This window comes from Trematomus bernacchii, unplaced genomic scaffold (genome assembly GCF_902827165.1).
Source record: "Trematomus bernacchii unplaced genomic scaffold, fTreBer1.1, whole genome shotgun sequence".
In the NCBI taxonomy this organism is placed as follows: Eukaryota; Metazoa; Chordata; class Actinopteri; order Perciformes; family Nototheniidae; genus Trematomus; species Trematomus bernacchii.
In genome coordinates this window covers 2962907-3190940 of record NW_022987714.1, presented here as the reverse complement: position 1 = coordinate 3190940, position 228034 = coordinate 2962907, and the positions used below count along the sequence as shown (strand labels likewise).

The 228034-nt window shown below is 40.8% G+C and overlaps 9 protein-coding genes across 21 annotated transcripts; 4 read left to right on the top strand and 5 right to left on the bottom strand.

Moving 5' to 3' along the window:
* The first annotated feature begins 216 nt into the window (after positions 1–216).
* scaper (S-phase cyclin A-associated protein in the ER) lies at positions 217–65452 on the top strand. Its single transcript, XM_034141459.1, is given in 33 exon segments — positions 217–638; positions 4640–4757; positions 5572–5648; positions 15362–15544; positions 17885–17985; positions 18437–18553; positions 19158–19279; positions 19388–19662; positions 20169–20519; positions 22553–22720; positions 22827–22893; positions 22997–23114; positions 23655–23766; positions 24208–24348; positions 24643–24798; positions 24882–25024; positions 25535–25616; positions 25705–25857; positions 27200–27307; positions 31209–31345; positions 35447–35512; positions 36222–36348; positions 42706–42733; positions 42736–42779; positions 42782–42819; positions 49949–50072; positions 51605–51834; positions 53429–53584; positions 55886–56120; positions 57514–57663; positions 63541–63732; positions 64375–64423; positions 64683–65452. Coding segments are annotated over 33 exon segments (4434 nt in total). The 5' UTR covers positions 217–470; the 3' UTR covers positions 64781–65452.
* Positions 65453–67100: 1648 nt separating this feature from the next.
* Positions 67101–71502, bottom strand: isl2a (ISL LIM homeobox 2a). The gene is made up of 6 exons (XM_034141949.1): positions 71388–71502; positions 70736–70925; positions 70007–70266; positions 69213–69499; positions 68203–68370; positions 67101–67649 (listed from the first exon to the last, which is right to left on the bottom strand). Exons 1-6 carry the CDS (start codon positions 71443–71445, stop codon positions 67533–67535), a joined length of 1080 nt encoding a protein of 359 aa, XP_033997840.1. The 5' UTR covers positions 71446–71502; the 3' UTR covers positions 67101–67532.
* Positions 71503–73062: 1560 nt separating this feature from the next.
* etfa (electron transfer flavoprotein subunit alpha) lies at positions 73063–79549 on the top strand. The gene is made up of 12 exons (XM_034141793.1): positions 73063–73174; positions 74107–74256; positions 74482–74563; positions 74864–74946; positions 75225–75324; positions 75484–75594; positions 75809–75910; positions 76005–76073; positions 76153–76235; positions 77203–77268; positions 77729–77809; positions 79108–79549. The coding sequence occupies exons 1-12, from the start codon at positions 73136–73138 to the stop codon at positions 79141–79143; spliced, it is 1002 nt and encodes a 333-aa protein (XP_033997684.1). The 5' UTR covers positions 73063–73135; the 3' UTR covers positions 79144–79549.
* A 96-nt stretch (positions 79550–79645) lies between these two features.
* tmem266 (transmembrane protein 266) lies at positions 79646–108251 on the bottom strand. Its single transcript, XM_034141792.1, has 11 exons — positions 107387–108251; positions 105927–106034; positions 99734–99916; positions 87442–87596; positions 85597–85670; positions 84607–84663; positions 84191–84329; positions 83522–83637; positions 82733–82925; positions 81353–81415; positions 79646–81262 (listed from the first exon to the last, which is right to left on the bottom strand). The coding sequence occupies exons 2-11, from the start codon at positions 105938–105940 to the stop codon at positions 80625–80627; spliced, it is 1632 nt and encodes a 543-aa protein (XP_033997683.1). The 5' UTR covers positions 105941–106034; positions 107387–108251; the 3' UTR covers positions 79646–80624.
* A 1819-nt stretch (positions 108252–110070) lies between these two features.
* On the top strand, positions 110071–111660 carry LOC117491689 (pro-neuregulin-4, membrane-bound isoform-like). The gene is made up of 5 exons (XM_034141777.1): positions 110071–110168; positions 110344–110378; positions 110491–110587; positions 110734–110886; positions 111050–111660. The coding sequence occupies exons 2-5, from the start codon at positions 110369–110371 to the stop codon at positions 111123–111125; spliced, it is 336 nt and encodes a 111-aa protein (XP_033997668.1). The 5' UTR covers positions 110071–110168; positions 110344–110368; the 3' UTR covers positions 111126–111660.
* Positions 111661–113201: 1541 nt separating this feature from the next.
* lactb (lactamase, beta) lies at positions 113202–118418 on the bottom strand. 2 transcript variants are annotated; one of them, XM_034142133.1, is made up of 6 exons: positions 118003–118418; positions 116048–116114; positions 114716–114906; positions 114316–114628; positions 114043–114208; positions 113202–113866 (listed from the first exon to the last, which is right to left on the bottom strand). In XM_034142133.1, the coding sequence occupies exons 1-6, from the start codon at positions 118363–118365 to the stop codon at positions 113341–113343; spliced, it is 1626 nt and encodes a 541-aa protein (XP_033998024.1). In that variant the 5' UTR covers positions 118366–118418; the 3' UTR covers positions 113202–113340. The 2 variants fall into 2 exon arrangements, with proteins under 2 accessions (XP_033998024.1, XP_033998023.1); XM_034142132.1 differs by having other exon boundaries at positions 117991–118365.
* Positions 118419–121138: 2720 nt separating this feature from the next.
* Positions 121139–132469, bottom strand: tpm1 (tropomyosin 1 (alpha)). Of its 12 annotated transcripts, none has more exons than XM_034141982.1 (10): positions 132189–132438; positions 131699–131824; positions 131406–131531; positions 128263–128396; positions 127790–127907; positions 126813–126883; positions 125938–126013; positions 125676–125738; positions 125516–125585; positions 121139–121980 (listed from the first exon to the last, which is right to left on the bottom strand). In XM_034141982.1, the coding sequence occupies exons 1-10, from the start codon at positions 132300–132302 to the stop codon at positions 121898–121900; spliced, it is 981 nt and encodes a 326-aa protein (XP_033997873.1). In that variant the 5' UTR covers positions 132303–132438; the 3' UTR covers positions 121139–121897. The 12 variants fall into 12 exon arrangements, with proteins under 12 accessions (XP_033997873.1, XP_033997868.1, XP_033997864.1 ...); XM_034141976.1 differs by lacking the exons at positions 121139–121980; positions 125938–126013; positions 131699–131824 and adding exons at positions 123692–123928; positions 124855–124933; positions 126520–126595 and having other exon boundaries at positions 132189–132469; XM_034141971.1 differs by lacking the exons at positions 121139–121980; positions 131699–131824 and adding exons at positions 123692–123928; positions 124855–124933 and having other exon boundaries at positions 132189–132469.
* A 12414-nt stretch (positions 132470–144883) lies between these two features.
* Positions 144884–222364, bottom strand: tln2b (talin 2b). Its single transcript, XM_034141970.1, has 57 exons — positions 222253–222364; positions 190176–190349; positions 189990–190087; positions 189666–189795; positions 188850–189005; positions 188252–188394; positions 183003–183130; positions 182636–182699; positions 182342–182446; positions 179887–180042; positions 179247–179348; positions 179073–179149; positions 177886–178069; positions 177292–177405; positions 176795–176903; positions 176059–176267; positions 175722–175820; positions 174997–175164; positions 174374–174668; positions 172911–173077; positions 172048–172176; positions 170763–170876; positions 170500–170613; positions 170241–170375; positions 169924–170052; positions 169690–169792; positions 168671–168879; positions 168130–168249; positions 167252–167449; positions 166624–166763; positions 166044–166137; positions 165494–165583; positions 165253–165375; positions 164518–164661; positions 164139–164324; positions 163878–164018; positions 162996–163177; positions 162112–162244; positions 161897–161998; positions 161610–161780; positions 160749–160895; positions 159557–159658; positions 159299–159418; positions 158487–158633; positions 156678–156844; positions 156117–156300; positions 155288–155413; positions 153553–153669; positions 152851–153036; positions 152386–152493; positions 150861–150966; positions 149487–149611; positions 147298–147423; positions 147133–147195; positions 146318–146500; positions 146098–146223; positions 144884–145183 (listed from the first exon to the last, which is right to left on the bottom strand). Exons 2-57 carry the CDS (start codon positions 190309–190311, stop codon positions 145055–145057), a joined length of 7659 nt encoding a protein of 2552 aa, XP_033997861.1. The 5' UTR covers positions 190312–190349; positions 222253–222364; the 3' UTR covers positions 144884–145054.
* A 2067-nt stretch (positions 222365–224431) lies between these two features.
* Positions 224432–226130, top strand: c2cd4a (C2 calcium dependent domain containing 4A). Its single transcript, XM_034141863.1, has 2 exons — positions 224432–224558; positions 224669–226130. The coding sequence occupies exon 2, from the start codon at positions 224696–224698 to the stop codon at positions 226043–226045; it is 1350 nt and encodes a 449-aa protein (XP_033997754.1). The 5' UTR covers positions 224432–224558; positions 224669–224695; the 3' UTR covers positions 226046–226130.
* Positions 226131–228034: the final 1904 nt, after the last annotated feature.

Genomic DNA, 228034 nt, shown 5'->3' with positions numbered 1-228034 from the left:
CTAAACTAAGAAAAACAGTCTATTTATATAGGTGAATAAATAGACACACAAAGAGAAATATAAAAAAAACACCATAAATTGCTTAAAATAGGTCAATGTGTTAGGCTTTTATTTTGAAGGCAGCTTTACTTCTCTTCTGGTTTGCTTGACTCACACTGAGGACTCAACCAAACGTCCCGCCCGATCGTATGGTTGCTATGGTAGACAGGAAGAAGTCCCGCCCTTGACCTGAACTATACAGTACGTGATTGGCTGGAGTATATGTTGTGACGACGTTCTTGAGATTTCATTGGATGATCCCATCGTCAGTCAAAAATGTCAATTTAACATACTTCCTGCTTTTATTGTTAGGTTGTCCTCCCCACTGTCATGTTTTTAGCTGACATGTTTTTTCCATCAATCTGACAACAAGAAAACCGTGTCCATAGACTTGTTTTTCCCACGACTGAACGTTGAACATACCCGGGTCGATGTCCAAAGACAACCGCCATGACGGACGACGGCGTGGCGCTGGGCAGCACCGTCTCGGCCCGAGAAACAGCCAAGGTGGGGACGGGAGGGAGAGGTCTGGAAGCAACAGCTCCGGGTCCTCGCATGGAGGAGGAAAAAGCAAGAATACGTCCATATCCGCCCTTAAGGTACGTTATGACATATGAGCTTGTTGCTAACTGATGAAAAACAGCCAATCATTCCGAGGCAATTCTAGCTAGCTAGAGCTAAAGTGTCTGTATACTTGGGTTCAGCAAGCTGGATGATACAGCAGGAGTAGAGCATTTTATGGTGACCTTACCTGCCGCAGGTGCTGTGTTCGCCCAGGTGGTCCTGACATGTTTTAACTAGTAGCACCCACTCGGGCATTTGAATTGAATGATCATAGGGGCGACTGCTGAGAAAAGGCTTACGCATAAGGGGATTGTTGTGCTTATATGATACTGTCACATCATCAGTAGCTTCTTTCTTAAGACTGTGTAAAGTTTGTACTATTTACAGGCAGTCAAACCATGTGGGCTTCTGTGTGTTGTCCCTAAGCAGCCCATGAATCATAGGACGCTGAGTCCAATCAGATCCAGAGCATCACCCTGTGTGGCTAATGCACACACTGCCTCTGAGCCTGCAGCTATAGCTCTCATCACTGACAACACAGGGTGGGGGGTAGAGCGGCAGGCCTGCTGTGTGCACATGACTGCACAGTGTTGTGGCAGAGTGAGAGAAGAGAAAAGGAGAGAGAGAGAGAGGGCAGGGAAAGCTGAGGAGAGAATCTGTAAATATAGGAAGCTACATGCAGAAGAGAGTGGCAGCAGCAGGCAGAGAGTGAGGCCTAAGAAGTGGCAGACTGCTGAGCACAAGGACTGGCAGACTGCTGAGCACTTGTCTGTCTCAATCGCTACTGGGAGAGGAGTTGACACAGCTGGGCAAGTTGCTATAGCAGTGTGGACTACACAGTGGGAATCTATTTTGGTCCTGCCGTCAGATGACGATGTCACCTTGTGGCAGTGCTTGTGAGGGGGAACAGGTTGCCTGACGTGGACTTCAAAAGTATGTCAGGGGTGGATAAGGACGAGGAACCTGCTTACAGGCTGTACTTCTATTCTGTATGTATCCTCTAATCTTTTGATTGTATCTGTGTCTCTCCTAATAAGCAAGATCTCACCCACTGTCATGCTACTTGCATCTGTTTGTATTCCCTTCCCAAAGCGAAACCTTATACTTGCCCCTTACTTGCAGTCTAGAAAAAAACACTGTCTCTTATGCATGGGGAAGGATTGCCTTGTCAGAGACTATAACACGTTACGCTCTTCAATGTATCCTATTTGTCTGCAGTAGAGGAGGGAGAGTGCTTGTTTGCAGCTGGTTAAGTGGATCAAGAGAATGTTACTGTAAGCCTTTCTTTGCCTCAGCTGCAGCACAAAGTTAGCCATCAGTTGTAAATAGGTAAGGTATTCCTACAGCATTCATCAGTCATCAAATGGCTGCCTAGTTCGTAAATGCAGAGTAAATATTTACAGATTGCAGAATGGTGGATCGATGCTGACAAACGTCTCTAGTTGTTCCTGATTTTAGCTTTGCCTGTATTGTTTAAGGTTCTTTTATATCCCTTTTAGATCTTTTATACTGGGCAGAATAAAGCCCATGCCATTTGACATGTAAAGAATTTTGCTCACCAAAAGTAGGTCAGCTGGGTATCTCCCTTAGGGACATCAGACCAATACACGCATACTGTTTCTGCATGTGTAACCCCTAATGAGCCACATTTACATTATTATACTGCCATTGAAGGATAGCCTGCAAATATTGCTTTATGTTATGTCTCATAAAACTAGGTCTCATAATTCTCACTTGTTTTGTAAAGCCTTGAATAAGACATAAACTGTATCCCTCTTTTTTCTATTGCAAGTGTATTGCAAACGGGATATTTCAGCTGTAGCTTTCTTATCTGAATAGTGTTGCTCGTGAGAGACAGCCAAGAAAAGAGAACGGTTTGTTCCATGACTCATCTGCTATTAAGAGGAGAACTGGCTCTCGATTTTCATGATAGTAACAATGTATTTCAAGTCTGAAATGACATCTTATCTGTCTGACCAAAAAAGTCAAGTTTTTCTCTGGAATTCTGTCAACATAACATGACATAATTTAATAACAGTGCAGAAGAGGCTTGGAGAGGGAACACATGGAGTGGAAGACCCAGAACGATAAGCCTCGAGGTATTAGCTTCTGTGTTGTTTTGTAACCAGATTGCTAGAAGTCAGGACATTAAGTGATGTAAGATTACAAAGGCAAATTAGACTGTTGGGAACACCGTGTTTGTTTGTCTCTGTCATTGCATTGCGCAATTGAGATGAGATGTTATTGCTTGTAGGGTCTTAAGCAGATTTGGTCTCTGCATTAATGCAGGAGCTGTTTGTCCAAACTGCTGTGAGACAGAATGTTTCTCAGTGAGATGAGGTTGCATAGTGTTGTTGATGCCATGTTTCATCACCGGACATCTTAATGTTCTATGAGTAAAGGACCTGATGAATGACTCCTCGTAGCATTTGTTTTGGTTCACAGTGTCTGCTTCACCCGAGGTTACAGTCAAGTTCACTGATGCATAGTCAATGTGTAGGTCAACCATGATGCATGCTGGGCACAAAGCGAGTTTAGAGCTCCCGCCTCCCGCTGTTACTTGTCAAAGTCTGCTGGGAAACTCTTCCATAAGTAAAGTTAATGTGTGCAGTATTGTGGCGTCCACCCTGGCTCAGAGCCACACACCAGGGATAGGAGGACATATAATTCAAACAGCATATTGCAGAAAACTGTCTTGTGGTACTGAGTGTAGCTACTTCTCAATGACTAGAAGAATCAGGGATTTATATAGTTGTATATTCAATTTGTTAAGAGCAATTGGTGCTTTTGTTGATCACACTTCTATATTAAACATATCCTACAGATGTTTGTGTTACTATGAGCAATAGAAAAGACTTGCCTTTGGTTGCATTCATGTCTGTTTTAGATTTGAATTATGTGTCTAAATACAAAGTCTGTATCACACAGTTTGATGTGTCTGAACATTCCTTTTAAAATGTATAATGGGTTGAATATATTCAGTATATTATTGATTTGCTTGTCTCAAAATATTTTATACAATATATTAATTGACTATTTGTAGGGCTCTTATAACACACCATACTGCTCGACACAATGTTTTAGCCAATGTACAAAATCAGTGTCCATGGAGTGTTAAAAATGGAGGTAACCATAGCAACACTTTGGCTTCAGGCTGTGTGTGTGTGGTTATCTCTTCAGTAAAACTGTTTAGAACATCACCACCAACATTATTCTTTATAGTATTGTTATTCTCAACAAATCCTGTGAGGGGACCGAATTAAGCATTTAGTTTAAATTTTATAATTTATAACCTTCCACCCTGTCTGTGGCACTCCTCTCCAAACCCATTAATTAGTTTATCTATAAAAAAATCATATATTTAAAAATAATGAGTCATTTAATACCTCAAAACATTTGAAACAATGGGAATTAATTGTCCCCATTAAGCTGGACAATAGCATATGTAGCTATAATATGGAATGTGAGTGTATTTAATGGAGCCTATTTTCAGGTGAAAAATGTATGTGCTGGTTAATATTTACTGCTAAAAGGCGGTTTATAGGGGATTGCGTCAAAATCCTTCTGTGTCCAGATTAGTCAAAATGAAGGGTCATGTCATTCAGTGTAACTGTGTGTGTAACCTTTAATTTGATGTAATAATATTTTTGACAACGATGGAGCTTTACGGTAAACGGGAATACGTTGCAGCATTTCAGGCTTCAGCTACATAGACAATACATGTTGATATTTTCATAGGAATTGCTAAGAAAAATATAGAATATGACCATACTTCATTTATCCTTCAAACTCACTTCAAACCAAGAATGCGTTAAAATGAATGTTTTTCGTGCAATAGGTTTTAATCATGTTTCTCAGCTTTGCCTCATGGGATACTACCCTTAGTTGGCAGCTTTTTGTTATAATATTAAATGTCATGGATTGCACATCTATTCTTTATTCCATCTTTGTCCCATGTGTCATGTTGCACTGTTCTTTACCATTATTCCATGGCTCTTGGATAGAAATAAAAAAATAATGTGTTTCTCTTTTGCAGGCATCTTTTCAGCGCTCTAACAGCCATGACAAGGTGAGGAAGATAGTTGCTGAAGAGGGCCGTGCTGCTCGAAACCTCATCGCCTGGAGTGTACCTCTAGAGAACAAAGAGGAGGAAGGTGGGTAGCTGCATGCCAAACAAAACGTTTTGTGCCGGCTAATGTGCTATAATTCTGCTCCGTGGCAGGTTCCACATTATTGCCTTATTAACATCACACAGCTAAATTGAGTACGTGTATGGTTTAGGTCCTTATTGTGCGTAGGTAGGTGTGGCTGCTGATGTTTACTTTTGGTGATTTCATGTCTTTGGCCCAGTGACCCCAGTCTGTGGTTCACTGTGTTTGTTCAATGTAATTAATTATTTATTGGGATTTAAAAAAAATGACATCAAAAGCACTGTGTCAATTCAGTCCTGAAATGTAAAAGAAAAACAACTCTGCATTTATGGTGACTTTTAACCTGACAATAACAATATAGCTTCCTATATATCATGGCAGTGTTCCATAACATTATCAAAGAAAGTTCCTTTTAGACCAACCCACTCAGAAACCTTTACTGTACCACAGCCTCTTATATGTCTTACTATTGCTCTTGCTCACTCTCTTCTTTGTGGGCCAGCTCGGTTATTTTATTCAAGGCACATTTCTGCTCTTGAGCTTGTGCCAGAAATATTCCAGTTTAAGGTCTCATATATGTACCTCTGTTAACATGCATCTTAACTAGCAGTTTTTTTTAGCTTAAATACTCCAAGGGTTATTTTTGTTGTGCACCACAGTTGTTAATGTGTGACATTTGTATTTATCAACAACTAATCAAACCTACATTACTCTGATGAGTTTGAAATGGTTCATCATCATCTCATGTGATTATGACCTTCATCAGCATTATTAAGATTTCATCAATAAATAAGCCTTCATTTTCTCTTCCATATAGCAAAGTCCAAAAGCAACTCCAGTGGCAGTTCCAGAGGCCAGAGGATCAACTCAGGGCAACAAAAGAATAAGAAACAGGTTAGTGTACCATCTTCTTCCACTAGAGGACACCATTCACCAAGCTAAGTCCTCTATTTATTGAGCCTAACACTACAATAGATCTGTGATGGTCTTGAAACTCCATGTTTTTGCATAATGTTAAAAAGTGAGTCTGGGAAAAGCTGATTTCAGAAAAGTAATTGCATTAGGGTTTTGCAGTTTAAAACAAACATATTAATTAGATGGTGAACATCAGTGGCGAGCCATGACTTTTATACCTAGGCCCTCTGACCCCCACCCCTTCCCTCGAAAAAGTTCTGAGTTCTTACGTCACAGCGTATACTTCAGGCATAGGGCTCTGCTTCAGCGGAATATCAAAACAACGGCCCGGGGTGCAAAACGCATCAATGAAAGCGACCCTCTACCACACAAAACAACACCTGTAAATAACCCAATTTGTGTTCTTTGAAATTGAAAAGGATATTGCATTGTGTTTGTTACTTTCGTTGCAGTTGTATGTCTTAAGTGTAATTTGGCATGCTTTTATTTTGAAGGCGAGTTTACGCTGTTGACAGGAAGTTGTTGTTGCTATGGAAACAAGAAAAGCTTCACAGCGGGCGGAACTTGTCATAAAGTCCACGATAATAAAACCCACCCATTTAGAGGGAAGATATGATTGGTCAATTGTACTGTCATTTAGTGGGAATGCTGACACAGCATTCCAACTATCTGTTATGCTACGCACGAAATTCTTTATTATTCCGCCGGGTTATTTTGCGCCTCTTCTTCTCCCACATTGAACATCGCAGAAACTCCGTTGAAACATCAAAACGTTCAGCTCGGTCGGGAATCGATGGCAATTCTTTTATCATTCATAACTTTCATAATTCCAGAGATACATCCCATAATTCATCACATCTTTAACATGGAAGTCAATGGAGAAACTCTTCAGACTTCAACAATCTTCATGCAACTTCAACTGCTAACTGCTCCTTCTTCAACTGCTAACTGCTCCTTCATACTTTCACTCAGAAACCTCATTCCAACTTTAAATTGTTACACATCTTTCTGACATTATTCGTGTTACACAACATTTAAATCTGATTCTTACTTTTAGAGATATTAAACATTGTTCAGACCTTGGTAAAGAGGCCTTCTTCAGATTTTAGAGTGTGTGATGTCACAGCTAGAGTGGAGGACAGATTTAATTTTGCCTTCATATTTTCTTTTAAACCTGCCATAATTCCCAAACCCTACATTCCTGAGACATAATTTTTCATGACAAACGTAGGAAAACATCTCGTAGCTTGAAAGATAAAAAAAAATTAAGCAAAATAATTAAACAAAATGCCTCTTGAGGGCATGAAGTGACAAAAACTTTCAACATGTCTCCATTAAACCCCATTGTAAGTTCAGCCTCACCTTTCCCCACCACAGCAGCCGCACACATTTAGTTAATCTGCCAAAAAGGCCACATTATTAACCCGAAAGTACACAAAAAGTACACTTCAGATGCTCAAGTTCCTTGACATGCTTCACGCTTTGAAATTTCACCGATATCTGTTACGGTTCTTCAACAAAACGTTCACATGTAAGAGGTTTATCTCTCATTCAGAACAATGAAAATGCTCTCTCCTCACTGATCACCATGGAAACCTTTGATCTCTGGACACGTCGTTAGCTCAAATATAAACACCTGTGTCATGGAACACGATGATGTCATAACTTCAATTGACATAATTAGAGCAGCAGACTAATGACGTGGTCACTGGAGTTTAACAGACTGTCTCAGCCTATTATTATTTTCCGTCTGATGGAGACTTCATACTGACTTCAACATGTTCCACATATTTTAGACATTATTGGTGACGTATGCTTTTAGTTCTAAAGTTTTCAGTTCAAATATTCTGCTGCTTTTTCATGCATTTAGACTTTTATTTTCTTGTTCTTATTTCACATTCAAGTCCCCTCTATTCATGAACCCTTTAAAGTACTCAGCCACACCACTTGTATACCAGGTGCGACTGTTGCTATGTGAGTTAATCTTTCAAATACAAGGTTGCTTGTTTGATTCAAGCTCTTGTAGTCAAAATGTCAAGGTATTTATCCTTAACATTTTATCAGCTAACTAATGACACACACTCAGAGGACCTTTATAAACGTTTTAAGTATTGCACATCTTTAAACATGACTCTTATAAATCACTTTTAAAACCAGCGATGCACTACAGTGTCAGCTTTTCTAAAATAGAAACTTCAATGTTCACATCTTTCTAAATGATTCTACTTTTCAATGACCTACAAATAATCCTAATAATAATCCCATTTTCAATCTTCAAACTGTTCATATTTTTTGGTCAATTAACAAACCTGTTACAAATGTGTTGTTCAACCAATTTGAGCCTTTGCCACATTTATTTGAATTATTTATATAATTCCTACATAATGGGGAAGCTTCCCACTCTATGTTATGTAAATACAAGTCTTTGACAAGAAAATATGTGAATTTCTAAATATTTAATGTCAATCCCTGGTTTTGGTTCTAGTATGTTCACTGTACTGTAGGTTATTTAGTGGGAATGCTGATACAGCATTCCAACTATCTGTTATGCTACGCACAAAATTCTTTATTATTCCGCCAGGTTATTTTGCACCTCTTCTTCTCCCACATTGAACATCGCAGAAACTCCGTTCAAACATCAAAACGTTCAGCTCGGTCGGGAATCGATGGCTATTACTTTTCTTATTCATAACTTTCATAATTCCATTCATCACATTTTTAACATGGAAGTCAATGGAGAAACTCTTCAAACTTGAACAATCTTCATGCAACTTCAACTGCTAACTGCTCCTTCATACTTTCACTCAGAAACCTCATTCGAACTTTAAAATGTTACACATCTTTCTGACATTATTCGTGTAACACAACTTTTAAATCTGATTTGTACTTTTAGAGATATTAGACCTTGGTAAAGAGGCCTTCTTCAGATTTTAGATTGCGAGATGTCACAGCTAGAGTGGAGGACTGATTTAATTTTGAGAAAAAAAACATGGAAACCTTTGATCTCTGGACACGTCGTTAGCTCAAATATAAACACCTGTGTCATGGAACACGATGATGTCATAACTCCAACTGACATGCTCAGAGCAGCAGACTTCAGATAATGGTTAACGGTCCAGCCCTCAACAGCTCTACGTCAATTATGGGGTGTCATCATATGCCTTTTCAATCAATCAATCAATCAATCAATGTTTATTTATATAGCCCAATATCACAAATGTTACATTTGTCTCAGTGGACTTCACAGTTTGTACAGAATATCAGTATGACAATACGACAGCCTCTGTCCTTAGACCCTCACATCGTACAAGGAAAAACTTCCGGAGAAAACCCACAGTTTAAAGGGGAAAATGGGAGAAACCTCAGGGAGAGCAACAGAGGAGGGATCCCTCTCCCAGGACGGATAGACGTGCAATAGATGCCGTGTGTAAATTGAAAAGATAATACATTTGCAACATAGGTAGTCCAAATGTTTGGAAATGCATGTGTCTATAATAAGAAGATGAATCCACGAGGATATCCATCCAGGACCACAGCAGCAGGCACAGCCACGACTCAAGATCCAGGGCTCGCGATCCAGGACTCAGGACCACAGCAACACGATCAGCCATGACTCCGGATCCCGGCGTATATAGACACCAAAAAGAAATTTGGGGAAGCTGGGTTATTCGGAACATGAGAGTACACAGGTACAGACAGAGAGAAGGAAGAAGTAAGGTGTCCCCCGACAAACTAAGCCTATAGCAGCAAAACTAGGGGCTGAATCTAATCAGCCCAACTATAAGCTTTATCAAAAAGGAAGGTCTTAAGCGCACTCTTAAAAACGGATAGGGTGTCTGCCGCCCGAACACAAACTGGAAGCTGATTCCAAACTGGAAGCTGATTTCACAAATGTGGAGCTTGATAAGAAAAGGCTCTGGCTCCCATTGTACTTTTAGAGACTCTAGGAACAACCAACAACCCTGCATTCTTGGAACGCAATGCCCTAGTACAGCGGTTTTCAAAGTGTGAGGCGCGCCTCCCTGGGGGGGCGCCAGAGAGCTTCAGGGGAGGCGCAGCATGAGAAAAAAAAGTAACGAGAACAAGATGAGTAAAGTGTCACTTGCACACTTTTGGCTGTCTGTGGAGACCGAGTTCCCCCACCTCGCCAAAAGGTTGTAAAAGTGCTCATACCCTTCACCTCCACCTACCGGTGTGAGTGCGGGTTTTCCGCATTGACTTTGATCAAAAGCAAGTACCGGTCAAGGCTGCAGCCAGAGGCTGATCTGCGTTTATTCCTGTCTACATTGCATCCCCGCCAGAGTCCTGCACGGGTCTGATTTTCAAGACCCGCTCACGCCCCGCACCTGCAACGTGCAATACCGAACCCGCCCCGCCACCCGCACATATTGCCAATTAGTTCCGCAAACCGACCCGACCCGTCGGCACAAGATCCGCAAACCGACCCGAACCCGCATATCCTAGGAGCACTGAAAACATGCAATTATTAACACACGCAGTTGCGTATTTGGCTCAAAAAGCGTGGGATGTTGGTTATTTTCTCCATGACACCAAAAGCCTCCCAGACGTTGGATTTCGCTCTTGAGGAAGAGTTATTTACAATGCTGTATTCTCCGCTAGAGCTTCACCTCAGCCATTTCGAATGTGGCGCGCTCAGCAGCAGATTGATGCGGTGCAGAGGTTATGATTATGCGCGGTCCCGCGGGGAGAGGTCTGAGGAAACTTACCACCCGCGAATCACTTTTTTTGCGGGTCACCCGTCGGGTACCGACCCAATGCAGGACTCTGATCCCCGCAGGACTCTGATCCCCGCAGGACTCTGATCCCCGCATCACCCGCATGTGCGCATCAAAGACGCAGACTCATTGTTCCCAGCACTAAAGTAGGGGTGAGTGTAATAAGGAGGCAAAGTTGATGTTCAGTGTGTTGCCGGGAGCATATAAGGATTCATCCACGATGTTGAAAATGTAAAAAATGTTTAAAACACATATTTAAAACATAAAGATAAAAAGGTTTTAAAAAGTTATTTTTTAATGTTTTTAGGAGGTGATGCTACTCAGCCATTCAAATCGGTGCAGTCAGTGAGTCAGCACGATAGATTCAAACACACAGAGACGAGACAAGAAGAGAGAAACAGTTGGAGTAACTTCAAATGGCGTGCTCAAAAAAGAGAAAGGTAGACAGCGAAAACAGAGCATTTAATGACATTTGCTCTTATTGGACCTCTTTGAAATGCAATTGAATACCCCTGCATTATAGCAACAACAACAATAATAATAATAATAATGATAGCAATAATAATTGGGAGGGGGGACGCGGCTGTTCTCATGTTCTCTGAGGGGAGGCTCACCTTCCCAGACTTTGAAAACCCCTGCCCTAGTAGGACAGTAGGGTATAATGAGTTCTTTAAGGTAAGATGGCGCCTGCCCATTAAGGGCTTTGTAGGCGAGAAGAAGAATTTCTATCCTGTGTTCTATAGGGAGCCAGTGCAAGGCAGCCAGAACAGGAGTAATGTGGTCCCTTTTCCTAACTCTGGTTAGTACAAGTGCTGCAGCATTTTGAATCAGCTGAAGCGACTTAACTGACTTCTTGGTACACCCTGATAATAAAGAGTTACAATAATCCAGCCTTGAAGTAACAAATGCATGGACTAGTTTCTCTGCATCGTTTTGAGGCAAGATATGCCTGATTTTTGCAATGTTACGTAGATGGAAGTAGGCGGTCCTTGAAATTGATTTTATGTGGGCGTTAAAGGATAAATCCTGATCAAATATAACACCAAGATTCCTTACAGTCTCACTGGAGGCCAAATTAATGCCATCCATAGTTAGTATATCTTTAGATAATTTGTTTCGTAGATTCTTTGGGCCGAGTACAATAACTTCAGTTTTGGCCGTGTTTAACATCAAAAAGTTTAAGGTCATCCACGTTTTTAAGTCCTTGAGGCAGTCTTGAATTTTATTTAGATGATTAATTTCATCAGGCTTGATTGATAAATATAGTTGAGTATCATCCGCATAACAATGAAAATGTACAGAATGATTCCTTATAATATTGCCTAACGAAAGCATATATAATGTGAACAAAATAGGTCCAAGCACTGAGCCCTGTGGCACTCCATGGCTAACTTTGGTCTGCATGGAAGATTCATCGTTGACACATACAAACTGAGAGCGTTCAGATAGATAGGACCTAAACCAGCCTAAAGCAGTTCCCTGTATGCCAACTAAGTGCTCTAGTCTTTGCAATAAGATGTCATGGTCGATAGTATGAAATGCAGCACTGAGATCGAGCAAAACAAGAATAGAGACAAGTCCTTTGTCTGAGGCTATTAGAAGGTAATTTGTGACTTTAACCAGAGCTGTCTCTGTGCTATGATGTGTTCCAAAGCCAGACTGAAAATCTTCAAATAAATCATTGTTTTTTAAGTAATCACACAACTGTTTTGCGACTGCTTTCTCAAGAACTTTTGAGAGGAACAGAAGATTAGAAATAGGTCTAGAGTTGGCTAAAACCTCTGGATCGAGGTTGTGCTTTTTAAGAAGCGGTTTTATCACTGCTACTTTGAATGATTGTGGAACATAGCTAATAAAGACATATTCATAATATTTAATAAAGAAGTGCTAACTAATGGAAAAACGTCCTTTAACAGCTTAGTTGGAATCGGGTCTAAGATATACGTTGATGGTTTAGAAGAGAGAATCATTGAATTTAATTGTTCAAGGTTTATGGCTGAAAAGCGTTCTAATTTACTATCTAGTGTAATATTAGAACTTACGTTTCCGGGAGCTGTTGATAACACTATACTGGTCAACGGCAAGACGTCATTAATTTTGTTTCTAAGAGTAACAATTTTATCGTTAAAAAAGCACATAAAATCATTACTACTGAGTGCTATGGGAATAGAAGGCTCAATAGAGCTGTGGCTCCATGGAAACGCATCCCTCGCCATAAAACACGATGTCGCTGTAACTCCAATGGACACGGTCCGATCGTCCCCCAAACTTCGCTTGTATATCACCGGTCCATGCCTCAACAGCTCTACGCCAAATCTGAGATCTCACCATATGCCGTTTCCATGGCAACGCATCCCTCGCCATAAAACAAGATGTTGTCGTAACGCCTATGAAAAGGGTCAAAACAGCACCACATTTCAGATAATGTTTAACGGTCCAGCCCTCAACAGCTCTACGTCAATTATGGGGTTTCATCATATGTCGTTTCCATGGAAACGCATCCCTCGCCATAAAAGACGCTATAACTCCTATGAAAATGTTCAAAAAGTGCTCAAACTTCACATGTGTGCCAACAGTCCAGCCGTGAAGACATCTACGGGACAGTTTTGAGATTTCTTCAAATGCCGTTGCCATGGCAACACAATGCTCGCCATGGAACACGTTTTTCTCATAACTTCAGTGAAAATACTCCAAACGGCCCAAAACTTCACAGGTTTGGTAACGATGCAGCCATCAACACATCTAAGTGTATTATGGGATGTCATCAAATGCCGTTGGCATGGCGACAGATCATTCGCCATCAAGTTAGTTCAAAAGTTTGCAGTTCACATATTCTGCTGCTTTTCTAAGCCTTTTTACTTTCTTTTCTTCTCTCATCACACATTCAAGCCCCCAGTGTCCATGTATCATTTCAATCTAAATTCTTCACTTTCTTCTTACACATTACATTTCAGCATAGCAGTTTAGCGTCAGCTTTTCAGCATAAAGCATTCCCACTAGCAATTTCTTCAGGAATTGCATTCTCTAGTTTGACATTACTCTCTCGTTCTGTGACTATAGCTGGTTCCCTCTGTGAATTCATAGCAGGACCACCAATCAGCTCCTGTCTTCACAGTAACTCGCAGAGACGAGCTTCAATCATTTAACCCTTCACATTCAAACAGAAACTGAATACATGAGAGTAACAAATGCGTCACTTCCGGGCAAAAAGTACGGCTCCGCCCACTTTTGGGGGAAAACAATGCTGTCCTTTGAATGGCGGTCAATACAAATTCTGAAGTTTTTGCCAATCCGATCTTCAAAGAACCTGATTACAATGGCCAGGCAGGCAAAACATTACATTAAGCCATTAGAAATGGACGATCGGGCTCGATGTATGGTTAAATATAGCAGTAGGCTATCGATTTTCATAGATGAGAGTAACATCTACGTCACTTTAAGGCCCCGCCCACTTTTGGGGGAAACAACGCTGTCATTTGAATGGCGATCAAGCCTGAAGCCACAGAGCTCTTCTGTTACTGTCCTTTCTACTTAGAGGAAGTACAGAAACACTGAACTCTGGATTTGTTTTAATGTTTGAGGTGCAATAAACGACACCGCAGCTTTTTGGCATGATAAAACTATTATTTTCCGCCTCGCTCATGAGAGTAACAGTTGAAGAAATTACAGCGTCGTCTACTGATTTTAATTTAACCATATATCGAGACCGATTGTCGATTTCAAATGATTTAATGTAATTGTTTGCCTGACTGGCCATCGTAATCGGGCTTTTTGAAGATCCAAAAATCCACGGTTTTCAATTTTTTTTATCGGATTGGCAAAAACTTCAACATTTGTATTGACCGCCATTCAAATGACAGCGTTGTTTTCCCCCAAAAGTGGGCGGGGCCGTAATTTTTGTCCGGAAGTGACGTAGGTGTTACTCTCATCTATAGGCAGATTCGAAGGATTTATTTCTTTGGAAATGTTATTTTAAATACAATTAAATCAAGTTATTTTGGTAAAACTAATGAAAAATATAACAAAAATAATATTTAAAAAAAATATATAATTTTTTTTAATTTTTTTAAATGTTTTTAAATATTATTTTGTAGAATATCTTAGGCCTAGAGGGCCCTGACGGCTCGCCACTGTTGAACATACTTGAGGAGAGTGTTGCGAAACAGGACTTTATATAACGGTGCAACAAACAGATTGTAACTAACAACAATGTATTACTGACTGTGCTGGTTGAGTTCTATTGTATTGTATTTAATTTAATTTAATTTCAAACCTTTATTTATCCAGGTGTATCCCATTGAGATCATTGATCTCTTTTTCAAGGGAGACCTGCTCAAGTAGGTTCCACATGAAACATAAAAACATAAACAGAACAACAAAAAGGACATCATACAGCATCATTACAGGGATTACAATTTACATAACTATCCACATGAACAGGTACCAACAGCTTCCGATTGAGTAGCATCCAACCGAGCTTTAAAAACATTTAGTGGCACCAGATTGCTCAGTTTCCATTTCAATTGCAGACTATTCCAAGACAGTGGAGCTGCGCATCTAAAAGCTATCTTCCCTAAGACAGTCCTAGCAGTTGACACATTTAATAAAACCACAGCATGCGATCTCAGGCAGTAGCCACTTACAATTCGCCGTGAGATCAGGGAGCAGATGTAGGATGGTATTATTTTATTGTAGTTTTTTAAACTTAATTATGCTTTTTTTTTTTATATCCATTACTTCTTGAGTGTAATGTGTGGTGCCAACATTGCCACAAGAAGTTAAAATCTCCCTGTTTTCCTTTATGTTATGTATGCATGGATGGTATTGCGTATATATGGCATATAGGTGGAAACTCTTTTCACAGCCAATAGAAGAAAGAAAACTAAAAACTTGATTGACTCTCCAATGAGTTTGTGATTGTTACCATAATGTTTGCTCCACACTTTGTCTCCACAGAATGCTGTTACAGCTGGAGCATTGTTGGAAAAAGGGGGAGAGAAGAGCCCCATCAAAACCAGACAGCCCCGCAAGGTGGACCTGCGCGCACGCTACTGGGCTTTCCTCTTCGACAACCTGCGTCGAGCTGTGGACGAGATCTACGTCACCTGTGAATCTGACCAGAGCGTGGTAGAATGCAAGGTGAGACTGCTTACATCAGGGGAAACAAGCAATGGTAGAAATGCCAATTCAAATGGGTTCATGGTCTTAACTGACCCAACAGGAATGAAAGATGTTAGGATTTATGAACACTAGAGGGGGACATTGAGATCAAAACAACATTTCTCCCTCACAGCTCACATTCCTCTTGATTTCTGCTTTGTGTCAGAGGGGCTCTCTGACGGCTCGCTGCTGAAAGAATTATCACAGGACTTTTCTTTGGGCCTGGCTAACTGGACTTAATATGGATGACAGGCTGTAAACAATATTGTACTTGCATTGTGTTTGTTTTCATGCATTGGCTGAAATGAGGCATATCGGCTCCGTTATGGCCTACATGTTTTACTAACAGCACTGTTTACAGTATCCTCTGTTTTGTGGGTCTGTGTGTTTGTTTTGGTGCAGCCATGTAGTACACTGTGATGTTGCTCCATGGCGTATTATACATCCTGTCCTGTGTTTTATCGATCCTTCTGCCATGCCACATTATGCTGAGCATGGTTCTGGTGACGTTCTGCGGTCAGTACCGTAACCCAGTTCCCTGTGGTGGGGTTGTCCCGCTGTCACTGTCCCAGTGCAGCTCCCTGTGGTGTGATCAACATGGCCTGTGTCAGACATCTGGCTGTTAGGTGTTTCCCCCCCCATACCACTGTATCTCTCTACACCCTAATGCTGTCTAATGGCCATGAAGCTGGGTGCTGTTCATAATCCCCTGTCCCACCCAGCTTGGGTTTAATGGACACTGATAGATGATGGAGTCATTTGGAGGGGAAGCAGAGTGCTCTGATTGCCCACAGCCACAAACCCCCAGTGTAGCTGTGGGCAATCTGCATTGTGTGCTCTCACACTAACAATTTCCCACCCATGAACTTATGGACGTAAACATTACCATTTTCAGGAAGTGATGCCTGATTCTCAGATAAGGCGATGTTACTGTTATGCTTTGCGTAATTTTTTATAAAAACCTCAGCACTGACATAATATATTTCCCAGCTCAAATGGAAATTGTTCACCCAGCAGAATGATTCATATTTGCTTATTAATAATGTCCACACCTCTTTAACCCAGAGCCCCTTAGGCCTAATTAGTTCCTATCAACGGTTCCTTTAGCCCATCCTTGATTTATTAAACGAATCACTCGGACCAGGCAAAAAAAGTACATGGTGTTATTGTTTGCTTGAAAGCAGTTAAATGTCCTAATATATTTTAATTTATGTCATTGTTAAAGTTAACTGAAATTGGCTATTCTGGTTTTAAATTATTTTACTTTTCAAAACAATCAAAACAGTGGATCATTTTCGAGAGGTCAGTCACTTTACCGTAGGCTGTACCTGTTCTTTCTTCTTTCTATGTATGGACCACAGGCTTTAACTGCCCATCCTTTTTTATGACAATGCCTCTGGAAGGTTAAACATTTTGTCATTCCTCATGAAATGTTATGTGGGGGTTGTATTTAGGTAAGTATGCCTGTTAACATGCTGAAAGCCACTTTATGGTGCCTTCACTCATTGTTGGTTTATCTGTCAGAGGAGCAGCAAACCTCTCTCCATCTCAGCCTTCATTACCAAATGAACACCACGCCATCGAGGTGGTCTTTGCCTGTTAACCAGCTCTAATCAGCAGACCTGCTGCTGGACACATCTTTCACTGGCCTGACTTGTCTATTAACTAAAAGCACTGTGAAGCTTTACTCTCAATTACCACTCCCTTCACGCTCCCCATCAATCAGTTGTGTTCGTTTCATTAGAGCTCTGGGAAAAAGCTCCACACGGTCCACCACCTAGCAACCCTGAGAGTCAGTCCAAGTGCATGATAGGCCTTTGTTATAACATTACATTACATGTAATTTGTTAGACGCTTTTATCCAAAGCGACTTACATACATTCGGTACTGTGGACAATCCCCACAGGAGCAATTTGGGGTGAAGTGTCTTGCCCAGGGACACAACGACATGCTGACTGCAGTGGGACTCAAACTTGCTATCCCCTGATTCGAAGTCCAGCACACCACCCACTGAGCCACAGCCTCCCTCTATATTATAAGGCCTTATCTGTTCTCAAACTTTGCCTTTCCACAGGAATATGTGTGGGCCAGCTCCTGCTTGTCAGAAACATTTGTTGGACAATTCATGTAAAAAGCTGTACATTTTATAACAAATGTACAGCTTTTTACATTAATTGTCCAACAAATGTTCCTCAGTATAATCTGATGCTTGTGTGTCACTTTCTCATTTGTTTATTTTGAAACCTACCATTTTATTGTATTGTTTATTGTACCATTCTACATATTTGTGTTGATAATCCCTCCTGTGGCTATCTTTAGGAGGTGTTGATGATGTTGGACAACTACGTTCGTGATTTCAAAGCTCTCATAGACTGGATCCAGCTTCAGGAGAAGTTGGAGAAAACAGATGCCCAGAACAGGTGATCTTCCCTTGCTTTTTTTCACCCCCTTTCTTCATCTCTCAATCTCAATCACTCTCCATTTTCAATTGCTCCCTGAGGTGAAACAGGAAGTGCCGGTGTCTGGTCCCTGGCTTTGAGTCACAAACAGAACGGATCAATAGCCTTGGCTTTAATTCAAAGAGATCCATGAGTTTATTGGCTTCTCTTTAACACGGTGACCACTGTAACCGTAAATTGACTAAGAAATGAAATTCCCAGTGCTGCTTCCCAATTTGTTCATTTAAAGCGTACTGTTAATCAATAAGACAACCTGAATCTTTTACATGCTCCATTTATTGCATGAATTGCTGCAAGTGAATTAGCCATTTAACTGATTTGCCAAAGTGTGAGCCAAGTCTGTGCATGTATGGCAACAAGGAATTGTAATTAGGGTAAGTTAAGTAATGTTTGCTACTTTCACTTTGTTCAGGCCCACGTCTTTAGCCTGGGAGGTGCGTAAGATGTCTCCGGGACGTCATGTGATGCCAAGCCCCTCGGCGGACAGAATGGTTCCTTCTCCGGGTGCACTCCGCGCCCTCAACTATGGGTAAGCTCTCCTACCGTCTTCTTCACTCTAAGGCCTGTATGCCGCGCCAAACCATATTAGGCATTTTAGTTTCTTTTACAGATCAACTTTTTATTTGATTAAAATGGTATCATGAGGCGTCTCGTTATTAACCAATCAATATTTCAAATGATGCACTTTGCCTGCTTTTTGAACGAGTTAGGAAATGCAGACTACGTTATCTAACAATACAGCCATTGATTTCTGATGGTGAGGCATTTGTTTAATGCGATTTGTTGAGTCTCTCACTCTTTGGCCACAGAATCAGTGGAAGGTGTAGATGAAAGTGTCAGTTAAAGACTGCTGAAGCATTGGTTCAATATGGGCACTGCTCTGTAATCGGATGCTGCAGGAAATGGATATTGATCATGTCGGAGGCCTGTTGTCCAATACAGTCCCGAGCTATCTCAGAGAGGAGAGTGCCGGGGTGTTAGATAGGCATTGTATTCAGACCTCTAAAGTTTCTAAAAACAGGCCGCAAAGTAGGAGCTGCTGAGAGAATAGATCTAATGGTAGAATAAAATCCTACCTGTTGACTTTGTGCAGCATTGTTTGTTTTGATACATGATGTGTGTTTCTCAATCAGTGGTCCCGCACCTACACTGGTTGCTGGCCGGCACATCGGCCCCAGCTGGGCGGACCGAGTGAAGTGCTCTCAGTCTCTCCCTAGCAACAGCCAATCCAACACCGCCATGGTAGAAAAACTGGGTAAGAATCCTGTCTTCACTTTAGGAGAATATGGTTTCTTCTAACATGAAGAGCACCATAACACACCTTCTTTTACTTTACTAACACAGCACCTCTCATGTCCTCCAGGTAAAAAGGATGCTGAGGGCTGGGAGACGGTCCAGAGGGGACGTACTGCCAAACCTCGCTTTGCTGCCATAGTTACCAAGGTCAGTCCTGTTTTGGTCACCCCAAAGCCGGACAGCGGCAAGTGTAACCAGTCACTCCTGACAACAAAGGAGGAGGAAACACTCCATCCTCAGTTATCCCCAGACAACGACACCACCCAAAAGGACACTGAGCAGCAAGTCCCTGTGGAGTCTGACCCCCTGGAGAAGGATTCAGAGAACGCAAACATGATGGAGGTACTGAGGCTCACTACCTTGTGACGTCTTTCTCCCAGAGAAATCCCTGAATATCAATTATTCACAAGGAGCAGAGTAACTCTAGACCATTTTATCAGCCACATTTGTTTTTGTTTTGGGCTCCATGGTATTCATAGACAGGCTGTTCAGACGGGCATATCAACTTTAAGGCGATTGATTGTACACTGACATTTCAGAGGCAGAAAACCCATTTCCACCCTCATGAAATAAATACTCTGTCGATGCCTCAAGACACACCTGGTAAGAGTGTGTTCTAGCCATCGGTAGATTTTGAAATACAGATCAGTATATCCAATTTATCAGCTTATTTAGATCATAATTGGATGTTTAGGGCATGTCAGTATCAGCTTTTCTGCATGATTTGTGTTTTCAGCCATGTGTTGAGTATTGACTTGACTTGATTTGTTTTTGGTTTGTTATTGCTGTCATGTATTGCTTGAAATATGCATGACTTTAATTGAGTTTGTGTGTGACTGTCGGTGCAGCCCCCAGCAGAGAATATACAAGACTCGGGGCAGTGTGTCGACGCTCCCTGTGAAGACGCGCCTCCCCCCATACCAGCTTCTTCCCCTCCCCAAGCCCCAGAGCCCCCCGCATCCTCAGCCCCAGACCCACCAACAGACATGATCTTAGCAGTCCCAGTCCCTACTGTGACCCTCTCTACATCCCCCGACCCCCCCCAGACGGATGCGCATGGTGCACTGTTGGCCTTGGGGGACAGTGGGGCTGAGGGTGGCGCGTCGCAGGGCATGGCCACATCTGCTCCAGGACAGGCTGAGACTCCCATGGCAGCGGTGAAACTGGAGAGTGTGCTGGACCCCACAGAGCTTTCTACTGTGAGTGCTGAGAGATGGAGGAGCAGAGGGAGGGCGAGGGGGGCCAGGGATCCCCAAGGGTACTTCACCGCCTAAACAAAGTCAATCTAAAGAAACCTCCAGACCTAATGTGCACGCAATGCTGCATAGCTCTGTGTAGTGTTGTTATAGCACCGTTCACTGTGAAGAATAGCTGTGAGTAGAGGACTTTTATACTCGAGCAAGTGCTCCCAGGGTGTTTCCCTAAAAATATTCCTTCAACTCGTTTTTAGTTATGTTGGCCTCTTCTTTGACTAAATTCTGTGCAAAAAAATGCTCCAGAACCTGGACTGAGTTTCAGTTTGTGTTCAAACCCAGCGTAAGATCTTAGGAAAACATTATCCCCCTACCTCAGAGGGCTGTACTACGAAGCAGGTTCCACAGCGAAAGTGATGATTTGCTTTAAAAAGCCTGACAAAACCTAAAATCAGGTACCAGCGTGGTTCAACTGCCTTTATTTACTCAGGCATTATCATAAAAGACCATTTTTGGTGCATGATTTTAAAAGTTGATCGATCAACGCCACTTTAATATAATATTACAAATCTTTACGGCATAATTCAACAATGTCGCTGAAAAACAATTATTTTCAATTCAAGTCATATTTACTTTACCGTGACATGCACTCCAAGTGCCTTCAGTTATTTATTTGGCGTGACATCATGTCAATCTGTTGTGCTCATAAATTGACTGACTGACGCTAATTCCAAAGGACTGAGTTAGTGAAAGTTCTTTGAGCAAAAACTCTGAACATGACCTGGTCCGGGACCATGTTAGGTCAGCAGCATAAGTTGCCATGACAATCTAGCCAAGTAAAAAGAAAGCCACCCTTGTAACACGGAAAACTGGCTTTTGGCTCAACACACCCCGCTAACATACTAACTAATCCTGATTACTTAGTACAGCCTTTCTGGTGTTGTCACAATTATTTAGCATCAAGTAGTGTGTAAACACAGAGCTCCATTTGCTTAATCAAGGATGACTACACCTCTCAGTGGCGTCCGATTCTGACAGGTGGTGAAGGAAAAATGTGGAAAATACTACAGTGTAGGCAATTTGGCCTCAAATGTAACACCAGTCTAGTGTTTGAATTGTTCAGGCAACACTTTTGTGCTCAAGATTTTAATCCAAAACGTTTTTATCGTCCCATGTATTCCTCATGTAAAAGATACACGTCGTCAAGAAGGCTTCCTAATTGACTAATAATAGTTTATGCTATGGAGTAATCTGTGCTATTCACTTATTATTGCCATGTCATGAAAACTTCCAAATACTTTAAAGAAACAACTTCCTGGCGCTAAACCATCAGCTGCCTCCTTCCACCGTCTCCTCATCCTCACCGTACATGTGTACTGCATGGTTATTGAATGCTTCCTCACTTGTGATTCTTGTGATGATTGTGTGGTACAGACTGATTGGGTTGATATCGTGTTCCCCTCAAGTCTTTGGATTGTTCCCCCAAGTATTAATTAAACCAACCGCACAGCAGCTGAAACAAAGTGTTACAGCTGCTGCACATTGAAAGCTTTATTTCAAATTGGAAATATCAACATTATACAACTTTGAGATTTCTGAATTCCTCTCATTGTTACAACAAATAGAAACATTGTCTCTATATTAGTATTTGTAATACACTGCATTTTCAGTTTCTCTAATATTTAATAAACATCATTTACATATAAGGGAATCATAAAGGAATAGAAAAAGTTCTTCAACATAATGTAAGCAAAAAAACAAAAGTTGTAAAATGAGGTCACCATTCTGCCCCCGGTAAGCCATAAGAGCGTGTTAGCGAGACAGCACGCATAATACCTGGAAACTGAACCATTTATTTGAGTATTATATCTTTGTTTTTACTACTGTAATATTTCAAAAATAGTGCATACATGAGGCTTAGTATATTACAATAAGAGTGTTTTCTGCTTCCTTAGTGTTTGTTTATCTGTGTGTTGACCTCACCATTTATGAAGTATAAAATGTCGGTGTGTGAGGTGCTATCTGTGTCATGTGTTCAGCCCCAGTCCATGGCAGAGGTCCTGGCAAAGAAAGAGGAGCTTGCCGAGCGTCTGGAGAAGGCCAACGAGGAGGCGATCGCCAGCGCCATCGCTGAGGAGGAGCAGCTGAACAGAGAGATTGAGGCCGAGAACAGCGAGCTGGAGACTGACAACGAAAGTGAATTCTCTGTAAGCATAATGATGTTTATTTACACTGGGAATGTTTGTTCTCTGTGTGACAGAAAGCCATTTTTTGTATTTTGTTACATCGTTGTGTGTTGACAATTGACCACAGGCTAGCATCGTGAATGGAGGTTGTGGAGTCAATGTAGATTGGACTGACATGCTGGCAGATTATGACGGTATGTAGTTCAACATCTGGATAAAAAAAAACTAAACTCATTATTTTGAATGGCAAACATTTCCCTGACGTCATTTCATTTTGCTCGCTTGTCTTTCCTGTAGCTCGTGAGCCATGGCGTCAGAATACCTCATGGGGGGAAATCGTAGAAGAAGAACCTGCTCGGCCTCCTGGACATGGGATCCACATGCACGAGAAATTGTCCTCACCATCACGCAAGAGGTGCAACATATTAATGTTATGCAGAGATTGGTTGAGCACATCTCATTTCATTTCATTTAATCGTTTATTTGAACAGGGACAATGCGCATTAATGAACACTTAAGACAAATAATGCTTCAAGTGTAAATAGGCTGGATTTGAGCTTTGAGCTAATTTCCACCCGCAGTCCCTCACATACAACATATAAGAACATGACATTTATAAAGATGGCAAAAATAAATACATGATATGCAAAAAATCTGCCTGCTCATTTAAATCACCCAACTGTACATTTAGCCTATCTACTTGTTTAGTGCCCTCCTGAACAGCACCTAAATCTACTCATTTGCAACCGTACTCTACTGTATGTTGACAAGGATGTAACCCAGCAGCCTGACAGTCTAAAAGGCCCACTTACTGCATGATGGCCTCCCTTTTCTTTTTAGGTTACCACCCAGAACTTCTAAACAGGCCCTAGTGCTTATCAGAGTCTATGTCTGCCTTTGTTGATGAAGAGGAAAACGAAAGAGATGAATGATTTGTTTCCATGTTTTTTGGCAGAACCATTGCTGAGTCAAAGAAGAAACATGAGGAGAAACAGCTGAAGGCGCAGCAGCTGAGGGACAAACTCCGGGAGGAAAAGACGCTCAAACTGCAGAAGCTCATGGAGAGGGTAAGAATGCCAAGTTGACGGAAAGCACCCTGAAGAAACTCCATGCAAGAGAAGCCCAGCCTGGCTCATAACGAGAGGATTTGTCAGCACACTGCCTGATAGAATCACTAAATATTACAACCCCCTCCCGTCGCGTCCAGGCCAGCTGGCCGCAGACAGTCGTGAGAGAGACCCCTGGCCAAAATCAACAGCCTTTCATGAAGTTTGTTTTTGTTCTCCAGCCCATGGCAAGATGAGTGAGTCCTAGAATAAATCAGCATCAACCACATAGAAGCCTAAAGTGGTGTGTATTTGCATTAATCCCCATGTGCTCGCACCAGAGAGGGTAGCAATTGATGGATTAAGGATCCGTTGTCTGTGTTGTCCCGGAGAATGTACATTATTATTTTTATTTGTTTTTATTTGCACTCACTCCTGCTTCTCACTCTTCACTCTCTGCAGGAGAAAGAGGTGAGGAAATGGAAGGAGGAGCTGTTGGATCAGCGTCGGAGGATGATGGATGAAAAGCTGTTACACGCAGAGTTGAAGAGAGAGGTGCAGCTCCAGGCCATCGTGAAGAAAGCCCAAGAAGAAGAGGCCAAGGTAAAGGAGGAAATGCAGTCAACACAATTGTTACATTTATGAATTAAGTGATACAAAAAAAGTGGAACATGTACAATGGCACTTAAAAATGTGTTGCATGGCATCAACAAATACACATTGTCTATGTGTCCGAAATAAAGCGTGCTGCGGATTTGGAGAATGTCAGATTGGTTGATTCTAGCCAAAATATTATTCCTTTTTTTCCCTTTTCATTACAATTGTCATAGGTTGCAATATTTAGGCTTCAGGCATCTCCCTCAAACTCCTCTCTGTTTACCTAAATGATATGTACAGGTGAATGAAATCGCCTTCATCAACACTCTGGAAGCTCAAAACAAGAGGCACGATGCCCTGGCAAAGTTAAATGAGTATGAGCAACGCCTGAACGAGCTGCAGGAGGACAGACAGAGGAGGCAGGAGGAGAAGCAGGCCAGAGACGAGGCTGTGCAGGTGCTCATTTTACTTTACATTCTTCTAGTTGGCATTTTAGGATTTAGATGCATCTCTATAAACCTCTTGTGCTTCCTCTGTAGGAGCGTAAACGGGTCCTTGAAGCAGAGCGGCAGGCGCGGGTGGAGGAGCTGCTGATGAGGAGGAAGGAGCAGGAGGCTCGTATTGAACAGCAGAAACAGGACAAAGAGAAAGCTAGAGAGGATGCAGCACGGGAGAAGGCCAGGTATGTAGTCTTAAATCCTTTCAGTGTATATACGGGGGTAGATTCAAGGATTCAAGGATTCAAGATTCAAGGCTTTTATTAGGCGCTTTCACACCGCAGTACTTTTCCCACAAAGGTTCATGAGAACTCTTTAGTTGCTATAAGTTAGTCTCACTATGCACAATGTCATTTGTGCATAGTTACAGTGTAGTTATGACAATGGAAATCTTAGGTCACAGGCTCCTCCAACAGTGCAACACAATAAAACTGATAAAATAGTGCAAGTAAATAAAATAAAATATAATATAATAGAAATAGTGTAGAATAGTCTATATACAAGTCATTGGAATATTGATAGTTGCAAACGGAGGAATGTTATGGATGTCCTTTCAAAAGTTCAGGTGTTTAGCAGTCTTATGGCCTGTGGGATGAAACTGTCCCTTAGTCTGGTTGTTTAATACCAACAGTCTCTTTGTTACATTTGAAACTTGTAGTGTAACTGTACTGTTGTTTCCAATATCCTTTCTGAAGGGATCGAGAGGAGCGTCTGGCTGCTCTCAGTGCTGCCCAACAGGAGGCCATGGAGGAGCTCCAGAAGAAAATACAGATGAAGGTAAATTGATACCACCTTGCATCTCAATCTGTGATCATACCGTAATCCCAGTTCTCTTCTGATCCTTGGTTTCTGCTTTCTTTCATAGCATGATGAGAGCAGCCGTAGACATATGGAGCAGATCGAGCAGAGGAAGGAGAAGGCTGCCGAGCTCAGCAGTGGTCGACATGCTAACACAGACTACGCTCCCAAACTGACACCATATGAGCGCAAAAAACAGTGCTCCCTGTGCTGCGTCGTGGTATGTACAGTTTCATCCCCTCAGTCTCTGGGCTTAAGTTATACTTACTGTACTATGTTGAATCTCACAATACAACTTCCATGGCCTCTTTAATGGTAGAGAGATGTGATCCTGATTACTTCAAATGAGCTTTAATTGTATCTTAAATATCTTAGACACCTGCACTTATATGTGTGTGTCTTTTGGAGGGCAGATGCTGCAGAAGAACAGCTCTAGGCAAACTCTACCATGTTATTAAGCAGACTGTGTATAAACCAAAAAATGCTCAGGAAGGTGATTCAGAGGATCTTTGGAAGAAGGCGTTTATAAAATAAGGATTTAAATGCATTGATTAAACATAGACTCTTAACAGTGATTTATGAGCGGACATGATTATGCTTTTTCAAGTGTCAGGCAACAAATCCACAAGCAGACATATTTATCTCTGACAGATGGGCTACCACGGCAACAAGGGTGGGACACCTTGAGTCTTCAAACCAGAATCAGATAAAGTGGAGGGTTGGGGGTGAAAGAGGGAATCTTGTTAAAATGTTGGATGACCTTGGCCAGCATCTGACACCAGAGATCATGGATGGGTCAGCAGCAAGCACTTCATTTAATGACATCAAACACAGAGCGTTTTAAATGGGCTTGTTTCCAGAGACGGGAGAACAACATCGCTTACTGTTCACCTGCCTCTTTTTGTTGCCTTTTCTCAGACATTTTATTCAGACATCCAGTCTGCAACGTATTATTACATTTATACTTGACTGACTGACGCTGTAAGAAAACAAATCAAGCTTATTTAAAAATGTTCTATATATTTTAAGGTCTTTTAAATATGGAACTTTTTTAGTAAAGTATTCTGGTTTTGTTATTGTGTTTGTAATGGAAAAAAGCATCTTATCTGTACCCAGCACAACCTCAATAATGTTCAGCTTGCTTTTTTCTATTTCTTACATTTCTTATTGAGTATTTTGTCTTATCTAAAGTCTTTATGATTTCTGTCTACTGTTGTGTGTGTCTGCAACCTCTTTGAGTCTTCTCATTTCTATATTTATGTGTCTCTTCTTGTATTTCTTCTCCATTTACCGTTCGTTTATTGCCTTACAGTGTTTCAATGTTCAGCCTCTCCATGTGCCCTGACCAGTCATCTATGGAGTGCTGTTACACATACCTTTCATGTCCTTCCCTTAGTCTTTGCTTTAAACTGAGGTTCAGCAGAGACAGGTCACGTCCTATTGAAAAGTCTATGTGGTATATCGTTTCACCAGAGTCCCATGGGGCTCTGTTGACCCTTTCCTGCCTCTGTCTCCATTGTGTCCGCAGCGGTGACCTCTGACCGCTGTGTTTGTGTTTGTAGATCACCTCAGAGGTGCACCTGTTCAGCCACACCAAGGGCAAGAGGCACCAACAGGCCGTGCGGGACAGTAGCAGCATCCAGGGACGGGAGCTTTCCGATGAGGAAGTGGTGCGTATCACTCTGCCAGGAACAAACATGCACTCATCCTGTCAAATAACACTGCCCTGCTGCTGCATGTGTCATGTAAAAAGACAAAGAGACACTGCAGTTGTCTTTTATGACATGATCATTATTATTGTTTATGCATCCCCTTGTATACTGCCACGGCTCGGTTCTTGTCTTTGTGCGATTACAAATGGGCCTTGAAATGTACACAGTTAGGGTTCAGTGCTTCAGTGGAGGGGTGACATCACCCCCTTGTCTCCAGGCTGTTTTTGTCATGGAGCGCTTTTCCATGGGAAGGCAGCTCGTTAATGCAAGGTAACCTCTCAGGCTGCAATATGAGATTGGCTTTTCAGCAGTGCTCATTGTGAGGCTGACAACTGTTGGTGCTATACGCAGCACCTTTGGCCCCAGCAGCTCCTTCATTCAAGGCTTATTTCACCGGGGAATAATTGATACCCCCTCCTTCCTTTCCTCTAAATCATTTCCTTTGCAAATGCAGGTCATTTGTTTCTCGGTTTGACAGTATGATAAACAAGGCAATGGAGAGAAGCACTTCCTCAATATAGCACTGTAAACAGGTTGTACATGAGCACTACTTCATATACGTGTGAAATATGTCTCCTTCTATATGTTAGATAGTTTTACCAATAATCATAATTCTGAGGTGTTGCTCTTTTCTCAGCTTATATATTGTTTTGTTTTGTCAATATATATCAGTAAAAGTGTCATTCCTTTTCTCAACCCTGTCATTCTTGACACATTTAGTGTTTTATTATTAGACTTGGCCTATAGTCATTGTATTTTTCAATAGATAATATGTCTACAACTACTTGTTCTTATTTTACATCAAGCTTTGCAATATATCTACGCCTGGGGACTTTGTTTAGATTACTTATGTGACCCCTTATTATTTATATCAAACCTCATTTTGGTGTCCACTATTCCACTTATTGCACTGCCAACTATTTTCCAGACCGTGCTCTATAACTCTTCCTGCAATGAAAGATTTTTAATTAAAAGGAAGATGGTTGGATCATCTGTACAGAGGTCACTCCATAGTTTTTCGGCCGAGGCGGGCAGCAAATGTCCTGTGGCTTCATATTTGGTAATTCCCTCTCATTCTGACTTGTGAATTAAATTGAAAAAACAATGATTATCAACAGGGTGGGATTGATGTATGAGGGGAGATCTTGAGAAATGCAATCGCTCTTTATCTCACCATCTGTCCTGGTTTAAAGTGATGCAGGTAATATCCACATCCCATGGCTTCTGACATAAGGACTTTATCTATTGATCACCTTTGGACAGAAAACTAGTGGCTTCTCTAGTAAAGAGTGTCTGTACTGCTCTGCAAACAGCCAGTAGAGGGATCACCAGTCTGCAGAGGGTATCCGACCTCCCAAAGGCACTGAATAGTCCTAAATATCTTGTAGTCAAAGCTGCGCTGATAGCCACAAATTGAGAACCTTGATGAAATATCCAGACGGCCAGCTGAAGCGAGCCTCTCCCTCCCACACACTGTTCTGAGATCTGACATTCATCAAGTTGTAGCAGGGAAAGCTGCTGTTGAAAGAGGGAAACCAATGAATAGTTTTTTTTTTTGTCTCCATGTTACTATTCCACTCTTTAATTGACACTGGTAGTATTAATTTCAATACAGTTATGTCATGTAAACCACTGTAGTGACTGTAACTGTATCCAGCGTAGTGTCATATCTCATCTAGTTGCCAACATGAAATACAGCAGGTTTTTTTCACGCCTAATTGAAAGCCTACCTCTCAGGCCTTTGTATGGGACAAAAGAGGCAGTGGATGAACATGTCCTGTGTAATCTGTATTTGCGTTGGCCCCCTGTGAGATCTGTATAGGGTTTTTTGTGTGGGGTAAAGGGAGAGATGTGTAGAGTGGTATCATGTTACCCTCGCCAGGGGCAATCTGTGGTATTGTGCGTCAGCAATGCCCCGAGGCCAGCGTCTATGCTGCTTTGTTACAACATTTCAGTGGTAGACACCTGTCTGTCATCGAGTCTGATCGTCTCAAACACTCAAATGTATATTAGTTATTCAGACTTCTAGCAACAGGAAATGGGATATAATCATTATATATTAATTGGCTTTCATAGTCGGCATCATAGTCTGTACATCAGCCTTATACCACTTTTGACAGCTTAATATTTCAGGTAGCCTTTTATGTTACCAGTGTGATTTTGCAAAGATGTTTTGGTTGTGTTGAAACAATTCCACTAAGTGTGTGGCTCTTTCACTGGATAGCCTCTCAGAGAGATTACTGAGCAGCTGCCTCCCAAGAGAGGGACAGCTACGGTCATGAGTCATGAGTGACCTGTGGTGTCGGGGGCAGAGGTGCACGCATACACACACACACACACACACACACACACACACACACACACACACACACACACACACACACACACACACACTAAATTAACAGCTTGATCAGCATAACACTTTCTGAGAAATGTGTCTTTTTAAATCTAATATATTTCTCTAAAATATTGAATAGCAATTACTAAGAACACAACCAAAAAACGTCAATTTCAAAGAAAATATAGTTGAAATGGTTTATTAAGAGTTCATCACGAAGATTTCGCTCATTCTCATCATTAGAACTTGTTTTTGTGGGATAATCAGATTTAATAGCAAATTTCAAACAACGCCTGATCTGTCATCACATTATGATTTAAATAACATTTGGTGCACAGAAATATGTGACATCAACTTTTTCCAAAGGAGTCTCGCCCACTTCAAATCATTGAAAAACAAAAAACCCAGATTATCCATTCTGTAAAATTACCAAAACTGTGCATTTATAAAACAGTTTTTTAGGGTAGTAAAGTAATAATGTTAAAGAAACATTTTAGTCAGTAGTTTTGGGGCACTAATAATTCACTTTCGCCCACCTAACACACCTGCATTTCCAAAGTGAGAAACCCTTTCAGGTACTCTGACAAAACTTGCCAACGGGTAAGGCAGCCCACACAGTTTATCTCAATCATATCGTCTGAATGGAAACCCTTTTCTCTGTGAGGCCGTCCTTTCCTCTGGGGTGCTGGATGACAGCATAATTGGATAATTGGCTTCTAGCACATGCATCATGTTGTTCAAATTGGGTTACATCCCCCTGTCTCTTGGTGGAAATATCAGCGTCATCTGACAGGGACAGACAGGAGGCTACACCTCCGGCCGTTTAGCATGTCCATGGGCGAGGGGCTTCAAAAGACTGTCGAGCATCAGAGGTTATTACAGGATACAATGGTGTTATTGAGAGGTGTAGGGCTCAATGTCACAAAATACATTCAGAGCCACATCTGAGGTTTATAAATTCTAACTACAGACATTTAAAAAGTAGTCTATTTGCTGTTGTATTTCCATAACATTATTAGAATAACTTGAGGTGTACAATACACACAACTCTTGATAAGGCAATCAAGTCTCACTTTTACCATCTGCCATTCTTCTATTTTCTTTACAATAATTGTGTCAAGAGTTGAGTTTAAGTTGCTTAGGAATATTATTACAGATGCATTTATTTATAAGCGGCATTTGAAAATGTTGTAGCCAACCAGGCAAAGCCAATTTAACCTATTTTGTATCCTGTGTAGGTTCATCAATAGCTGTAGAATATCAATAGAATCAAGACCTCTAAAAAATCTAGTAGAGTAAAAAAATGATATTTCCCTCTGAAATGTACTGATGTAGGAAATGGAAGTGCTCAAGTTCACCTTTTAAAACTGTCCTTAAGTACTTACTTACTTTTCACCACTGATTAATGGGCTTGTTTTAATACCAAAAACAGGCAATCGTTTTTTTTTAGATGTCCTTTATAAGTTATTGTGCAAACACCTGCCAGTAATGTATTTGATGTATTGAATTTGTCTACTCTAGGAGCATCTTTCCCTGAAGAAATACGTTGTGGATATAGTGACGGACAGCTCTGTGTCTTCTGAGAACAAGAAGGATGGAGAAGAGAGGCAGAAGGCACGGAAGAAAGCAAAGAAGCTCCGCGCCAGGATGAACTCCAGGTAATGAATCCTTTTCCTCTCCTTCGTCAGCCTTGCACTCGCTCTGTTTCTTCTCCTCTTCATCCTCTCAGAGGCACAGAGGACAAAACTGTGCCAGGACTTTTTTTATGAGTGACAAGGAGATGGAAAGCAGATGTTATGTGCATCCTGGCTGTCCACAAGGTACCACTGATGAGCTTAATTTATGACCACTTTCTGTGATTGGGGAGCAAAACTGCAAATCGATCCGTAGGCCCCGGCTTTCACCTGTAAAGAGCTTTCCTCCAAATTGCTGCCATGCCATTGCCAAATCTGAAGGCTTCCTCGCTGTACAGGATGTATGTTAAAGTATGTATGAGACATGCCTATTTTTCTTCTTCTGAGCTATTGATTTTTAAATGAAGTATCAAAGAAAATCAATAGTAATCAACAAATAGGAGTCAGAGCTGCTGTGTGTCAGAACCTGGACCTGAGCTCAATCTATTTAACTGGCTGTCACAACAGGGAGGGAGAGGAGTGGGAGGAGACACAACGTTGACAATACAGGTTCTGTAGGTGTTATTGATGCAGATTATTATCACCATTCTACTACAAACAGGATGAGAATAAAACAGACAGGAATGTTGCTTACCAAAACAAATTAAATGGTCTCCATCAGACTCAGTCAGTGTCAGAGATATCCTTAACATCATTTAAACATTAACAACAAATATGCGTATAGCCGACGGTAGCCTATGAATAATGAAGCAATATTTTAGAATTTCTTACAAGCCATATGTGTTATGATGTGACAATCGCTGAGCAAGGCACTCAACCCAAAATTGTGCCTCATCGGCAAGTCCAGTATGTTCTGTGTGAGTGTGTGTGCACTCGGGTGAATGAGAGGCATTGTAAAGCAGCTTTGTCCCTCAGTGCAATTTAAGTGCAGTCCATTAACAATATAATGGAGGGTGTGTTGATAATGGGGTCTTAATGGCTGGACATAAGTAATCTAGTTTATACAGCGATCAACTACTGTATAATTTTTTTATCTTAAATTATCATCTATACCCTTTCCATTGCAAAATACCTAAAAAAAAAAAAATGTGTACACTATAAGGGTACAGAAAAGCCAAATAGCTTTTTAATTGCTAGCCTAATAACACTTGTGTTTTATGACAATGATAATCATATTTATTTGGGTATTTAAAAGATCTATTCATGGATTTAGGATCTTTAAATGCCAATTTTGATTTATAAATTGAGGTTACCGTACAGTATTACAGCTTTAAGATTGTGTTTATTATAATAATAATAACACTTGCTGTCTTATCACACAGTCTAATCTCTTATATTTGGTGGTTTATTATTCAGATAATAGTGGTTTCTTTTTAACATCTCACATGATCCATACACTCTTATAATAGTAATAGCGTCAGTTGTGTATATCCTCTGCAAACATTTAATTTACTTGTATTGTTTTGTTTTATCAATTGTAAAGAACACGTAGATAAAAAAAACTAGTAAGAGCTTATTTAGTGAGCAGACCTGTCTTGGAGACCATTTTAGGTGGATCTCTATTGCCAATGTAAGTCTGGAGTGCATTTCTTCAGAGGTCATTGTCCTCCTGTGTAAACAGACTTAATGATCCTAATAGAGCCTCAAACCTCGTATTATTAATGACTTGTGGATTTGACCTGAGTGAGATTTCTAAAGATAATACATTATTATTGTGCTTTTTCTTATTTAAAAAAAAAAAAAAAGAGTTTCAAAAGAGGCTGCAATAGTCTGAAACGTTCTGCTACATTTCTTTATTCTCAGTGCTGCTGTTTTTGGCTTTGTGAGGCTCAGCGGTACTGAGAAAGTGACAACATGATCTGTCTCTGTTCACCATCACTCCTGCACCAGCCCTGCTGAGACTAGCACTCAAAGGCAGCAGGGCTTTCAGGGGTCATAAATAACACAGAGCCCCAGTAAACATAAAGGTGAACCGCTTCACCACCGGGTGGAAACGAACCGTTTTATTGGAACACCGTATGGCGTCCGTAAAACGTGAGTGCCTCTCACTGGGCTTTTCAGCAGGCCAACATGGCAGCCCTGCTCTGCCATAAAGCAGTGAACACACATTTTAACCCACATGTTTGTTTTTGAGGTTTGGCTAACCTCTAATAAGTGTTTTGGGAAGGAGAAAATGCTATTAAAAATTCATGTAAGTAGTCTGTCAGTAAGTGTCAGGATGGGTTCTGAATTTGGAAAGCTCCACTTATGCTCCGTTACGGGCTGCTGGTCTGGAGCTGGCTGCTCGTGGTTCACTCAGCAGGGAACAGAGTGGCCAGTGTGTTGTTGTGTGTGGACCTCAGGTGGTGGTGTATATACAAAGACACTCCTGTATGGCGTATGGTATACAGTATGAGGTGGTAAGCTAGCTCTAATTTATTTTACTGTCTGCTGCCCTAGATTAAGGGGAAAGGTATTGCTTGTAAATGAATTGACATCAATGCACATACAAGCTAAATGGGGTTATAGTACATTGAGTTATTGTAGTAATTTGCATCAATGCACATACAAATAAATGGGGTTTAAGTACATTGAGTTATTGTTGTAATTTACATCACAGCACGTACAAATAAATGGAGTTTAAGTACATTGAGTTATTGTAGTAAAGTATATTTTAAGTTTTTGTTGATTCTCTACTCTCCTTTGTTACCTTTGAACTTATGCCTGGCTCCTTTTACTAAACATATGTAGTCGTCCTGGGTATCAGGGGTTGAGATTTGTTATGTTAAAATGCTTCTAGTATTGCATTATAGATTTTAGCTTTCTCTCATTGCTGATCACAGATATTTATTGCCAGAGGCCCATTTAACAAGGGCTGCTTATGACAATAATGAATTGTTCTGCAATTGCTCCCTGTTTAACCTGGTTGGGTATAAACCTGTCAGAGATTAATATTGTTATATTAGAATGACAAACAGGGCGGATATAGTTCAGGCCCTTCTGAAAGCACAAGTCCCTGCTACTCATTTATCCTTGTCTCAGGACACGAAAAATGACTGTGTCTAGAATGACTGTCATTATTCTTGCTTTTAACTTGGTCTATTGACATTGACGTGTAATGCATTGAGACTGTAATTTTTTCAATTTTTTATTTGAATAGTTATCTGGCTGATTTCGTAGATTGCTTGTTTAAATGTTACCTTCCTTTTATTTATTTTAGTCTTTACAAGAGTTCTATAACGGCTACATTTCTACAGATAATAAATAACCGATTAACATAATGAAAAAAACTTCTACGGTATAACTTAAATCTGTCTGAGCACTAGAACATTGGCGCTGCATAGCAATTCAACCTTTTTTTTTGTAACTTGATGTCCTAGCTGTGAGTTGAGTTATCAGTTGCCTCTAGATGTCTGCCCTTGAATACAAGAGATTGTGAAAAGTGGATAAGGCTTTGGGACTGCTGGGGACAAATCCACCTGTCGTCTTCCAGGAAGTGTTTGATCCTATCAGTGTAGAGATGGGTAACCGGAAGGCGCTCAATCTAACTCTGATCAATAGTTACTTATCATGTCTGGGAAAACCTGAGTGACAGATAGAATCCCCAACCCAATTTCACACACACACACACACACACACACACACACACACACACACACACACACACACACACACACACACACACACACACACACACACACACACACACACACACACACACACACACACACACACACACACAGGTTGAGTTTCTCAGACTGTTGGTGTAATGCCACAGAGATACCAGTCCCCTAATGACCATGACCTTTTAGTAGGTCACACATTCAAAACACGGGTTGCATGCTTGTAACCCCCTTTACTGTTTATTTGACAATGAGTTAGGCGAAGAACTTGAGGCGGATTTTAAAGGTAGAATTAAGTCTTCATAATATGAGTCGATGGCAGCAAAACACTTGTCCCTACTGAGCCGGTGTCTGATTATTTTAAGCCCAGTTACTTGGTGAGTGGCTGACAGGCCAAATAAACAGACTTAGTTTGAACTTTTTCTCTCCCTTTTCACACTTTCATCCGTTGTGTTCTTTACTGACAGGCCAAGCATTTTTTGTCCTGGTATTCAAAGACTTTTTCCGACTCCTCCCTCTGCAGGGCGAAGGAATTCGAGACGACAATGGAGGTTAAGACGCAAGTCCCCGACTCCCCATACAAGGCCAAGTGAGTGTATACCTTTCATATTATTTTATTTTATTTTACTCTGACAAATCTTTTGTGTAGGTTGCTGCTACTATTAACTATTTTCACAATTTATTAATCTTCATCTTTTTGAAGAAGATTCTGAGAATCGAATTTGTTAAATGTTTAACAATTTTCCAAAATGCATGAATAATACTATTTAAAATTAAACTTGTTTATTTCTTATTTAACTGTAAAAAAATCATAATTTACCAAAGATGACAATCTGTAGACTGTTTGGTTTCGGGATGACCAGTAAAAACCTAAATGTACTGTAAGAGACAGCTGGTCAATATTTAAACATTAGAGGCTCAATCATGTTCATTTTAAAACATTTATTTCTTAACAAAATATCCACATTGGTTTTTTGATTTACCCTTTTCAGTGATATTCAGTCCAAATGACAAATAGATTAAGTCTACTCTCATTAAAAAAACAAAGAAAAGCAGCAGTTTCTTATCATCAGAGAAGTTGAAACTGAACTTTATTGTAATGTTTCCTAAAAATGACTAAATCAATGAATTGATCATCCAAATTGTATTTTTCTGTTGATTGACTAATCATTTAACTAGCTAATAGTTTCAGCTCTTCTGTTGTGGATCAAAGATGGCTGAAGAAGCATTGAAGCATGGATACAGAACTAGTTTTAGTAAATGGATTTATAATAAACTGTTGGCTGTTGTGTGTTCAGGTTGCAGCGCCTGGTGAAGGACCTCTTGAAGCAGCTGCAGGGCCAGGACAGCGGCCAGTGGGCCAACAACAAAGTGTCCGGTCTGGACCGAACACTGGGAGAAATCTCTCGCATCTTAGAGAAACAGGTAGAGCAACAAATGCATCACGTAGACCCAGAAAACGTAAGGATTTAGTCATTTGTATCATTTATCGGTGTATTGATTATTTGAAAAGGAATTGGTTTAATCAGCAAAACTTTATTATGTATCTACTACCTTTATTTTCTTTACGGTGAATGTCTATCGCATTGTTTCCAAGTTGCCTGTTACCACTTCACATTTGCTTTGGTGCGTCATGTCTGTTGCACGTCTGTGGACTGAGCAGTCTGCAGCCGTGCACAGGTCATGCCAGCCCTTTGGCATGTCTCGGTGATGAGTTTTGTTTGGCTGTGTCTCTCTGTGTCTCACCCTCCCAATGTAGCGTATCACTTACTCTGAACCAACTTGCCTTTGGTTATTGGGTAATGAAGACCAGATTAACTGTGTTTTCATTGTGCACATGGATCCAATAGAGGAGCTTCCCAGCACGAGAGCAAGCATTGTCTCGTGTCTATGTGGCTTGCTCGACTCAGATGTTTAGACAATAGTAAATTGGATTTCCAGATGAAATGCCATGGATGCACAAGACTTTGAAGCAAGCAAATTTGACATTTTTTCAGAGATTTGGCTTTTCTCTTTTCCGTTCTTTACAGCTGAATAATACAGTGTATAACATTGTCAGATATGATGGCAGACATTTTAAACTACACTTGATTTGAAACATCTGTCCCAGGGGTTTTGTTGCATGACGGGTTTTTTTTACAGTAAAACTCACATCAATTTGAGACTGAGAGGAGGAATTAAAACACCTGCCACCATGTTTATGATGAGGAGAATATACAGCCCCACTTCCTGTAATGAGGCATAAATTTCCCGCCGAGTTGTGGTTCGAGCCATCATAACATCCCACTGTGCATGCCTCTGGGCGTGAGGATAGAGAGATTATGGTGTCCCATCAGTGACGAGGGGGGCGGCTGGAGAGGCTATTACCGAATTTCCCCTGAGAGGCAAAGAAAGAGGTGGCTGAGGTGGGTGGCAGAGCGTCCTGTAAGGAGAGAGGAGGAGACCGGTGTGATGTGAGTAGCTCACAAGCTGTCACTACACGAGAGCTCCTCCCCTCAGCTCCACATACTCCCAGTGGGAGGTCAGAGGTCAGTGGGCCACAGTAGATGTGCTCTATTCAACAGTGGTGTCACTGGGAAGGAGGCAGCTCTTTTTGCTTTGTCTTTCCCCTCGATTCAAAAGCACATGTTTAAACTGTTTTGTCAAGTTCTGCTTTAACAGCTTCTTACTGAAAAACTCACCCAAAGCTAAGTGGAAGAATGTGATTGGCCAATGAGACAGCCTGGGGAGCACTTCCCTCTCTAATCCCTGGACAAAGTCAAATAAATAGGGTCTCCGTCAGCATGGCTGTCTGGCCCCTGAGTCACATCAAGTCGGGACCGTTTAGATTATTTGACCTAACAAGCATCTCTCATGTCATTGACTCACCTAGAGATTTGTTTTTCTCCCCCATATCTGATTCAGTCTCCACTTTCTCTGCTAATTCCTTAGACAACACCCGACACTCCCCCTCCTGCACTGCTGTTTGGACCCCCTCTCTCCTCCCGTGCTTTCTAGGCTACGTCTAGTGTCTGACCCCGATGTGTCTCTCCCTCTGTGGCCTCTAATGGTTTATTTTGTGTCAAACCTGATTTTTTTCTCTACTCTGGGTGATCGAGGATATCAATTTTCCCGATGTGCTGCTCTTTTCTTTCCTTATTATTGAGCACTTGTATTTATATATTGCCCAAAGTGTTTACCGCTGCTTTCAGTTAAAGCCTGTCCAGGAAAGGGCAACATGTATGACAGGTAAGGAACTGTCAGGAGCACCGTGCTCTGAGCGCTAAAGACTTAACTTTTTCATTTGCCAGCTGTCAGAGCGCGGTTGGGCCAACCAGGGGGACTTCTGGGAGTTTTATCAGGGGACATGGGGGGAAGGCTAAGGGCAGCGTGGCAGGATAACAAGGTTTCCTGCCTGGGCCTCCAGCAGACTGACAGATACAGCCCAGATCAACAGTGTCAGAAAATTGTCAAAGACGGCAAAATTGAGCAATAAGCTATTCAGTTTTCCAACATCATACGCAAAATGTTCTTCTGCAATAATTTAATAAGAATACTAGTACTGTGTTGTACAGTACTCATTGTTTTCTGAAAACTGAGGTTATAAAAACAGATGTCGCTATCTGTGAATAATAATAACATATTGTTGGTCTTATGTGTTAGAAATTGACCATCAACAAACCTTTTAAAAGTTTGTATCAGTTAATGTAGTAAAAGTAAAATCAGTTCTTACAAAACCTTAGACTTGTATGCATACTAATCGATAATTATTAAGTTTTTGTAAAAAAAAATCAAAGTTATGTACAGCAGACAGATTCTTTTATTTCTCATCTTGTCAAATTAGTTTTATTTGATATACTGAAGCCCTTCATTAAGTAGAACTAACAAACATTTTTAATATAGAACTTGTGTATTTGCTACTAAATTTACTTGCTTTATTTAGCATAACATTTAACAAAATTATATATATTTATTTAAAAGAGGTAGTGTCAATGTTCCTTTTAGCTTCTTTAACCGACATCTGTCATTATTTTGGACATTTTCTTTGACAAGATTATTGATCTAAAGAATAATGAAATATTGAATTAATCAATCAATTGTTCATTTTATCCTCAATGTTTTCCAACCTCAATATCACTCTCTTTGATGCTGCCTATTTTGATTAATGAGATGATTAAATTAGAAAATTAACCTTTACATCAATGGAAATCAGCTCAAAGTTTTTAGCTCTTAATGTTATTGTATTTTCTTATTGTAGGCTTTCTTTTGTTGCTCAATAACCTCATGTTGGTTTTCCTCACCACAAGACAAATGGAGAGTGAAATACTTCTAAGCTTCTTGGTGTATAAGTTACAACTAGAGGCAGTGTGTGGTTTCTGTGGGAGGTTTAATTCTGCACCACACAGAACTTTGATTAATCTTTGTTCATTTTACAGAATAAACACAGTTTGTGGAATTATCCATTTCCATGTTTGCCCTGCACTCACATGAAATTATATGCCATTATGTCTTGTAAACACACAAGTTTATATCCAACCTTAAAATGTTTACTGCAGCAGCCTTGTTGTGGTTTACAGTGGACTCAGCCCCCGGAGCTTTGTTTACCTCTCTTAAGCTTTCCTATAAAGCTGTATGCACAATGATGAAATTCATGTTAGTAGAGGGTAATCATTGTTAGGTTTTTTTAGTTGTGAAGGAGTGAACTCCTGATTTGAAGTTGCAGTGAGACCTTAATGAACTCTGCCAGTTGTTGTCCATCTGTTGGTGGGGCAGGGCTGAGGCTGTGCCCTCCTCTCTGCTTTAATTAAAGTGTCTGATGGGAGGAGACTACAGAGTGCAATCTGGCTGCTCTGCTGCTCTGCGGACATTGTCGCAGGAACTACCAGCTGCTTCGGGCCTCCCATCAGCTGGGGTAACAATGGTCACCCTGGACAATAATTGAATAAGATTCCCCCTGTTGTATAATTCAGGAGCCATCCTTCTCACTTGTGTCTTAATGCTCTGCCCTTAGTGATGGCTCTTTTTTCCTTTAAGGGAAATTAGTTGCTCATCTTGTTACTGTGTTTTGTTATAGCTTCTGTTGGGGTGTAGCCAAGATCTGACAGATAGGGACTCAAAAGAACACTCCTACATTTTGGCAAATAACCAAATGTTAGCTGTCTTACTCACAGGAAAAATATGAGTTGCATCTATGTGCTTTTAATTTAGAGATACTGAAGGTCCAGTGCATGTTTAGCCTAGTTTTGTGCAAATAATATATGCAAGGGTTAATGGTTAGCCTATAGTAAAAATCAGTTGAGTATGTCACTTTAGTATTTTTCCCAGACCACATAAGAAATTATGCAGTTGTTTTCAAAGGCTACATGTAAGTAGTACTCCTGCATTGAAATTGACATGTAAAATATGTGCAGTGACCCTCTAAAAGTAAAACAAGCTCTCTGAGTCTTTGCATATGCACTGAACAATACTAAACACACACTTATTGATAACTTTTTTTCCTTTTAATTTTCGTTTTTGTCATGTCTTGAACTTCCTTTATGAGAATGTAATTTAAAAAAAGGTTGTTAGCCCTACTGAAGTTTGATAACAACTATGCATCCTAAAGCCCCTTTGGTTTAGTTGTTAACTGTGAGCCTGTGACAACCTTTCTAATTGAGCTACAGTATGTAGCCTCAATGCTGATAGAAGAAACTGATAACTAATCTTCTTATCTAATTTGGTTGCAAACAAGTTCCCAACGTTTTGGGGTGTCCTTTTAAAAACAGTGGGTGGAACCTGGTGGAAACACTGTTTTCATCCTGTTAAGTTTGTATGCAAATGTAGCTTACTGTGTACATTCTCTGTCACTGTAATTACATACAAACATGATGCCTGTTGCACTGTGTGGTAGGGTTTGTATAAAGGATTTGTCATCACTTCATGTGGTTTACCCTCTGCTTGGATAGTCAACTGCTTTTCACAGCAAGAAGATCAACATTGGCCAACCTCAGAGCTGTTTTATTATGCAAAACAAACTTTTACTTGTTTTTGGTGAAATGTGTGTCCTCAATACTCTGGTGCCTTCTTTTTTCACTGTGGACCATTGCATGCATAGACCACCTCAAGATAGTATGTCTGGTAGTTTGAACTTAATCCTCTTCACTTGTATTGTTCCATCATCACAACAGATAAATCTGTCAACAGAGCAGAAAAGGAACTGACTAGCCAAGAAACCCAGCCAGGACTGGGCAGGTCCCAGTTACCCCCTTTAATACCATTTGATAAGCTGCTATGAAAGAGCTGCCTTTTCTCATTTTGCCTAGAAGCTTTTAGGTAGGTGTGTTGATGGGAGGGTTAAGAGAGGGGTTAAGCCAAGCTCAGTGACTGAGACCCAATTGATTAGGCATGGAAATGGCAGCCAGCATACAGAAAGGAAATTATAATTAGGTCCTTTACAAACACTGCTTAGTCTTTGAGACATTTCTCATCAAGTTGAAGGCATGGGTTCTTTGGCATGTTTGATAAAAAAAAATTGTCACCAACCTTAAATGATTGTTCAGTGTGTCTTCTGTGTGTCTAACACCGGAATCGAGAAGCAGTTACCTCAGCAGCGGGAATGAATGACAGATGAAGAGCTTATCTGTAATTTGGTAAAGCGCTTCTCTCTCTCTATGTGTTCAGGCTTGTTGGCAACTTCCCATCTGCGGAACAAAAGCACTGTGAAGTGGCTGGATTTTAGTGCTGTCACAGCACTGACAAGCCTGTAACCTCATTAGCTGTAGGAGTGACCTGCAGTGTAACACGGCCCCCTGTGTGAAGAAGGCCCTCCATCAGCAGCTCCCCTCCAGCTCCGCTCCTCCTGTCCACCCGGGCACAAACACGCCAGAGAGTCAGCCGCGCTCCTGGCTTTGTACTTGTTGATTTATAAGACACTGTGCAACAACATCTGACTTACGGCCAAATATTCTATCATCCCAGGACAGCAGGACCTAACTATTAACATATGAACATAATTCTACAGACTGGACTGACTTTTCCCTCTTCTAAGTATTTTTATGATTTATATGTCATGCCTGAATAGGGTTGAACCATGAAAAGTCTCTGAACAGGATTACATAGCTCTTAAATCCCATATTATCAACTTGAAATCTAGTGTTTTTCTGTATCCTATCCTAATAGAGGGATTGTCCTAAATGTGTAGCTCTCCACTTGCCCCCTTCTTTATTTGGCCAAGTGGTATTTTCTCAGTTTTATTCAGTCTTTGGACATCCGTTGAGAGACCACCCCAGTGCTAACTAGAGCCTGTAGAGCATTTGCCTTTCACTGAAACTTGACTGTTGTGGGGCGGAGTCGGGTTGTGCACTTTGAGATTAAACAGGAATACCTTTGGGATCACTTTGTTTCAGATTTCAGTCCCTCGCCCCTGTAGGAGAAAGAGAGGTTCCCTCTCTGATGAGAGCCATGTAATCCCCCGCCCAGCCTGTGGCTTGTCGCTCCCTGACTGTACCTCTGTTTCACCATCTCGCTTTCTGGTCTGATGGGCTTCGGAGGGAGGTGCGTGTGGAGGGAGGAGGGTAGGGCAGGGATGGAGGGAGAGAGGCAGAGAGGAGAGATAGAGAGAGAGAGAGAGAGAGAGAGAGAGAGAGAGCTATAGCTCTATCTCTCTATCTCTCTCTCTGAGCTTCTCTCTATCTCGCCTCTATCTATCCTCTCTTCATCTGCTTATCTCTCGCTCTCTCTGCCCTCTCTTCTTCTCTCTCTCTCTCTCCTTCATCTCTCTCTCTCTCTCTCTCTCTCTCTCTCTCTCTCTCTCTCTCTCAACAGCACAATGCAGACCATTGGCCTTCGGTTGGCGCGGCCTGTCGGCTCGGGAACAGATTCTGCAGGTTGTCACTGCTTGGCTTCACACCCACTGGCAGTTCCTCGTATTCCTCTAAAGTGAGTACTGGTTACCCACATTCAAATACTTACATCATACCATAAATAGATTACTTTAAAAAAGAGGGAAAGCATGCTCTGTATGCCCTTCAGTTTATTATCATGACTTAATCACGTTTCTGTTTCAAGCCAGCAGGGTGAGCTGTCTCTTTAGCACATGATACGAATAGTTTGATTTCTGAAACCAGTTGTTGTTTAGATCAGTCGTGAGATTAGCCATGAGTTCTCTAAGTGAAAGTCTAAATTTAGGTTCATTGTCAAGGTGAAAACAGGTGTAGAGTGATGTTCTGCATTGACAGATATTCCCTGTGAGCCTGCATGTATGATAAACAGCACCTGCATGATGCCCCACTGAAAATAACATCACATATATCCCTCTTAATAATAATGTTCTCTAATATAAATCAATTATCTGATGCAATCTTTTCTTACACTTAATACATCAAAAGCCACTATCAACAATTTACATAAATAAATTATGAAAACACAAAAGAAGAAAAAGTCAAATATGTGTACTTATAACTTTATGAATAGTAAACTATATTAAAAAAAAAGTAAAACTCGAATTGTTTATTTATGACTGATCTTAATCGTTGCCAAAACTGTAAGCACAGTTCTACTTCTCTCTTTGTATTCGTACAAACACACTTGAGGTGGAAATGTTGAAAGAATAAAAATGGAAATAGTAGATTTTCATTTTTGCGTTTCTGAGGAGCACTCATACTGTTTAATGTCTGTCCACTCGGTGCTGTATACATTCACCAGGCCTCAAACAGCTGTTACAGTCCTTCTTCTCAAAGACTTCTCTTTGACTGTATTCTTTCTCTGACCCTCCTGACAACACACTTCTCTCTCTCTTTGTCATTGTGTTTGCAATTGCCCAAAGTGAGTGAGCTAATCTCAACTAACCTACTTTATCCTTGTATATAATTGCTTCATCTCAATAAATATCCTCAAATGTATTAATGAGTAACAGCACTGCCCTTCTAGAAATGGAGAGTGTTTCCATTTCCGTAATCAATTTGTGTCCCTTCTTTTTTCTCTCGAAACACAAAAAGCACATGTGTCCCATCTATCATTTAGAGTGCAGAGTATTTCTGAGTTGTGGGTCTGGTGTGTGCACAGCCTGCCAGTAGATAACCTCAGAGAGGCTGCTGTACTCACTAGTGGGACTCTGTAATGGACTCGAATGGCCTTGCACTCCCATTCATTAGCATTTACTGGTCTCTGAATCTCTGCTAATGGACAAATGCTTCTTATATTTATAAGGCTTTTAAAGGGCATCACATGTATATTGATTTTGTTGTACTCTCTCTTCCTCAATCATTGTAATCTGAGGGAATTTCAAGCAGACTTCTGATTTGGAAGAAATGTTATTATCTTAAATGGAGCGACTGTCTTTTGGACAAAGCGTTTGTTTGCAGAGTTTGTTTGCACATCCGTGCATGACGCCGTGTTGGCTTAAGTGCAACAATACTTCCTTGGCTTTTAAGACTTCTTTTGACATGTTGCCGTGGTGAAGGATCATCAGGTGAAGACTAAACTCTCGTCTTTCTGTCCTATGCACGCTTACACAAGCAAACTGTGGAGTGAGTTATGAGGAAACAGCAGACACACTACGGTGTTCAAGGCCTAAGAGCTAAATGCAGTAGCATCTTTAGAAACAAGCCTGATGCATGGTTCATCGGCTTCCCTATCCCTTAGTCTTATGATGATAATACTGATGGACCCTTGAGAGCTTTTCCAGCTGAGAGCCGAGAACTGAACCGGAGATAAGCCCCTGATGAACACATCAATCCAGCACCATGAGACATTCATCCTGACCACGTATATTCTTTACAATATGTTCTGTAGTGAGGATTGATAAATAGTGTATATATAACAGTACAGTTGTAAGCTACAACCTGGTATGTACATTATAGGTAGTTTATTTTCGTGGATTCATGTTCACCTTTCAACATTTCATAATTCAAAAATAATTTCAGACTTTTTTGTTGAGTGTTGGAAACCGTGTAAAGAGCAGGAGAGATCACACTTCAACCTTGTAGTGGTCCTCGGTCAGGTCGGTGTAGTCTGGAGCTGGTGACGAGATGCAACACAAGGACGCAGGCCGACTGTCTACTTATCACCATCCGTCATCTGGATGGCTGTGTGGCCTAATGGGCTGCTATGCAGACGCTCACCCCAGAGTGCGCTACATTATCTGTTTACAGTGATGCTGCTGTATTGATCACCTCCTCCTACCAGATAAGCTGAGTGATTTACAAAAAAGGCAGCTGCGGAGATGCTCCTGCCATATCTCTCCCTGGGGAGGCTGATTCCATATTGTTACCATTACATTAATGAGCTAATTCCTCTGCGAGGCTCCGCTAATGTCCTGGTGTAACCCTGTGGTCACTGGAATGTCTAGATCAGAGTTTATGCAGCCACTATCATTAGCTTCAGCTGGAGCGATGATGTCTCACAAAACACACAACATCCCAAAAGTTTGCATCTAGTTGTTTTTTGTGAGCAAAACTCATTTTACTTAATATTCATTTTAAAAGTGAATTAGATTGTTCTTATGTTCCTTATTTTTCTCTGAAATCCATACTCATGGCCTTTATTATTTATGAGCGGCAATTTACTATTAATCTGTCGATTACTCTCACAAGTCATTGTTTCATAAATATCCGAAGATGGTAAAACAAAGTTGTCAACCCTAAGTTCCCAGAGCTGAGGGAGACGTCTACAGATTTGTTTTATACAGTTAGCACAACCAAAACTATAAGATATACAAAAAACTGCCATTGAAAAAATCATCTAAGTAAATCAGTAACTATTTGACACACTGAGACCAGTGAATTGTTGGCATTTTTTAAATTGATATTCTATTCATATTTTTATTAAGGTGAACTAAATATAAATGAATACTTATATATGTAGTGTTGTACTATAGTTGATCTGTTTTGACCCCGACCCCTGAACTAGTAAAGACAAAATAAATAAAGGGACCAATTCTGGTTTGACGTTCGGTATTTTGGTTTGAAGAAATATATATATAACATTTTAACAACTTCATATTATCAGTTTCCCCCCAAACCCATCGTTAAGATGGTTATCATTTTGGCTGTCCTTATGTTTTCCTAAGCGAAATGTTGGTACTTTTCGTAAGTGGTCTCAGCACTGGACTCTCAGCATCTGTCTGTAGACAACTTGTGCTTTTAAAAGCCAATTAACAAAGAAAACATGGACGCTCAGAATTCCTTAATTTGTCCCAAAACGGGGACATTTACATTATTACAGCAGCAGAAGTATAGTGCAGCTCAAGTGGAGAGAATAGACTTACATATTTAACATTTTAAATAACTAAGTATGAACATGCTATTTAGAGTAAAAAAAACACAATATGTAAAAAAAAAAAAACAGGCAGTATATATTTTATCTATGATTATTTGGAGAGTAAAATCGTATTCCTAATTATATATTCTAATGTGCTGATTGTCCTGTATGTTGACAAGTGATCTCCAGAGGAGGTTGTTGGACGTTGCGTGTTAACCCAATTTGTATTTCCACCACTGTCTCACATGACCTGGTGTATCCTGTGAAATCAGACCTGCTACCTGTGGTATTATTTCAGGATGTTTTCCACCATTTGTGAGTGTGTGTTTGTGTGTGTGTGTGCACGCACTCATGCTCCTGTGCGTGATGCTGTGTGACGGCTCATCAGATTTCTTCCCTTTCATACCTGGCCAGTGTGGCCCGACAGCTAGAGTAGATGTCTTGGAAGCACTCAGGGTATCGGAGAGATCAACAGCAGAATCAAATTAAATGTCATTTAGATAGCAGTGAATGAAGGGATTGTTTGACAGCACAAGGAAATGGATTTGCTCCTCACCTTCTTTTTGGCTTAGGATTCTTTTTCTTCCCCTGAACACAAATTTACCCTGTTTAGGAGGCTGGGACTCAACCTGATCTGGAAGTTGGTCAGATTTCTTCAGCGTTGCTCCAGTCAGGCTTGACTGCGCACATAGGAAACGCACAGAGAGGGCGAGAAATGTGAGACTCAGGTTGAGGAGCACAGATCTCAGGGTTGATAAGTCAGTGACAAAAAGCATAAAGAGGCTTTTACAGGCTTGTTGTGCTGCTGTCAACTGAATTGAGCGCTGGCTATTAACTATAATAGCTGACTTTATGTTGAAATATGGACAAAATCCATAACTGTGTATCTCTGCTCGGGAAACCTTGTTGTTTTGGGTTTTACCTTTTCATTTATGCTTGAAAGTTATTCAGGCAGTTAGTTAAGGAAACCTCTTGATTTATTGTGGACAATTTATTCTTTAGACTTTTTGTCTAGCCTAAAATTAAGTTATATAAAAAGAAAAATAGAGTTCAAATTCAGAGGTCAGTTACACACCCCCCCCCTCCTCCCAAGCCTCCACCTTATCATGTGTAGGGCTGTTGGCCACCCAGGCAGAGCCCCCAGAGGGCTGCAGGAGGCGAGACAGGATCAGATGTGCTCCATCACTCCACCTCTTTGCGTCATTTTTCTATAGATCTAAAAAGCTTTACAGGTAAAATGGTATTCCCTGGCTGCCTGAGGTTAAACTGTTTATTATAGGTGGGCAGATTACATCATTCATTGTATGCATTTCACTTTCTTTCTTTATTTCAATCTCCTTTCTCAAGGCTGTCTTTAAAAAATATTTCATGAACTGTTTATTCACTGGATGGAAAGTTGTTTGGTCATTTTGAAACATGTTAAGGACAATCTGTGTAGTATGAACCTTATATTGGTGGTAAAGGAATGCTTCGTGTTCAGATAGACTGGCACCAAGTTTTTTGTGCAACATGAGACAGGGTGGCAGGGCCCTTTACAAAATGGTTCTGCAAAATCTTTGACTGGGGCTGTCATTGACGGGGGACTGAGATAGTGAGAATCCCAGAGAAGGCGGACTATCAGGTGTCATGCTCATCAAGCTCAATTATGTGGGAGGAAACCAAAGACAGATCAGTGTGATGGTTCATTGTACAAGCTGGTGTAAGGGCATAACTCAAACATGCCTCTGACAGCCTCCTCATTTGTTCAGAGACGACCAAAGACAAGCCTGATTAGCTGTGTTACAAAGCAATTGCATGCTCATTACATGAGCAGTTGAGTGAGTCGATTGTAAAGCCAGAGGGCCGATCCGTCTTGACAGAAGTCAAGTGATTTAATTAGTATATGCTTGTCAGGTTGTAGAGTAAATACAGGCATGCCTTGAATTAAAATATTAAAATCCCCTAACATCACTGGTGTGTAACACTTTACTGTCCTCTGTTATTTTGTAATAATATATAACTTATTACTCATAAAGGTTTATCTTTTACAGTAACCAATGTAACCCTAACCTTATGAGTAGTCCTTGTCACTTTTTGGACATGTTAGCCTTATAAGAGTCAGAAAGAGTGCATTGCCTCACCAGTTTCTACATTTTCTCTAAGTATTTACAAGAAGTTCAAAGAAGATTGCTGCTTCTTCATTTCTTTTTGAAGTAACGATGTTATAACCCATTAAGGGACTTGCATGGCAGAACTCCAAGGATGTTTGAAAAGAAATGATGACACTATTGCCTCCCAGGTATACTTTGTAAAATACTTATAACAAACAATTGTCACCAAATCTCCATTGTGATGGGTATATCATGAACTGCTACCATTGATCAAGATGAATTATAGATGGTCGTTCTAAAGCAGAAATGTCATTATATCATTATATAAAGTCATATCTATAATGGGTCATATGATATCCCTACTATTGTGCCCTACTTCATCAACAGGCAAAGGATCCTAAATACCATGCCAGTGACTTAAAGCTGCTAAAGTAAATCCTGTTCTTTGGAGGAATGTAAATGTCAGCTACCAAAGCTTGAATTTCATAAGCTGTGTGAAGCATGTAATTATAAAACATTTTTAAAGAAAAGCAGTTGAGTTGTTGTTTTGGTATTTTCATAGAAGCTGAACTTTGTCCCATGTTCTCCAGAGTCTCGATGCAGCATGGCTGCACACAGCATAGTTAGTTTGGGATCTCATGTTACCTTGCCTTTTGCTTAATCACTGCACTCAACCATTATGGCTTAACTTTTTCCAGCGCCTTTATACTTTAATAAAATTACTGTCAATATAGCTGCCATATAGGACATTAACAATTTGCAAGGGGGCTCTGATCTGTTATTGTTTTCAGGTGGACGAAGCCGGGTTTGATGTCAGATTTGGACACTATCCGATCATTCAAAATATAGTGCTTCTCACATTAACACCACATTCCATGTCTGACAGCTTTACTCTGCAATGTCAATAATGATACAGCAAAACGACTGATCCGCCCACGAGCAAATGGAGAGGAAGTTATTGACAGACTTGGGTCTGCCTCAGCCTAATCTATTTTCCTTTCCTATGCCAGCGTGGTTTGACCGAAAACGCACAGCAGATGTGAAGTTTTCGGTAGATATCAAAATGTTTACCATTTGAAATAAACATGGCCTACTTTAGGCACTGGAGAGGCAGATTACTTTCTTCCAGTGAGCAGATAGGACACGCCATACCGCCAATGGCTAAAATATACAGTTGTCAGAAAATATTAACTGATGAAATAGGGGCGAGGGGGAGTAGTAGTCACAGCAGAAGGATCGGTCAGTTATCTGAAGCATTAATCTTCTCTGGGGCTTGTTTTAGAGCAGACATAATACAGAGGCATGCTGACTGCCTCAGCACTGCTCGCTGCCTGGCTGCTGTGAGGAGCTGCTGAGAGGAGTAGTTTTATCTCTCCAGCGGAAACGCTGCGCCATCTCAGCCAAGATGGGACTGAGATTGCGCTCAGCTCCTCTGAAGGTGGTTGTAGTGAGGGGAGGCTCTGTATAAGTAGCTGATATGAGTGTTTTATTCCTCAAATCAGCTTCCCTACTCGCGCTGTCAGTGAGATATGCTTCTGACTTGTGAAGACAAACTACACCCTTAAGGAACCACAAATACAGGAGAGTGTGTTTGGCTTCCTGATGACTGCAGATAGTCTTGTCAGTGCCCAGGGCTAGACATTTTCTTACAAGTAGTAGTGTTTATCTTTGATTTTTTAACTTGTGATCAATAACTTTTTGTCATCTTTCTGTGTTAGATCCCTCTGTGCTGCTGTAAATATCTACTGCCTGGCATGTTCCTGCTGCCCCCTCAACTGCTCCTATGTGCTGTTCAGCAACAAGATAGCGCTCCTCATGGACCTGCTGCTACATCAGCTAACAGTAAGTCTATGCATTCCCAGCACATGACATAGCAAGACCTAATTTGCCAAACATTTCACTTATAATGCAATGCGTATACAAATATTAATATTTCAATGTGTATAAAGTTTAGATACATGGTATTCAACGTGTGGCCAATCATTTGCCACACAAACATTTAGCGTTTTTATTAAGCCTTTCTACTTTCTTAGCATTTATCTTTTGATATACCGTGTTCCGACCGCTGTAAAAAGCCTCCCTTTTTGCTGGTGTCTGTGCCTGCCACAGTGTTAATAAAAGACAGGACACAAGCTAGCGAGTAACAAACTGTTTCCCAACCTCTGCACTGATGCCTCTCGACTGAGGGAATGTGAGAGCGCAGGCAGGCTGCATTGCGGCGACATGTCAGCCCATATCCTTCAGCACTCTGTAAGGAGGACTGTAAACATCAGCCCACTCCAAACATCTAACGGTGGCGGCGCGCTGGGGCCGCCTACACTCACAACACAGACAGGACAAGGCACAGGCGCAGGGCTGTGGTACATGCATGAACTCTTCTGGGGCTTCCTTGTCCAGTGAGTGAGTTCCAATCCAAGGCAGTCATATTTCCTTAGGGCACACAGGGAGAGGTTGGCCTGTATGGTTCAGTTTATATAAAACATATCCCAGCAGCTGCTCTGCTGACTGACATATCCAACAGCACTATGGGAGACAGGCTAACTGTTCTCCATGTGTTAAATGCAGATTAACAATCTGGCTCAACAAATTATACAAGCTCCTGCACACTTTGTTTTAATCGGTTGTGATTAAAAGTAATACCACAAAGTTTTAAAAATATGCACAACCATGTTTTTCTCTTTTATTTCTTGATTCAGTGCGTGTATTCATGTGTATGTCTATGTCCTGGTATGCGTGTGTGCGAGCAATAGAGTAAAGCAGTGGGGGTTGAACTGCCATATGAGCATGTACCCTTTTAATTAGATTTGTGGAGAATGTCGGTGGATTTACCTATGCTGTCAGCGTGCACCCCAACCATTAGAGCAAATGAGAACGTTTTCCCCACGTTACACAGTAGCACTATATTTTAAACTTGTATCTCTTTTTGTCTGTTACAGGAAGTTAGTCTTAAACCTTTTTTTATTTGGGCTTCAGTCTTGTCAGCATATAGCTCATTTATAGAACATGCTTACTTGTTTACACCAGCTTTTTTTGTCATTTGTGTGGCTGAGGAAATGTCGTAAACAGCTGCTATATTCTTTTATTGTGGCTATTACAAATCACAGGAGGGTAATTACAATGTCTTGGCCCACAGTCAGTGACTAATAAACTCAGTAAACTTTGTATTGAGCCAACAATGGGAAAACCCTTTTGCTTATTTCTCAAACTCTGTTGATATAATGTCAGTTTACTTATGCAATGTGTCAGCATCAGGGTTTATCATAAATAATAGGCTTATTAATTATATTTAAATATTACATTTAATATTAGATCATATATCAATCATAGATAGACTTCCTTTGATAAAACAAGTATGTTTTCATCCATTCTTGCAGATTTTTGTCCCTGATGAGGACAAATCTATTTTTGGGCGCAGTGTGAACAAACAAGTCTTTGACGGTCTGACGACAGGCCTGCTGCAGACCATTGCTACCATCCTGGGGTCCCTGTGGCCTCCTATCTCTGAGTCTGGACAAGGCGAAATCACACGGATATCCTCCCCAGATGCCAAGGTCAAGAGCTCTGCCACAGACTCCTTCAACACTCGAACACAGGACCTAATCAGGTATTCTCCTTCCAACGCACTGTATTACGCCCACACTGCTTCTCCTCCTCCTTCAGCGCACCTCTTTTCTCATCTCATGACCTTTTTACCTCCTTTAGTACATCCTTCCTCCACTCCTTTTCACTGGGTTTAGAGTTGGTCAACCTCTGATTTCCTCAACAGCGTGCCTTATGTTAAGTATAGGCTGACAAAATGTCAGATCTCTTGGAAATGTTCCAACTGGTGTCTTGTTAGAAAGGGAGTAGTGTGAGAATGAGCATGGATTCTGGCATCCTTCCAGCTGGTACTCTTTCCACGCTACATTAGAAGTAAAATCCTTTTCTAGGAGGGGGGGGGCACAAGGTAGCATAAACAAAGAGAGACTTCCAAAGCTTTGAAAGGTCTCCTTGAACCTGGCGTTGGATTTAGCCATGTGGGTCTGGGCTGTAGGAGTTGGGGCTGTGTTGGAGAAATGTGGGTTTGAAGAAAGGCAGGCCCAACCTGATGAAGCTTTGAGGAAGAGTGCAGTCTTTACCGTCCCTCCCACAAGCCATGATTCATTCGGACAGAGCAGCTGTACAGGCCCACCGCTCTCATCCACTGACCCAGTCGCAACCCTGGAGACAGGGGAGGGCCTGAGAAAAATGGTGTCGTCAGACCGGTAATCCCAAGTACAGGCTCAAGATTTACCTTAACTGCCTTCTAAAATGTATATGTTAGTGAGGAAGGACAAAAGATCAAAACATTTTTAGCTTGTGCAACACTCTCCCATTATGTAAACCCATATATCACATACAGAGGAGATCACCGTTTCCTTTCCTCTCATTACCAGTTTGTCAGTTTGACTTTCAGTGCTTTTAGTACCCTATCATTGTCATAAATGTTAAGACGAGTGGCAATTCGACCACCAAGCAGGCTGTCAAACAGAGCAGGCATTGAACAAAGCAGTTGGTGTGAGGAAAGATCCTTTCAACCCAAGTAAAGCTGTGGAAGAGGATCAAGTCAAAACAAAGGGACTTGGTTCAAGTGTCAGGTGACCTTCAGTGGAGGTTGGAAACGGTCATAATCACCTGTTTTAAGAGGACCTCAATGAGTGACAGTTCTAACAGAAAAGGTATGTGAAAGGAGCAAGGAGTCAAGACGGTGATCACATCAGCTACTAGAAAGGCCCTAACTGGCAGCTGTATTACTCGATAGATTTCCGTAAGCTGCTGGAGCCTGAGCTGAGCCCGAAGGTCCAAGCACACCAGAGCTGTGAGAAGACGGCCCCAGGTCAGCAGACTGTCAAGGGCCCCGAGCTGGGCTGGCACAGGGGCCACAACAGCCCTCTAATGACACTATTAGCAGTGATTTGTGGCTGAAAGAGTACAGGGAACATGATCATGAGACCTGTCATTGGCAAAGACAAATTGGAGATATCGCAGTAATAGCAGGGGGTGGAGGGCTTAGGTGAGGTATCCGCTTTCAGCTGCAGAGCTGTAGAAGTATGCACAGTAAAGGCCTTTGTTTGCCTGTGTGAGATGAGCTTTTATAAGGAAAGTCACTTTTCTTTAAACATTTGGGGAAAACGGTATTAACCAAATTGTGTTCTTTTCTCTTTGTGTGTTTCTTCCAGCTATGTAGTAAACATGAGTTTGATTGACAAGCTGTACGGATGCTTCCTGTCGATCCAAGGTCCTGTGGACGAGCACCCCAAGGTGTCCGCTTTCCTCCAGCAAGCCTCAGCTCTGCTGCACAGCATGTGTAGGCTGTGTTTTGTCGTAACTGGACGGTAAGCATGTCTCTTTCACAGCACAAACATCTCTGTGATCTCTTGATCTTCCTCAAACACACACACACACACACACCTTTCTCTGTGCGTTAAATGACGGAGACCGAGTCGCTGTCAGTTCTTTAATGTCACAAGGTTCCATAAACTTGGCCGAGTTACTCAAACAAAGACTGTGGTTCCTCTGCAATCAGCCAGCAGGTCGTTTCCTCCAGCCAGCCAGCCAGCCAGCTAGCTAGCTAAGCTGTCGTTACTGCAGATAGAGATAGGCATCTACTTGACCCAGCGCTCTGTCACTCACTATAAACCGTAGCCTGCAGCGTGGGGGGAGCCCACCCACGTGTGCTACAGTGACCTCCACTCAGAGAGGTTCAGTGGCGCCGCTGACAGAGGCTACGCACACAGTCACACCAAGGGACATCACTAGCACAATTCCTCACTTAAAATGCTGACCGTGCTACCAGGGCCAGATATGCTTTGATGTCGCGCATTACACTGAACTTTGAACTGGAAGGAACTTTGTCATACAGAATCTAAGTAACAATTGAGCAAACTATGTTTTCTTTCATAACAACTCCTCCACTTTTCTTAAAGATCTTGTTTAAAGCGCCCAGTGTGCAGTAACAATGACCAGCTGCTTCACAGTAGGAGACAGCTACAGCACGACTGCATGTTTGTCACTGAATAACTGTGAGAAAACATAGTGTCAAACTCTTCAGGTTAAGTGAGCCCAGTTTCATGATCAATACTGCAGCCAGCAGCTCCGCTCTGCCAAGATTCTCCGTGTGTCATATATACGAATGCTCAGTGGGCTCGTAGAATATTTTGGCCATGCCAGTTGCTGTGTCAGGGGATTATAATGGCATTAGGAGGCTGTGTTCTTGCCTAGCAGCATATTTCACGCAGAGCCTGTTGGCTAACATCAAGTATCAGCATGCACTGTAAGATCCATCCAGAGGTCACACACCCTCCATTCTACATGGCTGCAAATCATAGCTGGTGCTGCGGTACTCTTAAATTGTGTCTTTACTAGCCTAGGTTTTAAAGGGAGTCTTCTGAATTGCAACCAAGTATATTTAACTACTTGATTACATTAGTTCATTTCATTTTCTTTAGCAGGGTTCTTTTTAATGTCCGATACTGATGTAATTTTAGTCCAGGTGACGGTGCAGACACTGATATGATTTAAATAATACGTTTGAACTTATTTCAGATTTTGTTTTGTTAAAGTTTGTAACTGTTCATAGTTCTATGATTTAGATTCCTCACCTTAATGTCTATCTTTTTGAAGCGCCATGCATGACACATTTCCTTAAACAGGAACTAGACTGAATCCTCTTCCCCATACTGTCATGTTTGTAATTAAAGCACCTTCTCTTTCCAGCCAGCGTTATCTCTGGCTTTGTTGTTAAATGCTACGTTCAGTCAAAGGATGATGTTACCAATCCCTTCAACCAACAAGGTGGCATCTTGTTGGAATCAAACAAACATATCACCTTGAATCCTCTCAGGCCGGCCTTGATTAAATGTGCCAGAGCTCTCAGCACCTTGTCAGGCAGCTCAGTACTATCTGCCAGCTTGAAGTCGCTGCCATGAGCTTCACGTCACGGCATTAACTGTGTTTACTCAAGCTAGAGCGGGAGCGGAAAAGACCATCGTGAGTCTTTAAGGTCCCACTCTTCAGCTGAACCCAAAGTGGCTTGCAGTAAATCTTACTAGTTAAGTCAAAAGGGCAAACAGAGTCAAGCTTCTTGCATGCAAAGACTTAATAACTGTTATTCCATAAATACACAAACGCACAGAAAGAGCTAAAGATGAACATAGGGAGAAGATTGGAGCCAACATTTTAATATGTTACACATTGCAAACTTGCAGCAGTAACTTCAGTCAGGTAATACTTACAGCAGGGCTGTACAATATAAGGAAAATATGCAACACGTCTGCTTTTTTTTAAAATATCAAGCTATCGATTACTTACAAAAACTCAGTGCCACCTTTCTGCTTCTTACAGTATACTGTACTGCTAACATTTTGTTACATTTAAAAAAACAAGAGGAAACATTATTTTATTGAACAAATGTAATATTTACCTGAACACAAAATAATACAAATGTTACACTTTTGAAGTGCAGTTTTCCTATTAATTCCTTCTTTCAAATTATTCAAAAGATCCCCGAGTGCAATCTGGGTCCCCGCAGTCTTTGTGATATGTTTATCATGCAAGTTGACAACATTTCATTGAGCAGCCATAACATTTATTGTTGCTTTGGCTGACCCCACACTTTCCCCTCTCCTCCTCTCCAGTGCTCCCAGTATATTTGACAATAAACGTCAGGACCCGACTGGACTGACGGCCCTGCTGCGGTCCACAGACCTGGTGGGAGTGGTCCACACTTTGTATTGTATCCTGCTGCACAGTTTCTCTCCCGAGTCCTCTTCCCAGAGCCAGGAACCCTACGGCCCCGGGGTCATCCAGGTGGCTTTGCAAGGCATCCGTTTCCTCAACAATTTTGCCCTGCTTGACCTATCCGCCTTCCAGGTATTTTCCCAATTATTTTATCTTTTTTAATTTTACTTGGAAAAAAATAAAGATTCCTTAAAGATCTAGCAGATTTTGCTATTGGTCACAAATTACTTGTCTTTGTTTTGTAGATAAACCATCACGTTTTTTTAAACTACTGCTGTTTGCAAGACAATAATGTTGTCCCTTCACCTTAACCAACCAAAAAGAGTCATTCAAATGACTTGTCCTGTCAAAAAAGTGCCTACAAATATTTATATTATCCTCACTAGATCTAATAAATCTGTAAACATGATCAGATTGATGCTGGTTCCTTTTGTTCAGAGCCTTTGGAAGACAAGTTACTCTCCTCAGGACACAGCTGACCTGTGGACATAAACACAGGTGCCCTCTGACCCCGGGTCAGTTGTTGGGGTTGAGGAGAGCCCACGAGTCAGCCGTTAGGTTGAAGCACGAGTGATTATCACTGTATGCAGGGCCGTACATTACCCACCCTGAGGAAGAGGAGATGGAGACGGCCTCGCTGTGCGAAGTCACCACACAGACGCAACGGCATGAGAGCAAGCCAGAATGCCGTTAATTATTTTAATGTCTTGTGGTTATTACTTTGAAGTGGCTTCCTCTCACTGACCTGCCACATTCTGGCAACTCAAAACAGGTGGAAATGAAAGCGTTTCACGGCCTGAGTTTTATGAACATTTTAAATAATGTTTCTTTTTTTGGCCCAGAGTTGTAATCACCTTGTGTTTCTCATTACCTGCACAGTACCAGCTAAAATATGCTGTGGTTGATGGATGATCAGAATTTAGGTTGTAAATGTTTAGAGGAATTTCAGAAATGTTTCTCTGGTTGTGATGTTTGCAGAATATGCAGCAACAAATGTGTGATCCTCAAAATACATGTAAAACAGAAATGTATTTTCCTCCCTGCTTTGCGGCCTTCCTGTTTGCCTTGTCATTTCTTTGTTTATTGTTAAATACCATTTTGCTTTTGGTTCATTTGACATTAGCTTCAATGTTTCAATGAGTTGAATATGTCGCCTACATGTGTTATGAGGCCTGAAAACAGCCTTTTATTTTCAGGTATTGCTTTTAAGGATGTTCAAATGCTAACCCACCCAAACTTCTAGAGGAATAGTGATGATCTTATGGTGCTCTGTCACACTGACATGTTTAATAAATACTGTCTGTGAGCTGCTCCTAGCGTCTCATCTCTGAGCGGGATTGGGGTGTTTTATGGTGGATCCCCGGTTGAGTTGCTTGTACTCTTACACCATGTATGTTCCCAACAGCAAAACATATAGTCATTCATTACGTGGTATTGTTTTTGTATTGAGCTCTTTGTAATCACAAACATGGACAATGTACGCATAATTAACTGTAAAACATGTGTTTTGTCTGTGACCTGTCAGTCTGTGCTAGGAGCCGAGGGCCTGTCTCTGGCTTTCCGACACATCGTCAGCTCGCTGCTCTGGTACTGCACACAGCACTCCTCTGAAGAGCTGCTGCACGATGTCATCATCTGTGTGGGATACTTCACCGTTAACCATACAGACAACCAGGTAATCCAGCTAGACCCTGCACTGACTGCACATAATTAAACAAATTAAAAGTTTAACATAGTACTTTAAATAATGAGATATACAGTATTTCTGTTTATGGTTAAAGCTGTAATTGTTATTTGGTTATTAATTGTACTTTTTCTATTTGTATTGTATTCTCTAACTGGTTTAAAAGTCATCTTAAATATAGTCATTTTATAAGTGATTTTTGTTTTCTTAAATATAGTCATTTTATACGTGATTTTTGTTTTATTTGTCAGGCCAACAGTAAAATAAAATAAAAAATAAAAGGTATAAAAGCAAAATACACAAAATAAAACTACCCCTTAATGGTTATTACAACATCTCCAATTATTGACTGTTTTCAGTTTCAAATGACTTTAACACCATGCCTGCTTTTTTTTAATAACATTTTTTAGCAATGTTTCAAAAATGGTTTAACCTTTCTTTTAATTACCTATAAGGCTGTAGGCTGTTATCTTCAAATTGCTTGTTGTTAATATGTGAACAAAATCAAATCCTGTTATCAAGTGTTTGAATATCACAATTGTTGGGTATTAATTTTCTTTCCACCAAGCTATCAACTCATCTAATTAATCATCAAGAGCTTCTAATTAGGAAATTCCTAAAATTGATAAATTTGGATTAAATACAAGTCTGTCAATCAACTAATTGTTTAATTGTTATTAGCACAAGTTACATGTAATGCTTTGTTGAAAGCTGTCGGCTAAGATAGAACAGACTGTTAATATCATCTTACCATTGTTCTGTTCATGTATTATTTGTCAGAAAAGGGTGTAGTTTTGTAATTGTAACAAAAAGCACCTGTTCAAAGATTCATGACTTGGCACCCTCCTGCTCTTGGTCCTTGTGTCGTCTATTGTACCACAGAGTGACCCATTGTTCCTGCTGCTAAAGCAGAGCGGCGAGCTGGCCCCGGTGTTACAACTACTTAGGGGGCTGTGTGGAAGTGAGCAGGATGTGATGGAGCAGACCTGGCTGCTGTGTAATTGGCTGTCATGCATGGCCCGTCTACCGGGCCCCTGATTAGCCATGCTACAGTTGGCTGGGCTTTGATTATGTTAAGCCTGACCCACACAGGCAGCAGCCACAGCTTCACTCTCAAACCTCTGATATGTCATTTACGTCCGCACGGTCGCAGTCAACCCCCATCACCACAATTTATGGTCTGATTACCCATTCTCATTTAGCAGATTTCTTACTTCTATTAAAGGATCTTCCTCCAGTCAAAGGCGCTTTTCTTTTTTCTCTCAGCTTCTATGCAATTTAATTATTCTGATGTACGGAATTAGCATCTGTTGGTCATTTGCATTTTATATTGAATAATTGAATGAAGACTGATGATTAAATTAAGCGGGTGACAGATGAATCGTCTTTGGTCAACCAGAGAAGCGTTAACAAAGCAGCCATGCTTGACTGTATTTAGTGGGAAAAAAACATGTTGATCATTTAATGCAGAATCTGTCATTCCTCGACAACCACTGTCAATAAGTATATCTCAAGTAAAAGAAACAACAACGAAAAAATCCTTTCACATTTCCTCCAGTTAAGGACATATTGGATTAAATATATTGTCGGGAAACAAGATCCCACACAACCTCCGTAGAGAGTTGATCTTTGCCAGTTGTCCAGTTTCTGGAACGGGTCCATTCAGTTCTGCACAAAGATGGATGGCGTTAAGGAGAATATTTAGAGCAGCCTGAGCTTTTCTCAAGCTAATGTAAGCAGTGGCAGAACACAAAAGCGGCGCAACCCAGGGCTGTGCGCTCGTAGAGACTGCTGATTCACTGTCGGCACACCAGATTTTGTTTATATATATATATATATATATATATATATATACGCTTTAGAAATAAGGCTGCTCATAGAAAGCAAAACTTTGAAGCAGCACTATATGAAGTGATGTATTCCCCCTGCACTGGGGGCATGAATAATTCACCTTGTCACACAAAAAGCCATTGGGAGAGTGACATATGTAGTAGGCTTGTGTGTTTTTCAAGTGTGCTTCTGCTCGTGGGGGCCTCCGAGCCATGTAGCCATATGTTTCATTGTTTGTTAGGTAGGTCCGTAGAGACCTTTTGACAAAAAAAGCAGAAAGAATTACACCGTTTTTACAACTGACGTGTAACTGTACTTCCTTTTTCCCTGAAGAGACATGCGCCGGTAATCTCCTTGTCTTTGAATACGGTGATTCACTTGTGAATCATCCGTGGTGATGATCATTGAATCTCTGAGCTGACGAGACTGTAATTGTAAACTGTTGACATGTTAAACCACCAGATTCCCGCTTGTGTTTGACAAAGACACAAGCAATTTGAGAGTGTGGAAATCTTAAGAAAACTTTGCATTTTTTCACTACATGGAAAATGGCCACACACACGCAAGCAGAGTGGGCTAAACACAAAGATACACACAGAGGCAGGTCTTATTTCAGGTAGCGTATGGACGTTTTAGAAATGTAATGGGATCGATTTCCCTGCACTGGCTCTTGAGATTACCTGACCCCTCTGTGCTTATGTTTCGTAAACTGTTTTCTTTATACCTGTAAGCATCCCATGAGCTATGGCTCACATCCCACACACATCTCCAGATTTCAGCCTTATCTGTGGGGTCGTTCCTCTTCTTCCCATTCTCTACGAGGGCGTTTCCTCTACCCCGCAGGCCCGAGCCAAGCTTTAGGCCTGTAATTCTTGTTAACCTGATGTTGAAACGCTCCCTTCAGCAGTCCATTACAACCAAGACAACCAAGCCCTCACTGCCTGCAGGGTAAGTGCAGCTCGTGCAGACCATAGGGAGCCAGCAGCCGGGAATGCACACTCTGTATCACCCGGCAGAGTAAACAGAGGCAGAGGAACACAGACAGACACACTCTCCGCTGACTGGCAGGAGAGGGCCTGATTGTTAGCTCGGTAGATGATTTACTCTCTGCTTCAAGGGTGAACGCAGGTCCAACTGACTTTAAGTGAAGCTGAGGACATTTTTATCCCTACGTACCTTTCAGTGAGGAGTTTCCATTTGTCTGTAACACTGTCGTCAGGTTGGCTTCAGAGCAGAATTATCAGCAGTAAAGATCTGGGTCGGAATGACAGTCTTAGCTCATAGAGATAAATAAAGAGTTATTAAGCTTCTTTGTCTAAACAGCAGTTTTTTTTATGGGTTTTTAAAGCAACTGACAATCGCCCTAAAAGTCAAGTTGGAGTGTGTATGTCAATGTCTGCCTCGCTAGCATCCAATTGTCCCAAGGTAATTTACACAGCGTCCTGTGCACGTCTCAATCAGCCATTGTAAATGTTGTAAAGAGGCACTAAACAGTTTTGTGGTGTATGCTGTGCTGCTTGTCTTATCAGTAAGGCAGTTCCACTGATGGTTCTGGTTTGTATTGTGGATTCAAGCGTCAGATATACGGCCCTGCTCTGACACTGGTTCCTCCTGAGGTGTTCACGCCGTCTAGACGCTGCAATGAATGGAGATTCTTCCACACATCCAAGATTGTCCCTGATTGTCTTCATTTCTGTCCCTCACCCAGCATCGGTGCAGCCTCATGCAGGCTAATTATGCTTTTTTCAGATTTATGAATTTGTGCACAGCTGGATAATGGCTGCCTCTTCTTTTTGTTCTGCATTCTTAAATCTGTTTTAACTTAGTTTCATCTTAGATTCTGGGTTTTTCCCCGAGAATTTGTTTGCGTTTCAGAACATTAACTTTACACACTCTTTGTTGTCATTGTGGACAGTAAGGAAGTTATGTCATGGAGGCGTCATAAAACTCAGCTCTGTTTGAAAATGCCAGATCTATGAACTTAAGAAAAAACAGAGCAGCCAAAGACACTTGAGTTTTTACAGCGTTATAAGCGAGTGCCAGATGCATGGCTTCAGATGCTTGTTGTTAGTTTTATGATGTCAGCTTTTGAGCTGCAGATACTTCAGCTGAGCGGGGAGAGGTACCGCCACAACATAATCTCTAGTTGGAAACCATTCGGGCTCTGGTGTTGCTCTTCACCTGGTGGAGGCGTGGAAAGTTGGCCCGGGGACTCGGTTTCCCTGTGACCTCCGTGCTCTTGCTGCCACCAGGTTTTGTTTTATGTCTTTCTGCATCAGGCACTTGAAGGTGGACAATTTGTTTAGGCAGCTGAAGATGGAGCTGTGCGAAGCCGAGGATTATGAGATTGCTGGGTGATTTGTGGGTTGGATCTTCTCAGAGCCCCAGCTCTAACATCCAACACTCGCTATGGTGTTAAATTATGATACCTAAACCATAAATATTCTGGATTAAGTCCCAAGAATGAATAGATTCTTTAGCTTTTGCAGAATCATGGTTTTGGCTTTCAAATGAATTCAGCTGCATGAATTTACGATCCCCCCCCCCAATGCCAGTTTGTCTTTAGGCTGTGTTGCAACAGACAAGATAGATATGATGATGTAGGATTTAGTAGAAAGTAGCATGAAAATACAAAAACTACATGAACTGAAAATAAGCAGCTCTACTTTTGAAAACAACCAGAGCTTGTCTTTTTTTTCTCCTTCCGTCAGTGGATAACTTTTTCCAACTAGCCCCACATTCCTTTGTGAAAAACACTTATTGAGTCAGTGAAACTGTGGGGATTTTTTTCTTCCACTCTTACGCACACAGATTCACAGAGGGGTCTACATCTTTGTAACATATTCCAGACCGTCCTTTAATTCAAAATGTCTCTCGCCGAAACACATCAGACCAGAAATACATGTTCTCTCAGCTTCAAAAATTAACACTTTGATTTCAACTTGACAAATTCGGTGCTCTTAACGTTTTCAAGTAGTTGTATTGCATTAAGGTTCAGACTGTTTGACCTGTTCATATGGGCCCTTTAAACACAGGATGATGGGAAATGGCACTGTTCTGTGTTCCTTTGAACGCCGCTGTAGAGGGCAGCTCTGAGAAGCTTCACCTTGAACTGATAAAAGCAATGAATTATCGCTTTGTTTATCCTGCTGCTCAAACTTGGAGTGCATTATCAAAGGACAGAGTGTATTTTTAAAATCTTGTAAATCTGGTGAATTTATGTCACCATGACTTGGGGACCTTACCTTGGCCTTCTGGTTTCCATTGGGATTGAGGCTCTAGTCCCGTGGTCTGTAACTGTGAAGTATTGCAGGCAGGATTTAGCACGCTGACCCCCGGCTCTCAGAGGGGTGCTCATGGTCTTCCCAGGCTCAGGGGAGATGACCAGAGCATTAGGCCGGGACCCCTCCCTTTGCAGTGGTCTCCTTTCTAATCAAATGTGTCTGGGAGTGATTTGGTTTGAATACTGGTGGCCCGGTCGGATGTGATGGTGTGTGATTGACGGGCTGTGATGCAGAGCAGGATGTCGGCAGGGTGAAAATACCATTAATGTTATTGCTCATTTCTTAAAGTGGGGGTGGCCACACTGTTGGTGGAGGTTTGTCACCTTCATCCTCCCCCCCCACCACCACCACCCTTTATTCCCCCTGTTGCACTACGAATGCCCTCTCAACCTGAGCTTCACTCCAGTTACAAGCTTCTTCACTGATTCTGAACTTCACTGTTGCTCAGAGAGCTTCACACAAAAGTGAAGTTTTAACCACTGATAATGACATCAGTTCACGTTTCCTTGTTATGTTATAGCAGCTCTGCTACTGCCGTTGGTACAAAGGAAGAACAACAACATCCCATCATTGTGTTTTATGGCCCATAATTGCGCGGTGGGAGGCTGTGCCCCCCAGGTCTCCTCCTAATGGCTGTTTGTGTGTTATTTTAGTGGCAGATTTACATGTGGGAGGGACGTAGGGCGGGGATTTACAACCAGCAGTGCCCCTGACGGGCTTAGTGAGTGACTGGCCCTCTCCCTGTGTGTTCCAGGTGATAGTACAGTCTGGACGCCAGCCCAGCGTTCTGCAGAAACTGTGTCAGCTGCCCTTCCAGTACTTCAGCCACCCACGCCTCATCCGAGTGCTCTTCCCCTCCCTCATCTCCGCCTGCTACAACAACTCCCACAACAAGGTCATCCTGCAGCAGGAGATGAGCTGTGTGCTGCTGGCCACATTCATTCAGGTAAATATGGGAACATGGTCCCATATGTGGTATATGTTTGCACATAAATAAGTCATTATTTTTCACACAGATTTCATGGTTGTAATACCATGGCCAAAACAAATAAAAGATGTACTAAATATCAAAAACAACATATGTGGCTTTATCTTTTTAAATAAAACGTCCAAACACAATTAATTATTTGCATGGGCTCAATAACAGTTGCTTCTCTGGAGCGCGGTGCATGTGTAACAGGCAGGATTTTACAAAGATAAATGTCTTCCTTGACAGTGGATTTACCTGCCACTGGTTCAACTCCCAGTAAACAGCTTGTCTCCTTCATCTTCCTCTGACAACACGCCCCTCACCACTCTGCAACCACCACTGTTTAGACACCGATTAACTTCCATTCAAAGGGGGACAAGCTATTGTCATTTCTTTCAAACAAAGCAATAATGCATGGGGTCTTACCCCGCTGCCCTTAGCGTTGAGTTAACCCCAAGAACATTCCTCCAAAGTTTGATCCTAAATGTCTTTATCACTCATTATACCAAAGATATTAATTTTGAATAGTAAATTACAATGACAATTTGTGAAAAGTAAAAGTAAACCCTGCATTATACCGTTATAGTTGGAACTAATGCTTCTTATATTCTCCCCTAGGATTGTGCTACAAATGAGAAAGATTCAGACAACAAAATAAAGCACACAGGTAAGTTATTTTGATAAATATCAAATGCATAACCAAAAATGTGATAAATTGTATTCATTTTATATATTTGATGATATAATGATATGTTAGGTAAAAACAGGCATGTAGGTTTCCCATATTCTAATATTAAGATAAACGTATTTCTTTGTATATTTCTTTGTGATTAATGTCTTTTATTTTAATGAAATCCTGATTCTTGCTAGTTTTAATAGGTTGTCTGCCCAGTATAATGAAGCTGTTCTTCTCTGTGTGTGCAAAGTTTCCCAGCAGCTGGATTACTGCGAGTTGTCCAACCGCTTTCCAAGAGATCAGTGGGACTCGGCACTGCAGTTTTTTTTCAAGAAACAGGAAGAGTGATGGAGATGCACACTGTCCTCAAGATGGATAAGCGCAGTATAAACACTTCTGAAGAAACGTGAGATGTGAAATTGGTTACGTTTTTTTGTTCCTCACCTAAAGTCTGCACACTAGTTATATGTTCTCATATGTTCTTCAAACTTTGTCAAACATTAAGATTGTGAAGCCTTATCCTCAGTGTGTGGCTGTGTTTTGATTTATTTGAAATCAGATTGGAGTTTATGAGAAATTTGCACAAAATGTATTGTTGTTCTTTGCAGTTAGAACGCATGCACATCTTTTTCATTTAATGTCTAAACGACTCGTCTGTTTTCTCTTTGTTTCTGTTGTAGATAGAAATGGATGTGTTTTCCAAGCAGTTAAACCTGAAACATTTACTTATACTGTAATTTATAATATGCCAAGTGTTTTCATTAATACTGTTTGTGTTCATTATTGTATTTGTCTCATGTTTGAATGTGAATGGCCAGAATGTTATTTTGTTGTCTTCGTACATTAATGCCCGTTCAAAGTTACTGTACCTGGCCTGCCTTTATTACAAACTTGTGTTGAGAGTTATATTTGAGTTATATTTGTTATATTTCTCTGTTAGGAGGCACATGCAAATTAATATAATTTATTGACTTATTTACCTTTTAAACATGCAAAATAAAAAATATTATGGTTACAGTATGTATTGTTCTTTGATTTTTCTGTGTGAACTGTACAAAGTTTATTTGATACCATTAATATGAGTTAAAAACTATTAAGACTCGGTGGTTGGTCTTGTCTTTATGTCTTTTATAACCCTCAATTAAATTAAAGAAGATGTCCTTATTGGGTCTATGATTTACTTGCATATAAACAATGCTTTGTTTAATGTCAGAGAATGTGACTTCATCAAAAAGGTGTGAAATGTAAAAGGAGGTTGTCTTCCTCTGTACTTGCCTTGCACTGATTTATTGAAAGTAAATTGATTGGTGTATTCAAAATATAGAGATTAGCAAAATAAGGCTTAAGAAATAAGATAGAAAATAACTCTTATTTTTAAAAAAACTTGCCTTGCATTGCAGTGTGAAACCGCTGAAGCATTCATTCCAGCTTGCCCAGTTCAAATTTGAAGTCAGTGTTGATGTTAAATATGTGGAAGGTGTTGAAAATGAATATTCCTTACATGTTTAAATTTGGTGTTTTATTTTGAAATGTATAGTGAGCACATATAATGTAATTTTTGGGGGCAGTTAGATAGCCCTGTTAGGTACGTTTCAAATTCACATTATCTTCTTAAATGTAGCTGTTTTAGAAGATATAATTATTAGCATGTCTTAAAGCCTTAACAGGATTTTGACTTTCAATGAGACTCTACTTCCTTCAACTGATAAAAGCCGATCCTCCCAAACAAATTGTTGAGGTGTAGTGTGTCAGTCCCGGCTTGACCTGCATGCTCTTTTGTCCAGCGGCTATTTGCCGGTCAGGATTCCTACTGGAATGAAAATAAACTGAAGACACGCCAGGATGCGTCCGCGGGCTGGGAGTCCCCTCTCGCGGCTGCGCGCTTTGTTTTGGGTCCATTCAGTGTATCCTGCAGGTGATGCCAGCAGCAGATAAGCGGCCCCGCTGCCTCTCCTCTGTCTAGACGTGTAACCATAAGCCTCAGGTCGGTATGATAGCCTACTGTGACATTTGTCTAAATAAGAAACATTTGATCGTTGTATCACCATTACAGGAAAACCGCATTATGCATATTGATTTAAATGTTTGTTTTAACGCCATGGTCTTCTATTTTATTTTGTAAGGAAGATGTTGTGATGATGCGTATTCATAGTCTGTCGCGTCTAATTCAGTGACCTATGACAGAGGGGCCAAAAGCTTAATAATATCTTGTCAACCATCAGTCACTGATCCACTTGGCTCAGAAACTGAGCAGGCCTAAATATAAGCTGAGCTTCTTTACTGCCACCTCAGGGTTTGTGACCTGAAGCTGACAGAAGAGCACCCAAAAATGTGGAAACTGAACATGTGTGACGCTGAAATATAGCTTGAGTTTAAGTATTTATTTGTATACGTTTTAGCCCTTGTAAAATGTTGAATTGTAGTACAGAAGCTGGGAAGCTATTTCAACTCTAACCTCCAACTCAAACAGTGTCAAGCATTATAAGCAGCAGTTTCCATTGACCTTTAAAATGATTCATTTAGCCTATTTAAAATAAATCTTCAGTTTTACGAAACAAATTGAATTTGCATGCAATCATCATTTGAAACTATGGTTTTATTGATAAGCTCGGGCTATGTCTGTCTTCATAATAAATAATAATAATAACTTATTTTCTGTTTCATTAATTTACAAGAGACGATATTGAAACTTACAAATCATGCACATCTACACAGTTTGTATTCCTGATAAACACAATGTAACCTTAGGACGTCCAATACAGGCTCACGTGTTTGAATCCCGTAAAATATTCACCACGTTATGGCCAGTTCAGGTATTGGCATTATGGTAAAATGTCCCATAACTAGAAGTCCATTAAGTCCATCAACAGCCGTGTGTCCTGCCGATGTGTCCTTGAGCAACACAATGAGCTTAAACGGCTAAATGTAAAGGGAATAGTCCTCCAATCCTCCGGTCGTCACATGAATTTATCCTGTAGCATAATCCATCCTGGTCCTTTAATTCGTTTTTCTTTGATTGAATGTCACAGAGGTCTCTGCGCGTCCCCATGCAGAGGACGCGGGTGCGCGCTCGGCGGCTCCAGCTGACCTCGAGGCCTCTTCACGTGTCCACGGGACTCGGCACCATGCTGTTCGGTGTGTCCGGTAACTGAGACGAGAGAGAGGTCACATCACTGCCCGAGGAGTTGCCCAGAGAGCCCGACTCAGAAAATGACACCTGCCAGAGGAAGCAATACGGAAGTCAGGTCTAGTCAGATCAACAACAATAAACATTTTACTTTCTTTTTTTAACAGATTGTTTTATTCTCACTTGCCACACTCATGTGAATTTGCTCATGACCAGGACTTGTATTGAAGTTGTAGCCTTGCCTATATTTTCTTTAAATGTATATGGTTTTCTTTTTTTTCTCCCCAAAATATCAGACCGATCTATCAAAACAAATATAGACTTTACCGTATCATCATATCAAGTGACCTCACAGGAGTCCTACAAATTTGATATAGGCTACAGCTTTTTTTATGGTTTGCACTTGAAATCAAAGGCGTCAATATTACTAAATTATCCAAGCATTGTTTTTAAACGAAATGAAGGACATCATCAGCGTTTCAAAACTTCTTAATTAAAGAAACAAGTTAAACAGTATTATTTTAAATTAAGTTTTAAAACTCTTCTATTTATTTTTCTGAATGTGAATTTAGCAGTCCCTTTGTATGATTTTAAACAGCCTATCTTTTTATTTCATCATAATGTGTTAAATGTAATCCCATACCAGCTGTTGGAAGGCGGGCTGGTCCAGGTCGCTCTGCAGGGCGAAGTCGCTGAGGGTCTTCCAGGGGGGCTGGTAGGTCTGCACCTCCACAGGATTCCCCTGCACGCTGTTGTCGTGCCGGATCGGACTGCCTGCCACCAGGGGGGTGCCTGTCATGCCCTGCAGGTTCTGCAAGAAGAACGAAAAACACTTAGTTCGCCCCAAATATTAGCCAATGATGCAGTCTGGTGTAAAGTCACTTCGGGTTAAATATGTTCTGCTCTGCAGCCACTACAGAAATACATTAAAAATAGCATCATTTTTTGTCATTTACGAATTATGAGCAAAAACAAACAAAAAATGCAGATAGGATGTAACTTCTTTATTACACAACATTATGTAGAAATGCATTCTAAAATCAGCCATTTGTATTTTACATTTTTAAAATGTTTTAATTTGCCTTTAAATTGGCATATATCTAATTCTGCAATAGTTAATATGATACAATGGATGTTGTCTACTCTTCCAAAAAGTATGTATGTATGTACATTTATTTTCTATTTAAAAATAATTCACAATTTACCATTATTTTCTGATTTATGAAAAATACAATACAATTGTATATCAAATGACGTCAAAACAACAGTGTTTGTTTTACATTTTATTCTTAGTCATATCCTTTTTTTTCTCACAATTAACAGTCTAAATGGTGTTTATGTAGGATTTTTAAATATTAAATTAAATCAAATTGTTATCTACAACAACATAGCCTTTTAAAATGATTCCCTTCTTTAATTTATCCAGCAGAGGTGTGACAATAAGATTGCATATGTACATTATTCGGTTGCCTGATCATTCACAAGTCTTTTATTGAGTTTCCCATGTTTTTACCCAATTAATCACACGTTTAGCTGGACAATTTAACAGTAGCCTTCAGAAAATAAAGCCTGCAGCAGGAGTTGCCAAATACATTGGGTTGTGGAATAGCATAATATTTCAATAAAAAATAAAAAAGTCATAACATTACTCACGGTTTTCTCGCTGTGGTGCTGTGATTGCAGATGCTTCATCAGGATGGTCCTCTTCTTGTCTTTGCAGCGCTTGTTCTGGAACCAGACCCGGATCACCCTGGGGCTCAGGCTGGTCATCTCCACCAGCTGCTCCTTCATCAGAGCGTCCGGTCGCGGGTTGGCGTTGTAGCAGGTCCGCAGGGTGTGGAGCTGCTTCTCGTTCAGCACCGTCCGGATCCGGGTCGTCTTCTCAGTCTTGTTGTGGCCGTGGTTCCGGTGATGAGGAGGATGCCGGACTGACACTGGTTCTGAAGAAAAATATTATTTTTTATTAGATACTTAAAATAGTTAGTAAATAAACAAAAATATAGAAAAAATATAGAAAACACGAAATTAAAGAAACAAATTAGCATCTGCAATTATAGAAATATTAGCTTTTAAATGCCAAGCTATTATAAGGTCACTACACCCATAAAACGTTGTACACAAACTGTATATAGGCCTTCCATATGCAACAATACAGAGGATCTATATAGAAAATATAATAAATATATAAATCATTTTCATAATTTATGTCAGAACCAAAATGATAACACGTGATATGAAACATTAATGCCCAAAACAAATATTCTTTAGTGGACTTTCTTCAAATGTTGCCTAAAAAAAACGTTTTCAACAAAGTTAAGCAGTAGAATAATACAAATAATAATTGTATTGCCAATAATAATAATATTACTAATAATGCACAAGTGTAGGCCTTTCCAGGTGATTTTCGTGCACTATTTTTGATTAATAATAAACGGTGTGTTTCCTACCGGAGATGTGCAGCGGTCTGCTGTGGACGCTCCCCGGGCTCAGCGGGCTGCCTGCAGAGGCCCGCTCCACCAGCAAGCCGTGATCCGCCCGGCACAGCAGCTCATTGTCCCGCAGAGAGAACTCGTCCCCCGGCAGGAGGTGACGGCTGCACACCGAGCACCGAAAACACTCCATGTGATACACGTTATCCCGAGCTCTCATCACCAGGTCGCTGCTGCAGAAGCCCATGTTACACTTTGCACATTTGATGCCAAATAACCTGAAAAGGACCAAGGAGACTGTGTTGGTCTCATAGCCCTAAAAGTTGTTGAATTAAAGGAATCTGATTTCGATCTCTGCCCATTAACAAAAGCTTAAACAGCTGTGAACTTGACAGAAATAAATAATATTAATCTGAATGCCTGCAACACAAATCTAATTCAGGTCCAGCATACACAATTTCATTAACACACCATATTTGCAGTATTATTAAAGGTTAAAAAAGGTTTAATGAGATATACACAGCTACAGTGAAGTTGTGCAATAAACATATTAAGTCACAGATTCCTCCAACAATGCAACATAAATATTAAAACAATACATAATTGTGCAAGATCAGGAGTTTAGCAACTATAGTTTAATCAAGCATTATAGGATAATAATATTGAATTTCCTCTAAATTGCTCCCTTTAATCCCCAACTTTCTCTTTTCTTTTCTCTTTCTGAACATTATGTAAATGCTGCATTACCTTGCATAATCTCTTTTACAGTAAGTCTTTCCGTCCCGGACGAAGCAAGTGCAGGTCTCGTCAAGGTACTGGCTGCACTCTGCACACTTGAGGCAGGCTGCATGCCACTCCAGGTCCGGGGAGACTCTCAGGATGTACTGGTCGTGTATCTGACTTCCACAGCCCACACACATTGCGATTCCCGACTTCTCTGCGGAGGGGAAGGCGTTAATGCAACACTGTGCGCACTCTTTTAATCCCCATGACATCCCTGTTAAACCCCCTTTACCCCTTCACATTAGGGAGGAAAAATGCTGCGTGTGTCACTACAAATATGTGGGTATTTCCAGGAATATTACAGAATTATTATAGAAAGAGTCAGGAGCTAAAAATATCACCAGTAACATACGGCATGTGTCACTTAAAACGCACGAACAGATACTACAGTATAAGTTTCTGTAATGATTGTTATATGAAAATTAGAGTGATTTTTCGTTAAGACAGTCAGTTGATCACGCCTAAGGTTCAGGTATTATCCTGCAAATGTCGAAATTAATCGTGCAATTAATCTTCAAAGTCAAGACACACGCCGGATGTGTCTTAAAAAGCATACTAAAAACTGACAACAGAACCCCAGAATGGCAGTAAAAGGAGGGAAAGACGAGTAACTTACTTTTTGAATGATCCCCCATATCATCCAAGAAAGAAGTATTGAGCAGGATATCCACCATACAGGAGAAATAGCCCAGTGCAAGCCGACAGATGGAGGAGAAGAGCGGCAGAGGAGACCGTCCCGTCCCTGGCTGGATGAGAAACTTGTATTCCTCCACCGAGAGGTGGGGAGAAAACAAAGATCATCGACCAGTGACGTCTGCAGACCTGGACCGCTGTTGGTCCGGGGAGAGGGTGCCATGCAAATCTCCTCCAGGACCCCTGCTCTTTTTTCATGTTGACTCTTTGGACTGGCTGGGAGAATTTTTGTTGTTGTTTTTTTTGTTATGTTTTTGTCCTGCAGCCCTGCCGACACATCTCTATTACCTTAAGAGCAATTTCGCTGTTTGTTGCTCACAGCATAATTTGTTATCGACTTACTGTAACATAACGTGTTACTGTAGTTTAGATTGTTATTGTCTTATATCACGTTTTTTATAATAATAATAATAATATTTATTTGTGGGCTCTTATTCGTGTTTTTTATGGATCAACGCAGTATCCTATTTTTTTATTACTGTTTATTTTGTGAGTTTCTTAGTTTTTTTATATTGTCTTTATAAAAACATCATGAATTGATCCATCCCCAAATACATTGAAGAAAATGTTTTACTGGTTAGGATTTAGTTTAGGACATAAATGATATAAATTGTAATATATTTGTGTTATTGTTATTATAGTTTAAAAAAAAATGGGGGGGGGGGGCGGGGTTGATTGTTTAATGTAAAATCTTTTTAATCAATCTATTTGTTTTTGTTTTGTTTAACTGGCTTTAATTGATAACCAATAACCTCACCCTACTAGAGGGAGCCCTCTACTGGATGAAACTGAGATCTTGGGTCCACAGACCCGATCAATAAAAGGCACTATGAAAAAGGTAGTTTTTTTTGCGTATCGATAAATTAGTAAACCTTATTTGTATAATCTGATAATGATAACAATAATAAATAGCGGTCATATGGGCTGGTTTTTGTGGATTTTGGCTACTTTTTTCAGTTTCCTCTGCCTTTATCCCTAATTCTCTCACGGTTTGCGTTTCAAGTCACTATTATATCTAACAAACCAGAAAACCTTTCATTTAGGTATTGTAAATAATTCTCTAGTAGCCTAATAATGATTGAATAAAATGTTTTAAGCCTAAGTGAAGGCCTTATTTTTACAAAATGAAAATGTAATATAAGTAAGTAATATATAAGTAAGATTTTAAAATGAAAATTATTGTAATTAAAAAGCTCACAGCACTCTTTGGGACATGGGCTTTATTGTGTTTATATGTTTATTGGTAGCCTAATTAAAAAAAACGGTCTTTTTACACTTTAAAACAAAGCAAGCTGAAAATGTACTTGTATAAAAGCCTATACATTTTCGGTATGTAGGCCTATTGTAGTGATTAAAAACAACATTTTGGGTTTAAGACAAATGGTGTTGCTGTAAAAGAAGCGCTTGCAGCCTTAAAATAACCTTTTATTGTTGTTGATAAGTAATGAATCGTGAATGCTTGCATGTGTTTTGCATGTGTTTTGCATGTGTTTATATGACAGGTTGCATGTTTATCAAGCAACTGTTTCTGTAGTTTAGCAATGTTTTTATTTTTTAACCTGACCGGAAGTTATGTTTCTTAATCTCGCGAGAACTCGTTGGAAACGTCAGATCACCTTTGACACAGTTGTGTTCCTGCAGCAGCACTGAGGAGCATCTGAAGGGTCCAAGATGAACAGAGCTTTCAACAGAACAAGTCTAAAACAGCTGGTAAGAGTATGACAGTTATACATTTATAACTTACACATATATTGTATTGATCTATTAACTTTAAGCAGACAAAGATCTTGAAACATGCCACTCTGCTTGCTTGTTATGTTGCAGCCACAGCTAGCTTGCTAGCTAATTAACACGTTACGCAAAACATGTTTGTCTCTCAAACGGTGGTTTTATTTTATATACGTGTGTGACAGCGTTGTTTGACTTATTCTGACAACAACATTGCATAAACCTTGTAAAATCTTAATTATATAAACGAGCTTTCTGTGTTGAGCTAGCGCTAGCTGGTGTTAGCATAGCTACCCTCGCAGTTATGAAACCTGTCGATAAACAGCAGTTACGAAAGGGTTCAACTGTCATTGACGCAGTAGGGATCGTTGATACCAGATTTAATGCAATCTCAATGAGACATATATCAATATTGAATAGGTTTATAGAGAATTTCGTATGTGTTACTTTTTAGGTTTTTTCTTGTTGTGTAACTTCATTTGAATGACCTTCATAAAGTGAGTGTTCTGTCCTGTCCAGATGAGGCTGGTATTATCCCGTTTTACTTCGACAGTCTGCAGCTGTAGACTGGCACTACAATATATATATATATATATATTATATACAATTAATCACAGGACTGGTTGATATTGCAATACAAACAAATGAATACATGTGGACACAATGTTTAAGCAGTACAGAGGACATTGCTTTGAATAATTAAATAATACATTATCAAAAATATTTCTATTAAGAAAAACATGTTTTCATTTGTTAACCCTAATTCATTGTTCAACTCTAGTCTAGTCCATTTTTATGAACAATTTTGCATGTGTGTACAGTATGCGTCTTAAATAAGGCAGTACCATTTCGTCTTTGGTTCAACTAATGGGGAATACATGAAATGCTAAGATGTTGCCCCTTTTCTCCAACAGACTGGTGTCCTCCAAAGGTTTCAAAGCACCTTGGTGGTCGCAGAGCACAACAATGACACGCTCACCCCGATTACACTAAATGCCATCACTGCTGCCAGTAAGCTGGGCGGAGAGGTAACCTGTCTGGTGGCTGGAACAAACTGTGCCCAGGTAGGCAAAGCTTTGTTTATTGACTGGCTTAAGGATCAAGAAACCTTTTGTGAAATCATTTGGACGTTCACCAAACTGCAGTAATATAGTAATGCAAAAAACATTCTGATAAATAAAGACACCGTATAGTAAATAATGTATAAAGTGCATGTTGAACATGCTTAAAGAGAAGAAGATAATATAGAACAAGGAAATATAGATACATCAGATTTTCTGTGTTTTCAGGTTGTTGAGCAAGTGAGCAAAGTACAAGGTGTGCAGAAGATTCTGGTTGCCCAACATGACTCGTACAAAGGTTCCCTGCCAGGTATGTAACAAACAAGAAACTTGATGCCTACTGTTTATTTAACCTCACAGAGCTAAATATATATTACACATTTCTGTTGTTGTTTTACGCAACAAGCTGCTTCATATTTGCACTCTTACTTATTCACAGCTAGATGATGTAGTGCTTGGCTTGCTCAAGGGCATCTTGGCAGTAGTTACCAAGGGAGAGGAGACCCATGCTCATATGTTAAAGCTGGACTGTACTGTCTGGCACCGCTGCGGTCAAAGGCACCTGATACCTGATTTAGTTTCAGCTGTCTGATTTTCTTTTCTTCCTCAGAGGAGTTAACTCCACTTATCCTGCAAACACAGAAGCAATTCAATTTCACCCACATCTGTGCTGGAGCATCTGCCTTCGGAAAGGTAAGGTAAGACAAGGACAAGAACAGTACCTGTATATTTTAGTTTTTAAAAGTTTAAATCAATTGTCTTCTCTTATTGCCCAGTCAAGATGAGCTTCTGTTCTACAAAAAAAAAAGAGAGCTTCTGCTTTAAATATGCTAATTTCGCAAAATATCCTCAATTCCAAAAGAACTGTCCGTTCATCAGTGTATTAACTATAGTCCATCTAACTTCCATTAAGTCTCCAACCAGGTTGATCAGTGCGTACTTCCCTGCTTACTCACCCTTTTGTTCTGCAGAACCTGCTCCCCAGAGTGGCTGCCAAGTTGGATGTTGCTCCAATTTCAGATATCATTGAGATCAAGTCTCCAGACACCTTTGTCAGAGCCATTTATGCTGGTAAGACCTTTCATAATGGTAAAGAACTAACAAATGTTTTGTTTAACCTTGACATGCGACATGATAGCTGGATTTGGTACAGCTTTGATATGACACAAATAACCTTGAAAGGCTTTAATTGATTATTTGCTGGTGCTTCTACTATTTTGATTTATATAGGAAATGCTCTCTGCACTGTGAAATGCAATGAGTCGATCAAGATCTTCACCGTCAGAGGGACATCCTTTGAGGCCGCTTCAACAGAGGGAGGAAGTGCTACATCTGCAGATGGTACCGTAACTTATAGATTCACTCGCAGATCTCTGAGACATTCATGTAAAGAAATGATTGTTATGAATGTTGAAGTATTGCTATAGGTTTCTATGAGAGGTATTTGATTGACTAATTTTGATTTAAAAATGATAAAGATACAGGATTCCACAAGGACAATTTTAATACAGCGTTCCTCATCATCATTTCTGATACTTGTATCCCTTGACAATAGTTACCTGTCCTCCTCCCGCTGGAGTTTCTGAGTGGCTGGAGCAGTGTCTGACAAAGAGCGACCGTCCAGATCTGACCAGCGCCAAAGTTGTGGTGTCAGGAGGTGGGAATCTGAAAAAGCAACGTCTCCATTTGTTATCAAAGCCACTTTCTGTGATGGCATTACAAAGTAGACTCATGGTGTGTTTCTTTCCCAGGAAGGGGTTTGAAGAGTGGAGATAACTTCAAGCTGCTTTATGACCTTGCTGACAAGATGAATGCTGCAGGTAAAAGGGGTTTTCATTTTGTGTTATTAATTAGTTTTCAGTAAATGTAAGTTTTAATTGCATATTATTCCTATTCCAGTTGGTGCATCCAGAGCAGCAGTGGATGCTGGGTATGTTCCCAATGACATGCAGGTTGGACAGACGGGCAAGATTGTAGCGCCGGTAAGTTATTCTTTTCCGAAGTGCTTATTCAAATGTATTCCTCTTGTACAGCATGCCAAGAAAAATAATCCACAGTATATTTTTAAATAACAAAATATGAAGTCACCTTTTTAAAATCATGTTAAAAGGCAGGAAACACTTGAACTCAAGTCAGAGTGGAAAAATGTGTCCTGCTTAAGACAAATGCCTTCTTGCCTTTACACAGCACGCTTGCAATTCAGTATGAACAGGGTTGCTGCTCTGCCCTTTTTAAAAGGTTAACTTCCCATTATGCGATACAGCCGGGTTACCCTAGCTCTGATTATCCACACATTAGGCCCTGGAAAATGTACTTGATGGCACATTTAGAGCCCTAACTGATTTAGCTGCTCCATTACAGCAGAGTGCACAGGATGCCTGCTCAGAGACTCAGACCGGGCGAGACTGCACAAATTAGATTTTTCAAATGTTATGACAAGCTGGTTGAATTCGGCTAAATTGAATAAATGTCTTTTATAATCTTGTTTAATTTCTCATCCTAACGATATAAAAAAGTAGTGTACATTTAAGGATTCACATTTCTTTACATTTGTGCATATAAGATCGTCTCCTCTTCAGATTAAAGTACAATTTATCAATAAACTAGTGATGTTAGAGGGTACATCTTCCGATTCTTTGTCGTTTCTGTAGTTATAAGACACTATTGTGTTGAAACACTGATGCTCTGCAACATTAAATAAGCACTGAAATATTAATATGGCAGAGATGGTTTTCCCAGTGAGTTTAGGGGAGATATGGGGACGCCTGACCCTTTGCACACCCGCCCCAGCTCTGACCCTCCGATAGATTACACAGCGTGGTCATTAACCCGTCCGTCAGCTCTGCTGGACCGTAGTTCTGAGATGAACCTTTCCCAAAGGCCAGAGATCACACTCCATGTCTACAAGCGAGTAAAACTAGTTTGGTTGTGTTCTGTTCGTGTCCTCAGGAGCTGTACATTGCTGTCGGTATCTCTGGAGCTATTCAACACCTGGCTGGAATGAAAGATAGCAAGGTAAAGTCACTGGAGCCACATGTTCCCCAACCTCTCATTTCTTACCACTTTTTCCTATGCTTTTCCTTTGATCTGTTTTTTTCCCCATTTATTTAACCCAAAAAAACGTTCTACCTTTGATGTAGACTTTCTGAAAACGAATGATATCAAATAGCCTAAATTCCTTGATCGATCACAGACATTCGTCAGAATTTGTAAAAGCAGATGTAGCCTTGCTACTAAGGAATTGTTATTGCATAGGGTAATTTAAAGTAAATGTCACACATGAGTACAGCAGCAGCACAGCATCATACATAACTCTGGTTGTCATACCCTTTAATATGATGTCCAATGTTGGGCTGTTTTGATACAAAATTGAATACATTTATACTTATTAAGTAATATTTGTTCTTATGCTTTAAGTTTGGACCATCATGTTGTTTGTGTATGAGTGTTAATCCTGTTTTTTCATTTTTTTCAGACTATTGTTGCCATCAACAAGGACCCAGAGGCTCCCATTTTCCAGGTGGCTGACCTTGGTTTGGTCGCTGATCTTTTCAAGGTAAAGGAGATTGATACTGCTGCAGTAATGTCACTAGGATCTAACATTAGGAAACAACGGTCAAACAGCTTACGCACCTTCTGCCACGACTTACTCTGTGTTTTGATTGCCAAAAGTGACAGTCAGAGGGTGTAACAGTTGCTTTCTCACTGATACATTTAGCAGGATGCCTTATTTAACCCCTAAACTGTTGAATTATTAAGTTCTTGAATTGATCAGAGGACAGTCTGCTTGAAGATGAAAACAAATAGCCCCTCAGAAGCTATAAAAAGTGATAGATAGTTAGTCAGAAGATGGCTTTAGTTTTGTATTCAGCTTCTACCTGCCAGACATTTCACACACTTAGGAGCTTTCTTGTATGCAGCTGGTACTTGAGGATAGTGAGCCAGGAGTGTTGGCAACACCAACTGGAGTCCAGTGCTGCTTGTGAAAGGCTAGCAGGTTATATTTTCACTTGTGTCCTGTTGGTCATGTTTTATTTATCCCCTCAGCAGTGCATGAGCAGCACAGGTGTCCTGACAAACTCTGTAGAAGTGATTAGTAATAATAGCTAGTGGCAGCAGAGTTGTGACCTACTGGGTGAGATCAGCTTACATGTGATCACTCCTCAGCTGATTAAAATGGATGGGCTCTCTACTTTTCCCCCCAAACAGACAATTGATACTTCAGACAACTCACAGTGACTGATGATTCAGTTCTGAAGCTGCTCCACTCACAAGCAGAGACATTTGAATAATTGTATACTTATATTGTTTACTTTGAAAGGCTTTTTGAAATGGTCTTGCTTTAAACCACTGACTGGCATTATCAGCATGTTAATTTATGGGCCAGATGCCTCCACTGCAAAGTCTTGCTCTGCATTTGTCAACCTTGCAAACACTGAGATAAATGTTTGAAGCCGCTAGATAAATCTCAGATGAAAGTCAGTGTGCTGCTCATTTATACCGTTAGCATAAAAGTGCATGATGGTTTGTTTAATAAACTCATAAATCTTGTATCACCGAATACGCTGGGGAACATTTATCCCCACATGTGAAGCCTGGCTATACCTCAACTGGTCTCAGCAGTTGTTAATTCAGAACAGAAGTGTATAACAATGCAGTAGTTTAGTTTACAAGTAATTGGTTTTAAAGTACAGCGGAACAATTACACACATTGTATTGGACCTTTCAGCACTGTAGCGAGCTCCAGCAGTAAAACACTTTACAGAAAAAATCCCAGGTTTTCTCCTGCCATAATGTCAAGGTAAATGTTTGTTAAGATATTATATTTAAGCCTCTGCTCTTTTTTCTCTTCAGGCTGTCCCTGAGATGACTAAAGCTCTGGACAAGTGAGGAGGAACCGGTCAGACTTCCATCACATAGCCACTGCCTTAACAAATATCTGAAGTTGTGAGTGTTTGCGTGCAGAAATAACTTTCACCATCTGCTCTCTGACTGGTAACAGACACAAATTGTCAATATAGAAATAAATGCCAGTTTTTATCGATAATATACGTGTTAAATATCAACAAATAAGCTTGTACTGACCTTGGGGCGGTGTCTGATGCCATTGGTAATACAAATGTTGTAATTTGTATTTAATTCTCTGGTACAGCAAAGGACATCTTTGGGAACGCTTGCCTCTCTGACGTACTGTGTAGATGACTGTAAGATGTAGCTCTTCATGCTAGCCTAGAGGATGTGTACTCAATGAGATGCTTTTGGAAAATAATGTATTAAATTGACAACTAATAACTTTTCTCATTTTGCCATGTTTTTCTCTTTATTGGATTCATTTTGCAATGCCCTCTCCCCACGATCAAGATAGAAAAGGCCTGTTGACAGTACAATAAACAGGGTTGGTTTTCATATTTAAGAGGCAAATCTTGAAGGTTCATGCTATAATTTTCTTTTGACATTTTCTTGTGGCTCCACTTCAAGTCTTTCACAATGTTTGGCTGTGATAAACCCATTCTAAAATATGTATACAGCTTCCAAACATTTGAATCATAAAACATTTTAGACCTAAATGATATGAAACCTGTCATTTGCAGGTAGCTTTATAATGCATTTGGTGCTTGTGGGACATGCTGTAGTTTGAAAAATGTCAGTAAACACTGACCCAGTCATGGCACCTGGATAAAAACCACTTGAATGACCCACCAGTCAAAATCTGCCACACTCCCAGAATTTAGATACAAATGTTGACATTGCTAATATAGAAAGACAAAGATTAGAAATAAGCTGAGACTTATCCAATGTACCCTGCATCAGTCCCATGAAAGGGGGCTGTTCTTTGTGAGTTTGGAGACACTAGACTGACTATCAAAACAGCTGATACACTTGCACATAAATCCATGCCTCCTAGCTTACAGGAAGTGTTTCACAGTCCGTGGCTCTCCAATACACGAACCCATGTGTTCAACACCTTCAATTCCTGCAAAGTGTATCTGAGAAACTAAAGCTCCTCACTGGTTTCACTTCCTGCAAATCAAACCACATCTTAACACATCAAAAGCCAGATTTCTTTTTTTCTGCATGGACCAGTTGTCGGGAAATGTCGGGCTTGAGCCCTGCTGCTGGTTTCTTTTGGTAAAATATTTCATAAAACTCAAAACGTGTTTCTGTGAGTGTCAATTCCTGATAAGTGGTGCCTGATAACGACTCGCGTCCTCCAGTGTTTCATGTTTTTGTGCTGCTCATCTTCTCAGTCCCAACAGTACAAAGAGGATGATTGACAAACTGTTTATATGCCAGTGACACCCAACAACACCGGAGTTAAGCTGAGCGTTTTAAAATCGAGTCCTGTGAAGCTGCACACGTCAGGCGTAGTTCTATGTCTCTGACAGGCGGTGGACCGGAGTGTCTACCTTCTCCATCATCCTGTACTTCTCCTCCAGAAGATGCTCGTTGCCCTGCAGATGGATGAGGGGCTTGGAGTGCAGCCCGACCCGGCTCTCCTGGTTCCTCTTGTTGTAGATGTTGAGCCTGTGCTCCAGCTCTGGGCTGGTTTTGGTGGAGCCTGTGGGGCTGGGCGGTTTAAGGTTGACGGGGTCCAGGCCTTTCTGGGCGAGGCAGGAGTTCTCAGTCAGAGAGGAGAGCAGCTCCTGCATCACAGCGCTGGGGGTCCCTCGCGGCTGAGGGCCCAGGGCCAGAGGGCTGCTGTAGGGTGGGGGGTAGCAGCGTTGGTCGCTGTAATCTGTGGAGGTGGAGGCCTCCCTCACCGTGGAGCTGCAGTCCGTGGTGGAGCCCAGCGTGTGGCTGCTGACGCTGTGCTGCCGGGCGCTGAAGCTGCTGCGGGACACCGTGGTGGTGGAGGCTTCGCTCACAGAGCTGCCGGTGCGCTGCAGGCGGCTGGACGGCACCGCGTCCACACTCACCAGAGAGGAGGGGAGCTGGCTGTGGTTGTTCGGCAGGTGCACATCTATGGCTGCTGTCGTGATGACACGCGCAGGGTCTGGGATCCCCATGTCTGCAGAAACAGCACATAATGCAGAGGGCAGTGAAATACTGTTACATAGGATGTAACAACAACATTAAGCAGGATCTCGTTTCTGCTCACCGCTGCTTTGCTCACTGTAGTACTGGCTGATGTAGTTGTTCATGTCATCTTGACCATGGTGATCTGAAAAGAATAAAAGTAGCCACTTAATCCTTCACAGATATAATGAAAGTGTGAATTTAAAAGTTCATTACAGGTTTATTCACAGTTTGAAATATGTATAACCCTTCCAACTTGGTTATCTTGAAAAAATGAAAAGCAGCAACATAAATTTACTTTCTCTAATTATTTAATAAATGGTTTATTAGTTTATTACACAATATACTGTTTTTAAAGGTATTCATTTTATAATTATATAAAGAAGAAAATAATCAATTTTCAATAATTAAAATAAAAGACATGACCTATTCATAATAATCAACAAATTGTTTAAGTGTTAATGAAATTCATTTGTTGTGGATGAGGTCCACAGATCCTAAATCAGACCAAGTGTTTAGATAAAGTGCTGTCCAAGGATCCGCAGGACTGTTGCTATATATTAATTGATGTATTGGTTTCACATATTAATTTTATGACTGTCCCAAGAGGGAGCACTCATTGTTCAGCCTTTAGTGGGACAGGGACCATCTCCAGGTGATCAATACCATATGAGTGTATGAGGAGAGGCTCAGATGTAAGGCAGGTCCCACGATGATGTATAGCTTTGATAAAGGAAAAGCCCTGACAGCGATTTGTTGCCATGTAACTTATGACCTTTCACTTTATGAAAGCTTTATAGTTAATTGCGGTGTGGCAGCGGAAATTTTGATTCGGAGACAAATGTTTTTGAAAAGAGGGCACCAATTAATAAACACACTACGCTCCAGCATGCAGCTTAAGAGGATTTGTTTAATGGTTAAAGAAGCAGCAAGGATATGTTGTGCTTTTAGACATACGTTACAATCCTTTAATATATCTTCAGTATTGTGTTATGTCGGAAAGAGTGTTGCTGCTCAGGATGAGGGAGGATTTTTGAGTTTTTTTATTTTTCAACATAGACAAAGCATTTAAATCTGCAACCTTCAAACATGGGGTCTTGCATTTAAATTTGGTATTGATGAAATTCATAAAAATGTAATAACGTCTTGTTAATTCTGTTTCTTTCAGCTGTCACATTGTTCAGCTGTCCCCTGCCACATAACTCTAATTTATGTTCCAAAAAAGACACACAACGCACAATACATTTTTTTGAATTATTGTATTATTTGCTTCTTCTAATTTTCTATAGACAGCGCAAAATATCGATAATGGGAATTATTTAAGCTGTGATAATTGAGCAGTGAATATCTAAAATTGGGACAGCCTCACTCCCAACATGACCCAACTGTTTCAAGCCTCTCTTGTGCACAGAGGTTTTTGAAAGCCTGTAACAATGAAGTCAGGTGTTCTCTAGACGGTTACCTGCAGCCCCCCCGGGCTCTCTAGCTTTAGCTGGCCCGTGATGCTCGGAGGCCCCAGGGGCCAGGCCATCCACCTCCTGGAAACTGTTGCTCTGTTTACCCCACATGTGGTGGATCTGCATGGCCGCTTCACGCTCTGCCACCAGATCCAGGTCCTGCTGCGCCAGGTGGGCCCTCAGCTGCCGGATTTCAAACTGAAGAGACAGAGAGACAAATGGCAGAACTGGAGGAAACTCTTCACAGTAAAACACACAGCCGGTTTAACACTTACAACGTACCGTATATTCTACTACCTAATTTCACATGTTTATGTCAAAGCATGTTGTTTGTTATGAGGTTGCTTTACTTGCACCGCAGTTAACCTTCACGTAAACGGTACAACAAGTTTATGCCAACCTCTTATTTCTAACCTCTAACATTTTGCAGTTTAACTTACAGACATACAGACACTATTCTCTTCCTCTGGGCTGACAACTGAGAAATAAAGAGCACTCTTATAAAGTTAAACCTGCAAATGCCTTGCAAACAATATTAGAACCATCATTATTACATTGTGAAGTAGTCAATAAGTTGAGATAATGCACAGTGCTGGCTATCTGATATCCAGCAGACTTCTGTGAAAGTATTATCTGGTGATAATATGGGATACAATTTGAAGAGCCTCTTTTTATGGCTTTTTGAGTACAATTTATTTCTTGCATAGCGATCTGCTGCCCTCTGCTGGTGACAAGCAGCTATAAATTATAGACGGAAAGTAGTAAATATATTTGAGAGAGATAGGAGCACATACTGCCTGTTCCTGGCAGATCTGGGTTAGACGGTCAAGCTGTTCGTCCCTCACCGCCTTTGCCTTCTCATACTGCTGGATCTCCAGCTCCATCTCCACCTTCACTTGCAGCACATAGGCTAAAATAAATAGGACATATAATAGTGAGTTTACTACTGATAAAACGTTTCATCTTGTGTCAGTTGATCTTCATTTCAGATAAACAGTTTATTAGGTATTTCTTCCTCCCAAAGCAGATCTTGTCACATTTTTGCACACTACCAAAACATAGGTGGATAAAATAACAATACATGCTTTAACATAGTAAAGCATCAATTCAATTCAGATGTTTTGAGGTTGTTTTAGAACCGGTGCTTATTATATGCTAAGCTTTTAGGCATTCATTGTAAGTGTTGTATTGTGTGTGTATCAACACGCACTGCACTATATTAAAAAACCACAAGGGGGAGCAACACTGATACAAAGAAAAATAATTCTTCCTAATAAATACTCTGTGTGCACCTTTAGGATAAAGTCATTTGAAGCTTGAGCTCCAAAAAACAAACATTGAGACGAGAACCTCCAGATTGAATGTATCCAATACCGCAGAGAGCACACTGCAGTATCTATCTGTGTGACCTGACAGTAAAGGACAGGATGCAGAGGACACCCCCCTCCCCCTCCCAGCCTCACCATCAATGATCCTCTTCACCCTCCAGATGCGCAGTGTGATGATCAGACCGATAGCATCCCAGGGGCTGCTGGGGCCGTTGGCCACTGTGGAGGCCACCATGGGGGCCAGAGAGAGGACGATGACAGCTCCATCAAACACCTGAGAACACACACACACACACACACACACACACACACACACACACACACACACACACACACACACACACACACACACACACACACACACACACACACACACACACACACACACACACACACACACACACACACACACACACACACACACACACACACACACACACACACACACACTGTTATGTCTGTAGCTCCCTCAGTGGTATGACATTGAGGAAATGACACTGCAGTGAAAGGGGCCCAGAGTAACAGGTCTAATGGCACCCATGGGAGCTTACCTCTACTTTGTTCTCTATGTAATCCCATATCCCCAGCACCACGATCCTGAACACCGTCTGAAACACACAGAGGGACACAGATGGAGGCAGAGACAGGTTACGCACAGGGGGAGACTGGCTGAGGCAGAGCATGCTGGGTAGTAATTCAGGATAATAAACCTGACACTCCCAGTTAATGGCATTTGCAGTTGTGATTAAGATTTCTTTCATCCCTCCACGGTAATTCATCAATGACATCTTATTCATACACATCACAGGCAGTGTGATAGGGGTTCATCCAAACAATTAGAGACATTGCATTTAGCTTATTCTGCTGACGCAGCAGGGGCTGCAGAGGGTGAACAACTCTCCCTTTGTCGCTGTGCCTCTTCTGCCTCTCTGAGCCATCGTCCTTATTTCAGGTTTTCAGGTTTGCAGTGGAGCAGAAACCAGCCCACCTGCTGTTTGTACTCGTTTTATGCATCATTGTTGGGGGGTTGCTGTTTTATTGATAAGTAAAACTCCAGCTACACACAAGTTAGCAGTGGGGTGGTCAAGTGTAGGAAACTAAGATAAATGTGGCTCGCTGTAAAGAAAATGGAAATCAATACAGCACACCTGAGGCCTTACAATTATTTAAAACTAGGAGCACCGAAAAGCTCCATCTGCATTTGAAAGTGTTTGTGCGGCTGATCAATGGAGTAACCTGAGGGGGAGCAACTGTGCCGGCTTTAACAACACCAGATAAACAAGTTTTATTTCACAATACTGAAGTAGATCGTTGTTGTGTGATTTCGCAGTACACTTTGAATGTATCCATACCCGAGGTCACCTCTACCAATCAGAATCTGATCAAGCTGTGACAGAGGACACGGGGCGTTTCATGCTGTTGTTAGTATTATAATGAGGATCTGTCGGTGTACTGCACAATCTAGCATTAATGGACAGGTCGCTGCATCAGCTGTAAGTGAGACTGTTTTTGTGTTGAGCAGAGGAAAGATGGAGACTCACCTCGGTGAAGAACACGGAGAGAATGGCCAGACTGATCCAGTGGATGATGCTGGCAAACTGGAATGCATTATTAACTGTAGGGAGAAAACAGAAGAACATATTTTTAAAAAACGTTTCTTGTTTCTGTTTAAGAAATGCGTGTGTGAGCGGTTACCTGCTGCGAAACGTTAAGAGGGTGTTGCAAAGTGGTGAAAATGAGCACATTCCAGCACACAGATACATAAAAGCGCAGGCAAAGGCATTAAGCAGCATCATAAATATGAATTCAACATATACATGCATGTGTCTGTATCTTCCCGTTTATTCATCAGGCTAATTGTGGACAGCCTGTAACAGCGCTCGGCTGTCAGCTGAGGCCTTTCTCTTCACGTGCGACTTCTCCTCCCATCTGTCTTTGTTTGCCGTGTTCAGTGATCTGTCTATCTGTCCGTTTATCTTCCTCAAGTCCTCCCCACATTCATCCGCCAGCCAACTCTGTATAGTCTGATTTCTTTGTCCACTAATCTCCCGTCACGCATTTGTCTTACTTTCCTTTGTCTGCCCTGTCTAGTCAGTCAGTCAGTCCTGTGGGAACAGTTAAGGACTTGTTTGGATACTGCTGGAGCGACATTTCCAACAAGTGTGTTCTTCACTCAGCCCCCTCTCATCAAACAGGTATGACCTCTGACCTTACCATTATGATAAATGAGGACGTCTCCACCATGCCACATGATGTATATGAAGGTGGACCTGGGGTGACATGGGTCACAGTGGTATTTCGACCACTTGACATTTTGTGTTAACTGTGGAATACTAACTGGAGGATTATATTCCCCAGACCATGATTGATCAGAGCCCCAGGACCCAGGATAAATCACTGACTCGTTATACAGAACACATATCAGCACACACAATCATATATATGTATTGTTTACATCCAAAACAGTCCTGAACAACCAAACATCATTATAGTATAGTGTCTAGTATAACGTTTTGTAAATATGGTAAATGAAACACCTTTTGTCCTTTTTTAAAAGTAATATCTTAGTACAATTATGTCATAAATTCTGGCAAATGTTATAGCCAAATTCAAATCACTAGTCTAATGATCAATACTGTTCATTTGCTTTAATTTAGGCAGACCAGAGCACCCAAAAGGTACATGTATAGTACAGTAAGGAGGAGTTTAAAAGAAAAGAACATCATGTATATTAGGTCACAAACACATAAACACTGATATATGTGCAACAAGCTAATTTACATTGTTGACTTATACATTGGTCTGGCTAATTTATTGGTCTTGCTTTAGTGTTGATGTTCTATGTTGCCATCATTTAAGCATATTTAATCTAACATTGTTATGTTTTGATTGGCTATAACAAAATAACTCTTGCCAGAAAAAGCAGGTGACTTGCTTCTTGCAGTGCTTCTTGTTTTCAGTATATTAGTAAAAGGTGTTACCTGTGTTATATAAGGTGCATGTTAATGCCAATCCTTAAGAAACACCTTTACCTTCACATATCTATTTCAACAAGATATGTTTTTCCTACTGAGACAATCTTTTTATTTGCTTTATTTGCTTTTAGCTTAATGAGCACCTAAATTTATAGATATCCTTCCATCCAAACTGCAGTTCATCCTCATGAGATGCAGAATAAATGGTCTACCTGCATAGCAATAAGCAAACAATTGTGCTGAGTCGTCCACTTTTCTCCCTCTTGAAGAATACTATTGTGGCCCAGGACCATAAACAGTAAATAAATACTGACCATAAATGAGTGTAACGAATGAAATCCCTGGTATATCTACATCCCCATTTTTGTGAATAACCTCAGGTGACATCACTCATTGGCTTGTTTCACTCACACTGCAGCATCTTGGTGTCAATGAGCAGCTCCAGGGTCAGCAGCACCACCACCAGGATTACGCAGGCCACCAGGAAACAGTTGAAGCCCGCCGACAGCAGACAGACCTGCCACAGCGCGGCCCTCCGCCCGCAGCAGGGCTTCAGCCAGTTGGACCTGACAGAGGGGGGGGGGGGAGAAGGCCGTTAGAAGAGCTATGGGTGCAGAGATCAATGGGACTTGTTGCTGTGAAACTCATTGCGGATGTGCAGATCTGACAGGCAGCAAGCTAGGTCAAATCAACGAAACACTAGAAACATTGAGATACACAAATGGTGAGATGTATTAAATCTAGACTTTGTTCTGTCACCGTTTATCTAAAGATTTATCAGCAGAGGGCACTATTCTGCCTACACATTCAGACCATGGATGTTCATTCAAATGTATTCAATTTGCGTATCAGGCAGGGAGAGGCGTAGAGGATGCAAAGCTTTTTATACTGCACACCCTCCACAAACACCTTGAAAAGCCACAAGCCCATGCTAGGCTTTTGTTTGCTGACTTTTCTTCAGCATTTAACACAATGCAGCCGTCATTTTAAGCTGCCCGATCAACTTGTTTTATGGATTTTAAACTTTCTAACTAATAAAGAGCAGAAGGTGTCTGTCAATGGACGCCTCTCTGACTCTGTCATCACTTCCACGGGCTCGCCTCAAGGATGCGTTCTTTCGCCCCTACTTTTTATAATGTACACTGATAAATGCAGGAGCATGCAAGACAACAGTGGTTAAATTCTCTGATGATACCGCCCTCTTGTCCCTCCTTAGCGGCTCAGAATCAGGCCACGAGTGTGCTCTTACTGACTTTATTTCCTGGTGTGATGACAGTTTTCTGGATTTAAATGTCTCCAAAACCCAGGAATTGATCATTGATTTTAGACGTCACAAGGATGTTCCTAAGGAGTGCATCATACACAATGACAATGTAGAAATTGTCACATCATACAAATACTTGGGCACCATTTTCGATGACCACCTCAAATTTGATGTGAATACTGAGTGTATTGTGAAGCGGGGTCAACAGAGAATGCACCTTCTTCGCAAACTGAACTCTTTCTCTGTCAGACCTTTCATTCTTTGTCGTTTTTACCAAGCATTCATTGAGAGCCTTATTTGTTTTTCTTTTATCTGCTGGTTCCATAGCCTTACACTGAAAGACAGGAACAGCCTGAACATTATAATTGTTACTCTGTAACTATGTCAGTTTGACAATAAAGAACCTTGAACCTTGAACAGCATTGTTAAAACCTGCTCCAAGATCATCGGCGTGAAACAGAGAGACTTAAATTCCTTCTGTAACCAACAGATTCTGCGGAAAGCAGAGAGCATTCTGAACTCTCCAGGTCATGTACTTTCACATGAATTTCATCTGTTGCCATCAGGGCGAAGATATGCTCTACCTGATCAAAGGACTAATCGCTTTTCAAAATCATTCATCCCTTCTGCACTCAAACTTTTCAATTCTTGATAGGCTTTTAACTTGATTATTTATTTATTTATTTATTTATTATTGTGATGCTATGAACTATTTATAGTGTAAATTGGAATGATCCACATCTGTGCTCCCGGGTGTATCTGTGTGTTTTATTCCTGTATGTTCCTGCCTGTGTACATGACATAAGCTGCTGCTCATAACCAATTGCCCCTTGCGGGATTAATAAAGTTGTCGATTGATTGATTGATTCACACTCTAATGTGAAGCATAAATACATGTTCTGCTGGCACTGAGATGATTTAAAAGTATAAAGTAATTCTGTTCATAAATTCATAGTGTCATTTCTCTTCTCATCTCTGGATAAAGCGATTCAATGTTGCCTTTCTGCAACCTCCTTAATACCTTCTTTAGTTTACTATCAGTGAACTCTTCTTACTATAACAGCCATGAGTTTGTTTATACCTATTTTTGGAAACGGATTACATGACGTCTGTTTTAATCCAAATTCAGGCATTACATCATCTATTTGTAGCACTCCTTCCTGACTGAAATATCAGAGTATCTAGGAGGTGGTGATACATAACTCAGTGTGTTTTATGGTCTCTATTTCTATCTACGTTGAGACTTATGACACGCATGAAACCTTACAGTATGTTCGAGAGAGATTAGAGTCTCTCTGTTAATTCCTCTCCCTGCTGCTTCCCTGTGTGACAGGACAGGTCTCTGGGTGAAAACTAGCTGACTGGCTGAATGCCCATCTGTGTGATTGTTTTTCTAACAACCTGGTATGGTAGTTCTACTTTTGTTAAAGCTCTGGATGACTGACTAGCTAGCTAGCTGGCTGTCTGTCTGCATGTTGTGGCTCTCCTGGCATGACAATGGAGCTTCATGCACACCGGGCGCAGTCACACCTGGCTGGCTGGTTCTTGAGAGAGCATCACAGTGGAGGCATGAAATTGGGTTTGTTATAATAAAACACATATATTTCCTGATCCAAGACACTGCCATTCCTACAACTGATTCAGCAGTCTCTGCTTTATACAACATACTTCCCGTTTTTATATTGTCCATTAGTTTGAAGTTTCCCAGATGTCATGTGTGCGCTTTTTCCCTTTTTCCAGGTACATCAAATCCATCCCTTCTATCCAGTTCAAGTTCCACCTCCGACTGACTGAGACTCCGGGGGATTTAAAGTCAATAAATAATGTCAATCTCCACTAGCACACCGGGCTTTCCCTTCCTCTCACAGCTTTACTTTACACCCACACGCTACTCAGGTGTACTCTAAGAAATGCAGAAAGGTGAAAGTAAAAGAAAGGTGTGTGTGTGTGTGTGTGGGCCAGGTGTGTCATCTCTTTGAGGCAATACTGAGAAAGGGAGTAGATTTCTTTGAAAAAAGCAGCTATCTGTTGTCACCTGTCCCCCATAGGAGGAAAGCTACGGGCAATATCTGTCAGAGGACAAAAGAGGATGCAATTTATTCTACTCTCCTCAGGAAGAAGGACTGAGAGAGGAAACGTGGTGCAGACAGTTTAAAGGCATTGGGCATCATCCAAAAGTGAACTGGAGAGAGAGCCAGGGAGGAAGGAGGGGAAGTTGGACAAGGAAGAATGGAAAAGAAAGAACAGAAGAAGAAACAGATTGAGTTAAAAGATCATTTTTGTGTACTTTAACTTGTGTCTAATTTTGACGAACAATTTCCTGAACTACAACCAAAAAATGTATGTCCCAAACAGTAATATGTTGACTTTACTAAGAGACAATGAAAAGTATTTAAATTGGAGAAGCTCAATATATGGTTTGTTTTGTACTCTATGATTAATTGAATGGTAAAATTAATACTCACAAAAACTCTTTGGTGCAACTTTCAAAAACTGTACTTGTACAATGCGGGGTCGTCATTGACATTTCAGGTATGCTTACTTCCACTTTTAACTCCCAAAAAAGGTGATTATTTTATAACTTGTCTGATGGTCTCTTCTTTCTGAGCCCGTTGGACTGCACAATAGCAATGTCAGCATTTCCCCAGATCAGAGCAATAAGTCTGGAGAATAAGATTCATGGCCACACTTACACAAAAGTTATCCTTTGAGGTGAATAGAGATAGGGGATTATAGTAAGCTCTGTCGTTTTGTAGGTGCAACTGAACATCTTTGCCACCCTTCACCCAGGTCAGCAGAGAGGCTGGAGCTCGGCCACGTTGTGTCAGTGCTCTCGGGGGGGGGGCTCAGTGGTGCCCCCACCCCTCTGCAGCACCCCTCAGTACCTGCCAATGCCAACAGACTAGGAGTTCAACACCTGGTGTGACACAGAGTTGGTGGAGGGTAAAGCTATCATTAGCAGATACCATGGAGACTTTCACCAGCACCAATTTGTTCCCAAGGAACAATGTCAAACCCCATCTGCCAGTGGAGGAGAGCCAAGAAAAAGGAACATTTACCTAATGATACACCTTACACAGAGTCGCCGGACATTTGTAGACCATTAGTTAAAAGCCTGTATGAGCAGCACACACTCCAAGAGACACCTCAATACCTTCAGGACTGAAAAAGCACGATTTAGCTCATACTGTGTGGAATCATAATTCATTCAGACCTCTCCCACAAGCCAGGCAGAAAAGGTATTAATTTAATAAACCTGTAAAGAAAAACCCTGTCTGGAAGCAGAGTAAACGGCAGTGATGGATTACTCCAAGCTCAGAAACTTAATTTTACGAAAATCACTTTAAACCTTGAACGCTGAGGACCTGAAGTATTTATGAGAAAGTGAGGCTGTTTCAGTGGAGGAGTAAGGAGGGGAGGAAATCACCTCACTCACTCCCAGGGTCACGGCAGGTGCTGGTCGATTTGGCAATACCTTAAGGACTGGACATGCACAAATACTGTATGTGCAAACATCTCACACATATAGGGATTTGATGGCTGGAATTAGAGATGCAGAGGGTGCATGTGCTGTGGACAGTTCATAAAGACATTAACAGGCGCATGGGCTGCAGTTCTGACGGGAAGATCGAAGTGCGCCCGACAGCAGCACAGAGCGATGGGATTAGATCATGAGACCGATCAATAGTGGCCTTAGATGGAAGTGATGGCATGCAGTACACGACGGAGCGACCCCTACATCAGGATGCTCAGACAGCAGCTGACAGAGACGTCAGGCGGGGGGGGCGAACAAAGAGGAAGGTGTCTGGTCTGGTGTCGGGGCCCATTCACACAGACAGGACCGGGCTCTGGCTCCAGCATCAGCTAAGTAACTCTCACGGAAGTGGGGAGCCTATCACAAGGAGCATCTATTTCATTACACTGTCTCCTGTAATTGAGACAGGATCAAATACAATGTAAACTCATTAAGGTACAAGTTAAATGGAAATGAAATCAAAGGGGTGGTGCTCCGTTTGTGTGTTTGTGGGTAAAGAGATGGAGTGAGAGAGAAGGGAAGTATGGGCTCAGAACAGTCTCATAATACACACATGCACACAGAAGGATTCACACTTGTATTTCATGATCCGCAAAAGGACTCACACTTGTATTTCCGGATCCACACTTGTGTTTTTCAATGCACACACAAATGTGTTCCGTTTCATATACATGTAAATAAAATCCAAATACAGAAAAAAGTTTTACATATGTATTTTTGATCCTCACATATTTGTTTTCCGTTTAAAACCGCTGCACCTACAAACACAAACCGCTTTCTGTGCATGGATCGCTGTGGCATTCGTTGTGGGTTTTTTGAGACCTCCCCTGACGGTCACCCGATTCGTACTTGTAATTTTTTCTATCTATAGCCAATCAGATGTCTCCTCAATTCTAAGCCAATCACATGAGCGCGCCCCCACGAGGGTAGATTTCTTGCGTTCATGACGTAGCGCTTCATGTACGCATTTTGCGCTGTCCGGAGCTGACAGGTCCATGGAGCCTGCCTGCAGGCGCTAATCTCAGGACACTTCCACTCTCAGTACATTGCCACTTTCCGAGCAAGAAATGCACGCAAATACAAGCCTTTATATTATTAAGGTACAGTGCCACTTTCCGAACCATTAATGAATGCTTGTGTACATAAAAACGGCAGGCAAAACCGTTTTAAATGTGTGTTTCCTGTATGGCAAATACAGCTGCTTTATTTATGTCTGTATGAAGTTGTTGTGAGTGTGGAGGGAGCAGCTACAGGTTAGCTTAGCCTAATCGATCAGTGCACTACGAAGCCAGTGCTAGACAGTGAACTGTCAACGGGGGGGAGCCCCGCCGGTCATTATCGGCCGATATTCACTCTTAATAGTTTGATCGGTGCTCTCTATAAAGGCCAATCAGGAGAGCTGGATCTGATCGATATGGACATAAACGCGAGTGAAGTTTTAGCGAGCTGCATGAGAAACTGACGGGCTGTCAGGAGAGAGGGAGGGAGAGAGGAAAAAAGATGATCCTTTTACTCCCGTGTTATTAGCCATATCCGGTCATAGTCCGGTAATTACCTGCTAACGGAAACTCTGCTACACAATTCTTCTTCTTCTTCTTCTTCTTATTGAAACATGACCAGTAAGTTTCAAATTTGTCCGGTAAAATAAATTCTGTCCGCGGAAACCGTGCTCCGGACAGCGCAAAATGCGTATATGAAGTGTCATGAACGCAATAAATCATACCCTCGTGGGGACCCGCTCATGTGATTGGCTTAGAATGAAGGAGACATCTGATTGGCTATAGATAGAACAAATTACAAGTACGAATCGGGTGGCCGTCAGGGGAGTCTCAAAAAACCCACACACGAATGCACAGCGATCCATGCACAGAAAGCGGTTTGTGTTTGTAGGTTCAGGGGATTTAAACGGAAAACAAATATGTGAGGATCAAAAATACATATGTAAAACTTTTTTCTGTATTTGGATTTTATTTACATGTATATGAAACGGAACACATTTGTGTGTGCATTGAAAAACACAAGTGTGGATCTGGAAATACAAGTGTGAATCCTTCTGTGTGCATGTGTGTATTATGAGACTGTTCTGAGCCCATAGGGAAGGGCTGCAAATGAAGTAATGAGACTGAAAGACTCTATCAACTCGTCCGAGGTATTGATTGTGACACACACAAACACAGACGCACGCACACACACACACACACACACACACACACACACACACACACACACACACACACACACACACACACACACACACACACACACACACACACACACACACACACACACACACACACACACACACACACACACACACACACACACACACACACACACACAAGCAACGAACAGCTGCAAAAACCAACCTCTCACTCAGAGTGTTTGCTAAGGAAAGCCTGAGATAGTGTCGCTGTGAACAATTTATACTGCTGTGCAATGCCTCTAAATAATTGATTGGTACTCTTGATTGATGTTTTGATTGCACATCTACAACAGAGCGACTTTGCTTGGTGAAAAACTCCAGCACATTATTGTACAGAGTGTGGCAGCCCTGACACCATTACATTGGCGTCCAAGATTATTTATTGTGCTATGATTTAGAAAAGAAATCTCTATATTGCCAAGGCTCAGATTACTGTGCATAGTGCCCACTTATTTAATCAAGCACACCTGAAAATGAGACTTTAGTTAAGGACTTTAGTGGGGTTTATTTTGATTCATTTTTTAAAACCAGATTTCTTTCAATAGCTTTCATATCATGTGACCTTTTGACATCAGATCAATACAGAAGTCTAATATTATACTTGAAGAGTAAGACACGCCTCTTTTCACGGGATTAGAACCCTAAATATGAAATGTTATTATGAAAATCCAGGACTTCTTTAATCTGTCTACATTTCTTTCAATAGCTTCCATGTTATGTAAATGTGTTTTATACAACGTATTTATTATGTTTTATTAATGTGTCACTTTAGTCGTTTAGTTCAGTGATTCCCAACCAAGGAAGGATGAACGATCATCAACAATAATCCTGTAGTTTTTGTGGCTGTTTATGTGTCATATAAAACCTATTTGCTTTATTGGTCAGTGCTCTTGTTTCCTAACATTGGTCTGGCTTTTTAGGCTACCCCTCCCATTTATATGTATAACATTTTTAAATTGTATGTTCTTTGTTTTCTCTCCTTGTTATCGTAAGAAAAATAAAAAATATGATTACTTTTAAGTGGCAAAGTTCTTCAAAGATTCTTTAATAAATAAATAAAAATGTGTATAACAAGACCATAGAAAGGTCCCTATACCTGCAGGTCAGGACACGCCATAGGTACGTTTTTCAAAGATAGCCTAAACATTTTTTTTTAAATACTTGTGGAAATGTTTGATTATTATTATAATGCTCTTTCTCCAAGTGGCAGACATCTCATTAATCTCATGCTGGCTGTTGAAACTGGAGAAAAACATTTGAATCGAATGTATCCTTTGAAGGTGTGAGGGGCAATGTCAGATACACGGCAGCATTTTAAAATGATACTACTAGACTCAGGGTTTCTGTCTCCTCTCAATTACTCTCTCTCTGTACTGATAACTATATAGCCCCGTGGTGCCTCCAGAATAAACTTCAACCAATTCACACCAATCTGCTGAACTCAGCAGGCCTGGGCAGGGGAAAATGGACCTCTACTGTGCGCCTGCAGGCTGCTGAACAGCAGAGGATGAAGGACTTCAACTCATTCAGGCTGTTCAAACTCTCTGTGTCACACTTGCTCCTTGACTTACTTCATGTATGTGAATAGGCATTTTATTTCTTCCCTGATATATGCAATTTCTTTAACTTGAGAGCTTCTCTTCTGCGCATCAGTGAAATCACAGGTTGGGTATCTGCCCAGATTGCTTGGAATTCAAGACAAATGCCAGCATAACAACTGGGTATATGGTTTCCTGTGTAACCACTGCTGAGTCATCTGTGTTATCACAGCCAAAAGAAGCAAAGACGCCCTGAGAGAGCAAAACCAGCTAAGCAATAAATATGCTGAATAAAGGAAATGAAATTATCATAGGTAATCAATTGTACATTTTACTTCCAAATCTCATCGCTATTAATCTCTGACAGTCTCAGGCCTAGGGGAATTATCCCTTTTGTGGTAAATTAACAAATCAAATGAAAATGCCTCATTGATTACTGATGCCAATAAATCAAGTTTAGGCTTAAGAATTCCCTCTGGGTATAAGTAAACCAATTTATTTTCTTCTTATGAAAAGGCAGCCAGGCGGTTTCCAAGTGCTATCAGCTATCGTCTCACCACTCCTTGCATACTACACTATCGGTACAAGCTAGCAGAGGGGAGTCGGAGCTGGTCTTTGCCAGAGAAATGGGCCACGGATACTAAGCAAATGGAGATGGATGGGGCTCATGTGCAGAGCAGCAGACAAGCTGTCCCTGATAAATGGGTTTTCACCAGGACACTTGATCTCTCTCGCTCTCAGCCTAAAAAGCAATCTCACACTTTACATGTCTGTGAATATTAACAAACCCTCAAACCCCACACTCAAATGTCATCTATTGTGTCGCACATGGTGCCAGGCAAGAGAGACAATTTGATGGAGAGGACTGTTCCTCTGTGTGTTTGAAATAGAGTCAGGAGGGGGAGGTAGTGAGGGGAGAGAAATCCTGCTCTCTTTTCAAAGGTCCATCAACACAGCACAGGTATCGTACGGCTGTTCTTTCAAAGCCCCGTGAAATATTGCTGCTGCCAAGATTCACAGTAAACTTTGTCAAGGTCCGTCAGTGCAGTATTTTATAGAATAGATTTTCCAATGATTTCTTTTTAATTCAGCCTTGAGTCTGATTCTGTATGTTTGATTATACAGTATGATCAGCGGCATATGGTACTAATGCTGAGGGCGGCAGGCTGATCTGGGGACGATAACCCAGGACAAGTGCAGCACGCGCAGGGAGATGCTATCCAGGAGCCTGAGCCCCTACCAGTCCAAGGTCATGATGACTTAAACCAGGTTTGAAAATAATTAAAGTAGCGAAATTCGGTTAGGTGCTCGATTCAATCAAAACATAGAAAGCATTCAAGTCGATTAAAAGAAACCCCATTCTGTGATTTCCTGAAACATGATCCTCTATAAAGGGCAACATCTTTAAATAATACAAATGAGATGGTAATTAAGTGACCAAAGGTGGATGTGAAACCACAACGCTCTCATCTTTATAGCACGTTCTAGAGAAGATGGTGCTGCCAACATCTATTAGTATATCCATCCAGCTCACCACTGCACAGAATCTGCAAGGACTGCATGTGCCCCTTGTAGTCCGCAAGAACATCCACCTCCTACATAACCGCCGCCCACGTTTCCCAATAAAGAGCCACGAGGAGCTGCCATGCAATACTAAATGCGCATCTCTGGTATGTAATCTTCTGCTGTTTTTTTTTCACAACCGTAAGAATCAAAACAAATCCACGGCCTCAACATGAAAGATAAGAGTCTTGTTTTTCCAATCATTGGTATTTGGTTTGAAGCTATACCTTTGACCATGTCCAGATCCAAACTAAAGCACTGACAAGAGATATGCACTTCACCAGCAAGTTATGGTAATGATCAAACTGAAATCAGAATGACCTGTTCATGTTCTACCACAGGATAAAGTCACGTCAACAAAATGATATAATTAGAATATAAAAACATCTCAGGAATAGGGCTGCTATATATACAGTATCACAAATATATCGATATTTTGAGACTTGAGACGGAACCTTTTGTTGATTTTCGATACGGGAAGTGTTGCTTTTCCTGGTTTTTAATGCTGCCTTACAGCAAAGTTATGTAATGCATTTTCTGACCTTACCGGACTGTTTTCTTTTTTGCCTTTGCCAACTTTGTTGTATACCAATAGTCAACCCTACAACACTGACGCAATCTTGGGGTATTTTTTCAAATACGTAGTGATTTTTTAAAATTGTATACATATTGCCTGGCCCTACACAGGAATCTCAGTCATAGCTTGAGAAAACAAACTGTCCTGCTCATTCTCAAAATAAACATAAAGCCGCTGCAACACAATTAAATACATTCTTCACAATCATTTACAGAGTGCTAAAATTAGCCTACAGTATGCAGACTGTGACTACACATAGCAATGAACAAGACAGACAAACCAGACAGTTTAATGCTTTGCCATTAGGATAGTCTTTTTCAGTTTTAAACCTTGCAGCATACAACACATTCCACCTTTTTGCCATTCCTCCCACATGAGTCACAGACGCAGCCAGAAACTGTGGCGACGAGCTCTTCCAAAAGACAAATGTGAGCATGAAACTGTGATGACAGGTATGTCCTGGAATGCTTGTGACCTGAAAATCAGGAATTCCAATCTAAAAAGCTCATCGAACGTGTTGTGAGACTCGCATTGATGTCAGATTGCACTCTGTTTGCACCAGTCCGCTGAAGTCTTTCAGACTGCCTGGACTCTGAGATCAGAATGAATGGTTCCTCACTTTAATGTGAAACATCATTCACTTGACAAATCCCTCAGAGAAATATCTTGGCAGGAAATAACTTTTCCACTGCAAGATGCCAAATCCCAGGGGACCAGGGTGTCATATGGTGCTATTTGAGAGTGCCCACTGTGATGATAATGTTGCTGGGCTGCCAGATCCTGCCCTCTGCTGTGGCATTGATATGTGTTTTCTTTCCCCTTTGTGAGCAACACAGAGAGAGAAAGCTAAGAGGTACGATGAGAGAGTGGGTGTTTGGGACAGGACCCATCTGTCCCTGCCCCGTCCCACAGAGCCATGGACCGGGCCAGACCAGGCAAAGTCCAGCCGGACACGGTCACCTGACACACCGGGGCTTGGATGGTAAAAAGCAGGATGCTCTAATTAAGCCTATGCTGTTTCTCAACTTTCTCTGCATGGATGCCATCATCGCAGTTTTCCAAAGGGTTGTGAGTCACGCTTCACGAGTGGAGAGCCATGGACACTTGCTACAGGGGGGGTGTAGCAGGGGCGCGTCCTGTCTTGAGAGTACTGAGCCTGCAGCGTGCCGATAAGAAAACAACACAACCCTGGACAAGCAGGCCTGGTGGACAGAAACAGCACCGCTACAGGGCTCTGACATTTCAGGGAAGCTATGGTGCTAACAACTCTCTTTGTTTTCTCCCAGAAATCGACATTATGAACAGAAGCCTGTCTGGTAGTGAGACATTGCTGTGTCATTAAGCTGAAATGAACACATCAGTGGGAATATTGTCCATTTAACATGGTGACACTAATAAATTCATCACCAAATATCCTCGACTCGCACACTCTAATATAAAATGAGGGGTGATTCAATAATACGGCAGGTGTAATTACCATGTGCAATAACGAGCAGTGGGGGGGGGGAGTGACGGCGTGCTTTTCTCTGCCAGGGTAGATTATAGATTGTGGTAATTGCGATTCTGCCTTAATTATGGATGTAGTACTTCCACCCAACAAGCAAAGTCTCCAACACATATTTCCAGTATGTTAGCTAAGATTGCAAACATCAGGAACATCGATACATTTTTGTAATTACATTTTGGGTTTTTCATAATATAAATTAATTATAGAAAGATTTCCTTGATAATAATAGTACTAATTTGTTTTGAGCATCAGCAAAATGAATAATTTTTGATATGCTCTAAAAGATAAAAGTGCACAGACAGATGAGCTTTACACTCCTTGGATGTAACACCTTTTTTCCAACAGGACCCCACTCAACTAGCTGTATCAGGCAAACCAAACCCCTCACTACTTCTTACCAATAAATAAATCATTCCAAGGGATTGTTTTACTGACTTTTTAGATGTTTTACTTATCAAACTATCACGCAACAAAAGAAAGTGACGGACGATGTCAAGGTGAATTTGCAGGACGTACCCATCCCTGTTGTCCTCCTCGTCCGGGTTCGAGATGAGCTGGGATCCAGCGAGGGAAATGTCCAGGCCGGCCAAAGGTAGGTCTCTGTAGGAGAAGCTGACCAGCTGGACAGGGGCCTGGTTGTCCTCCTCCACCTGCTGGGAGATCACCTCCAGCTCCGAGACCCTGGACTTTGGAGGAGCCCTAGAGTCACACACAACACAACCAGAGCAGAATTAGAGTCAGTGCATGGGTGTGTTGTGTGGGTTAGCATCTCTGACCTCATTATATTGTAGCTAAAGTGTGTGTGTGCATGTGTTCACCCTGTGTATTATTGTTAAGCATCAAGGTACAAGGATATTTGGAAGTGTGCTGTTTATTTGAATTACCCAACGAACCTACTTGGGTAATGCTCTGGGTAGCAGAGTGTGATAATAACTACTGGGACTGTGTTTAATTTTGATGAATGAAAACACAAAGATGGTGTGAAATGATCTCCTTGCAGTGTTTCCTGGCACCCACATCATTCAAACTGATCTACATTTTCAGCAGTGAAGTAATTTCTAAGCCACAGTAAATATTGCAATTTGTATTCCACATGTGTGGAAACATTTATATTTTCTTTGACAAAAAAATATTAAGATGTCAGATTAAACTACAAATCACAAATACTTCTTTAACACTACTTTCCAAGGCACTCATTATTGTTTTCAAATGGTTTTCCAGGCAGCCATTGGCTTTCAATCAGCACCACAGAGTCAAATTCAAACTTTTTTGAGATGAGAGATTTGTTAGTGAACAGTTTTGTGCATTTGCTTTGTTGCCAGAAGTTACCTTCTTAAAAACTCTCCCAGGTTGTGCACCATGCACTCAAGGATGCTCAAAACGTGTTATTTCAGAATTGATTGCCAACCAGACTGACAATTTTCTATAATAATTTACATAATCCATTATTTAGCATTTCAAGTTCAATGAATGTGCAAAACATTATCAGTTAATTACATGACTGTTTTCACGTTTTCTATTATATATATATAACAGTAAACTTAATGGAAACCAATGGCTGCTTGAAATCAATATGATACACTGTTGCATGGGTCAACACAAGTACTATCATTCTAAGGAAACAAAGTAATTTACTAGCGAGATAAATGACACCCGAGGGCACAACAAGTTTGTTTCTTTGTTAGGTTAGCTTTATTTTGCAGAACCAGACAAATTGTCATTGTATCTGCCATTGAAGTCCTGAGACCTAAATGCGCAGGGGGGGCCTGTGATTCTTCGAGCTCAGCCAATAGCAGCCAAGGAGAAGTCACCCTGGCACAGGAGTCTCACACAGCTTGGCAGTCGGCCCAGTGCAGCCAGTGTGGAGACATCAATAACTCCAGTGCTTAACAGTGGAGGAAGGCATTGATTACAAGACAGAGGGAACAAAGGCCACTGGCTTGTTGAATTCTACAACCTCTATGCTGGAGGTGAAGCAGAGTGGGAGGAGACGGTTAGAAGAAGATCACCGAGCAATCTGGTAAAAGTTAATGTAGGCAGGCCTGCAAAGGAAAATAGGTCTCTCTTTATCCTGACTTACTTCTTGACTAATAGCTGTTTAATGGACTCCGTTGAAAGGTTCTTTTGTTATTATCACAGAAAACCAAGAATCCCTTGAACTATATTGTTTTCAAAATATAGTCTTTGGTTTAGTGACGAAAACTCTTACTATCTTGTGCTCACTAGATAAAATGCCTTGCCCTTCCTCCTTTGAAACGTGTAATGCGTGTCCTGCTGGATGTGTTGTTTAGCTCGAGGGTCACCAATATATTAACATGCTTGCCACAAAACACGCCTGTGCATCCCAGTGTTATCTGTGCACTAGGCACCTCTGACCAACCGCAAAAAAAGGACGCTAATCAGTCATGACAGACACAAACTGTTTAGTGCATCAAATTCACATTTCCAGACAATCACAGAGCTGGCCAGGAGCCATTATGTGCAGAGCCCAGTGGAGTGGCTGGTTGCCATCCTGGGGAGGGAGTAGAGGCTTCACATCTGAACACCCTGCACTCTTCAACAATGCAGCCAGGACAGCCGGCAGCATGCTTAAGGCTGGGTTTTTTTCAGAGGCCTGTGATATTAGCAAACGCCAAGAGGAAGCACAAAGGTTAACATAGAGCATTAATGGCTGAAGGGGCAATCTCACACCCATACTGAGCAAGAGCCGAGGCTTATCATGAAGCTCAAAAGAGGCAAAGAAACATGTTCTATTAAAGTTAATGTATCTAAATGCATGTCTGGTTTTGATTTACTGTATATTGTATTGTTCTTATTATACTGTTCTTCACAAAAATAACAACTTCAACCGGTTGTCCTGATTCAATGCATTGTCAAACATATAATACGTTCTTAGGAACTTATAGCATTGGAGGTTTGTTTTTTTGAGGACTATTGTAGTTTAAAACCCAATTTGTGTCTTTAAGGAGGTCTATTTCCTCCTTGTATGTAATTATTGACAAGTATTGGCTCCTCCAGAGTAAAAGTGATACATAAGGTGCGTTCACACCGGAGTACTTTGGTGTACTTTTCCCACAATAGTTCATCAGAACTACGATATATTTGCGTTCACACCAAAAAGCCCCAGGAACTAAAGTAGCTCAAATGAGTTCGTCCGACCCGCTTTTCAGCCCCTGCTACAGAGCAGGGACTGTCGTGGGAGAAAACAGTTCGTACGTCTGATTGGCTGTGCGGAATGCAAACCACGCCCGTTTGACTCTGATTTTTTTTTTGGAAGCGGCCATTGTATTTGCTCGTTTACCCGAAGAGATTACTTTTGTGAAAGCAGTTATTATAGCAACACTAAATAAATCATCGGAGCGGTGGAATTGATGAGGATGTCTCGGCGCTTCTGGCGATTTACTCTGAGGACGCGAAGTGCGGCATTCAGAAGCTTCTACTGCATGCAGTTTCAGTGGATCAGCAAAGTTAGCAGACCTGGCAAAGTCATGTCGTGACATCACTCACTATAAATCACCATGCAGCGATCAATAGATATATAAAGATAGCCTGCTGTGATCATTCCTTTCCAGTTCTAACTTGCACAATTTAGTGCCATTTGTCACAACAAGACAAGCTATTATGAATATTCTCCTTGAATACAAAACTAAGAAAATGTGTCATAAGGTAAACATGATTTAATGTTTTATTTTCTCGAAGCATTCATTTGACTGCACCCTTTTCAGTTACAGTAATGTATAACTGAATAGCAGCCACCATTTAGAGATACTCCCCAGTAAAACACATTCAAGAACGCCTTTTTCCACTCGGACATTTTAAATCGAAGCATATTCTTGGCAATCCTCATTGGTTCCATATATCTGAAGTTAAAATGAATTTCACTTGTAATCTATTCTAGCCTCGGTTTTCCTGCAGCCATCCGTAAGAAAAGGTACTCCAATACCAATGAAGTCCAATACTACTGAACTCAGTAGGAGTAAAACAAATGTTATCTTTTAACTCTGAATACTGACACCAGCAAGCATAAAGGAGGCTCAACTGCTGACGTGAGATACATTGAGAGGGAATATGTAACTCTCAGGGTTTTAGTTTGGGCTGCTTTAACCGCGAGTCTTTTCATAGTATTATGTGAAGTTAAGGCTATGATTAAAAAGTGTTGAATCATTTATTTATTTTTCAGGACATGTAATGCCTCATGCATGCGATGAATGTGTTCAAGCTCTATTAATATTTTGTATTTTGCGTATTACTTTTGTTATTTAGATGAACAGCCTCAGGTTTTAAGACAAGTTTGAGATGACTTACATCTGAACCCATTTTTTCTCTCTCAGACAACAATCTTTCTCAGTTGTGGCCGATTGGTGTATATTTGTAATTCCCCACATTGGCTGTAAAACTGTAGCTGACATATCTCACAGCATAGCAACCTTCAGGTGTTCCTAGACAGCAGCTTTACAACTTTCCATAGATACAAAACATTTAAAAAGGTCAAATTACACATTGACAGCTTACGGTCATTATTATTCACTGCATTCAAAACATGACAACAACCAAGCAGAGCATAACAAATATATATTTGATCAAGGTGATAAGGGGTAAAACTGATGCCTGTCACATTATATCTGAAATCACCTATTCTGAGGATATATGTTCTCCTCTTGTCACATCAGTGGATGTTAAAGTGCTGCCTCAGCATGAACTTGTGGTTTGCAGAGGGCATTGGTATCATTGTCATTCTGAGTGCTCACTGCCACAAGTATTTCTGGCCAACTGTCTACAACCCATCCGCTCTGTCTTACCCAATACGTTTGTGGACACTTGGCTACTCTTCGCTGCACAGCAGTCACTGCCCTGGTATTATCAAGGAAGCAGGACCAATGTGCCAAATCACTTACGTGGACCTCTTCCAGATTTCCAAGCAGCATCTTTCGGAGGCTTTGGAGGGCCTAAGGGGAAATTACAGCAGTTCACAATTCAACTGCATCAACAGAGTGAATGTTCTTTATTGTTCTTTGGAGTCTTTTATGTCCATATCACCTCTATTAACAGGCAGCAAGGAACAAGTCATCCTGAGCAATAGTGTGGCTCATTGATGTGTTTTTAATAGCCTTTGGACAACAAAGGAAGTCCACTGCACAGAGGAATAAGACTAGTTAGTACAATATATCAGGTTTTGGCTACACAGACAAAAAGTATAGGTAGTGCCTAATCACTTTTTTTTCAATTCTAGAAAAGGAAACCACTAAATTATACTTAACGATTTAATGATTTTAGAACCTTCCGCTGAATAATTCTAAAACTCTACACCATGACACACTACACATTAACCTATTTACAGTGTACTGGAAATGTAGTGTATAGCATCCAATGCTTCTTATTATACTAGAAACCAAGCAACATTAACACGGATTTTATCATAAAAATTGATTCATATATTTCTTCAGTAAATGTGTCATAACTGCAATTCCTAATGTTAACACAGAAGATAAAAACATCTGAATGATACAATTAGAAATAGAAATAGCTGCTCAGCAGTGACGAGCTAATCAGCAGTCTTTATTCTAGTGATTGCAGAGAGGACTCATTATAGAGAAATTAGAGAGCAGCGGGGCATTGGATCAGGACTCGGAGGTTAGTTGCAGTAAATGTTAGCTGACCCGTTTCAAAGCCACTGGGTGTGTGATGTTGGCTTTGTGTGCTGAACGAGAAATAAAGAACAGCTCTCAGGCCAAACAGTGTTTCTGAATCATTTGTTCTAAAAATGATGCTTGCAAGGCTATATCAATCTGTGCATTTATCATACTGTTTTTAATGTAAATGATGATGGTTCAGAAGATGTTTTTCCCCTAAATTGTTACGTGAAATGTGCTAAATTAATCCTTTTGAATTTGTTGTATTTGATCATCTAATATTTTCCCTATCCTACCTCCCACTGTTTCCACAGCAAAGATGCTACAGGGCTAAGGAGAGAGAGAGAGAAAGGGAGAGAGAGAGTGTGCAGGAGAGAAAGAAGGCGGATTTACAGCAGCATCAAGTCAAGAGAGCAGGCGTGAAAATAACTCTCTCTGCACGAGAGTTTCCCATCTGTCACTTCACAGAGAGTCGCTAGCATTCAGTAGCATTGGATCATGCCTTTGTACTAACCGCTCTATTTCTGGTTAGAGATGTTTTACACCAACAAAACACAACATCTGCACTAATGTGCTGGTCTGAGGCCCGGGACAGAGCTATGTGCTAGTTGGAAGCAGCATCCTGTGCCTTTAACCAGAAGATGCAGCTGACTGAACCCATTTTGCTTTCACCCTCCACCCCACTCCACCTCCTCCCACTACACTCCATCCCCCCTGCTCCTTCTTCCCCATTCTCTTAGCCCCAACCCTGGCTGTCATCAGAATGCAGGGGGCTGTCTGGAGGACCACACACAGAGTAATTATTAATAAGAGAAGATGACAAGTGAACATCCCTGCTGAATGCTAAGAGATGCCAGCGGAGACTGGAGATGGCAGGCCGCTCTCTCGCTCAATCTGAGGAGCAGGACGAGGCCAGGCTCCGCTTTCCAGCTGATCCCTGTTCAAAGTCATCCACAGGAGGTCCCATTCTGATAATCATACCTTACCACGCTGAGACTGCTTGTTCTTTAACAGATATTTCAGAATGTACACTCTATCAGATATGTAACAAACAAGGTTCTGGCTGGTGTTATACTTACTGGGGGTTGCTCATGTTGAGGTCCTATGTTGAAGATAGCCGTCCACACTAAATGACCCAAAGTGTGAAATGTGATTTCACCACTCCAGAGACCTGGCTCCTTCCAAACCTATAGCAAATATGAAAGAACAGTTTAATTACTGCAGAAAAAGGAAATCATGAAGCAAATAATGGGCAACGTCCATCTGCTGAGGGAGAGCAAAATATATAATGGGAACAGCTTTTTGCCAACTGCTGTTTCCAAGATAATAAAATAATCTCAAATCTTTGTAGTTTAGTTTAATAACACAAATGCAGTTTAAAATGATCAATGAAGTATTAGTGCTTGTGCCTTTCCTGAAGGCGCCCTGTCCTGACTTCAGCTTTAGATATGCTCTGTTCAACTATTTTCCTGGGCAGCACTAAACTGTAATAGATTTTAAATCTCCTTCAATATACGCTCCGCTCTGTGGATCAGGGGCTGAGAACCTCACACCTCTTGCATAGCAAGTAAAGCAGGATGCTATGCTCTTTGTGCCACCGGATAGAGAGCCATTGATGTCCAGGTCCGCTCACTGAAAACTCTCTCCAGCTGCTTTGCAGGGACCGACATGGAATGAGCACACAGGGAGGACACAATCATAGCACTGCTTTAACAGGAAACGTCCACTATAAAAAAAGAGTTCTGAGTATTGCAAAGTTAAAGTAACACTTAAATGATCCTCCCAGGAGATGTAAATACCTGCAATGATTATATTTTTGCATTGTTGTTTGAATTTTCACAATATTTCATGGAATCGGGATAGAGACAGAGCAAAGATCTCCAGCAGTGGAGAGGTAAGGAGTCAGCAGCTGCAGCAGACCACAGCAGAGTAATGTACTGAAGCACAGCAGATTAAATGCTACTCAGGATAAATTAACCCAGGTCATCCACGGACTGAGAGTGATACTGTTTCACTGCAGCACCCCCTATACATGTGGTATTTATAATAAAACAAAAACGATATTGATTTGGCTATCAGAAAGTCACACAGCCAGAACACAAGATGCTTCACTTTCTGCAAGGAATCACTGTGGATGAAGGATCGACCATTTGTTTCTGTCTGTGATTTAATGCAAAGTATTTCTGGACCTGAACATAAATGAGGGAGATTGAATAACAATCAACATCTTGAGCTGCCTCTTATTAATATAAGTACAGGCTACAGTCAAGTGCTCCATCAGTGGAGGTGGCTGTCCACAAGGCAGCTATTTTACTATTTCATATAATAACACACGCACTGTGGACCATCTGTGTCCATGCTTTCTGCAATTCACCTAATCAAGAAGCACTTGCAATAATTCCCCCACCACGTCGTAGCTACATAAACAATTATAGAGATGTTAACATTTTCCCACGGAGGCCACACAGTCTTCTTTTTTGTTCAAACCAACACAAAATGCATCAACTACACAGCGCGCTTTAAATCCAGACGCACTAACCTCTTATGTTTTCTACATTGTGTAAGTGGTCGTGACTCCTTTGCCCTCGCGGTGATGATGGTAATATCTCCCTTCTCGCCGATGATGGTTATGATGATGATCAGTGTGAAGGATGCTCGGATCTTGCTGTGTGTAGGCTGCGATTCCCCTCAAATCTGCGTTGGCCGAGCAGCACCCGTATCGCCTCTCAGAAGACAGCGCAGAACGAAAACACCTCCTCCGGACTGAAAGCTGCATCCTTCAGCGGAGACGACGAGGCTGTCACTGGATCAGCAAGATAACCCCTTCTCGGGAGGGAGGCATGATGTTCTGGCAGGGCTTCCCCCCACACTCACACCAGGGACTCCATGTGCCCGATAATAAGAAGAAGAGGTTCTCGATCAGGAGCTGTCCAGGGGCTGAACACGGGATTCCAGCGGCTACAGATGTGTCAAACAACGCCGTGATCGCGGAGGAAACAGGGCGAGATGTACACACACACACACACACACACACACAATAATATCACATATTATGTAGTAGCCTATATATTCCTATCAAACCATGGGAGCCTGCAGACATCCCTCTTTCTATGCCACCGTCGAAGTAGAAAAACACTCTCGCTTCACTTCACCTCTTGAGCTTTCAGAGTTCCTCGCGATAACAACCCACCCGCGCGAAAACAAAACCACACCACTACTCTGACAGTGACCTCAAGTGTTTCTGTGGTCTGTTAACTGATATATTTAATGCTATTTATCAGGATGCAGTGTCACCGATATTCCCACGTAGCCCTGCTGACATTATATAATTGCATCCTAAAAATGTAGTGCAAGCATAGGGCCCGGAAACACCGAGAGAGGGGAAGAGGAGAAACGATGGCAAGTTGGCAACATATCTGTGTTGTCAGTGATATTAAAATATGCTAGCATAGATACCCTTTATAGATGGTTAATACGTTGCATACTGGCATTCATTTACAGATGATTCAGAAATCCGTTGCATTAAAATGCAGAATCTTTTGGGCTGCCAGGATATAAAAAAAACCTTGTGTGTTGGGATGTTTATCTTCTCTGTTTGGTTACAATGCAGTGAGGAAAGTAAATAATTAATCCATTTATGCTAGATGAGATTCTCACTATCAAATAAACATCAAGTCTGCAGTTATACACACTTATTATTTTTGTGTATTCATGTGTGGTAAAGAATGTGTACAATAGTGTAGTCTACAGTTGGCAATGTTAAACACATGCATTTTGGTCCAGATTTCCCACAGATGTTTTCAGGAGGGTAAGTGGTCCATCAAGGTAGTCTTCGTGTTGGACTTTGGAGTTAAGATGGAGAAAGTTTTATGCTTGTGACAAACACCGGACAACATCATATTTACCAACCTACCAACCCATAAGTTATTGTTATTTAGTTCTTATAACTAAAGCGTAGTTATTGATTGATTTTTTTTTAACATTAATTTAGTCATTAGTTTGAATAACACAAACCTTATAAAACTGATGTTAAACTATAACCAACATTATTGTTTAAATTAAATGTAACTATTGCATGTCAATGAGGTCCTTAATAGCCTTCAAAGCCTAACAAAAATGTACACGCTAAAGAGAAATATCATTTATTGTTTTTAGCATCTTCGCAATTATGCATATTATGCAAAAAAAGCCTAGCCCTGATTGCACAATATCTCAAAACAACACTATGTGTTACCAAGAAAACAGCAATGGTTACCAAGAAAACAGCAATGGCCATTTACTCAAGAAATGTACTTAACTACGTTTTTGAAATACTGAAACTTTATATAAGTATTTGCATTATATGTTATATATTTATATATGTTTTTAATCAAGATTTTAGATGGAACAGTTCATTCAATAGTATCCATTGTTAAAGAGATTTAACTACCAAAGGTATTATGTGATATTTATATAACTAAAATAGGCTGCATATTGACAAACGAAAACATCGGTTTACTTCTCGCATATAAATACATCAACAATAATGATCCAATAATAATACAATGAGATAAGCTGCGTTGCATCATGAAACGTTTAGTTTTTTTAAATGAAGTATATATTGTTTCCAATACCTTGTTGTCACAATACATTTACTTATTACTAATGCAGGACTTTTACTTATAATAGTTTAACTTAATACTTTGGTGTTGCTATTTTTACTTCTGGTCACTGGAATGTAGTGATTAATCCAAAATGATTAGCTGATGAGTCAACTAACGGTTCTGAGCGCCCAACTGTAATTATCTGTCTGAAGGAAGAAGTGCGGATTGTTTTTAGACTTCAACAAAGTTCCCACGATTCCATTCATGCCTTCTTTACATACCAGTCATTCAACTGTTCCTGAAACCCAAACACGCTGAGCTCATATTCACAACATGTGATTTCATCAGCAATCCTCTGCCTGATCTGATGCAACTAAACCTCAGAGAACAAAAACGAAATGTAATGTACTCAGTTTTAACCTGAAACAAAGATGTCAAACCGACTCCTGTAAGGCTTCTTTAGGCCTCTGGTGAGTCTGTATGTATTGCTCACATGCCATTAAATGACACCATTTATGACACACACAGACGAATTACCTACACTCACTGACGTTTAGCTTGCCATTTACAATGTGGACAAACTGCAATCACAACATTTTTAAGCCAAGGGAGGATCACACCCACATAACATCGTCTTCAGAAGTCCAACAAAAAGCAGTTAGGAGCTATTGTGAAGCGTCACTATGAATCACCTCAGGAACCTGCACTAACTACCAAAAGCAGGACTTTAAGGAGCTGGTAAGAACATATTTCTTGATTCATTTTCAGTCAGGGTGATGATATATTCCACTCATAACGCAATAAGTTAATGATGTAATTTAGCTTCAAGAAACTGTTAGTATATTTATATATGCATTTCATGCTTTTCTAAGTGGTTACTTTATTTTCTGAAACATGTTTCTTGTGTTCTCAGGAAACAGTGATAAAAAGCATTCCAAATGATGGCAGGTAATAAAATAACAAAAAACAGATCAGAAGAAACAACACATCTTCTAAAAGAGTGACTATTGAGATCTATTAAAGCTATTTTACCTGAAATTATGTAATTATGTCTGTGTAGATCATGGAACCCCTTGTGATGGGCAGGAAGCCACCTATTGTATGAATGGAGGGACGTGCTATAAAATACGCGATGCCATGAATACTCTCTCCTGTGTGTAAGTTGAATGAATCTTATCTTGGATGTAAGAATGAGTCTTCAGGAATCTATTTCATGTTGGAAAATCTGTTGTTAGAAAATTGTATTATTGTCGATACTTTTCCTATGTGCTGACAGCCTCCCTATGTTTTTTTCCTAAATCAGTTGCGATGAAAATTATAAAGGCAGCCGATGTGAGCAGTTCCAGCTCTTCAGCAGTTCCGGCAAAGCAGGGGAAGCGGGGTTAATCGCAGCCGTAGTCATCGTTGTCCTCCTCATCTTAGTGGTGATAGCTGTTGTGATCTACTACACACACAAGTAAGTACAGTATGGATGTATGATTGCAAAACGTTCTCACGGTGACTAAAAATATCACTGAGACGTGGAAGTTTTTTTTTGTTATACAGTATTTGCTATTATTGTACTTAAGCCAGAATGTTTTCTTTTAAAGATTATAACCATCCATTATGTCCTCACGCAGGATGTTGAAAGCCAAGCAACAGAGCCAACAGAACAAGCCCAAGACAGAATATTGGAAAGTACAGCCCAGAGTTTGACTTTCTTCTGGAGCAAATTTGTTTGTCTTTGGGCTGTGTGTCGGGTGGGATAATGAAGGACTTCTCAGAGATGATACTGTTTTCGGTGTCACTATAAGACCAAAAGAACAAAGAAAAAACTGCTTCTCTGACCTTAACTAAAGTCAAGGTGAAGAGCTGATCAATGGTCACCTGAGATATCTGGAGTCCATGCTGTTTGCTACAGAGAGGTGTAATTCTTCAACACACAGACACACACATACACAAACAGGGTGTGAAACAAGTGTGAGCAGGTGGGAATTGAATCACATCTTGCACAGTAGATTTTTTCAGCACCGCTATGAAAGTTGCCACTGGTGTTACTCGTGTTAAATCACATTTCAATCTATGTACTTTGCCTGAAATGTATTTACAAAGCATAGTTGGACTATGTAAAATATGAGCTTGAAATATGGATTTATGAAATGACCCCTTGTATCAAGTAATGAATATGCTCAGTATGCAGTTAGTAAATATATTGCAATTGTGTAAATATATGCAATGACCCCTACTGATTTGACTGTGTGATTTCTGTTTACACACACACACACACACACACACACACACACACACACACACACACACACACACACACACACACACACACACACACACACACACACACACACACACACACACACACACACACACACACACACACACACACACACACACACACACACACACACACACACACACACACACACACACACACACACACACACACACACACACACACACACACACACACACACACACACACACACACACACACACACACACACAAATGAACTAGTCATTCTCCATACGATGACCCGAATCATCAGTACTTCATTCCTAACCTCAACCTAAGGCTATTCTTAACCTAATCCTAAATGTGATCTTAACCCTAAACCATAATTGCCCCTGAAGCAGCCAGGACTGGTCAGGATGACCTCACTTTAAAAAAGGGATACTCTGCAGTTTTAAATCCCAAATTGGATCTTTTAAAGCTAGACGTGCAGGACACACACACACACACACACACACACACACACACACACACACACACACACACACACACACACACACACACACACACACACACACACACACACACACACACACACACACACACACACACACACACACACACACACACACACACACACACACACACACACACACACACACACACACACACACACACACACACACACACACACACACACACACACACACACACACACCAAACTTAGTGACACATTATTTGGATGTCTGTGTAATTAGTGTATCCCAAGCCATTCATCAGTCCTCTTAAACCTATAAACAAGGGCACTGGAGATCCCAGGAGTATTATAATGATAATGGATGCATCAAACCTGCCTTAATTCAGTGAGGTTAGGAGATAAATAAAACTTGTTGGACTGCTTTGGCAATAGTTTGTTAGTCTTTCAATATTGATGGACCTCCAGTTTTATCTACAGCTGCTAACAACAAAATGTGAAAGAACAAAACAAAATGTATGTTTTGGTAAAATTCTCAGCATAATTTATAAACTAGTTTTGCAGCACACTTATACAGGCATTGAAACCGGGAACTGTCCATTTTCTTCAAAGACAAAGTCGGGATTGTACTTGTGATTGAAGTCAATTTTAACACTTGAAAGTCGGCAGCAGTGAGTAAAATCCCTTTTGATAAGAGTTTTAGGTCAACACACAACAGGGTTTTTCCCAAAGCATTTGAAGTTGTTATGGGGAAATATCTGTTCAGGATGGACCCAAAAAATCACTACATGTAACATGGAGATGTTTGTGGTGGACCATGGTACTTTAAATGGCCAACGGTCTCTTTCCATTGTGAAAGGTTGTTATTTTCGCTTCAAATGCAGAAAAATATATATTTACATATTTTTGTGTTAGTTTTTAAAAGATAGATATACATAAACCCTTGTATTAGGCCAACAAACTGATACCACGAGCCAGTGAGGTATTTTTGCTATGGCACATAGGAAACTGCTTCCACCTAGTGGCAACTTGACATCTTTATAAGAAATGCAATGGAAAGTAAAAAGGTATAGAAAATACAAGCTTAATATTTATTTAATTTCTATAACATCCTGTGAACTGTTTTTTATAGAGTTATTAAAATGTCATGTATGGTTTTGAATACTTTTTGGTGAAATATAAATTATTGCATGTCTGTAAACAACTTACTCTTAGAGTCTTTTGGCTTTGTCAAACTCATGCGCAATTTTCAGTGCTGTGCCGTTGAGTCCCACAGACTGCATGTTAGCGATGATGGTGACCACCACCCCCTTTGGGAGAGGAGTGGTCTGTCCTTGGTGCTCATCTTTCTCCTCACTGGGTAGCACCAGGAGGACACTGCTAGCCCCCACAGCGCCTCCTGTGTGTGAAACGTAATGTCTGCGCTTCCTGCACTGGCTGTACTTCTGTAGTTTCTCCACTACCAGCCAGCCTTGAGCATACAATCCATCTTTGTCCCAGCTGGCCTCTGTCCTGTCAGCTGGTGCCCACAGATCTATAGCAGTATTAGGTGTGAGGAAGCCAGGGAGCAAGCCCTCAGTGTCTTTCAGGTGGGCCGCCTGGTAGCTGAAGAGCAGAGCGTTACCGAACAGCAGCAGGTCCCCCACGGTGGACAGGAAACCACCTCCTGCCCACTTGTAGGAGTTGTCTACGTATGGGCAGTTCACAATACGTCCTCTCTTGTTGAGATGATAATATCTGTGGAGCAGCATCAAAGATTTACATGGACTTAGTGTTCCATTTTTATCATGTTGTACAACCTTCAATAATAAAGATCTCTACAAAGTGGTACTCTGATACATCACCCCTAAACACAACTGGGACTCTTCACAATATTTTGGACAATACTTGACAGTGATGTTGTTAAAGATTACCTGGAGCGGTGGTAAATAATAGGGTCATTCTCATCGGGAACAGTGTTGAGCATTCCCAGCTCACGGAACATGTTCATCATAACGTCAAGGAAGTGCTTTCCATCAGCGCGCTCCATAGCAGCACTAAGCAGGGTGAAGGCATGGGTGGAGTACAGGAAAGTGGTGCCTGTACATAACAAACAAATTAAGTTAATCTTTCCTATGTACAGACATATGGTAAAACCTTAAATCATATTTGAGTTGTTTAAAAAAGAAATACAGTATGTGTTTTACCAGGTTTGAAAATGAGTGGGTCATCCTTGAAGAGGTCCAAGGCGTGAGTGACGTCTTCAAAGTTGTCCTTTAAGTAGTATTCCTCGTGTTCAAACTCTTTTTTCTTCTGAGCCTTAGTGGCTTCTTTGCCTTTGTTTTCTTGTTCAGTTGCAGGTTTATCATTGTTTTCTGATGTGCTCTTCTCGTCCTCTTTCTTTTCTGCCTTCAACAGACGCTTCGCTTTCTCCCTGTCCTCCCTCACTTTCTTAGCATCCTTCTCATAATGCCGGATACCACTCAGGTGAGACAGAATCATTCGAGGGGTTATTGTGACCTAAAATAAATGATGTGCATGTGAGCTGAATAGCACAATATTATTGAGGATAACAACAAAATCTGACATATTTTTCACTTAACTTACATCCTCTCCGTCAAATTGTTTCTGGGGGAATTCTGGGACATATTTCTGGACAGGGACATCAAGCTCCAGTTTCCCCTCCTCACAGAGCCGTGCAGCAGCTGCAGAGGTGAGGGGTTTACTGATGCTGGCGATTCGCATCACTGTTCCTGGGCCGCATGGCACACGATTCTCCAAATCAGAATAACCGATCCCTGAATTACGTGAGGAATTTAAATTCAATGTCATTGTGTTTTCAGATAAAGTTGTTGAAGATTCAATTTGGTGCAATTTTAAACCGTTTGATGTATAAAAAAAACCACTAATACTTTCATTTGAAATTATTCTTCTGGCTTGAGCTAAAACAGAATGCCACCTAAGTTGAGAACAGGAGATAATTCATTGAGTTCCAAGGCAAACAGAGCTAAGGCTTAAAGGTTTTTGTTTTTCAGTAATTGATTTGTCTCTCATATTTTTAACTGTTCGGGATAACGTTGATCGATCTTCTATATAAACATTTGAATAAAAATGCAGCATTTTGATGTTGAAAAAGGTTTTGAATAGCTTCCATGTTCTTGACCAAGAGCCTCCAAATTCATATCACATGTAACTAGCTTCCATGCCATGTGACTCATTTACTACAGCATTGTAGTACTACATTGGATATGTAGGACACCTCTCTTTATTGGATTCAGTCCAACTTAAGTGGAAGCACTAAAATCCAATAAAAAGAGGTGTGTCCTACTTGTCCAATGTCTACAATGCTCTATTGATTTGCAGTCATTGGGTATTGTGACATGAAATCTATTGAAAATAAATCAAACGTTTTAATAAAGAAATGACTGAATTGTCATAACAATGTTTATATCAAATAGAAATCCAATAAAAAGGGTGTTTGTATATCAAAGCCATAATATCTGGTATCTGGTGTTTGGGTCAAATGAAATGGTAGTTATTGAAAATAAATAAGATTTACACGACAATGGACTAAAAAAAAAAAAGTTGTGTCCTACTCATCCAGTGAAATAAAAAAGAATTATTTTTTAATAATGTTATTCAAGAAAAATAGAAGGTGTTACACCTGTCCAGTGTGATTAGACAATTCCTCAGTGATTGGGGATCACTGGTTTACATGACATGGAAGCTATTGGGAATACATTTGAGTTTTCAATAAAGAAACCGATGAATTTTCCTAAGAATATTCCAATAAAGCAAAAACAGCACCAAAATCCATAAATAGGTGTATCCTATTTGTCCAGTGAGATTGACTAAAACACTGCTGGATCCGGAGCCACAGCCTGTTTAATTTATAACCTAAAAGTTACTTCACTTAACTTTAAAGTGTCAGGCACCAACCTTCACTCCAGACATGAGCACCATCCACAGAGACCCCCACCACCAGGCCTGGAGCCCCGACCTCATCCTGGGGGACAGACAGACAGAAACACTGAACAGAAGTCGGTGACACAGGAGGTCACATAGGAGGAGAGTGCAAAATAGAGGATAGTTCGTCAAAAGACAAGCAGCATTGGTGGGAGAAGATCTTGTACTTAAGTGAAAGTCCTGCATTCAAAATGTTACTCAAGTAAAAGTACAAACATAGTAGAATCAAAATATACGTAAAGTACTAATTGGACCATTTCAGAATAATATATCATATGTTTTGATTATAATTATTGATGCATGCAAGTGTTATCAACGCTGGTAAAGGTGCAGTTTTAATGACTTTGTATGCTGCAGGGTAGCTTGTGAATTTACTCCAGGTGTAACTAAAGTCTTACTTAAGTGTTGATTATATTTCACATCATTAATCCAAATCTGCAAAGAACATGTACTGTAGTGGAGTAAAAGTACACTATTTACCTTGAATTGAATTGTAGTGGCACACAGAGCAGCACATTTTTTATTACTCAAGTTTAGTGACGACGCTGAAGTTAGCTTCCGATTCAGAGCTTCCGAATTGGCAGTTAAGTGGCAGTTTTTGTAAAACCTTTATTCCATTTGTGAAAATACAAAAAAAGGGAGATTTCAGTGCTTTTTTTACATCTAGACCACATTAGACCAGGTCCTGATCTAAAACCACTATACCTAGACTCATCAAATCTGGACTGGATTATCCCAGAGAGGCTCAACATTCTTTATAACACAGTTTTAGATTTGTGAAACCTTAATTCTATTTGTGAAAATGCAACTGAGGGAAATTTGATTTTTCAACATTTGTATTGTTGCATTATCATGTCTTCTTTTTCACTTTGAAACAACAATTTCAAGAGTGAATTACTAATTTATTGTTTCAAAAGAAAACAACTGTTTTTCTTTTACTTTTCCTCTAACTGGCCACACTCGATCTCTCCTAGTGCTTCTGCCAGTTGCATACCTCCGACTTTATCCAGAGCTGTTATTGTGGCCTGTGTTAGAAGAACCATAATTCAGCCATTAGTGTGCTTGTTCTTCATTTGAGCTATATACTAAGAAATGTTCATAAAAAGCTTTCTGTCAATTCTTTGTCTCATTTATCAATATATAAATAATTTTCATTTATCTGCCACTAACACCTGCCATAATTTCAGACCCTGCTCTTCCTCTCCTTCCCACCATTTGCCCTCATCGTGTTCCTACCTTTGCAGTCCCCTGACCTCCCAAATGCCTGCAGACATGATCCTCATTACCCCATCATCCATAGAGTTTATACTGTAGACCTGCACAGCAGCCCAGTCAGGAGCAACTCAGAAGATTTCGCTGCTTTTTTCGCATCTTTTCGCATCTACAGTATAAACTCAGTTTCAACAATTTCAAGAGTGCATACCATGGTAATGCACTCTTGAAATTGTTGTTTCAAAGTGAAAAAGAAGACATGATAATGCAGACGAAAAATGAAATGGAGAGACATGGACTTTCTCAATACAAATGTTGAAAAATCAAATTTCCCTCAGTTGCATTTTCACAAATAGAATTAAGGTTTCACAAATCTAAAACTGTGTTATAAAGAATGTTTAGACTCTCTGGGATAATCTAGTCCAGATTTGATGAGTCTAGGTATAGTGGTTTTAGATCTGGTCTAATGTGGTCTAGATGCGAAAAAAGCAATAAATCGGCTATGCAGCGAAGAGGTACAAACAAGGAGGATTGTTCGCTCAGCGCTGTAAATTAAATGTCCCTTAACTTTCCCCTTAACTGCCGAATCGGAAGCTCTGAATCGGAAGCCAACTTCAGCGTCGTAGTAAACTGCACGTCTCTCAAAATTGTACTTTAGTACAGTAGGCCTACTTGAGTAAATGTCCATTGGTGTGTTTGCCTACCTCCATGCTTACCTTGATCCGCTCCACCAGGTCCCTGCTAACTTTTATGGCAGCGCTGTATCGATCAGTCCGCTGAGCCTCCTTCACTGTATCATCACAGGAACTGCTGGATGTGACTGCGTTGTATTTCAACCAGACAGCTATAGCAATCCCCACACCGACCCCACATACCCAAATCCGGGACTTTGACCTGTATTTAAAAAACGCTGGATTTGCCTCTCCGCCATATCGTCTCTGTTGAATAAAAGCACTCAGTTTATCTGACTGATGCTGCTTGTAACGCGCTACGGCTCGCGGTGGAAATGCATTATACCCACGCGCTGTTATTAGGGAACATTTGGCACAAAAACGATTTGGTAAAAAGAGTCGTGACATCGCTGCTTCTTCTGCCTTCTGGTGGCAATTTAACTGTCCGTTGTTGTTTTGATTTTTTTGCATCTACGAGCCAGACCAAACGAATCAAATCACAATTCAGACAAAATCGAGCGAGGGAGGATTCATCGATTCACCCCATAACAAGAATGGACTTGACCATTTTAATTATACTTTTGTAAGTCTGGGAGTGTTCATTTTCACACGATACTGGATTTTAAAATGAAATTCAACTTCTTGTTAAACTCGTTATTGTATGAGTTAGTCAGTGTGGATAGAGAATCAAACCATTCAGCTGTCTTTGTCTTATTTGATTTATTTCAAGAAATCCCAGTCAATCATACAGAGAGTATACAGCCTGCCGAGTGAAAGACGAAGAATATAATTTGTTTTGCATATTTAAACACAGAGAGAGAGAGAGGAGAAAGGGAGGGGTTGAGCTTGGTGATACTGAAAGGAGCATTCTGGAAGTTAGGGAGGCCATATCAGGAAGTTAATCTGAGTTGAAGGTCATACTGTAGGTGCACATAGACTGTAACTAACAACATAGCAACACATCTTCTTAACAAGGAATTTCCCCAAGCTTAGCTAAGAAGTGTGAGAAGTAGTAAATATAGATAAACATTAGCAAATACGAATCACACAATGATATTATTAAAGTGAGTATAATATTTTTCTATTATAGTCTAAATAGACTAGTTAGTTGGTTTTTAGTAAATTGGTTGCAGAAATCAAAAATTACAAAGGTGTGTCTTAATTGTAATATTACATTTGAGGTGCTGGGTCCCAAAACGTGGAAATTATTGAAAAAATATCATTAATTTTTCATAAATATTTAGAAAAATAACAGACCAGAGGCCTGTACTACGAAGCTGGTTCAACTTAACCTGGATATGTTTGAGTTAGCCGGTTGGCCCAATCCAAAACATACGCGCTCTGGCTAAACTGTCCTACGACGCTGGTTATCAAGTGGATCGCTCAAGCCAGCCGTGTCCTATCTAGTTAGGTGCGCGTTCACATGAAAGGGGTGGTATTTGGAGCATTCGACCAATCTCAAACACGGACAAGCATACTGACAGCGCAGCGTCATACTTCCTGAATGAAAAGTTAACTTTAATATTAGTCAAATATGAAGAAGTTAAACTTTAAACATCCATGACTTAAACACTTTATCCAGGATAAAAGCCACATAGCTGCACCTGCAAGGTGAATACAGCTGGTAAAAGAAAAAGCGTTTGAATGCGTACATTAACAGGTTTATGAAATCACTCCCCCGTCCAATACACGAGTGGATCTGACTTTAATTAGGAGAATTTGACTCGAGTGTTTCGTCAACTTAATGTGTTACTTAAAATAATACTTCTGCATACAGTATGTGACACTGTGAGTGTTGCACGGCCAGATACGGCTCAAGAAGCTGACTCAAATAAGGAAATATATGATACATTATGATGTGATATGATATGAATGATAATGGAACACAGTGCAGTACAGTGCCGCGGACTGTACTTAATGTTACTCTGATCCGGTTACTTATGTCGTGGCAGATATTTAAGTAAGCTTTCTTAACGCTAATATTATAATAGTCAGATTGCTCTGAAGATGGGAGGGGATATTCTATTAATTTTCACGTTCACACACAGTCAGTTGATTTTGGCCGGCCGTCTTTCCTGCAACGGCAGTTTTTCTGTATTTCCTCTATCCTGTAATATGAATTGATCGCTTTAAACTCCGCACACGGAGCTCTGATTGGTCAGCAGGCGGTGCTTTCACTGAGTTGATCTCTTAGCCTGCCACCTAACCTGCTCCGGAGCAGGTTTGCCGCTCAGCATAAGTTACCATGGAAATCTAGCCTGCTAAAAAGAGAACCAGCGTCGTAGGACCGGAAAGCCCGAGATTTCCCTGAAGTCAGCCGGCTAAGCGAAAATCCGGCTTCGTAGTACAGGCCTCAGGCATTAAAATGTAAACCAGTGACATTTTCTAACCAAATGTATCACTATTAAGAAAACACAGAATACACCTCTTTATATTGGATTTTAGAGATTCTAATGTTTGCTATTATTTGTTGTTTTTTATAGTAGGCCTATCTGCAGTATTGTGCAGTAGTTTCTTAATGCTGATAGTGTTTTTGTTGTTGGTTAATGTACCTATTTCTCCCATTTATTTGGGTTACTATGAACAACAAAGGCCTTTCAGGGACAATAAAGCTACATTTATTTACATAATTGTATTGTCTTTTTTTCAATAATTTCCACGTCGTTTTACCCAGTGACTCAAACGTAATATAAAATTGTTTCACTTTATTTGAAACAGAAGACTTAATACAAAACCCTTATCCCCCCCCCCCCCCCCTCTTCTATGATTTTACTATTTTTACTCAACCAAAGGCAGTTCTTTTCAACATTGCTACTGTACATGGTTTGGTTATTCTTAAACTGAAGTGATATTGCCCAGTGATGCTTAGTGAGCTCCAGTGAACCAAGGAGACACATGACCATGTTTTTCCCCAGCTGGAAGTCCAACTGAAAGGCCAGGCAAAAAGGGAGCCAGGCGTAATGCAATCAGGCTGCAAAATGAACAGATCTCCATTTGTTCAGAACATTTAATGCATTCGACACCTCTTTGGGGGAAGATGAAGTCTCCCGAATACATTGCCTTTTCCTCTGCATGGATCAGGTTTTATTCAATCACCCCAAAAATGTATAAAGGCCTTCAATTTCGGTCATCACTATGATGGACAAAAACACTATATGTATGCATCAAAAACAAAGTTAGAAAACTTTCAGAACGTGCTTTTATTAATTTTTATAATTTGTACATTTCAGATATGATAAACACTTGAGACATCTACACTAATAAAATGCACAACCAGATGACTGGAATCATACTTTAGAGACAAGATGAAAAAATGTTGAACTATGGTTTAAAGAATAGGAATGTAATGCATTAGCATTTTCCGTCACTGCTAAACAATACTATAGCACCAGTATACAAGCTGACAGGTGTAGTCAGTGTATACTTACACTAGTGATAAAAGCTTCTTATAGGAAAGCATACATCTTTTAAACATAATTTGTCTTACAAAATTCAAAATGTGCATAATGTTTAACCAAGAGCAAAATCTCTCCACTTTGTCCTTTCGTATGTGCATAATCAAGGTGGAATGGAATGTACCAGATCAGCTTCAATGCAGATGTTAAAAACAATGTTGCACATTTCATTTCACCACTTGTCAAAAAAAGAACTATCTCAAGGTTTGCAAAAGGCGGACACCATTACAAGATTAAAAACTTGTTGCTTGCGAAAACAATCTTGTTTCTCAGTTTAGGCTTCATCAAAGGGAATGGTTAAGCGTTACTTCCCCTGAGCTTCGCTTGTTGGTCGAGTTCTGCTGAAGGCAGGACGGTGCAATAGGAAAAGCATCTGGCTGTTTCATCTCCACCATGGCCAAGGTATGAGAAGAGGGGTTTATGGTGAAGCAAGGTGCAAGTACAAAAAGCCAAAACCACAGTGCTTTTGGGGTCAGACTGTGCTTTCACAAATTATTCAGTTCCATTAGAGTCTGGTCCAGCATCTGGTGCATACCGAGGTTCTCTTCTTTAGCTTGTGACAGTTTCTCTGTTAGAACATTAAAAGGAAGAAGTTTTAATCTCACACAACAGGCAAAAGTGAGTCAGTTTAAATTAATAATCAAGCTGGCTGCAACACTCAGGTTAAAAAAAATGATTAAAACCTACAAGTCACTGACAGAAAGTAAACAAGCTCATACTATGAGGTGCAAGCCATCATGCAAACAGGTTACAACGATCTTATTAATACACATACGCACAACAACAATCCATAAAATATGGTTATTGTGTAAGATTATAATGCTAGCCTACAGCATTATATATTTGAGTTAATCCCTGATTATCATTTAATTTAAAAACACATGACGAACAGTAACACAGACTTCAAGCAGTGCAGGCATTGTACTTGAACAATGCAAACGGAAGAGCTTTGGATCTTGCTCTGGATCAGATTGTCAAACACACGTTAAACACAAAACACATAAAACATTCACACAATTTAGTCCTCATTTAAGGCCACACGTAGTTCATTAGTGAGCAGACGGTTTTTCTGAAGATGCTGGTGGAGGCGATCTTTGCAGTCAGAAAGCAAGTTGAAAAACAGAGAGAGGACAGTAAATCAGAGAAGAGGGAAAGAGAAAATGCCTGTTGATACCTACCTTCTCTAGAACAGATCACCAGATACTTTTGTAAATCTTTATAACACATTGACAGTCTCTGAATAGCCTTTGAATTACTGAATCAAAGTGTTTTTATGCCCTTGTTTTTGAGGGGGGTTTGGCACTCCACCCTTTTTCCCCCTCTGCAGAAGGTGAAGCAAGGTGGGAGAGTGTGAAGAGTGAAAACAGAGGATGAGCAGATTTAACCCAGAAAGGTGAAAGGTGTAAATGGCATCTTAAAAAATGTTGTTCAAAGTAGATGGTATACTAAAAGGAACACCAAATTATAAATACTTAGCTTCGTTAGCCAATTTGGTCGCAACATTCCCTCACAAGTGAGCCGTAATATACGATTAAATACTGCTTATCAACAACAGAGCTGGAGACATTTTTAAGAGTTAAAGGATGTGGCTTAACTATTCTGCAGTAGCATTTATATTATAACGTCTCCAAACAGACAACACCAAATCATTGCTCACTTCTGCTTTTGTTTCTGAAGAAATTGGAAGGACTTTAATAAAAAGACTCAATATGCGTTGTTGTATATTTATTTAAATATATGACAGGATACCGCGTTTCATACAAAACCAATGTCTCATGATCACCGATAGCATTTTCATTCAATCCCATTTCCGGCAACAAGTTGAGGCTCAACAGATCTAACATACTGTTCTGTCCACTACTGTTATCCCTTTCCTCTACAATCTCCCTGATAATCCAATAATAATAATAATAATAATAATTCCCTACACTTTCCAGTCAGCTCCTTGTGTCACAGCGCTTAATGTGGAAGAACTTGCATGCATCAGACTGTAATGCTAAGAGAGAGGACAACTTGGCTCAGCTTTTGCTCAAGTACCTTTAGTTCTAGCTTTCTGTGCTCATGGCACCACTGTGATATTCCTTTTATCTCAGGTCCACAGAACAATGTTTGAAGAAAATAAAAAGAGCAAGAATTAAGAAAAGCATGGGAAAGCTCAACAAATGGTGTGCTGAGATACAGAAACAGAATGAAAAACATAAACTTAAAATCAAGGTTTCCTGGTTTTATTAGGACCACTTGAAAATAAATAAATGAAAAAGAAAAAAAAGAGGACAGAGTAAAGAGATGCAGCTTACATCGAAGGAAGGACGTTTATTTTTTTTACACAATGCAGAAAGATTCTAGGATTCTGTACAAGTGATGGGATGCAATAAACTTTGACATGAGGATGGAAACATGAGGAAGAAAGGAAAGCAAAGACAGAAAGGGATGGGGGATAGAGAGATGGCTGGAGAGAGCAGACAGATGCCGCTCAGCCGGCAGGAGGCGTCTTTGATGAGGTGTAAAACATTTATCTGTTTGGGAAGAGAAAAGGAACAGTGAACCAGGGGGCTGGAGAGGGAGCTACGGGACTCCGAGATGCGCACTACAATCATGGCACTACACTACACATTCACAATGGCAATACATTGTGAGGCAGCACACACACACTGACAAACACAATCTAGAGGTCAGACCAACTCCTTCCTCTGATTACATCGAGACTTTTCTGCAAAAGCACAAGGAGTGGGGGGCTTTGTCCATCTCTCACAGAATGGACAAATATTCAAAGGACAAGACTCATTTAGCAAGACTGGGGGCTCAACCACAGTGATGCTAAACAGTGACACTCAAAGATCTCACAAACACACAGGAGGCCTTTCTTCTGGACAGAAGTAGACCATGTTAGCAGAAGAGGAAACGGGAAGCATTCAGAAGAGTTAGAATCAGATTCATTGAAATGTTTTCGTAAGAAAGATGAAAACATTTCAATAGGCAACTTGCATGCATTGCTTGTGTTGTCACCACATTTTTATAGAACTAAAAAATGCATAGACTGACCAAAACAACAATGCATAACATTACTTCAGTCCAGTTTACAGCATTTTCACACACCAAAGATACTGACACTAAGGGCATACAGTATCATCACAACCACACTACTAAAGAAGTGTGAGGGGGGAACCACTTAAGAGTTCATTTCAATTATTTAAATCTGAATTAAATCACAGACACGGGATAGCACAATGTCCGTTTTAAGACAATAAGCATTAAGACTATATAAGCCATAGCTTCATCACCATTTAAAGTGTAGAAATGGACCCAATGGGTAAATGTACCCATTGTTTTTAGTAAAAGAAAATGTAAGGGAGAAGATCAAAGGCAAGATAGCTGTTGTACAGGGAAGACAGGTGCAGGGAAAGAAAGCAAAAACAAACAGGCGCAGCAAGTTGAAAATTACATGGAAGTCATGTCGTTGAGGGCGTGGTCCAGCTCCTCGCTGATGGCCTTGTACTTCAGTTTCTGGGCATACAACTCATCTATTGGTGGGCCAGGGGTGAAGGGAAGGGGCAAAGGTGAAGGAGCGTATGGCAAGGAGGTGAAGGGTGAAGCATCCAGAAAATTGACAAGAGAGAGAGAGAGAGGAAGAGGTGACAGAGAAAAAACAGAAAACAGGGGAAGAGGAAAACAAAGTTACACCAGAAAAATTATAGAATGGAAATGCAACAAAAGTATGGGAAAGGATTGCCATGAATAAATGGACCATACATTTCACTCTCTGCCTTCAGGCCTCGCTATGAGTTAACATTTCGGCCTGATCTCAGATAAACATCAAAGCCAATTTCCCTACCTTGAAACTAATAAACAAATACCCTACACCTACACTAATAGACAAAAGGATAAGAGTCAGAACAACAAAAGTATGATGCCGTCTTAAAAAGAGCCCTGATGGCATTAAGAGGGAAGCAGAAATAGAGTGAAAGACAAAGCATAACGTGGGCCTTTTATAGATTTTTTAAACAAGCACTTAGCTGTTGTCAGCCAAAATACCACCACTGAAACAATAACTGTTTCAAAACAACCAGAGTTGCATTTTCGGGGGAGGGGCGGAAAAATCATACCTTCCAAGTCATCAATGGTCTTCTCAAGCTTGGCTACTGATCTCTCAGCGAACTCAGCACGAGTCTCAGCCTGTGGGACAGAGAAAGATTTATGAGTTAGTCCAACACTCAAAGACACACATTACCCTGGACTCCCAGATAAGGTCTTGTGAAACTTTACCTCCTTGAGTTTGTCGGTGAGGACCTTGATCTCCTCCTCGTATTTGTCCTCTTTCTGTGAGTACTGTGGGCCAAAAACAATGATAGGAGTCAAACATATGGACATGGAGTCAAACTCTGAATGTCTAAGTGCATTCAGACACATTTAATACATTCTAACAGATATGGATTATGATATAAAACTGAATTGAATGCTTTCTGCTCCCCAGGATCTTCTGCTCAGGGGTTTGACAGCATGCACTCGGCCAGACGGTCGCACTCACCTTCTCAGCCTGGGCCTCCAGTGACTTCAGGTTGTTGGTCACAGTTTTCAACTCTTCCTCAAGCTCAGAGCATTTGCTGTTGTTTTACAATGAGGGGATAAAGTTGCGAAGGAGAAGAGAGGGGGGTTGGAGGAAAAGGAGGGAAGTAAGGGTGGACAAAACCAGAGGTGGACACAAAACAGGTGGGAGGAAAGAAAGAAAGAGGGGGAGAGGAAACAAGATAAATAAGAACTACAGGGATTCAACAAGGAGGGATACCCAAGTACCTTAAAGTGCCTTAACACAGCAGGCATATCAGAATAACAATGTGAGTGTTGTATTTACTCGAAGATTAGTGGGTTACATTGGAATCAATAATTTGGTTAATGGTGTATCTAAACATCATGCTTCTATTAAATGTTATTCTTGCAGACTCTGCCATGTTATAGGTTTGAAATATTCTTATATTTCCAAAGCAAAAGAGCATAAAAGAAAGAAAAGAAAAAGCACAGCAAGCAAAGCAGAAGTTCAGTCAGCAGTGGCTGGAAGTGGGAAGCCACTCATCAGAGACATTAGTGTAGGGTTAGTTTTTGTTTGTAGTACCTTAGTGACTGAGGAGTTTAGCGATTTCATGCTTTGTTCCATAAGCCCTAGCTCATCATCCGCTGTCCGAGCCCGTCTGTTAGTGGGCGCGGCGTACGTGTGCAAGCCAAAACCATTCAAACCATGGAGATCATGCAAATAATCAGCAAACACAGTGAGAACACAGGACACAAAGTTCAACTGGATACACGTCTGATACTGTGTGTATTAGAGCTTAAAGCTTAAATTGTGGAAATGCCAGTGCACGAGCAAGTGTAAGTGCAGATTAAGTGTGAAAAGGTGAAACGTCTTACCTCTCATTGAGCTCAGCGCGCTCCTCTGTACGTTCCAGGTCTCCCTCAATGATGACCAGCTTACGGGCAACCTTTAGGTGCAGCACACAAAGTGTTACAACTCAACCAACATTTGATGCCTGGGACACAACTGGGATGGGTTACGGGGTTTTTACCTCTCTAACAGACAAGAACTAAACATGCCAACACTTTACTTTAAATGTACCTGATAGAAGAGCATTTTAGGTTGTATTTATGTAGGGTAATTGTCAACAATTATAACCCCTTCTATTAAGATGCATTTTATATTATTACATCTACTTGTGGTGGAGGACCCTCAAGTTAAAATACTACTACAGTTCTGTAAAAAATACTCCATTTCAAGTATTAACTAATCTCATAATCAATTACTTGTTTCCGCTCTAAATTGCATATGTATGTATTGATGTAGAAATATGAAGTAACCTAAAATGAATATATTCTAGTAAAGTACCTTAAATGTGTTATTAGGTACAGTACTTAGGTAAAAGTACTAAGTTACATTCTATTAATGAATAACAGTTTGTTAAATCATGTTGTCATTCATTATCAGATATACACCAGCCTCTAAATATGGGCGCCCACAGGAGTCATAGTTGTTGACAATTACATTAATATATTCTTATGTGTGCTTACAACTACATTTTAGTCTGCTATGGACAATTTATTAAAATGTTTATATTTAGCCTATCAATGCTAAAATAAAACAAAGTGTGCAGGAACCATATGATTGGTGATTTTGGATTGAAACTTAAACAATGTTTTCATAATTGGGTAAAAACGTTTCCTAATCTAACAATAAAAAGTGAAATAGAATTTAGGGATTAAGATATTATTTAACTCATATCTTGGAAAGTTTCAATAACTGTAATAGAAACAATGATTGCACTAAATGAGCATCAGTGTGTTTTGATGTTGCAGAAGTCTTTTAGGGTGGCCAACAGTGGCAGAAAACTTGCCTCCTCATATTTGCGGTCAGCCTCCTCAGCGATGTGCTTGGCCTCCTTGAGCTGGATCTCCTGCAGCTCCATCTTCTCCTCGTCCTTCATGGCCCTGTTCTCAATGACCTTCATGCCTCTGTGGGAGAGAACAGTCAAGGCATGTTAGGAGTCAGGAGAGGAAACCTGATAGCCTACAGTCTCCCTGAGGAGACGCATGTCTGGTGCACAGTAAAGCTGGTAGGTAAAGCTTTAACATAACATTCTAAGACGAATGGCTTATTGTTTTCTGACATGAAAAAGGGGGAAAATATCTTGTTTTTGGGATGTTGGGAAATGACTGCACTATCTTACACAGTTCACATCTAGCTCTGCAGCACAGAGGCTCTGCTTGTACCCCAAACAAAGGGATGGAAACACCCCCCTTTCTCTGCACAACATAGAGAAACAGCAGAGATCAGAGGACTGAGTCTACGCTGGTCATAAGGACCCACCTCTCGCTCTCATCAGCAGCCTTCTCAGCCTCCTCCAGCTTGGTCAGGGCAGTAGCCAGACGCTCCTGAGCACGATCCAACTCTTCCTCCACCAGCTGGATGCGTCTGTTAAGTGAAGCGACATCTGCCTCAGCCTAGGGGAAGAAGAAGAGCATGTCAGGAGAACTCTTGAAAGACGCACTCTTTAACAAACAACCTGGAAATCAGTGCACACGTACACGCTGCCTAAAGAATAACAGTAGGTGGTGAATTTGAGTTTTTTTCTAAAAGGGTAGGGGTTGTTGAGTTGTTTGTAAGTGTTTCTGTATGACACCTGTTGGGAGGAAAGCCATCCCAGGAGTCTCACCTTTGCTGCTCATTGGCTTTGCATAATGATAACAATTTTCCCAAGCTGAAAGAAGGTTTAATACCCTGCCTCATTATTACAGGCCCCTGAGAGAACATTAACAAGGCTCAAGTCAAAAGGGAGACAATTAAACTGTCAATGACTGCTCACATGGTGCACATACAGAGGAAACTCCACTGACTTAGAAACATTTACGTTTAATTTAACCGGTCACATATGCAACATTTCGGTCAAATTGGTTAGATTATCTGGCATCTTTGGAAAATAGATAAGTAAACCTGTAGCTACTTCTGCTTAATGCTGTCTTTTTTTTTGGCAGGTAAGAGACTTGCACTGTCCTGCCTGGTTCGCCTGCTGTTCAAAGTGTGCACTGGTAGACCAAAGTGCAACTGAGGTTGTGAAGTAACAAGGAGGAAGTTACTCTTAACCTATAAATACTGAGGCAATGCTTTTAACTGCGTTTACAACCCCTCACTGTTGATTAACATACATTAGAGAGAGGATCAGACTACTATAAACCCCTGAACATAGATGTATTTACCGTCAAGATAATAGCAGCTACGTAAACACGGAGGGAAATCACTATTTGGTAGCTGTGTAAACATATTGTCCTTATATGGACACGTCAAAGAGCACACGCTCACACTGCACACTGGTACCTTAAATCTAGTTTACTTTGAACTTCCTGTTTTCTGAAAATAGCTCATTCAAATGTTTAACCTGCGGTTGGCGTGCCTGCAGAATAATGCAACCGGAAGTCACTGGAAAGCAGGTTGAATGGGACCGTTAACAGCAAAGTGCATCACAGGAGATGTAAGAAGGGATATAAAGGCAACATTGTGATACTGTGTGCCACTGCTGTTCAGCTGCTTTGACCTGGGCATCGGCGGCCTAACGTTACCAATTATAAACGCTTAGCCCGGAGCAGCGGGCTATCCAACCCTCAGTGAGGCTACTCTGGTGGCACTGCATGGAGCCATGTAAAGCTCAGCTGCAGCACTCACTGCTGTGTATCAACAGAAATCCCGCTGTCTCACTGCGTAAAATACAAGAAAATACTACGAGAGGAAGATGGGCAATTTAGCGTTTGATTAGCAGCTCCTATCTGGCTGCACGCTTTAAATATGCTTACTTGTCCCTTGGTTTTCCTCTCCACAAGCAACTCCTTCTGTAATCTCTCGGCTTTTTCTTCAGCATTGTCTGCCTGATGTTGCAAATATTTGATCTTTCGTTTCACCGCCTCCAACGATATAGTTCCGGCCATTGTTTATTAAAAGAGACTACACTAATAAGCTACAGCACAATTTCCGAGAAATTGTCAAGGAGCGAGATGACGTCCTTGATGGTGCTGCTGAGCTGCGTGAGCTTTCTGGAGACGCACACTTAAATGCATTTGTCCAGGAAGTACTGCTGATTTCAAAATAGTTCTAAAAAAATATCTATTCTTCATTTTTAAGGAAAGCTTTACATAGTTAAATGTTGCTGCATTATCCCATACAAAAATGTAAATGTCATACTTAATTGATGTAAAGTAACTGCATTTTTAATGACAGGAACACACCCGGTCAATGCACTGATAATCAGGTGAACAGAGCCACAGCGCCCTCTGCGGGTCAGCTGTGAGCATTACACATGGTAGTGCAACACTACAGGCCATTATTTATTCTTCACTGAATACAGTAATTACAGGCTACGTTTTAGACTTTGAAAATATCACAGAAAACCCTCCTGGAATATGAAAGGAGAAAAAACAAGATCCTAAAAAACTAAGTAGTAGTTAAACTCCTTTGAGCACTACAGCCATACTTAAACCTCCCTATAGGAATATTTAGGGGGAAAAAACTCCATTAAAGCTATATGGAATAAAATACAGGATCAAGTGTGACAGACTGAAATCACTACACTGTAAAGTAGTCACACTCGCCGGAGGAATCCAATTAAAGGATTATTTCAACGGGTTATCCTGGATGTCACAGAACAGATTGATTCCTTGATTGACTTGTACTTATGCAGTCACACTGACTCGGTCGTTCAAGCGATTGTTTAACATTAACAAAAAGTTTACAATGACCTAAAGTGTATTTTCTCCTAAGCAGGTCACGATGGTCAAAAATGTCAACATTTAAGTTATTTTCTTTAATACCCTTTGATTTGTCCAAAAGTGGAAACTATTTTAGACGTATTATTTATTTAGGTTTTCTGTTGATAAGTTATTGTGTTCTTAAAATGCGTACGCTTCCCAGAGCGATTTGATTGGAAACAGTGTTTTCCCCTTGTGGTAAGCAAAGAGCACAGCCGCAGATGTGAGCTCTATCTTGACCATATAAAGCAGTGGGCTATATTTATCCACGCGCCTGCTCTGAGGAAGACGAGACGCACAGGCTCCTTCACTGAAAAACACTTACTCAGCGTAATTACCTTTAAGACTGAAAACCTTGGCCGGAATACAAATTATGATTATACAATAAATGTTATGCCTAGTAAGAGTAATTAGCCTATTAGTTAATTGTATTTCAAACAAATAATGAGTTTTTAACTTTAACAGCCATTCTGACTTTCTTTTGGCAGACGTGTAAGTGATTGTTCAAGTGATGAGTGAACATCAAGCGAGAGTTCAACAATAATTTAGACATTATATCAAAAGTCCAATTGGTGTTATAGTTTGAGTGGTCACAGATGAGATACTTTATTTCTCTATGGTTTTGAACTGTCGTTTGCCACACTCAGTGCTGAGAAAATGAAGGTGTGAAGAAGCGTGGTGCAGGAATGGTGCCATTGTGAACTCCTTTTTACTTACATCTGTGGCTTTCTTCTCAGCCAGCTCAAGTTTTTCCTGAGCGTCTTTAAGAGCCTCGGAGTACTTGTCCAACTCATCCTCAGTTCCCTTCAGCTTCTTCTGCAGAGCTACCAAGTCGTCCTCAAGCTGAGGCGAGTTTCAGTGCAGATAGTTTCAGAGGTGATCAGCGAGGAGGTGCGTGAACGCGCACAGGCGCAGGAGTGCGTACAGAGAGACAGACAGACAGGAGAGGACAGGACAGCGGAAAGAGAGCAGAAAAGTTAGGGAAGCTCATGCACGTCAGGGTCTTATACCTTGGTGGCCACTTCCTCAGCAGTCAGCAGCTTTTCCTCAGCAGTTTGGAACTCCTCAAACACTTTATCTCTTTCGTCCTCAGAAATGCGCAATTTCTTTTCCAACTCTCTTATATCGTCCTCTAACTATACATGCATATAAAAACACAATACAATAAAATAAAATATCAATTAAACATGCAATTATTCAATTCATTATCAAACAATTCTTGAACAAAAATGTCTCATTAATTAATTTAAAAAAAATCGACTATAAACATTCTTTCCATTTAAATCCTCAAAAAGTTTAAAATTAAGTGTTAAAATCCGCAATAATCAAGAAAGATGTTATTATTAAATGAATCCTTAATTGAGATTATCCATTAAAAGTAATTAATCCGTATTTAGTTGGCGGTCCATTTAAAGGGCAGTAGCTTTACGCTGCTGTATTCCTGCTTTTTCTAAGAGTTTTTGAGTTTTCCATATAAGAAAAAAAAGAAAATCAGCCGACCTGTTTGCTTCTGTCCTCCGCCGCCTTCTTATCTCCCTCAGCCTGCTCAGCTCTGTCCAAGGCATTCTCCTTGTCGAGCTTGAGCATCTGCATCTTCTTCTTGATGGCATCCATGGCTGCTTTTTGCTGTTCGGCACCAACAAATCCGAATGAAAATCAAGAAGAGTGGGAGAGTGGCTAGAGCGTCTGTGGCTAACTGAACACTGAGCTGGAGTACAGGCTATGCCTGACTGTGCCCTGTCAAATATGTATGGGAAAGGGAGGGGTGACTGGATTCTTTTGGACATCCACTACTTTTTTGGTGTGGGCGTGTGTGGGTGCCCGGGCGTTTTTGAAGGCTCCGCTCTGCGATTCGTTGCTCCCAAACATTTGACTTTTGATACGCCTTTATATGGGGTGTGATGGACAAGCAGGCAGCTCACACTGAAAGGCTTCTTAATGGTAATGCCACAGAAGCCATTAAATCCATGGAGAGATGCAGATGAGGCTCACTGGATGAGCAGTTGATCTGCATTACACTTGTATACAATGTGTTTTACCACTGTGGCAACACATTTCAAAGCAATACATATCTCTTTATTGAGACTCGTTTTAATTGGTTTAACTTACAGTATTATTGAAATCTGGGACATGTTTACTTTTTATGTAAATGATCTTTCCTGGTTTTATAACAATAGTATTCTCCTGTTAATTGGTGTCTTATTTTGTCCTGTCACAGGCTGGGAGTGGGACCACAGACAGCTGCAATAACAAGCTTTTTTCATCTTGCAGCCACTGGTGTCTGTGTGTGAGTGCTTGGCTTGTTAGGTGGGCATGCGTTCCTCTGGGATAGGTTTTAGTAGCTCAAGGCAAGTATGCTGTTTGAGAGGAGATGCTTTCATTAAGCCCAGGGAGCCCTAGTGGCATTGTTCACAGTCTGGGGGGCTTAAGACAGGGAAGTGTTTACCTGATAATGTAACGGATATCCCTCCCTGTAATCTGTTGATGTGCCCTCGAGTGAGACAGCACAGCGTCCAGCTCCAGCCAGGCGGGATGGGTTTATGGGCCTACCTCAATTACAGCAACTCAACCACTAATTGACTTGGCATTTGAGTGCTGTTAATTGCGTTCTAAAGTACCAAGGAAGACAATTTCACTTTATATGCAATACATTTAGTAGAGGCTTTAAATCAGAAAGTTTATAAATGTCTTTGTATTTTGTACATTTCTTTATTCTGTTATGATAACGTGTCATGTAAAAGTGAGTTTTTATCCAATAAAAACAATATATAAATACACCAGGATAGTGAAACGCTTAGACGCACAACTGCTGTGACTGAGGACAGACCAAGTTTCTTCTGGTCTTCACAAGGAGCCTCAAGGATATTTTTAGGATCGCCTTCTCTTACATGCACCTGCCTTCGTCAGTAATATGGATCTCTGACTCTGTGCCAAAAGTCCAAGGTCCAGTGCTATAAGATATGTCCCCTAAAATATACTTGTCTTGCTCAGGCTTTGGTCATTTTTACATATTTTAATTGCTATAGAACTGCCAGACTTTAACAATAAAATATGACTAATATCAGGAATTGTGGTTACTTTTTTGTCGCCTATGGGAGAAAAGCGTCTTGTAAAAGGGTTTATATTTATTTATCATTTTCCTATAATTTAAGACACTGTCCTGGCATCAGCCTTTTCTTTCAATGACAGGCTCAGGAATAGAAAGCGGGCCAGTCCATGTTCTCACAGGTTGGTATTTGTATAGTTTTGATTGGCAATAAAAAATACTGGTCACAGATCAAGCCTTATTTCTGCTTTTCTCTTAGTCTTCTCTTACTCTCTTTAAAATATGTTGTCTTAGACACATCGTTTTGTTTACGCTATTGTCATATTGAATATCTTCCTAATGTATTTCTTCAAAATGTTCTCACTAGCTGTTGACAGTAAGGCGCTATTTTTACCTTAATTACCTTACACAGCCTTTTCACTTAATGAACTCAGGGGAGGTCTGAGAGGGAACACTGGATTTGCTGTGGCATTCTGGGAATGAAAATAAGCTCCATTATAATGTTTCCTTTAACATACTGGCACAGTAAAAAAATAGCCCAGGGCCCAATACGCTTGCTTTGATGAAAGCAGTCACAAATCACTCACTTCTGCCCTGTCGTATTGAAAAACGAATGCATACTGCATTACATTGGAAAATTAAAGGCATCGTTTTTCTTTTGACTGCACCAGTAATTAAAACTACAACGTTATTAACATGTACATTTCCTAAAGCTTTCCACCAGAACCCTTAATAATAATAATGTAATAATAGGGAACTTACTTCCATGAAAAAACGTGAACTGTAAACAAATAAATGCTTTCATTCATCTTCAGAAGTCTCTGTTTGTGTTGAAAACAGTGATTGCATGAGCACATTGTAAATGCTAAGATTCTTCTCAATATTAATCCTCAGAGGAACATCATACAGTATATCTCTTGACTTTTACAGACACATTTCCTATTTTCTGCATAGAAATTATGTGTTTTCCTGATCTATATATAACTGTTTTAGTTGTATACATGAGGCGACAGCTGAGTGAAACAGGTGCAGTAATGAGCAAATGTCATATTCAAACATGCTATCAATATCTTTATTTTCCTGCTATATGAGATTTTTTATGGCACCCATGATTATAAACAAGGTTGTAAAAAAATAAAATGTATACTATGGTGAAAAAACGAGTAAGTACTGTATAGATCTTAAGGGGGCAAACAAGGGGGTGTTAAGGTGTCAAATATCCAGATTTCACATGGATATTCAGGGAATGGGCTTCTGAGACCTAAGAGACCCTCGACTCTCAGTGTTTAAACTCTGTCCCTTTGTGGTCCTAAGGCGGTAGTGCAGTCTGTCCTCCTGCCAATGTGACACAACAGCTTTTCAAAAGCTTTAATATAATACCATGATACATTAGTAGCTAATCTGTTTGGCTAGCACTGACAACCCACTATGTATGTGGTATGTCCGGTTCTCCTCTGTCACTGCTCAGGGAGGAGCTTGGCTGTTGTGCCTGAAACCATGTTTGTATAAGAGGACCCTCGGGAGAGACATTTAAGGTTCTCTCATGGCTAACATGTTAATGCATTATAGAAAGTATGTTGTCTGTTAAGGCTCAGTCACAATTCTTTTCTGGAGCAAAATTAGCAGATTTTGCAAGGAAAACAAATCTTATAATACTTGCTTTTTACCAAACTTATGTCATTGGGTGGACGGTATATATTTCTGACATATGTGTGGTTATTTTTAGATGATTGCAACTTAAACAGAACAACTTAAACAGAACAACTTAAACAGAACAGAAAGGGAATATATTGAGGAAAGCTGTCCCTCTATGTTGAGAGCACAGCCACCAGTTTAACTCAGAGAAGCAGTGCTGGCAGGCTCCTTGTTAAATACCATCGGAAGATTTCTGCAGACATCGTCCAGATATATATAGAGAGAACTCCTTCTTCTTGCAGACGGTACCCCTGGGATTAGATAGCTCCATGCACGGGCATAATTATTTAGCATAGCAAAACGGGAGAGAGGGGGTGCAACCCAAGCTGTAACCTAAGCCCAGTCCATGGCCTACTGCTGCTGGGTTTATCACAGTAAGGTTCCTCTGACATATACTGGTAGTCGTAAGACTCAAACTGGTATGTAAGGGAGCACAGGTGAACATCTTACCCCAACCAAAGCACAGAGACTTCCAGTGGGTTCTACTTGATGAATAGTTGCATTAAGGCTGTCACTAACGCAGCTCTACATGGTGGTTAATCTGTCATTAAGGGTGTAAATCAAACAAAAGTGTAATTCAGTCAGTTGCATTTCCATTGCAAATAGTTAAGTTAACAGAACCTCTGAGTGCAGTATAAGCAGCTTGCAATTCACATTTTTTTACCATACCACCGCTTAATAATTAGAGTCAAATTCCTGTGGTATGAAGGGCAAATATTTCAGCTACAGGTGCTCCATTGAAGATGGGTCACATTCTTCTTGTGCCAAGATTTTTGTTACAGTATAACTAGCTCATGAGAATGAAAGGATGTGTCATCACTCAGACTTTAAAGAGATGTAATAAAACTCCTACATGCCAGGAATAGAGAACACACTGTTAAGTCTTATATTGTTCCTTGGAGAATCCAAATGATTTCTTCCATAGATGCATTGGACACAGTTTGCAAATACTTATTGAGGGAAACAAATATGATGTAAAAATACCAAAAGGCTTCCAGCATTGCAAACACCAATGTGGGTAGAAGTCATAATGGATGAATATTTGTGGCCTCTGCAAGGCTCCTCCCAGACTGTTTGTTTGTGTTCCCCCTCTTAGGATGGGGACTCACAGAGAAGAAGAATGTCCGCCATATCTGATGCTGCTCAGTCGCACTGAAAGAGGGGAGGAGAGAAAGCATTCGGGGGGAACTGTCACGATTAATTTCAGACTAATGTGGGATGCCACGCTAGAACCCTTGAGTAAAATTAAATACTCCGAAAAACCAGACATGTCATAGCATGAACAGAACTGGAACCGAAAAGTCAATCTGTCTGGCATTCTGCAATACAAATCTGCCTTCAATTTGGGAAAACAACACTTTTTGCACATCCGTAGTGTTTATTTGTACACAGTAAAGGGCAAGAGGGAAATGGGATAATGATTGTTTACAGGCAGCTTGAGCTTCTCCCTCTTCCAGATAAGAGACTCCTTCCACAGCATCCACAGAGCTGTGTCCTCAAAAATGTTTTCTTCAGGGTCAGAGGCTGTTAAAGATCTTTTAAGTCCATTGCTTTGTGCTTGTTAATATCCTCTTACAGCAAACACAAATGTTGCTTTCTCTTTTGTATCTCAGTCAACAGCAGCCCAGCATCTTGTTGATGGCCCTCGTTAAATATTTGCCTTCAATCTTTGCCCCTCATGACACAGGGCTAGAAGTTTCCGTGTTTGCGCACAGAGGGAGAATCTTTCCTATATGTGTCCATATATGGGCTCTGTGGTGTAAGTGAGGTAGAGGAGACAGAGGAGAGGGCTAAGTTGCGGGGGCTTTTTGTGAGGTCCAAAGACGCACTCGATATTTCTTTCCATTCCACAGGGCTATAAAACTTCTTGGTATGCACTTCGAGCTCAGCCACTGTTCTCCCTGTTACAGTCCTGCCTGTCCGAGCCCAGGCACAACGAAATGAAACAATGGCAGAGGAGGAGGATGCTGGACTTCTATGGTAGCAATTTTCAGGATTTTTGTGACAACAAACTTTACCAGAACTATCTTTCTTAACAACACAATAGTTGAAAGCCCTCAATGAGAGAGAATTATCATTATCAAAAAGAATTTCCATTTTGGGTTAACAAAAGTCCAGTTTTCCAAATCTGAAAGAGAAAGTGAAGGCTCTCTCAAGTTTACAAGTATGAACTCCAAACCGCAGAATGACCATAGCTTGGCTGAAGGAGAGCCTTAATGTGGAGCGTGTGTGAGAGTCTATGGTGATGAGACATTCCAGTGGGGTTGGAGAGGCTGTTTGAACGCTTGCGGGCTACGTTCACTAAGACTGGGTCGCAGTGGTCTCCCTACACTGAGGAATGCCACAGGAACCCACAGCTCTGCGGCACCTGCATTCTTACAGCAGAGCCTGCCTGCAGCCCCACGCTTGATCAGAGGCCGTGACTGTTTTTCAGTCAGGCTCAGGCTCACCACAGCAAGGGAGCTAGATACAGTACTCCTGCAAAGTCAGTCATTAAACAACTCTCTGAGAGCAGGGATATGAGAATAAATAGACATCCATCTGGTGTGGTTGGGTTAGTTCCTGCCCGGGGGGCTTGGATGTCAGAGATAACATTATATAGTACGAGGAGAGGGTAATTATGCTCTGAGTCTGCCCAAAGAACCCATCTCTCTCAGGAAGATGTATTCAGATTCTTCAGTTAAATAAACATGCCAACATGTTACCATAAAAACGACATTGCATTAATATCCCCACTTAAGTAAAAGTGAAGTATTATCAGCATTACAGTACGTACTTAAAGAATCGAAAGTAAAAGTATGAATAGCTACTGTAACTTTTATATTAAAACACATTTAATTATGTCATGGGTGCTCAGAATCAGTTATAGCTGGTTGAGCTAGTTTAAAAAAGAAAATCGTTATATTTAGCTGGGTAGTTAAGTACGGTGGTTTACAGCCTGGGAGTTGAGCCACACCTTAAAGGTCACACGATAAATGACAGAGATGTTAATTAATTTAATTAAGTTAATTAAATCAATACATAAAAAGCTAAAGAAAACAACAACGTTTTTGAAGTCTTATCCAATCTAAATAAAACCATCTGAAAAGTTTAGAGGGGAAGATCACTCATTGGTGAAACTGTGTGAAATGTGACCAAGGACCCTGAATAGACACTGCTCTTTTGTAGAAACTTGAAAGCTAAAGTTTACCAATGCATTGATAAGTGTACCATTTGTTTGAAATGTAAAATATGAATCTGAAAAATCACTACTGCTCTCAAATGTATATGAAGAATGTGAATATTAACGTTGCATAATATTGAAAAACTCATGTAAAGCACAAGTACCTCAAATTGTTACTAAGTACAGTACTTAAGTACATTTTCATAGTAACTTTCCACCACTGAGAAAAAACCTCGCATCCATCAAAGGTGCTCAGCTGAGTAAATACAGCAGAAAAGGGCAGAGAGGCTAACTGTCCACGTAAGACACAATAATATGGATAAAGTCACACTGATTAATCATCTTGGCTCTCCCCACACCACCCTTTAAGAAATTGTGAGAAAATAAGTTTTGAGAAAAATCTGCTGAGCAGTGAGTGGAGTGACTGTTTGTTCAGCTTTATAAAAGGGCGGGGAGGCCGCAGAATCGAGAGAAGAAAAGTAGCCAAGGACTTCTTTCTCTGCAGAAATGTGGCCTGTCATCTAACGGGTGTCGAGCAAAGTTTCCTTATTAAGACTGAGGGTTTGGAAGGGACGAGTGTTACATTTCACTCTAGACAGCTTATATCCCAGGAGGCACTGCAGATCTGCTCCAGTCGGCAGCTCGCTCAGAGGCCGACGGTTCCCATGTCCCACAGCTCAGTTTAAACGCTGTTCAGGACACGGGTTCTGAGAAAAATCTCTGTGAATCTCCGGGAAAACTTCACTTGGAATGGAGTCTTGGAGGCACACGTTTAATGTTACTTGTGGAGTCGTCCAAAATTAGCACCCAGGATCTGAGTCTCAGCTGAGGCCCAATATAGCCCTGCTGTCATTGCTGACTGAGAAATACTGCCTTCTTACATGAAGGCTGAAGGAGCTGCTGTGCCGTCATGGGAGAGAGAAACAGCGAGTACTGTCACTCAGCAGAGCATGGCAGTCTGAATCTGACTGCAACTAACTCACATATACCTCAGAGTGCTGCACCACCCACCTGCTATCTAAAAGGGGATTAGGGACACAAGTCAAAAAGCTATTTTTCCCAAAAATCTGACTCAGAACTAAAATACGTTTTTCATGTGGCCCTTATCCTAAGTTTTCTCACTGAAATGGGTTAATTATGTGTGCAGTAGTGTTACATAACGGCCTGAATGTTGGATACCCCCTAACATTTGAAAATATTACTTCTTTAACATTTGGCAGAGCAGCAAGAGTCTGTGATTCAATTGTTTTGTGATATTACATAAAAAGCATGACTTTTATTTAAACCCACAACTAAGGGCAATATATAACACTAGCCTCTTGGGTTTTAACTCTGTGAACGCACATTGACAATTGACATTTTCTGGGTTATGAAGTCACACAGACTCTGTTTACTTTTCCCATTAAGTCAAAGACTGTACTGTGGCTAGAAGTTATGGAGCCAACATGTGAGGAGAGCTCTGAAGATTACCTAAAATAGTCATGTGTTCCAGACCTGGGTAAAAGGCTCTCTTACATCTATCAGCTGCTGTCTCCCAGGTTTATGTTAGGAAGCCCTGCTCTTCACAGGCACAGGGGTGGTATGAGTAAACAACAGGAGGCCTTTAAACACAATTACTTTTGGTAAGTTGTTTCTATATTGCACAGTTTTCCCCCCTGACTTTTTACATAATTAAAATGCCACCAAAGTAAAAGTTTCTTTAAACAAAGTCCATACACTTCATTTGCATTTTAAACAGGCTAATTATTCAGAAATCAGTTGCCTTAGAGACTTGTTGAAGGAATCTTTGATAAATATGAAGACACTAGCTGGTTCAGTCAAAAAAGCATATATCTTAATTTGTTTTAAACATTTGTTAAGTGCTATCTTCTTTCTCACTGCCATAGCTTTTTGTTTGGACTTTGTGAAATGACATAAATACAGGCATTCAGCCCATGAACATTTCCACTGTTTCATCAGCATGTGCAAACTGGAAATATCTTGGATTTGCATTGCTGCTTAAACACTGCTATCCCCTATCCTTTACTTCTGTAAATGTTCATAAGAATCCTGAATAGCAGGCATACTTGGAAAGCAGCCCAAAAAAGGACTGGAATATCCCTCAAATTACCCAAGGTGTACAGCTAGAACTGGTTTAGATCAGGCAAAGCAGTGAGAAAGAAAGTCACAATCAGATTAAGATGTACAGTAGTGAGTAAAAAAATGAAAGTTTCAGTAGCTCGCTTTGGACAAATGGCCCTGCCCAAAACCCAAAGCCTTTCCCGATGTGCATTTTTTCCAAACCTCACTTCCTCTTTCATCGTTTTCTTAAGTGAAGAAAAATGGCTTTGGGCAGAGGCTGCTTTCCTCTTTCTACACTGTAAAAAACATAATGCCCTTGAAACCAGGTCAACCAGGTAATAATTCAAAACAAATAATTCACAATTTATTCTTAAATCATGGTTAATTTAATAGATTATATCGTTTTTGAAGTAATATCCTAAAAGACAAATTAAAAACACTTACAAACACTGAAGCATTCCTAGCTTAACTAGCTACAAACTGTATCTTCTCAGTGTGACAACTCTCTATTTCACTAAGGTTGTTCTTAGCACACTCTATTTCTGCTCAGTGTCACATCTGAGCCTACAGTAAGTTGCCTGTAATTCACACAGGAAAATATAAATGTTCTGTAATCATATGGATTTAAAAAAACAATATGCTTTTGTTGTTGCTCTGGGTTATTTAACATCCCGCAGATTAGTGCTGAAACGATGAAAGTTGAGAGTTGACCCGGTGCCATTAGGTTTAGCCACGGGTTAACACAGGCTTCATTTTTGAGAACCCGAGCCAGAAACTAAAAGGCTGCCAGGCTGTGGGGATCAGTAACAAAGCAGCACAACAAATATAAAGCATTTACAGTTGGATGCCAGGGATGACACTGCTGAGGATAACAATTCCTGTATGTCATAATACTTAAAAACACAAATTACCAAGTTCCAGTGCTTCGTTGACCAAATCATATTAAGCTGTCATGTTAATGCCTGCACATCATTTCAAACTAAAATTCAAGATGTCTGGTGCATGATTCCGAGCAATTTTCCTGTAATTGACCTCAACATTTCTGGCATCTCTGCCAAAGTCGTAATCTTGCCAAAGCTCTCGAGGGTTGAAACGTGATCCACATCACATACCTTTATAACAATAGACCTGCCAAGTCTGTGGTGTTGACAAGGCTGATGACATACACTATAACACAGAGTAACCCACAAACGAGACAGGAAGTCCATTCCATTGCAATGTAAATACTGTTATATTTTACTATATATATTTCTAATAATTTTTTACATTTTTCCCGGTAATAAACCTGTTTCTGATTCTTCTGATTCTGATTCTATTGGCAACCAATAAAAAAATGTTTGAGTGCATGAAAAAATTGTTTTCATTTAAACTATTGTTCAGGAATTGATTATTGATTTAACAGATCAGTATGAAGTCATGACAAAACGAGGATGAACTTCACCAGCCCACATCTCTGTTTACATCATTCATCTCAGGTTAGCTCTACCGTACATAAATGCCAAAGCTAACCAGACAAACATCCTCCTGGTCCTAACGACTGAAGGGAGGCAGAGAGGGTGAGTAGTAAAGGGCACTCCCAGTTAAACACATGGCTTCAGTTTCCCCTCTCCACTGTGTGTCCTGGCCTTGCATGAGACCAAAACACTTAAACAGCCAAATATGGTGTTCATTAAGACGACTCAGTGTATTGTGCTGGCCACCTACAACCACACTTTTACACACTCTGCCCTCATATGCTGCTGACAGAGTTCAGAGTTAAATATGTTTTGTATTAACCGAGGATAAAACCAGGCTTAAGTTCAAGTCACCAAAAGCAGACTAACAAAACGTCAACATCAGGTTACCTCTAAACAGCGAGTTTTAGAGGTGTAACTGTGAAACCCAGAGTGCAAAATGAATGTGAACTCTCATTCTCGACCAAAACATCTACACGGGAATCACTGCATACTTGAGGGTCTGGTCTGTGAACCGGGAGAAAAAAAGCACATCCACTATGTCCATATTTGGTCTGGCTAACTTTGCCAATCCTTCCACTAGAACATACTGTATTTCTCCAAACATCCACTGACCGAACTGTGAAGGATAATACTGACATCTGCTGGAAAGAATGCAGGGTGACTTTATTTTCTAGTAGACATCTCTGTCAAATACATAGGATGATGTGAAAAAGGACAAAATAGTATTGACGGTACTGGTTGTTTGAAACTCTTTATTTTTCGTGAATACAAAAAATACTTCTGTGACCAGATAAATATTATACATACAGCATCAAAACATGAAACTAATGCAGTCTGTTAAAGAAAGCACAACACCTATTCATTACAGAGCTAGTAACTTTTTTTCTATTTCCGTTAATACTCGGACAAATCAGTTAAGACAATATATTTCAGGGTAACTCTTACATTTACTGATAAAAACATAATCTTTAATAGTGGTTAGACAATGAAACAAGGAAGTTATTAAGTCCAACATTTGAGAGGAACTTGGCATATGATTTCAACAATTTCTCGACTTCAAACACAAATTGCCACATGCTCATGGAATGCAGTCTAGTGTTAGTCTTCCAACATGGTCTCTAAATCCTAATGTATCCACAGATGCCCTTTTATATCAGCATTATAATGTTGTAGGCAAGTAGGCCACCAGCCAAGGCATTGTATTGTATGGCAAAGGACTAGGTGGTAGTTTCTTAAGACCCCGATGGGGATTAGACTGGCATATTGTTCTGATCCAGAGAGGACAAGGCTCAGGCTCCCACTCAGCCATGATCTTCAGCTGCTCGCAGCGCAGACTCTAAGTAAGGCACTAGTACACAATGCAGTCCAGACACTATTATGGACTGAGGAGATAAACTGCTTAAAATGTCCAATATATTATACATTAATATACTAAGAAAAAAAAAGCATTGAATGACTTTCCTCTTTCAGCGCTTGAAGCCATTTCCTTCTACTTTGCAAGGAGAATGTCCTACATTTAATATAATGGAAGCTTTAAATTGCCATCTTCAGTGTGTATGTTTATGAGCAACTTCAGTGCATAACGTATGCTCGTTTCATTCAAGAGCCCAAAGCCAAATATCATTGCACATGACCAATCTTACAACCAATAACAGCGCAGACTCTCATTACTATCTCGCCAGGATATTCAGTGTAATGTATTGCTGTAGACAGTCAGTCTATAGTGAAAATGTCTTTACAATGACAGGGCAGTGACTGGGGAGAATTATATCTGTGTGAGTGTGTGTATAGTACAGTGGGTACACAAACTAAATCTGGCCAGTGTTAATAGAAGAGGAATCAAAACATGGAGACAAGAGAGAACAAATATGATGTAAACATATATTCCTTACACAGCTCTGTGTATGTTAGGAAAGATGAACTAAGTGACATGATTTACATAAGCATGTCATATTTGGTCACATATATTCCAGATTCTCTTGTCTGCTCTTTAAGAAAAAATCTGCCAAGAATAAATATCTTTATATAGTAGCTAGTGTTGGCCAGTTGTCTGTATGCTTCTTATTTAATCCATGAGAACCCCTCAAATCCTTTCTTTCTAAAGATTTGCTACTTTAACAGCAAACCGCATATTCACATTTTTATTAGTAAAACACAAGTGCCTTTCCGCTCCATACTACTCTATTGGTTAGTAGCTTCATTGATATGTATAGACATTATGCTGCATGCAAGCCAGTGGTGAACTGAGGCATCCCCCTCCTGCCTTTCTGTGAACCCCTCAAGGTTTTTTACATTTAGAATACAAACTATGGACCCTTAGGTTTGTTCTGCCAGTTGCAGAGAATTTCATTTCTATTTGCTCTAAACCTTCAACAAGTACATAACATTCAGTGATTATAGAGAATTTCTGCATTGGTTACATCTTCGATGTATGATTGTAACAGTCGTTAATGCTCATTAATGCAGCAACACTCACAAAGCAATGATACGTTCATCATACAACTTCATCATACTTTCGCCACTTGCTTATAGTGGCAACTGTAACAACCTTCTCTTTAATTGAACTCTGAATGCCAATGCTGTACACACACACACACACACACACACACACACACACACACACACACACACACACACACACACACACACACACACACACACACACACACACACACACACACACACACACACACACACACACACACACACACACACACACACACACACACACACACACACACACACACACACACACACACACACACACACACACACACACACACACACACCAGAGCACAGGCACTTGTTTTTCTCACCAAAACAGGCCTGTTTCAAGTGCTGTATATTTCTCGGTTATATGAGAGCAAAGCAGCCAATCGTACATCGGCATCGTCTCCCCATGACAGGAGGGTGTCATCAGTGCGGCGCTCACCGCCTCTGCCAATCAGCCCTCATCCTCCCTCAGCTCGCTGGGCAGGAACTTGTACTGCTGCTGTCGGATCTGAGCCAGCTTCTTCCGGGCCTCCTCCAGCTCTCGCTCCTTCCTCAGCATCTCCTCCTGAGCCGCAATGATCTGAGGAGAGCGGGAACAGCTGACAGGAGAATGTTCCTTCCACTCATCATAATCCCATTCATGTGGATAGCTTCGTATAGAAGACTAAAAGCTGCACAGCGCTCAGCTCACACTGTACAGCCTTTTACTGTAACTGCACGCTCATTAGAGATCAATGAACAAACATTCACTTTTAAGTCTATTCGTTTACATGAGTGAAGAAGATTGGTAGTGATGCATGATTAGAGAAGCATTCAACACAAAAACTTGACAAAATGATTTCACACCCGTTTGGACTGTATGCATTATATTGTTGGTTTAGCAGTTGTTTTTATTTAATGCCTAAAGGGTAATTAGATAACTGTTTTCATCAAATGAATAGTAGTCAGGATTGTTAACATCAGGGTATACAGCTATGAAAATAATGAATATTTGTGTTATCATTTTGGCCATCTAAAAATGATAATAAATGGTCAATCAGAATCTATTAAGAGACAACATGGTCCAATGCTCCCCACAGTGAGACAGTCATCAGACATCAATATGACAGTGAGCCTCACTGATGCCCAGCTGGTGTGCCCCAATGAGTGAAACAGCAACATAATCAATCAAGATGATAAGCAAAGCTTTCTGTGGCACCCTGGTGTTTTAAGAGACACTCACTTTTCAATTACTTTCACATTTTTGCAAAGATGAAAAGACAGCTAGTAGTCTTCAAAAGATGTGATGTTTTGCAGCCGTGGGTCTCTGGTAAACCCGGTAAACAGCTTTGAAATGAAGCTGACGGGCTGTTTATCTGCAGCAGCTCATCACAAGCTCAGAAAAACGACTGTGGCATTTTGGCACGTCAGTGAGAGGTGCAAACACGCAGTGAAAAGGGCAAACCGTAGAATGGGAATGATTTCACATGAACATTTTTCAGGGTTGTGTCTCACCTGAGCTATGCCTCCAACGAATTTGGTCTTTACCACCACACTGTCATCTTCAGTCTTGTCAAAAGCTGCTTTCTGAGCCGCCTTCACCAGATTGTCTGAAGCTCGCTTCACTGCGTTTCCAGCAGCCTTCAAACAGATCATCTCAAAGTTAGAATGCCATTCACACAATCCATATGCAAACAATTACCATGGACAAATTAAGACTGTGTTTCAGCGTTACCTGTAGCCTCCTCATGGCCTCAGAGTCCTGGTTGGCCTTCACCTTGCAGGCCACCAGCAGCTGAGCCGTGGAGGCGGCGACCTGCTTGGCGGAGCAGATGAGCTTCTCCTCGCTGGCGTGGCCCTGCACCGAGGCGTTAGCGGCCTCACACAGGTTGCTGGTGGCTGCGGCTACCATACGAGCCTACAGCAAGCAACACATTCACACATGCTCTTTGGTTGGGTTTACATTTTGTTTTAAAGGTCCCCTATTATACTGTTTTTCATTACTTTATTATAGGTCTCAGACATATACAAAACATGTCTCTTAAGTGTTTGGCCTCGAAATATCAAACAGATCGTGCATTGTAGCATGCTATAATCCCCTCTGTTTCAGCCCTGTTTCAAAAGTGCTGATTCTGTGTCTTTTACTTCAGATGAAAATAAGGAGCCACTCCCCACGCCCCTCTGAGAGATATTTGGTTAAAAAAACCACAATGGTGCTCTAGGAGGAGATTCAGGTGATAATGTGGGGGGGGGGGGTTACCTTGGTTGGTTATTGGCTAATGGTTACACAAGCTAAAAAAACGTTATGACATCATAAAGTGGCCAAAATCTGATCAGCTCATTTTCAGACAGGTTTTTATATAAATGGATCAGGACAAAAAGTAAGCGAATCTTTTTTCCTGAAACTTTCAGAATCTCTTTACACAGAGGGGACACATGTTGATGTATAAAAGACAGGAACAAGTGGATTTTGCATAATAGGTGACCTTTTATCTTGGTAAAATTATAAAGTTATTACCGACATTTGTTAATGTGTACAAGGGAACTTACAGCGGATATGAGACCCTGTGACCACTGGCCGTCATCCACTGCATTGGCTAGAATGGATCCAACCTGAGTTTGATATTGGATAAACAACATAAATGACATGTTGTTTTATATTATTATATATTCTTCACATCTGAGCTGAGTGTCTGAGTAGGTGTGTTGACTGACCTTTCCTTGTGCCACCAGTTCTCTTTGAGCTGCCGATGCAGATTTAACAAGAGCGCTAGTCGCTGCTGCGATGGACTTTGCTGCTTCTAAGATCTGTTCCTCAAAGTCCAGCGTCTCATCCGCCTGCTGAAAGTAAAACACAATCATTTAGACAATTATCCTGCAGTAAATAAATATAAATCAGTGTGTCACCAAGTCAACTCGGGCCATAACCAGTAGCTTATTAATACTCTGATCATGAAAAAAATATATTTACATTATTATAATTATTTTGAATTTATAGGCATTAACTAAATGCTTTTTATAAGCCATATGCGCTGTGTCAGGAATACAAAATAGAGAATATAAAAAGTAGTACATGGAATATCCACCAGATGTTTATTTTCTTGTAGTATGTAACACTTTTCCAGTTTCCTAACACTTTAAAGTAATGAGTGCATGACCTCAGTTTCCACAATGGCAGCTATTGCCTTGAGCATAACTGTTTAACTCCATCTTCTACAAAAAACACCATCCAGCATGCCTTCCTATTTCCCAAATCTAAACACCATTGTAAAAAATCACAGTGCATCAGTTCAGAGACAAATGTTTGCCTCAGCAGTCAGCAGCATGTGATTGACCTCCATAAACACATAAGGCACACGTGGCTGGAGACAGGGCGGGACACTGTAGGAATATGTTTGATATATAGTTGGACTGAATAACAACCTAATATATCAAACATATCAGACAGAGCCCTGCAGAGAAGGCTTCCAGGTCTACAACGGCTCAGAGAGGGAGGGGGAGGCAGGGCGAGTGAGCATGCTGGGAGAACAAGAGCCCTCCCCCCATGTAGGGTGGGGATGGATGAAGGAGCAGACAGGAGAGGGAGTGAAGAGGAGGAGGAAGAAGATTACAAGCAGACAAACAACAACGTGATTAACTGTTTTACAGACAAGGGTTGGTTTAAAGGTAAAACCTGGATTGTTTAAATTAGGGTTGTATTGGGTTCTTATCCATAGTGAGTTTATTTAATTTATTTTTGTTTATTTGGTTGGTTCTGACAAATGAATGGATCAAGTCAGCGGTAGACCAGCAACTCTGGTGTTCTGTTTTTTTTTTCAATGGAGTCTGGTATGTGCACAGTATTTGAAAACAGATTATGGATGCACAATTATTTTAAATAGTTTATGAATATAGATAATAGGAATGCATGTTCCTAAATACAAATGTAACTGTTCTAGCATCAACGTATAATGAAAGTAAAATTAAGTGGTATTCCTCATTGAAATGTTTTTTGGTAAAGCTTGTATAATTTTAGTCCACTAGAGGGAGACACTGACATCCAAAAAGGGGGCAAAGCCTTTCACTCCCTAATCCCCTTTCATAAACACAAAGGTCCTCATAGATGCCGTCTGTGTCTGTGGAATTATAGTCTGAGACAGAGCATTATATGGGCTTTATTTAAAGTGGGGTAACCTAAATATAGTCTGTGTACAGGAAGAGGTATAGAAAAGGGGGAAAGCACTACAGGCACAGAAGGATCCAACTATCCAGTCTCCAGAGACAGATAAACAAACAACACAATCATGCAATAGAACACAAACACATTATAAAAGTCATTTCATTTTCCAAAAGCACTATCACAACCACCTCCCATGTTTTGCCTATTGTCTCTATTCATCATGCTCTAAAGTTATTTAGGCAAAAGTGCAGCATGGGGGGTGGGGAGATGAGAAAAGGCTGAAAAAGCCTCCCTCCTTTTAGTTCAGATATGAGGAACACTGCAATAAAACAAAGGAAATGGGTTCAATAAGACAGAGACCCTCTCTTCCAGAAAGGGTCACAACAGTTCATCACACATTTGAACTCTTTCCAAAATAAGCTTGAAGACCCAAGCAGTGTAATTGCGTCTCCTGGCAACACAACTCAAAATAATGTCCAAAAGTGCCTTTGAAAAAAGTTTTCCAAGCATCATATGTTAGCTCACCGGACCAGCTGTCTGAGTCAACATGGGATGTGTGAGGAAGAAAGGCTTTTTCTCCGCTAATGACATCGAGATAGCAGCTCAGTCACTGAAAAACATGACTCCACTTCAAAGTCAGAGTCACCTTTTCCTACCTTCGGCACACATCTTCCTCTGCTGATTAATGGCAAAAACCTGTGTGTGGGTTTGTGTGGGTGGAAAGGGTGGAGAGGGGCACTTATACCTTAGGCTTGGCTCTTGGTTTCAGCTGCTCTAGTTTCTTGGCTGCAGCTTCAATGGACGCTGCTGCTCCAAGGAGCTCAGTCTCAGCGATGACAGTGGGGTCCTGGGGGTCCACATACTCTGAGCCTGAAAGGGGTCGACACATACCCAGACCTTGTTCATCACATGCTTTTTCTTTTTGGAACAGGCTCACAGGATCAACACCAAAACAAAATGTCACTGAAATCTTTTTATGTAACAAAACTATGCCTCAATAATAACTCATCCACACAATCCAGGCCTCACAGAGATGCTCAATCTCCACCTACTTCAACTGCAGCAAAGCTCATGAGCACTGCACACAATTGTTTGCAGAATGACGGTAATGGCTAAAAGTTAAATAAGGTAAACTAAAAGTTAAAAGAAATTCACATTTGATGGATCATTGTCTTTTTATAGGTTTTTAAGTGCCCATAAAGCGGAGCTGTTTGGGAACAGCTTGGTAAGGCAGATGGAACGATGTTTTCACAGATTACGTTGAGCTCTGGGGAAATCTGTTCTGCACCCCCTACCCCCCAGGCCGTCTACTCTGCTACCCCCTTCTGAGTGTATGAAAGGTGATCTGGATGAAGAAAACACACCATATCCCACTTACCTCCATCTGAGGCAGCAAGGGAGGAGAGAGGGAGAGAGAGGGAGAGAGCACATGGGACATTAGAGAGGTGAAGTGGATAGCCCCGCTGGGTCCCGGGCTATACGCTGAAATCTAATTCTCATCCAAACACAATCTATTACTCCTGTCAGATGCAGCAGTGCAGCTTCTATAGGAAACACTCGGTGTAATAACCATCCTACACAGCTTCATTTGGAGCAATTTTCAAAGCAATCTCTCTATGCTGCGATTTCAATATTGTGAAGTGACCTATCTTTATTATTGACACAGACAGGTTTGCTGGCTTTGCTCAATAATACTATAATATCATTCATGCACAAGAGGTTTAGGACTCCTTTGACTAATCTCTAACATCTCCACAATCCTGTCATGTTTTCATTTTATCAAATTGAATAGGCCCCTAATCGAAATCCTCTCGCTTCAAATGAAAGTTATTTGGCTATTTCAGCTTTCCCAGTGTTACGCTGCAGTGGCTATAATGTCTCACAGTCACTCTAAGATCCAAATCTCCTGCCAACTATTTTTGGACAGCACACAAACTTCTATAAAATGTTATCTCTTAATAAAATAACATTTGACTGTTTTATAGGTAACCATAAACGCCTGGAATACTAAAAATACAACCCTCTTCTGTGTTTAATGGCCAGAGGGTTAACGGTCAGTAAAGGTTGTTAAGCCTAATTTTTGTAAGTGTGCATTGTGTGACAGAATGTGTGGCCTCACCTTTCATGGCCTCAGCTGTCTGGACGAGCTCTGTCACACTCGCTGCAACATGCTTCGAGTGTAAGGCCAGCTGCTGTTTCTGCTCCGGTATGGGCTTGTGCAGCACCTGAAAATATAAGAGGCATGCGTACATGTATTGTTATATATACTCCATTTCTACCATTGAAATGACTGCCAGTGATAGCTGGGAAAAACAAGTACATCTGTTTTGTTCTTTTTCCTGAAATCTCATTCAAATATATTTTTAGCAACCCTTATTATTGGCAATGAAGCAACAGCACACTCTTTATGATAAATCACTAGCTATATCACAAGGTACTTTAAGAAGCTAATGCTCTGCCAGAGTCAACTTGATGTACTACAGTATTTACTAATTATTGAAGTGAGATAATTAAGAAAGTTACTTAACACATACATTAGAAACTGTTACATGGCAATACATTTGTCTTAAAATAAAAATATGGGGAGTGTTATGATATTATGAACTAAGGAATTAAATGAAAACAAGTGTTACTGATTAATATTTAGATTAATGTCACAATGTTCTCCAACGTTTAATCAGATCTTCTGTAGGGGTATTTCTGTTGCTATGGACCGATGTGTGATGTGGAAATAATGTGTTCAGTTATGCAGTTCATTTGTTAATGGCTGACAATTGTTCATGAGACCATACTTTGAGCATAATGGTGGCATTATACTATTGTTTTGATATTGACAACAAGCCTCAAGAAAAGACCAAATAACAGTGTGTAAGACTTTCTTTCCCTGACGGTGACACTCAATATCAATCTTTTTGAAGAGCTGGGCAGTGTGATTTTAAGTAAACATTATTCAAACAATTGAGTGCATTTGTGTGGGTATTTACATCACCAGGATTGATTCAAAATAAACTACATGTTCTTCATAGTGAATAACAAATTACACAGTGCAGTATGGCTCATGTACAGCGCTTTGTGTTTGTTTTATGTTTGTAAACAATAATATGAGTTCCATGGCCCAGAAGGCATCAGATACATTGTTGTTTTTTTGTGGAATTTGTAAAAAGAACATCACCAGCCTTATTCTTTTAGTAAGGGTGACACACACACACACACACACACACACACACACACACACACACACACACACACACACACACACACACACACACACACACACACACACACACACACACACACACACACACACACACACACACACACACACACACACACACACACACACACACACACACACACACACACATCACACACACACACACACACACACACACACACACACACACACACACACACACACACAACACACACACACACACACACACACACACACACACACACACACACACAACACACACACACACACACACACACACACACACACACACACACACACACACACCACACACACACACACACACACACACACACACACACACACACACACAACACACACACACACACACACACACACACACACACACACACACACACACACACACACACACACACACACACACACACACCTGTAGGACTTGCTCCAGAAGATTGATGTAGCCGGATGTGCACTCGGAGCCGTACTGGAGCGCCTTGATCCTCAAGTCCTCGTCCACTTCTGGGTGGCAAGCCGCTTGCTGGAAGGGGGAGAAACAATGTTGTTTATAGAATTAAAAAAAAAAGGCACACTGATATGAAAATATGTGCTTAGTAAGGTGTGGAATATGCACCTAATCTAGTGCCAATTATAACAGCTATTAAAAAACGAAATACTCTTGACTCATTTGTTTGTTATATATTGATCTTCAATGCCATAGTGCTCTACTGTCACTGAAGGACATCCTAAATGCTGCTCTGCTGCAAAACGTTTGAAAGTGACTGAGTCACTGCCAGCAGGAGCAGCCATAAACTCTAACGTCCTCTCTGGGTTCACGTGTTTCCTGGCAGCCCGGTGCCTGCTCTGGCCAGGTGGGGGGGGGGGGGGGGATTAGCACCTTGCAGGTAGACAGCATATCGGAGATGGCTTTGCGGCTCAGGTTGGCCGTGGCGATCACGTCCTCCTGCTGAGCCGAGTTGCCTGCAGCCACTGCCTTGGCCGTTGCTATGGTGATGCCCTTTGTCATGCGGATAAACTCCTCAGGTGTGGTGGACTTCTCTGGGATGTCCTTGGACTGGAACACCTGGCATGATGAAGACCCGGAGGACACAGGTAGTTGGATAAAGGCATGACAGGAGCTCAGATATGTTAATATAGATGGGAAAATTCTACGTGAGCACATTATTATAAAGTAGGAAATCACATGTTAAGAAGAGAGGCAGATAGGATGCATAAATAGGGAAATGTGTCATTAGTACTTAGGTAGACTGTGTTGAATTAGGCTGGAGCTCTTGGTAAAGCCTCCTCTCGGGCTGGGGGTCCTCCGATAAGGATTAGCACTAAATTACAAAAAACAAGCTCTTCCTTTCTCACTTTGCCTGCGCCTGCTAGCCAGACCCTGATAAGAGCTGTAAAACCTGCAGGGGCTGAGAGGATCGGCGCTGGACAGATAATAAAGGAAAAATAACAAAAAGCTCCCCTGTTGCGTTGAGAATAATAGACACAGATATCTCTGACCCTCTTTGAGCCAGCTTTGCAAAGAGCCTGTGTTTCATCAGTTGCATATAAAGAAGAGGTTGTGCCTGTGAGAGGCTCTTACTGTCAGCTCCTGTTTGATGCACTCAATGGTGGCCTCCAGTGCCCTCGTCCCGCGAGTCGCCTCATCCTCCACTGCCTTCACCGTTTTTAAAAGAGACGTCACGTTGGTCACCATCACCTGTCACAGAAAGGGAGACATGATGAGGCTCATCGTCAGACCAGGAGGTGGAGCTCTTTATCCTCAGCTGTAAAACGTCACATTACAAGATTGTTTTTTTTCCCTTCACTGATTTCATTACAGTGAATAATGGTTACATGCGTTGAAGGTGCTTTTCTAATGAAAATGAAAGACAGCAGCTGCTGAAGAAACAGAGGCCTGAGGTCTGTATTTCAAATTAAAAGGAGAAGGATTGACTTCTTGTAATTCAGATGATTCAATGGTGACTACAATGGAAAAAAACAACTGAAATTGTATTCATGGTGACACATTCTGGCCTGTCAGTGCAGCATTCAGCAGAGTGTACATTATTAGGTTAGGAATTTGAGCAACATGATCTGCAGGAGTTTAAGAGGGTCCCATTTGGAGGTCACCATATGTTGGAGGAACAGAAACAATCTGTCAACATAGCCAGGTCCATGGGTGGCCCTTATTCCATTTAGATGAGAAAACACAAGAAACCCCATGCAACAGTTGGAGTTACATGCTGTGTTGGGATGATAGTTGTGAGAACAATGAATAAATAACTTGAGGAAGTTTGCAGAACACTAGCATATCTTTGGTTCAGACGTATGTGAGGCTCTGTCACTGCTTAGACACTTTGATCTTTGTTTCTCTATTCGAGTGGCCGCAGCTGGTCGTGTGCAAAATGTCTGATCTCCTCTACAGCAGTTGGCAGCTGTGACTGTGGTCATGATGATTGAGAGTAAAATGACCACTCTCTACTTTCTAATGAATGTATTGTCCAGATTATCTTGCAGCACCTAGTAGTTGCGAAACATCTTTTCTTCTCTTCAGTGTCCTTAAAACAAACATTACACATACTGTGTATCTGTCCATAAGCTTTATATTATAATTTGTGTATTTCTTAATTTAACTACTAGCACTTCTTAACTTAAATTGTTGCTTTTTTTTTATTCAACTGCTGCTATTTCTATCACTACTAATCGCATATTTTGCGTTCCTTTTTTCTAGTTTTGTTTAACCTTTAAGGTATTTATGTGGGGTATAATAATATAACATGTCTTGACCAGATTGTAAAACAGAGAAAGAAGTCTTTGTTTTTTAGCTATGTAAATAATACTGACTCGACATGACAAACAAAATTGTTGGGCTGACTATCCTTGAAGCATCACTTAGATCAGGTTTTGACAGTCAAGCTGATTCATAAAGGACTAACGTCTCTACAGACACAATATATGGACTCTTGTGTTTACAGTTCCTTTTCAATAAAGCAAACTCACTTTCTATCTCACACACAAAGATGCATGAAAACAATGTAGATTTATAGTGATGGGTCCAGTGCCACATGCAGATAAGACAGAGACATGTGTCTTGCAAACCTTCAAGGACTGGCATATAGTTCTTTTGAAAAAGCCTTACTTTGTGCTACCAGATACATCAAAATAAACAAAGCAGTAATACAAAGAGAGCATTTCTATAACACATATCTACAGTGTATGCAGTATCCTCTCAGTGAGGAGGCATACGCTGAATATTAAAATGGAGACATTGCTGAAATCAATACACAGCTAAACCAGATATGACAGTCATTTGTTAAAGCGGATTATTCCTTTACCTTGGCAGCGCTCTTCAGCTGATACATGGACGGGTCGTCAGCTGGCTTGCCCGCGGCACACTTGGTGGCGCTGATGAGTTCGGCCAGGGCCTTGGCCACATCCCGCACCGCGTTTATCAGAACCACCTGAGGAGATAGAGCGGGAATCAATAATGGAGAGAGTACAGGTTTATCAGTAGCACCCAGGGGAGAGGATTTAACACCGCTGCCCTCATCACTGCCACCTCGTCATGATACGAGTGGTGAAGGGCAGAGATACAGGCATACACACAGAGGAGACACAATGGGTATCACATGACACTGCAATTACAAATGAATCTAATGCTGGGTGTGGAGAAAGATACATTACATTCATTCTAAATGAATAATACAATATAATAGTATAGTGATAATGTGTTACAATAGAAAGCGCTGTTTAGCTTAGTGTAAAAGTAATGGTCAAACTTTCTAGGATGCCCATGACTATAATGCAATAAAAAAATCCTGGTGACCGGCGATTATGAAAGTATTAGGATAACATTTAAGTAACACTGTCTTAATAATTATAAAATGATTGTTAAAAATCATTATGAATAATATATTAGTTTTTATAACTATGATTATACAGTGCTATAAAAAATCAGGTGTCATAGAAATGGTCACCAAAGTAATTATTGTATCAAATGTAACTTAATTTCAGTACCATATTTACAATGAATCCAACACCTACACTTGTTCCAGTGTTTCCAAAAACAAAAGGCATAGCTTGTGTCACCTTGAATAGTCTCAATAACGGCCAAACAAGTGATTTTTGTTAGAAAATAACAATAATGTTTTATTTTTTCCTCACCTGTGTCTCTGGGTCCTCAGAGCCCATGCTGGTGGCTCCCAGTTTGACCACCTCAGTGAGCTGGGTGATGGTCTTGGCCGAGGACTGGGCCGCCTGGGCCAGTTTCTCCTGGCTGGACGCGGCTCCAGCCACCAGCAGCTTGGTGTCCTCCACCAGCGCCTTGGCTGTCTTCAAGATGCTCTCCCTGAGGGACGGGACACATTGTGTCACAATCTGCTGCACAGTCACACTCAAGTACCGGCAACACGCAAGGAAGCTGTTGTTTTTGTAAAAGAAAGTGTGTTCAAAAATTGTATTTTTAAATGTTCATTCATTACGTAAAGAGCATCCGGATATTGGGCTTTATTGACAAACTGCATTTCTGCTCAGTGAGTCATCAAAAGGAAAATGGAGCTCTGAGGTTACAATGTAAAAACTTAACAACTGTAATCTTAGTATAACATTTTATATTATATATATATTTCTCAGAACACATGTTAACATTTCCTTTTCAACCTCATCAACTTTTTCTTTTTTTAGAGACTTTCGTTTAACATTGTGTGTTGGTCAAGGTCGTTGCACCTGTGGTCAGCAAAAGACTCTTCATTCTCAGGGCTCAGTGTTCCAGCTGAGGCGAACATGATGGTGGTGTCCAGGTCAGCGATGATGCCAGAAACAGCGCAGGCTGCTGTGATGCAGGCCTGGGTGCCTTTGTTCCCTGCCTGCAGAGCTGACAGTACCAAGGACACCTGGAACATGTGAAGCAGAGCATTAGATATGCAGAGAGTCCTTCAAACACGCTGTTTTCAGAGGTGTAAAAAGCACCTAAGAATAACCCTAGTTTCGGTGTGCTCTGCATATTTTTGTATGATTAACCAGCAGCTTTTCTACTCTCTGGGATGTTGGCAGAGCCCTTATAAATCAGGGGAGTGAGGTTGTAAATATTTAGAGTGAAAGATATGGTCGAGCTGGATTAAAGGAGGATGCTGGGAGTAAGAAGAGGGAGCCCGGTTAAACATGCATCAAATTAGAGTCTGCTGCACAATCACATTAAGTCAATGAGCCTGAGTCTGCAAATCACACATCTCCCTTGAAGACTGCTGTCCGCCTGCCCCTCTTAAACAAATGGAGAGCTCTTAGAGGTGCATTTCAAACAGGCTCAGGCTTCACGTATCAGCAAACCTATGACCACAAATTATTCACGTTTGGTATCAGCCCTTAATCAATTCATTGCCTCAGAGTGGAGAGAAATTCTAATGTGTGAACAGCACGGCTAGCTGCAGCCGGGTCGCAGCAGGGGGACATTAGTATTATCATTAACAGCACAGTGAGGGGCTGATCAGGAGAGCAGGCTCACATGACCTGCATGACTGGTACAAAATAAAGTAAAAAAACAGTTATTCCCACCTAGAATAACATACAATATAGTCCTCTGACTCTATACTAGAGCAATATTGGGCTAAAGCTACACTTTAAAGTTCTCTTATCATAATATTTTTAGGCATATATTATAGGTCTCAGATATATAAAAAACATGTATATGAAGTTTTTTGCTCAAACTACCAAACAGATCACCCATTCTAGCCTCATCCCCCTCTATTTCAGCCCTGTTAGAGAAGTGCTGATTCTGGGTCCGTAGCTTTAAACAAAAAAAAGGAGGGGGGAGCTAATGCCTGCTCATGCAGGAGAATTCTACCCAGATACTCAGCTAAATGCTGCTGTGATTAAACACCATATTATGTTCAAAACCACATCAAGGATTATTTCTGAAACGGTATGGAGCTCAAATGCTTTTTCTCTTTTTACCACAAGGTGAGTACCTTTTTATTTCTTGCTTTTTTTACACATACATCCAGTACAGCGTTAGCTCTGAGTGTTAGCGGTGCTTGCTAATGGAAACAAAGACCATATTACTTCCAAAACACGTCGTGCATTGTTTCTGATAGCGACGTATCTGATAGGGCCGTGGGCGTAAAGCCAGCCCACATTTCAGATATTACGTCATATCGGATGCAAATCTGGATCAGCTCCTGTTTTCTGACACTTTGTGAGTTCCCTTACATACCTGGGACACATATTTATGGATAAAAGACATACAAAAGTGCATTTTGCATGATAGGAGACCTTTAATAATAATGAATAATAATCATAATACAAAGCATACCTGTAACAGTATAGTAAATAGTTATTCACACCTGAACTGCAGCAACTTCTTGCAGCTACACAAAATTAAATTATCTTAATCACCTTATTTAAATAAGTACAGATGCATAAAATACACTTCTAAAAGCAGAAATGGCAAATTACGACAGCAAAAAAGAGACTGCCCCTAAACATGTAGGTTGTGCAAAGCTTTCTTCTGCGGGAGTTAAAGATGTCTCCCTGGCTTACCTTCTCGGTGACGGCGCGGGCACACTCGATGAGCTCCCTCTTGGAGAAGCTGTCCGTGGGGCTGAGCTGCAGGGCTCCAGCCTTCTGCACCATGTAGATACAGCCGTGGCCCAGCTCCTGCACTCGTGTCTTTATCTGGAACCCAACCTGAAAGCAGAACCAGACATCGACTTACGCCGCATCCATCTTCTAATTTGTTTCACTGTGCGAAACAATTGCACTCATGTCTTCAACTGGCATGTCTCTTATCCAGCAGTTGGATGAAAATGAATTGAAGCACCCTCACAGAGGGAATGGTGGCCCTACACCTTTCATTTACAGACTGAGATTCACGGGTGGGTGGTACTTCATTATAAGCATCACTATAGGCTTTTAGACTTGTACTTCGAGGCACAATGTCGCTATGGTAACCAGCAGGGTTTCTAGCAGCCTCTTATGTACAAGATATTGATAAGAGCTGTGCGCTTATTAGTGCAATGTTTCCACACATTGCTGTCCTCTGGACTACACAGAGAAGCTTTAAGAAAAGTCTGTCTTTCTGGACGCTGGAGGGGTTTATTTCTGTTTGATCTCACACAGTCGGGAGCAGCCTTGAGGAAGGGGCGTCACAGCTCACATCGGCTCTGATCACTGAGTGAGTGAAAACATCCCAAAGCGTTTCTGGTGTAAAATACAGCCCTTAGCCGATATTTCAGTCTGACGTTTCAGGGGCACAATTGCAAGAGAGATATACTGCGGATATGGTCAATCTTTTATATCATCATTTTATTTTTCCCCATATGCGCCATAGGACAGAGAGCGTGGCTTCTCACCTCGTTGGGCTCTGCGGTGGCTGCAGCGAGGCGTCCTTGGTGTGCGAGCTGTCCGTAGTCCACTGTCACCTGAGAGGCAAGGCCACCGAGCTCTTCAGGGCAGGTTATTGACTTGGTCATCTGGCGACAGAGAGAACATACATCATCAGCAGAGGCAGATTGATGTTTCTCCAGCCCTACTGACAAATATTGTCATGGCAGATTGGAAACGTAATGGAAAACACATAGAGTCAGGCGTTAATATCTTAGTGCACTCACCATCTCCTGCGCAGTGATAGCGATGGCCTTGGAGTACTTCACCATGGTGGTCTGGTAGTCCACAAACGAACCCTCAGGCTCGGGGGGTGTTCCTTCATCCAGCTGGGAAGATTAACCTTTTAGTTATCATCTCTCCATAGGACATGGTGCAAAGCTATCCTCAGTGTTTACTACAATTTACTTTATGTGAGATTTTTGTTATCGTTTGGTATCACTTTTAATATAAAGCTAAACAAAGGTTTTGAGGTTTTATTTGCTTATTCCATTAATGGTTAATAATTATTCCACCATTTCTTTAAGGCCTGGTCTAATAGCTTAGTTACAGATTCTGCTTTAAACTTTGTTCCTAAATGTCATGCTTTATTGATAAGTATTATTATGATGTTCAAATCTGAGGATCTTTTGGTTTTGAACAGTTGTGTCAGCGCGCAATCAAGTGAAGGATGCAATTGTTTCCAATGCAGCTTGTGTTTTTCCCCGAAGTTATTACTCATCAAGTTGGATGTTGCTGAAAGAATTTTTTTTACATTAGAAAAATCGTCTCCAGCTGTGAAAGCTAATAATTCAATTATAAATGGTCCTCTTCTGTAGGAGAAGTATGAGGCAGCTTCAAAGATAAATCAGATATGTTAGGAATACCAACACACTATTGGCAGCCCAGGATCTATTTACAGTTCAAGGTAATTCATATATAATTTATTAACAATAAAAAAGCCATAATTGAGAAAATATAAACCTTTTTATGTATAAATTCTTGTAAAATGGGGCCACTTTATAAAGGCTCATATGGTTTTAATGACTGTTGCTCTCCTGCGTTTAAGCTGAGGGTAAAATTAAATGAAAAACACAAGGATCTTAGCCAAGAGGATATTTTCTGGCTATGAGCAGATCATCACCAATTATTAACTGTGATGACTACACAGTGACATGTCCCCCGGCAGGACGAGTGACAGCTAACATCACCAGTGGGCTGTGGGTTTAAAACTTGTCATCCCTTAGACTAATGAGAGTCACTGACAAGGACATGGTCGCTGCACACTCACTGTGGATTTTTTCTCTTACAGGCAAAGCTCCTTTTGCCTTAAGGTTGGGAATAAGTGTCAACCTGAAATCCATTTAAAACCACCTGAGCAGACTGGTAACACACTGATGCATTCTTTATCAAAACACACACAAACACACCCTTACTCACCCTGCCCATGGACTCAGCGATGGCCTCCACCATGCCCCCGACCATGCCTCCTTCACTGGCCGCCTCATTCAAAGTAACCATGATGTCGTCCACCGCCTCCTTCATCAGCTGGGATGCTTCAGAGATGGCATCGTGGGTGTGGGACGCCTGGGGACACAGCCAGCAGATTAACGTTTCTGTGCCAATGTCTTGGTCGAACCAGAATGAAATTCATCAGCATGTCCCTACAGCTGGTGAGTACGCAGTGCCACACTGAAGGACACTTCACCAGGCTGGATTCTTGCTGCTGTAAGGACTTGTACTATCCCTATTTTTGAATTGTTAAAACTCAAAATGAAACAAAAGAAACATTGTTATTTATTTTTGTTTTATCTCCAGTGAACATAATATGAGACTTATTAAACAGAACAAATATGACATGTAGCACTATCCCAGAGAGCACACATTCCCTACAGTTCTCAATTACACTGAATAATGTAGGCAAGGTTAGACAGACAACAGAGGTTTATCACAAGGATCTTGTATTTTTTCTTTACTTATGGTGGCTGAGCTTGAGGAACAACAGAAACACCAGGGGTTACAAGTTGTGTAATAAACAGGGGCTCCTGCTGATTTGTTCTGAGTTTGAAACGAGCAAAAAGACTTATAGCTAAAAGAAAACGTTATAGAGAATTTCCGAAAATTAGGCAGATGTAAGTTCTTCATGATCCCCTTTATTAAAATCAATAAACCCTTGAAAGAACAGGACTGTGTAACTGTCCTAACCTGCTGAAATGTTGCTTAATATCACAGGTGACTCTTGGAATAGAGGTAATGATAGGTTAAACAGTCTGTGTCTATACTGTATGAGCGGCTTAGCACCTTTGGGTTTCCCCCTCCTTCCTTGGCAGCGTAGAGCATCTGCAGGGCAGACTCTGAGAGGGTCTTGGTCTGGTCTAAGATGGTCATCTGCTGCTGGTGGTCGTGCAGCTTAGAGGCCAGGCCCACCGCTGCCACTATGAGGGGATCAAAGTAACGGGCGAGCTGGGACACCTGTGAGAGAAGAAGTATTAGAGAGGAAAGATTTCATCACAAGACAGAAGACAGAGGGAATGGGTTTTTCTTTCTAAATCCAGGGGGGATAAAGGGATATATGGTCAGACCAGCACCTTGTGTCCTAGTTGGGCAGCTTCCCCTCGAGCCGTTGTGGAGACGGGATCAATCAGATGCCCAATCTCCTGCACAGAGGATGTCAGCTGATCCTGGAGGGCCTGGTGAGTTACAACAGCAGAGAATTACGGTCTAAGTCACAGCAGAAAGTCTACAGATCCCATTCAGTTCTTTCTCTCGGACAAGATGGAGCTGATGAGGTACTTGAACTCACTTCCATGGAGATATCATCTCTGCAGGGCAAAGTCTGCCCAACTGAAGCTAGGGAAGCGTGCTCAATGTCCCGGATACACTTATTGATGTTATCAATGGAGTAATCACACTCCCTCTGGCCCGGTGCCTTGTCCCTGTTATCAGAAATGTTAAGAAATACATGTGTTAATAGTGTTTTACATTGTTGTGCAATAAATATATAATACATTTAAACAGTTTGAATATTGAAAAGACTAAGAGGTATAAACATCCCCAATTCATCTCACATAGATACTTAAATACATTTAAATGTAATAGTTTGACAATACGGGAAATATTTTCTTCCCACTTTTCTGACTGGGTTGGATGAGAAAATGTACACCATTTTTACATCTGTATGTTTTATATGGAGCTACAGCAGCTGGCCTGGAAACAGCTAACCTGTCTCTGTCCAAAGGTACAACTAAAACTGCCAATATCTTGTTTGTTGTACCTGCAGAGTGGGTTTTACAGGATTTAATGGCCAGGGGTCTCCCCATCACCATGAGCTCACTTTTAAGCACACGTTCAGACATGTGATAACCAAATGCAGTCTATTGTGGACCGTATCTATCTGTGAGTATAGCATATGCCTTGGTTTGGGGGATGATGATTAGATAGATCTAGGTGGGTAAGTACCTTTGACTAAATGTGTTGCAGATCCACTGGAATATCTCCAATGCTCAATACAGTAGCTTTAAATAATCTATTACGAGGCAGCCCATCTCAGCAGGTATGAACTAATGTGACAATTTATTGCTTATCTGAGCAGAGTAAGCCCTCTGGCTTCAGAATCATATTTTTCTGTGGGTAACCAACAATAATCCTTCAGAGACTGATGTGGCAGGAGATAGGAATTATACCAACCTGATGGAGGTGATCAGACTTTTGATGGAGTCAGAGACTGTTCTGGAGTGGCCAGCCAGTATGGACCATGTTGGAGGATCTTTGGGGTTGAGCACCAGCGAGCGGGCTGTTTCTAATAGATAAGTGGAGCTATCGAGCATGGAGCGGGCTGAACGCACAATGGGCTCCTGAGATGCTGAGCCCTGTGGAAATAAAAAGATTAGTGCAGGTGAAACAACAGCCCAGGGAGCATCTCAACAGCAAAGAGCTCGCTAGCCACATGTTCATGACAGAGGTGTTAATATTCCTTGACTACCTGGGAGAGATCAAAGGCCCAATCAAAGGGAGGGATGAGATTAAAAAGGCAGCTTTACACAGATGCAGGAAGAAACACCTTCAGTCTTTATGATCCCAGCCAAAGCTTCCCTCGGCAATTAGATGAACAAGCTGAAGATTAGAGCAGCTGTGCTGAAAAAGAGTGCAGTTAAACACTGCCCTCCAACAGATTACAGCCATAAAGCTTTTAGAGGACTGTGCGAGAACTGCTTCACTCAGATTGAAAAATAAAAAGCCATCTTTCTTCTAGAGTCTTTAAAACACAGAAAGAAAAGGGAACATTGGACCTTAATCCAATTCCCCCCTTTGATCGCTGTAAAAACCTTTCTGTGTTGGCACATATAAAAGTGTCTGTTTGAAGGGGATTGAGAGCAGGAGTGACAAACATATTCATGATCTCTCTGAAGAGAAGCTTCACTAGGATGAGTGAGAAGAGAAAGCTAATTGGATGTTTCTGAGTCCCTGGTGAAATATAACCAGTCATTTTCATTCAGCTAAATCACTAGGAACTGAGGAAAGAATCAAAAAGAAGGTTCTGAACCAACACGGATCAAATTAGATGAATACCTCATGGCTGATTTGCGCTGGGATGCTGGCAAACTCAGGGTTGTTGGAAAAAGTTGACAGGTTTTCTACAGCCTCAAGGAGAGGGGTCGTAGCAACACGGCATCTGTTTCTATTATCTTCCGAAAAATCCCCGTCCGAGCCCTGAAACAAGACGACTGCATATAAATATTTGTCTAATTTGGTCATATTTCTGTAAGCCACTGAATTATACACACAGCTTCTCACGTGACGAAAGAATTCTGTAACAAATTTACACTCAACGTTTTGATCAGTTGGGGAGTTGACCTTGATGGTTTTGACAAGGTTGGCTGTGGTGTTGGCCACCTCTTTGGCTGACTGGACAAACTGTCGCCTAGCCACAGGGTTGGAGGTCTTAGAAGAAGCCAGGCGGCAGGCGTTACAGAGAGCTGAGGTGTGCTTGGCTACAATTGTTGCTGCAGACAAGATCTGACAAAGAAAAGACAAACAGGAAGCAGATTTTTTATGAAATGAGGCATCCCAGTGAGGTGTGTAGAGTAACACTCAGGTGTATTCTAAGGTTTTCAAACTTAAAGTGTTATTAAATCAGTCACAAGAGATTTATGTAAAACACTACTGCTCTAAGATCAGTCCCCATTGGCCAGGGTTTGAATCTTCTTACCTGTGAGGGACTGCTGGCTGGGTCAACTAAGTTCTGACAAGCCATCTGTATGGCCTGGTGGGCTTTGGCAAACTGGATGGGGTCCACCAGCCCCTCGTGCCCTGACTGACTATTCGGATCAGACACACCTACAAGATAAGAGGCCTACAAGGAAGAAAACACAAACAGTTATATTAATGTTTCAGTTTTCAAATTAAGAAAGTATTTTTGTTTTGTATGATCCATTTGTTGTCAAAAACAAGCTAACACCCACCACATGCAGTCCACATTCTCTGACAAATATGATCACATGATTACAGTACATGGACAGATACATTTTTAAATGATATTGTATACATTTTGCATAACAGGAGAGCTTTCTGCAGAGGAAACAAAAGATCTGTCAGAATGCCCTTTTCCAGACAAGGCAACTGAATGTTGAATAGCAGTTTTCAGCTTTAGGGATGGGAGCCAATGAAACCTGGCTATCTGTCATAGCTTGCTAAGCTTTAAATGCCACTTATGAATGGATTCCTTCATGTCAAGATGTTTGAATCTGTTTTCATGTATTGTTGAGAGGGCTGTAACAACCTTTAGAAAATGCTCAACAATTAGTTTTTCCTAATTGAAATGTTACCAGATGAATTCTAAGTAGATTAAAACAAACAGGAAGAGTAGTACAGAAGAGGAAACAGCTCAGATGAAAGCCAAAGCATGGTCATAATAGTTAAAGTTACTATAATGCTGTGATCTCACCTGTCCTGCAGCCTCCGTCAGGCCACACAGAGCTTTGGACGCCACGCACACGCTCTCCCCAAAGGCCATTACATCCCCTGTTTTACAGTTATGTGATATACCTGCCATTGATTCTCCTAGGACCTGAGGGGTGAGGAAACGGAGAAAACATATTTGAATTACATCTTCATCTGCCTAATATATAAACTATCTCTGACAGGTAAAGTATATAGATTAGACAATTATCTTTGAAAAGCTGTACCTTTGAATTCTCCATGACGCTCTCGATGCAGTCAAAGTAGGAGAGCTCGTTGACAGGCTCATTGGGATTATCTAGCAGGCCTCTGACAGCCTACACACAGACAGAGATGATGAGAACTAAAACTAGAATGGACACACCACTAAACATTCCTGCCTTGATAGTACACTTTAATCAGCAACTAAATTCAAAGAAAAAATAAATACTATAAATGTAAATCAAACTGATGAGAATATACTGCCTTGATAAATCATCATAGTCAAGCCTTTAAAATGTTCAGTAACTTGAGTATAACTGCATGTAGGCTTAAGTATGCAAAAATGCTCTGGTTCAACGTGTGTCACTAATGCACTTCCTATAGTTCTGAATTAATTATCCATCCACAAGAAATGGCTTTCGGGACTTAATCAAATGCAAAATAGATGCAAAGAAAAGGATGAAAAAAATGCACTTAGTTTCCTCGATAAAACCCATACAGGCATGAAAAGGCAACAGAAAACAGTCCTGAAGAGAAGGAGTCTGTGTGTGGTACAGTGTATGTGAGGACGGCTACCTCCAACTCCCTCAAGGCGTTGTCACACTCCCTTTGTCCTGCTGCTTGCTGGGTACAGAGCGTGATCAGCTGGTTAATACTCTCTGTCACTGCCCTGAAACACACAGACACACACACAGGCTTTTTAGCTCTCACATGTCTCCTCCGCATGCACACACAGCCTGGCTTCACTCTCACATGCTTTCAGCTCCCCATTGAAGCATGGCTCCGTCGGCCCCTCACTGCGATGGGCTAACACAGCGCACAGAAGAGCAGAGATTCTCTTGAGTTTGTGTTCAGCCTCGCTGAGCACAGACAGGCCCTAGCATAGGCTTCCATCTTCTTAATTAGACAGAGCGAAGTCGGCCAGGCCCAAAGCCCTGCGGGACCAGCTGTTGGCTTCTTACTACGCACATCCCTCTAGCAATACCGAACACACACAGCTTGGGAGTGGCATACAGATGCAGCAAAGACAGACATTTAATACAAAAAATCTGATTTCTCTAAATTTGATACAGATATTTTTGACAATATGGCAAGTACAAGTACTGGGAAGGAGAACATCTGATACATATCAGGGCCTATCTTCAATTTATCGCACCTTGCTGCCACAGCTAGAAGATTCTTAGCATTGGCTGCACCTGGATCCACAGACAGAGACTTGGCAGCCAGCAGCAGCTTACTGGACGCCATGGAGATGTTTTTCAGATTACCAATGACTTGTATCTGGTCGTCCTTGCTCTGCAAAGACAAGGGAAAAGAAAAATACAGGTGATTTTTTTTGTTAGATTAAGATTATTTACTGTATCTGCAACAACTATCAAGAGATAAACTATTGTACAAATGTATTTGATTTGTCCCTAACACCTATATCCTATTTCCTCACTCAGCAGGCAGCTTTAAACCTGATTAAAGCTTGGGGGTTATGCTACATCAACTCCAATCCCAGACGATCTTTCCAAATTAATGAGCAAAATAACCGGAACAGGAACATCATGAGATCTCATTACATCAGACTGCGTTATTGCTCTTGGGGACATCATGTGCCAAAGTGAATTAGATGAAAAGGTCTTATTAACAAATTGCTTAAATATGTTCGGCAATAAAGTGACAGAGCTTTTCTTCGCTAAGCATTGAAGACTTTATCCATCAAAGGTTTGAATGACAGTGAGTTACCATTGAACTGTTTCCATGTGGTGTGGAGGGGGTTGTATGATCATGAAACCTACCTGGGTGTGTCCTGCCATCTCAACACCAGCATCCAGGAACTCATCAAAGTCTTGGCTGAATTTTCCCGACGCCGCAGCCAGCTGGCCGCTCGTTCCCCGAGAGGAGTGGACGACCTCGCCTGCAGAGTGGTTGAGTTCAGCGGCTGTGTGGTTCAGGTCACTCTGGGCCTCCTGGAGCGCCTTACTGCAGGGAGGGAGCTTCAAAGACATGACACACACCAATTAGGGCTTAATGTAAAACACAGACTATCAAAAATCTAACAAAGATTGAGATATTTTGTATTTATTAAGCCCTTGTTTAACCAGGAAAGTCTCATTCAGATAACACATCTCATTTTTAATTTTCAGAATTTGTATTTCTGTTGTACCTATACAGTATGTTCACTTTGTTTTATGGGGTTTTATATTTTATATTGTTGCATCGATTCAGTTGTCTTGTGTCTTATCTGTCAGAGAGAAACCATTATTTATTTTATTTTTATTATGATACATTTAACCTCCTTGTGTCTATTAACCTGTTAAAATATTATATTTTGCTGCATGCACCTGTAAAGTTCTTAACAAAGAATCTGAGGGGAATTTCTTGTTGTTTATTTTTTACTTGTGTCATTTTGTAAAGCACTTTGAGCTGCATGTGTTGTATGAAAAGTGCTATATAAATAAAGTTACAGTTACAGAACAAATTAAAAAAACAATAACTGTGAACATATATGGTCACAATCACACCATCATCATAAAAAGCATCTACAGAGTTGTCTGCTTCCCGTTCATTAAGAAGTATTCAGTATTCAGGTTGTATAATACTGATGGTGTCAGTACAGATGCTGTGTAAATACAAAGTAGATGTCAAGAAATCCCCAAGTAAAGACGGGACTCACCATGTCAACCAGCAGCTTCTTGCTGGCTTCACCAATGCTCCTGAGGGCCATGTCGACATCCTTCTGGCCTGGCAGGCAATTCACGCAATTATTCAAGGAGTGCGACACTGCTTTGGCCACCTGAAACACAGCACAATGCTCTGTCAATGGACTGCCATTACTCACTCTAACAATGTGCTACACAACACAAAGTCCCAGAGCGCATCTATATGGGGAAAAACATCTCCAATGCAAATTAGGCTAACCGGGGTGCAGAGTAATCCTAGTCACTAATTTATGCTGCTGTCACAGATATATGCCAAACAATATGTTTATGCCCTGAAGGGCTGCTGGATATTGAGCATTTTCACTGTGGCACTCCTGAGAGAGGAACAGGCGAGAGGCAGAGCAGAGAGAAAATAGCAACGCTTAGAGCTGGATGATTGTTATGGAAAGAATGTTTATAAATCAGCAGAGGAGAGGGAGAGTCCTGAGAAGAACAATATGATGGGTATATAAGTTTCCCTGCCTGTAGGGTATACATTACTGGGAGCTATGATACCTGTGCGAGTCTCTGCTGACTCTCAGCATCCCCCGGGTGCACCAGGGCCTGATGGGACTCGTGGATCAGCATGGCCGAGCCCTCCATGACACACTGGGCAGAGTCCAGCATGGCAGCAGCAGCCTGAGGCTCTTTGGTGCTGGCTGCTACACCTCTGGCTGCCTGAGCCAACGTCCTCAAAGCCTGAGCTGTTTCTCTAGCAGCGACACCTGCAAAACACATGATGGAATTATAATGAATATTATCAATCACAGGGACAGAGATAAACAGACTAAACTGACACTTTACTAAACATTAATCTAATTCCCATTAGTTTTACAGTCCTGTTTAAGCATTAGCAACTGAGAGGTATGTGTATCTGCTGTCTTTACTATAATTGGAATTTCATTGCGCAAATCAGCTGGCAGGGGCTAGCTGTACCACACTGAGAACAAACTGTGTTACTGAAATGCTCTCATTGTTTAAATAAATGAGCTAATATAATAAATATGGCTCCACATGGGAGGTGCCCTTAACTTATTATACACAGAGCCGAGAAGAAAAAGCAGCAAATTGCATCAAATTGCATTAGCCAGCCAAGTGGAGCCATTTGCTGATGGAATGTTAAATCTAGTGAAAATAAGATTAATGAGTAGCGAGCAGCCCTGTGGGCCACAGCATGAAGTGCTGCCTGGGAGCAGTCATTGTTAGCAATGCTTTTCTCTATCTGTCTTCATCTCTTGTCCCGTGAGACTCACAATTGGGCCAGATTGATGGCAAATCAGCCAAGCCATGCTGGATTCAAAGGGTTCAGTTTATAGCAATAATGATGGCACAAATAAATGATTCATAATGTTTTTATGCCTGCTTTATCCTTTCACTCCCACTCGTCAGTTTAGAAAACAAAAAAATAAACAAAATGTTTTATTAAAAAATTCAGTCAGGATTTATCATTTCCATTCTTTCAATGTAACTACTCAAGACAAAGGTACATGATTTAGCTTAGTGGTTACTGTACTTCAAAATCTCCTTTCCCTTACCTGTGTAATGTTCATTGCCCTGTGCAGCACATGTTAGCAGCTGGGCCATGGAGGAGCCCACAGCCTTAGATGTACTTCCCAAATCCTGAGCACACTTCTCCAGCTGTTTGAGCAACAGAACACGCAAATAAACCATGTTATTCATAGTTGTGATCTAATCATGTTAGTATGCTTACAGTTGGATATCTACAGTATAATGTTTCAACAGAACTTCCCAGCAGATGTTGTACTGACCGACTCCCCAGGAAGAGGTTTCAGTTGGCTGTCGATGACGGACATCTTTGCATCTTGAAGCTCGCTCTTCAGTGTCTGTACAGTTTTGAGGGCTGAATCGATCTCCAGTGGACCACAGGCTTCATGGGCCTTAAAAAAAACCCCACAAATATACATTTTACTTACATGTCTGTTATGCAGTGCAGACAGGATGACAGCCTATATGCTGTGCCTGCTATCTGTAAATGAGTTGTAAAGCTCTACAACAGACAAGAGATGGCAACACATGTCCTGCATCAGTGAGAAGACTCCTGCTATCTCTGACAGTATATAGATACCTTCAGGGTGGCCGTCCTGAGCTCGGCCAGGCAGGTAGCCAAGTTTTTGGCACACTGCCCAAGTTGCATAGCAGCAGCCTGGTTGGCCACTGTGGGAACTGCTGACTTTGCAGACGTCACCATCTTACTCCCAGGCTGAGCAATGGTGATAGAAAAGAACAACACCACATTCATGAGCACTAAATGAGCAGTTTATGTGTGTGTATCTGATGACAGAGGGTTTGATAGTTGCTGACTGTTTCCTGGGGAAGGGTCTCACCTGTAAGAAGCTCTGGCTGGCCATGATGAGGGTGAGCTGGGCACCGAGCTCCTCGGGCTGCGACTGGCTGCTCCTCATTCCCTGCACCAACTGAGGAATGTTATCTGCTACTGCCTGCAATGAAACACACCAACAATACATTCTTCACATCCACAACATCACGATTACATACAAAAAAAGTGCAGCCAGAAAAATCCACTATACGGTTGTTTTTTCAAAGTTAACTTTTTTAATACATCAGTATAAAGTGAAAATGATCATACCTTGCAGCTGTGCACTAGCTGTTGGTGTGAGGCTGTGTTTTTGTTGGAAGCAGCAGCATTTTGGGCAGCTGCGATAGTCTGAGTAGCTGCGGCCGCTGCCTGCTTAGCAGCTATCTGTTAAAAAGATACAAATGGAAATCAATGAGTAAAGTAAGAGAGTGGAACCTGAGAGTCCCTATTGCTCTGTCTTATGTGTTATTATGCTGTCATGTTCTGTACTCAGTCAGTGTTGTTCTTATCAAAAGGGTCACAAACCACCATTTTGTATAAAGAGAGAAATAGGTGTGATTGCATTGCTAAATCTTTATTTCATAGGATGAACCGCATTGCTTTCCTCTTGGTATGTTTCCAAAACCAACGCACAGCATACAAAAATAAATAACACAAAGCTCACATTAATGCATAGACACAAGACTAGCTTTGAAGTGATGACAAGACTGAAAACAGAGGGAGAAGACATTACTTGTTGAGTGGATGAGGAGGCGAGGAGGCGAGGAGGATGAAAGAGAGCCAGGATACATGATATCATTATACTGAGAGAGGAGTAAACAACACTGAGAATGCGTTTGGAATTGGACAAAGGTAGGAATGGACATTTCTACCTATGTTTCAGCAGGCTCTCTGTATTTTATTTACTTTTTAGTTAAAGCATGCACATATGCACAACAGATGCATGACAGTGTGTCAGGATAACACAAGTAAGATTAATTGGGTTTTAAGGGGTGACAGTGAGAATTGCTACAAGCACACCTGCAGATTCATAACACTTTGATCTCAAACGGCTGATTCATTTCCTTCATGGAGGCCACCGTAAACACCATTATTGTGACCATCTGAGGAAAGGAGGCGGACTGATAGCAGGCTGATAGCAGGCTGATCCCAGCTCTAGGTAATGCATACTTTATGTGCCTAGGAAATTGAACATTGTGCGCTCTGGAGCTAAGAGGGGGTAGTCATTGGGCTGAACTGATACCAAGGGCTAAACGCAGATCTTTACACTCAGATGGCTTATTCACACAACTAATGGGATTTATAGCTCACTGCTACAGGTAAAAAGAGAAATAACACAGACCCATAAACTAAATGGGCCATATTTCTACAAGTGACGGCTGAGGCATTTTATTATTCTCCTTCGGGCATTTGTTTCCTTTTGCTTTGTTATTCAACTACCATGTTATTCTAAAAGGGTTTCCAAAAATGTGGGAAAGGGAGAAACAAGGAGGAGTGTTGTGTTTTCAAGGTCAAACAACACAAAGATGAGAACATGTTGACTCCAGTTTCTCACCTCCAGCCTATTGACCAGTTTTTTCTTTATCGCGTTCTGAGCTGCAGCATTGGTGGCTACACGGAGCCCCTCCGCTGCTTCTCTAAGCCTCTGCTGCTGATCCTCATTCTCTGGGTAAGCAGCCGCCCCCTGAGAGCACATAAACACACACAAACACACATGTCGGTGACACACAGATACAGTATATAACAATAGCTATTCAGACTTTAGCCAGGAAAGTTTAACAACTGTGGTTACACTCGTTGTGCAATAGATGCAAATACTGGATTTAGCTCTGTCTCCTTGCTGGCAGTTTCCAAGGAAACAGTCAGTGCCAGATTCCCACTTCCTCTTTGATAATGACAGTGATGTGGTGATTAATGTGTCACAGATCAGAAACATCTAATGTGCCGTATAGGCAGCGTTTCAGTTGCCTGGGTATTTTAAATTGATAGTGTCCTGCTCGACAGTGCCAACAGATTATTAAAAGCTGCTGATGCTGTACCCTTTATTTATATTGAAATGATACTGTTAGTTAGTGCATACAGTGATACAAAAATGTGTATTCCATAAAATTAAGTTCAGCTGATCTTGCACTCATTCAGTTTGACGTTAGAAATGTAAGAAGACCATATCATATTCACAGAATTACCAGCTGTGGATCAAACTGACTAATGATGTTAAATGATCTAAGTCTGTTGTATTCATTTGGAATAAAGTGCTTAATTACTAAAGTAATGTCATATTCTCAGAAACAAATAAGATAAGGGTATTTAATTGAGGTATTTATAAAAACGTAACAATACTAATTCAATGCTTGACCAAATAAGAAATCATATTTGTTACATGACATTGACATGACATTGAACATCTTATGCTCTTACCTTAGCTGCCTCCACCATCCGAGCTGTGGCATCGGCCAGCAGTTTCGCTGCAGCCAGCAGTTTCTTGGAGTTGTCGACATCTACTTCTGCCTCTGCGTCAGATCTCATGGCATTGACCAGGTCAGAGGTGGCCTGGGCTAACACCCTGGCCTGGCGCACCATCTCACCTGTTCACACATACAGACAGTAAGTAAGCACATAAAGGCAGATGCCCCACGCAAACCGATATTACAGCTGAAAATAGGTTTGTGCGGGAAATCTGATTTGGAGTCTCTGTACATCTGTACAACGAGCACTGTTTGTTGTGCACATTGTCGTATATTTGAATCCATTATGACAGCCACATCTTTTTGAAAGGGATGTTTAAGTTTCAGACTTGTTTTTGTCTATTTATTTTATTTTCTGGATAATGAGTTAAGACTGTAGGGATAAAGTAACCCAAGGAAATGTCTATTTTTGACTCATCTCGTGACTTGAATAAAACATGAACATATCTCATGTAATTGGTGCAGAAATGTTGAACACTGTGCCTAACAAACCAGAGATATTTTAAGTAAAACACGGAATGACAGAACATCTGACAGCAGACAAATGAATTTCATCTCATCGTATATTATATTTTCCTATCACCCAAACCATTGCATCACTACATTTCTGTGAGTGTCGTATCCTTGCTTAGTCACACCATTGTTTTCACCTTTATGAACTTGTATAGCTGAAGGTATCTAGTGAGTCATCTTCTTTTACACAAATCAAAGTCTTTCAGATACATGAAACATCTCCCCACAGATACGCTATAAAAAGCTATGTTTCCCAAACACCCACCTCAAGCTGGAAATAACTCAGAGGAGTCTGTGAAAGACAAGACATCGAGGTGCTTTACAACCTACATCTAATGGCCTTGAGAATCAACTAATACACTATCAGTAGAATGGAGTATACTCACTGAATCTACTGCAACATATTTTCCTTTTTTCTCTCTCTTTATATTTATATTTATAGAAGGTAAAAGGTTTATCCTTCCAAAAATGGCCCATTCATATGTTTCCTTTTAGGTTTCAAAGCCGGGCTGATACTGATTGAGACCAGATTGAGAGCTCTGTAGTGGTTTTGGATGACATGTTTAGCAACCCCTTGAGAATTGGCAGGGTTTGGAAATTCTTCAGCCTCATCGCCTGAACCATAACAAATAGCCTGAGCTTTGACAATGTTTCCACAGGATCTTTTAGATCTCTTAACATGAACAAAAATACAGACAACAATTTGAGGCCCTCATATGTAGTCAAAACAAATATGAACAGGTAAAATGAAAGCAGTTGTTAAATATCACCTTGATTAGTTTTTTACTGTTCAGTCCTTGTTGTGGGTAAACAGAAACTTGAGAGACACTAAACAACTTCAATTGAAAGCATTACTAACTCCTGACACCCACAACGTTCTCTAGTACTTATTTTTGTCCTCACCAGCGTCACCCATAGAAGTGAAAATGTTTTCTGTGACGTTCATGATGGTGTCTGTGGCCTGGTCGTAGCGTCCGATGGGCTCTCCGCAGGTGGCGTAGTGTCGGACGTGTTGCAGCAGGTCGCTGAGGGCCTGGCTCACCACGCCGGCCGCGGCCCCGACCTGCTTCAGCAGCTCGCCGTCGTCGCTGGCTGAACGGCACGCCTTCACGCAAATTTCCACTGAGCGGTCCACCAGCTTTCCGGCCTCCACAAGCTGCTCCTGGCACACTGGGGAGCTTATTGTTGGGCTCACCACCTGCAACACACACACAGTCATCAGCAGAGAATCAGAAAAGTTGTATGACATTTGAAAGATTATATCGCGGTAATTCTTGTTTTATACAACCAAGTATACAGTAATAACTTATAATTGTGATTTAAAAGCTTCTGATTTAAAAAAGTCACAATTTTTTCAAGATATGACACAAAGACATGTTTTTTTAGGTCAATGTTGCACATCCCCATAGGAAACTTTAGTGAAAAGCTGCGATGGTCAGGGTCATATATCCTTTTGGATGATCTCCTGCATGTTGGTATGTCCTTTACCTACTTGGCTACTGAGAGGATCCATTTTAAATCAGTACCTTGGTGCAGGCGACCAGCTGTGAGGTGGACAGGGCACACTGAGTGGCCGCTGCGATCACCCGGTTCTGCAATATGGTGTCCTCGGCCACCTGGGCCACGTTCTTGGCCTTCAGGACCAACATAGCAGCTGCATTGGCCACTGCTTTGGCCAGATTCATCAGCGTGTCCTGCAACATATTAATCAATGTCATTCACGAAAACACTACACAGCTGTGCACATGTGAGAAAAGGGACCAGGAGAGTAAATGTTTTAGCTCAATTTGTGTGAGTGTGAATACTGGATAACTGCATAAAAAAATGAAATTGGGTGCGACAATAACATAATAATAAGCCAGAGGCAGAGAGTGTTTATGAATTGTTTTTGGGAGAAAATAATATTGTGTAGCATTATGTATCCATGTGTTGTTGAGGCTATGAGAAGATATCTGGGAACTAAAATATGTGTATTTGACAGGTAAATATATTTCAATAGAAAATCATGAATGAGGTAGATATTTAGGGCTACAGATAACTTTGTGTAAATGGCTGTTTGAGACACTACAGTTTAATGTTGTACCAAAAACGTTCCTTCTTTGTTATAAAATCCACATAACGTGAAAGTCTAATAGTAGAGTCTGAGGTGATAACTTCAGTATGTATTGACATTTTTAAAGGGGGCCTGAGACTTTGTGTCTTCCTGTTTGGCCGGCAGTGTCATAGGAACAGTGAGTGGGTGGTGTCCAACCTGGAACTTCTCGTCGGTCTCGCCCTCCCCCATGTGACGGAGCAGGTCTCCGCTGGCCTGTCCGATGCTTCCTGCTGCAGTCAGCACTGTCTGTCTGGGCTGTGGGAGAATGACATCATCACACTTATTCCTCCAGCCTGGCCTGTCCTCACACAGGCCTACATGATTTATCTGAAACAGACTTCTGGATCAAAAATCATCCCAGAATACCTTCATCTTCACTGGGACCCTGATAAACAATCAACATGCAGTCAAACACTGTTTGAGGCTTTGTGGCTACTATGATTTCAATGGAGGATGGAGTCCAAGTTAGTACAATAATCAGTGGGCGTCTCACCTCAGCGGCTGCAGGCTCAACAGACCTGAGCAGATCTGACACAGCTCCTGCCAGCATCCTAGCAGCGCCCATGAGCTTATGTCCACTGCCCACCTCATCATCCATTAATGCCGCAAGCAGCTTGACACCCTTGGACATTTCAGTGAGGTTGGACGAGATGGTGGAGATGGCGCAGCCCACCGCTGTGTAGTCGGTTTCTGTAGGCTCACCTGTAAAAGACACACATATCAGTGTCAATGTCATAATCAGAGCCTATTTGAGATCCATGTTGATGAAGTAAGTGGCCATGAAGAAGAAAAACGTTGTATTAGCTAGTGCAGGGAACCAGTGCAGCCAAACAGATGGTGAGGTCAGATTAAAACCCACAAAAAAGCCAGCAGGAACTTGACGGGCATTGTGCCAAGCAACAAGAGGAGCAGAGAGAGAGACATTACAAGTTAGATGAGCTTAAGGATAAAAAGTTCCACATTTATTTATCAGTAGACATTTCTATTAGGAGAAAATAATCGAAAACCACTTTTGTTTAAAAGCTCATAATCAGTGAGGGCTTAACTCTAAAAAAAAAAAAAGGAATCAGTTTTATTGATTCACACCTTGGGCTTGCAGTAATGTAAAAATAAGACAATATTTCAATAAAAAAGCAATTTCCTTTGCCCAGCGCAGACTTCATAAGCCCCCATTCTGGTGTAGAGATATATGAATGCTGAAGCTGTTTAATATTCTCCTGGGCACTCACCTGCTGTGAGATTGACCACAGATGCTGTTCCAGCGGTGATGGCATCAACCTGAGAGTGGATTTCATGTTTGGATTCATCCACTTTGTTCTGAACCCAAACCCTGGACGCCTTTTGGTGGAGGAGGAAAAGCAGAGCGATTGGCTTTCATCACAGTGGGTGATATTCAGTTCACATAAACTTTCTCGTACAGGATTAAAGGACTAGTGCTGCACAACACCTACAGCTTTGGAAACACTCAAGCATTAAATACAGCCTCCGTATTTACAGCCAGTTCTGTGTTATAATTATATTTGAGAAATATGATGGACTTTGATGTGATGGAAATGCTTAATTCTATCCAATCTGTCTTTGCTAAACCAGAGGCTACAATATCAGAAAGCGAACATTCATGAGTGTCAGAATATTGAAACTCAAGGAATTGCCGTAAATGATGTGGACTAATAGTGTGTCTATCCATGCTATTCTAAAATATTTCCTAATAAGTGAGAAGACTTACCAAGTCATGGCCCAGTGGAGGCAGATTATCTACATATCCCAGGTCAGTCTGAGCCTGCTGCACAGCCTGCATACTGCTGTTTATGGTCCCCATCAGGGCCTGTTGGGCCAGACTCTGACAACAACAAACAATAGAGACAGAGCATGAAAATGACAAAAGCAATTTAAATACATAATATGTATTGTGTCTTTCAATCTCATGTCTATAAACAGAGACAGATGGGCGTTTAGTGTGAATATGAGAAAATGTCCTTGTATTTCTCTCTCACAGCCTCTTTGTATTGTTCATTGTGCTTCATTGTTGACAGCAGGGACAACAAGCATTATTTCGAATGTGCAGATCATATTTGCATGATGTTTCATAATGTACCTTGACACAGTATGCTGATATTATAATATAAAACGTACTCGATTGAGCATTGCTGCATCATTTCCTCATTAAAAAATGTTTGTCTACACACATTTTTCAAATGACACAGATCGGAATCAAAGGTTTGGGTGCTACCATTTCATTTCAAAATCTGGTGATAAAGAGGAACTATGACATTTAGCTAGGACACCATGTTTGCATGAAGGTGTAAGTGCTCTCACTCACCAGCGGGGGCATGTGTCCTCTGTGCATCTGCCCTGTGGTGATTTGCTGCTGGGCAGAGGGCATGGTTCCCATGTTGAAGGTGTCAGGGCCGCCAATAGACCCAGACCTAATTATACCTGGAAGTGCTATTGAGCCATGCTCCACACGACCCACCCGATTAAACTGCTGCTGCAAAATCGTGGACCTGATATAAAAAAAAAGAGAGAGGTGCATGCATGTTGAACTTCATAATTAAACACATTCAATCTACAGTAGGTGTCAAGGTGTTCTAGTGTTGACTGTATTCCTTTGTGTTACTAGTGAGTGCATCTTTGTATGCAGATAGTAGTCCCATATGACAGCGCAACCGTTACTAATTTGAATCATGGAAATTACAATATTATAATTAAAATAATGATCACACTAACAACTGTTCTCACGGTGAGTAGGTATTGTCTGAAAAAATATGGTACAAGAAAAAAAAAGTCTGTTTTGCTGCCCAGCTCAACAGATGCTACTGACTCCATTGGTTAATTATGGCTTGTTTTGAGAGGCAGCAATTATGTTTTTGTGCTGAGAACCACAAGATGAGTCAATTGGCCCATAAGCAGCAGGAATATGATGCCCCATTCTGCCAGATAGTGGTTTCACTAAGAGGCGTGTGGATTTTCAACGACAACACATTTCCAAGCTCTGTGTGATAGAGCCCTGATCCATCAGCAGTTACCTTCATCTTCATCAGTTACTAAGCTTCATGGGAGAAATCAGCAGAGACGACATGCAACTGGGAGATGAATATTATTGAATAAAACATCTTCCAATGAGGTGATATCTTAACCTGCATGATATCTTAACATCTGAGTGATGCAGCTTTCTATTGTGTAATTAGATGATAATTGTGTGTCCTCGCCCTGAGGCAGGGTTTGTGTTTTGGTTAGAACAAACTAAAATAATGCGAGGAAGTAATTTAGCAAATTGTATTCTGGATTATCGGAACAGTGTTAATGTTTTTTTTAAATTCAAAGTGCTGTTTTTGTATTTAATTCTAACAGTACCCCTCTTGGGGTTAGTTTGCTGGGCTGCCGGCAATTTAATTACATGCATAATTAAACAGTGAGGTTTCGATTAATGAAGAATACCAAGAATGTGTTTGCTGAATCTGAATGGTCAATATTTTTGCTACAGTATAATACACAAGCACTACTCACTTCTTAGGGGACACTGATTCCTCCAGCATGGTTGCTTCCTCATCTCCCTCTATGCCAAAACGATCCTTACTTTGTTTCTGTAGAAAGCAGAAAAACAGACATCACAGTTAACAATGAATGTATAGAGAAGTATATGTAGTGTACGTTTTCTACATTCAATTTCTAGTTACTTGCCTTTTTAAGAATGATGTCAATGTATCCAGCGATAAGTTGGGATATCTGCTCTCCCTCTGTAGTCTGCACAGAGTAGTAACTCTCCTGGTACTCTCCGAAATCCTGTGGTATTGGTTGAAAAACAGCAAAGATTCAGGACAGTATTCTAACATATATCTGGCATCGCAAAAACATTTAATAACTAATAAGCTTCTAGGGCCCATCTCATCTCTCTAAAGAGCTGATTTAAAATTAAATTGAGTGAATTTCAAGACTGCTCACTTCAAAGCCTTCTACTGAAATGCAAGGGTGAATATTATTAGGTAAAATACATTTTGGCTAAGGAAAACAGACATTAGGGTTGCCAACAGTCGGTAAGGAAGATTGAAAAAGCTTTCAAATAAATAATACATTTAAATTCTGCACATTCTTTCCAGGGCATCTATTGTTAAACTCTGCATGATGGAAATGTTCAATATTGGAGTATGAGTTTTCAACAATTTTGAGGAGGCTGTTTGTATTGGGAAATGAAAACTGGGGGAATAGTTAATGTGATGGAGAGCCATGTAATTAACAATGTGGACAGAATATTTGAATATGCGCATTAGAAGTGAATCATCGGACTAATTTAGAAGACTTGATGTAGAGAGTCAAACCGTACCAGCGTGAAGCTTTTGGGGGAGGCAGCCCATCTCTTGACCGTTGTCAGAGGCCAATCCTGCACCATATCCTTCGTCTTCTCATCCACTCGCATCACTGACTCTTTGGTTATCCCCAGCAGCCGCGGGACAAGCTTATTTTTACCCTTCATCTTTTCCTGTCAGATAGATCAAAATATCAGACAACATTTACACCTTTATTTAACACCTACACAGATGATTCATTCAAGGCGCGGACGTAAAACAGTTGCTGCTGGTTGCTGCTGTATTACACATGCTGCGTTCGTGGCTTAAGGCTCCGAATGGAGGAGGAGGAGGAGGGGAATGACCCAGGAGAGTACGGCCTTGTTCAACGGCTGCTTTATTGAGCAGGGTCTCCACAGGGTTTAGTCACTGTCAGCACACCAGCATGGTGCTTCCAACAGCTCTGTGTCCTCTCTCTCTGCCCACTGAAAATCTATTACAGCTCACTTCAGAGACATAACCCACACTTGGCTCCCCTCCAGGGGTTCAGAGGACGACACAGAAATTAGAGGTTTGTAGAGATGGTGAGTTAAAAATACATGCATTCTCACAGCTATTGTATATCATTTCTTTTTTAGCGCACAAAGGCCGATAAGTAGATCAGCTTCCAGGTTCAGGGCTCTTAAACACAAGGACAGATAACATTATCCCACTGTTCATGATATCTTCATACAATGGTCTATTAAAAACTTCTATTGTTTTACAATAATCAAAACAGTATAAGAGCAGGAAGTTTGATTTTCTAATCGTAAGTGGGTAGCTGAGGAATTATATTATTTTAAATAGTTTGACCTTGATTATTGTTGGTGAAAATCTGCTCGGGACAGAATTCACAATACTGTATAATAGGAGATTAAGCTTTTATTGTGCATGGCTGCAATGGCTGCCACACACACACACACACACACACACACACACACACACACACACACACACACACACACACACCACACACACACACACACACACACACACACACACACACACACACACACACACACACACACACACACACACACACACACACACACACACACACACACACACACACACACACACACACACACACACACACACACACACACACACACACACACACACACACACACACACACACACACACACACACACACACACCACACACACACACACACACACACACACACACACACACACACACACACACACACACACACCCCCCCATGTACAGTATTTAATTGCTGTGTAGTGAACAGCAATAGAAGGCTAGCCCAGCTAGAACCTGCAGTGATTAAAGATTGACAGATGAGAAAAGGAAGGTAACAATAAACTCTCAGATGTGCCTCCTCAAAGCCAGGTCTGTGCTTTCTGCCAGCATCGAGAGCAGAGTGCAGCTGGAGTGAATTATTTAGCAGAGTCTTGAAATCTCCATCACTACATCTCCTCATTGAACACAGACAGCGCTGGTACATGTTGATGCACACGCACTCTTCCATACACACACACGCACGCACAAACATACTCTGAACTCTGCAGCCTGCTTTAACTCCAGGGCCAAACATTCCATTTATCATCCATTAGGACCCCATCAGACAACTGTACACTTCCTCTTTTTCCCCTCTCCGGCAAGTTCCTAACCAAATGGGCTGCTGTCTGAGAGCTCTTAGAGTACCAACTGGTGCGACCTCATCCCATTTACATGCTGCACTCCAATTCCACTTGTGTGTCCGCCAAACCAGAACAGAATTTGTATTGTCACAAGTAATTAAAGCACTGAGTGTGCTGCTGAACGCACAAGCCTCCACACCGAGCTTCTGATGTGTTGTGATAATGGGAATTGTGGTGTTTTCAACAGGCTTCAATAACGGTTTCACAGCACAGTGTACATGAGAACAGCACTCTAATCACAGCTGCGACTCATTAGCACAGAAGCACCATGTGCATGTTTTCTCTTACCTGATGTATCATTAAACTGATATTGCTTAATAATTACTAGTTGGTTTCATTTTCACACCTTTGGCCTTCATTTGTATCACTTATGGTGAAATGGTACTATTAGTTAATACTGAGATATGTGCCAAATATAGCACTTTGCTGGAACAAAGAGGCAAGTGAGCCAGATTACCACACTTATAAACAGGCCAAGAGTTTATCTATCAATTTTTAAGGTAAAAGTTGAACCAGGAAGTTGAACAGTACATCATTATCGTTTGTTTTCTATTCCAAATAGGTTTGACTGATTCTGTCCCTTTATTTATCTTATTTCTTTTTGGCAATTTTGCAGCATTTTAAAATATAATGCAATTAACTTGTTAGCATACCATATACAATTGTAATGAGAATAGGAGAATAAAATGCATGTTGTATTAATCCTTTAATGGTATTTTTTTGGTAAATGTGAGTCATTCATTTCCCCTCTTTAGTGGTGTAAAGTGTAATGGTTTTAGTTCTTACCTTCACCAGGAAAAAGGACACTCCGTATGTCATCAGAGACCTGGCGAGCTTCACATACTTCACTTTAGCCTCAATCTCTGTCATCTCTCCACAGGTATTGTGTTCCTGGACAAACAGAAGAAGTTACACCTCCACATCATTGATTGACTGAGTGTTACATATGTCATGTTTTCTGTCACATTGTCTTCTAGTTTGGGATTTTTTCAATTTATGCCTCAACAGAAAACCAATTACTATTATTCACAGGGGGCGGCAAACAGTTTTAAGCACTTTTCTTTTTTGTAATGTACATACCTGGAATATTTTCTTCTCGGACCCTCTCTGCTTGATGTACTCTTTAGGTAGGAACTCCTTCAGGCTACGGAGATACATTTTTACATGGTTACTCTTTTGAGCTACAGGCCTTTATTTTCTGTTAACATACCTCTACTATGAGGTCATTCTTGCCCTACTGCCTACATATCAGAAAACAGTTGTAACAGCTGACATCACCCCTGAGCTTTCCACTAGAGGAAATCCCTGAAGCAACAGCCTGTACTGAAGCAGGAGATAACCACTGTGTATGCACAGCTGTGATGTGAACATGTAAAAGTTCAGCACGCTGTAAAGACTTATTATGAATGTTGGAGTCAAGACATATTTTCGAGAATTCAAAACTTACTCCAGAAATCCGGGCTTGTGTTTGTGCTCCACGTGGGGTCCAAACTGGATCTGGGCCTGAATGCCTGCAAACTCACAGGCTTTATCAAAGGAGACGGGTTGGGATCCATTCAATATATCATCCCTAGCCTGAAGGAGACATGAAGAGAGCGGGAGGGGGGAGGTGAGAAAGTGAGAGGCAGAACACACACATCCAGGAAAAGGATATAACTACAAAGGCATGAGCATTATCCCAAATTCACCCTACAGAGCTCCGTAATGAGCACTTCGTTGTGTGCTTTGAATGCACTGTGGCTTCAGAGAGGATGTCTTCTAAGTGAATGACTACGTGTATTTCTAGAGCAGGGACATCATCACTGAGATTCATCCACACAGGGGAGCTAAATAACGATTTGTTTGTGACAATACAAGCCAATCTGCTGGCTTTCAAATGTACCAGCTCCAACAATCTGTCATCGTAGCCCATTACGTGTTATTAAAAAGGAAAACACATTACAGGAATGCATCAGTCTTTCACAATATCCCATCTGCATTACAGAATGGCCCTCAATATTTTGTAGGGAAATCTAATGACTGGATGTATTTTCTTTCCATCGAGCCAAAGAAAAGAAAGCATGTGCCTGTTTGCTGTTGTGACAACAATTATGTTTCATTGTTTCTCAGCCAGGCTGTCTACATTATCTTCACGGATAAGGTAGACGGAAAGGGAGAAGCCTTTGTTGACATCTTTCAAATGGCTGTCAGTGTGTGTTGTTTTCTCTAGGGGGCAGTCAGCTCTACCTCTCTCTCTCTCTTCCACTCTGTCTTTTCTCACTCCCTCTTTCTAGTTCACTTCTGCAAAATTAATGGCTCCAAAAGCTGAGAGGCCTCGCTGCCAGTGAGAAAGGCTCCATCAGTGCTTTTAAGCATTAGCATATCAGTGCACAGCGTGGACTTGACTTATTCTTACGTCCCATTACATCAATGAAAGACTAAGCAGCAGAAGCTTACTGCTGTAATGAGCACAACAATCTCCTCGCTCACAATCAAGTCCTTTCCGAAGCGCAATTCACAGTGGAGTGTATAAGCTCTTACTGAACATGAGAAGATACTCTAAAATTAGCCCCCTCACATGTCATTCATTGTGGTACACACTATTCACTAGGCAGTATTATTGAGACATGCTGTGAAAGATGGGGTGTTCTAGACGACCAATTTTCATTTTAATGAAAGTATTGCTTGGTGGGTGAGGATTGTTAAAAAGGGCCCCTATTATTTAGCGAGAATAATTTAGGTTTTAAGAGCCTATGTGTGGGTTTGCTCACTTAATGAGACATTGATTATCTCACAGCATGTAACATGTAGACCAGCAGAACATTGTATTTTTGCAGTATCCTGGTCATGCATTTGCATATGTAAATATGGTTTCGGAAATAAGGTCACACAATTCCTGGTTTCAAGAAACTCTTATGTGTTAGCTGGAGCACTGACAGAAACTAGGATACTGTTGGATGTAAACTCTTTATCCAGGTTTCTCCAGTTCCACTTTGCCATAAAAACAAACAATACATGTAATAATCTACGCCCTAAAATGAAAGTGAAAGTTTGACACCGGTAATGCAAGGGAAACATTTTATCGGTTGTTGCTCTCATCTTCCATTACTGGGGATGTAATGAGGGAGCCAATATCCAGCAGAGTGGTAAATGCAACAGTGGCCAGGCCAGAAAGCAAAGTGGGTTTCTCATAAATGATTGTGTCAGTTGTTCCAAAATTGAGGAACAGATTATCAGCAACCTCGATACTAGTCTGTTGAGAATTATGAAAATGACCAGTTTATCAATAGTTCAGACAAATGTCATATCTTGTTTTTGTTAAGGAATTGACGATTTATAACACATTATTTAAAAGGCAAACAAAACCATTCAAGGGGGTCCTGTGTTTGTGTTGGTAGGGCTGTCAGCAGAGTGATATGACAGAATGGTCAGGTTAAATGAATCCAATTGAATTGACATATCTGTGGTGGTGTTTATTGATAGTTGGCCTTTACTATACGTATTTGTGTTCTCTAGAGTTCAAGATATGAGTGTTGTGTTTTTTATGCTCTATGCTTGAGTTCAGTGTGTGCTTGACTAATTTGGAAATATTGACTTACTCATTCCAGAAATATTGTTGGCCGCTGACCTAACAGGCTCCCCAAGCAACCGATCAAACCGTTATAAAGTTTAGTATAAACACAAAATCAAATAATTTGCTTGTTTCTTTCACATTAATTAAGCAAAACACATACTGTACATGTCTGTATTTGATCAAAGGACTGAATTAGAGTATTCTTCCATGATTGTTAACAGACAAGACAGTGAGGATATACCTTCAATTTCCACAGAGCGGATAAGGCAAGTGATACAAGCACTGGTTCTAGGACCTTTTAATAGAGCTGCCTGAGTGGAAGTGAAGCACAAGACATCAGAAGCTGTGACACATACAGCCTGAGGCTTCAACACTGAGGTCAACCAGTCCACTGACCAGCAGAGCGCACAGTATAATGCAGCCTTAAAAATAAATGCTGACATAGGGATACACTGCAGCGAGTAAATGCACACAGTGTTCGATCAGGGCGGTTGCCAATAAATCAGAGAGTGAAGGCATATTGAACAGCTCCATGACCTAGACAACACAGATTTACTCTGAGACAAATACTGAATGATAAGATGATGTTGGGGCATCCTGATGGCTCAGTAAGCTACAGCACTGTACCTGAACTGGCCTTAGTTCAAATCCAACCTTTGATGCTTATTTCATTTCGAAATGTCCTTTTATTTCCCATTAAAGCAAACATTTTTCACAAGGTTTAAAATGCTTAAAATGCTAACACAAACTGTCACAACAGACCTGTTGATGGAAAACAAACATGATGAAATGGTTGGAAGCAGCTAGATATTTAATTTTCTGACAGCATATTCTTCCTCTGTCCCTGCTCTGGTAAATGTAGTCTCAAGGTACAATAGTGCACTTTCAGAATCAACAAAAATGAGCAAAAGTTAAAGCAAAAGAGCAGGACACACATGGTGATGCTATTGCTCGAGGTTTATCCCAGTCTTAGCACAAATACATGACAGAAAGGGAGTGGCCGAGTAGTAAAGGAGATTAGTCTGTTACTGGCAGAGCTTCCATTATGTGTGTGTGTGTGTGTGTGTGTGTGTGTGTGTGTGTGTGTGTGTGTGTGTGTGTGTGTGTGTGTGTGTGTGTGTGTGTGTGTGTGTGTGTGTGTGTGTGTGTGTGTGTGTGTGTGTGTGTGTGTGTGTGTGTGTGTGTGTGTGTGGGAGGGTTTGAAATCATGGAAGCCTCAAACCATTAATACACATTTGACATCGCTGATTTGCATGGATGCTCTGTCAAAGACATGCCAGCAATAATGTCATCATCTGCACCGTCTGAATGAAATTACTCAATCCGGCAGAGTTTGTGAGAATAACAGGAATTATGAATGATGAAGGACGTTAAAGAGGAAAATGGATGGGGTAAAAAGCTATCTACACAACACAAGAGTGGAAGAGAACCCTTCTGGCTCTCTTTGGCCTTTTTAAATATAGTGACAAATTAAACCCACTGCCATGTGAAGAGTCTCAGTGATCTGCCTGTGTAACAATCTGAGTGTGTGTCATAGAGAGAAAACGAGGGAAAGATAGATGGGTGAATGCAAAAGAGAGGCAATGAGGAGGCGGGGGAAAGGGGCGGGGTTGTTATTGTGAAAGGAAATTATTGAGAGGAGAGCATGATATGCACTAAACTGTAATGTGTGCCAGGGTAACAGGGTGGGGATGTGTGCGATTATGTCAGAATGTGTAGGAGATGGAAAGGGAGTGGAGACAGGCGAAACCTTAAGGGAAGGAAACGGATGGTAAAAAAAATAGAGGCAACAACAGGAACAGACAGATTGAATGGAGAAGAGCAGCGGGAGCAGGCAGGGAGGGTTGGTGGTTAGATGCCTTTTATGAACATGTTCAGAAACACAGCAGGGATTTAAGGGATGAAAAGAGCGCAATTTGAACAGCTACGACACATTTCAGACACGGTATATATCTAGTATAATCTATACTATAGATAGTGAGTGCTGTTTTTGCAGAGATGTTGTGTGTGAGGGGTAGAATCTTATCGTTAGTGTATTTATTTAAACTCATATGTTCTGTGAGTATCCCTCCCATACTCTCCCTCTATCCAATATCTGCATGTGTGTGTTTTTGGGTACTCCACACCATGCTGTTTCCAGGAGGGGTTAATGTGCATGTAATGATGTGCGCAGTGAGTCAACAGTGACTTGTGTGGTATGAACTCAGCTAAACCCCTCAGGGAACCCCCCGGTGCCAGCAGGGCTCCCTCGGTTTAACAACTTGTAGAACCAACACACACACTCACAGATAGAAAAATAAACTATTTCAATAAAAACACACTGCCGCAGCTAGATGTAACTCCAAAAAGACAAACTATATCTCTGGGACCAGATATGCTGCACAAATCTGCAAACAGTACGTGACTCACTGCCTCTGAAAACTACTGAACCTCAGGAACAACTATTATATTATTTTAGATAAAACCTCTTCAACCCACTGAATCACTTGTTTGTCAGTCAGTACAGACTTGCAAACTCATTGTCCCAGAGAGCCTTTGAAGTTACACTGTGGATCACTGATTTTAAGAAACTGGACAGTTTAGTAGTTACTTTCCAAAACCAGAGCTATATTTTTGAAAGTTGTAAACCATAAGCAAAAACCAAAGCCATCCCATTAAGTAGTGCATTCATTCAATCATGTATAAAGAGAGCTAATCTTACCAAGACACAGAGAAAAAGAAAATGGTGTTGCAAATATACTCCGGCAACAATTAAACATCTGGCTTTCTTAAGGTTCTAGCTCATCAAAAGGCAATAGAAACCGCGCTGACAACTACATGTATGTATGAAGGAGAGAGGGGCTAGAGTATAAATGTTATATCAAATGGATCAATCAAGCATCAGTAATGTGAAAAAGGTTGCTTGTGTGGCAAATCCACAGATTGTTCCTACAACATAGTTATTGAGCCTAATTACACTGTGCAGTGACTTCTGAAAGACCTTGGGAAAAAACAGCAACACCCCCCCCAAAAGATTGCAGTGTAATTCCTATGGTAATTTTACAGGTTTTGCTGAACAGCAGAAATATGGGCGAGCAGTAGGTCATCCTCTTAAACATCTGTTTTTTTGATACAGCAGCATGAAGGTATGTGTGATTGTTTACCTGAACATAGAGCAGGTTCAGCTGCACAGGGTCCCTGGAGTCCACATTCTGGTCTGAATAGAAGAACTTGCGCCTGAGCAGCAGAGTCTCACTCTCCTCCACCCCCTGCTCTCTGAACGTCCTGCTGTGGTCCAGCCAGTTCACTGAACAATCAATACACACACTCTGTTAACACACGCGCTGAAATAAATAGACATCCACTTTATAAATATGTTACTAGAAGAAGATACTGATGGTGAAATGAATCTCAAACACATGACTGATCAGCTTGGACAGAGAATCAAACAAATGAATCACAGTCAAGTGAACATTTTGCCCAGCGTCCTTTTTACAGCGGAATGCTTGTTTCCAGCCAAGATTAAAGTGTGATTTATATATTCCTATGTTTCAGACTATAATTGGTGTCCTCTTGGCAAGAGATAACAGTTGTAATTCAATTACATTTGATATGTCCGCACAATAAATTAAACTTAAGTAATAAAGCACTTGCCCAGATGAAGGAGTCAGATTTATGAAAGTGAAAATAAGAAACTGGTGCAAAAGTCATCATGATATCAGCGATACTTCCGGAGGCTTTTTTCCCAGAGTTCACACTCACAGTCATCGTCTGTGTGAAGTTTGGCTTTGAGCTTTTCCATCTTCCTCTCATCTCGTTGCTGCAGCGTTCGGTCTTTCTTCAGTGTCCCCATTCCATCCTCCTTCTTGTCCTCCGTCACCTCTTGAATGAGGGAGTACTCCTCATAGTTGGTGATTCCTGAAAAGAGTGAAAGTTTGCCAAGGGATTCTCAGAGGAGGAGATGCCTTGAACTGGCACGATAAGCAGAGCTGTGATAGAGAAAGCGCCTCTGCAATTCTCTTGCACTCTTATTTTTATCTATTTCTCTCTGCTTTGAAACAGAAGTGAAGGGAAGCTGGTACAGAGCCAGCAAACTAAAATGGAAGCCGGGGAGGAGAAGAAGCCAAGCAGAAAGATCAACTCCAAACAAACATTTTCCAATAAAGCTATCTGCCAGGCACACATCCCTCCCCTCCTCACCCAATTGAGCTTGATGGCAGGCCATTATAATTGAAATATACAGCTTAGGGAACACCTCTGTGACAGGCAAGTATGGCACGGTCCTTCGCCTTAGGAAGAACACTTCAGTTAAATAGAAACATGCTTTTTTAAGCGTGATGAATCATGCCCATTGTGCTCTGAACAAAATGTGATTAGGAATTTATCAAGCATACATGAATGCTCTAAAGTACTGAACAAATGCTGCTGCTTAAATATGAATTCAATAGTATCTAATAAGACAATATGAAGTCAAGTGGCATGACTTAGACTAAAAATAAAATAGAGAATGAATAATTCAAGCCTTGGACGATGGCTGGACAAGATTCTTATTAGCAGTACTTGGAGAGTATCACTTACCTATTCTGCTGCATATGGTGACAAGCAGCTCCCCCACAGTTTTTGAGTCGTCCACCATGATGGTTTTGACTGCGCCGTCAAGCATTTTGATCTTTTGCGGCCTTTGTTTCTTCTTATACTCCAAAACATCCTGAGAGAATAGGAGAGGAAGCAAAATGACATCCACAACCCCTGTGATCATACTCGGCGGTAAACACCAGTCGCTCCCAGAAAGCAGGGAAGCATGAATATCTCAGGTGCCCGAAGAAAAAAATGTAAATCACATTAAGAGATGATAAGTGAAACTGAAGGTTCTCCTCCCCAAACTATATGACTTAATCTTACTCCGTTTCGCAGCATGTAGTAATCCAGGGTTCTTCCAGACTCGAGCCAGATTCCTTTCCGGGGATCTTCGTCAGACAGGAAGAGGCCATAATCTGACGCTGAAACACAAAGTGAAACACAGCATGAAAATGTAAATGCCTATAGATTTAGTTTATGCAAATTATATTTCCTAAATCATCCACCAACCTTGTCCTGACTGCGCCTCGGGGACTCTCTCTCTGATGATCCTGCAGGCGTCATACACAGGCGTGGAGGGCTCAAACTGCATCGTCTTCACCACATTGCACTGGCGCACACAGATCTTTAGTGACAAAGCCATCATCTTGGAAGGTAGTATAATGGCCTCACCGACCCACACACCTGGAAAACACAGAAGTATAAACATTAAAGGACACCTATCATGCTATATTTAAATGATATATTGTAGGGCCATACGTTTCTGTTTTCAAAATACCAAACAGATCATGCCTCATTTCGCTCTATGTGCTGTTTGCTGTCTACGGGGCTGATTCTGTGAGCTGCAGCTGACCACGCCCCCCTGCAAGAGAGGGGAGCCGTGCTCTGATCAAGTCAAGAGGGGGAGAAAAAAAGATCTCCGTCCTCCGTGTTTTATTATATTATTATAGGCCTATAGAGTCGTTATTCATTTGTTTTAAAGCTCAATAAATAACAAAGAAGACCTTTGACCGGCACTTTTCTAATTTTGTCCGGAAGATTTAAACTTTAACGGACATCTTGACCGGCGAAAGAAACTGAAACTGAAACTCTGCCGCACGGTCCCCTCGTTCCTTGGAAGAGGCGGAGAGGTGGGTGTTTGTCATCTGCTGGTGGACTAACCGGAGAGAATTACAGTGCTTGCCTCGACGGGGAGGGAGAAAAAAAGCCACAGCGGAGAATAAACAGAAGGGTAACCATGGTAACTATGGGCGGGAAGTCTTCTTCGCTGCTTTTGTGGCAGACACTTACAGGCCTGGCATATGTACTACAGCGTCTCCAGCGCTTTCGAGCGGCAATGGCCGGCCGTGGCCCAACCCCACATTCCCCTGATAGGTGGAGAGTTGGCCCAATAGCCGTAGCGCCACCGTCCTGACGTCAGGACAGTGTTCAAATCTGGATCAGTTTTTATCAGATCCGTTGCAGCCCCTTTTTTAGAGATTTGGGTATGGAGGAAAATAGAGAGGGTTGTGTTTTCTGACACTTGGTGAGTTCCCTGGAACACCGGGGACACATATTCATGTATAAAAGACGTGCAAAAGTGCATTTTGCATGATAGGTCCCCTTTAAGTAAAAGTGGAGTGTGTAAAGTCATACTGCTGGTTAAAATCCAAAAGAGACGCCATGTGTTATTAACACACCATAATTAAAATGTTCTCTAAGAAAGTCCTGCAGGAAAGTGTGAAGACAAAGTCTCAGATGGCAAGCGCAACACCAGAAAGAACAAAACAAACCGTCACAATTATCTCCTTGGAGACATTTTTAGCTGTTAAATTAAAAGTGTGATAAGCTGTACACCTGCCTCAGCAGCTCCTCATTCTGCTGTGCTGCGGACACTAAATGGTTAAGTGCACGGAGAGCTTCTGCATGATTGCTGTGTGTGTAGAATTATCTGAACCAAGGAAAGCGACATAACCTTTCAGCAGAAAAAAAGGAAATGAGTGCAAATCTCTCTAATCGTCAGCAATAACAGGAGCCGAGTCAAAACACAGAAAATGTCTTTCCACCACCGCACCATTATTCACATTTCTCCTGGCTCGCATTTCCCCCCAGAAGCAGATTCACTGTGAGACAAATCAGTGGGTGTTTTGTCACATACTGCAATTAGGGCGAGTCAATTTGGTTATTCTGAGACTCATATGCGCAAAAAAAGGAAAGAGACTGATACTGCAGAGTGTTTCTCCTCTTCCTTGACCTTGGCTTTAGCAGGGGGAGGGATGGAAATTATAAATAAGGCCATCTATACTTGAAAGGCTCTCACAGCCTCATTCTTAATCACATTATAGACCTAAGATCTAGTTTTTCATTTGAGGTAAGTATATCAGCATACAAGTAGCTATTATCAGGCTTTTTCTTTATCAAGTTTACCATGTTCACTATGTTATCCATTTATTGATTGATTGTTTTGTCCATAAAACATGAGAATATGGTGAAAAGAAAATATTCCCATCAAATTTAAATAAAATCCAGTTGGCATTTTCAAATAACCTTTTTTGAGACACTGGAAAATCCTTTATTTTTATAATTTTGCTTTAAAAATACATACAATTAATCATTTATGAACATAATTGCAAATTATTAAACTAATCATTCAATTGATTATTTTAGTTGACTGTATTCCAAATTCTACTTGGACACCAAGATCATTTTTGTGTTTTTGGAAATGTATAACATCTTCATAATGACATGATTCAGAACTTGGCTCCACTTGGAAACAGTTGTGGTGCTCAGGCGTCCACAGGCCCCTCATGAGCCAAAGCAGAGAACCTCTAAACTTTCTATAATGATGGAGTTGTGAAAGAGCCCATCTGTGGCTGTGGCTCTCTCATGACTATGGGTTCCTCTCCAATAGCCCCTCTCCCTCTCTGAGTTTTTCTTCATACAAAGTAGGAAAGACAACACAAGGAAGAAAGGGTAATGGTGCCGCATGAGTTCTCCTGGTTGGCAGAGAAGCCCCACCGAGTTTCTGTCATCCAGCTTTTCTACAAATACTTTCTTCTAGACAGGAAGCTTCAGACCCCAGACTGACAACATGACAGACCCCATGGTAATATGAGCGCTCACAATGTAGACTCACAGATAACAACACCCCCACACCGAAAATATAGATTGTGCAAATACATTTTTTCTTACATTTTGTAAAGTTTTGATGGATTTTCAGATAGGTCCATAACCATAACATAAAAAAGCCAATGTTGCCTCTGACGACGGGTATTTGCTGAAGATTACTGTCTGTCTAATACTGAAGCAACAGTCACTTTAGTATCTGTTGTGAGTAGCATCAGTCACTTCAGAGAGTAAGCACTGCAGAAACCACATGATGAAACCCATGAGGATAATGATAATCCCTGAGCTTACAGTAGTGTGAGAGCACATTTTTCACTACGATCCTCGTGCAAACAGTCTGAAGCAGCCAGCTCCTCATTAGCTTGGATTTAAAGCATGGCTGGATCCACGTCTACGAGAGGAGCAGAGAGAAACAACTACGAATATCTGTTGAGTGTTATCTATTTAATCACGTTTTCTAGGTAATCTCACTCTGACAATCACTAGTCCGTCAGAAAAGAGTCCTGCTTTGAATTATCGGCCACTACTCTAAATATTAAGACATCGAAATGGCCAAAGAGCAGCTTGCTAGGGGGTCTAAACATGGACAATTCAATAGAGACCAGGGAGCGCAGGAGCCATCTGGAGAGGATACAGCTCTAATGATTGACTGTATTACCAGCAGCAGCTCAGACCCCGATCTCTGCACCCGTCGCACAACAACCTAGGAGGTGACTCGAACAGTGCTGGTCCAGGCCGGAGCTGTTTGTTTGGACCAGCTTTCAAAATACTTACACTAGAAGAACACATTTGAAGCAGAATGACCCTTGAGAACATACCAGGGTGTGGATGAGAATGAATAACATTCCTCCAAGGACACCAACAATACAAACAGTGCATAATGGGGTGCCTCAGTCTTCGTTTTTTTAGAGAAATCACGTGTGTATCTCATGCAGTGAGGACATGAAGATGTACTGTAGGACATGCAGAGTTCAACAAAAGACAACACCAATTGTTCTTCTGAAAGAGTTTTGCCTGGGCTTCTTGTAGGTGACTACAACAATGAAGCATACAAGATGTGTACAGATGGTTTGAACACGTTCAATGTAAATATGATATAGCAATTACAGCATTGTGTGTGCCACCCACGGTGCGCACGATTGTTCACTGCAATTTACAACAGAGTACGGGCGGTCCAAACCAATTCATTCTTTGTATTTTGTGAAATGAAAGATATGTTTTCGAAACACATGAAAAAGCTTGTGATATAGGAAGACACAGTCTAACTACTTGTTAGAATTAGTTCTCTAGTTATTTATTGAGAGAAAACACAGAAAGCAACTTGAGTTAAAGGCCAATTTTCAAATTCATACTTGTATTTTGGGTTCATACTAGACCATGTTTACATGCTTTAAGGTTCATATAATACTCTTTTTTTTTAACCTGTATTCACTCTCATAGATACTCAGATGGGGGGCGGTCTATTCTAATGATCCTCCATGTGACAAAGGAAGGGGACCACCTTTGAAAGGCTTGTTGAATCCCATGTATTTTGTACTCAGGCAGCCCACCAAAATCTGACGTGTGGTCTTAATTCATTGTTTGAGGGTTGCTAGGCACTCTAGATAACTATATGTATGTGCACTAGCACTGACAAAAGTGAGTTTTTCATAATGTGCCCCCTTTAAATTACAATGGAATATAACACATTTATAATACATATAATTGTGTATTCTTGAAGCACCAAATCTAAACCATCCCCCCACATTGCTACATGATTTCCAAGGTCAGTCCTTGAAACTGAGATCAGATGAGGAACAGTAATGATTCTCTGGTAAACAAGGCCATTTGTGAGAGGAAAAAGAAAAAGTGATGCAGATGCAAATATCTTTTGTCTTGCTTACACAAAAGCTACTTTGGTGTAATGTTGTTGTATGTTGATTTAAGCAGGCACAGTTATTGTGAAGGATGCCAATTACATTTTAACAAACTGTGATGCAGTCGAAAATAATCCCAAAGCGGAAATAAAAAATAAATGGCGGGAGAATAGAGCCAGTAAAAAAGTGTGGCTGCTTTCTTCACTAACCTCACAAATACACTGAATTGGCATTTACTACACCATATCTCCATCCCAGAGGACTGTTTATTATTGTTTTAATTAAGCATGTAGTATGTCAATGGCTTCAATGGAGGGCTGAGAGTAATTCCGACCTCAGCAGTTCTCAGGACTGTCGAGAACAGCAGGATTAGAGCATGTGTGCAAGAAAATGCAAAATGGCTCAACTGCTCCACAGCACACCTCTTTCTCTCTCCTCTTCAAATCCTGCACGACACTCTGAGCACAACATCAGCCTTTTATCCCCGTCTGATTGAAAGCAAGGTCAGTTTCCTGCTAGACCATAGTATGTCTCTGGAGACTATTACGTTTTACTGGAACAAAGGCAAGGGGGGGGGTCACGTAACAGCAAACAAGGGTTGTTGTTTTGAACCTCTGTGTATTCAAATCCAATATTCCTGGCCAGCTCCACCACGAAGAAATGTGACAAGGTCAAGCGTGTTATAACCACAGGATGTTAAAACTGTGTTTAGATTAATTGACTGCGGCTTTTAAACATTTCTCCTAATGATTTTAATTTGTTGAATTAGAGCCCTAGCAATGCACAAGAGGCATGCATTAATCAATCACCATATATACACCTTTATTATAACTGTGAAAAGAATACTTGACTTACTCATAGCACATTATTATACATGTATTTAACAGCCCACGGCTGTAATCTAAATAGTAACCTGGGGCCACAGAGACATTGGCTTCACCACATTAATACCATAAGGAGAATTTGGTTAAGGTACACTGAACCGTCAAATATTTGTTCACTGCCAAAAGAATGATTGAAGGGGTAGGAGTATCCTTTTTTTCAGATAGCAGATGTAAAAACTACCATGCCTTTTGTATGATTGCAAAATATATTGATACTTATTGCTCTTTAAAATATAATGAAATTGATTGACCAATATAATCTTAGTCTTTTAATTAAACAAAAACACGTCTCTGCTGCTTTTGCAGTATAGTGAAAGCAACAGAAAGAATTGCATGAACCTTAAAATCTGTATTTCATCTAATACAGTCATCACAATATTTAACAGCGCCCGAGAATATATCCTTTTCTTTATCAAGATGTCCTTGCGCTCATTTCCTTGCAAAGAACCGCCATTGAAACTGGAGTCTACCTGACTGCAATTCAAATAATTAATAAGTCAAAGGCTTTCACTTCCATCCTTATCACTTCCTCCATACGTCTCATAAATGAATTAATCATTGCTTGAGCAGAACACAGTAATAACCGGACAGAATAATGAAGCAGAACTGACCCTAGCTATTTAAAGTTCACCAGGATTACTATGAACAAGCTGTCAGATTACAAGTGGCTTGTTTGGTTTTATTTTACTCAATATAGCATTAGTGAAGCAGTGGTTGTCGATCCAGATAAAAAAAAGGCATCATACCCGCACTCCAATTTTAGAGCCGCTCACATTTACACTGACTTGTATTTTTCAGTTCCATTTCAAATTGAACCTTGTCGCTATGACCCTCCCTCTGGAGTGCAGGCTCTGCTCCTGGCGACATACTCTTGCAGTAATGCAATTTGAGGTTATGGATGCTGACAGAAATTATGAATCTTGCCCTTGTCGCGGGGGAGGGAGAGAGCAGCTCCTGTTACACTAAAAATATCCTGTGAAGCAGAGCGTCCTCCAGCAGCACTGTGTCAAACGGATCCAGAGCAGAAACACTGCAATACATGTTACAGTTTCTTCCTAATCGTTAAACACAATAGCCTTCACTGATACCTACACTTAGAATACATGGCAGCACATAATAAAGAAATTCTATAAATTATCGAATTGTAAGTCTTGAAGATAAGATAACATATCCTTCAGTACATTGAGAAATTATAAGACTGGGTATCGAATGCGCAACACACAGAGTTATTCAATATGTACAATCACTCATCCCTCATTAAGAGATGTGAAGAATGAGCTAGCTAACAGATGGAGACAGAAACAGCTACTGGAGGAGGAGCGCTCCACCCATCAGTCTCTCAGTGGGAGTGGTTACTGCGACTCCGACAGATGTTACCCAAACATTTTTTTTTATTCCAGACACTGATGGATGCAGATCAGCCCAAAACTACAAAGGACTCAGCCCACGATGATTTCATTATCAGCCTCAATTTTAACCATAAATCTCTTAAACAGCATTTCCAGAATGCAGACTGTGGTCCATAGCCTACATCTGTTTTTTGACTGATTACTATGTCAGACAAAGTGATGTAGAGATATGAAACAGGAAACATGTTCAGGGTCAATAGTTCAATGTTTTGTAGTTTTAAAAAATTCGAGTTGAACCGATGCAATGAAAAAGTATTAAAACAATTACATGAAAAACACAACAAATATTCACAGTTTAGTGAGTGTTCTTTATGCATTGGGGTGGATCACAGAAATCCATTTTATTTAATTAGTCCTTGTGAATTTCCTAAAATATGTATGCAAGAAATATGGCTATATTTATGACTTTTCAATAATAACATATTGAAAAGGTGCTTTTTGCCTTTACCATTCAATTCACAGGATTGCCTATTAAACACTGTTCACTGCATATCATAACGGCTTGTTTAATCTCTAATACTTTGAATTTAGTAGGCATATACTCCCCATAATTACATCCAGAAAATAATTTCCTAACAGCAAAATAGCAACAGAGTTGTAATCTTATTTAAATAATCTATTAAATATCTCATATTTAGTTCCTACTGTACACAGTATGCACTTACCAAGCCGAGTGTACAAGGCAACAAGGAACTTCACCTTGCAAATGAAATAAAGTATATAAGCGTCCACACTGTCACACAAACCTGAACCACAGCAGTAGAAAACCGCAAAACTGTAACGACTTTAAGTGGAAAAACATGAACTTTTTTCAGCAGTAAAACACATTTGCATCTTGGGTTGATGACCACAGAGAAATGACTGTCAGTACTCACAACAACTGTAAAGCATAAACTCTGCGACTTTAGCTGCATGCAGTGCATTTGAACCTTATGGGATGGTGAACCATAACTGATGTGGCAAGGACCAGAATCACCAGCATGGCCATGTGATTGACTGCAAGCAGAATGAGTTGACCTTCACAATGTGTTTGTCAAACTAAAGGACAGCTTCATTTAAACCATCTTTCATAGGGATCTCTGGAGTGATGGAGTGTGTATGCACTTGTCACTGGATATGATTTATTCAGCCTTTTTCTTTTTCCTCTCAGATGCTTTTTTGTACCTAAAGATATGGGTGTTGTTTGTCTGTCATGGTTAAATGGTTTGTAATCAGCAGAGTGTAATCAGCACCTTTATACATACCTCTGAATCACACCAATCACAGGAGGACATGAGATAAAGTGTGGTGCACATTCTGCTGTATTTACTGAGCTGAAGACACTTTGTGTGTAAGGACATTTGGATGAGAATTGCTTTTGATTTTCTTAAATCATCCTATCTCCTAAGTGATTATGCCTCTTTTTGGTTTCTTGACAATTCTAACAATTTCATGACTAATCAGTTCCTTATTTATATATTTATTTAATTTGGCATCACTACATCCTAATGGACCCTTGATCTACATGTCTATTTCTGATTGGTGATACAGTACACAACCTACCCAGAAAGGAAAATATTTCAGGAAATCGCAATATCATACCAAATGAAATACCTTTTAGATTCTGAGCCATGTCACTCAAACCAATAGGGAGACTTATAATAAGCCTTCTTTTTCTCCCTCTCCACAACATGATAGGACTATCTGATAGCAATACAGTATGACATAATTGAGACGCCATTTTATCAAATGCAGACAGACTGGCACATAAAGATGAAGGAGTATCAGGAACCGACTTAGAAGTGACAGTAATTAGTGCGAGGATACAATTTGTAAGAACAAGGCAGACCAGGCTTATGAAAACATTGCGTCATAATTAAAATAAGGTCACAATTAAGATGCTAACCTCGCTCTGAATATCTCACCGTCGATCGGTCTTCCTGCACCATTTCACAAAATCAAACTGATGCAGCCTCTCCATGAAAAGCAGAGCTGGGATCTGTCTGCCACACACTATCTTCTGACACGAAACATGAGAAATGATCACAATCTTTTATGAACTGTATAACAAATCATGTTGGAGTTAATGAATGAGGTTTTAAATTAAATACGGCATATTTGATAATAAATATACTCTCCAATTTTGGATGTTTTAGTGCAATACTGTATATTTCTCGGTCTAGTGTCATCTAGAGCATTTATTAGCAAACTGAAGGTTTAGTGTGACGGGAATATGGGTATTTGCGTGGATAACACATTTATACAAACCACACCGACTTGTTTGATTTAGATAATCACAAACAGATTGCCCAGCAGTGTGCTCTGAGTATAAGACAACACACCTCTGACTCCCACAATCAGCATCTTCTGTCTGAAGTGTCATGTCCTGTAAATCAGGCGACTCCAATCTCCGGTGTGGGCTGCCCCCCCCCCATCACTGAGGCTCTCTCTCATACTTCAGGAGCAGACTACCACTTGCATGCTGATTACAGTATCAAGAGCAGCGGTACAGAACATACACTGGCTTCTCTCCAAAGTGTGATGCACAGAGGGACTCTGTCAGCATTTTATATTCTCTGGCATGTTGTTAAAGAAGAAACCTGACACACAGAGATGGAGATTCGCTGTTCTAGCGCTTTAAGCAAAACCAACCATTTATCCAAGAACACCATGCAGTAAGTAGACGTATCAGTTTAATCACGAGGTGCAATTTGCACATCTTTGTCCTGCACAATGTCTTGTGTTATAAATCGTTCTTTGAGTAAGCTTAGAGGAGCATGAGACTAACCAACATGGTAATGTATAACCACATCAAAGTGGTCTCTTTAACAATAAAATCCTGTGTTGATAGTGAGTGAAACCACGGTGTTGCATGAGACGAGGTTCAGGGAGAGGCCATGTTGTTGGCCCATTGTTTCCAGATCAGAAGCTCTGCCCACAGTTGCCATGGCTGCTGCTGTGCCCATCTTTCCCTGGACATATAAGGCTGGACAGCAGCAGCAGCAGCAGCCACTTCCACTTTGCCCTCAGGTCCGCAGCTGCAACTGCACCCAGGGTCATCTGGATGCAGGGTACACTCTGCACTGTTCTCAGGACTTAGGTTTTTAAATGTCAAGCAGACAAGGTCAAAGAAAGAGCTCTGACAATGTTAAAGGCTGCTTTTTCTGGTAACATGACTGTGCAATGCTACATTCATTCAGAAGGCCCCTTTAGCTATTCTGTCACAGAAACATGGAGATGTTCAGCAGAAAAAGCGATTGAGGGAGTTGACTTTGATTAACTTTGATAGGGTATGTCGGAAAAATGAAACTACCTTTATGTGAAAGTGTCACTTCAGTTTAACTGCTTTTGTGAAGGTTCTACAGAGAAACATAATGTAACATTTTCTGTGCAGAGCCAGGAGAATGAAACACTGTCTGTGATATTGTCTATCAGCCCACGGTGTAATGAAGAAGACGTATGTTTACAAAGACGTGCAGACACAGAATGAAAAGAAAAGGCACTTCAACGAGAACCTTTACCCTTCACATAATGAACAAAACAGCCTCCTAAAGTATGTCCCCTCCCGAAATGAGGAATGATCGCTCAAGATCTACAGCAAACAATAAAGTTAAAAGTAAACTGTAAGGCCAAAGCAAACGGAAAAGCCCATTACTCAGTTAGCTTGGGAGTACATTCCAGTATCATTGTGCGACTCCTTGCAGCTTTGTTTTGCTCTCCGCAAAGACTAAATGCACTGGAGAGTAAAATGTTTAAATTGGCTGGAGAAGGTGTACACAACAACTTTTCCTCAGACAAATATTGTACACTTCAAAAAGTTCTTCAAGCGAAGGCTGTGCACAGGAGGCTGGTGAACAAATTGGAAATCTTTTTTCTGAAAGAATGTTTCAAAGACTTACTTATTTTTAACAAGATATTTATTTTCTCTTCTACTAAAACAATCAGCCAGTGGGGAGAAGTGCCATATACAACTAGTGCATTTCACATTTGTGCTTGACTATCAATATAGGTGTATCAATTTAAGAAAGAGCAAGTTATTTGATTTTAAAATAATCAAATAACGGCAAACACTTGATGTAATGCTTGAAATATAAATAAATCCCACTTTTTTTGCAATGGGAGCATATTTAAGGTGTACAAGTCTGTTAAACTTACATTTCCAAACGTTGAACAAATATATAGTATAACTATTCACCTAAAGTTGTATTCCTGATGTCATAGTATTGTCAGAAAAATGCATGAAATATTACCAGAATGTATTACAATCACAGAAATATCGTTTTAAGAAAGAAAGAAAACAGCTCTTGTATTCAGCTCCTTTCAGCCCCTGGGATCTGTTTAGGACAAGTGAAACATATAATACAGCACCAAGAGAGATAAATATGGTTTAAACAGGGACACAAAAACCTCCCCCTTTTCCACCCCTAAACTACGCCCAAGTATTCCTGATTACTAGGAACAAACATCTCTGGCTTAAATCTGCATCACAAACATCTGGTCAACTAACCCACCCACCCACACTCAGCATGGATGTCCTTAGCATATTGTGCAACAGGGTGAACTAAAGAGAAACACACTGACTACTTTAAATTCTTCCTGCGCTCTCCTCCAGCTCAGAGTGTGGGGGAGGGGGGGGGGTCGCAGAGGAAACACAGGGCTGCACCTCTGGACACATCCTGCAGCTGGAGGAGCCACACGATACTGAGTGCAGCGTGTAAGGGATGCTGCCACAATTAGTTAAGGACTCACAGGCTCACTATTTCATGCTCCACATCTGCTGGTTACCATAGCAACCCTGGTTTTGGGCAATTCCCATGTCGGATGGCTTCTGTCAGCTCGGGAGGAAAAAATGGGGACTTTTCGACTCAGTGCCGTTTGCAACAGAAACCAATGAATGATAAAAGGCTCTGACTTTCATTAGCGGTTCTTAGGATGGTCACTGAGGTTTCTACAATGGATATACACACTCACTACAGCAGATCATATGTCTGGATCCCTTTTGCTGAACTCACTCCGTAATTTCAGTGGAAATCCTATCATTGGAAATGCAAAAATAAACACAGAAAAAAGGGCACAAACAGGAAGGTCATGCTAAAACTATTATTACTGCTGAATTGCAACTTTGTGACTCAGCAAAATGTGTCCTCGCTACAAAACCCAAAGCAACATAAGCGAAAAAAGATCTCTTCCAAAGTCAATGTCATTTGCAGATGGCAGGATTTACTATTTACTCAATGTTTTGGTTTGAACCATGACAAATGGATCAGGAACTTAGAGAATAACTTCTGTATATCCGTAGGGCTCTACAATTACAAGCTGGTCATTATGACAGCATGGGGGCAGTTGACTACCCCAGTGTGGGTTTCATACAAACAGAAGCAGCGGGAGCCGATCATTAAGAGCAGGCGTCTGCAGGCCGGGTCCCAGCAGCTCCGCAAGAGCCTGTGTTAAAAGCTTCTCCGTCTCACTGGGGAAGTCCAGAGGAAACATGCCGCAGGCCAAGCGCTCCCCAGTTCCCCTCTCTTTAACCTGATTACTGTAATGAGCTTAGAAACTGCTGTATGCACAACATCTAATGTGAATGCAGACAAACACACTGCACTCACTCACTCTCTGAACTCACACTGGAAGCTGAAAGCAAAGCTGACTCAAACCGTGCAAAGCTAGGTCCTCATTGAAGAAATTGGTAGGGTAATGGATGAGACCAGGAAATTGCCATTTGGTCAAAAGGTGAAGCAGGACAGCTTCGAAAAACAGTTGTTCAAATACCTATGAAATGATGCAGCCCGACAAAATAAATATACCTGCCTGTATTACTGTATGTGTGGCAGTAATAAATGATAAGGACATTTCCGGTCATTGTGCCGTTGGATTACCTTAAAAATAGATGAAAAAACATTATATGGATATATGATAATGATAATAACAAAAATGATAATAATAATTATAAATACTATAATAATTATAATGACTATTATCATAATTATCTTAATTATCATAGTTTACATAACAATAGGATGATAAATGAACATGTACATGGACTTTTATTTTCACCCTGGAAATTGGTGTATGTATGTATACGTGTACATATGTATGTGTATGTGTATGTATATATATAATTTTGTTTATCTGTGTGAGTATTTCATTACGGAATTATCTTTTTTTTCTTTATCCTGCAACTGGATGACTAACGGGAGGGCTACATCTGTATAAGATATGCTTTCTGCCCTCCCGCTTCTACAAATTGTGTTTGTTTTTCGGATGTATAAACTGTCTAATTGTTGTTGAAATAGTAGAATAAATAAAAATGTTAATTAAAAGAAAAATCCTTTCGGAGAAGCAATTTTGGCTTGGAAAAGTTGTTCATTGGTTGGCATTTCAAGCAATCTGAAAAACCTGACACCAAGAAAGACAACAAGATGCACCTAAACAAGTCAGGTATATTTTGTATTTCCAAGTGGATGGGACTTTATAATATTTCTGTGAAGTGGCAGACATTGGGACACCGAGGTTTGATACATTTCCAAAACAACCATGGACATTCTGCCAGGCCGTGCATATGTGGCTGGTTGAAGAGTATTTAATAGATGCATGTTTGCTGGAGTAACATGAGATGAACTCTGCCAACACACAAGTTGTTGTTGTATAATTTGCCTCTTACTGCCAGGTGCTGCTCCAAATTATGATTAATTGACTCATCATCGGGTAATCACTTGTGGACTAAACACCAGTGTACAAATACAAAGTTGAGATTTTCTCTTGTTGCAAGCTCACCAAACACCATGATAACCAGGTTATCCATTTACACACAAAAGGATAGAAGGAACACGGACATAAAACTCCATTACTCCATTATTAAAGTAAGTTGTATGAAGAAAAACGAAAATAAATTCATCTCCATCAACTAGAGGTTATATTTCTTATCTTACAGGTTTAATAGTGAAATTCTTACAGGATAATGTTGAGTATAAAGATACATTTGTTTAATTGATGTAGCCAATTTAATTATCATGCAGTCGTATCTTAAAACTTGAATTAAAAGTGTTAAATATAATTGAAATGCTCAGCAAAAACTGAAGGACATGCTGAAGGACAAAGACAAGGTTAAGGCACTACTATTCATTTTCAGAATTACTGTGCATATCAATTTAACAAGTAAGTGAGAGTAGATTAAACAGCAGTGTGGGAGGTCATCTACAAGCTCTGTATTTATACATAACGTTCACAGTATTCTTACTCACAAGGTGCTGAGATTTATGACAATAAGTATTAAGTAACCCTAGTAACAACTCATTGACCCAAATTGTTTACAAGATCAACTAATAAACAGCATCAACAACCCTCTGGGAACCTTGACAAGGCATTTAGTGGTGTTTGTGAGCAAAATATAATTTACAAGAGCAGTTATTTTCCTCCCTGCAATCACAGTGTAATCAAGTCTGTTAGCCTGGCTGTCACAGACAGAGCAGTTGAAGGACAGGGCAAATTCAACACTATTATACATGGACAGAAACTGTGAAAATAACCCTGTCCTTGAAGGAAATACATTTTTACAGCGCTGATAAAAAATAAATGTTACTGCAAGAATTCTGACAGTCTAGGTGTGGACTACAGTAGGGGCACATGGTACTAGCTGACGGGGCTGTCAGATAAAGATGAGGTTTGATTGATACTAACAAGCAAAGGATCATTTTTTGTTACTCACTGACTTCTATTTGAAAAAAAAAATCTACAAATCACTCATCAGTGTGTGGGTATGCTGTGTCCCTTGCATCACTTCACTCACTATCTCACAGCTCTGCAGGTTCATTCTCCATCATCCTCTAAAAGGAAAACAAGATTTCCCAAAGTGGCACAAACAGACTATCCATTAGAGTTGGTGTTGGTGTGTCTCATTTATAAACTGTAACACAACATTGAGCCCCGAGACAGTATGTGGCAATGTGTCTCGAGGTTAGCGAAACTCAAGCACATCACTATTTCTTTGTGATGGTTCACCTGAAGTCCACTCAGTGATTGGAAACATATCCTGAGGGAATGAAAAGGATCCCTGGTGCACGGTGCAGACTCACAAATAATCTCTTCCTCTGACATTTCCAACACAGTGAGAAATAAAGAACAAATACTTGCCTATTTGCAGTCAAATTACCATTTGAATAAGAATATATTTATATCAATGTTCCCTTAAATATCATACATGCATGTATAATTAATACAATTCAAAGATCAGTATTTATTTAGTTATTTTCCTCACTGTTGGCAACATACCTTACTTTAAAAGCACCAAACTAAACATCTAGCTTAGCTGCCTTTATGTCCTATCCACTGGAAAACTCATTTGTAAAACACTGCAGCTTCGCAACAATACTTAAAGCCTTATTTTGTCCTGTACATGCCAGTTAGCTTTCTCTGGAATGGAAATATAGGAGAAACATCTTAACAGTTCTGTCTGAGAACCAATCTAATTTGACTGCCAGGCTCTTTATTATAAAACACAATACAGAGGCTGAAGTGAGAGACTATATTCCAGTCTTTGGGGACGGGTTGTACGGTAGGTCTCTCGCTCCATCATTTTGGTGAAATATGTCTACAGTAATTAGAAGCATAATACAACTTTTAGGGACGTTTATGGTCACCAGTTGATGAATTCTAATATATTTGGTGATGCCCTGACTTTTTATCTAGGAATCTCATCGGGTTCACATTTTAGTTTGTCCAATAACTGCACAACTAAAAGCATTCCCTTCAGTCTTAGATGCACTCTGTGTTTAGTGCTGATTAGCAAATGTCAGCATGCTAACAAGCTAAACTAAGATAGTGAAAAACAACATTATACCTGCTAAACATTGGCATGTGAACATGGTTAACATGTTGACATTAGAAGTAAGCTCAAAGCTCCCAAGTGCCTAAGTAAAGCCTCACAGTCAACGGCTGTAGTAACATATTTTGGACAATGTCACTTAAAACTAACTGAAGCAATATCCAAACATATACATTTTCTCAAAGAAAGCATCTCACATATTAAACTTCTCTATGTTTTGAACAGCTGGTTCAAAGGTTCAAATACTTCAGATAACCAAAGTGACTCTGATGTTGAAAAGTCTCTTTCATAGAATATTCTCATCATCTGCTCCTGATTTCTAGTTATGGCAAGTTAATTGTGCACTCAGCTGAACAGATGTTCTCACAACACACGCAGCAACACTTTACCCTGCATGATATCATTTTATACAGCATGACAACACGGTGCCTCAGCATAATGGTAAACTTAACATCGTCGTGCGGCAGATTGTCACAGTCTGTTCACCAGAGGTCTTTCTGGGGGCAGCGTATTGCTGATTGCTGTCAGTGATGAGTGACCCAGCAACTCTGTAGCTCAGCAATTTGCCGTTGAGTGTCGTGCTTTCTGAGACTTACTAATTGCCTAAATGAATTCCGCGGCCGTAGCACAAACTCATTAATGCTGACACAGACTTGTAATTAGTTAAGTGGGGGCACTCAGCCAGCCCATAACTTGAATTCTTATTATTTCTGCTTTTTGAGTCTCTATAACAATATTTCATTATCTACACTAAACACAACACCTACACCAACAGCCTATTAAAAAAGAATACATTAAGACCCCATTTACACGGGAACGTTTGCGTTTACGCACCGAATTCGTTTTCAAAAAAGTATTCCGTTCACACGCATTCCGCTCATTTAACGTGTCCGTTCACATACACGTACATATGCCGGGCCTGTAAGTGGCGCTGTACTTCTGCACGAGACCGCTCGAAAGCGCTGGAGACGCTGTAGTACATATGCCGGGCCTGTAAGTGGCGTAGTAACTTCCGCCACAAAATACACCAAAAGCAGCGAAGAAGACCCCCGAGCATGGTTGCCATGGTTGCCATGGTTGCCCTTCTGTTTATGCCCCGCGTGGATTTAGCAACATGTAGTTCATGTAATTCTCCATGTCCACTTGTTGCTGATGGTTGTGGTAGAGGAGCTGTACATTTTGCACTAATATCTGTAGCATGGTCAGTAGCAGTAGCAGTAGCAGTAGCTACTGACAGTAGCTACTGACCATGCTACAGCAGTGAGCAGCAGAGGATGGGAGAGGTGGGGCTATGGCTTCATCGTTATCAGGAAATGATCGTATAGGGCATACACACTGAGCCTTTTGGCCCCCCAGAGCGTTCCGGTTGCAGATCTATCCACCTTGGGACCCGTTATCGTTTGCGGGGTCCGTTTCCGCAGTTCCGTTACGGCCTCGTGTGAACGAACGGGCTATACGCGAGAGAAAAGTATAGCGGATACAACCCGTTTCGTTCTCGTGTAAACACCGCCTTAGCTTTTGGCCATTTATCTTTAATTGGTGAGTATAGTGACAGCACGGATCAGAATATGGCAAACATCTGTCACAGAGAGTGTGGGGATTTGGATTTTAAATTAAGTATCAGGACATCAAATGCAAAATTAGAAAAAGAAAAAAACGACATCTCAATACCGCGGACATCAAAGAGGTGATTATAAACCTGAGTTGAATATCAGCTTCTCCTATACATACTATCAGTTAATGCCCTCATTAAAAAGCCCAACAAAGAGTTGTCTTTTGATCTATTCTGAAGAACATCTGGGCATCAACAAACTATCTTTTCAAGTATCTACATTTTAATTCCTTGGGCAACAATAAAGTTAACAATTTCATAGAAAGAACTAGGCTCCAGGCCTTAGGCATGGATTTAATTGGCTCTTTTGTCCAAAATATTTTTTACAAACTTTTATGTTCAGTGAAGGGGCAGAAAATGTGCTCAGCAAAGGTAAGAACAAAAAGGAGGAACAGCGGACCACAGGGCTGGAACATGGAAAAACATTTCATATTTGATCTGTAATGATCTGTCCGAATTACTAAGTGCAACAAGGCTATTCCTTGTATTTTAGCTGCGGGAAGTGCGTAAAGTGCACCGTCTCTTGGATCTATTGTATGCAGTAAATTAGGCTAGTGCCGTTCTCTTCTCTCAAAGAAAACGGAGGACATTAGCATGTTTTGTCAAACCGAGCACGTGAAAAGTACGTATTTTGGATGCTCCACCATTATAAATCACAATAATAGCAAGGCTGTTATCTGAAATTACAAAATGCAATTACCTTTTAGTGACATTAGGACAACAACGTTAGCTTTTTACCCAAATGAGGAAGAGGAAGGCACAGTTAATGAATGAAAAAGCATAAATTGTACATTCTGGTTGGGGATTATAAGCCGTTCAATTAATTCAGATAAGTTATTTGTTAGTTCATTGTTTCAAATGTGTTCGTTTTGTAATGATGAGAGCCATAGTGGTTTCGGAGACATACTCAAAAACTGTTTAGTGGGCTAAAGGTTGAAAGTGCACACAGTGCAACTCTCAAATTGAACAGCACATGATTTCAAGACAGAAATAATTAAATCACAGAAAAAAGCTTAAAGCATTTGCCATGCTTTAACCAAGTAATGTGCTACAAGCATGTGGATTCAGAGTTTCAAATAGCACAATTGTTTTGAGTGCCTTGACATAGAAATACACTTAAGGCACTCGAGTGCATCTGCTCCAAACTTGATTGGAAGAATGAGTCCAATGAGTGTTGATGCTTTGAATGCCCCGTCTGCAGTGTGGCAAAGAAGCGTTTCAAAAGATGTGCCTCAACAATTATATCCAGGGCATTTGGTCTTCACCACATCATACTACTTCCCTGATGGCTCCCACAGGATTGTTGACATCCTCGTGGATTCATCTTCTTATTATAGACACATGCATTTCCAAACATTTGGTCTACCTATGCTGTAAAATGTATTATCTCTTCGATTTACACACGGCATCTATTGCACGTCTATCCGTCCTGGGAGAGGGATCCCTCCTCTGTTGCTCTCCCTGAGGTTTCTCTCATTTTCCCCTTTAAACTGTGGGGTTTTTCTCCGGAAGTTTTTCCTTGTACGATGTGAGGGTCTTAAGGACAGAGGGTGTCGTATTGTCATACTGATATTCTGTACAAACTGTGAAGTCCACTGAGACAAATGTAACATTTGTGATATTGGGCTATATAAATAAACATTGATTGATTGAACACTCAAACATTGCAGTGCACTGAGGGGAAATACAAAGAAAGGAAGCTGCAGTATTTCAACTGACAAAGCCACAAAACAGATATTTGGGAGATTGTATGTGGCAATATTTTGTGTGAAAGACAATTTAATTTACTATTAAAAATTAGGGGCTCTAAACTATACTTATAGGTAAACAGATTTGAGTCAACACAAAAGTATCAAAAAAAGACTGGTCATTCATACCAAATTGAAGGTGTTACCTTGGTTGGTTATTGGCTAATGGTTACACAAGCCAAAAAATCGTTATGACATCGTAAAGTGGCCAAAATCTGATCAGCTCATTTTCAGACAGGTTTTTATATAAATGGATCAGGACAGAAAGTGAGCGAATCTTTTTTCCTGAAACTTTCAGAATCTCTTTACACAGAGGGGACACATGTTTATGTATAAAAGACATGATAAAAAGGATTTTGCATAATAGGCAGGGGTGCACATAACTTTCTCAGTGAGGTACTCAGATGAGTAGGCCTACCAGGAGTCAGTGTTTGGTACTCCAACTTCTGGCCCCACGTAAAGTTATGTGAACGCCGCCGCCGCCGACGGGGAGGGTGGGGGTGGTGCTAGTGGAGTACTCCGGGAACGTCGACGGGGGGGACGGGGACGGGTTAGTTGCTAGTTGAGTACTTCGGGGGGTGGGGGGGGGTTGATGAGCGTGCCGTGAACGTTGTGATCAGCTGATTTTTCGCAGTTCTCCAGTGTGTGCGCGGGGCACAGAATGTGCAGAGGGAGTCTCCCTCCGCAGCCGGTTGGCATAGTTTTGGCACAATTCCGTTGTACAGACCGACGTTAACAGCAACCCCGTCTGTGCACACATAGACCGACTCTGGAAAAGCATCACAAGTACGTCGGTACGCAAGGGCGCTTAGTGACACAAGTGACGGTACGCATTTCAGATTTTTGCCGTGCATGCGTACCTGCGTACCAGTTATGTGCACCCCTGATAATAGGTGACATTTAAACGTAGAAAAATAAAGATTTGTACAATAATGTGTAATTTGTAATATCTTTTGTTAAAATGGATTTGACAAAATTGGTTTGGAAAAAATATATAACATAAAAAAAAGGACCCAGGAATCAGTTGTTATTGAATATTTGGAAAGATACCCAGCCCTTCTCTTAACACAGTTTCGCTGTTTCATGGTAATAAAGCTTCAACTAAAGATGCAAATTACAAGTAATCAATCATCAAAATTGTCTGGGAAATCAAAAAGCTTGGAACACCCTGCCCTCATTGAATGAAAACACACCGTCTTTTCTTTTCTTGACAACAGCCATACTGAAAATGTCAGTTTATGCTTGTAATAACTCACCAAAGAAAGGTATAAAACAATGCATTAAACATGAAGATATTTCAGCTTTTATGCAACTACTCACAACATTATTTTATTTTACGAACTAAGAATATAAATACATTGTTACAATACTATAAAATTCAGTCTAAGCTTGTTTTATCATTCCACCACCAATAAGAAAGACTGGCAGACAGACTGCAGGCACTGGGGAAGCACATTAGAAGGCAGGCAAGCATGCAGGCAGCCAACGAATGGTGCCCTCCTCTGTCCTGTAATAACTGGACAACCCATCCATCTCATTGTAGCCTCTCCGCAGATGTCTGACAGGGAGTAGCATCACGCGATTCATTGGAGGAGATGTGTGGGAGAGAAAAGAACCTGCCAACCTCCACATCCGGCACGGGCTAACAAGACAGAAAAGTTTCGCTCCAAAGATCTGTAGGAAAGAGACGAAGCCCACGGTACTGAGCCCCATCACTGCTGCCGTCTCTTATTCTCTATCTAATTGTGACACTGAGCACACAGCTGTGACACTCTAGTTGGATACAGATTCTTTAATCTCTCCTTTTATATGACATCGCCATGTAATCTCCATCGAGCTGCCCGGGGAGCAGCCAGAGAGGCAGGAAATGAAATCAATGCTGTGTCTATGCACTGGGTGTTACTTCATTAGCATGGGCCCTACAGATGTAGCAGTAAATCTGATTTATGATGAGAGGGCGACAATGAAAGACAGTCGCAGGGATCCATAATGACAGATGATAGGGACACCCAATGTCCTAAATTTCACCACAGCTTTGAGAGTTTTTGACAGAGGGCAAAGAGGAACACTTTCCTCTTTAAGGTACAGAATACTTTGCTTGTTGTTGCAGATTTTTATTGCCACAGTCATGTTGAAAGGCCGATTTTTCTAAGCTTAACTGATTTTCTTTACATAAATATCATGACTAAAAGTGAAGCATTTAGAAAATCAATTAACTGTATACAGAAAAGTCAGGTGAAGTTTGACCTCTCAAGCGATAATAACGAAACAAACGTGAAAAAAATATTCAATTTCAGTGTTTTAATTAAGCTGCTCATGTTATTAATTCTCTCTTAAAGTGTACCTATCACGCTATTTTAAGGCATATATTATGGGTCTCAGATATATACAAATATATAAAAACATGTCTATGATGTGTTTTGCTCAAAATACAAACAGATCATGCATTTTAGACAACCCTCATATCCCTCTATTCCAGCCCTGTTAGAGAAACGTGGATTTTGAGTCCTTAGCTTGAAAAAAACAAAAAGAGGAGGCGGAGCTAATGCCTGATCAGAATTCTACCGGAGATAAAGTTAAATTCTGCTGTGATAAAATGCCATCCTGTTCTAAACCATATCAAGGATTATTTCTGAAACAGTATGGAGCTCAAATACTTTTTCTCTTGCAGGTTTATCACAAGGTGAGTTCCTTTTTTATTTCCTGCTATTTAAAGTTCTCTCCAGTACAGGTTAGCTCTGAGTGTTAGCGAGGGTTGCTAATGTAAACACAGACCATATTACGTCCAAAACACGTCAGGCATTGTTTCTGATAGCAACTTTCTGTGGGTCCACCATCCGAAATGATCGACAGCAAATCTGTATCTGCTCGTTGTACCCCCGTTTTTAAAAGATTTGGGTACGGAGGAAAAGGGAAAGAATTTTATTTTCTGACGTTGCATGAGTTCCCCGACACACCGGGGACACATATTCATGTATAAAAGACATCAAAAAGTGTATTTTGCATGGTAGGTCCCCTTTAACACCTGAATCTGTTTAATATGAATGACCCTAAATGACACTGTGGATGTTGGTAACAATAAACAAGGCTTTACTGTATATACATTAAACTGTGAGCTTAGGATTTCTGGCAGTTGACATTTTACAGTTGGTCTTGAATGCACACTATTTCACACCGTAAGGCAGGGAAAGGTCATTTACACTAATTGCTTGCCAACAATATTTCAGTTATAGTGTAAGTATATAGTGTATAGTATAAGGTGTAAGTATAAAGAATAGTATGGTAGTTCAAAATGTAAAATACAATCCATACACACTCTCAAAATTACAAACACAATTATTTTGGCAAACTGCACCAACATAATCAAGAGCAGTAAATGTGTGGAATGACATAAATGTAACCAAATTTAAATATTGTGCTCTGAGGAAAGGTCATCAGACAACTTACTTAATTGAACTCTCCTTTCACTGAGAAGAGCAGTGTAGCTTAGTGAGATACATCTGGGCACCAGCTGGCGGGACCATGACCTTCAGAGGTCAAAAGGCTTTGAGCCTTCTGGAGTGACGACATCTAATCCTAGGGTAGCTATGGAGATGTTATGGAAAATAAATGGCTATACAGTTGGTTGCTCATAGGAGAACCATTGATATACTGGCCCTTCCCCATTTCTGAAAAACAGAGATTCCAAATGATTAGTCGTGCACTCCCATGGGACTGAGAAGCTGAGGAGGGGGTTGTGTAATTCAATTAGTCCCACAGTTCTGCACCAAAGGGAGGCAGACGGATCCCTCTCAGTGAGACATGCAGGCCTGGTCTATGCATGCACAGAAGATATTGGCATCCCATCCTTACTGCTGTTGATTTGAATTAAAGGAAGGCTCACTCACTAAAATACTGCTGGGAATAAATACACCTGGGAATCAATGCACTGCAGACACCAAGGAGTTCCTCCTGAGCAATCCTTATCCACCCAAAGTGTGGCTGAATGAGGAGGGCTTCCAGCTAACAGAGTGCAGAGTGAGCCGCCTTATATGACAAGCCAGCCACATTCTTAGCAATGCCTCTGAGCTTTTGCCATGTGTCGAGGATGCTGTCTCTCACTGAAGTTGCATACAGATCGCCCTTTCAGAGCACAGCCTGATCCGCTGTCTCTTTGTCCCACCTCCCAGTGGGGAATTTAAAAAGCTTCACAGTGCCTCACTCTATGAGATTCCTGTAATTTATGACAGGCTTTTCCCAGGCACACAGAAATCAAATCAAACTGTAAAGATAGTGCATGTTTCCCAGTATGAGCTCCTCACATAGGCCGTACATCACAAATATATGCCAAAGACCCTGACAGTCATTAAATAACCGCATCAATAGTCCTACATGTGGCAGAACTACATTTGATTTTGGATTATGAAAAGGGCGGAGCGCATGAATAATGAATGAGACACAGCAGAAACAAATTAGAGGAAATTAAGAATGACCAGAGGCAGCAAGATGAACATCAGCCACTTCATGCGTTTTCAAAAAGAGCCGTGATCATTAGCACTGGGATGACCCTTGACCTCAGGCTGGCACACACACCTGGCTATGATATATGACTCCATCCCAGCCAGACTGGGGTGAGAGGGTGTCATCTCGTGGGTATAGCCTCGCAGGGGTAGCATATCCACTGCGGGTGAGCAGCTATCCTCTATTGGCTGCAGGTCCATCAATCTCATGTCTGAAGAAACTGAAGACCCACCAGAGAGAGAAGCTAACAGCTGCCATATAGCGGACCCAACAGATGGTAAGGGTGGCAAGAATTTAACACCATATCATTTTAAACTTATACACAGCATCTCTATTCGGGCAAAAGAAAAATACACGTCTGCCCTTTAACCCTTCTCTAATCTCATATCTTTCACATGTAGTGCTAACGCTGTGCCATGTTCTTGAATACAGATTGTTTTAGTAATATTTGCACACTGGATGATTCCGTAGAAATGTTTTCATATCTATCAGGGGAAAATGTTTTGATGTTTTCTTGATGAAAGGAACACTGCTTATTTATTGTACAAGAGGCTTAATGACAACTGCGAGGAAGCAATTGCTTAGACAAGCTCCTTCTTATTAGCTACTAATAGTTTTAGTTGCAGTGTTGCAGAATTACTTGTTAAAAATGTTTTATGCACATACAGTATTAAACATTTGTCATGCTTGGATATATTTCTCATTTTGCAACATAAATGAACAGATGATGACAAGAGTTTGTGTTTGCAAAGAAGGATCCATGTGTGCTTGGCCTGCAAGTCAAATGCCATGAAATGAGGAACTATGTGACTGCAGTGTCCTCAGTTATGTAGATCTAATAGCAATTTAAACAGCATCAACTTGACCTATGCCAACTGCATTAATAGAGAAGACAAAGACTTAAGCATTTCATGGGGATGTTGAAAAAATACAGAGATGCCAGCAGCACTTTAGCTGATGAAAATATTTAACATCTTACCTTTAGAAAGCGATCCAATTTGAAAAAGAGATTCAAGGTGTCTTGAGAGCCTACATTATACTTGGTGCAAATTGTAACTTGTGCTTGTATAAGTTTAAATTTCCCATTCATCTTGTAGAGTAGAACGCATAAAATATCAGTTTTCCAATAGGTACAAAATATTCCTTATTAACATCAACTATATACTGTAAGTAGCACACAGGGCTGTTCTTGTTTGCTGCCAAACTGTTGACTGTCTGTATAACCAAGTACATTAGGGGCCTCAAATCAAAGCTACTAAGCCCCTTATTTAGTTTAAGTAGCCACTGTTTTATCCAATAAAGACTGCTAACAGTTATAAGCAGTCCAAGTCCAGCAACTTTTACAGCTTGAGTGCTAGGGAGTATCCGTGAAAACATGCAAGCACATGCATAGAGTAGGCATATTATAATGGTTGCCCTATTTAGAGCATTTTCAAGATGTCTCATCTTACATAAACCCTCTCCATTCATGTTGTGCTGTATGGAAAAGGCAGTGCATCATCGGAACAATGACCACTTGCTTTGATGGCTCACTGACTTTGACAACATGATTCAGTGCTGCGGATAAAATGAATCGATGCTTCTATAAATAATATGATTATCCTTTTGAATACCTGTATTATTGTAATGCACATGTTCACGTTTAACCAGTGGCACAACAGAAAAGCCACAGCGAAGGAGTAAAAGAGAAAACCTGAAGGGAAGGGAAAATAAAAAGCACACAATGAAATGTGTGCAAAGTAAATATAATTAACAGTAGATAAATGAATGCTAGCTCGCCCATTTTTCTGTACTGTATAGCTTTTTAGAGACTTGTTTGTGTACTACACGTAAAACAGATATGGTATGGATATAACGACATGTTAAAAGGACATGCTGAGAGTCGAGGATTTATATTAGAATCTGTTTTAGGAGGATGTTGATATCTCCCTCACTTCAGCTGCTGCTGACACAGCTACAGGAAATTGAACACAAACTCAAGTGAGCTCATCATTTCTGGTTTCCCAGACAATGCATGTTTTGAGGAAAGTCAACATTTATATTCAGCTCTCGTTCAGCTCTAAGAACAACAACGCACCGATAAACAAGGTTACTGTATGAATCAAGATTTTGTATAATGAAAGCCTGACTTGAATTACAATTTCCTCCTTTGCTAATGATTTTGTGCCATCAGGCCAGGTGACCCTATTCCCAAAGCATTTAGAATTTATGTTGCACTTGACCCAGAGGATCAGCAGAACAACTAAGGTTGAGTCAACACATTCGTGAGGGCAGATGAATGTAATTTCTTTTTTTTAATTAACAGATGTTGAATGCTGTACCGATGAGCTACTGTATAGCTCACTATGCACACCTTTTAAAGTGTTGCATGTGCATTTTAGTAAAGCTACAGCCTTAAAGCCTTAAATCTTTTGACACTAGTGCTCATTTTCATTTTTCTTTTATAAACCCGTTTTCTGTTTCAAAAGAAGCCAGCGTTTTCATATGTTAAATGCTATCTAGAGCCGCAGCAGCATCAATAAAATATGTACATTAAATTATAAAATAATCTTGATTTCAACGTGTTAGAAACAACTAAGAAATGCTAGGGTAGATACTACAAATCATCGCATGGTCACATGAGAACACTATCATTCTATCAACAAAAACGGAGCAACGAATGTAATCCTAGCTATTGCCTTCCACTGATGGTAACCAGAGAGTCCCTCTGCCCTACCACAAGGTCACTGCACTGCAGATGAGCTGAATATACAGGCTAAAGTAACACCATCACTTACACTACAGTACAGCATCCAGCTGCTAAATGCACTTCCGCCTGGCCATTGAGGGCAATGTGAAATCATTTCAACAAGAGTGTGTCAGGGCAGTCCACAGTTCTTCTTTGAGACTCAAGGTGCTGACACTACATCACCCTGAGCAGAGAGAGAGAGAGAGAGAGAGAGAGAGAGAGAGAGAGAGAGAGAGAGAGAGAGAGAGAGAGAGAGAGAGAGAGAGAGAGAGAGAGAGAGAGAGAGAGAGAGAGAGAGAGAGAGAGAGAGCATGGATAAAATACAGTGTGGAGGGGGGGATTTCTCGCTCGGTCAGCGGCCCTTGCAGCCTGCAGAGGATCAGAGCAGAGGATAGCAGTAATTTCAGTGGGGCTCTTCAGACAGGAGAGTCTTTCCCCTCAGGCAGTCACAAAAACAGCCTGACAGCTGCTGTGAACACAGAGGACCCGACGGCCCTCAATTAACCTTGATGTGAAGCTGCTGCCTCGTCAATTTTCTTTAAAACAAGATGTACCATGCCATTCGCCAGCAATATCTCTGTGTTTACTTTATCCATCTGTTTTTTTTTTCATTTCACCTCTGACCAAATGCAGCTAGCTTTTCTCTGTCCAAAAATGGTGTAAGCCTCTCAAGCTTTGGAGATTTCCTATCGTGTGCAAATTACAAACTGGGATCACGTATTGTGTCATCGGTGTTAAAACTCACGTCCTCATCAAATGATTATTGTCTGAACTCTGCTGTATTTGGCTGTGATGTATCATTGATGTAGTTTGATGGCAAGTGTCTCAATCAATTGGATCTCTGTCCCACTGTCATTGACCTCTAGCTCCTGTGGCGGTCCTAGGAGACCCCCTGCCAGAAAAAAACACTCCCAGCATGCTGAAAAATGGGGGAAAACCATCACAGCCTCTGAAAGTAAACCTCTAATGTGATTCCTTCCTGGTACTGGCTACAACAAATACTACCAAAATCAGAGAACAAATAAAAACAGAATCTCAGCAAATATTCTTTAGATTCATGATTAACATTTCTTCAGAGCCAAAAGAAACTGTGAATGCACGAAAAAAAACTGGCATGTACCTTCAAATCTCTCAACAAAGAGACAGTTAGATGCTCTGAGCAGTGGTACCTTACAAGAAGCTTGGCTGGTTACAGCAAGTCGACAAAAGCAGCCATTATAACTGAACAAAGACTACAAGGTGGTGAACTGTGCTCTATGGATTCTGTGTCCATTAAAACCCAACCTGCCATTTTGTACTGTAAGAACAGGAGGACAATTATTGACTTCAACACAATAGAGTACATCTACTCCTTTTATACTTAAATGCAAGGCAATGACAATGGAATCTCATTGTATTCCCTCAAACTTGCTATACGGAGAAACATGTCAGAGACAAGAAAACATTAGTGGAGCCACTCTCCCCTTTTCAGAGGAGGCTGTGTATCACATGATCTTTAGCACAGGTATCACATGAGCTTTAGCACTGATAATCAGTTTGCCTCAGGCAGAGTGGGTCATGTTCCCAATCATTCCTGTGTTACTCTGTAACACCAAAACAGAGCCATAACAGAATGAAGTGTGAATTACACAATTACCAAAAGTACAACTGAATGCTAATAGGGTTATTTATGCAATTTGCACAAGGGTGAGTTATTTAAAATGTCAGCTTAACTACTGAAGCTTTTGTCAGATTACTTGCTCAATGCTAAATTATAATTCAACAGAATAGCCCGACCTCAAAACACACAAAAGAGATTAGGTGAAAGTATGAGATAGATTTGCCAAAGTTGAAAAACCTAAATGTACTCAAATGTATCAGCAGCCAGGCAACCAAAGGTAAATAGGCAGATATTTACTTAAGCTGACCGCTGGTGCTAAGAGAACCTTCAGATCACACCTCTTTTCTTTTATGCCACTAACCCAGTCGGGGGGCTATACTGAGTGCATTACGGGGAGGTCAGACCTGTCATCTGCTACTTTAAACGGGCAGCTAATTCGACCTGCTGATGAGAAGTGCCAACGGCTGTGCCACTGCCTCTGACCCAAAGCACACCACACCGGCTTCGACTGACCTACTTCTTGAGTCCGCTTACGCATCAATACAGCCGGATCAGACCACATGTAAGGTAAATACTTTGGTAAGTGCTGTTTCAGACACCACTATTCACCATTCAATTCAATACATTACCACGTCACCTAATATTGGTCTTTCTACATCAATTATAATAAATGATGTCATGTCCTGTGAACATGGTCTGCTGGTCTGATCAAAAAAAGAAAGAGGAAACAACAATTAACTGCATTCTTTCTCGATTAAAGTAAAATCATATAATTGGAGATATAATCACCAAATTAAGTTAAATTAGTTATATTAAACTGCTGCACATTACTGGACCAACAATAGATTGACCTGTGGATGTGCTTATACTGATACGCATCGATAGATTGGCCAACAATTAGGAATCATGTGTGTCCCCAATTTAAACTAATGTGAGATCAACCTGACTTTAAATCTGAAAGCACATTGGGAACTGTTTGCTAGTGAAAACATTTCCCATCTGCATTATAGCTCTCACATATTATTGACTGCCTGCCACAGTCATCTGTTAGGGAAAAAAATACCAGAAATTATGAATTCAGATTGATGTGGTGGAGGAGTAAGGATGACTGCCAGCTCATACATCCACCTCTTTTTCTATAGAAACATATCTGGAAACGAGCCAGGCCCTAAAGAGTCTGCGATCACAGAGAGACAGCAGCGAGGAAATACACAAGAGAGATCTATTTCACTGGTAAAGAAGAAACACAAAGGGGTCACAGCGCCAGCATGGGGTGTGTTTGAGTTTCCACCTCCTACACATTCATGCATTAAATATGGTTCAACAATCTTTCTCTCCAATGACTCTCAAACCCCTTACTTCCCACCCCCACCAGCAGAACATTTCCTGGGGAATTCCGACCAGGAATGTATTCTTGATGACGGAGCAACTGAAACAGCTGAGAGGAAAATCACTTTCTTATGAACAGCAAATACAGTTGAGCCTTTGTCTTTTACTATTGTGCTTGTTCTCAACACGTTGTGGATCAAAATACTTACTTGGAAATGCATGAACCTTGTTACAGTTATTTATGGAACAGTTCAACGATTGCATGTTTCTCCCCGGGGTTGCACAATTTGAAAGAACACTGACTAAATGCACTTTACGGGAGCACGCGGTGCATTTAAAGGCCATGTTTGTGACCTGTGATTCACAGTAAATTAGGCGCAGAGTTGAAAGAGTGGACTAAAGTTGTTGTAGCAGAGATACCCTTAATAGCTTCCCATAATACGGAATCACTGTGGTAATGGCCTCTTCAATAGCTGGCAATGAGTGGGAAAAAGGCACCGTTTAAATAGTGCTTGGTTTTAATTACCGCTATCTAATACTTCAAAAGATTAGGCAGGAGGAAATGTAGAATGTTCACGTTACTTACGAGTTTGGGCTCTTTATTATGTTATAAGTTTAATATTTGTATGATTTCTTTTGGCACACACTCACAAACATTGCTTTTATAACCTTGGGTCTTGTGAATAGTATCCAGTGTTGTGTTTGGTGGAACACTAGGCTTTTATCCGTTGCCGCTGGCAGATGCATGCTTCATGTGAGCTTGTGACATTGGTGGTGCTGTGATCTAATTATATCTGTGTACTGTGCTGTAGGAAAGTGTGCAGTGCTCATTGTAGATGCTCAGATTGGGAAGGTCTACGCTTCTGGACTCATTGGCAAGCCGAATGCTCTTACTGTACGGTGAACCAACAGGTGCAGTGTACCACTATTGAGATGTTGCTTTAGTGTACCTGCAAAATTAGTTATCTGATTACAAAATGTCAAGAAAGGAGCAAATATGTTATGGCTAGTCTAAACATTAATCCTACAGACAATCCAGCTCAATGCCATTATAGGGGAAAGGTATTTAGGCTTCATAAAGCCTTTCCAGCACTGTGTAATCTGGAGATTATTTTCTATTGGCACATTTTACCAATCAGCTTTTGAACACTTCTTATTAAGATACTTTACATGACACAATTAAAGAAATTAAAAATCCCAAACATTTTGACATCATCATCCTTGTCACATTTATAAATGGCACTACAGACCACTGAATGTAAGCATTATTAAGGTTAAGCATCCATATATCTGATAACAGAAACATTCCATGGCTTTGGTAATGCTACTAATTAAAAGCTGAGATAATTTTACCATCACACATGAAGCATACTTTGAAGCAGAAAAAAACTAAAACGGTAATGCTTGACACCATCAACTGTCAACCGAACCGTTGGTTTTGAGACACTTTATGCTGATTGTTTACTTTTCAGAACATGTAAAACCAGAAAGCGGCCCTCTAGCATGTAATTGATTATAAAACACAAACACAGATGCTATGTGGGAATTAGAAAGACCAATTAAGCAACATGCAACAATGCTGCATGCTGCGGAGCCCTTACCTTTCCCTATAATGTGGTTGTCGGATGCTTTTATTTTACACTAACTGGTGCCTTACAGCACCACCAGGGATTCCATTTTTAGTACGGCTACTCCCACTTGGAATCAAGCCTCAGATCTCTATGTGGTGCCTTACTGTATAAAGCTATCCAGAATCACAGCTGCCTGCTGATACAGCTCAACTCTGCTGGTTAAATCACTCATGTCACCCTTCAATCTTTGTTTGAAACCCCCCTCACGCCATGAGTATCCTTGGATTGACCCTTAATGTCGAAGATGCCTCTCATAGAGAAAGCTCAGCTGCTAATACTGTAGAGGGGTGGGGTGATTTTTTTTTTTTTAACAGTTTGTGATAGCAGCCAAAAGCTTTTCTTGTAAATGAGAATGTCGAAAGAGGCTGACGTGTTGCTAATGTGGTTTGGCATAGCAATTGAGCGCAGGTCTCATACATTTGTTCCACAAACTGTAAAACCAACCATGGAAATATGTAGGGGTGTACTGCATGGCCCCTGTATTTCACATTCACGCAGTAACATTTGACAGCGCACACACATCTGTATGAGGCAGCAGGGCGGCCTACAGTAGGGAGTCATGTCCTTCAGGGGATGCACATCCCCCCTGCAGGTGTCATGGAGAAAGTAGAGCCAGGTGAGCATTCACTCCGACCTCAGCAAGCATGCAGGTGCCGGGAGATAAAAAATGAATTCTCTTACAGAGATCCAAAAAATGCAGATTTCTATCACTGGGCCGAAGGATTAGTGGGCTGGCAAGCTCAACAAACTTGACCAAACAGACCATTATAGAGTATCCCCTGCCTATTCTCCCCACGATTCTGTCAGCCTACTGTAAATCATCATTGGTTACATCCCTCCATGCTACGACAGTCCCACACAGCTTTGATGTTAAGCCGATCCAGATAACATTCAGGTCAAGTCCAAGTTACTGTACACCACATTTCTTTGCAGAGCAGCAAGGATGCTGGAGCTGGGCAGCATTAGTTGCCCATTCCGATTTTCGGCAAGCCTAGATATTTAACATGCAGCAACAACGCCAAACAAGTAGCCAATTAAATATTCATCATATTACCTCTTATCTGTCAATGTCAAAAGCAGTCATTCAAACATTAGGCGAAGACATATATTTGACAGGCTCGTAATAACGCACCGGATGAAGCAGATCGACTGGTGTTAAATCAAAAATAAAAGCAAGGACACGGAGAAGTGAAACACATCCCATTATCATGTGAAAAGGTCGTCTGCAGGCTATGAATATGAGATGTTTCTAGCGCTTCTGCTGAGCCAACATCGAGCGGTCCTCCCTGTAGTGAGCCCGTTAGGGAGGAACAGCACCTTGAACAACAGCGTCAGGGTTTGAAAACACACAGGGGGTAAAATAAGAAAATAATCTGAAATCCTACCTGATGTCTGTCACTCGTTAATGCATGCGACCTGGCTTGGATGTAGGCTAAGCGATACACACACACCGCAAGCGGGTCAGCTCAGCCTGCCTGCCTCCTCCACGGCATCAAGCCCCTCCTCGTTTTATCGTACAGTGGAGAGAGATGGGGAAAAAAGAGAAACGACCGCATATCTATGCGCCGTAAAAAGGAAGCAACGTCACAGACACCACTGGTTTGTGATAATCATAGACGTAGCCAGATGAAGATAGGTTTAAAGGCTCAACGCTAGGCTCAGAGATACAGATGAGCAATCGTGCGAGATAAAATGAACCCGAGAAACGCGATTGAATATTAACGCATGAAAGATGTAAAAGACTGAGATCTGTCTTTTTTTGTAATGCCTTGAGGGGGGGAAACACATGTAGGCCTATCCTATTGAGATATTTGAAATAATGAATTTTAAGGAGTGTTTTATTTTGCACATTGCATCATGACTTCATAAACATTGTATTCTATTTCATTTGATGAGTTTTTGGCTGGATTTACATCTCTGTAATAATTAGAGAGTATTCAATCACACTAACATCTTTCTCTGTGTATCATCTCTGAGCTGTTTTTTTTTTAAATCTGAGCAGATACTGCCATCTAATGGAGATGTTCAAGCCTCCATACAAGCATAGGCTCAGACGCTTGGAAAATAAACCAGTGGTTGTCAAGAAAACAAGTAAAATTCAGTATTATACACTATTTCTTCAAACCTTTCCTCCTGCTTATTACTAGACATGTTATATTGAAAAGCGTAAAACTGTATTCACCAACAAAAAGTTGACTCACACAAAGACCCACAGTACATCTGTATGTCTATGGAGCTGTGTGTGATCAATTTTAGTCTTAGATTACATTTTCATTAAAATAGTTAATATTTGTGTATGGACATTATGATTTAACTCAAATTCATTATTTTAACCTTGGTGTAAGAGGCACAAGATTTTTAAGATTTTTGAGTCTGGAACGTTTTTTCAAAAAAACAATTCTTAGAAGCTCCCCCAATCAGGACTTTCCTGGTATATTGTTAGCACTGACATCATTCTGTATTTGAGTGCCTGCCTGGTAATGCATTGTAAACAAGTTACTCCACTTGAACCTTGGCCAAGGCAGAGTGGAATTTTTTGACACGATCCCTCCTTTCCCTCTAGAATCCCAAGAGAGCGGAGATAAGCCAAAGGACAATGGTAAAGGGACTGTCCTTGTTGCGTTAGCATCTTATTGAAACAGACCAAAACCAGCACAACTGACGCTTGTTGCAGTTGTACTGTGTAAGTCTGTGTCAAAAAAATGTTTAATGTATTTTTTCAGATTAAATACAGTAACTACTATAGCTAAAGTGCAGATCCACCACAATTACAGTTTTCTGTCCTGCATTTTGGTAATCATTCATCCTATAGCTTCTGTGCCACCACAAGAGGGTAGCACTGATATGACAATGTTTCATGAAGGTTGAAGACCTAAGGGTGCAATGTTGCAATGTGCAACTGGGACATGTGAATTTAGTGATGCAAAATATATCTGGAATTTTCCAAGTGAAATTATGATGCAATAATGTATGTGTTAAGCATCTTAATATTTCTTTAATCAATTATTAAATTAATAAATTAGTGATATACTGTAGGGCCTCAATGAAGAAATGGAATTGGTGGATATACATTATACTCATACCAAGTACACCTGCTACATGTATTTGTATACCACAAGGGCTTCAGTAGAAAGCTATAAAGAGGCTGGATTGACCTGTTGCTCTAAAGCCAGGCTTGTTTTATCACTTTAACTTTTGGTAATGGAACTTCAAATGTTATACAAATGTTTTGAATGCGTATCTTATCAGATAACCTTGTTTGTGTCACAGAACAAATTCATACAGTACACCCCATCTTATCAAAAGTCTGCCATTTGCTTTAAAACAGCTGTTCACCTAGAAGTAAAAGCTTATCTCACGACACAGAGCAGCAGTTACTACAGGGGCAATGCGCTTTGTTGTAGTTTGGATATTTCCATGGGAACCGGTGGACAACGAGAGAGGGAGGATCCTGTGCAATCAGTGTTTGGGGGGGGGGGCGTGTGTTACATCCACTGGTTTCCTGCTTCATTTAAACTGTGTTTGTCTCTCAAACAGCCACAGATGTGCCGATCCTGCCAAGAGAGAAGCTCCATCTGCTGAAAGAGAGCCTCTGGGATTTCTCACAACAGGCTGAGATTTAAGCAGGAGCTATCCGTCCATCCTGTGTGGGACAGCCTTGTGGATTATCTATATCTTCAGAATATAAAAGGTAAGGAAAGCTTTCGGAAAAGTTCATGGTTGTAGATATGATCTCACTTTGAGTGTTACATTTCCGAACATAATGCCACAATTTAAAATGATATATTTTTGATTTTACAGAGTTTCCCACTTGCTACCAGAGGACCCATGTGGTTGGTGGATAAGATCCGTGTGTCAGTGGAGAGATCTAACCTGCCTCTCCCATCAGCAGAACTAAGCTTTAAAATTGGTGACATAATGTTTGGAGAAAAAGGCGACAAACCCAAAATAATTCACCTGTGTCCTTACGTCATCACCCCAGACAACATCCCAGAGTTCTGCATCCCCCCAACCATCCCCTCCCTCCAGGAGATGAAAAATACGGAGCACAGCCGACCTGCTCGAGTCACCAAGGCGTCTCCATGTGAGAGGGCTAGCCCTGAAATAGAGGTGACAAGTTATGAGCTCATGAACCCGCACATCATCCAGGTGGAGAGTGTGGATGAGAGCCCCTATGAAGGCTGCAGTGATGAGGAGACCACCAATGCAGACCCCCAGAGCCAGGCTGCCTTGTCTCTTCCACACATGGCCAGAGCTCAGACCTGCTATGGCTTCTGCACCCTACTGGAGAGCCCCCACACCAGGAGGAAGGAGTCGCTCTTCCACTCTGATCCTGGCTCCTCTCCCCTGCTGCTGCCCCGAAGTCGGTCCAGCTTGTGCTCCAAACTCTCCCCCTCAACTTCGCCATCCTCCTCCTCTCATTCTTCATTCAGCCTCAACTCCCTGACTTCCAGGCTTTCCCCGAGAGGATACTCTCTGAACTGGCAGGCCACTCTGGACAGCGATACAACTTCCTCCACTGAATCCTCTCCCTACAGCTCGCCACTGCTGACCAGATGCCCTGCCAAGTCTTCCCTCTTCAAAGCACTGAGCCATGATCTGCTGTTGTCAAGGAACATGAGGAAGGCAATGGTGTCCAGGAACAATTCCCTGTCCACAGATGAAGGCAGCTCCACAGACAATAGCCCCAATGTCATGAGGAGGGCATCAGATGGGTTAGCTGAAGGCCTGCCGAGCAGCTACAGCCTGGCGCCACCCAACATCTTCCCTATGGACATGACTCTGCACAAAGAGAGGGTAATGAAGGAAAGAATGGCACCCATAGGGAGAGATGGCAGCCTGAGACTCTCAGCAGAGTACTGCCCAGATAACCAAAGACTACGGGTTCGACTGATCAGTGCTGAGGGCCTCTATCCACTCTCTGTAGACCCCAAGATTATCAACTGCAGCGTCAGCCTCTCTCTGGTGCCCGGAAAAGTCCAGAAGCAACGCAGCACAGTCATCAGAAAGAGCCGTAATCCAATCTTCAATGAGGATTTCTTCTTTGATAGTATCTCAGAGGAAGACATCAGTCAGCGGTCCCTTCGCTTTAAAGTGGTGAACAAAATGTCCACCCTGAAAAGAGACTATCTCCTTGGTAACTGTGATTTGCCTCTTTCTAGCATTGTGACATCATAAATAAGTACTTCCTTAACTGTTTATTTATGTTTTGAATTATTTATTTTCTATTTTGTATTGTAAAACAAGATTTTATATGATTAAATTATGGAAAACGATGAAATTGTTTGTCTTTAATACATTTATAAGAAAAAGAAATTGTAAACCATAAATTGTATCACTGCAGAAACAATAACTTAATTTTCTCCATATGTGTTTTTATGATTCAATGCTAGGATAAGCATGAATAAAGAAATGCACCACCAAAGTGAATCCCCACTTAGGATTTGCTGATAAACAAACACAAGGATGTAAATATAATGATATACAGGCTTTTGGTTTGTTAATGTTGCTGCAGCATGAGCTGGAGACAACTGCAGTCTCATATTTGTCCCATAAGCCTGTTGTTTTCTTCCTGACCTTTCCAATGATTAAAATATCACTACAAACCAGAAACCTGAGAGGGGAATTTTCACCGTCGAGTATGCATAATTGTAAACAGTGTTCAGAAGAAGATCTGTTTTTCACCCAGTATGGATACATAATACCAATAACAATTACCGTTAAAACGGAATATGTTCATGAACAACCCATACTCTAGACGTAGAATGCATGTGTTTTTTTGTATCATATGACGCATTCAAGGCCAGGCTATGTTTTAGATTTTTTACAATACTTTTTCAAAATGACACTTTTACTATTGTTATGAAACAAAATGAATTGACCACGGTCAGCTCCAAATGGAAATATCATAGTTACAAATGTAGGCTGCTAAAAGGAATAATAAAATAAAACGGCTGTGTATAAAGACAGGTCTTTTTCAGACAAGTGCAGAACAAAATAGATTAAATGCATGCTGAAGACAAAAAGCTGCACATTTGCATGCAATATACACATACATGTTTACTCAACTGAACAGAGCAGGAACTCTTAATGTAGACTGCAGGCACATATATCCTGCTGCTTTCAGCAATAAAGATCAGGCTTAAAAGCTCCGGCTGCCACTATAGCTCCTAGTTAAAGATTAATAGGTTTCTCAGGGCTTAGAAAAAGCACTGATAGGGGACTGACAACTGCTGGTTATACAGTAGATGTCAAAACAACATACAGTAATGTGAGGAGATACATATAATTAGCTTTTTTTTCACCAAAGATTAACCTGCTGGGAGATTGGCTTTAAAGTCCAATGTCTGTGATGAAGTATGCTTTATAATGCAAATATTTTACAAGATTTTCCAGTCTGGATCGTGCGACTGAGAAAAAGCCTTTGGACAAATACAGCTCATGATCCACTTTCAGTTGGAACTACAGATTCAGCGTAGCCACAAAAACCTTCCATTTCCTTCTCAATTGTTTTGATGGAAATGAGGGTTTTGTGTTTCTACAATACCAGGCCTAACGCGCAGGCTTTTGTGTCATTATAATACATAGGAGCATCTTATTTCTAACAAAGGAACACATAAACATCCCACACAGACAACCTACATTTTTCAACAATACCTCTCCTAAAAGGATTCATTTCCAGATCCTGTGAAGAGGCTGATACTGTTAGGCACTTTTGCATTGAGTGTTGACTCAGCTGTGAAATACCCTGTAATAAATGAGAATTACCCGTGATTCCCCATGCTGGTCAACCACTGATAGGATTCAGAGGGATTTCCACTGATCTATCTATATTCAAAGGAGCGGAAGCGTTGGTTTTATATAGCACATTTGTTACAGCAGCATTAGGGCCTTGATCCAAGCTGGTGCCGCTCATACAAAAGTCTATGAATTGCTCCTGAACAAAAGCATCAAATAACGGCTTGTAAGCAATTGATATTACCCCTTGAAAAAAGCTACTTGAAAAACATATGCAAGTCCAAATAATGTATCCCGTTTTCTTTAACCATTTCACCTTCTTACATGATTAAAAAAACAAAACCTTTCTTTCCATATCTAACAGTTTGGAATATAACATACACATACATATGAGTATATTTTATGTTTGTTTAAAATGCGCTGTAATAT

Excerpts from the sequence above, each read along its gene's own strand:
- LOC117491689 (XM_034141777.1), top strand. Across the intron at positions 110,588-110,733 it reads ATGAATACTCTCTCCTGTGT|TTGCGATGAAAATTATAAAG; the intron begins GTAAGTTGAATG and ends TTCCTAAATCAG. Across the intron at positions 110,887-111,049 it reads GTGATCTACTACACACACAA|GATGTTGAAAGCCAAGCAAC; the intron begins GTAAGTACAGTA and ends GTCCTCACGCAG.
- tmem266 (XM_034141792.1), bottom strand. Across the intron at positions 87,597-99,733 it reads GAGGAGGACAACAGGGATGG|GTCCAACTGGCTGAAGCCCT; the intron begins GTACGTCCTGCA and ends CCCCTCTGTCAG. Across the intron at positions 81,263-81,352 it reads CTACAGTGAGCAAAGCAGCG|ACATGGGGATCCCAGACCCT; the intron begins GTGAGCAGAAAC and ends CTGTTTCTGCAG.
- tpm1 (XM_034141982.1), bottom strand. The coding sequence starts at position 132,302 with ATGGATGCCATCAAGAAGAAGATGCAGATGCTCAAGCTCGACAAGGAG. Across the intron at positions 131,532-131,698 it reads CTGAGGAAGTGGCCACCAAG|CTTGAGGACGACTTGGTAGC; the intron begins GTATAAGACCCT and ends AACTCGCCTCAG. Across the intron at positions 125,586-125,675 it reads TCACCGACAAACTCAAGGAG|GCTGAGACTCGTGCTGAGTT; the intron begins GTAAAGTTTCAC and ends TCTGTCCCACAG.
- lactb (XM_034142132.1), bottom strand. The coding sequence starts at position 118,365 with ATGTCACGACTCTTTTTACCAAATCGTTTTTGTGCCAAATGTTCCCTA. Across the intron at positions 114,907-116,047 it reads TGCTCATGTCTGGAGTGAAG|GGATCGGTTATTCTGATTTG; the intron begins GTTGGTGCCTGA and ends CACGTAATTCAG. Across the intron at positions 114,209-114,315 it reads CCCACTCATTTTCAAACCTG|GCACCACTTTCCTGTACTCC; the intron begins GTAAAACACATA and ends TGTTATGTACAG.
- etfa (XM_034141793.1), top strand. The coding sequence starts at position 73,136 with ATGAACAGAGCTTTCAACAGAACAAGTCTAAAACAGCTG. Across the intron at positions 75,595-75,808 it reads AAGTGCTACATCTGCAGATG|TTACCTGTCCTCCTCCCGCT; the intron begins GTACCGTAACTT and ends CCTTGACAATAG. Across the intron at positions 76,074-76,152 it reads TGACAAGATGAATGCTGCAG|TTGGTGCATCCAGAGCAGCA; the intron begins GTAAAAGGGGTT and ends TTCCTATTCCAG.
- c2cd4a (XM_034141863.1), top strand. The coding sequence starts at position 224,696 with ATGTGGTTGGTGGATAAGATCCGTGTGTCAGTGGAGAGATCTAACCTG.
- tln2b (XM_034141970.1), bottom strand. The coding sequence starts at position 190,311 with ATGATGGCTTTGTCACTAAAGATCTGTGTGCGCCAGTGCAATGTGGTG. Across the intron at positions 163,178-163,877 it reads CAGCGCAAATCAGCCATGAG|GGCTCAGCATCTCAGGAGCC; the intron begins GTATTCATCTAA and ends TTATTTCCACAG. Across the intron at positions 155,414-156,116 it reads CTGAGGACCCAGAGACACAG|GTGGTTCTGATAAACGCGGT; the intron begins GTGAGGAAAAAA and ends CTATCTCCTCAG.
- isl2a (XM_034141949.1), bottom strand. The coding sequence starts at position 71,445 with ATGGTGGATATCCTGCTCAATACTTCTTTCTTGGATGATATGGGGGAT. Across the intron at positions 69,500-70,006 it reads CAGACCGCTGCACATCTCCG|AACCAGTGTCAGTCCGGCAT; the intron begins GTAGGAAACACA and ends ATTTTTCTTCAG. Across the intron at positions 67,650-68,202 it reads AGCCCGCCTTCCAACAGCTG|GTGTCATTTTCTGAGTCGGG; the intron begins GTATGGGATTAC and ends TTCCTCTGGCAG.